Genomic DNA, 240370 nt, shown 5'->3' with positions numbered 1-240370 from the left:
CCAGCAAACAACTCTCTCTGAAGACTGCTGTGGTTAAGAATATTTAACATTAGAAGCTGCTACCTTGAGCTTAATGTAGACTTGCTTTAAAACAGAGAGGAGGCTGTCTTCATCAAAGCTGGTGTTTGAAATGGAAAACATTTTGGTAAATATAAAATACTCAAAATAGCTGCTACATTCACCAAAAATGAAGAGCCTGCTTTTGTGGCTTAAATTTGCTCATTTCTCATCTTAAACAGAATGAGATGCATTTGTAATACCGCGCAATGTAACTGTATCTCTTCTGTAAAAGTAAAAAAACTTCTTGTTTTATAATCAGTGACACAGGAGAACTCTAAAAAAAAAAAAAGAAGTGAATAAAATCTTATTATAATCTATTCATCAAAATGGAAAGCAAGACCAATTTTCACCTGAAAATAAGTTTTGTGATGAGAGTTCTTAAAAGAAGCAAGGCTAGATTTAATTCCATTGGCCACAGAAATAGAATGTGAGTTAACCTGTGTCTCAGCCTAACATTTCAGCACCTGGCAATGAATCCAGATGTTTTCCCAGAACTGTTCCCAGTCCCAGCTTTGCCCAAAAGTTGCAATTCAGTAAAAAGTAAATTTCAGTTAAGATTTAGCAATATATTTACTAGTAGCAAATTTATTTTAACAAGAATGAATCATACTTCCCAGTGAAATGGTTGAGGTATTTCCACTAATTGTTTACACCCAAAATGTTTTCTTAATCTTTGAATGTTATAATTTTGACACCCTGTCTCTTTGAGTAAAAAACTTTGTATTAACTAATGTTTCCTGAGTCCTTCTGACGTTATACTGTGGCAGCAAGATATGAAGTCTGAAAAAGACTTCATTTTCGCATCCACAAATCGATAGAAGTGAAGGACACATGATACAAGTTACATATAGATCAGAGGAGTTGTAATTTTTCTAATGCTGGGACTGTCTGTGGTGCTTTGGGGGTAGATGAAATCAGGTAGTGCTATTCCAACAAGATTAAAGTCCTAATTAGGTACTAGAAGGCTAGAAACACCTGTCAAAGATTTCCTGAAAAGATGCTCTTCCACAAAAAAATCAGGATCCAGTACCATGGATTCTCTGCAGAGAGAAACTTCATGCTGTGCATTGGGTCTCTTAAATGCCATTCAGCGCAATTCTAATCCCACAAAAGAAGAGAGCTTTCAGAGATGGCAGGACATGGTATTCAGGTGCAAATGTTCATGAGAATACAGACTGTCATGAATATTCAGGGTGTTTTTCCTTTCCTCAGGCTTTCTTGGGAGTGCACTGCCATTCATACAGCTGTGTGCAAAAACAGCAGAAGGAACCAGGTTCTATAGTGGGAATTTCTTTACTTCATCTGAGTTCTTAGATTATTTTTGTGTACTCACTCATCTTTCTTATCAGTTTGTGTTGATGTTGTCTTGCATACTGACAACCAATCACGCTCATGGCTGAGATAAGGTTCCACAAATGTCCACAAGTAAATCAGTAAAACATTGTTTCATACCTTTCTCTCTGAATCCAGGCTTTAAGGCCCAAGGATCCAGGCCCCCCCAAGGAACCTAAGGTGTTGAAAACCACTGTTGCTTCTGGAAATGGAATACTTCTTGCTTAGTGAAGAACTGCTTGCATAAATGTGTCTAAAAGCCACTAAGGTACTTTCAGGAAGCCTGTTATGGAAGATTTGGAAAAAAATTAAGTGCCTCTTCACTCCTCTTCGCTGTTCCTTCCCTTGCCCAGTTCTGCAATAAAATAGTTTTCAGTATAAATATCTTGGACTTCATAGAAATATAGAAGCACTTAGGTTGGAAGAGACTTCTAAGATACTCAAGCCCAACCATTAACCCAGGACTGCCAAGTCCACTACTAAACCTTGTCCCCATGTGCCACATCTACATGTTCTATCTGCAGGAATGAGGACTCCACCACTTCCCTAGGCAGTCTGTTCCAATGCCTGACAACCTTTTCAGGGAAGAAATTTTTCCTAGTATCCAATCTAAACCTCCCCTGGTACAGCTGGATGGCGTTTCCTCTTTTCCTGTCACTTGTTACATAGGAGAAGAGACTGACCCCTACATGGCTTCACCCTCCTCTCAGGCAGTTGTAGAGAGTCAAGGTCCCCCCTGAGCCTCCTTTTCTCAGCTAAACATCGCCAGCTCCCTCAGACACTGCCCAAAAGACTTGTGCTCCAGACCCTTCAACAGCTATGTTGCCCTTCTTTGGTTACACTCCAGCATTTCAATGATACAGATTTCCAGACAAAAGTGCGCAGGATTAGGGAGAGCTCTCAGGTGTACCTTTGTACCTTTGCTTTTCTTGAGTGCTTCATGTATAAGCTCTCTGTTGAGGCAAATCTTGGTGGCTTGAATGTTGAATTTTTGTCTGTTGAATACTTGTAAGAACAAAGAGGTGGAAGTACCATTTCCCATCTCACCTGGCTTGTGTAAGAGCCCTTTAATATTTTCTTTATTTTAGTTTCCCCATCCAGACATTTCAGCTTTTCCTAGCTCCTTTTCTAGCTCTGTGTTGGAGCTAAAAAAGCTGACCTGATCTGGCTGCCAAGATGAGTCAGCAGAAGAGCTCTTTGTCCCTCCACATAGTCCTAATGTCTGACACTTCCTGGGAAGAGGCATGATTTCTTAGACACTGGAATTTCCTTTGCTGCATCAAGAGAGGTGGGCTGGGGATTAAATGAGATTGAAAAACCATTCTCATGGGGAGTCAACTGCTAAAATGCCAGAAATTCAGCGTGAAGTGAGTAAATAAAACTAAGATCACTATTCCTTCATTCCAGAGCATGTCAAGAAAAGAGTTTATATCTTCATGTGTATGTATTTAGGTTGCATTGTGCCTGCAATTTAATTTAACATAATATAGGGAGAGCAAAAATTGAAGCCAAGTCACTCCATGGAAAACTCTGGCATGTTAGTAGACAAGACACTTCCTAGCTTCAAACATGAAAATTTGAGTCATTTTTGTTGGATGTGCTCATTATATTGGCAAGCAGTACATGTTAAAATCCCCACTGTTGAGAAATCTAAATTCCCTTTTCCCTTAAAATATCTGTACTCAGTATAGGAGGGCTTATGACCTTTTCATAAGTGAACAAATGTTATAGTGAATAATGGTTGCAGTAGGTTGGTGAGGATTTTGTGTGGGAAAAGTGCTGCTCTTGGCCAAAGTAAATGCTGGCAAAATCGAAATAAGCTGGTGGAAGAGATATTTTTCATGCAAGTTGGTAGCTTGCTCCAGACAAAGTCATCTTTTCCTGTGTGTAGGATGGAAATAGCGCTTCCCTCTTCAGAGGGATGTCAGAACACATCGAAGGAAGGTGAGGCAGCCAAGGCCATGTTCAGACTGCTTGTACCCTAATGCCTGTCACAACTCCATCACTCCATTGTCTGAGGAATCAAGTCTGAGCAGTCTGAGTCACTCATGACTAATTTGAATGTAGTAGTTATAATTCCTAAATTAAGCTCCCTGAGTAGGGAGTGTGAACACACCTTCAGATGTTACAGTAAAGGGAGGGCCATCTAATTATCTTAAGAGTCTGTACTTCCCCAGAGTTTTCTTTACGAAAGGATTGGGTTGCTTGTAGTCCATTTCTTCAGTTCTCTCTCAATTCATAATCTTTTTTCCATTTGCTCTAAAAGACCATTTTCCCACTAATGTTAAAATAGGTGATACAACAGGCCATTTATTTGTTGCAGGCTGATAGTTCCCAAAATCTGAGAAATTTTGTATCTATTCAAAAAGCGATGGTCAACATAATTCTGTCAGCTAAAATCCCTGTAGGAGATGCATGTCACGCAGCAAAAGATCTCTGCTGAAGCTCCTTGAATTATTTCCTCAGACAGAGTGAGCAGTAGTGACAGATGGCCTTTTTTCCTATTCTCCATGTATTGCTGGAGGTTTGCCTTGCAGAGCCATGCTGGTTGGGATAAGAAAGCGAACAGAGCTGCCTTGAGGCTTCACAACAGCATAAACACATTGAAAGTTGGGGCTCTGGGGAGAGGAGCCAGAGCTGGACCAAATGGTGAGGACAAAACCAAAATCCTTTGCATTTTCTGTTTGCTGGTGGTGCTGCTGCTGTCATGGTGGGGTGGGAAAGAAGGAGGTGGTGACTGTAGCTGATACAAAAGCACATGTTGCCCAACATGGGCACATGTTACCCAGCAAGGCTCTGGTAAAACTCTACCCTAAGTATTTTGTCCCAGGTCACACAGAAAGTCTCAATCAGGTGAAGCAGGCCGGCTATGTCAGTGAGGAGAGGGAAGGGCTGATATTCCCGGCTAACACAGCCATGCAAGTAGGAAGGAGCTTCTGAGCTAGTGAGTGTTAAACTGTCAAAAACATTGCTTGTAGCTGCATCGCTGCTCGCTGCATTCAGGAGGGTGTTACACTGCTAAAAAAAAAAAAACCAAACCCCAGTTTTACTGAAATAGCTGTGTCCTCGCTAGACGTGCTTTTCAGGATAGCACTCTGCTATTCCCGAGCTGATAAGGCTGCCCTGCCGTGCAGATAGCCTTGACAGTGCTGCTATTCGTTCTCCTCTGTGGAATAGCAATCATAATATTTCACCCTTTGTCTTCATCCTAAGAGCCAGGGATGTCAGATCCATCCTGGGGAAACAGCCAGATCCCCCAGGTTTGGCTGTCAACTCGGCTCTGCATCCGTCGCTCCACAATGAGCCTCCCTCTGCGGGCGGTGGTGGGGGAAGGTAAACTGTGACCTTGTGTGGCAATGAACTGCATGGCTGTGCCTTATTGTCAGGGCCTGATTGTTGCTTTCAGGATTGGTCCATAAGAAAGTTCCTTTTTAGAGCTATCTCTGTTTCTGCCCTTTGTTTCTTTTCCTTTCTCATTTTCCTGTGTCTGAATCTAGCAACACACATGATTTATACCAGTGCAAACCCAGTTGCATTGATGTGGAAGGATCTGCAGCTGCTGGTGTTAGCTTGACTGGTGAATTGCTCAGTGGCTTGGACTCCTCCTAGAGCCTGGAGTCATTCTGCAACTCGACTAAGCTAAGCTTCAATGATTGCTGCCCAGTTCCTCTCTTGGGCTGCATGATCTTGTCCTCATATGGAGTTGTGCTGGCCTGCAGCCAGACTGCACTTCTTTGTGTCCATGTGCTCCAGAAAACATATCTAACACATTCCCTTAGTTAGCTGGATGCCCTACCGAGGCCCAGTGCTTGCTTTCACCTGGCTCTGTTTCCTTTATCCTCTGAGGAGAGGAATAAGCACAAATCCTGATCTCTCACTGAGCTGCCTTGGCCATCTACAAAGACATCCAGACCAGTCCCATTAAAATCATGGAAAAGATTATTCTGGGAGGTATTGAAAACACCTGGATGACACAGACATTGGTTATAGCCAGCATGGCTCATGAGGGGAAAGTCCTGCTTATCAAACCTAACGTCCTTCTACAACAGGGTACCCCACCCAGTTATCTCCAAAAGCCAGTAGGTGTAATCTTGGACTTCAGCAAAGCTTTCAATACTGTCTCACAGTGTCCTTCTGGATAAAATATCCAGCACACCACTGGATAAATGCACCATGGATTGCTGAGCAGCTGGCTTATGGATCAGGTACACTGGGTTATAGTGGATGGGGTGACATCAGAGTGGCAACCTGTCACTAGTGGGGTTCCACAGGGCTCCATCCTCAGCCATGTGCTCTTGGTCATCTTCATTAATTACGTGGACGCAGGACTGGAAGGGAAACTAAGTTCACTGACAACACTAAGTTGGGAGGAGCTATTGACTCCCTTGAAGATTGAGAGGTCCAGAAGAGAGACCTTGACAAATCTGAGGTCTGGGCAGTCACCAACTGTGTGAGATTCTGCACCTGGGATGGGGCAACCCTGGATGTGTGGACAGACTGGAGAATGAGAGGTTGGAGAGCAGCACTGAGGAAAGGGACCTGGGAGTACTGGTCAATGGCAAGTTGAACAAGAATCAGGAGTGCCCTAGCAGCCAGCAGGGCCAACCCTGTCCTGGGTGCATCAGGCACAGCATTGCCAGCCAGGAAAGGGAGGGGATTGTCCCTCTCTGCTCTGAGCTGGAGCAGCCTCACTGCAAGTGCTGGGGGCAGTTCTGGGTGCCACAGTATAAGACAGACATGAAGCTGTTAGAGAGTGTCCAAAAGAGGTCTATGAATGTAGTGAAGGTCCTTGAGGAGAAGCCACATGAGGAGTGGCTGAGGTCACTTCATCTGTTTAGTTTGGAGGAGACTGAGGGGAGACCTCATTGCAGTCTGCAGCTTCCTCATGAAGGGAAGAGGATCTGATCTGATCTGATCTCTTCACTCTCATGACCAGTGACAGGACCCGAGGCAATGGCCTGAGGTTGTGTCAGGGGAGGTTTAGCCTGGAGATTAGAGCAAGGTTCATCACCCAGAGGGTGGTTGGGTACTGGAACAGGCCCTCCAGGGAAGTGGTCACAGCACCAGCCTTACAGAGTACAAGAAGCATTTGGACAGTGCTCTCAGGCACATGGTGTGACTCTTGGGGTGGTCTGTGCAGGGCTTGTGGATCCTTGTGGGTGCCTTCCAACTCCATATTCTGTGATTCTATGATTCTGTTATTAGCAGTGATGTAGCTTAAAGCTTGTTAAAACTTGGAAGCAAAACTGATTATAATATTTTTTAGTACAATCTGAAAGCTGGGGCTGTGCAGGATATGTGATGATTGGACCATCTTCAGTCCTGTAGCTAGAAAGGAGCTGATCTTGGTAATGATTTTCAGGACCAAGTCACCTGTAGGATGCCACCAAGCCTTATGCCTGCAGTGCAGGCAGAGGCCAGCTTGGGAAAGTATGATTCTTCATGCCAGCTTCACAAGGGGATGGTGAGTGACAGCAACAAGCAGGGACTTGCTTCTTCTCCAACACTTTGCTACTACATGAGGCTGCAGCAGCCAAATAGCATCAGGCCCAAGGTTCATCTGTTCTCCAGGCAGTGCTCCTCCCAGGCACACCTTCCTCTGTGACATCTCCTTGTGGGGCCACAGCAACATGCCCTACCCATAATAAAGGCATTATGCTAAATAATATTTTACAGTCATAAGTGTTATTGCATATGGGTACTTTGTGCCATTTGGATATGTCACTGTTTAAATATTTTCTAATGCCCTTAATGATATTAATGAAGAAAAAAACCCTCTTTTTGTTTGTTTGGGTTTTTTTTTTATTGCAGGAAACAAATAGCAATCTTGCTGCTTTCAGGTAGGTTGCAAGTCCTGCAAAATTAGCTACTAGTAACACTCTTTGCATTTGCAAAAGGCAAAAGACAAAACCCTGCTTTTTTTCCCCAGTATATCCTAGTGCATTTTTTTAATAATTGTATCCCCTTCGTAAGTATCCCAGAGCGTGGCAGTGGCATTTTAGTCAGCAAGCTTTGGTGGGAGGTATTCTGGAGAATAGGATGTTTTGGAACTGGATGACCTTCACAACCACATTTTAGATGACCCTTGTGAAAATCATTTTTAAAACCTGTGTAAATTAAATGAGCAAATGTAGCAGTCTGCAGGAGATGCTGGACTCACAGTCAGATGGGAACAAAGGATCCAGGAGAGGAAATTCAACTTAGAGGATGCTAATTCACACCTATAAACTACTGTGCACAAACCAGCTGGGATTGAATTCCCTGCTCCTCTTTGGATGTTAATGAGAAAAAATGTGTAGCAATAACGGGTTAATCACCCTTCAAGAAAGGCTCTTGGGTGAAACTGAACAGGGGACAGGGAGAGAAGAGGAGAGTCAGGTTTAATTTCAGCAGCAGCACCAAGAAATCTGGCTATAGATGCCCAGAAAAGTGCTACTCCATCTGCTTCTGCTTCCACCAGTGTTACAGTGGTGTGGCAAAGTCTGCTTCTGCTCCAGCAATGAAACGGAACCTAATCAGTGAGGAATCTTGCAAAATTCCAGATTATTATTGTTATTATTATTATTGCTCTCCGATAAACCATAAGCATGCCAGGCTCTCCAGTGAGCAAGCCCAGTGAATGCAGTTGATGTTAACCTTAAGTGATACATTCCTGGGTATTCTTCACTCTCCACAGCAGCATTTTGTTTGGAAAGGAGCAGGGTGCTTGAGAGAGGGTCAAGCTGCAGCCTGTCCCAACCACTCAAAAAGTTCAGAGACTTGCGGTGCAGGGGTGCTTACAGTGACCTGTAGGTTGGCTCAACAACTCCTCATCCCTCCTAAAATCTCACTCATCCCATGCATCCTTTCCATTTTTCCTTGAGAGATTCCCTGTAACTGCTTCAGAGCTTCAGTGCAAACACCTTTGTTTGAAATACAGAATGACAGCAGCAGATGCCTTCATAGACAGCAAAAAGCTTGGAGAAGGGCAGAGTAAATAAACAGCGAAAATTAAATATATATTATTGCCACACAGAGAGGAGCTTTCTGTTCAAAATGAAGCAATTAACATGTAGGGACTCATTCTGCTGGGCTGGGAGGAAGCAGGAGGCACGTTATTTAAACAAATTGCCATGTAGCCCGTGATTATCATTAGGATTCATTCAAGCCCAGGCATTCAGTAAAGCTTCTGCTCTGCGGCTGGCTCTGTGCTGCCTCTCTATCAGTACCTATTGTTTCATAATCTCGCCATACTCGACGCTTTTTTTATCCCAACCAAGTCTGCCTTGTTTGTTACCCTCCCCACTGACTAAGCCAGAGCACATTAACAATGCAGGGTTTCATTCAGCTCTTTTTCTCGGGTTAGCTGAAAGAGGGATGTCTTCTCCCCTAATTGCAGAGGATCTCTTCAGCTTTGCAATTTCTGCACTGAAGCTTTTTTAGGGGAAGGCGTGGGGCTATACATAAACCCGAGAACTCACTGGCAGGGCAGATAATTGCTCTTTCCCTCCAAGCAGAGCAGAGCCCTCCTAAACAGCTCTGCAGAGCCAAGCTTCTGCATGGCAGACGGGAACCTCACACATGGCACAGCAGCCACAGGCTCTCTCCCTCTGTCCCAGCCAGATGGCTTCCCTCTGCTCACAGCAGCACAGCTCAGGTGGGCTGTCTAGGACCCGATCTGGCCTTTCCCGGCCATGCTCTGCCCAGGGGCAGACCCCATCTGGGGTGTGAAGCTGAGCAGGACAAGGATGTGCTGCCAAGTGTGCCTCTTGCACAGGCACCACCACACCACATGCTCCGCACTGGGAAGGGAATCACTTTCCTTGCAAGAACAGGGGGCTTGTCACAAATATTTCCAGGTTTTTAAATTTTTTCCTCCCTCTGTTCTGATCTAGAACAAAACCAACACCTTTTTGTTGCTTTAGGAGTATTGACCTGACTGAGGAGCAATCTGCTTCCTAGATGCTGGGGGGAGCAGCCTGGTCATCTCCAAGGAGCCCCAAACTTTGCATGGTCACTTTCCCCTTGGCACATCTGCCAAGTCCCCAGTGCCCACAGTGTCCTGTGGCAGATCAGAGCTGTAGCACAGGAATCCATCCCTGACAAGACTCAGCATGCTCAAGCCTCCCTTGGCATCTTCCCTCACCCTTTCTCCTCTTCATGAGTATCTGTGCCTCCCAGTGTGGGTTGAGCACATCCAGCATCGAGGACCCCACTGCACGGACACGCAGACTCACCATCGCTCCCTTCTCTCCTGCCAGGAGCACGTTTCAAAAATACCCTTCCCTTCTGCAGGAAAGTGGCCTCCTCTGCTCCTCTCCTATCGAAATCTCAGAGTGATGTTTTTGGAGCATCACTCAGGGTGGAATAATCCAATCAGAACTGGGCTATGTTTCCCTTTTGCATGCTGTGTTTCAGAGATGCACCCAGCACAGCGTCAAAGCCTCTCCACCCACAACTGAAGGGAAAGTGCAACCTTAAGTACATAAAATGCAAAACTACCATAGACAACTACATATTTTGCATATAATGTGTCCATATAAACAAAGTTTATAATCTATATATACACATGTAGAGCATTTATATATGCAACAGATATTAATACTACCTAATGAACACAAATTTATATTTCTATGCTATATGCACTTATTTACATTTATCAATATATATTGTGGCTATACAATGTACTTGAGCCACTGGTTGTAGCTTAAATAAGACATTTTCAGACTAACATTTTCACATATGTCCAAGAAGAGAAGGCTGTGCCCAGAGGCAGATGCCTGTGGTTCAGGTACTGCAGATAGGGATGGAGAGGGGGTCTTGGAGAAGCTTCAGTACAATGAGCCAGGAGATCTTTAGCAAACACAGGCTCAGGGCTTTGCTTTAAATTGCACCTCTTATGTGAGGGGAGAAGGTGCTTCCTCAGCTCAGGCCCCTTGCTGCTGCCCCTTGTCGGAATCTGTTTCTCTGCAGTTTAGGATAGCCCTCTGGTCGCCCAGACCTGGCCATGACAGGAGGACAACCACATTCCATGGGACAAGAAGCTGTGCTCAGCACAATGAACCATCTCCCAAAGCAGGTCTCCAGGAGCACCCCTGCAGGGTGGCCTTGGCTGGGCTGCAGCTCCTGATCCCTCTGCTTTCTAGGTGTGACATGCATTGAGGCCATAGCCCCAAATCTGAACCCTCTCCAAGCTTCAGCAGCAGCTTGCACAGGATTTTGAGGTTCACATCTCTGGATTTAGGCTCAGGAGCTGTGTGCTGAGCTAACCATAGCCACTAAATCCCCTTCTGGATCAGGAGCTTGGTGTGGTGCAGCCTAGAAAGTACCTTTGCACTGCAAAACAATGACTGGCTGCTATGGGATCCTGAAGGGACCTGAGACTGAGCGTGGCATGGTGCCTGGAGAAGAGGAGGCTCAGGGGGCACATTATTACTCTCTACAGCTGCCTGAAAGCAGGGTGTAGCCAGGTGGGGGTCGGTCTCTTCTCCCAAGCAACTAGTGGCCTCAAGTTGCACCAGGGGAGGTTTAGATTGGATACTAGGAAAAATTTCTTTCCCAAAAAGGTTGTCAGGCATTGGAACAGGCTGCCTAGGGGAGTGGTGGAGTCCTCATTCCTGGAGGTATTTAGAAGATGTGCAGATGTGGCAAGTGGGGACATGGTTTAGGGGTGTACTTGGTAGTACTGGATTAACAGTTGATCTTAGAGGCCTTTTCCAAGACAATTCTGTGATTCTATGCATTCATCTGTGCTAAATCAGCAAAAATGCTGAGCTGTAAGAAGCAAGACTAAATCCAGGTATCTAAGAAGTTCTAGCTTCAGTTCGAGCTTTGAGCAGTCAAGGAGCTGTGCCAACCTAACCTTCCTGTCCTAAGGCTGCTTGAGATAGTACAGGCAGATGAAGTCCCTAAATAGAGTGAGAGAGGAAAACGTAAGAATCAAAACAGAGATGTTTCACAATTTCTGCTTTCTGAAGCACGTAGGCATATTAACAAGGACATCTAAAGTCTGTACTCTGCACAGAATGGAAAGTCACTATAAAATACTAACAAAAGTGTCTTATCATCACCAAATGTTGATTTGCCCACTCCACATTTTCTTATCTTTATCCCTTGTTAATATTGAAGTTATTTTCCATATTTTCTGAAATTTCTGTGCATCATCTGCAACTAAATTTCATAGCAATTAACTCCTCAGGACCTATCAATTGTATAAGAGAAGACTGAGAAATAAGCTCAGGGAATTCCCGAAGATGAACATTGAACTGCTAATGACTAATCATAATATGCACAATAATGAGGATGGTGATGGCCATTTGAAGACTAACATATGACAAATGATAGTGTAAATATTCTTCACTCTGCCTTTTTGTCTTGATACTTGTTTTGCTTCTTGGAATGTTAATACTGAGAGAGAATTAACTAGTGGTTTAAATTACAACTCCATCAGCACAAAAAATTGTGTTCCTGCAATTTGGATATGAAAAAGATATAAGCAACTTCCTAGCTAGTTATTTTAAAATATTAAAAGTAAAAATAGTAAGCAGGTATTAATTCAAACACTCCAGTACTGATTGATGCTAGGTTATCCAGGCTCAAAGGGATTTTTCTTCCTGAGATGAAATGAGCACTGCAGTGTGGTGTTGCTGAAATGAGGGCTGGCTACAGTTCCTTTGGCCCTACTGATTTCATCTGAGTTTAGCTTTCAGTTTCCCAAATATCTTGTGCAATCTCAGCTTCCACAAGGGATTAACCTGCCACTCCACAGCTCAACATCTTGCTTGGAGCTAGCTCTTAGTGTGAAACACACAGCCCTACATGAGCAGTGATGCTCCTCATACCTGCACAAACCTGTCAGAGCTCACCCAACCTGACATCTCGGGACCTGGCATGACCCATCCTGTCATTTCAGGAATCCATGTTTTTCCATGAGACTTGAGCTCTGCCCATCATCTCCCTTTGCAGCAGGCCACAGCAGTGTCCTTTGGGGACAGCTGTGTGGCATCTTGCAGCCAACATGACACATCCCAGGCTACCATGTTGGCCCAAAACTGGCTGCCCCAGAGGGTTGGCCCTCCTCCCTGGCACACTGGAGAGGACAAGACAGCACTGTAAATCCTTGGGGTGGAGTTTGCCAGCTCTGGGGCAATGTTCTAGCAGGTCCAAATAACTGTGACTGGGGCAAGATGGGGGGATTGGCCATGGGAGCCAGCAAGGCAGTGCAGGGCAGTAGCTGCCACCCCAGCAAGTACTGGGTGTCTGCTGTAAACATCAGCCAGGCAGGAATTGCTCCAGGCTCCCTGTGATGGCAGAGGCTTTGGAAACCCTCCTCCAGCTTAAACCAGATTTGTCTTCTTCAGCACAAGCCTAATGGGATTGTAAGCAGTTAAATCTCTGTGACTTTCTCAGACAGTGTAATTTTACACAGCCTTGCCCTCTTCTCCTCCTTTCTATACCACAGCCTTAAGATCGGACAGTTTTCTTTCCTTTCAACTTGGGTTTACTCAAAAGAAAAACATTTACTCTCTAACCAGTTTAAACAAATGTAAAATAACCTGCTGTGACCAAGCAGAGAGAAAAGTGTGAGGGAAAAATACCCTGCCTTCCCCTGCCAAGTCACCTTCCAAAGCAGTATCTGCTCCTCCAGCCAATTGCAGGTGTCAGGCTGCCTCAGGATCTCTTGGTGTTTTTGTAGTGATCCATTAAGGAAACACATTACACAGCTCTGAGCTGATAGGCGTATCCAGGCAGCTGGGAGATGCATCATGGCCTCCCTTCTGACAGCAGGGTGACTTTGCTGGGTTCTGGCATGGGCTCCATGATCCATGTCCTGCCTGGTGACCTGGGCAGTTGGAGCCATTGCCTGGGCAGAGGCACCACTGCTCATGGGGAGGAAGCTTTAGAGGAGAAAGCAGTGCTTTCTAGGGCAGCATCTGAAGACGGATGTTAATCCATGGCAGTGTGGAAACCTGGAAAAGATCCTTTTCTTCTGGATAAACCACAAATTCTCAGCTTATTGAAGATAAGAGATAGCGTATAGCTACCAAATTAGGGAAAACCAGTGTGATTTTTGTATTACTTCAGTTTTTGTCACCCAAAGAAGAGGTGCAAACATACTGTAGCTCTCCTGTTTTCTGTCCCAGACATGCTGGTGTTTGCTGTGCACCAGAAACCTGCTTCCCAATGTCTTCCCTGAGATGAGCTCAGCTGGTTGAATCACGGCACTAATAACTCCAAGGTTGTGGGTTTGACCCAAGTGATGGGTCACTCTCTTAAGAGCTGGACTCGATGATCCTTGTGGGCCCCTTCCAGCTCAGAATATTCTGTGATTCTGCAGCTCTGTTTGCTGTGTCTGTCACCAGGAGAGCCTGGTGTGTAACCCAGCGAGCGTCCCCACTCCTCTCAGCCTTCCGTTCTGTGTTGTGCCAAGAGCCACAGAGAATTTTAAGAGGATGACCTGCATCCCTCAGCAATTTCCAAGGACACTTGTCTTTCAAATAATGGATTTGTGATTCATGGCCAATAATTTAGTGGTTTATGTGTGCTTTTCTGCTGGGTCTAGGATATTTAAAACGTCTTTGAGCCAGAGTGTGTGCATCTGTGTTAAGAGGCTGAAGGTGATGGGTGCAGCCCATACCACCCATGCTCCTTGCTCAGGCAGGCTGGCAGTGGCTAAGAGAGACCATTTAATCTTAAATCTTCCTACTTTCTCCCCAGTTTAAATCAATACCAAAAGCAGAGGGGATACTCTTGTGATTTGGCTTAAATCTGCTTCTGATCTGGATAAGTTGAGTTGAGATCAGGTGTTTTTATGCCAAAGCATGTGATTTCTCACATATAGTCCCCATCATTTCAGGGAGAACTTGGAGAAAGGAAAGGTACACAAAGGAAAAGCAATCCAGTGGTGACAAAGCCAGTCCTGTATTTCCTGGGGAAAATTACTATGGGGACTCATCAGAGTGGTCCATAAAAAAACACCACGCCAGCCAAACTCACCCTGAAGAGACCCAAGTGCAACTAAACTGTCTGCCCCTGCCCTTTACAAGGCCTGGTAAATCGAAAGACATAAGAAGATGCTTGGAAATTAATTACTTGTTCCTAATTGGGTTCTTTGCACTTCCCTTTGTTGGCTCCCTGCTCCTCAAGAAGCAATTTGTAGGACCAGGGCATGAGTTTGCTGAATCCTGCGAAAAACCCCACTGTAGATGAGAATGGTGAGTGTGTGCGGTCTGCCAAGGTGACAAAAAAGGGTCCCTGGTGCCACCAAGTTCACAACAGATCAAGGAGCAGAGCAGACACTGTGCCTTCAGAGACAAACTGTAATTAAACCCGTGGGGCAGTGTTCAGAAAGGGACTGACACAGCATTACCCATTATTTTGAAGGGTACATAGGAAAGAAAAGGTGGCAGCCAATTTAGGTGTGAAGCAGTCCAACTTGTGGCCCCTGCTTTGTTAGCAGCAGGCATCTACTGTGGGTCTCCTCCCCATGTTTTAGCTTCTCACAGGTGAGTTAAAAAGCTGTTCCTTGGGCCATAGGCATGGCTGGCACTTTGAAAAATCTCTGCTGCAATAGACTGGTTTGGACCTGTGCTTGTGACAGCTACCCAGGTTGCCGCTGGTGTTTCACGTGCCCATCACTGTGGCATCTTTCATCACCATGACTGCCCTTTGCAGAGGTCTCCAGCCCATCTGCCAGAAATGCAACCTGGGTAGCAATTATGGACACTTGACAAAAAGCATCTGCCCTCTAATTCATTGTTTTATTTCTTGGCATCCTTTTGTGGAATGAACTGAAATAATATAGATGCTAAATAACACTCACTATGAGGGATTTATTACTTTTTTAATGCTATAAGTAACATCCAAAAACTATAGCTCCAAATAACATGTATATTGTCAAATTTGTTTAAGAGGTGAAGTTTTATTAGCTGCATTTGTTCTCCTGCACTGCATTTCTACTAGATTTTAAAATTGTAGTAATGTTTTACTCTGGTCCCTACCAATACAGGTTTCTAATGATCTGCACAGAAATCTTGAAGTTTCTGCCTTAACTGTAAAATGTAACAGTTAAATGTAAAAGGAAGATGAAGAGTGAATGGTCTTCTTTCCTCCTCATAATCTGCAGGGATTTACCCTCCAGCTTTAGGACCCAAATGAATCTCCTAGTGTTTGATACCACTCAAAAATGTAACTATAATTATTAGCAAGCCACCACCAGCACCTAGTGAGAGTCTGAACAGAACCCCAAATGTATTATCTACCAAACCAGGTATTTACATCTGACTGCATCTCAGTCTTCTGAGATTCTGTAGTAAAGATGCTTATTCTGGCACTTTCCCCAAAGCAACCCACCAGGTTTCAGATATTACAGCCATCAGTCAATGCAGGTTGAGAGCATATTTGCAGCAGAGAACCCCTGCACTGCTGTCATGGCTGTAAGATTAAATTAAAAAGCACAGTTATCTTTTGTAGCCTGGAGCACTGTTATCTCTTCAAACACAAGGAAGCCCTATTCCTTTTACACTGGAAGAGCAATGCCAGGGACTCACCAAGTATTTTCTATGCGACACTTTAAAAAATTAAAATCTGTGGCACTGAGACAATTATCTGAACTCTCATTTATTATGTGGAAGAAATCTGGCAGGAATTTTGGTAGATCTGGCAATGATTTTCTGCCAGGGAAGGAATTCCCTGTAGCCAGCAGGGAGGCTTTCAGTTTCTCATCCACTTGGCCTCCCTCTTGTTTTAATATGAGCTTGCTGAGTGCTGACAGGGGACATGGTGATGTGCGGCTCAGCATTTCTTAAAGCGAGCAGTGCTCCTGCCGAAGGGCAGGAGGGAGCACATGGGTCTGCCAAGGGGGTTTCTGAGGGGACCCACACAGCATTCCCCCCAAACAGAGTCCCCTGTCACTACCATTTTTCAAAGTGGATGAAGGAGGCTTGCAGGGTTTTGGGGTTTACCGCTGTTGTTTTCCCTCACTGCTTGTATTTACCTTGGCAGCTGGGGAAATACTGATCTGTGTTGCTGGAGGGTTTCTGGGAGGCTCTGGTGGTTTCTTAGTAGCTAGCTGAGGGTAGGAAAAACAGCCTGGGAAAAGAAAAAAGACCACCACAAACACCTCTCTCCCTTTTTCTCTTTTCCCACGGATCAGTTCCCTGACCTGATTCCTGACAAGCCTGCCAACCATCCATACTGGCACATGGCAGGGGCCTTGGGGAGCAGAACCAACCCTTGTGCCTGGGGCTGGCAGCAGGGGTGCCAGCCCAAAAGGCAGCACCCCTCTCCTCACCTAAAACCATTGGTGCAAAATACCAATTGAGCTAAATTTTAGTAGCCACACCAGGCTGGCTGACATCCAGTTCAACTGAGCCAGATTTTACATCAACTGCGTTGAATCATCGTAAAACTATCTGCAAACAATTGCTTACAAAAGGCCCCCTCCCCTCTCAAATAACCCACACTCACATTTTTTGCTCCTGCTATGTTGTCATTGTCATGTTTTAGCTTAGATAGAGCATTGCCAACACTCATACTGCTTGAGGTTGCACTTTAAATCCACTGTTTGAGACAAGCAGTGAAGTAGGAACTACAGCACTCCTTATTAGTCTCCTTTTGCCTTTTTCTCCTCTCCTCTCCTCTCCTCTCCTCTCCTCTCCTCTCCTCTCCTCTCCTCTCCTCTCCTCTCCTCTCCTCTCCTCTCCTCTCCTCTCCTCTCCTCTCCTCTCCTCTCCTCTCCCCTTGCCTATTATTTTCCTGCCTTCTATTTCCTCTGCCTGCTTTTTCTTTTGCCTTGACTTCATTCCTTGCTTGCTCCTTACTTCTCCCTTTTCCTTGCACTGCTGAAGAAAGCTTAAAAATCCCTCCTGGGCTCACCTTGAAGACAAAGCAAAACTCAGAACTGGCTTAGCTCAATCCCCACTGCTGGTAAACAGAAGCTGGTGAATCTATTTTACCAGTGGGTTGGATGTCCCTGCCCAGGATGACAGCATCCATTGGTGGATGCTGGAGACAGGAATGGCAGTCATCTGCAGTGATGTGTCCCCTGCCAAGCTTGGAGTTAATGGCACCCAGTCTCCTCCAGCAGGGGCCTGGCAAGTGCAGTGCAGCACCTGGCATTGCCCCATGCTGGCCAGCGAGCCATGAGGCCTCAGTCACCTCATCCAAGTTCCATGGGATGCTTGGGAATGCCCTTGTTCCAGCTGGCCTGTGAGAGTCAGGCAAGGGGCTGAGGACACTTGCCTTTAAGCAAGCTCGCTCGCAGCTGGCGAGATGTCATCCTAGCGAGAAGTTGTCATCACCCGCTCTGCTGGTTGTGATAATAAAAAGAGACAATTTAGGGTTGTACAGCTCCAACTGGGAGTGTTTCCCAGCTGTGTGTGCTTCTCAGCCATGCCACAGCTTTGCTCTGGGTTGAGCAGAGCAGAGCACAGCCTCAGCCTGTGTGTCATGAAAGCTCCTGTCTGGAGCTCTGCAGGCTCCTCGCTGCTCCCTGCCATGCTGCTGGGATCTCTTGGACCCCCAGGCAACCCATGTTGATTTTGTCTTATTGCCACAGCCCTGCACCTGCAAGCCCTGTTACGACAGTCTGCCGTGAAAAGTAATAGCCACAGTGTGAGAATTGCCTTCCTTTTCCATCTCTCTTCCTGTTCCTGGGCTCTTGCTCTCAGCTTACATTACAGAACACAACAAAATCATAGAATCATATAATGATTTATAGAATTGCAAAATCATTTAGATCAGAAAAGACATTGAGTTCAACCAGCAATAAGTTTGAGTGGGTCAAAAAAGTCCCCCAAATCCCTATATACTCACCATGGGAAATTTGTCTGCAGAGGGGTGACAGATGTCAGCAGAGAGGATGCTTAGGGGAGGACTCTCCTCTGAAGACCTCCTGTACCTTCTTCTCCCAGCTGGTCATGTGGTGAGCTTTCCTTTCCCTTCTGTTTCTTTCCTTTCATTTTTTTACCTTTTCCAAAGAGTAGCTGTTATCTCTGAAGTCAATGCACGTCACAGCTACAGACCTTGTGAATAAAGCTCTGTGTGGGTTCAGCTGTCTCAACATCCTCCACACAACAACCTGGGTGAGACTGCCAGCAGCTGAATACCAGCCAGCAGGTGAGCTCCACTGGTAAATAGTGCCCAGCTTCCCGAGGGACTCTGTGCCTGCCAGCTCCTGGCATTCCTGCATAGGGATCACACAGGAGCCAGGCTACAGAAGTGATGCAGAATTGGGAAACCAGGAGAGAAAGTACATGTGCTACCTGTGGCCTGCAGAGAGAGATTAATCCAGTCACAGTCCTGCTGGAGCATCCTCAAAGGACTAAATGAAGGTCCCTCAGGATGACAGAAAGCCATTCTTTACTCAGAGTGAGTAAAGAAACTTTCTGTGTAGTTGGTTCTTCCTTCATTGCACATTATCTTCCAACACCTAAGGCAGCACCAAAGATGAAAACAGATTTCTATTCTTAACCAAAACGACTCACAAGGCTTCCCATTTTGATTAACAGTTCCAGTTCAAAGGGGGAACATATGGTCACCAAAATTAAGCTAGAATATATTTTTCTCCCTCTGGTCTTCTGGGACACCATTCCAGTGGTTCTTTGCTGAGAACAGTGATGCCTTATAGGTTCCCAGTGCATGTACGCCACATCATTAGAAAGCCATTCAAAGGGGTGAATGCGGATCTGGTTTAAAAAGTGACAATATAAAAATGTCACTCTCTCACTTGACACATCTGACCAAGCAGAGCATATCTTCATGTGCACTTGGAAAATTGCTGTTTATTTTCATGACTGAAATGAAACCCTCACCCCACAAGCACACAGTGTTACGCTTAGCTTTATGCATACGTGGCAGCTGGTTTATTCAGTCAAAATAGCGGTGCACATTGTTATTTTCAGGCTTTGAGAAGCTATTGCCATGGGGACTGAAGATCCAAATAGATCCTGAGATCAGATCACAGGAGGTTTTAAAATAAAATTGGCACTTTTGCCAATAATCATGTGAAACGAGCTTCGATGTGTAAGCACAGAGACTCACCACCTTGGTGACTCCTTACAAATCATAGTTACTGAAACGAGAAGGATATTCTATATTGTCCATAGCAGCCTGGTACCAAATGCATTTTCAGGATTTAAATATACAGAATGTCTCCTCAAAGGAGAAGGAGATGGCAGTAGCCAGCTGTAGAGGGTTTGTGTTGGTACCATAACCATAACTCCAGCTGAATTTTTTTCCATCAAGGAACGCAGAGGCAAGATCTTGTTCCAGATTCACATAGAACTGCACTTGTGACCTTCTTATCTCAGTAGGAAGACAAGCTATTAGACACACACAGAGAGGAGAGAGAGAGAGAGAATATGTATACATATAAAACTATGTATAAATGTATATATAAATAAATGTGTATTAACTTATAGTGGGGCAGAAACTAGAACTTGTTTTGCAGAACAGCAGTGGCTGGAATCTGCCTCTACTTCTGTGTAATCTCTGCAGTGAAGCAATCTCAAGCTGTGCTATCAGCTCTGGTAAATGAAGCGATGTCAGGGCAGGTTAATACTTGGATATGAGAACGTGAAAGAAAATCCGCCTTTCCAAGGATGCTGTAATCAGAGCTGCATTATCCAGGGACAGAAACAGCCTGCTCTGCCAGGCTGCAGGGAAGCACTGCTTTGCACAACATGCACACAGTGTGCAAATGCATGTTGTGTTGCTGGGATTAAGGGTGGGGTGGAACCAGAAGGCGCCCAGATCCACTTCAGTAAATCTTTGTGGTTTTTGTCATAATTATTGTCATTAAATTGTCTTTTCTTGCACACAAAGAAATTTTTAGTCTGAGTTAGTGAAATCAGTTCAAATACAAGTGAAGGCTTTGGTGTCATTGCAATTCTACTTTTGAGATACTTCTGGCTTTATTCTGCAGTGCAGATGTAAGCCCTTCAGCTCTCAGCAACTGTGTTTAGGGGAAAGAGTGTATTGCTAACATGTACCAAAATCTGAAACAGGTCACCATGCTTTGTGATGGTGTGGTGGGTTGACCCTAGCTGGACCCCCAGTGCCCACCAAGTCACTTTATTACTCTCCCTTCTCAGCAGGATATGGGAAGAAAAACAGGACAAATGTTCATGGGTTGAATTAAGGACAGGGAGGGATCACTCACCAATTACTGTTGTGGGCAACAACAGACTCAACTCAGAGAAATTAATTTATTGCAAATTGAATCAGAGTAGAGTAATGAAAAATAAAACCAAATCTTTAAACACCTTCCCCCCACCCTGCCCTTGACAGCCGGGTCCATCTTGGAGCCCCCTGGCATTGGCTCTGTAGGGCACGGGGGACACTTCTGGCAGCTTCTCACAGCAGCCACCCCTGTAGCCCCCCTGCTGCCGAAATCTTGCCATGGAAGCCCAGCACAGATGGCAATGTGCTGGCTCTTCACATCTGTGCTAGCTAAACACCACTGACTACGGCTGATCAAACTACTCTCTCCTATACCCGTGTTAGCTATTGTGTATCACTCACCACCTCTTCAAAGCATCAGTGTCCCAGCACCAGGCTGTCAGCATGGCGTCTCATTATCGCTCTGGAGCTGATGAAAGTCACCCCACCCTCAGAGTTCCAAACCTGCAGGTAGGTTATTTCAGAACTGATCCTTCAGTGCCACCAAATCAGAGGATATGAGAGCAAAACCATCCTTTTCCCTTGTGCTGCCAAAATACAAGACCTTGTCTGATGTGCAGGCCAAGACTTGGACTTGATGATACTTGTGGGTCTGTTCCAACTCAGGATATTCCATGGTTCTATGAAACTTCTCATTGCTTGGGGTTGTCAGCATAAGGGAATTTGCAAGTTGAGGTCTGACCTTGCAGCACTCCAGAGACTTTATGTGTTCACTAAAATGAGGTTGTCCTGTCTGGATCTACTTTGAGAGACCAACCAGAGCCAACCAGGGCTCTTCTGTGTTTATATGGTCAAACTGAAGCCCTCAGGTGGGTGTACAGGCTGGTTCGCAGGAGCTTCAATAGTTCGGGGGAGGACAGGCCATGGGCATGTGTCCTGCCAGCTGTCAGGAGTGGGCTGTGACAGCAGAGCTGCCATCCCTGCTGAACCTCACCAACACTCGGCTTGGGCAGCACAGCCAGCTCTGACCTGTCCATCTTATGCACCCACTGTGACCACACAGACATGTGCAGCACCAGCACCCTGCTGCAAGTGGTGCTGACAGTTGTTTCCATGATCCCCGTGGCCACCTCCTCAGAGATGGAGAGCAGTAGCCTTTATCTGGCCCATGACTCGTGCAGGATGCAGTACAGGGGCTTTGGGTAGCTCATGTGAGTGCCACGGCTCCCAAGACAGGCTTTCCCTCAACCACTGTGACATTCTCCACTTGCCACAGTTTCCACAGCTCGCATGAAGATTTTGAGGAGTCCTCCTGCCTAGAAGATGCAGTGAGACAGGGAATAGGAAGAGAGATGTCAAAAAACACTGATTCTCACATCGGTGGTCATCAGTGGTCATCATTTCTCGTGGGAGAACATCATAGCAGGGCTTGCAGGTGCAAGGCCATGACAATAAGACAAAACTCCCAATTATGCTAATTGAATTAGCCACTTTGAAATATAAATTAAGAGTCATCCTGCAGACAGTCAGTCCCAGGTCCTCAGGGACCTTTCCTGTAAATTGCATTCCTTTAACATCTCCTTCAGCTACAACACTGCCTGTGCCAGAGATTTCCTGGCCCTTTTTGGCTCTGGGACTGGGCTTCAACCAGTGCATTTCCAGGCTGCCTGTGCCAAAGGCTCTGGGCCATGGGGAGGACCTCCCAGAGCCATTTCTACAAAATGTTTTTTATAGAAAAAACACTAGCCCATCAGGCTTTGCTGTTTGTGGCACAGCCCAGCCCAGCCTTCTGAGCACCTGCATCTCAAGGCCAAAGCCAAGAGGGTGGTGGATCCATGGCTCTGCAAAGAGTATCTCAGAAGTCCTGCTTGGATCCTCTGGGCAGGGTGACATTCCTGCTCCTGATCATCATCTAACTTAAATTTGGAAAAGTTGGTGTGAATATCCATGACCTGTCAAGTTTTGGAGCTCAGACATCTGGAGAAAGGGATGTCTTCAGCTCTAGGTGGGTGCCCAGGCCCCCAGCACATCCCCCTCCTCCTGGGGCTTGGGCTGCCTGGGCCCAGGGCCAGCTTTGACAGTGCAGCTGCCTGGCCTTGAATCAAAGAGCTGTTTGAGAACAAGCTGTGAGGAGCCTTGGCAAGGACTCACTCCCCTTATCTCAGGCACTGTTTTTAAGTAGGGGTTTTGCCCTTGGTTTCTGCCTGAGCTACATTGCAGCTATCCCTGTACCTGGCCATATAACTCCCTGGTCTGGACCTGGACATGACCTGGCACCTGCCTCAGCTCTTCTTGCTCGGGTACCATAGCAGAAGATCCTTGCCCATGAAGCCCTTATTTCATGCCCACCTTGCTGTCACCCACAACAGCAGCTCACCAGCTCTTTTGTGCACCTGCCTAAAAACAGGGAACAACAGAAGATGTGGAAATATTATGGACTGTGGGATTTCCTCTGAGAATAGCAGAGAAGGAAAGTGATGCTCTGAACCAGAAGGAGCAGAACCTCTTCTCCCAGTTAAAGTGTGGACAAAGATGCTGAGACAGCAACTTGGCTCAGACAGAACACAGAGAACCCATGAATAACCAGAGGTTTCATGGTTCCTCCTTCATTAACAATGTTCCCCAGACTCTGAAGATGCTGGCAGACTATCCAGCTGCTCCCTCAATGCTTCTGTTCCTCGTCTGTAGATAATGAGGCATTTGCTAATCCTGACACTGGCTCTCCCAAAGACAGCCTCATGACAGCTCCCTCACCAGCTCTTTGCATTGTCCCCAGAAGTGACTGCTTCCAGCAGAAAGGGCAGCTCTCTGGGACTGGTCCTGGCACAGAGATACTGAGGAAGCCTCATTTCCCTGAGCCCTTTACCAGTCTGCACAGCTCCTGAGAGCCCACTGGAGCTGCTTGCTTGTGCAAGGTGCCATTGACCATGCTGCCCACGGGTAGTGGGATAAGGTGCTCTGCTGCAGAGAAGTATTTCAGACTGCCAGGTCTACTGAGGCACTGTTGAAAGACTGGGGAACAACATCAGAGAGCCAATTGGATGAGATGCACACCCCACTGCAGCCAGAGAATGTTTCCTTGTGGGCATCCAAACCTGTGGCTGGAGTTCTCTTCCAAAAAAGCAGCTGTTTTCACCCCAGACTGGAGTCTGGCACCAGGTAAGCTGTCTCCAGGGTAGGTGACCAGAGAAGGGACAAAGCAGCAACAGGACAACCAGGTGACACCCATAACCACCTGCTTTGAAACTGGAGGACCACACTGTACTCTGGGACTACTTGGGTATCAAATTCACACTGACATGGCTCACTGAGCACTAATTCTCTGCTGTGAATATAAGGACTATTGTGGGTCAGACCAAAAGCAGGTCTGAATAAGAATTCAGTAAGGCTGTTGCATCTCCAACAGCCACCAGTAAACTGATGTATCAAAAAAAGCATAAGGACAAGAAAAAAAGTGATGCTCCCCCCAGCACTTTCCCAGTGTTTCAACTGTTTTCAGCTTAGGGATTTCCTGACCTGGGGGTTGTGGATCCTTCTACACAGCAACTCACCATGGGCTTCTCTTCAGTGGATCTATCTCATGTCTCCTGGAGTGCGTGTTACCTCTTAGCCTCACACGGCGTTTGTTGGCAGCCTTTAACAAAGCTGGAGTGTCTACCAGGATTTAGCTCACTGTCATTACCAAGTCACAGTTGCAATGAGGTGGGAACATAACTCTTTTCCTAAGAAGACAAATTTTTTACCTCAGTGGTGGAGAGAACTGCAAACATGCATTAATGGTCTCACCAAAACAATACACGTACCTTAAGGGAAAATGAGTGTCAGAGGCATTGCTTTCATTTATTACATGTGTTACTCATCCCTTTTTATAAGAGTGCAACACCCAAAATGCTGCCCAGCCAGCTGCTGGAGAGCTGTACGTACAGTGGGACAGCCACAGAGGGTCTGGGCAGGGACCCCAGCCATACAAGGGTCTGAGCCTGCCCCAGTCACACTGTCTCTAGAGGTACTAGAAGGCAAGGCATGAAGGCTAATGTCTGCTGAGAGGCAGAGAGCACATGAACAGTGCAGATTTTATAGGGCAAAAAGGCTTTCTCTCACTCTGCCATGCCAGTGGTAACACGTGGTGACAGCTGTCATTCATCCCACGTCAGAGGTGCTTGGGTATCCCATTCTGAGGTGGGCAAGCAAGGCATGAGACCCATGGGTGCTTTAGGTTAGAGCTTGAACTTCTGTAGCAATCCTTGTACCTTCCTGTGATTACAGGTTGCACAATTTTACAGGCTGTTCTTGACATGTGGTTTGTGGCCAAGTGAGCAGCAGTGTTTCAAGATGATCCCACCTTGCCAGCCATCCTGCTCCTCTGCTGAGGAGGCATCCATGCCTCCTCCACCCTAAGGTCTTGGCTTCAGCTTCTCATGGCTGTGAACAGAGACTGAGGAGCTGACACGTTCTATTTGTCTCTCCTGCCTCGCCTTCTAATATCCATTAGCAGGGTGGGACTGCATCTCAAAGCAGTGCACCTAAACCTCCCCAATCCTTCTTGAAGGGATTGCCAGTGACAACATGACTCAGGTTCATTACATTTTTTTACTGCTGGTTTCCTTGCAGCTCTATTGACTGGTGGATACAGACAAAATTGCTGACTGCAAAAGAACAAGTGACTGGCAAGCACAGGGTGAGTGGCCGCTGAATCTGACACTGCACTGAGCTGACCATGTGCTCTTCCCAAAATATAGCAATATTCATTGGGTTGATCCCAATGAATTTGTTAATTCCAGTTTTGCTGGAGCCAAAAGGTCATCCCAGAAACAAGCACTACTCAACTTCATCCAGTAACGGGATATGTGAAAAGTTCTTATTGCCCTTATCTTTGAATTATGAAATATCTTTCCTCCTCACAGCTCTTTAAGCTACAGATTTTATGTTGTCAGGGCACTGAAGGCACCCACAGGCCTTGGTGGCCCTAACCACCCTCTTTTGCTCCCCTTCACCCTTCCCCATCACCCAGCCAGGACACCCAGCACCCACATTTGGGCCAGGGTTGCAATGGAGCTTAAGACTGGCACCACTGCAGCATCACTGGGGCAAGGGATGGAAATGGAGCACGAGGAGGCTGCTCAGGGTCAGTGAATCCTTCAAATGTGCTCATGGTCCTCACACATATCTTGCAGGTCTTGACAACATGAACACAATGATATGAAAGTCACGGTGATGAAGAACAGCCACCCAGATCCACATGGCTTGTTCTGTTTTTAAAGTAGCAAACTACTCATTCCTTATGTTTTAGTAGTGTCTGTTAATTACTGTGCCAAAAAGTAGTATTTCCTTAACTGCATCAAAATGTTTTCCCTGATCCAAATCAAGAGCTTCACCACAAAGCTTTATTCAGGCAGCAAAGCCAAGCAAACTTCCATGTAGCTCTGTCTAAGAGGTGTTCAACTCCTGAGTGTCTACGAGGCTTAATTAAATGAACCATAGAAACTCTGAAGGGCTTATGTACAGGAAGAAATGGGAAAGAAAAGAACAGTGAATTTATAAATCCTATCTAGTGGAATGGGTATAGATTTATGATTGGTAAATTGAGTTATCCCAACCTGGAGACACTTGATATTTAATTGCAAGTTTTCCTTTTACCTCTCAGTTTACGCTGAGTGGTGCTGAACAATAATCCTTTGTTCATGGTAAAGGTGGCCAATTCCTCCAGAGGAGAACTGATCCTGCCTAGCAGGGATCATATCAGCATTGCTCTACTGCCCTACCAGGCCTGAGACAGCCACAGCCCCTCTTCCTTGAGGGGGTAAAACAAAGCTCTCAGCTGCTGGATCTGCTTTAGGAGCTCTCCTGAAGACAACTGGATAGCTGGAGAAATTTTCCTTCAAACTTCCAGTAGCCTAGAGGCCACCTCTGACAAACACCAGCCACACTGGTTGTGCCTTTTTGGCTTTGCCCGTTTCTGACTCCTTTTTGTCTTCCACCCTAGCAACAATGGTGCAGCACATCCGGAAAAAGCTGTGGGAAAAGGCACAGAGGGAAGTGTGCTGGGAGTCGGAACTGCTTGGAAAGGAGAGAGATGGAAACCCCGATATTGATCCCTCAGATAAGGACATTTGGCACGCAACTCAATGACGGTGAGGAAGAGCATTCCTCTTCCAGATTTTTACTCATCTCCAGCAGGCTGCAAGCCTTGTTTTGCCAGAGCTGTGAGGTACAAGCTACAGTCACTCAAATGATCCAAAGAGGGGTTGGGAGAAGGCAAATAAAAAGCTGAGCCGTCAATTAGAGACCTCTGAAAGAAAAATTTATATATAGCTGTAAGGATCTGTTGCACACCCTGATGTGGCGTAAGATGAGCTAAATTTGAATGTTACATGTTTTCATTATTTTGGGGTGTTGGTTTTCTTGGATAATACTCTGCTTTATGCAAGGTGTTAGATCACTGCTTACCACTGACCACAACTACACCACCCACTTACATCCTCCTTTCTACCATGAAAATTCCAGGTGTGACTTCAGGGCACCATATTTGACCCAAACTGCCGTGCCAAGGCTGCCATCAATCTGGGGGTGCTGCATTTGCAGTCTGTTCAAACACTCCCAGAGCTGCACGTGGGGAGTCATGCTGCAATAATTTTGACAGTTTGGGGACAGTTTGTTGGGCTGGCAGAGCCCCTTTGTGCCCTGCATCACAGTAGGTGTGTCTCCAGCTGCCACATGCATGTGTGGAATGAAGGGCATGTTGGCAAAGCACTGGATTTGCTTTTTCCAGGCAGGGCTTGCTTGCATGGCAGAGCCACCAGAGGGGACTTGAGGCTTCCCAAAACACCTGGATTTCCTAGGTGCTTGTTGTGCAGCACTTCCCAGGCTGGGTACAACGATGTTAGTGCAGTCATGAGGAGCAGAGTGAGGTGCAGAGCAGATCCACGACACAGCCCTGGCTGGAAGAGCTGCTTGAGGCCACTTTGTGCATGAGCCGTGCCAGTGGGGTCACCCCAGAGTGCATTTGGGGGGAAAACCCCACAGCTAACAAGATCAGTGGAATCCTGGGATGCATTAGGAAGAGCATTGCCAGCAGGTCCAAGGAGGTGATCCTGCCCATCTACTCAGCCCTGCTGAGGCCACATTTGGGGTTCTGAGTCCAATTCTGGGCTCCTCAGCACACTGGAGACAGGGAGCTCCTGGAGCAGGTCTAGTGGAGGGCAACAAAGATGATGAAGGGACTGAAGCATCTCTCTTGTGAGGAAAGGCTGGGGGGAAGATGGAGCCAGGCTCTGCTTGGTGGTGCCAAGCAATTGGAAAAGAGGCAATGGGCAAAAAATTATGCACAGGAAGCTCCACCTGAACATGAGAAAAAACTTCTTTACAGTGTGAGTGACCACGCACTCGAACATTTGCCCGGAGAGGAGACTGTGGAGTCTCCTTTACTGGAGATATCGAGAATCATTTGGACACAATCCTGTGCCATGTGCTGTTTGAGCAGGGAGATCGGACCAGATGTCCCACTGTAGTCCCTTCCAACCGGACCTGTTCTGAGGTTCTGCCTGCCCAGTACCGTCAGGCCCTCGGTTCTCCCGGAGCGCCCGGCGTCGAGCCGGCACCGCGCGGCCGGCCCGCCGCTCCACGTGCGGATCCGCCTCCCGCCCGCACTACACGCCCCAGAATGCCCCGCGCGGCGGGGGCGGGACCTGACTGGTTAGGGGGCGGGGCCAGAGCCGCGAGGCCGCGCCGCGATTGGGCGATGTCCGCCCGCCCTCGCGTCACGTGCGCTCGCACCGCCCGCTCCCCGCCCCCCCACTCCTCTCCCAGTCACTCAGCAACGGCGCGCGCGCGCGGCAGCGGCCCCCCCCTTCCCCCTCCCCGCCCGTTTTCCCCCCCGCGCGCTCGTCACGGAGCGCGTCCCGCTTCCCTCCGCCCCTCGCGCGAGCCGCCGCCGGGAGCCGCCGGAGCCGCCTCGCAGGAGCCGCCGGGAGCCGCCATGGCCGAGAACGCCGCCGCCACCGGCCTGGAGAGCCACCGCATCAAGAGCTTCAAGAACAAGGGCCGCGACGCGGAGGTGCGTGTGGGGCCGGCGGGGCCCCGGCCGGGCCCGACCTCCGCCGGCGGCCGCCAGAGGAGGGGCCGGGCCGGGCTGGGCCGCGCTCGCGGCGGGAGGAGGCGGCGGGGGGAACGCCTGAGGGGGGTTTTTTTCTTCGCCGTCATGCGGGCGGGCGCGGCCGGCGGGGGGCGGAGGCGGCGGCGGGGGAAGGGTTGGCGCGGCCGGGCCGCCCGCGGGCCCCTCCGCCGGGCTCGCCGGGGCCCGGGCAGGGCCGGCGGGATGCGGCACCTTCTCCTCCCGCGGCTCTTCCCGCTCCCACCCCGGCGGCCTCCCCGTCTTGCCGCCTTCCCCGTGCCCGGGGCTCGGATGGGGCCTCGGACAATGGTGCCGGCCGCCTTTGTGCCGCCCCCCGGGGCGGTGGCGGCCCTTCCGCCGGGGCTCGGGGCTGCCCTGCCCTCGGCCCGCGGTGCCGCTGCCGCTCACGGCGGCCTGTGCTGGTGCCGGGAACCGCTCCCACGCTCTGGTGAGCCTGGTTACGGTGAGCTGTGCTGGCCCGTTTTGTTCCTTGTCCTACCGTGTATCAACCCCTTTTTTCAGTTTTTATATTTTATTTGCAAATGCTGGTAGGCCCATCAGTAATGGTTTGCTGGGCGTCTGCGTCTAAATGGGGAAGGAGTGCGGTGCTCGGTAAGGCTAATGGGGTTATAGTTTACTCGCCCGAATTTGAGAGCTTCAGGGTTATTGGGAGCTTTTCCTAGAGATGTTCCAGAGGTCTTCGAATCTGCGTGTCATTTTCGGACACATCCTCAGCTCTACTCGCAATTGAAAGAGGAAATCCCAAATCTCGTGTTTAAGTTTCTGTAATAGGAAAGGAAGGGGGAGGGAGCTCTGAAATCAGGCTAGGATTGAAATCGGCTTAGGATTCGCTAGAGTGAAAACCTAAATATGTGTCAGATTACTTTGACTTCACCTGAGGGTGTTTTCCATGCTTCTGTCGATTTTATCACTTAACTTTTGTAATCGGTAGACTGGAATTTTAGTCCTCTGAAAGCACATTTTGTATTTTAGGAGAATTCACACTTCTGCTGCTATTGTTTGGGTGGAGACAATTTTATGCAGGTCAGGCTTAGCAGCAGCAGTGTCTTTAAGGTGACATTCACAGTGTAAAGTAATCTTTAATTTTTATTTAAGTCTGCAACAGTGAATCTTTCTTAAAGAAAACCGTGCATGTAAAGAGTATGATAACTTCAACACTTCTGGCTAACATTAGTAAATGTTAGAAAGTAACTAAAAATTGCCCATCCTTCTGTTTAGCAGTTGCTTCTCAGGGTAAGGAGGGGGCGTGGTGCATTTCTTTTTCCCCTTCTCATCCAGTGAGGCTCTTCCTGCTGCTCCTCATTCATTTTGTCCTTGTCTCATCTCTCCGTATTGGTTACCGGCTTTGTTGCTGCTTTCTCAGTCACTGGCCTGAATCCATCAGAGCTCTAAACAGGGAAAGGTTAGGTATGTTCATGCCTAGTGTGAACTGATCTGTCATCCACGCTTGCCTATATTATAGCATGCCCAAGACTAGGGGAACTGAATGTCTGCCTCCATGGGGAGGAAGGAGGGAATGGACCGCCTCAGCTTTGCTGAGATTACTTCTGCCAGACCAGCTAAGGTGGCTTAGCTCTCATTTCACCCTGAAGGGGAGTAATTATTTTGGAGTAGTGTATTTGCTCTTATGGAGAAGCATATCCCTAGGGTTGACTTCCAGTGTGCTGAGTGATTCCCTTTCTGTGGCTGAGCCTAAGAGTGGTGCAGAGCTCCAGTAACGTAGTTAAAGCTGTCATATCTGCTTTTGAAAAGAGTTAAAATCTAGGCAACATATTTCTTTTGCACTAACAAGTAGATAAAATGCAGAGGTATTTTAAAGTTGTATACCCATGGAGATATGCTAAAATGAAATTTAGGTTCATTTAAAGGACTTTTAAAGATTGGAAATGTTTCAGTGTCTTTCAAAACAGCTTAATTTGTATTAAATGTCTGAGATTTTCTACTAAACCTCCTTTTTGACTCTTTTCTGATCTGGGTATTTAAAAGTTCATCTCAGAAATACCCTTCTGGAGTAAACTTTATCTAACTTAAAGCCTCTAAAAGTAAAACAGTGTAGATTAAGTTTAGAGTGGAGAATGAATGAGCTCAGCAGAGCTATATAATTGCCATTAGTTACTGTGCCTCTCTTGAGGAACTGGTACACAGACTGACCTGCTGATTGCACAGATTGTGAAAAGCCTATAACTTGCACTACACGGAGACAAAGTGTTTGTTTTCTAAATCAAATATACCTAATTCCCAACTGTCAGCGATTAAATACACTTGGTTTGCTCCCTGTACTGCAATAAAGGGTTTGACGTAGAGAACCTGCCTTCAATTTTCTGTGCTCAGCTTTGGAAATCAGGAGGCATCAGTGCTTTCGTTGGCATTGATCTACACTACTTCATTTTGTCAAATTCCACCAAAGAGAAGTGAAATATTTAGAATGATGGCATAATAAATCATGGTCTGATATCTAGATTATATCCTCTGGATAATTTAAAATATTCAAAGCTGTACAGTCTCAGCTTCAGTTTGAAAACAGTGGCACTTGAGTCACCTTCTGCCTGGAAACAGTCATTGCCTTTGAACACATCAGGCTTGAACACATTCTTTACTAATCTTCCTTTGACTGCTATTAAATACTTGAGAGTTACTATTGATCCCCTCTGGGTACAGACTCTTCTGGCAGACCAAAATACTTACTCCTTTAATTTGTACTTAACTCATATTTTATTACTGGGTTTGCTGGGACATATAATTGTCTTTGCTTTTACTTAATGCAACTTTAAGGGAAACAAGAGATAAGCAAGTACTTTTGGATTTTGCTCTGCACCCCATGCAGCTTCTCATTGTGAATTTCTAAGAGCAGAGGAACAGATCTGTTGAGCAGAAATCAAAGGTTCTGAATCTTTGACCTGTACAGGTTCATTCTCCTTCTTCTAGTTTCAAGTTTGGTGGAAGTTCCATACCTCTTTGTTGTGTTCCTCTTTTAGGGAGGTAAAGTTGTTGATACTGAACTGGAATTTTGATTTTGGGGTATTAATATTCAAAAAAAACATCTAGCCCTCAAAAAGGATAATAGCAGTATCAAATGCCACAATTTAAGTGTTCTTCACTTAATATGAGTTTCTGTTCTTTCTTTAATTAGTGAGATTTTTCTATTTTTATAGGTACTGACATGTGATTAGCAGCAGACAAAGTTAACCTCAACCTGCAGAGCTGATCAATAGGGAACCAACCAAGACTCTCATGGCTTCATCTGGACAAACAGCTGCCGGTTCTCTCCTCACTGTCTTCTGAATTCTGTGTTCTCCTGAGATGTGAAAGAGGTTTTTGAATTGTTACACATAAAATGAGAAGACTTTCCTGTGTTGATTATGGACATGAGTCTTAAGTCTCAGTGATGTTTTTTTACCTAAATATCCAGCACTAATTATTCCAGTACAGTTGAGGCTTCACAGGACAAAATTAAACAGTTGCAATCACTTAATTTGTGACACTCACTGTAACTGTGTTTATTTGTTTATATTGATATCTAAGCTAGCCTAGCTTTTAGAAAACCTAATTTGAACCTTCTGATTTTTGCAGTTCTTCAGCTTCATTCTTTGCTCAGTAACATCCTTCCTAGCGTTATTTACTCCTTCAGTGTTTTGGATTAGAAATGTTGCTTATTCTTTATTACAGTAGCAGGCACCCATTTGTTGACTCACAGTTCTGATGTTTAAGGTGGTGGATCAAACAATCGGCCCATTTCTTTCTGTCAGGATTAGTCAGCATCCCTGACTAAAACTGAAGAAAAAGTCTTGATGAGCAGAGGTGTTATAATTTGTAGGGCTGTCTGCATGATATGCTGGTGGTTTTTGTGTGTGATATAATGAGATTGTGTGGTCATGAAATTAGCAAAGTGCATACTAAATTGAAAACTCTATGTGCTCTCATTTAAAAGAAAACCAAGGAGAGAAAGAAACCCAAAACCTAGAAGGGAGTTAACGTGTTATAAACTGAATAACTTTATGTAAAAACACTTCAATGACTGGGATTAAAATTTCCTTTTTGTATACCTATCATACCCCAGTCATAAGTCAAAAGAAAATAAGTCCTAGATCTTCTCTTGGTTAGGCTGTAGGGTTATCCTTCTGAGATTTGCTGAGGGCCATTTACCAGAAGGAAATGTAGCCACTTGTCATCTTTCACCTACTCCTGCTCTATTTGATTTTTAGTTTCTGAAGTCCTGGTCACTGATGTATTTTTCCCAGTTACAGGCAGTTGTGTGATCTTTAAGTCTGTATCACCTTTGGGATCAGGAACTTTGAAGGATACATTTTTATTCTGTGCCTTCAGCATTCTCACCCCAAATGAGGCAGAGAAAGCAAGTGGCCTTAGCCCAGATCTCTGTCATCAGCTCTGGCAAATTCAGTGTATTTACTGTTCCTGCATTGCTAACAGTAAGGATCTAGTTTTTGAGGATGCTTGAATTCAGCCCCATTTTTCTATCATGCTGCCATCAATTTTTTGTGAGCACAGGAATGTTGTTCTGGGGAGGCCAAATCGGTGCAGTCTCTGGGCATCTGGGAAAAGGTAGAGCTTGGCCTAAAGCCCTGTTCCTGTCAAGTGTCAAAGGCTTTTTGCAGTGGAGCCTCCATACCTGCACAGTGCTAGCGAATGAGTGCACATGCTGCTGCCAGCTCATTTCTGGGTGCTGTTCTGTGCACTAAGTAGAGTTTTTGCTGTTTCCTCGTATTTCCCTCCAAGGCTTCATGAAACAAGTAAGTGTTGTAGCAGTCCCAGAAATCCTGTTACTCCCAGCTACTTTGTACCAATGCAGTTTCTTTCAAAATTTCACAGTACAGATTGGTCAGCTCTCTGCATTTCATTTGGACACAGGAAAGGATACCAGAAGGGAAGTAGGGATTTAACAGCTGGCTTAGGTGGGTTTAAGGTACTATGGACCTGCTGTAAGGTTCACTGGCTTGTTGAGGCTCAGTAGGTAAAGTGAAAACACAGGTGTCAGGTAACTTCCTGTTGGGAACTAGATGTAATACATGATCCAGTACTCTCATGCAGAGTTTTTTAACTCCAGCTACTTCTTTGTTACCCTTTAAACCCAATATATATACTTTTGGGAGAACAAAAGTGTACGTGTTTGTACCTTGGAAAGAATTACATGGGTTGGAAGTAAGGTACAGATGTGGGAAGCCTCTTTGGTTGCTATTGCTGCAGAATTTTCCAAGCTTTAGTCTGCAAGTAAATAGTTCAACACTGTGAAATGTTTGTAACTCTTGGCAGAAAGCAAACACCTGATAAGTCCATTTAGATGTACTGTGTAGTGTTTTCCGTGAAGTTCAAAATCAGTTGAATCCATTGCATTTTAAAAGATTTAAATACACAGATACATTAGGAAATCGTTGTTTATTTCCAAAATACCTGTGGAGAATGCAATTTGGAGATGGTATCTTGTGATGAACATAATCTTCATAAGCTGATTGGGATCTGTGCTTGCTGTATTGAGGCCCAATTATTGCTGTTTGCTGTTGTGATACACCAAGCCTCTGGTAATCTTCCTGTAATTACAGAATTTGTTTTTCTTCATTCTTGTGTATTTCTAACACTGTAGCAGTGCCACTGGTACCTCTAAAGCTTCTTCTATGAAAGGATTAATTTTTAATTTGTAGAATATTGAAGTCTGGTCACAGCTGGTAGCAGTGTAACAGTCAGACTAGTTTTAAAGGGCTCTTTAACTATTTTTTACCTAAGTTCTTTGAGGCCTTTGTAATTGTATCATTCCAGCACATATCTAAGCAGGATGTTTTGTCCTTTAAAATGGCGTTATGTGAAAAGACAGCAATTAGGAAGATACAGCAGCTACAAATAACTGATCAGATTTGTATTTGTTGTGGGATTAGAAGTGGAATGAGGCATCTAATTTATAACAGGCTAGAGGAGGTGATGAACTAGTAGATAACCGGGTTGGTCATCAAGTAGTAGAGACAAATTATCAACTGACCTGATTTGAAAAAGAAATCCAAAACCTGTATCTTTTCCAATAATAGAGTCTGTCAGTTGTTTCCAAAATACCTGCTGTGGGAAACTCTGATACTGAATTGATGTTCCTGCTTACTAATATAATAGCAGAAACTGGGCTTTGTATTCCATTTCACAAAATTTGATATTGGTAGTCAAAAGCACTGGTATCTTCCAAAAAGTTAGTTCTGCATCAGCTGTCTGTGCCTTGGAGTGAATGAGTTGCAAAGCTCTTCATGTTTCTTTAATTTTCTGCTCCCTTAGCTTCCTGAGCCAGCCCTTCACATCTGGAGAAGACCAGTGGTGGCTCAAAGAGGTCAGTGTGAAGGGGAGAAGGTATATCTCGTCTAGTGGTATTTAACTGTTGGATTGTTATCCCTTCACAATCTGATTAACACCATTAAATCTGCTGGGGAGGCTCCTTGGCTCACCTGACACTTGTCTTCCTTCTCAGGCTAAGCAAATGTTGCAGCCAGCTTTGAACTTGATTTTGTGTGTATTTAAAAAGTACAGCAAGTACAAAATAGGAATATATAATGTACTAGTGTCTGCAGAACAGGAGACAAATTTGTATCTTCTTCATTCAAACACCTGTTACTGAATTACTCATTTCCCTCATACTCTGTCATGTCTCATCAGCTGAGGACCTCTTCTCGAGCATTTTTAACCTTAGTTATTGTCAGATTCAGTAACAGGTGGACTTTGGAGGTGGTGATAGAGTAAGTGATTCTCAAAATCTGCTTGGGAAAACAGCTTCCTTTCAAGACTTGTAAGCCTTGATGGAGAAGTGTTGAGTGTTCCAGTCCCACTGCAAATTTGCTGGTGTGGAACACAGAGCTCATCTGTATGAGGAAAAGGTGGTTGGTCACACAGGGTGCTAGCGTGGTGTGTGCCCAGGCTTTCAGAGGTGCAGTAGGGGATTTTCCTGACCAGGTACTGTGTCAGATTTCAGGTTTGCGGTTCCTGGAGTGCCAGCCCTTGCCTTTTCTTAGTCAGCTACACTGTAAGTCAGAAGGTTGATGAAGTTCTGCAGAGAGTTGTTGTGTCTTGCTGAGGTAACTGAAGTCACCACTCACCAGCAGATACTCTTTGCATGCAGCTTTTAGGCATCAGGGGCTCTCACTTCTCATGCACATGTAATGTTAGGTGCAAAGTCAGTGGTAGTGATTTCTCTGCAATAAAAATCAGACTTTCAGACAGATAAAGGAGGCTTTCCACATCAAGAGAGGGTCCTGAAATGAGAGCCCTGCTGCGATTCATCAGGATCCTGTTAACCACTGTTTGCCAGGTGTGCAAGAAGAATCTGTAGTGTACATAGCACTGATCAAACAGCACTGAGGACCAACCTCCAGACAAGAAGAGGCACTAAAGGAGCACTGATATGTGCAATCAATGTCATAGCATCTTTTCTTTTAGCGGAAGGATGTATAAACTGGAATTTTAAGAAACTGAAGGAATCCTCAAGGAGAGCAGTATGATACCCAAAATGTTCACGTAATGTAAGCACACGGATTCTATGTTTCTGTCACATTAAAAAGTGAGGTAGAAGCATCTAGAATTTAGGATACTGAAATGATTAAATCAAAAGGGCAGCTGACAAGGTTTGTAAGATTGTGGGATGTTGCTAGAGTGTATTTTCTAATTCCTAATGCTCCATCTTCTTCCTGCGTTGTCAGCTGGGTTTGTTGTTTTCTCTTGCATTTGAGCAGAATGATCTCTTCATAGATTTAATTAGGCAGCTAGCACATGTTTAATCTTTTTTTTTTTTGCCTTTTGATTATATCTTTCAAAAAACAGCAAAGAAAATCCTATTTCATTTGAGCACGTAATAGTATACCAAAGAAGTCTGCTGTGGTTGAATATAGCCTAGCTCTCTAGGGACTTGATTTATTTTTTTTTTTTCATGGCACCCTGTGAATGTATGCAACTTGCAATCATTTTCTCATTTTATAGATGGAATAACAAAATTTTTTTCCCCACTTCACAGGGAGGTGTTTATAAGTATATAATGGATTCATAGAATGATCATCCCAGGTACTTTGGTATTACAGTTGAAGACTGTTTACTTATTTGAAAAGGGAGTGTCTTTATTCAAACACAGATGGCACAAGAAGGTATCTGGCTAGTATTTAGCCTTGTATGTTTTCTTGATTTTTCTTCTTGCTAAGGGAAACTAGTATAAATATTTGGCACGCTTAAGAATCTCTGGTCTTCTGGTGTTTGCCCCAGAAATCTGTGAAGCCTTTCTGACCAAACACTTAATTTTGTAATGAATTTCTTAAAAGTGGTTATCTACAATTTCTACAATCTACAATATAAGTTTTTACATTTGAAAGTATTTAAATCTTAGTGTTGATCTGAAGATCATCATTTTAGTCAGTTGTTTGCACCTAGTTACCATGAAAGATCCTAATTTGGCTTTGCTGCTTTGATGTCCTGTACACACATGAATATGGTATTTTATCTATGAAATATGGCATTAGGTGGTAGGTTTGGTTTCTGGTAACATCTATTAGTAAAAAAATGAAACTGTACCTGAGTTGGTCTTCTAGACTCTTCTTCAGACTCTTCTAGTCTTCTGGACTGTGGAAGGGGAAAGGGCTTCCTTGTCTTTTGTGGAGGCAGTCAGGTTTTTCTGCCTGACCAGACAGGTCTGCTGCTTTCCCTGCTCAAAAGGGATGGGAGCGATGCTTGCTTGGAAACTTCAGGAGAGGATAGAAGAGGTTTCATGTCTTAGGCAAGACCAAGGAGTGGTGTAGGTATTTCATTTGTTCTCCCTCAAGGACAGGCTAAGCTTCTCTTTCCAGGAAACTCAAAAGCATTTACTATCCTGCTCATGCAATTTAGCAAAATAACTAATTGCCTTTTTAGAAGTTTGTGTACTAGCAAAAGCAGATTCCTGTAACATAAAAGTACCAAATCTCAAATCCTTGTACCTATTTAATGTGTCAAGAAGCCTTAATCTTTTAACTTTCAAAAGAAGTATGAATAGGAATTACTTGTAATTAGACTATCTTGGTTTCCACTCTTCTTGGTGTTTGTTTGGTGTATTACAGTATTCAGACAAGGCAGAGCTGACATCTTTGTGAAATTCAGTATGCCCTTCTCTGTCCAAAAGATGTGAGAGGAGAAGAAAAACTCGATGCAGGTATCCATGAGTTTCTTTTGGCCGCAGCATAAATGACCAAACACTGCATTAAAGTTTTTCAAGGTAGACCTTGTGTCAAAATGGAGATGGCAGGTGACAGCATTGCCACTACTTTTTGTGACATTCTGTGGAGAGGTTCCTTGCTCACTTAGGACCACCAGTCAAAAGTAGTGGAATTAGTTGGTGATCCTTGCTGCCTACCTGTTGGTTTGTGCAGACCAGCTGTTGCACAGTGGTGAGTTTAACTTGGGGTGCTGTCGAATTACCTGGAAACTTGATTTTGCCTTCAGGTGGAGCCCAAATGGGTGCGTTGTGGTCTTTGATCTGATATCAGTAAAAGTGTGATTAACAGTGTTAAGATCTACATCTGAATGGAAGTCCTGTAAAACTTTTGACAGGATATAATGTCCTTGATTCATACAATAGTAGTAACTGGAAATGGGCTAGATTTTGTATTCCTTCCATGAGTTTTGGTGTTGAATAGAGAATTCCAGCTCTTATAGTCTATATCAAACCAGGAGATAACATGTTCATTGTATCCCAGTATTGGTGCAATTTGTGTTGAATGCAGCCAACTTGCCTCGAGTCCAGTCTCCTGAGGGTTGTTTGATAGTTTGTACTTGTAAACTGGATAATTGGTATATGGGAATGAAAACAGGAGTGCTCACTTCTCGCTTCTTTGCTGGTAGTAGCTCAGTATGGAGGTTGAACAGTTGCAGAGAGGATATCAGGACCTCAAAGAATATCCTTACAAAAGAGCTGGTAATAAATAAACATAGCAATTGCTTTTCTGCTAAGATCTTTTGGAGCACTAGAAGCAGACAATGTGAATGGGCAGCTCTGTCTGCTTCCACAGGGCTTTCAGGTGGGTCAGCATCATGAGCAGTAATAATTGGAGGTTTGTGGCTTTCAATACTGGCATGAGAATCTGCCTTCAGTGACTCATTACCCTCCACTAAGTAAAAGAGTTACAGTAGATCTCTCATTCATCCAGTTTGCTGAGGCTAGCCATGTTCAGATACCTGAATTATCTTGCCACAGACTAGTTAACAGAAGGCGGCTGGGCTTAATTTCAGGCACCCCAAACTGGGGATTTTAGAAAAAAGTGTGGCATCTCTAACTGCAAAAGAACTAGTTTTCTTTTAGTGGCCTTTATTAACCCTGAGGAACTTAGGTTCCAGACAAATCATGGCATAAGATACAAGTAGCATAAACACTGCACTCTGCTCCTTTTGTACCTAGTACGGTGTTAAATGTTACAAGCCAGAAGGAAGATTTAAAATATTATGGTCCTGCAGCACACAGGAAATCTCAACTAAGTTTTAATACCTTCTGCAAAATAATAGAATGTTTACCTAAAAGAAGAGCAAATACCTTTTAGGTCAAATAGTAATCAAATGAAATAAAAGTGTCTTGGAGTATCAGATCAAGGTACAAACACATTTTAAGTTTGTTTGGCTGCTTTTTACTGTGGAATCCATGCCCCCTGCCTGCATTTTTAACTGGGTCAGCATAATTTAATGTGGAGCTATGATAACAAAGCCAGAAGTGAAAAGTGAAGTTGTTCTAACTTTGTAGTCTATACAACTGGGGAAAAAATCCCCTTTTTTTTTTTTTTTTTTTTTCTTAGAAGGACAATTGGGAACTTTATATAGGAGTACTTGGTAATTAGGTAAGTCTCAAAATAAGGCTTGGGGAAGAAGAGTCTGCCTAGAACATACACTGGTTAGGGGAGAAAAGATGGGTAATCCATGATGCTGGTGAGTAAGGGAATAACCTAGCTAGAAGGGTTAATTTGGACTAAACATTTGGTTTACTTGGCATGGAGGTCAAATTTTTTTGTATGTCCAAAAGAACTAGATGGGATTGGTGTACAGAGAATCATTGGTTTTAATTCCTCCAATTGTGATTAAGTAGTTGCATTCAGATTATCATTATGCTATCCCAGAATTCTTCTCTCCTGTATTGTGAGATACTTGCAATTCTTGGGTAAGGGATATACACTTTGAAGGTGTGAACAGGTAGAACAGCAGTGTCACCTCCTGTCAGTGTTCTTAGTCTTTGTTTTTATCTGAAGCCAGCTGTTATCAGAACAAGTAGAATATCGTCAGTTTAGGCCTCAACTTTACACGTACTAATTATACGCCTAGCCTATGCAAGTTGGGAATATTTAGCTTCTGATTTAACCAAAGATAGGCAGCTGACAATCTAATCATCTCATCAATTGTATACAAACAAGCATTTTGATGGGGTTTTTTCCTGCCCCAAATCAGCCTGGCTTGTGAGGCTTCTGCATTTTCATGTGCATTGCAGTATTTCGTATTTTTGAAGAGGTGTCAGGGAAGGAATAGGGAAAAAAGGTCAGTAAAGCAATTTCTAGTGAAGATTGGTGTTTACTTCCTCTATACAAACATCACCTTTTATTGTCTTGCACCCACACCTATGTTGTGAAATATAAAAATTGTACTCAAGGATATGCTCACATGCAAGGGGGAAGGCATTAGTTACATCCAATCCAGCTGTTGGAACTGGGCCAGATTTTTCTTTTGGTTAGGCAGGTGGAAGTAGTCTAGAACTGACTTGCAAATGCTAAGCTGGTTGGGCTCCCTATATGTTTAATCAAGCTGCTTTACTAACCCGGCTATGTGTTCAGGGTAGCTCTTTCCTCTAAGCATGTAACTTCTGATTTTCTGAGATCTGTTTCTGTAATGTTGAGAGACAAAAGCAGAAGTAAAGAATTTAATGATGTTTGTAGATTCAGAGAAATTAGAATTGGTCAGTGGATTTGTGCTCTCAATTTAATAGCTGAATTTTCAAAGGAATTAAGTGCATATCTTACTAAAGTTCCCGGAAACATAACTTGTGTATCCACAGGATAGCCAAAGCTGACATTGAGGTGTGTTGTTCATCTTGATGCCTTGTGAGGCTACCTAGAACAGAGGCTAGACAGTGTTAAAGGGATAAAGTAGGTATTTATTAAAAGGCCCTCATAGGATACACCTTGGGCAGTGCAAGAGCCCAGTCGTGGCTCCACCCAAGATGGATGCTGGGTCCCGAGTTTTCACACTTTTATAACTTTGGTCCATTACATATTGGGGTTAATTGTCCAATTACAGCTTCAGGTTGTGAAGTCCCATCCTCCCAGACTGCTCTCCTCAGCTCACTGTTGTTTACATTTTTGGGGCCTGAAGCTGCAACAGTGTCCTGGTTCTCAGGCTGGATAAGGATTGTTTTGTCTAAACTGTGAAGAGAACTTGGTAACACTTTATATAAAGTTCAGAGTTATGTGCTAATGCGGTACAGAATCTGAAAAATATGAAAGCTAAAACTTAAAGCATGAGTCTTGTCAAGATGGTGCTGGCTTTCCCACTGCCATGAGCTAGCTTAAGGCTGATATTGCTGGCTGGCCTGCAGGAGAGTGGGAGTAGGCAGCTAGCTGGTTGTGGGGCAGCTGGCAGTAGTGACGTGCTGCCTGGGTAAAAACATCTGCTTCCTCCCTCTTAATTTCTGATGGTTTGTGGACTTGCTTGCTGAAATTGTAATGGAAGTGGTCTAAATGTGTTGATTAAAAGTTGACACTGTTGAGGTATCCCACTTAATTCTCACTTAATGAGGTGGATGCTCAGGATGAGCACCACACTGAGCTCCCTATGTTGTTGTTACAATGGTAGATAGATTTTTAGTTGTAGATGCTGGTTATGCTTTAGTCTTCCTTCTGACACAATTGGTATAGCTAAAAGTAGTTAAAATTATTAAAATTCATACCACTTACTGTTGCAGCATTTTATTATTTTTTTCTGTGCAGCAAATCTACATTATTAAGCACTCTGTACATGAAACTTAATTTTTAACTTTGTTTAAGGATTCTGTATCTCAGCGTACAACTAGTCAGAAGGTCAGGTCATTACATTTCATTTTGTACCACCCACATATTTAAATAGTTTTGGTTTGCTGATTTCTACTGTAACTGGGGATGAAGTAATCTTACCAAGTGTCCAGAATTCTGTGACTCCAGAAGTGATATACTTAAGGGACTTCAAAGTGTTTATGGTCAATTAAGATTGATTTTTAGATATGAAGTAGAAACTTAAAATTAACAGAAACCCTAAGACCAGTATTCCTATTTAATTGTGGATGAGATTTAGTTGCTTAAAGTAGTAACATTGTTTTAAAACATTGTGTCATAAATGGATGACTACTCTGTCTACTTTGTCTAAGGTGTGATTTTTATCCTTTTGGATTAGCTTGATTTTTTTTTTTCCCCCCTGCAACCTTGTGTAACTATAGTAGGGTTTGGGTTTTTGTCCCGTTTCCTCCCCCGCCCCAGTACACCACTTTATGTATTTGCTACAGAGGAGTTTGAAAAATGTTATCTTGTTCTCATGTACAAGTACAGCTGATTGGTTTTGGGGTTCCTTGAAATTTATTTTCTTTTTTAGTCTACAGAGGCTATATGGGTTGCCTTTTCAAGTAGTTTAATGTATTATGCATTAAATAGTTTTTATGTTAAACAAAGGCTTGAAAAGCTTGTTGGACTTACCTCCATAGAATCTCAAGTTATTCAACACTTGAAAGTAATCCTTTTTTTCCAGAAAGGTCTGCATGGCTTGTGATAAGGCACCAAGTGGCAGTGTGATAGGAGTGGTGTTGGCTCTTTAACATGTAATGAGCACGTACATTCTGTACATCTCATATGCAATTTCACAAATGGTACTTGTGCAGTGTGTATGGTTCGGTAAAGGGCTTCCAAATATTTGAAAAATAATTCTTTGAATTATTTATAGCTGGTGGTACAGCTTATGCTGATAATTCAGAATTTCAGAGGCCATTGATTTTTGATATCAAGAGTTCGATGCAGTTTTGTGTTCTATCTTAAAACAAGTATCAACTGAAAAATAAGGAAGACATTTCCCTTCACCTCAGGTGGCTGAAACTGAACTTTTGAGTTTTTTGTCATCTTGTTGAGAGAGATGCCACCCTTGTTGAGAGATCTGAAACACTGATCTGATGAGTACAGCTGTATTCTGTGTTCCTTCTGCCCATTGAGTGTGTCAAAAGCAGTTTTACAGGGACCGTGGTATTCTTTTCCTCTTTTTTTTCCTCAAGGTCTAGTGTCTCTTAAATCTCTTGGCTTTTTTGTATCACAGTGAAACAAAGTTCCCTTGCAGCCCTTAACACAACAACCCTAATGTGTGCAGTGATTTTCTTTTTTGGCATATGAAATTAATTTCAGATTTGAGAGAACTAGGAATTATTTTTCCTTCAAGGTGATAAGGAGTGATTCTTCATAGGTAACTGTGTCTGACTTTGGAAGAATATTTAGAAATTCAGTGTAGAAGTGAAACACTGATTTATCCAACAACACCTAGCAGATCTTTTGGGGTTTTTTATGCTTTATTTTATAAAATAACAAAATGCTGAGGAATTTGAAATTAGAAATACTGCTCAACATCTACTTTTGACTTGTAACAAGACTTAACTTGGTGAATTACTGTGGTCATGTCAGCCTGTCAAACATACTGGTAAATAATTGTTCCTTACATATGTTGAACTAGGGAGAAGAAATCTCTTGTTACAAAAGCCTTACGACTTAAGTCTGCCTTGAGTCATGTATAACAATTGAGATGTAATGTTGTAGCACGGCTTGATAAGTGTTGTGTTCTTATTTCTTACTGCTGACTGGCAGTTACTCATTTTTACTGTTTGCACTCAGTGCACGGTGCATTAATACCTTGTGTTTAGGGTGTCCTCATGGTTCAGATGCTGCAGCTGTCATCATTTTGTGATTTGTAGGATTTTGCCTGTGCCGTATTTTCCCTGTCAGAGACTTGGAGACTGTTATTTTTTTATCCTGTGAAACAGTTCAGCCTTAGCTTGGGGGTTAGTGTTGAGATGTGCTGTTTCAGTGTTCCATGAAGTTACTTGTTTGAGCTCATTATGTTGAGATGTGATCATAGTCAGAAGCTGTGGATGTCAAACCCTGTTTTAGATCCATTGGTAACCTCTTGCTAGACTTCAGTTGGTGTGGTATCTATAAACTTCAGCAGATGTCCTCCCAGCCTGGAACCTGGGAATGAATCCTGGGTTAAGTTGCAGAATAATTTAATCTCTTCTCTCTGTTTTATCTGACATGTAATAGCTGGGGAAAATGTTTAGCCTTTCTACTAGGGTATAAATCCCTTGTAAATACCTCTCAGTCCCCTACATGCTGGGTCTTGCAGGTTGTGTAAAAGCATCTTATTCTGCTTACAGTGGTAATGATTCCTTGAAGGGAGACTAGCAGTGGTTCTTAAGACTGCTTCTTTTATATGCTATTGCACTATAATATTTGTGTCTCTTCTGAGGCTGTAGGAAGGTGCTGATGACCTGCTGTATTTCTAAAATGGTTCATCTGAAACACAAGCTTTAAATACTTTCAAGAAATGGCAAATCAGGACAAAAAATTATCTGAATCATTTAGGTCTGGTTTTTGGGGAGTAAAATCTGGGCTTGGTCAGTCTTCCTGTCCTATCCTGTCCCACTCTCCTCACTGACCCTACCAGATAAGATTGGAAATTGTGCCTTTTGGTCTGCAAGTTTTATTTTAAAACTTCCAAAAGTCCAGCAAGAGTATGCAGAATATGGTGCTATATGTGTACCTGCATTTCTTGTAATTGGATGAAGCTGAAATATATTTTAGGTCTTTCAAGGTAAGGATGACTAGATTGTGGACATTCGGAGTCTTACCATGGAGCAGTCTGTCACTAGTGTATCAGCACCAGTGGTAAAGAGGAGAAAATCAAGCTGGGCAACAGTCTGGAGAAATCCCCAGTAAGAAGCATGAATAAAATTAGGTAATCAAGCCAATGTGAAGTGCATTCATGTGTTTTTCCTGTACGTACAGTCTGTAATTGCCACAATTGACAAGTATGAATTAAGTGGAACCCATGGGATTAAACACGTTGATATGCAGTGGTCATGTCATGTGTCAGGGACACAAAGTGTTGGTTAGAAGTAGTGTCAGCAGACTTCAAGCAAGGAGCACTGATCATGATCCAGCCATGGCAGCCAAGTTTAACTGCCAGAATGCACCACAGGCTCTTTGGGAACTTCAGTCCCATGTGCTTGTAGGAAGTCTCTAGCCCCAGCATTGTATCACTGATTCTTGGTGATCTTGATGACCCTGACAAACGGACTTTTTTTAAAAAGATGCTGTGCCAGCAGGAGAGCCCTGGGAGCATGAAGACTGGGAGCCCTTAGTTTAGTGGGGGGCACTAAACTGTTTAGTAACAGTCATTGGTTCCATGGAGTTAAAACTGGTATCCCACTTATCAACCTGTACTGCCTTTAAAAGGAGGAAGGTAAAAAGTACCAGAGCTGCTTTAAAGAGAAAACACTCATAGTAGGTTTAAAATGAAATACAAAAGAACACCTAAAAGGATAAAACCCAGGTAATATGGAGATTGCCTAAAGAGAATTAGAGCTCAAAAAATGTGTGGTACTGGAAAACAAAAATGTCTTCAGAGGTGATAACTTTTTTATGAATCTTTCTAAAGAGTGGTAGCTCTCTAAATGAGGAAAAGATGGGAGATTTTTGTACATTGATTGTGAAAACTGTGTGTAATGGAGTAGTGAAATATTTTGAAGATCAACTTGATAAAAAAGAAGAAAGAGTAAAAAAATATTGAGACAGATTTGTAATAGGGTAGAATCAGACAGGCTGAAGTAATGGAAGCATGAAACAAAGATAAAACCCTAATGGAAAATCTGAGTGAATTATTTGCCCTTAGAAAGAAGCTTGGAGTCTTCCCAATGGAGACTTTAGGGTTGGCTGACTCTTGAGTAACTGTCTTTATTGTTACTAAAATATTGTTAGAGAAGGTTTTAGAGTAAATTGATGAAATGAGTAGTAATGTCTTGCCTGGGACTGCCCTGTATTTGGGTTTTTTCTAAACCAGAAATATCAAACTGCTGAACTGCTGAGCCCAACATATAGTATTCCTTAAATCTGCCCTGCTTCCAGAAGAATGATAGGTGATAAATGTTACCATGATCTTCTAAAGAACTTGAGATTTAGTCTCTCTCTTTCTCTGTTCAGTATAAATGTTCTAGAGTATTCTTGCATAGCCAAATGAGTAAATTGTAGGTAGGGAGTAAATCTAAAAGTAAATTGTGCCTTGCATCAGTTAAATCACTGAGACTTCAAATTTGGCATGTGCAATATTGGAGTTTGGAGAGGAAAATTCTAGTGGACATTTGAGTTGACTGATTATGATAGGGTACACCTCAAACTCAAAATTTAAGATGAGTAGGAATAAAGGTGAGATTTTAGGGGAAGGTGGGATGGTGTTGCTAGTGAAATGTTCAGTAAAGAGTTTTGGTGTTTATAACACAGAATGATCAAGAAAAGGAGATTTTACAGCATTGTTTAGTTACATTTTTTATTGAAATGCAGTTACAGAATCATGGAATGACGTGAGTGGAAAGGAGCCTTGGAGATCCAGTTCCAACGCTCCTGCCATAGGCAAGAGTACCTTCCACAAGACCAGCTTGTTCAAAGCCTCATCCCACTTGGTCTTGAACAATTCCAGGGTTGGAACATTCACAACTTTTCTGGGAAGACTGTGCCACTGCCTTACCACCTCACAGTAAAGAATGTCTCCTAATGTCTAGTCTAAACCTGCCCTCTTTCAGCTGAAAGCCATTCCCCCTTGTCCTATCACTCCATGCTCTGGTAAAAAGCCCCTTTCCAGCTCTCTTGTATCCCCTTTAGGACTGGGAGGCAGCTGTCATGGGGAAGAAGTGTTGAAAAACTTCAGGCTATATGGTTTTCTTAAATTTGACACAGTTATTAAGATTATTCAAATATAAAGTTCTAATAAAACAAGAAATTTTAATGACTGGTCTTGCTAGTTGCATATGATGACTTCTTGGGTTCTTTGTTCAGGCAAATGAACCTATACAATGCCCTCCCATTCCCCAGCTATCCAGTCCCTATCATACTGAGCTGTTGCAGCAGGCTCAGATGGTCACAAGTATCAAAGCAAAGGGTTTACCAAAATGATGAGAGGGGGAAATAACCTGCAGTTCTGGTGGATGCTGTAGTGCTGGTGTCCTCTTACAGTGATGAGGACTTATTTTGTTTAGAGTTCAACCCTGTAGATGTAAAAGGAGCATTTTGTCCATGTTTACATGAGTGAGCTGGTTAATCAAGCAGTGGGCAGGAAGACAAGCCTTTCTTACTCTCAAGTGATCCCAAGGTAATGAATTTCATGGAGAATTTGATGAATTTCATAATGGAGATGAGACAGCTTCAGGGAGACCTCATTGCAGCCTTCCAGTACCTTAAGGGGGCTTACAAAAGGAGGGAGAGAGGGTGTTTATATGGGCAGGTAGCGAGAGGACAAGGGACAGTGTTTTTAAATTGAAAGAGGGTAGGTTTATATTAGATGTCAGGGAGATTCTTTACTGAGGATGAAGTAAGAACCTGAGGCACAGGTTGTCCAGAGAAGTTGCCCCATCCCTGGCAGTGATCAAGGCCAGGCTGGATGGGGCTCTGAGCAAGCTGGTCTAGTGAGCAGCACCCCTGCCCATGGCACTGCTGTGCAACCTGGCTGAGAGCAGTGAAGCTATTGTAGTTCTGTCCTGTATATATTCATGGTGTGAAATCCGCTCATTTTTTCTATCTGTGTTTCATCTTTAGCATGTTTGGTGTTTTCTTAGGTGGCTGATGGGGAGTGCTGGTGTTTACTGTTTATTGCTGGTCTTCACTGGTAACTTTTTTGCTCAGGGAGTTATTTGCCCTAACTCAAAAGGAACATGATAGTGGCAGTGAAGGTCAGTAGCAAGGATAGGACATAGAAAGTATTTTAAAAGGCTAATTTTAGTTAGTGTGGGTGATCTTGCTGGACTGCAGCAGTCATCCAGTCCTGTTCTCCTTTGAATTGCATTCTGATGGTACATGTCTTTTCCACTGATAGTTGAATGAACCTAAGGAGATTGCCTTCAGTAGGCTAAATTCTTTTTCAATCTTCTGGTCTGTCTTATCTGAGAGGTGCAGCAGCATTGTCAGGAATGCGTTCGGAGTGCGCAGTATCTTTAAGGAGCTGAGATGCTTGTGGGCTGGTTTTCCTTTGTAGTGTTTCAGCTACAGATCCTAAGGAGACTCAGTACCACTGTACTACTTTGTTTCCTTTTTCTGCAAGCCTGATCGGTCTTGTTGCATAGAGCTCAGTCATGATTGATTTTGGCCAGAGAACTAGTATAGGTTATGTGTTTAGGTTGTGAATGTGATTATATGGGAATATGAGATGGTCTGATATGAGAATATGAGAAACCTGGATTTACTGCTGCCTATGGTCTGCGCATATAAACACCTGGAGAGTCATTTCAGTGAAAACACCTGGAGAATCATTCTAGTGAAAACTCCATGGGAAGTTGATATTTTGTACCTTTGGGATACTTGTTGTGGTAAAAGCTATCTGTAAGGTGTATGATAAAAAAAAGATAACAACTCAAGCAAACAAACAAACAAAACCCACAACCGAAGCAAAACATCACAAAAAATATGTGCATCCTCCTAGAAAAGATTGAGTTATAAATTATGCACAGTTTTCCATGTCTTTTGATGAATAACTGCACTTTTTTAACCTAGAAACAGCTGATTCCAAACAGAATACTACTTTCTTGACATACTTTTTTTTTTTTTAACAGACTATGAGAAGACACAGGAATGAAGTTACAATTGAATTGCGGAAGGTGAGTCTGCTTTTCATTATCAACTGTGTTGCTTTGCTAAAAGTGCTCTGGTATCTTAAATAAATATTTTTCCATAAGCTTTGCTATATAGCCCCAAACTTATATAGAAAAGGTGCAAATTTGGTAAATACTAACTGTGGATTCTAATTTATTTTTCTTCTCCAATTTGTGAAGCTCAGTACAACAGAACAGTACTGCTTTACTCCAGTGTATCACTTGGAAATAATCCATATTCAGTTTCTGTACCAGTTATTACAGTGGAACTCTCAGCTGTTCAAATGTTTAAAATCTCTGAACGGGAAAAAGGAGAGCTTTAGCATTTAGAAAGTGAGGTTGTTAATTTATCTTGTTTATCTGAAAATTATTGCTTCCATGCTGTAAAGGGAGTTAATTTGGGGGTCAGATTTTGGCTGTATTGGGTAAATGTCAGTATGGCTGGAAAGATCATGAGTATGAGAGCTGATCTGGTTTACTGCTCTGCCTAATTAGAACATTTGTTACACCCTCATCTTTCATAACTCTTCCAACTGCCTTTCTCAGCACCTCAAAGAGAAAGGGTAAACTTTTATTTGCTTTTGGGTACCTTCAGTGTATTTGAGGACTTCATACTGGCCCCTTTACCTTTATCCTGTTGAGACAGATTCAGTTCTTCACCCTTTTCTTGAACACTCTCTTTCCTAGATTTGACTTGTTGCTGCTTCTTAGATCCAAATTGCCCGAATTTTTCTGGAAGTCTGGAAATCTGAAAGGATGCAGGCTGCAGCTGAGTTTTAAATGGAATAGTGAAAACCAGTTCCTGATACTGTATTCCTCTTTATACTAAGTATGCTGTTGACAGGCACACAGTCTGTGTATGCTTTGTACACTTCTTAAGATACCACAAAGCAAATATAGTTGTTTTGTTTGCATAGTTGAATAAATGCAGATTTTTTTTTACAATTGACTTCTGTCTCCTGAATTACATCTGCTTTTTCCAGGCTTTCCCATTTTGTTCCCCAGTATGTTTCCAGGCTTCTCCAACTTGGTATAACCTGTATTTTCTATTAGTTTCATTAATGATCTGATAAGTATTTGGTTTGAATATTCTCAATATAGCCCAAACTCCTTTTGGTCTCCCATTTGATGCTTATCTCCAGTTTGCCAGTTGAATCCTTGACAGTTTGAGTAGTGCTTGCTTAGAAGTGCACACTCATCAAATTCTGTCTTATGTTTTCATTATTGGCAAACTGAGAAGACAAAATACTTGCTAAAATCAAAGTGAAGGCTTTGTAAAGAGAAACTATGTTGATGGAAATTAGCTTGACTTTTGAGAAATTTTGTCTGCACTTATCACCTGATTATGTAGGAGCAACGAAAAAAATCTTGTACTAGTATTTTCCTGGGATCCTTCTGTTCCTCTTGGAAAAAGGGACTTTATTTTTTCAGGTCTTACAGAAAAACTTCTCTATCTCATTACAATATAAACTATAAACATTTCTAAGATTCATCCTGAGACTATAATAATTAGTCAAAGAAATCTAATTTGACTCAGAAGACTGGAAAATGATCAGCAGTGGAAGTTTATGGTGACATGTTAGAGGCCCTCTTTGTTCAGAAATGGTGTAAAACTTGCTGTGTAACTGTGAAATCTGTACTGGGAAAAGTCATTCGTTGCACTTGGGCAGCCTGTGCCTGCTAGCAAAGCAAACCTGTAAAAGATGGCTTAACTAATGCAGCATATCCTTATACATCTTATTAAATTGAGATGGAATGTGAGCATTCCTGTGCAATCTTGGAAGAGAACTTTGCAGTGCAAAGTGGGAGTTTTAATTTTAAATTAGTTCTTTTAATTGGTTTTTGTAACAGGTCACAATTTCAAGGCCAGTTTATTACAGAAGCATGGTGGGGGAGCAAGTCAGACACTTAAGGCAAGATATTATCCTGTGTGGAAGGAATCCAGCATGTGCCAGTAATATGTGAGTGAAAATGAGGAGGAAGCCTATGAGCTGCCAGTGACTTCTCCCTGAAAACTGCACATGCAAAGATCAGTTACACATTTAGAGGAGAAGCCTGAGCACTGGATGTAGGTCAGACTGTAAATCAAGAGTGAACAGCAGTTGCAGCACTCTTAAATGCAGGAATTGGTGTTCTTGAATGTTGGTTAAACATCTTCACTGCAGAGACCAGAAAAAAATCTGCTTTAATAATAAATTCAGTGTGTCACCTCAGCTGGTGCTGGTGGGCAACTGGTTTGCAGTTGGAACTCTGTGGCAGATGAGATTCTGTACCATTGCTTCTGGTACAGAATTGAGACTGAAATGTTAAAGGATATGTTTTGATAATGTTTTATCAAGTTCCAGCAGTGGAAAGGATAAGTTGTAGTATCATCGCTTCAGTCTTTACAGTTAACACTGCTGCTCTAGCATGAGTATGCTAAAATCAGGAAATTTTTGGCATGAGCTTAGTAATCCACTGGTGCCTCTTCAAAGGAAAGGGATGTGTTCTCTTCATCCCAGCTACCCAGATGCTGCATGTACACCTGGCTTTGAAGAAAAGAGACAAATTGAGTGTATTCTTGATCTGTACAGTTGAAGCACTACACAGTCATGGGTTTGTCTTTTGAATCAATGTGGATATAAATATTAAATGAATGGATCTGATGAAATTGCTCACATCTCTGTTTAGTAAGATGGAATAAATAAAAAATCATGGCTTTGAACAGTAGTAAACAACTTCAGCATGCATCAGTGTGAGGTGTTTATTCTCTTGAAATTACAGACATCAAGGTGCATTTGCAACACATTCTGTTTTAAGAATATATTATCTCTATTCACTGTCTTCACACCACAGCTCTTACTCAGGAAGAAACTATTTTTTCCCCTGCTTTTTATTTCTCAATCACTTATTGTTTGTTTAGGAATTTAATTGACAAAGATTAGCAAAGCTATCTGACATGAAAAGGTAGCAGTAGTCTGGTGGATTCCAGGTTGAGGCATGGGTTGGCATCATGAGCCAGTCAGATGACACTCCCCAGGGTCAGATGCCCTTTTACTGATTCCATATTGGCTTTGTGTTCTATGCATTTTGAGAGTGGATCTACTACATTTCTGGAAAGATAGTCTTGGTCTCTGATTATATTGTTTGTACAGCAGCAGCTCTGAGAGCTTAAACAATAGCCATCTCCCTTTCCTGACAGATAACAGTGTCAGTTCTGATACTTTAAGAGTCAGGTGGTAGAGGCTGCATCAGGATGTAGAATATAAAGCTCTTCAGTGCAATGTCTTGGTGAAGTCTGATTTAGAGTGTTTATCACTTGGTTTCAGCATCCCAGAAACCTGAAGGCTGCTCTGTTAGTAACAAGGATCCTGGAATTAATTGGCTTGGTCTGTTAGTCTCAATCTAGAGGGGCATAGTAGATGAGCAATGGTTAGGATTCATTTTAAGGTTCTATATCTAAATGAATCCTGTAACTCCATTGCTTTGAGACATCCTTTGATTCTGGGTGCTTGGCTTTCTCTGAAGATGAAGTTTGTCTTGGGTCACTTGTGTGCCTAAACAAAGGTAGTCAGTCTTAGCCAGGTCAATGATACGGTCATTGAGTTAGATGTCACCCTTCAAAGGAAGCCTTAGCGCTCCTAACTTCAGCAGAAACACAGGATACTGTCCTGCTAACTGGAATCCTAAGAACTTCCATGATCTCTCACAAGGTTTATTTTTAGCTTTCTTGGCAAACTCAGCTGCCTCTGAGAGCTCACAGACATGAGCACGTGAAAGCTTTAATTGCCAATTAAGTTTGGTGCAAGGCAAAGCAATTATTTGCTAAATAAGTGGTGGATTAAAGAGTCATGGGCATATGTCTTTTTTTACCTCTTTCCCTGGCATACTGTCCTTGTTTCTACTTTGATCTTTCTTAAATAAGATTGCTTATGTCCATGATAGCTCCTAAATAAAATAGAAGACTCTTTGAATAAAGGAATCTGTCTTTTATGTTGCTGGGAGTGCTAGGGTGGAAAATAAATCTTTTTCTGATTCTCAGTAAGTCTGAAACTCCACAAGAAAAAGAAAATACTTCATTTCAGGACAGTAAAACTTGTATCAGTTAAGTGTCTTTTCCAGTTCATTGTGTATGTATAGCTTTTTGCTTGCTGTAAAGGACATATTTTAGTACATAATATAAGTCTGCCAGTTTGAAGAATGACTACAATGACAGGGACACTGAAGCACTATAAGTATGTTCTTCTGGAGGCTTCCCTAACATTTGCTACTATCAAGTGTTAGTAGCACAAATTCTTGGTAAAGAATTTGCATTTACCCTGCCTCAACTGATTCATTTAAAAAAAATACCCTAAGAGGAAAATTACATTCCTAATGGATTCTTTTAGAGGCTTAGTTGAAAAGGGCTAGGAAGAAATTCTTTGGAGATTTGCTTGAATCCATTTGAGTGAGATCTTGCTGTTCCCTGACTTAAGAGGTCTCAATCTTTGCAATTCATGCTTAGGCCATACACTGCTATCTACTTCTTTTGAGTCAATTTGCCCCTTTTCTGAGACAGATGAGCACTAACCGAACAGGAACATTATGATGGCTCTGTGTTGTCACAAAGGTGAATTAGCAGAACTCAAATGTAGGGAAGTGCCTACTTCTTCTAATTGTGTATCTGTAGCTAAATCTTTATCTGAAGAAGAATCTTGGAATCTGACTTGGGCTCAGTGGTAGCTTAAAAGGGATGTCCAGAAAACCTGAATCTACCTCCGTCACTGGCTTGAACCCTTAGTCTCTCCTTGGATGTAATTGCAGGGGCAAGAGCTGCTTGTTGTCATCTGTGAGTATATCTAATACTGGCTAGCATTAGGAACTCTAGTTTTTAATGTTGAAATCTTCTTGAAGTTCTGCTTTTTGTCCTCAGAAGACTCAAACATAATTATGTTAACTTTTGTCCCTCAAGAACGTCTACTGGCTACTGAGCTCCTATTTAGCTTTCCCCTGACTTGAAGAAACATTTTGTAATGGTATTTGTTATCTGCAGGCAAAGATTTTCTTGTTAATTTCTTTTCCCTTTTAATCTTGGAACCTCACAACAGCTGGCACTCTTCACAGAGCTTTCCGGCGTGTCCAGTGCTGAAAAAATATGTAGAAATTCATATTTGACACCTTTCCCAGTTCTGTTAGAGCATCCCATTGGCCATGTCCCCTAGTACTAAGTTCAGTGTTGCACAGAGTTTTTAGGATGTTCCCTTTACCCACAAGGAGTCTTCTGTTAAATTGTGGTTTTGAACATTTGAACTTCCTTGAATTAGTCTTTATTTTTTTTAATTGTGTGGCCATCTTCTAAGAAGATAAACAAAAGAAGTACCGGGATCTGCAGGACTTGAATACTTGCTGTTTGTGTAGCTTGACCATCCCACTGTCAGTGAAGCAAATGATGGGCATCTGTCATAAAAACTGGACAAGAAAGTGCACTCCTGGTATCATTACTGTTATCTATTCATTTGGCAAGTTTACCAATGCCCTTTGTAGGCTGCTGCAGTGGGATCTCTACCAGAATGTTGGCAATACTTAGAACCAGCAGTCAGCACCTGTTTATGAACTTCTGTACTTACTGGACATAGTATACATGGTTCAGGCAGTGTTGAGAATCTTCCCTTTAGAAGGAGACCTGGTGCATTTTGTTTGGGACAAGGTTTTACCATCAGAATTCTACTCTGATGCTTCTACTTTTGAAAGGGCTCTCTCACCAGGCTTTGAACAGGACAGCTGTATCCAGGTATGTTCATTTGTCTTCATTTTCACCACAGGAGCCTGCAGAAGGGGCCGGTGCTTTGAGTTAGGCAAAACCTTTTTGAGTTTGCTACAATACGTCCAAATACAAGCATTTTAAAGCCATGGCAGGCTGCAAATCATCTTCTTTTACCTTCTGTAGGAGAGTGATTGGCCTGTCAAATTACTGGAGAGAGCATTTTAGTTGTCTGGGGATTGGATGCTTTTGCAGATGGACAACGATATTTCAAATAGCCTTAGGGACACTGTTTAGAACTGAAAGGTTTCATGAGCACTGACTTTATAAGAAATGCTAATTAGATAGAAACTTTTAGTACTTCTCAGTAAGTACTAGCCTCTCTGCCTCAGGCTGCTGTAGAAACTCTTCTGTCTTGGTCCTGACAGTTGTTTTTCAACCCAGCCACCTGCAAACAGTGAGTAGCTACAGGAACATTGTCGCTCCTTCTTTCTTTCCTTGGCTGAGGTAATTTTTTCTGGAGCCTATCACACCATATCACTGATGGCCTGAAGACATTGCCTGCACTCACAGAAATTGTGGCGTTATTCTGTGGTCAGTTATATCCTGTGAAATTTCTTTTTCTTTCTTAAGGGGGTGTAATATCTTGGCCTTAGAATATGGACTGTTACTGGTACTTGTTTTGGTTAAGGTTAACAGTAGGACGCATTCTGGGAGGCATTCTCATGGTGCTGAAGGATTGGATAGTTGGATAGTTGTGTGTGCAGGTATAGAAGGCTTACTGGAGCAGGAGAGGCTCTTGTTCAGCTCAGTGACTGGTGTAGGAAAATCAGGTAAATACACTGCAGGTCTTTCTGCTGAATCCATCAGTTGATGTGTTCCTGCCTGATGCACTTTGTCTGCATACACTGCTTTCTTGGTGCTCGGCTGCCCATTCCTTCCCATCTTCCTTCTCTGCAGATGCACTTGCCAACAAACTTCCTGTGATGCTTGTCTGCACCTATGTGCTCCGTGTATGCAGCCTGTTACTGCACGGCTCTGGAGCCAGTCTAGGTGGTCTGTGCACTCTTTGAGGATCTAGTTTCTGTTCTTACAACTTGACTAAAATTAAACTATGCTAAGTCTGTGATATGTTGTCTTCTGCATTAAAGGGTTATTCTCGTGCTTGTTTGTAGTTTTAGCTTTGTGTTATCTGAAAAGAAAAAGATATTGATTGGGAGGATTTCAAACTTGTTTTAATTTATTTCTAAGATGTCTGAAAGGTAAACAAGTCCCTGAAATTTTGGACCAGGAATTGCTGTTTTTTATAACATAAAATAAAATATTGGGGACCCTTCACATCATTCTGTTTAGAGGCTTTTTTAGGTATTACAAACCAGGTGTAGTATAATAAAATCTCTTAATGAGTACTGTGCTTATCAGATAATTGGAGACTGAAAAGCTTGCCTTTCCTTGCTAGTATACTAGATTTCTTCTAGATGTTAGAGCTAGCTCTTGCGCTTTTTCAACATTTTGCATCATTAAAGAATTAAATCTTAATTAACTTATAAAAAAACCAAAACCAAATATAAAAAGGTGTTCAGATATATATACTGTATCATCATCTTCCATTGCCTCTTCTGTCTTTGTACCTCTAGACATACCAAACAAATTATAAAGTCTAAAATTTAGAAGAGACCATTTCACAGTTTTGGTATAATACTTTTAATACGTTCTAGATTTGTAAAAAAGTGTAAACAATTGATGATTTGTTTTCTTCCTTTTTAAAGTACTGTTTTATGTCTTCAAATTCATTAAATTAGGAATGTTAAAATGAAATGTTAAATGGGTATTTTAACACTGAAAAGATAATTTTATTCTTTTGTAATTCCTTAAAGGAGCTAAGACTGGAGGATGTCTTGTTTTTTGTCAGAACTTAGGCTAATAGCATGAGTGGGAAATACTGCAAGTGCCAGTGTGCATGGAGCATGCTACTTTACACAGAAAATGCAAATAGATGTGACCAGGGAGCTTCAAAACAAGTTTTAGCTGAAAAATAATCTTTCACTGAAAAAGAACTTCTGTTACGTGTGGCTAAATGTTAATATCATGCAGAGCTATGAGTATTGTGAATGCCTGTTAGAAAACTGATCCCCAGAGTGTGAGTTTTAATTAATTCAAATGTCATGGATTGTTGTAGATCTGTCTGATTAGCAAGCTGCCAGATTGTTACAGCTAAAATACTGCAAATTCTATTTGCAGCTACAAATGCCTTTAAAAAAAGGCAACCTTATCTATACTTAAATGTTGAAAGGGTCCATTGTGCATCACCACCCTGTACTAATAAGCATTAGAAGTGGCTTTATTTTTTGTCATTTCTTTACAGAACAAAAGAGATGAACATCTTTTGAAAAAAAGAAATGTTCCTCAAGAGGAAAGCTTAGAAGATTCTGATGTTGATGCTGATTTCAAAGCAGTAAGTTCCTTGATTCTGGAATTATTTTTAAAACTTTGGTGGTGTAACTGAACAATAAATTCTGTTATCTTACAGTTATCTGAAAGTAAATTTATGAACTTATACACTGTTAAAATAAGTTTTCTTGTATTAAATGTTTAAGAAGGTTATAATTTATCAGCAAAATTACTAAAACTTTTTTTTTCTTTTCAAGCAAAATGTAACACTAGAAGCTATACTGCAGGTATGTTATATTTAACTCTTTTTTTAACTAGAAGGGTGTGTTCTGTGCATTTTTAATTTTCACTGTGTTTTTAATTTTATTTCAGAATGCCACAAGTGACAACCCAGTGATCCAACTGAGTGCTGTCCAAGCTGCAAGGTAAAATAAATAAAGATACAGAAACATAATTTATACATGGTTTTTGTTATAAAAGTTACTTACTTTTACTTTCAATTTCACAGAAAACTCCTATCCAGTGACAGAAATCCACCTATTGATGACTTAATAAAATCTGGAATTTTACCAATTCTGGTAAAATGCCTAGAAAGGGATGATAAGTAAGTATTCTTTTAAAAATCTTCACTGTTACTAGAAATTTGCATTAAGAAAAAAATGATTATTTGAAACAAAACTGAGAATTCCAGCACCATATAATCTGACACAGTGGATCACATTCCATGGTGATAAATCACAAGTTCTCCAGGAATATTTATTCTGCCACTGAAATGTCATTTAATTTTTTCGAGCATGTTTGAGCATATCCAAGTAATGGAGAAAATCTTACTACATTTCTCACTGGGTTTGAATATTTCAGCCTTTTACTAGCTTTTTTTAAGAAACCTGCCACAGACTTGTGTGTATTTGTGTGAAGGCAGAGAACATGCCTGGTTGTGAACAGGGGATTTTTGTAGAATACATTTGTCTTTTCCATTAAGATTATTAGCTGAAGTTTCTGGTTTCTTCTCACTGCAAGGTGTGTTTCGTTCTGGCTCTCTGCTGCTCTCTTATGTGATGGTAGAACATGGTGAGCATGATCTCTGAGCCTTTATTGGAAAACAAAGAGCTTCAGTAAAGAACATAGAAAACACTGAGCATATAGCTGCAGGCATTTAATGACATGTAAGAAACAAAACATGCCATATTCAACAAATCTTGAGCCCCTGATTCGGATAGATAGGGATTAACACAATTGAGGTAAATATTTTAGCCTGTCTTTGATCTCAGGCAGACATGAATGTATTTATAGTATTTCCATTTTCAATGTTATTTCTGCAGCTATGAGAGCTAGGAATTTCAAAAATATGTTGTGGTATTTTTGGTATATTTTGATGGCTGCAAAACTACGAACTGCGAGTAGGGTTTTTTCCGAGCTTGTTTAACAAAACAGTTGCTTAGAAGGCAGCTGACAATAACATTCAAATCAGGAAAGAATTTTAAAATGGGTCATGAAGGCTTGTCTGCTCTAGAAGTAAATGGTTCAGTGCTTTGAAAATTTTTTAATTTGAATCTTCTGCTAGTTTTTGTATGATTTACCCTTGTACATATTTAATAAGTCTTTCAAAATTGAACTCAATTTTTTTTTAAGCAGTCTTTTAATCGTGATTGCTATATAATATTTAGCAGAGTTATACTCTGAAAAGACTTTGCATAACAAATCATTAAAGCTGTTACTCATGTTATACTTAAAAGCTTATAATGAGAGAAAGAAAAAAGGGACTAACCTAAAACTAGAGTTTTAATACACTTGATCCTAAAATTTAAAGGTTTATAGGTAGCTGCTGAGAGGTGTGATTTGTTTTTACCTCCTTTTTAATTCTTCCCATCCCAAATAAAACCTCAAATTGCTTTGGAAATTAATACACAAAAAAAAATTTAAAAGAAGCCAGTATTTAAAACTATATATAAAACATGACTGATAAAGACACAAAAAGCCATGGAAATGAAACAGTCACCTGACAGTAAATATTCTCTGTTCTTCCTAAATCCAGACACTTACAGTTGTGCTAATGACCGTGGGCTGTAAACTCTTTTGTAGCTTGTAGAACTCTTAACTTAAACAGCAGTTTTCATGCAAACTGTTTTACTAAACTGTGGTTGGCACAGACAGCAGTTGACAGACATCTTGGAAGAGATGTTGTCTCAGCTTTCATGACATTTGTAACTAATTTTATCTGTATTTAATAAGACAGGTGTGATGCTGTCTTTTCATACTGATTGTAGATATTTTGCCTGTCAGTGATGGTGCAAAAAAATGTCTGTATCCAAGTATACCAGCTTGCACTTGATCTGGAAGTAGTGGCGGAAGAATCAAGTTTAATTGGTTGTTTGGTTGGAGTTTTTTTGTTACAAATATTAATTCAGAGTGATGAATGGTTTACAAAAGGTCACGGAATGCAAGACCTCTTTTTTTCTTACAGCTTTTTCCCTGAAAAGTGCAGGCTTAGATGTTGGAGTTTTTTAAATGTTAGCCCAGTGGTACTGCCTAAATGTAGAGTATTTCTTATGGATGCAGCTAGCAATATTGAAATGACCCATAAAATAGTCTTCAGATGATGTATCAACTTATAACTAGTATAAAACACTTTCATTACAGTCCTTCATTACAATTTGAAGCTGCATGGGCATTGACTAACATAGCATCAGGCACTTCTGCACAGACTCAAGCTGTTGTACAGTCGAGTAAGTATTACAACTTTAGTTTTTTTGGGGAGGAGGCAGTGGGGGTGGATATTGTGGGAAAAAGAAAGTATTTGGATAACAAATGCCATTTCTTATCAATACCATTAAAGTAATAAATACATGCTTGTCCTGAAGATTTCTGAAAGATTTCTACATTTGCTCTTAAACATAAATCTGCTTGTCACTAACAATCAATGTTAAGGATGCCAGACAGGATTTCCCATAAAGAAGACAGAGAATGACAGAGGACACAATCACTATGACAAAAATCTAAGTCCTTTCTTGTTCTTAGTTTGATTTCTGCAATCATGTACCATTAATTGCTCTGTGGCTAACATTTAAGTTAGGAGTTAATTCTTTCTGCCTCAAAGGTGTGTTCATAAATCTTATTAAAGTTGTTAAATATATACAGTTATGTAAGGTTGCCCATTTAAATACATTGTTAAGAAAATTACCATCCTTTCCTTGTTTGTATGATTAGTATCTCCTGTACACACAAGTTTGTTGAACTGCTTTCATTTCTTGTTTAACCAGACAGTGAGAAAGGAAAAAACTCTAAAGTCAAATGAAGATAAATTAATCAAATACTTTTTTCATTATTCTATCTATAGCTTTTATGGATCAGCATACTTATCTTAAAACAATCACCTTTGTGCTAATATAATATGTTGTCATAAAACACTAGATTATAGATAAGCAAATACATAATAAGCTATCTTTACTTACTCATATTCTCATTTTTATATGGGAAAGTGGTGACGTAGTTGTTTGAATTTTTTTTTTTACTGTATGAACCTGCCTTTCAAATTAAAATGCTGGTTTATATGTTTTCATTGCTAAGAAAATAACTAAATAATTATTAGATTCTGTATATTTATGATACTGGAGCATTATTATTATTATTATTATTATTATTATTATTATTATTATTATTATTATTATTATTATTATTATTATTATTATTATTATTATTATTATTATTATTATTATTATTATTATTATCCAAAATAAGATTTGGATAAAATTATCTTACCAAAATGAGCTTTGGATAAAAATCCAAAGGCATTAAAACAAAAAAAAATCAACATCTTGAATTTGCTTCAAAAGTTTCTGATGCTATTTGGGCACCTCTGTTTTTAGATTGCTTTTGTGGTGTCTAAGTACCTTTGAAAATCTACTCCCAAGTTTTTCCTTCCTTCTCAACTTGTTCATTGGTTAGTCATTGTTTTCTTTCTTTTTCATGTCCCACAATGTTGTCCTGTTTGAATGAAGCTAATAGAAAGGATGTTTATAGTATTAACTTTGCAGGAAAAAATCTTGAAGTAAAAATTAAAAGTAGAATAAAAGTGTGTACAGCATAACTAAAAGCATTATTGTTACCTGAACAATTACTAGAAGTTCAAGTTGGGACATGTTTCTCCCAAAATCTGTTTAGTTAATGCTTGAAAAGAAAATGTGCTAAATGACTTCAGAGAATAAAAAGCATTTTACTCATGAAGAGATAATGGATGAAGTTTAGTCTGAAAGTCTTGCTGCTTTGACTGGGAGATGACCGAGGGAAAACAGTCTCCCAGCTCTTCTCCCTTTAGATAAAGGAAGGGTTTGAGGAAACAAAGCAATAGGCCCTTGCAGCTACAGAAGAGGCTGATGCAGCCTTAATACAAAAGAAGGCATCCTCCTGCAGTCAGGAGGGACAGGTGGTACTTGGAAGGCCCAGCAAAAGAGAAGTACTGTTTGCACAGAATAGCTCCTGGCAGAAGCCAGTTTGGAGCAGGAATAATTAATTTTTTGAGAGTGGTAGGTCAGAAAACTTCATCTCATGCTGTCTCAGGTTGTCCTCCTGCCTGAGTGCTATTATGAAATAACTTCATTCCTGGTTTTGAAAGCATACCAGGATTGCAGTGTAATATAAACTACATGGTTGACCCTCTTCTCCAAAAGATGTTGAATGCATGTATGGCTGAATTGTAATCTCAGTAATTGCTGAGAAGGAAGCTAAAATATTCCACTTGAGCTAATAGAAGTGGGGTGATTTTATTACAAGAGTGAGTGTTCTTAAGCATCAGTGTGTTGCTGTTCCTGCTTGTCAGTTATAGGCAATGGCTGAATCACTCCTCTGGGGTGGGCAGGGAATTTTAGGTTGTCTTTCTTCTTCATGGCTCTGTGTTTTTCAGGAAAATACATCAGTTTTTTTGCTTATTATCACTTTACATTATCAACACAATATTGATTAATGGTTGCTCACAAACTTTTTTTTTTTTTAAATTTGTGAAGCTATTTCTGCAAGAAAAATACTCTTTAACGGTATATAAATTGATCTAGTTTATTCAGACTATAGGATGAGTATGATCATAAATAGACTTAAAAAATTGCTGCAAGAGTTACTAAGAGTTACTGTCTTTCAAACAGTATGGCTTGTCTGAAGGAAAACAGTGCATGGGGATAGTAGTGGGATGGTTACTTAGCTCTATGCAATGTATTTAATTCCACAGAGAATGATATCTAAAATCACTACCACTTCCTTAATTTAGTATGTTGCTGGCATTATATAAGAGAAAATTAAAACGTGTCTTGGGCCTGGCAGATGGATGTAAATCTTCACTGCGTGGGGGAGCTTTGTGGATAATTGGCTAGCTGAGAAAGGCCACTTTGATGTGATACCGTTGGATAAGGTTAGGGGAAACAAGCTGGGGATTAAGTAGTCAGTGTCCAATCACTGACAAGGGTCATGGTGACCTTTGCTGCAACATGAAGATGGGGGAGAAAATCTTTTGCCAGAAAAATGAAGATAGCCTAGGTAGAATAGCCACAAGAATGTAAACATAGAAACAAAATAATCATTAGAGCATAGAAGTAGGTGTGGTTGATTCATGTGTGTTTTAACCAATAATGAGCTTAGCTTTGCAATATGTATAAGCTTCATTAACACCAGTATAAATATGCGTGAGCTATCAGTAAACTTTGAGATTTGCTGTTCACGCATATTGTGTGCTGCAATTCTTCCGCCATTCACGACAACTGCATATGGAAACTAACTATAGCCACCTCTTGGGAGGAAGCTGTTTTCTTAAAGTCAGGATATGAAGCACGTTTGCACAAGTGGGCATGTCATTCTGCTTGGTATGTGTTGTGATCCTGGATAACTGGAAAATCTGAATTACTGGGACGTGAAACCTCACACCTGCATACTTGAGGGTCTGCCTATTGCTTTGAGAAATATGGGGAAATGTTTGAATGTGGGGAGCACTGTGGATTAATAATTCTGTTCTTAAGCCTATTTTTCCCTTCTCCAGATAGATATAGAAATGTTCAACTCAGGTTTTGTGCACCCTTCATAATAGAAACATTTATAAGGCATGGTGGAGAATGTGTTTTGTGTAAATTAGTGAACATGTTGCTTGTATACCAAGATTCAGCGTTAAACAAATCTAATATTTGCATTCTGCAGATGCAGTACCCCTCTTCTTGAGACTACTTCATTCACCACACCAGAATGTTTGTGAGCAAGCTGTCTGGGCTCTCGGAAATATTATAGGTAACTTGTTGTTTTGATGATTTGAATTCAGGGAATGTTTCATTTTAGAACTTGACTTTTTGAACACTGGCATTATCATAAGAGACTATGTTTCCTCTGAATTCTATGTCTTGATGCAATTTTTTTGAAAGTATATAATATGGCCAGAATTACATATGTACCTCCTGTTTTTTTTCTAAATAATAGTATCACTTGCTATGCAAAATATAACAGGATAAATTTTGTGCTTCCTAAAATATACATACATAACTTTACGTATGTATATTTAATTAAATATGACCTTTTAGTAGTAGATTATTGGTGAGGAAACATAGAATTTCAGTATCCCAACATGTCATTGCATACATTTCAAGATTCTCCATTTTTAATGTAATTTCTTTTGCAACAATTTTCATTTCTGTAGGTGATGGTCCTCAGTGTAGAGATTATGTCATATCACTGGGAGTTGTCAAACCTCTTCTGTCCTTCATCAATCCCTCCATTCCCATCACCTTCCTTCGGAACGTCACATGGGTCATTGTAAATCTCTGCAGGAATAAGGACCCCCCACCGCCTATGGAGACAGTTCAGGAGGTAAATAAAGAATTATGAGACAGATAATGTTTTATACTCTGGGCTGCAGGCCAAATGTTTTACATTGTCATACTATGAATTTTTGCATGTTTTTTGTCACTGCACGTGTTGTGCCACTATCATATGTTAGATGAAATAATTTGACCAATTTACTTGCTACAGCTGTAATAAAGCTATTTGTAACATCTGAAAGGGAGTAAGACTAAAGTGATGAGCTATACAACAAAAAAATTAACATACTAGAAAGTATTAAAATAGTCAGCATTACATGTTTTCACTAAAAATAAAAAGGCCACAATGTGATTCTGTACATAGAAGAATTCAGATGTAATTATTTTCAGCAAGAGGAAGCGTAAGTAAACAGTGACATGTAGTATGGTTTGTGTTTCAACTCGGTGGGCACATGCAGCCAATGCCAAGTCCCAGCCTGAGCAGAAATCCTGAAAATCCTTTTAAACTCCTGAACAGAGCAAATGCTTGGTTCATAATGTTGGCACAGTTAGTAAAATTGAGCTATTTGACTAGAACTGTAATTGTAAGTAAAGTTCTTGATTTTAAGATAAATTCAAAAGTGTGGATACAGTTTTTGAAGGCATGTGAAGTACGTTACTATTAACAGCTAAACTTCAATGACATTTTAAAAATGAAGCAGAGAAACAAGAAAACTTTTGCATGTAATGCTTTACTAACTAAAGCACTCTGTTCAAAGCAGTTTTATCACAGCCCAGTTTTATATTTTCTCCATTTGTGATTATAAAAAATTAAACTTTAATCCAACAGGTTTATATATTGATATTTGGCTAAAAATTTTTGTGTGTGATAATTAAACTTTTAAAATATCAGCAGGGTATCTTATCTCTGTTATTTGCTTGTTTTCCCTCAAAATGCAGTCTACATTCTGTGTCTGGAATCTAGTACTGTCTCATATTTTCAGAAATTTGAAATACAGATATTCAGATATTTGAAATACAGAGAGAAAATACAGATATTTTTATACATACTTTGAGGGAATGACCAGCTGCTGGAAAGTATGTGATTACAATATACTAAAGCAGACTCAAACTAAGCTTTGTGATTGTAATACTTGGATTCATAATTTTACCACCAATTTTGTTCTACTGTAATGACTGATAAACTTCTTTTCAGATTTTGCCAGCATTGTGTGTTCTCATTTACCATACAGATATAAACGTAAGTAATTTCTAAAGTTTTAGATATTTAGATTCTTTGCTTTCTCTAGAAAGATAATGCTGCAGGATTTTGTTAAAGTAGTAAACTTGTGTTTGTATGTTAATTTATGTATCATTAAATCATAAATGCATAATTAAATATGAAGACTAATGTGATTGTAGCCATTCAGAGCATGAAAAAGAAAGTGCAAATACCATTTCTGAAATACCTTTTGTAGAAGATGGTATTTTTTATCCTGCACGTTTGAAATAGCTTTAAAAATCCTATCTTTAATTGAGCACTAGAAAATTAAAGTGTCAGCTTTACCATCAGCTGCACTTTAATTCTGCCCCAGGTTATAATTTTGCCTAGATGATATGTAATATGTGTAAAAAATTAGATGTAATTCTGTGTATCAGTCCAGTAAAATATTGTGATCATAAGGGTAAACCTGACTTCTGTACTTGTTGGGTGCCTGACTTTGCAGCGTTTAAATAAGGAAATCACGTATTAAAATATATTTAAACGAACAGCAATAAACTATTGTTTTGTGGCACCTTTGACAACCTTCATGTTTTTAATACTAAACCTTCAGTACTTCCCACATTCCTGAATCATGAGTTTGCCTGTGTTTTTCCAAGTAACGTCCTAGGGAGTGGATTTATCTCATGAAGCCTTATATATTGGGACTTCAGAACAGACATCTGTGTAACTGACAGATGTTGAGCTGTTTTTCTCCTCCTCCTATCAGGATTTTGTAATCCCTGTAGTGATCTTTTAGTTTAGGGAAGAGGGAATTGAACCCTTGTGTTGGGTTTGGGGATAAAATAAAGCATGAGATCAGTGGGACTGTCGTTTGTTAGTTCAGCACTGTAGTAGCAGTGTTTCTGCTGCTTTTTTAATGGTGAAGTGGGCTTGCCTCCACAAAATATTTGTACAGTTTAAGCTGGGATTTTGCCAGGGTTTTCCCAGTGTAATGTGAGTGGGAGACAGCACATGGTGACTTTTCAATGAGTAATTTGGACAAAGCTGAACAGAATTCATTGCAAAACCGAATACACTTCTAACCTGTAGGCTCTTTTTTTTTCTGCCAAATTTTAAAGCTTTTTGCAAGCAATGATTGTATGAGAGCTTATTGATGTAGGTATGAGACTGTGATGCCAGGTTTTGACTGATCTCAATTAGGGTGTCCGTCATTTTGATCCTGAGAGTCAGGTGCTAGTTTGGAGGTACCAGTCTGGTCCCAGCCTCTCCGTACTGGAGCAGCAAACCTATCTTTGGAGATGAGTCAGTGATGCAGGTAGGTCAGCCCACAGTCCTGTGAGTGCTTCTGGCGGCTGCTGCTCTCGTCACCAGCAGGGCTGTGGGGCAGCAAACTGGTGAGGCACCATCTCTCACTGCTTCTGCTGCCAGAGTGGCTCCACTGCAGCACAGGAGGTGAGGGCAGCAGCAGGCTGTGGCAGGAAAGCCTTTGGGCTGTGCTGGCTGGCATCCGGAGCTGGGTGGCTGCAGCTGGGTCAGGACTGTGAAGTCCTTCCTGTGCTCTAGTACTGCAGTATTCAGCTGTTCTCATAGCTGGAAATTGTAAATGGCTATCTGTTTTAAAAGTAGGCTAGATCTAGCTACCTCAACAGATTATGTCCTTAGTAGGATCCAGATTTCTTTTCCTGCAGTTCCTAACATCATCTCTATGTGATGTGATATCCCTCTCTGCTCGCATTATTTCTGCTTCAGGTACTACCTTTCAGTGACTAACTTTTGTACCTGTCTATTTTTGAGGGCTTCTAATCATCCTTATCAAATCATCAGTGACTTTTTTTTCTTTTAAGATCCTCAGATGGCCCTGCATGATAGGCATTTCTCTGTGGGTTTTGCTTTGCTTGAACACTTCAACAGTTGCCACATTACAATAGTTGCCAGTCCTTTAGTTGGTATGAGAACTACTTTCCTTTGCTGCTTTTTATTCTTAATATGAAGGCAGGAAAAGGCATGCATCCAGACTTGTTTGCAGTTTCACTTCAGAACTGCACTATGGATCAGAAATGCTAAGATGTCCAATGGATTAGAGACTTAAGGGAATTTATGTATTCTGTAATCATAAGATAGCACAGCTGACAAATTACAGCTATGCTAAGGAAGCTGTATTGGTATTTTCTTCAGAAAGTTACTAGCACAACTACTTACCTGAGCTGGTTGTCTATCTTGGAAATGCAAATCAAGCCCAACAGTTTACCTTTGTGAGATGATGTATGCTGTCACTTTATGCACCAAAATGTGGACATACAGAAATTACTCTGATGGAACAAATGGCCCTGGTTTTCATAGTTGTACATAATAATCTAACATATTACTGATTAGGTCTTATCACAATCATGTTTAAGTTTTTCCTATAACTAAATTGCATGTTTTCCCCTCTCCACCCCAGACAGTAGAATGTTGTTCACTAAATTAAGCCTTCGTTATACAGATTTTTTCTGTTCAATGTGTAAACCCTATTCTCTCCAATTTGTAGATTCTCGTGGACACCGTTTGGGCTTTGTCCTACTTAACAGATGGTGGAAATGAACAGATACAAATGGTGATTGATTCGGGAGTTGTACCTTTTCTAGTTCCCCTTCTGAGTCATCAGGAGGTTAAAGTTCAAGTAAGTCTGATTCAGTTGTATTTGAATAGTCCTTTGTATGCTGTTTGCTAAAAATAATGTGCCTTACAGTATTTATTAGTGGAGTTAGTGAGACGAACATTTATAGCTACATTTTGCGTAGGTAAAATGAACAAAAAATATTACCTACACTGGGGAAAAAAATGTTAAAGAGAAATAAAACTCAAGCAAAATAGTACTAACCCAGTTTTAAGTAGTGACAGGTTAAACATTAACTTCTGTTATGTGATTACCAGGGGTGCCTTCCTTTTGTAGTCCTAAAATATTTAATGACAATAGATTTTATGTTTTCCAGAATTCAAGTAATATCCACTTTTTCTGGTGCTGCATACATGGTTGTGCATGTTCTATCTGAATAGTTCATGGAAATCAGTATTTTGGAACCTTTAGAGTATGGAAATATTTGTGAATGCTGAGTCCTTCTAGTAAAGTATATTTGTAATTATCTGTGAAAGGTTAACTGAGCTTGCTTGATTAATTTTAAAGACAATGTGAAACTAAAAGCTAGTTAATGTGTACTGGGTTTTTTATGACCCATCTGCTGTAATATAGAGATCTTCTATATATCTGTGCATTTGACACATTTGTTTAGTTTGTACTTTGGATGAGATTTGGCTGTCTTAAAATTTGTCAGACTAGTTCACTTGATGGAAGAAGTCTCTCCAGTATTCTGTCACTTGTAAAGCATTTACTGACCAATACATAAAGATGTAAAGTCAATTTCTGAAATCACCTGAGACTCAATAAGTAGTTGTGAGGTTTTGAATGCCATAGTGGGGAGCTAAATGGAGCAGTGAGCAACCTCAGCAGACATAGAGCCTAGAAGCTGTTGTTGGAATTGTAGCACAGATCAGGTACATGATGACTAATCTTCTAAGGTTTTAATATTCTTTTAATTTTCTAGTGTTTGCACTTTTTGAGTTGAGCTGCAGTGTATTTATTTTGTAATGTACTGTGTCTTTTGATGAACCAGTATCCATTTTTCTGATGTAGCTCAGAGGATGAAGTGCTAAATTGTATTTTGCAAAGTGTTTTTATAAAGAGATATCTTAAAATGCTCTTTGTTATAGCGTAAGTAACAGCAATGTCTTTAACATGCAATTTTTTTTCCTTCCCACTTTGGATATTCAGACAGCAGCACTGAGAGCAGTAGGCAACATAGTAACTGGTACTGATGAGCAGACACAAGTTGTTCTCAATTGTGATGTTTTGTCTTATTTCCCACATCTCCTGACGCATCCAAAAGAGAAGATAAACAAGGTATGATTTGTTTCTTCCTAACTTAGTATTTTTTTAAGACATAAAACAGTAGCCTGTGGAATATTACAGAAGAATTTCCTACAGCTGTTATTTCCGGCATGTGAGCAATTTTGTATAAAGATGCAGCCTTTGAGGCTGGTGCTTAATTAGGACTGAAACCAAGCAGCCATAGTGAGTATCCATGCATTGGTGTTGATGCCTCGTGCTTTCTGGGAGGACTGAAGGGTTTTGCTTTGGAGTGAGATACTTTTTCTTTTCATTTGCAAAGTGAATAACTGGCTAACTTCAGTTACAGTTTGTCATAATTTTAGTTGAGTCCTGTGAGTTGCATAAGACCAATGCAGTTTTCCCACTTCACCTTTTCATAGTGAAGTTGGTTCACTTGTTCATCTTCATCTTCAAGGAAGGAGGGTGTATCACTGTTCTTCCCTGAAAATTGTCTGCATTTCATCTCCTTCCTTTTGGCAGAAATAACTTCACTGCTGCAAGGCTGAGATGGAATAGGGAGAGTTTGATCAAAGTGAGCAGTGCCTCTTTTTCCAGAGCTGTATTTCGTCTTATTTGGGGTTTTTTAGTCATTGTGCTATCTTCCATTGCAGAGATGGTCTGGTTGAGCAGAAGGCTTTTTTGTTTCGATTATGTAATTCCCCCATATAGTGTATCATTGAGGAAAAATCTATTTGTGAGGAATCTCTGTTTCTTCAGGCCCTGTCAGCTGTGAAGATCTCTGAAGAAGTTATCTTTGACAGTCAAACTGATGTGATTTATTTTTGCCTTACCTCTTAACTTTCACAAAAGAGTGATGAAGAGCTCTTTTGAAGGGCAGGGAATTATTTTTGTACCAAAAAAAAAAAAGACCAGAAATGCTTTCAGTTTTGTTTCAAGTCTATATTGTGAGAGGCAAATAGAAATAAAATACACGTCCCTAAAAAAGTGGAAACCCATGGGTTTTTTTCCTGCAGTGCTTCATAATTGCCTTCTTGCCACATCTTTTACTCAAGATAGGAACCTTTTTAAGATGTTCTGGATTGTCGTGACAAGTATCCCCCTTTGTAACTGGGAATTTATAACTGCCATCAGATAGGTGGTAGCCATGTGGATGAACCTCCTGAAGGAGTAACTGCTGAGCAAAGTCACAGGACAGTGTCATGTGTGATACTTGAACGGGATTTGTGGACACCACTTCATGTTACATGAAGAAAATGGGAGGTGGAGTCTTCCTTTTATCATAGCAGAAAGGTACTACTGAGCTGTCAGTAGCAGGATTACAGGGCAAGTCCTTTTTTTTATGATGCTTTACCAGTTTTCCTGTTTTCCTCATAAAACTGATTGAAAGTTTAAAGCCTGTCTGTGAGTCCAGCAGTGCAAAGTGGATATAAGGCACACATTTCCGGATGTATGGAGACACTTCTTGTGTGAGAGAGAATCTGGCCCTGTGAATCAATCATATTAATTTTACATTGATTCCTTTTATCTTTGACAGTACAATAAAAGTTTGTGTGCTAGAAGCACTACTGAGGAGGAGGAGGCCTGTTTAGTGATTGCTCATTGTATGATTTTAGGTTTTGAGGTGGTCAGGTTTGGTTAAGTTCTTTTTTTCATCTGCTGACTAGTTTTTAAAAGTGTTCTACTTTTTTGCTTTATCCCGTTGTAGGAAGCAGTTTGGTTCCTTTCCAATATCACAGCAGGAAACCAGCAACAAGTTCAGGCTGTAATAGATGCTGGGCTAATCCCCATGATCATACACCAGCTGGCTAAGGTCAGTCAAGCTATCAGCTATGCAAGTTGTCATCGTCTTTTTATAAATCTGACATGAGGAGTTTGTGATTTTTAATAAGTTTGACAGATGTTTCCATGCTGATTTTAATGAGCTATTAATTTTATTTTTCAGGGGGACTTCGGGACACAAAAGGAAGCTGCTTGGGCAATTAGCAATTTGACAATAAGTGGGAGAAAAGATCAGGTATGTGTAGCAGGATTTCAAGCTGTCACTAAAATGTTGCATATGCAGCCATTTATGTAAGAAGCACAATGCTGAAATTTTTGTTGTTGTTGTTGTTTGTTTTTAATTATTTAGGTTGAATACCTTGTACAACAAAATGTAATCCCACCATTCTGCAATCTACTCTCAGTAAAGGATTCTCAAGTGGTGCAGGTGGTGCTGGATGGCCTGAAAAACATCCTGATAATGGCTGGTGATGAGGCTAGCACTATAGCTGAAATTATAGAAGAGTGTGGAGGTAAGAACTTACTAGGCTTTTAAAAAATTTAATTGGCTGGATGTTATTCTGTCCTCCCCTTGCTGCTGTTGATGTTTACTGTAGTGTTATTTAACATAGGCTATTTGAGTAAACAAGGGAGACTTTTTAATGAGAGACATTACCTTTTTTTTTCTCTTTATTTCAGTTTGGAGATGGCTGTGTAGAGGCAATTGTTGAAGGAGCTTTCTGTAGCATAGGTTTTTTAGGTTTCAATGAGAATTGTAATTCTTTTCATTTGATAATTGCACATACTTTGTCCTGTGGTAAAACACACAATTCTTGCTCCAGTTCATTGCCCTGGAAGCAGTTTTAGGATCACAATTTCATTACAGAGCAAAGCAGGATGAGAAGTCTTTTCAATATCACAATCCAAGTTGTAATGTATGCTAATTAGTGTATTATAATAAAGAGATACTGAAGAACGTAATGTACTGGAAGCTTTTCCCTTGTGTTATTCCATATCCAGTTTGAAAATGGGAGTAGTCTTTTAGCTGCTTTGTCACCTTGCTGTTTTAAACTTACAGCCAACACACAAACGTAGCCACTTCTTTTTGGGGATACATAGAAACCACGGCGACTAACCCAAAAGTTATGTAGTAGACAGAAGTTTTAAAAACTAAAGAGTTTTATCTAAATAAAGAGAAGACTCCATTATCCATTGCTTATAAAATGGAATATTCCCTGGCATATAAAGTTCACAAACTACTTCTCTATCCTCTTAGAGACAAAGATAGCTGCTGTGTAGATCGTATTTTCAAACTGAGCTACATCTTTTCTAGTGTGTTTCAGTAGTAATGTTTAATTATTTTTCTTATTTTTCTAAAGTAGTCAGTAACTCTGGTTTAATCTTGCAAAACTTGTCTCCATTTTCTTTTCTTCAGGATTAGAGAAAATTGAAGCCTTGCAACAGCATGAGAATGAAGACATTTATAAACTAGCATTTGAAATTATAGATCAATATTTCTCTGGTGATGATGTAAGTATGCTAAAGATGGAAAAGTATATGTATTGTGCTCTTAGCTCAGTAAGTACATTGTCACTGTTCCTCAGCTCCAGTGGTCATGAACATACGTTATCTCCCAAGTCATTTTTCCTGGTCCTTGCTCAGTAGTTTCCCTCAATTTAAAGTCTTTGAAGAGTTTCTCAATACCAGGACTTTCCTTCAGCAAAATCTAGAGGACTACTCTAGTTTTGCCTAACAAATTGATCAATGCTCACTTAGTTTTGTCAGGTTGACGTGTAATTACTTGTGATTGGAATCTAAAGAGTTCTCTGGCTCTCCTTTTTATTTTCTCTCCTTTTTTATTTTCTCCTACATCAGTCTTTGAAAGGGGCAGCAGATCCTTACTTTCAGAAAAATGTTTGTATTTCAACTGTATTTGCTCAGTCTGGATTCTGCAGTGAAAAGAGTCATCAAAACTATTAACAGCTTTCTGCAGCTGTTTGATCTAGTATTTTGTGGCACCTAGGATAGGTGTTTTGACCCTCTGGTTCTAGCTCCTCCTGCTACTGGCTGCTTATGAATTCCCGAGGAGCGCTTCAACATGCAGTTCAAAGACTAATTACCTTTTCTAGGCTTTGCAGGGTGTCTGTAGTTCTACAGCCTAGTAGAACTATGTTTTCAGTACTTCTCTTACATAGAGCTGGCATTTAGAGAGTTCAAACTTCAGGAGTCAATAATTTTCAATTCATGGGCCCATTATATGATTGGGAAGTTAGTCACCAGAGGTTAAGATTTGTGAGAAGTTCCCTATGCTTGTAGTGATTCTGTGAGTAGTGTCCTAGAGTCTCCGCAGAGACTCTAAAACTTCTGTGTCTAACTGAAAAGTGCAGTCTGGTTGATGTGGGTGGAAAATATCTCTGTTGAGGTTAGTACTCCCTTTTTTGCATTTACTTTTTACATTAATACAATTTAATCTATGCCTGATGGGCTGAATATGCCTGCTTTACTCAAGAGCAGGACTTTCCTTCAGATTCTTATGTTGTTACTATGTTTTCTGGAGCTTCTGACACTCAGATGTAGGAATTCCATAATTGCTCCAGGGAGACAAGAGATTGGTTATGGTAGCCTGATTGGCAGTGTTATGATGGACTCTCCAGGAGTGATCTTACCTTCTATCACTTCAGGAGCTTCTGTATTCTCATGAGACGTTGCTGGCTCCTTGATGTCCCTTCATTGCTAATCCCATCTGTTCCTTTGCTGAGCCCTGTAAAGTGCACTGCCTGTACTGTAGGACCAGCACTAACAGCTTCCTGACTTCAGTTTTGTGTGTTAAAGGCAGGTGAGCTTAGGTGGGGTTACTTTGTAGTATCCCTGCAGAAGGCAGAAGTGCTAATTTATCAAGACAAAAATGTTTTGTGAAACGTTCTGAAACCAGACTCAGTCTTCATGTGGGCATGGCGTGCAGATTGTTGTGGTCACAAAAGGCCTCAATCTCTTCCCCCTGCTTTAAACAGTGTCACCCAAAGTCAAGAGAAAGATTTTGGATGAGTCAGTTCTGATGTGTGCACTACTGCAAGGCCAGGTCTCTCAGATAGCTCTTCAGACCCCCGCATGCAAAGGCTCTTTCCTGCTTCAGAATGACACATGATCTCAAATGAGGCTCAGAGAGCAGTGCAGCTGGTGATTTGCAGGAGGATGGGTAGGGTTTGAAGTTGTGCATTTTGTTGCTACTGACCATGTTATTTGCTATTCCTTGAGGCTGTAAATACCAAATTCTAACAGCTCAGAGGAAGCTGGGTGAAGTTGGCTGCTGATGCCTTTCACTCTGTATCAATAGAGCAATGAATACTGTTGATGTAAAACCAACTTCAGATTTTGTGCTTATGAGACTGCTCTGAAATGAGTTCTAAATCCTTCAAATTCTGATAGGAGATACTAAGTCTATTAAGCTTTATAGAAGTATTTCTATCAGCTGCTGATAAAAATATATTTTCATGTTGAAAGAAAATGGGAGAACATACAAAACTAATTTTGGAATCCACAACTAGTTATTAGCCAGCTCCAGAAGTACTAAAAATTGGCACTGAAAATTAAACTGCATAGCTAAAATAGCAACTGCTTTGACCAAACAGCAGCACTGACCCTAAATTACCATAAAAATTTTCTGTTTCCCTAATGGTATTAGAACAGAGTTGATGTGTTGTTCTTTTTAAACATATTTGGAGAATTTAATTGGAAAAACAGATCTAATTTTACTGCGATAATACTTTAAAAAAAAAGAAAACATGAATGTTTGTGAATTTCTTCTCTGTGTACCCAGTGATGCAGGAAATCAGCCTCTCATGTGTTTCTGCTGTTGTGTTTTGTAGATTGATGAAGACCCCAGTCTCATTCCTGAAGCCACTCAAGGAGGTACTTACAACTTCGACCCAACGGCCAACCTTCAAACAAAAGAATTTAATTTCTAAGTTCAGAAAAAGTGCAGCTTCTGTTGTCCCACACCAGTACGAAGCACCACCAGATGGCTACCAAGTGAAGAAACAAAAGGCTCCAAGACACACATGCCTCTTCGTTTTGATGCTTCTAAAGCAAGCCATGTATTGGTCACTTTGCAGTTGCCAAACATCACTATCACATGGACTGTAAATGCATATGCATGATCTCTTAAACTATTTCAGAATTCTTTTTAACAGTCCCAACTACCTTTTTTTGCCTTTTTCCTGGTGCCACATGCTGACAACCGCAATCTGCAGTTTTGTTAAGAATATTCCATAGTGGTGGCACATTGGCTTTCCACGGAAAAGTAGCTTCTTTGGAAAATGGTGCGCTGTGGATCAAGACACTTTGGTATGATGCATACATTTTGGAAGACTTTACAGGGGCCCAATTTGCTCTGAGCCTCCATCATCGTCCTCCACAAACATATTTTCATAAACTTTATGTGGAAGAATAGATTCAAAAATGCAAGCCAAATGAATTTCATTGGTGAAACTGAAATAAAAGTAACTTATAGAAACACAACACTTGGCAATTGATTAAACACTTAAGTTTAAAAGAAACAAAAAAAACTACTTCAGCTATCAGTAATTGATGTGTGTTCATTAACTGCCTCAGAAACCAGGGTTGGAGAATGAACTGTAGATTTGGACTGGTAAAGCTTTTGCCATTATACCTAATTTTTGAGAACAGCGAGCCCTATTTGACCACTCACTTCAGCCTGTGTGTTCCTGCTGTTTTGAAGTAATCAAATGCTGTGCATGGTATTTTACCTGAGCTACAACCTGTTATGGACTTGAACTTCTGTTTAAGCTGAAAGCAAGAGTCCCAGACTGTAGAAAAAAATTCTGTCCAAAAATGTATTAGTTAAAAAGAATCTTGCTTTCAACTTTCAGTAGTCAATATCTTCTGTTTGAAATTGATAATTGGATATGGTTGATTTATATTGGGTTTAAACTGTGGAGCTTTCATGTTTACTGTAATTTAGTCTTAAACTATTTTTTACTTAGTAACCAGTGCTTATGATGATGTGGTTGGCAACAAACCAGCAACTACTTAGAAGCGTCATAAAAGCTTCATTCTTGGAGTATTGGAAGAATAATTCACAAGTTAGTCTCAAATCTTATTCATGTGATTAAAAACATACAAACTGGTTGATGTGTGAGGCTGTATTGAAGCTGCCGTTACTCAGCGTAAACCTGATGTGCAGCGCACATTAAATAACTTTCTATAGGGTATGTGAAGTCATTGCTTTTGGAAAATCGCCTGACCCAGTCACTCTCAAAGGGATTTTGGTATTGCTGGGGCAAAGATCGGTAATTTTGAAATTCTGTAAGCTATCACACAAACTGGTTTTGTTGCTGTTGTTTACTGGGTGTAATTTCCCAATGCATTGATGTGAAGGGATAGAAAAATCTAAACTAATTTAGTTATTGGATGTGGGTTGTATTTACTGTGATGAAGATAAGGACAGATGCCATCAGAGCTTTGTGGATCAGCTGTTTTTCCACTGATGAACAACACATAGCAGGTGTGCATTCATTAAATATATATCTGCCAAGGTGGAGCCACTTTAAAGAGTGAGTTGTCTTGTATCTCAGCTGGATACAAGCGTATGTTTAAACTGCAAGATTTTTACTTGCTAGATAATCTGTTTTAATATAGTGGTTTGGCCTCTGATTATTTATAGGTTTTATAAATTTTAGAATCAATTTCTCTTTAAGGTGGCTCAGATTTTTCAACTCTTGTGCACATAAAATTGAGTTGAAGTTCATTGTGCCTTTTTTCTTTTCCCAGAAGTTGAGTTGAAGCTTCATATGGTAACTGCATCCTATTCACACACTATAGTCTAAAATCTTGAAACTGTGTGGTGTTCGCTAAAAAACTAAACAATAAAAAGTCAAAGTTAGGTAAGGTCACAAAGTTTTTGTGAAATTAGAGTTCCAGCAGATGTTATTGTGAACAAATATTTCCCCCTTCTAATTCAGTCTAGTCTCCAATACACCATATAGACTGATGCATACCTGGTTCAGCCTACGCTCACTGTTGTTCTAGAGATGACATGCAAATTGATGATGAGACAACAGTTTCCCTCTCCTGTCAAGATTCGACCCTTTTCTTGCACTCAATGCATTACAATAAAAGTGAACATCGGAGAACTGGGTAAGGCAGGTGAAAGTGCCTGCTCAGTTCTTTCTGCTGTGACCTTATCAGCTTTTGATTGGGATTGCACCATTTCATAGTTAATAAAGGAAACAAAGTATATTGCTGCACTTTTACGTTTTCAGAACAGTGTTTAAAATTGCATTGTTTTTATTATTTTTTTAAACTATCAGTTAAAATAGACTAAAACGTTCTTTCAAAGAGGCATCTAAATGTGTTCCTAATTTTGTATATGGGCTTAGGTTTTGTAACCAATAAAAAGCTGCTATCAAATACTATAAAACATTCAAGAACTTATTTTGAAGGTTATGGAACTGCTTAGTCTTCATGGATTGACTTAGGGGTTTTTGTCTTTGACTAGATATTAGTTAGCAGAACTCCGCATCAAAGTTTGAAGTATGTTACAAGTATGAATAAAGCAAGCTAATGCAGTCATCTCTGAAACTTTGGATACGGAGTTTTATACTTTGTATGGAGATGTTTCCCAGGTGTGTACAGGGGGCTCTGGTAAGTGGGCTGCAGCTGTTCCATGTAATTATTGAAATAGTGACTTCAGTTCAAGGGCTTGAAGGAGGACCAAGAATGTCAAGGAACTTCCACAGTTGTCTTCTACCTCCAGAAACATCCTTTCAGGCTCCTGGTCCAAGGCTGATTGCTGGTTCATCATTAATTTAAGCTCAGGATGCTGCACAAGGGGAGCCCAGCTCCTGCCCGGTGTGGGCTGGGAGGGAGTGTGCACCAAAACTGGCCTTGGGCCCGACAGCCTTTCATGGCCAGTATCCCTCCCCCTGGCACAAGTGACCCCATTGGGGTGCTGCTTGGGAACAGCTTGGAAGTGTCAGAGACTTGCACTGTCCAACAGCCTCCTAATTAGTACAGTCCTGCTTTAATTACAGGACAGCACCAGTGGAAGGGGAGACCACTTGAAAGGTGCCTGTGACTGCAGCAGTGGCTTTGCCATCCTTTCTGTGTCAGTTGGCTGAGCCACCTGGAGAAGCCCCTGTCTCCATGGGTGGGAGATGGAGAAGAGCTTCCAGTGCTGTATTTAAGTCTTTGCAAATGTTCATCCATGGGGATATAAAGGAAAAAGATTTCATAAGAACCTAAGTCCCATTTCCAAAAGCTGTTTAATCCCTTTGGTTCCTTCGGCTTTCAGGTGACAAACTGACTTGTGTTGGGTTTTTGCAACCTGATAATCATCCTCTAGATCCTACCTGGAGGACTTGAAAGACTACACTGGAATAAATAATGCATTATTTTAAGACATGTCTTGTTTAGAAAGAGTAAAATGCAGATGATCCTAATGTTCCCCATACTTGTAAAAATACAGACACTTCCATATTGTTTGCTTGATCTGCTAAACAGAAATGAGTAAGAAGAGCCACTAACAGGTAGATGTTTCATTGATTTTTTTTAATCTCAGCTGGGGCCTACTTTGTTATTCGGCTCTTCTCTAATGCCCTCTAGATTCTGAATGTCATTCAAACTAGTCCTTTCCACCAAATGCAGTGTGTTGTGTTCCTTCTATTTTGTTGCATAAAATGTATTCCTTTTTGTGGCATAATTACACTTCTATTCAAACATATGTAGGACAACAAATTATGCCAAGCCATTAGGAAGCCCTTTTCAGGAAGAAAAGGATAAAAACCCAATCAGTAGAAAACTGAGGGCTCCAGCAGGCAAAGCCTTGGGAGATTTTGCTGCAGGGGTTTGTTATGATTGTCACTGTCACCTTGACAGCAGTGTGAGCTGGAGCTGCCTGAGATGCACAGGTTTGGTCTGCTTCAGGCTGGGACATTATTTGAGGCTGCTCAGGAAAACCTGCCCTGTGTCAAGATGCAGAGGTAGGAGCTAGAGCAGCTTTCTACTTCCCTGATCCCGGTTTGTGTGTGCACCATCCTGCCACAGAAACATGATGGGCAGGTCTGCTCCGTGCTGCTGCCTTGGCCTGGAGCTCTCCAGCTGCTGCTGCAGGCACATGAACAGCTTTGTGTGCAAATGCACTCATGATACAGCTTTCTTGAGCAGCAGCCCAGTTTGTAAAGGAACTTAAAAGCTGATTTTTTTCCAACCTTAGTTGTAAGGTTTTAATGTTGGAGAGATAGCTACCTTGTGTACCACACCTAAGAATGTTATAAGGTTATTCTTTTGTTTTAAAATGAAGGTTGGAGCCTTTAGGCTGCTGCCTTCATCTGTAGCAGTAGAATAAGTGAATGTCACCACACAACCTCAGAGGAAGAATGGCAAGTTCTGTGAAGGATTTAGGTACCCTGCAGGAAGACTCTTCCCTGGACGTGTTGGGGGAGCTGCAGGAGGAAGTTTGTTCTCCGTTTGCTCCATACACTAAATAGGCTCAGGGACACACAAAGGTGTGGAACATGGATGAACCATCCTCTTTCCTAAGTAGGGTCCTGTGGAAAACTGGTGGTTGGATTTTTTTAATGTGCTGAAATGAAGTGTAAGGGAGCTCATGTCTGCCTCTGCTATTTGCAGGCTGATCATCTTTAGTGGCTGTATTTGATTGTTTTTAATCCTGATTCATGGAGCCAGATGATCGCCCATACAAAATTGTTTGTACACAAAGAGGGAGGATGAAATTGAAGTATTTTGCCAGTAGGCTTCAGCAAGGTCAGTTGTAGGTTTGTGCAGAGGGATGCTCAGGGGAAGCTGCAGCTCTTGCCCTGAGATTAGACTCATCACTGTTCTATCTGTTTGATGCAGTTTGCAGCTGGTTTCCCCTACATTTTGTACTTTTATATCCCGGTAGAGCTCCCTGAAATCTGCATACTTCTGCATGTTATAACATTGAAATTATGGGATAAATTCCTTCTGTTCTTGCCATGATGATCCCAGCTTGCAGGAGGTCTGGCCCAGTAATTGTGACAGTGTTTATTTGACACTGGTCCTCTAGGAGTGGTTTGCCTGGTCATAGGTTTTGTCATGTTAAGCACAGAGGCACATCATCTCAGGAGGCGATGGGTGTAGAGGGAGAATTTGGACTTATCTAATTCTCATGTTTTAAATCACATATGTAGAAAAATGTGTTGCTTTATCAAAAGAAAAATGCTCTTTCAGTTGTTTCAGATCTCTCAGTCACTGCCTTTATCAGTTTGGAACAAATATAAAAATTTTTAGGAAAAAAGTGGCTAAACCTCCCACCTTTTTAATGTGTGTTTGTTTCAATTGCTGCTAAAATGTTGCATCTCACATGGAAAAATTTCTGTCCAAAAGGCTCATTTGTGAACATTAACAGGGAGCTGAATGTGCTGGATACTTAGCAATAATACTTCCAGTTCTGTAATATCAGTCTCAAATTCTCACATTTCAGGGCTCTGTGCTAAAATATTTAACTCCTTGGTGAGAAAAGGGCCCAGTCCAAGGGGAGTAATTACCAAGGTGGCACCTTGCTCCTGCAGCAGCAGCGTGTTCCTTTCTCCCTGCCATCGAACTGCTGGGGTTTTATGCAACCTCATTGTCAGCAGCATAGAGCCAAGAGTTTGCACTGAGCTTTGTGTGGCTATTGTTATCCAGGGAGGTGTTTTTGTGTGAAGTCAACCAGAGGTCTGTTCTTGAAATATTAATAACTGATGGAAAGGGAAAAAATCACTTCTTGTAAAGGTCACAGTTTTCTCTGTATTTGATATTTTAGTCAACATTTAAACTCCTGAATTTTTCTAGGAGTTTTACTCACCTCAGTTGTGTATTAGTTTAAATTTAATAGAAGAGAGACTTGGTCCCTAAACATGGGAAAGAAAATTTGCAAATGTGAATCCTGCATGTTCAGAAATGGAAGTTTACTGAGGTCCATTATTTCTCTTGATGTAACCTGGGGGCTGCTTCTTATGCTTCCAGCTGCAAGAATACAAAAAGTATTCCACAGGGCCTTTGTTTGCTCTTACCCCAGTCCCAGTCACCTACTCTAACAGAAGCACTGCAAGCACTAAAGTGTTTTCACTGAGGACATGGGGGCTCTCTTCTCCCCCTGTTGGGAGTCGTCAGACAGCAGGCTGCTGAACTGCTTCCATATTCCTGCCAACCTAAGAGAGTGCGAGAGCTGAAAGCGGTGGCAGAGAAGCAAAAGCTCCTTGCTAGGTGGGTGTCAGTGCCAGCTGCAGGCTCTGTGCCTGGGGACTGACTGACTGCCCAAGTCAGGCTGTCCCCCTCCATTACACCAGGGAAAGTTGGTGTGGACGTAATTTGTTTGCTCCTTACTCAGTGTGTAGTTGCTCAGGGTTATAAAACAGATGGCTGGAACTGAACCATTGACTTGAGGCTGCCTAGCTTTTGTTTTGCAGCTGAAATTTCCTGCACTGTCCCTGTTTTTTAGGGTTTGGGTGTTTGTTTTGGCAGGGGTTTTTTGTTTGCTTGTTTGGCGTTTTTTTAACAGCTGTATTATTTAGACTGCTATTCTATCATGGTTATAACACATAGTCTCAAAACTCACAGCAGGCATGTCATCTAAAGCTCTTTCCTGGGGTATTACCTTCAAGAAAATGGCAAGGAGATCCATGAAGTTCCAGCACCAAAGAGACTGAAATAATTCCATGAGCATGCAACTCCTGGGAGGAAGTTGGAAGGGACTGTGAGGTGCTCCTGCGTGGCCTAGACTGGGCAGTCGAGGGCTGCATTTCCACAGGCTGCTGGTCCAAGTGACACACAAGGGTAGGGCCAGCCAGAGCCAGCCCTGAGGGCACAGGAAGGCACAGCCTGTCAGAAGCCGTTCTGTGGCATTTTCAGCCTCTCTCTGTGGTTGAGGCCCGCATTTTTCCCAGGGAATTAATTTTCTAAGGATCTGTTTTCCTGCCTCTAGCAGCACTTGAGCTCCCATGCAGTGGTGGAGGCGGCCAATGGGGTCTTCAGCTCTGCCAGGGGAGGGTACAACAAGGTCATTTGTTACCTCTGCTGATGGTGCTGGGGGAACAGATAGCAATGTGAGTGGTTTTGTGGTGTGGAAGAAAGGTAGGGTGCAGAAAAGAACAAGTGGCATCTCATTGAAGTAAATCATGAGTGCTTCTTCCCAGGATGGAAATACAGGAGAATAAAGGTCTCCCCAAGGGAGAAAGCCTGGAGGAACCAAGGGGTCAAATCAGCACCTTCCTGCCAGGCTGAGGTGCCTGTATCACCCAAAGGCCTGGGGTTGCCTGCAGCCATCTCCAGCAGGACATGTCCCCCACCCTCCCAGTCATTCCCAGGCACTTTCTTTGCAGAGCTGCTTTTTCTCAGAAGCACGGCAGACACCATGCCCATTCTTCCCAGGGCAGCTCTGGAGACTCAGGATTATTTTCCCATGTCTGCAGTCCAAAACCTGCTCTTCCTGGCTGAGCTTCCCTTGCTTTGCTAGTGATGGGTCCACCCCACTGTGCAGAAATGGAGCATCGTCAGGAATGGTCTGTCATGTTTTGCCTCTGTATTGGCCTTCCCCAAGGATCAGGGAGAAGCTACATCTCCATCCTTGTGCCAGCTCCACCCTGAGGCACACTGTGCAGACACCTTACAGCTGGTGCAGTGCTGACCCCCTGCTCCAGCCCTGTACTGACCCAAACCTCAAGTCTCTGAAAATACTGCCTGTGTTGCAAGGTGGACTTTTAGCACTGAAGACTTTTAGTCTTCATTTACACCATTATTAAACAAAAGGACTACTGTTAAGTGCTGTCAAAAGCCAGAAAATCGTGAGGTGTAAATTTTGTGTCTTTATAAGCAGAACAGACTGTCCCCTGATCCCCCAGGAAATGAGGGTCACAACTCTCCTCCCAGCAGGTATTTTTCTTCCCCAGAAAACCACCAGTCTGGTCTTTCCAAAGTCCTTTCCCACCATTATCAAACCTCACATGGGCCCATGTGACTTTGTTGTCTTTGTGCAGGAACCAGTGGCTTTGTAACCCCACCACTGTTTGATTAAAAAGCAAATATTTCTCTTATGCCCAAGGCAAAGTGTTGCTGCAGAGCCACCGTTCACCAAGCAGGGATTTTTGTGCAAGTGGTTGTGGCCTGTTGGAAAAAAACCCTAATTGGCACATCCAAATGTGTTCAGCCAGCACAGGCCAAAAAACACCTAATAAAAATCTGAGGTGTAAGGGAGAATTAAAGAACAGTTTCTCAGCTCTAGGAGCTCCACAGAGATTGTTTGCTGTATCTCACAGCAGTTAGCAGACCAGACATTGATGGTGCTGGTCTGGCTTAAAGCATTAGAACTTTGGAGAGGAGGATTGTCCAGGTTGGGTTGGAGTAGGGGTTTGTGCTCTGGGCCACAGAGAGGCAGGTGGAGCACAGGCAGAGGGGGACACACTTGTCAGGTCTGGGTCACAGCAGTTGGTTAAATTATCTTTTTTTTCTTTTCCCTTTTGGCAGGAATTTTATGCAAGTCACACTGCGTGAAGTATAAGATGTGGGGATGATGCACTCCTGGCTATGGATGCATCCCTGAGTTCCTAACCCAAATCCCAGCCTTCACCTGGCATTTTTAACAATATCCAGATGGCAGGCTCAGGGCTTTGACTCAAGCAAATGCATCATGAAAAAAATCAAGTGTGGGAAAGCTTAGATGAAGGCCAGTTAATTAACCCTTTGAAGCCTGTGATGTATTGGACAGTAGTTTGTCATTTGTCTTAATCATTATTGCATGACTGGCTTTTAATACCATTTAGCACCAGTTCTGATTTTTTTAGAGATGGCATCACACGTGGTTTTGCTTCTTGCTTTTTGTTGGTAAATTACCTGTGCAGAATCTTTACAGGTGGCATTTCAGGGTTTCTTCAAGAGGAAGAAATTACTTTACAGCTGTTAGTTGTATGAAGCAAAAATTAAGACATTTCACTGCATTATACAGCCTGTCTCCTAACAAAAAAGGGGGATCAGAATTTTTTTTCCATATTGTATTTGAAAAGAAAGCTCTTCTTAGCCTTTAAAGAACTTCTTATTGACCTTTCTTCTCCTGAGCATTTTCCAGGTCTCTGGCTGCTGCCCAAACACTCTCCTCCCAGTGTTACATCCGGTCACAGATCCCTCTCATGCGCCCTGTGCCTGCCTGTTCCCTCTTGAAATACTTTTGGCCACTGTCCATGCCCTCACCATGCAGCCCTGGGATCTCATGGTTCCCCTCTGGTCTCAGGCCCTTCAGCAATACTGAAACCCATCAGGGAAGCTCCACCAGGAACTGCAGGACAAATGGCAAGTAGCTCCATCTGAAAATAAAGCAACAATGCCAGCAGCAGAAATCAGCTCCTGTGCAAGTAGAAACTGTTTTGTGTCATGGACTGGCTGGAAAATGGAAGTTGTGAAGAGAGCAGGGAAAAGGTGAGTCACCCTTCCTGAGCTGGTGAAGAGGGAAAGATGAATTGTCCTTCCTGGTTTTAATGTTGGTTGTTTGGGTTGTTTGGTTTTTGTTTTTTTTCTTTTCTCCCCAGTTTGCTGCTTTCCTGCTCTCTGGAGTAGGATGGAAAACTTCTTGATAAGAATTAAAAAATAAATCTGTGTTGGGGTCATACTCAGGAAACTGCTTTAAAACCACAGAAAAGTTGGTAAATCACTGAGGAATAAGCTATGTCCTTTTATCAAGAGTGTGAAAGAGCAGGGAAGTGTCTTGGTGTCCTTGAAAAAACAGCAAGGCATGGTGGTAACCCCCACTGCAGCAGTCCCTGCAAAACAGAGGAGGGATGGGAGGCCCAGGGCCTGGAATTGCTAACAGGGCTGGGCAGGGAGGCTGCTTGACAGCTCCAGGCAAGAGTAGATGATTGTATGGCTCACCTCAGTGGAGGGGTGGCTGGGAAGGTTAATGCACAACTATGGATTCTGGTTATGTCCCTGTAAATGTCAATGCACACCAGAGTGCATCCAGCAAAGTTTCTACAAAAGAATCTTGAGCAACCAGAGTGGGCTCTGGGAAAAATAACTTGAAGGATGTTTCAGATTTGTGAGGAACCTGAAGCAAAGTTCTAAGGATTTTTCTTTTACCTGCTATCCAGAGAGAAGCTATATTATTTTTAGAAATCAGTGCCAAGACTGTGACATCTATCACATGCTCAGGAAGAGGGAAACTAAGTTTGAGGGTGCTCTCCTGGCTGAAATCCATGAGGAGAGATGTTTTAGGGATTAATATCACTCCATGTGGCAGGGGCTCTCCTGCAGAATTGCCAGGAAAGAGGTAACAAACTTCCCTCCCTTGAGCTGGCTGCTTCCTGCAGACTGCCTTTGAACCAGGCAGGAGTTTTGACATGAAAACATTTAAGTGCTGTTGGGTGAGTGTCCAGCAAGCCTTTGATTAGAGCAGTGCTCATTAGACTGACTTGTTTCAGCAGCTGTCCAACACAGGAGAAAAGGGAAATCATTAGAAGTAAACTCTGTGTTTCTATTTCAAATATTATGACCCATCATTGCTCTGACAGTCTTTGAACAATGGCATAAATGGGCTGAGTAATGTGACCCAGCGTCCGGAAAAGCCTTATTCCAGAAAACAAGGAGGGTAAATCACATGATGCCCCATGAGATGGGGTGTTTTGACAAATTACTGCTTCAGGGGAAGTGAGAACAATTTCAGTAACTGGAATGTTGCTTCATCATTTCAGACCCTCGGGATTCCCCATTGCCCTTTCTTCCCCACCACCCACCTTGCTGTTTTCATTTTTAATTGGTGATGTCTGGCAAAGGCTGGTGCTTACCTCTATTTGCTGCCAGAAAAGCCTATTTTTTATCTTTTTAAGGAGCTTAGAAAACACTCAGAGGAAAATGGGAAGGTTTCAATGCCACATTTTACTACCAGCAGACAATCCTGTAGAATCCAATGCAGGCATCAAGGGCACTTAGTAAGACATCACCACAACAGCCTTTCAGTCTCTGTTGAACTCACCTTGATGCACAATTCTCTGTTTTGTGCCATGTGAGACACAAGACCAAAACACCAGCAAACTCAACTAGGACAATCGTTTTTTTTGGCATAGCAATGGAGTACAGAGCCTTTTATGGCCATTTTGGACACTAGCCTCTAGAACTTGTGTCCAAAATGGCTAACAGATGTGTTGGAGCCTTGGGTGCTAGAGATAAAAAATGACCACCTGCAACAAGCTGGAGGTAGATCAACCAGCTTATGTCACCTGCAAAGATCTGAAGACGTGATTTTGTCCTCCTCACCATGCACAGAGGTCATGGAATTAATTATATGGTTCAGTGCTATTTAAATACTCTCATAACTGTGCTTAGGCCACATTGTCACTGCAGCACTGTTTTATAGCATGTAGTAGTTCTACATCAATGCAGCTAAAGCAGTTGGAAGGATTCTTTTATTGAGACTTTCCTATAAATGTCGGATTCTGTTTCTTCGTGACTGTTTGAGCTCTCTATTCCAGCTGCTGCCTTCTATGAAGTGCAGCTAATAACAGCACCAGCAGCAGCTGGACAATTTATTCCTTAAAAACTGTAAAATGCTCTGGTATGAACAGAAGGGGGTTTTGCTGTATATTTCTCCTTGGTGTTTCTAGTCTGACTATTCTGTTCCTTGAAAGCAGCTGATTTCTGAATAGAAACAGAAATGGAAAATAGAAATAAAAATGTTGTATCCTATCCCTCCCCTTCCCCCATTCATCTCATAATGAAGCAGGGATTACTATAAAATATTTTAATTTTAACTCTGGACCACAGAATCTTGGATACACATTTTATAGGTTTTTCCAATGGTAGGTTGAGCAGGATTGGACAAAGACCATCACTACCACACAGTACAACCTGGCCCTGTTGTGAGCTGCACAGGTGTTTTCACTTGCCCTGAACACAGCTGAGTGTGGAGGGACCTTTGGTCACCAACCTGCCTGTGCCCAGAGGTGCCCATGGTCCCCAGCCAATGCATGTGGAGTGGTCTCATGCAGTTTCAAAAGTCTGAGAGACAGGGTTTGTCTTGGCTGCTCTGGCCACCATGAGGATATTTAGAGGTTGGCTGGCTATGGTGACATATTTCCAAGCATCTTAAAGTCAGGTCTGATTTCTTTATATTTAAACATAATCCAAGGAAAATGAGGGACCATTTCCATGAAATAATTCTTTGATAAAAATGATGAATGGAGAAAGAAAGAACCATTGCAAGAAATGCATAAATTAATATACACACTGCATTACACCATCAAATCCCAGCTTGCTTCCATGGCTTGAAGATTATTATGCCTGGAGATGCCACAATAAAACAAATTACTTGCTTGCCCATTTGATGTCCTGAGCTTACACTGCTCCCATCCAGCCATTCCTTTCAGTGCTTTCCTGCATTCCCAGCCAATGAACATGTGATCCATGCTGAGAGAGGAGCAGCATGGAGCACATCCAAGCTCCCCCCATGTGAGGATCATCCCGTCTGGATAAATGTATCTGGGCTGAGAGCTGCAGAATGAAGAAAACTTCTGTTCCTTGCACACCTCTCTGTTAAAATTCTTAGATGTTAAAAAGCATCCTTGCTGAACCTCTGGACACACAAGGACAGTGAATGAGTGGAACGTGGTGACAGTGGGACAAGCTGCAGCCAGAGATGAGAGTCCAAGAGATGTGGCCAAAACTGCTCCTTGATGGGAGTTTTGCTCAGAGATCCTCCTGGTGGGTTTTGGTGGTGAGGAGCTGGGTGTTTCAGATGTCAGGACCCAGGACATCCCTCTGGCTGTCCTGAGCAGCCAAGACCCCTGCCAGGGGTCTCAGAGACCCTGGCACAGAGCCCAAAATGCCTGTGGTTTTGATTATGACCTGTGGAGCAAGTTACCAACCTTAGATGAAGATCTGCAAGCCATGACAAATTAAGTAGAATGATAGTGAATTTATCACAAGGCGAAAAAGTAGACTTTGGGGTTTTTAGAACGGGGATTCAGGGGGCAAGATGGAGGAATCTGGGTGTGTCCAGCCTTTCTTCTTCTTCTTCTTGGCCTCCATCTTCTGCTGTGATGTTGGCACTTTTAGATTGGTTTAGAGTAGAAGCTCACTGTCTAAGATAGGTGATGGGTATTGGACAGTAATTGTAAATATTGTACACGTAGTTTTTAGTATAAAAGATAACACTGCCCTGGGAGCAGGCAGAGTGCCTAGACTGTCTTGCTGGATGGACCTCGGCAGGTCAGGAGAAAGAATTTTATAGATAAGGAACAATAAACAACCTTGAGACCGAGATCTGAAGAGCTCTGACTCCTTCTTCGACCCCCGGGCTGGGAAAAGAGAATTTCCAACGTATCTCGGGGTCACTCTGACCAGCGAGAGATCCCGACATCACCGAGTGTCCCAGCTGCAGCTCTGCTCCTTGTAGGGGTGCCTGGAGGCTGGAATCCCCAGTGACAAACCTGCTGGCAGCCGTGAGAGGGAGGGGTCCATGTGAAGGTCAGGTTTGCTCTGGAGCTCGCCTCCTTTCCACCAGCCCCGTGATGGGCTGCTCCTGGGACAGGGAGCTGTGCCCTGAGCCCCGCAGCAGCATTCCCAGGATGGCCAGCACTTCCTGCAGGCCCTGGCCAGTGTGGGCACTGCAGCCCCGGAGCATCCAGCGGTGCCTGGCCAGCCCCCCGAGCCGCAGCATCTCGCCCAGCTGGGCAGGAGCCAGCGCTCCCGGCACGTCCTGCTTGTTGGCCAGGAGCAGCACAGGGATGCCAGCCATGCCGGGGTGGCTCAGGGCCTCCTCCAGGGCTGCCATTGCTTCAGCCAGCCGGGCCGTGTCTGTGCTGTCAAGCACGAAGATGAGGGTGTTGATGTCCTCCAGGTAGTTCGGCCAGCTGGCCCGCAGGCTGTCTTGTCCCCCAACATCCCAGAGGGTGAAGGAAATACCACAGGGAGTTCTCAGAGACTCCACGTTGAATCCCACCGTGGGGCAGGTCTCCACAGCCTGGCCACTCTTCAGTTTGTACAGAAGGGTGGATTTGCCAGCGAAGTCGAGCCCCAGCATGATAACTCGAGCATCTCTTTTCCTCCAGCCTTTGGAGATCAGCTTCCCCATCAAGATACTGCCAGTGCGGGGGGAAATGCAGCCAAAACAAAATAGCAAGCAAGCGTATTTCCTCGGTGATGTCAGTCATTAGCAGAGGGCTCAGCCCTGTGTCTCCGAAAGAGCGCCGCAGGTTTGCTGAAGAAAGGTGCAGGCAGCCGGCTTTTGCTTCTCTCTGAAGCTCAGATGAGGTGAGAGCGAGTGTTTACGAGGTGTGCAGCAGAGCCAGGGAGTGATGTTCACATCAGCAGTTCCTACACCCCGGCTCTGCTGCTGCTCACTCCTTTTCATTCAGGACCCGAAGCGATTGGTGCGAAAGCGAGCTAACATTTTGCAGGAAGAGGTGGGGAGACCGTGCAGTAAGTTTCCTCCTCACCACATACATAAATAAATGAGCTTCTGTTCATTGGCTTGTCTAGGAGAAATCCACCCCCGACAGGACAGGACAAGGAGGAACCCGGGCTTCAGACCAGGGTTACTCCAGGAATTTGCTGAATCACAGCTCAAGGGTGGGGATTTAAAGCCTCTTGAGCAACAAGACGATTTTTCTGCCAGTCTTATGTTAAAAAGTACAAAACAAATCACTGTATCATCAGCTTTTACTACCTTTTGTGCCAATGGTAACAACAGCAATTTTAAAAAATGCACACAAGCATGTTTTTTTGAAGTCTTACGGAAATACAATGAGTCAAAATGCCATTCCTGGTGCAAAAATCCATAATATTCTTTACATCAAAGTATTTACAACATTTCAACTTTTTCAAGTGAAGCAAAGTTATGTGGCTGAGGGGGTACAAAAATCCCCTAAAAGAACAGAAAACTGTTTAACAAGACAGCACCCCTTGCACTTCACAAACCAGAGGCAAAAATGTGCTGCTGCAACAACTCCCAGCCTCGCTTGTGCAAGAGCAGCTGAAGGCAGCCATCAGAGTCACAGCAAAGCCAGTATTTAGTTCCCTTCTTTATTGGTTGGGTTTGGCTCCTAAGAGGCTGCTCAGAGGTGTGCAGAGGTCACCCCACAGCAGTAAGGCAGAGCTGCTCTGTAGCCACCTTTATTTGAGAAAGAAATGGGATTCACCCCTGCTTCCCTGGGCCCACAGGGGAATTTTTAACACATCTGTGGGAGATGCAGTTTCCTCAGCAATAATCTCCACATGACAGCTCCACGTCACAAGCATTGCTGGGGATGGAGTTCAGCACAGCATGTGGAAGGGACTGTCTGGTCAGCTGGTCACTGAGAGGCATATTTCTTCCTCTGGGGGCAAGATACTTCAGTTTTCCATCTTTTACAGAAAGGAAGATGCATGAGAAAAAAAAAAAGAACACAAGGAGTCCAGCCCACTTAGGCTGCATGGGATTGCAAGGGGTGCAAAACAGACCACGTTCTGCAAGATAACTCTGTGATAAATCTCTCTCCCATTGTTAACCTACAGAGCTGGATGGCACCAGAGCCTCCACAGGATTTATGCAACTTGTGCATGTGTAAGATGGGTTTTAACAACTGTGCAATACCAGGTTGGAAGGACCTCAAGGATTATCTGGTCCAACCAACCTTTCAAGGCAAAAGCATGGTCTAAAAGAAGCTCAGCACCCTCTCCAGCCAAATCTTAAGTGTCCCCAAGTGCTGGGGAACACACCACTTCCCTGGGGAGATTATTCCAATGGTGGATTGTTCTCATTGTGAAAAGTTATTCTCTTGTGTGCAATCAGAATCTCCCCAGGAGGAAATTGTACCCATAAGTGCTCATTTTTTCCATAGACTACTTGTAAAAAAGGGATTCTCTATCTTCTTTGTAACCACCCTGTGAATATTGGAACACAGTTATCAGGACTTTCATAAGCCTTCTTTCTCAAGATTCAACAATAAAATTGTGCAGTGTATGTTCACACATGATCTTTTCTAAAACCAGTCTGTAAGTGCAAAACTGGCAGAAAGCTCCCTGGATGTGGATAAGAAAAGAGAACTGTAATGCACAGTGGATTCTGGCCCTTCAGGGCATTGCTTGCACATCCTGAAGAGTGTATTGCTGGCTGAGGGTTATCCTCTTGTCCATGTTCTTCAGTTTTTAAAATAAATCCTTGATCTGCTTGTTCACCATTTTGGAATAACCTTCCAATATTTCATTCTCCTTTAAGATCAGTATAGTTGGTATTTTTAGACATAACAGTGGGTCAAGTGAATTGTGTCTTGATCTTTTCATGTTTCTCCTGCCTTTGCTGCTGCTTATCCTCTCTGAGACTTGGCAGGCAGTGGTGGCACACATCTGACCAGACATTCGTAGTACCATAATTTTTTTCAAGTAAATTAAAATGCAGGTACGGGAAGCAGGGGTGGAGACTCTACCATTCAGTGAATAATTGAGCATTTGAAATATGATGTGATGGAGTCTTTGATTGCATCACTCCCTCACATGCTACAGAAGAAGGCTGCTTCCAAAAAAAACCCAAACAAACAAACAAACAAACAAACAAACAAAAAAACACCAACCCCCCCCCCCAAAAAAAAAAAAAAAAAGAAAGGAAAAGGGAAAGAGGAAAAAGGGAAATGAAAAAGAAGAAATAAAGCCAGAATAAAGGATGCAACTAAGCACAGTTTTACCGATGATTCAGTAAAATTCTGAAAACTCTTCAGGTTTTCTAAGGCACAGAATACAGTAATTCATGGGCAAATAGAGGAAACTCTATGTTCATTTTCTTTTTTTTTACATGCTTATACCCTATGTATTGAACCTATTTTCTTTCTTCCTGACAATTATTCCAAATACAGGGTGCAAACTGTGCCTACAGAGCCTGTTCCGCCCACAGCTATGTTACAAAAGCATAGCATTTCCAATAAATAATACATAGGAGCAATTACAAGTCTGTTTAAGAAAGAATGAAAGAAAAGAAAGTAAAAGCATACAAGATGAGTTCTGAGTGCATCTATTGCTGGAACAGAAAGGCCAGGTACTAAATAATTCAGACATTGTGTTCAGAGACAAGGACAGCCCCTATTCAAGCTGTGTCTTCTGTGGACAGAATAAATGTTCTTTTCTTGTGTGTCATATCCCTGAATTCTCAGAAGCAATGCTAATTCCATTTATAGTTTCACAGAATTTCAGTCAATTTATTTGTTTGCTGATTTTTAGGCATGCATTTCTCCACTTCCTAGATATTCATCCCCCAAAAAAGCAATAATCAGTACTAGCAATACAGGAGAGAATATGCCCTCCTTCCCATGCCCCAAAGATTCCAGTTACAGGGATTTTGTCCTGATCACTATATTAACTCACATTTGTTCCAACCTGTGCCACCTCTTTGGAAGGCAGCTCCAGGGAGACAACCCTTCACAGAGACAGGAATAGCAGCTGTAGTTCTGGTCCTTGTTGTGAGTGTGCATCCAGATGGCATCTGCTTGGAACAACAATCACATCTCAGTCCAGCAAAGGCAGAGTGTGCTTCCCCATCCAATTGTGCTTGTGTCCCTGAGAAAGGCCACCAAAACCGCCATGCACCCAGCCCTGCCTGTGTTTCCTGCAGGATCTCCTCATTAGATCATACATGGCAAGACTACCAAGGAGGGCAAGTTCAGAGCAGGAGCTGGTGAGAAAGCCCTCTGGGAGCTGAAGGAAGCCCTGGACACCGGTGGATGTCTTGACCTGCAGAGCCCCCTGTCCACTGCTGGCAGTCACCTTGAAGGGGACTTCTCTGTGTTTGGCCTGTGAGAGTTCCTTGTGCACCTGTTGGGATCAGTGGATTTGACCTAGCCAGGGCCCCAGGCTAAAACCACAGCAAAGCCAAATGCAATGGTTCAGACTTCAGAGAAGTTTGGCCTTTTTCTTCCCTGCATCCTGCTCCATTCCCCTTGCTCTGCCCCCGATATCTGGTGTGCCCGCAGGAAACTCCCTCCTGCTAACAGATCGTGCCAGTTCACTTGGCACCTGCCCAGGAAGCTGCCTGTTCCATCAGGGTCAGTGGGTGGCTGTGAGAGCTGGCAGCTGAAGGCAAGCTGCTTCCTCCTGAGACAAATTCCCAGAGGCTTGAAACATGGCTTAGCATAGTCTGAAAGTTACACAAGAGAGCCACAGGCTACGACATGCCCCAGAAAAGCCTGCCTGCAGTGATGTCTCTTGACAAGATGTGATCGCTTGAAGTTGAATCAACACCCTGAAGTTCAGAATGACAAGACTCACACAACAAAAGACACAGCAGATGTTAAGCACTTGTCCTTCAAGTGCCCATCAAGGACTGTGAGAGGTGTTGGTATCTCCAGGGCACTCCTGCTGGGGTTGGAAATAGGGCATTGTTGTCCATCTCATCCTGTGGTCCTTGTTTTCTCCTCATTTCCTGGGACAAGTATTTGGTGAAGGGAAATGGGTTTTGGTAGCATAACTGGTAGCAGATAGGCTATCAGCTTCATGCTTTCCAAAGTTAACTCCTTCCAGTAGGAAATTACTCTAGCTGGAAAGCACAAAACCTCACCTGCTACACCCTTGTCACAGTTCCCAGGAGGTCCTTGTCTCTTGTCAGTCCCCACCTGTCTGGCCTGCTGGGACTCACCCCTGTGCTGGAGGATGGCAGCCACTAGGACACAAACGTGCCCACGGGTGTGAGATCCTGCTCAACACAGCTGCCTGATGGCCAGGGCTGGTGGTGCCCCTGCGTGTGCCCCAAGCCTGCCTGCTCCCTGGCTGGGGACAGAGGGACAGGTCCTGACCATCAGACCCTGCCTTAACTCCCTGGCAACAAGGTGAATGTGGAGAATTACGACACAGAGCAAAGAATTTTTTCCCTCATGTTCTCATCCCTTAGCTGGCAGGTGCTGCAACAGCAGGACAACATGGAAAGGAAAATTATTTGCCTTGCTATGATTTCTGTTTGAATTAAGTATGTCCTTTGTATATGACTGTAGAATATTGCTCTAGTCTCTGAAATTATAATTTCCAAAGCTGTTTGGAATTTTATCAGGATGCAGAATTTTATCAGTCCTCTAGAGAGGACTCTCTAGACAAACTCATTCAAGTGCTACCCAAACTGTTTTAGTTTTTCCCCATAAAGTGGCAGTGCTCTGTATTCTTTTATGTCACTGAAACTCTCATTCCAGGTCCTTCTTTCTATGTCTTAAATTCACAGATCTCTTCCTCCTTGACCCCTAACATCTTAGCTTTGTCTCCTCATGACAACTTAAAACTAAGCTTCTTTGGCACCCTTACCTATCCTGACACTATCATTCCCTTTCCTGATGCTATTCATTAACTCTTCTTCTTCCAGTCGGTCTCTATCCCAGCTTAGGTCATACACTCATCTATGCCACATACTGCACACAAGCCATTTTCACCTTCAAAACTAATTAAAATACAGCTCTATTGTGAGAGGCCTTAAGCTCAATTCTTTATTATTATTAATGTTTCTAGTTGAAGAGGAAAAAAAGAGCAAAAAATGTGTATGCTTACAAAAACATCAGTGTTACATGTGCCAAAAAAAGGCTCCTGTATCCTAGTATTTGCTTCTCCCTCTGTTGAATGTAAAAGCCAGGAAGCAAGGACTGGATTCCTGGGGCTTTTTTTTTAGTATTCCTTTGGTTTCTATTGAGAGGAAGCCCTAAAGAGACTATCTAATGATGCTTAACCCTACTCCCCACTTGCATTAAATATAATATAGGTAATATCTTACCTGTTACTTCTATGGGAAGTAAAATTTTACACTTTGAAGGTATGCTGACGAAATTCATCTCTCCAGATTAGTCTGGAGGAAATCCTGCTTTGCAATACACAAATTCAGTTCCCTTTAAGGTGGCCTTCCCTTGTTTCAGTTCCAGAGAAAGAAAATGGGATTAAAATGACAGTGCAGGCATGGACCTGAAAACGTATTTTGTGCAACTTGACAGGCTCCAGAGCCACAGCAGTCTCACTTTCAGTGCTCCTAGATTCAGGAGGTTTGGATGCAAAGTCTTGTTTAATTGTTTGTTTTTAATATTTGTCTTAGCTTACCTGTTTAGGACATTTTATACCAATAAAGAATTTTACTGAAAAGATACTGGAAATTATCAACAAAAAAAAAAAAAGCTATAAACTGTTCTTTACATTTCTATTTGGTAAAATGGAAGAAAGTGAGAAAAACCCATGAAATTTCACAAGTTGCATTTTATCTGTCTGGCCACAGAGTGTCAATGTTTTCCCACACATTTCTCAATGGAGAGCCTCCCTCCTGCGGAACCAGCTGCTGTACGGGTTTTGCTGAACAGCAGCTGTAGGTTTGTTTTGTGTGCCACAGGAAGCTGATGGTGAGCACTGCAGAACAGAACTGGAGTGAGATGTCAGCTCCATGCAGGTCACATTTAGCTCCAGATTGTTTTCACATCAGATTTAGCTGGCATTATATCCTAGGACTCCACAGTCTGAGTGAAAACCTAAGTGAAAAACCTACCGATGGCAAAAAATGATGCTTAATGAGGAGAAAAACAAGAAACACTTTGAAGAACTTTCTTCCTTTAATATCTTGTAACAGGTCACTGGCAGTTGCCATCACAACTCATCATTGTTTGTGAAGCTTCACAGAGCTGCAGACACAGAACAAGCATTTAAATCCACAATTAACAAGATCATAAATTCCTGTAAACTCGGGTTTATCTACGACTGTGCACACCTTTGTGATCTCCAGGTTTGACACCACATCATTAGGAATGGAATTACAAAATCCGGTTTTGGGGTATAATTCCATGCCAAGCTATTCTCCATTTTGAATTTCTAGTGTCCCCACTTCGGTCACTTGAGGAAAGCTCTTCTCAGTCACCTGCTACTGCTACCAAGAGATGCAAACTGAGGCTGTTGGTGTCAGAGAGAGGGATCAGCACCAGATCACCACCGAGGCCAGCAACACACATTACCTGTGTGGTGTCTTGGGAAACAATTCCTTTTGTTCTACAAAACTTGTCCCTGGATAGCATTGCTTTGCCTGGCTGGCCTATTTAATGTTTTCATAACTCTTCCAGTCGGTCATAACTTTTCCAAGACGGATATCAGGTTTCATAACCCTTTTCCTTGTAGAAAAGAAATGCTAGAGGAAGGTTGCTTTTTGTTGTTGCTGGCTTTTGCAAAAAGCCATACTGAGAGAAAAAGAACTGGAACTAGTTATTTGCAAGATAATAAAATTATTTTGCTGCACACAGAGCACTTCTGTAGCTGTTTCAGCTGCTCGTAAAGCCCACACACAATATGAACTGCCTGCAACTGCTGTTTAAGAACTTATTGCATGATAAAATTAGTGTGAAAACTGACTAGTGATAACTAATAAGAAGAAAAATAAACCCATGTGAATAAAAAAAACCCCTGACTTGGAGCTTGTGTTCTGGGCTTGTTAAAACAACTGAGTTTCTGCATATGGTAACTAAGCAGGGCTGTCCTGCAGAACTAAAATCAGTTTTGTTTATGCAGCTCCACCTTTGCACCATTTCCCAGCAATGTCAGGAAAGGCAGCTGCTCTTGACTCCTTTGCGAAGCCACAAACACAAGCTGAAAACAAATGCTGTGTATGTTCCCTTTCTGCCCCCCACAGAGGCACTGATGACACTTTTCCATGTATCTTATTTATGCCTTTTCTTTCTGTTGCTACAGAATTCCCACAATGTATTCAGCAGTATTTTCCTGATGCTGGCAGTGCAGCAAGCAGCAACTTGGCAGGAAAATGCTCTTTCTACCCGGGACCTACCACTGTGCTTTCCTTGCCTCGTATTCCAGAGCAGAATTTCTCCAGCATCACTGATTCCCTCTCAGAGCAACCCATGCACACTTGATCCCTGGGTTACTAAAATTGATTTTTCTTTCTTTTTTCTTTTCTCTCTTCTCTTCTCTTTTCTTTCCTTTCCTTTCCTCTTTTCCCTTTCCTTACAATTTCTTCTTTGAACTTAGCTTTTTCTTAAATTGACCACCCTCAAAAAGAGATTGATACCTCCAGTGGGCTTGACCTTACTGCTTTATGTTTCAGATCCATCAGCTGTCCACTCCCTGCAACCCCCAGCTGCCTTCTGACCCACTGTCAGGAAAAAAAAAAAAAAAAAAAAAAAAAGTTAATTTTGAGAAAGAAAGAAGCCATTTCCGGGTAACAACTTTGTGCTAACAAAAGACTTCTCTTGGGAATGCCGGTTTCCAATCTTTCCTTTCCTGGATCCTGCCTACTTGATGCGCAGGTGTTGGAACAGTGAAGGACAAGACTGTCAATGCTAAGGCCTAGCAGGGGTTTATCAGCTGCCTACATACTTTTGAATGAAGAGAAGTCGCTGAGTGACTGTGTCAGCAGACCCTTAGCCCTGTCTCTGGGACCCACCTGGACTGAGGCCTTACTGGCCCCAGGCTGCAGCAGAGCCAGCAGCGATCCAGCCCCAGGCGGGCTCTGCTCCCCGGCCGGGGAGGGAGCCTGGGCCGAGCCGCGGAGGATGCGGGGCAGACAGGGCCATCAGCTCAGGAAGGGCAGCACTCTGAGGGGCTGCAGGGGCTCCGGAGAAGGACAGCGGAGGTGGGGAAGGGTTTGGAGCAAGGCCTTACGAAGAGGGTCTGAGGCAGTTTGGACTTGAGGGGATCGCTCAGCCTGGAGAAAAGGCGGCTCGGGGAGGGGGAGCCTCATCGATCCCTGCGGCTCCCTGACAGGAGAGTGGAGCCAGGTGGGGGTCGGCCTCTTCTCCCAGGTAATTGAGCGGCAGGACAAAGCCTCAAGCTGTGCCAGGGAATTTCTTCTCAGAAAATGACTGGGCATTGGAATGGGCTGCCCTAGGAGGTGGCAGAGTCACCGTCCCTGGCGGTGCGTAAGGAAAGGCTGCGCATGGCATTCAATGCCGTGGCCTGGTTGACACGGTGGCGTTCGGCGGGAGGTTGGACTCGGGATGATGCCAGGGTGATTTCCAGCCTCCCTGTCCCTGTCCCTGTCCCTGTCCCCGCCACCCGCGCTGCGCTGCGCTCCGCTCCGCTCCGCCCCACGCCGGGCCGGGCCGGGCTGGGCTGGGCTGGGCTGAGCGGACCAGGGGCCGCGTCACGCGCCCGGCGCACCCGCGGCGCCCAATGGGGAGCGAGGAGCCGCCCACGTGACGGAGCGCGCGCGAACGATCAATAGGGAGGGGGGCTCCTCCCCCCCCAGCCCCGCGCTCCCTCGTCCCTCCGGCGAGTCACGTGATGCGGCGCAACTCTGCCCCCCCCGCTCCCCTCCCGCCCTGGTCACGTGCGCTGGCGCCGGCGGCGCGCGCGGCCCCGACGGCCGTGAGGGGCAGCGCGAGCGGCGGCGGCGGGCGGGGCGCGCAGGGGCCGCGCCGGGCGGAGCGGGCGCGGGGAGCCCGCCGGGAGCCCGCCGGGAGCCGCCGCGGGCACCGGGTGAGGAGCAGCGCCCGCCCCGCGCCGTCCCGTTAGCGCGCCGCGGGCAGCGGGCGGGCAGCGGGGCTGCGAGGGTGGCTGTGCCCGTGCGGAGCAGGGAGAGCGAGGAGAGGAGGAAGGGAGGGAGAGAGAGAGAGAGAGACGGTCCTCGTCGCCGCAGCTGGGCTGGGGTGGGGACCCTCACCCGCGTCTGTCTCGCCGCCAGCCAGTTTCCCCCTCAGCCTCTGCAAGGCTCCTACTGCACGTCCTTAACACTCTGTGGTCTTACTGATTTTTTTCTCCTTTATTTTCCTGGTTTGTGGTGTTGCGGTTTATCCTTCCCTTTTGTCGCCGGCTTCCTGGAGCCTGACTGAGGTACCCGGCTGGTCGGGGAAAAAACAAACAACCCAGGAGCAGGAAAAACTCAACGCTTTTTGTTCTTCCTCGCCCGGCTTTCTATGAATATTTACAGCGTTTGTTCGGGTTTTTAACGCACTTCTTCTAAACTGAAGGGGTATTTGCTTTGTTTTGTTTTTAAAGGAACTTGCGGAGTTCCAATTTAGGAAGCTCTTGTAAATGAACGCTAAAGGAATATTTGCCTGTTTTATAAGGAACTTGCAGGGTTCTGATTTAGAAAGTTCAAGTGACCCGTTTGTGTTGTCCTCTACTGACGGAAGGTAAAATGGGCTTAAATCGTTCCGACAAGGGGTGGGATTAAGAGAAAAGGGTACAAGGCATCATAAATGGAAATGTGCTTGGAGCACAGGGTATTTTAGGAAAACCTTTAGAAGCTGTTGGAAAGATGCATTCGTTCTTTAGTGCCTTAATATGAATGTTTCCCCTTGAATGCTTATCTCTCTATATGTCAGATTGGAAGACAGGCATTGCTTTAGAAGACGTCCTCAGTGAATGGATTTGATAAGTTGCACTAATGTTTTAGCGTAGGAAAAAAAAAAGAAAATAAGGCAAAGTGTGGTTGTAATTGCAGTTTTGTAATTGGAGGTTTGTTATGGTGGGTGGATGGCAGTCACCCTCATAAGGGTGGTTTCCTGTGGCTAAGCCAGTCATGTTCAGTAGCATTCACGTGTATGATGGTGCTCTTTGCTTGCTTATCTCTCTCAGCTGGTTACTCAAAGCAAACAGGAGATCTGGTTGTCAGCCCTTGGATCAGTAGTTCTTTCCTCCCCTGTGTGGCTCATTAAGGACATCTGAAAATAAATTGTGTAGAGGTTTGGAACACATGAGTTTTGCCATAGAAATTTTGCTTCCTGTAAGGTCCAAGGAAAGTAAGTTAGGGCACACTTTTTCAGGGTGTGCAGGTCTCTTCATTAGCAGGGGGAATGCCTCAGTTGCATCCCTTGGTTCATACATCTACTTAACATCAATAGTATTGTTAATATAATGATAGTATATAGTTTCTCTATTCCTTCTCAGTGCCAAGATATGAAATCAAAAAAAAGGAAATGAAGACTGGGGGAAGACTGGCAGGACGTGAAGGATTTGATTCTTCCTTGGTTAAGGTGTACTTCCAATTAAAAAGGGATTTAGTGTGCCAGTCACTCTGCGTTGTTCTAAAGCCAGATATCCCAGCTTTTGTGTTCTCACTGCTGTTCATAATTCCCAAAGACAATTAGGAAAAATGAAGGCCTGAGCCTGCAGTTTTTCTGTGCAGGAGTAGGTCTGCCTAGCTGGAATAAGCTGCAACATTGGAGCCTAAGGAGGGAGTGAAACAAACAAACGTGCAATTGTGTTCCAGCAGCCTTTGCAAATAAGGGGATAATCTTTGAGGAGTTAACTGTAGGTTTTTTTTGTCCCGAGGACAATTGGTACTGTTTTCCCGGTAGGATGTTGTGTTAGGCTATTGTTCTATCCAGCGTGGATTTATTTAGCTGAACTATAAACTCTGTAGAATAGTATCTAAAATCATTTTAACAAAGCATTTTGTAAACGCTGCCTTTTTTTTTTTTAAGGCAGGATTCATGTTTGTCTTTCATGTGCCACTGTGAATCGGCTTGCAGGCTTTTTATTTAGTAAGCAAATTACTGAGGAGATGAATGTGTAGGCAGCAGATTAACACAGAATTTTTGAGGTGCCTATGATTCCAAAAGTGTGTGGCTTTTTAAATTGTGAGCAGATGTAAATGTTTTTCCCTTAATGTTGGTGCTTACCCTGAGGTCAGTTTCTTTTTCGTCGCAATATGGCCAGTTCAGTTTCCTTTCTTTTACAAGCCGCCCTTTTTTGCTTATTTTTAGCCTAAGTGAAATTCAAGGAGTGATCTCTGTTTCTGTTTGGATACTGAGGTTGTTGGATCATTTTGGAGATGTCAGAGCCGTGAGAAGAGGTGTTGTTGATATAAACTCCCTCTGCTGGTTCATTTTGCAGCAGAAGTAAAGCTTTGTGTTGTGTAATTGTCTACCTCTGCATCATGCAGCAGAAATTAACAGTTGAGAGGTGGCACGCAGTGTTTCTAAAAGCAATTTGGGCAGCCAGTTTAAGCTCAGGGGTTTTATACTCATAAGGTTTTTAAGTGCAATTAACTTAAGATCTGGGTGTTGATACATAATGGATACTCCTCAGAGCTGCTGCTGCCTTGTTGCACACAGAATCAGAGCAATAGCCTGAAGCTAATATATTGAGAGAGCTATTAGCATGCAGATTAAAATACCTTGGCTGCTCGGGGCTCCATCTGGTACATTTGCCCTTACAAACTTCTCAGCTGAGGTGCAGCCCTTGCACGGTGTGTGATGTAGCAGGGTCCTGTCAAGAGAAGTAAATAACCTTAGGTGTGGGACTGACATTCTGCAGGAAGGGTGAGGGAAGGACGCTGGATTTCTTTGTGCTTGTGTTTGTGGTGTGATGTCTGGAGTCTCCTGGATCATCTGCCTTTCATGGCAAGGATTTGCCCAGAAGAAACTTCCCTCACAACTGTCCCCACCAGATTCAGGCAAATGTTGTGCAGGGATGAAGCGTGAGTGTAGTTGGTGTGAGGGCTCAGTCATGGTATCACAGAGCATCTGCTCTTTTGGGAAGTGTGCATTATGTCCTACAGGATGCTGGAACCAATTTGGTTTCAGTTTTGATAATAACGAGTAACTTTACTGACACCTCTGTTTACAGTCCTACATTTAAAAATAGATTTCTCAAATACTTTTTTCCTCACTTGTAGAATTTTTTTTCCTTCCTGTGACTGCCAGAACTTTTATTGGACAACTGGGAAATTGGCTGAGGTTATTAAGGAATCTGTTTTTAGAGAGAAAAAGGTGGTGCTTCTGCCTAGGTGGAGTATTTGTTTTCTGTGGAAAATGAAGAATAAATAGTTAAATCAGCTTTCGATGCACAACTACAGTTAAGAAACAGTAGTCAGTGTATAAGGCCCAGAACTTTCAGGTTTGTGTGTAATTTCTCTGTTTTGGACAAAAGGATAAAGGAAAACAGCTGCTGTTGCTGCCACAGAAATGTTGAAAGCCAGTGATGATAGGTACTCCAGCAAACAGCAGAATCTCAGGACGGTAGTTAATATTTCAAGAGTAGGGAAAAGTGTGTCTTTGAGGAGAAGCAGTACATATGACATAAAAGACAATATGTTGTTTGGTTGGTTTAAGGATTTTTGTGAACCTTTGTTGGTTGCTAAATCCTGGATAGAGTTTAGGATTGAGATTTATTTAAGAAACAGATTTACCAGTGGCAGATGAGTTGTCCTTAAGAACCTTTTGAGGAAAACCCCTGAAATAACTGTAGAAATGTAGTAACAGCTGAAATGACTGAAAATATACAGCATGGTTTTGGGAAAAGCAATATTAACACCTGTTAACAATTGTAAGGACCTTCACCTGTGGATGGAGTTAATTGCTCATATCTCCAGTTTGGGAAGTCTCATGTGCTTGAAAGCTTTTATCTATTGATATTAGTTTGACAAGATGTCAGGTTGAGCTGTGAGGTGTGGGGAGTGCAGCATAAGTTTTGGAAGTGCTTGGAAAGGTTTTGTCAAAGATCAGTGATTAACTGAGTCATACAGAGCCGAAGAGAAAGAAGTCAAATGGATTAGAGACCTAGTGCACAGATCAGGAAGGGAGAGAAAAGGCAACACATATTACACTTATTAATTTTAGAATAGATTTGGTTCTCTGGGTGCTGTAAAACTTGTTATTCTGCCAGAGAATATCCTAGCCAATTTACACCTTGTCTTCCTGTCTTCACAGGTTATGTTGAAAATTACTTCAGTGAAGAAAATAGTTTTCTTAAAATTCAGGTTGACTCGTTTGTGCCTTGGCAGTTGTATATTACATGAGGCAAGTTAAATAGGTGAAGTCAGAAGGGACACTTCCTTGGTCTGCTCAAAAGAACAAGTAATTGCTGCCTTGTTTTAAGTGATTGATAGTGTCATATGTTAAAAGACTTGACAAGGTGAGGTGACAAATCTTGGCAGCTAACTAGCCTGTGCTTGTAACTGGACTAGAAATTAAGAAGGCTTAAATGCATCCAAACCTGTTTAGCTTGTAGAATGTCCTACGCCTTGCCATCAGGTAGACTTCGAAAAAAAAATAAGCTATTCTACAAATAAATCTATTATGTATTTGCTCTGGAGATTTCAGATGTTTTCAAGACCTGCTTCAAATCTGAAATAGAGAGTTAAGTCAGGCTCTTAGTAAGAGATGTCTGTAGAGCAGAGCTGGGTTTATTGGATCAAAGTTATGGAATCTGATAAGGAAGCAACCCTGCCTGGTTTTTGTGTTAGGGTTTTTTTTTTTTTTAATGGACATAATTCCACAGTGACCTCTGTGTTTCTCAAACTTCATTTTCTTAATTGTTATTATTGCTACTTTTTTTAAACTCCCTTCTTCCAAAAAAACATCTGCACTGAATAACAGTTGACTGCTGTTGTTAAATGGCTTTCTGAAGCCCAGTCTTGGTTGTCAGCACAGTTTGAGAACCAAGCATCAGAAGAAGAGTGGAGAGGCTGTGTTTTCACTGTTATCATACCTGGTACCCAGGCACCATCAAGAGGCCTGGGTACTTGAAAGCAGCCTGACTTGAAAGCAGCACAGCAAAGAATAGGGGGATTGGGTTGCACTGAAACAAAAAATGAAAAGGAAAGAACTAAGTGTTGATGAGAGGATGGCATCTGGGTAGAGACTGCAATTCTTATCCATGGAAAAATTCCCTGCCTCCTTGGCTTTTACTGTTTTATGGTGATTTGTCTTGTCACTGACATTCTGTGGAATTCTTCACCTAATGCTCTCCACATTTCACAGAACTTGCTGATAGCCCTGGGCATGGATCATGGATTGTAAGCTGCAGAGTCCCTTCAGGGTGTGGGCGATGTGATGTGCAGGGTTGAGTGCCTCGATGAGCTCTGGATGTTTGTGCTGTCAGCTTTGCTCCTGAGCTGCTGCAGTCATCCTGAGGAAACTGGGAAGAGGGAGCACTGGAGAAGAATGGGTTCTATATGTTTGTTTTCATTGGCAAACATCTCTATACCCTGTCATGTTTCCAGCTGTTAATGTGATCCACCTGGTTTCTAAGTAACAGATTATGGCAATTTTACTTAATTGCTGTTCTCTGATGTGTTTCACTGCCTAATTGCACAAGCTCATGCTTTCCTGCTCTCACAAATATTTTTTGACCATAACAGCTTTTGATTACACAAGAGATGGCAGATTTGGGTCATGTTCATAACAGCTCCATCCTTATTTTTATTTCTATGTTTCACATATATATCAACTGCTTGCTTACATGGCATTTGTAACTTGTAAGATTACAAAAAACTCACAAGTGAAAATTTTATAAATTGGAATTGCAACTGAAATTCCCTTTGAAAATTCCCTCAGAATTCCACTCTGCCACCAGTGGATATTTGCTAAATCACAAATTTTTACTAAGTTTGCTTGTTAAAGAGCAGACGTTTAGCTGTATTGAATATAGTTTACTTAAATACCCTGTTAAGGACACAATTTGTTTTTTCAGTGAGGAGCTTTTTGTTCACCTAAATACATGGAAATACAATTCCATATTTCATACAGAATAGAATATTTACTTTCAGAGCTACCTGTCTTTTCTCCATGTAAAGGAATTTCCCTTACTGTCTGTTAATGAAAGCGCAGAATACTCTTTTTAATAAGCTTTTTGTTTGTGTTTTTTTTATTGCAGCAATGTCCTCTTGCTTGTAGAGGCGTCATGACACACAGCAGCATCATGGTGGACGTAGGCAAGTGGCCAATATTTACCTTACTTTCCCCCCAAGAAATTGCTTCCATTCGGAAAGCGTGTGTGTTCGGGACGTCGGCCAACGAAGCCATTTACATCACGCACAACGACGAGGTGAGCTGCCACAAGTGCCTGCTTTCAGAATGGCTGTAGATTAGTAGCTTCTCAAAAGCATTATGTGAAATCTAAAATGTGGTGGATATAACATTTGATTTTTTTTTTCTTAAGTTTTGTGTGGGGACAATATAAATGGACTGTTAGAAGACTTTCACATGGCAAAGGCCAGGATGGATTATATGCACTTTGGAAGACAGGCAGAATTTAAAAGAAGGTGTGGTAGCTTGAAGTTAAGTGCAGACAGGTATGAAGATAGAAAATGAGGTTATGGCTTGCTAAGTAAAAAATACCGTGAAAGATTCTGTAGATTTTAATGATTCAGAAACTCTTTGAGTTAGCATAGTGCTGCTCAAAGAAAATGAGACAGGTGTTCTGGGATGTATTAATGGGAAGGTTTCTGGTAAGACTGGGTAGAGAAGGATTTTTTTTTCCCCAAAGTCCTATCAATAGTGCCTGTAGGATGAGCCTCCCACAGTATAGCTCTTTACATGCTTATGCATTATTTGCTATTTACAAACTGCTTTTAAAAGAAGGTGGTGGCTTCCCCTTTTCAGAATTTCAGACTTCTTATGATTTCAGACTTCAGTTCCTGAAAATAAAAATAAAATAAAAAGCTTAAATTCCAGGACTGTACAAATCTGAATAATTCAGTTAACATCCAAAATGCCCTTGTGCAGCCTCTTGAGATTGTTAATTTCCATGCAGGATGTCTCTGGCCCCTGGAGGTCCAAGATGAAACTCTGTCCCTAGTTAATGAAGACCTGAGCATTACACATCTGTGCATACCTGAGCATAAAATATTTGAAATGAGTATTCTTTTGTTTTTCAGGTATTTGTTTTTGGACTGAATTGCAGTAATTGTTTGGGAACTGGAGATAATCAGAGCACAATAGTACCAAAGAAGTTGGAAGCCTTATGTGGAAAGAAGATCTCCAGTCTCAGTTATGGAAGTGGACCCCATGTTGTTCTTTGTACTGAAGGTAGAAAATTAACATTTAGTTAGAAACATAAGTTAAAGATTTTAAGCTAAACTTGCATTTAACAGGAATGGATTATAGTGTAATTGTATTAACTTGTTAACTGGCTAACGTACACTAAGAGGTTCTTGTTGGTCTTAAGTGGAAGTAAATGGATTTTGTAATTGCTAAAGTTTCCATTTCTACTATGTTGAGGTTGTAGCATTTTACACTGTCACTTATGATGTACTTTGTCTTACCTGTGCACTTCCATGTATTTCCACGATCTAGAGGATATGCTGTGATGTATGAATATAAAACAAAGTATATAATTTTATAGCATACAGATGATTCTTCTAATAGTTTGTTAATTTCAATTTCCTGTTGGTATTTGATAATTTCTTAAAATTCTGTCTTAACCTCCCTGAAATTTTTAGTGGTTTTCATCACAAATATTTTTGCAGATGGTGAAGTGTATGCTTGGGGACATAATGGTTACAGCCAACTTGGAAATGGCACAACCAATCAGGGCATTACTCCTGTTCAAGTTTGCACAAATCTCTTAATAAAGAAAGTGGTGGAAGTAGCTTGTGGCTCTCATCATTCCATGGCACTCTCATTGGATGGGGATGTAAGTTGAAACCTGTTCAAATCTCTTAATCTCCTTGTTGAAGTGAATAGTGGAGGTGACCTTGCAGTTTGAACTTCTGTTTCTACAGTGTAATTACAAATATAACCTTTTCTCTTGCTATCTCAAAGTAAGGTGTCCTTTTCTTCAGAGCAGACTTGAGAACAACAAAAAAAAAAACCCAAAACCAAATTACTAACCCCCCCTGCCAGAAAAAAAAGGAACCCCAGAACCTTATTCCCAGAACAAGGGAAATACAACTTAGTAAACTTTTGTGTTTCTCACAGGGGTGAGACTAGAAAGATGTGCCACTTAGAGGTGAAGTAATGGTTTTTGAGGTGCAAAATGTTATTTATTTGCTTGCAGTTCTCTTAGTTAGGGGGTGTGTTGAATTTGTATTTACTGGGTTAGAATTTAGTCTTTTTCTTGTAGAAATGTCTTGCATTTCTACACTGGTACTGCAGAAGAATGTGGCTCTGCACACCTCAGAATACCTTGTTGTGTAGCTAATGAAAGAGCACTTGGTTTATATCCAAGTCTGCTTCATGCTGTTTGTTTCAGGCTTCAGGCTATGTGTTGTGGGAAACACATCCAATTAGTTTCCAGTTATGCAGATTTGACCAATGTATGCACAGTGGAAAATCTGGTTTCAGCTGTGCAGTAATAAAAGAAAACCTCTAATTTTAAAACCTTTTGACAGTGAAAAGGGAAATACAGCTCTTCTCATCCTGGTAATCTGAGCATGTCTGTGTTGTGGCCCAGTATGGAATAATAGTGCAACAGTAATACCAAGTATTTTAAGGGTAAAGAGAGATTAGGTTAAGTGGTCTGTGTTTTATCTGAAAGAAGAGCCTACACTTAGGAAAGATTTTGTGCTGTCATGTTTGACTTGGTCAAAGTGTAAAGCTTGGTGAGCATGCAGGGAGGAGAGGACATTCACACATTACTTACACTAGAGGTGCCAGCTGCTGTGTGGTAGCTGCCTGTGCAGGCCAGACTGTTTCTTGTCATAAATGTGACATGCTTGAAATCTTAGTTGAAGCAGGGAAATTTCTTCGTGTTGACCATGGAGCTGGTGTTTGCAGCTGGCTTGCCCAGTGTGGCTTGTTAATGTACTTTAAATCCATCCCTGGTGTACCTTGCAGTAACTTGGTCTGTTTGTGCTCTGAGCTTTTACCAGAACTGAGTGCACTGAAAGCAGCAAAATGTGTTAAGCAGCTTTATAGAAAGATTTGGCTGCCAGCCCCCCTTGTGTCCTAATAAACCTGAAAAACCTCAGGGAGACATTGAAGTTGGAAGTATTTGTGGAAATACCTGGCATAATTGGTTGGTATGGTTCAGTGCAGTTTTAATGCAGTGCAAATTTAAAAAAGAAGTATTTTAATGATAGAATTAAAGGAATGCAAACATTCATGCTTCTCTGGCATGTCCTTTGGCATTTTGATCTACCTTCTGAGATTCTCTACCTAAGTATTTCCTGTTATTAAAGTTAAAGTATTTTATGAGGCATCTTCAAATATTCAGTAGGAATCAAAGATCCAGCATTTAGAAGTAACAAAAAGCAAAGGACTGATTCTTTCTTTTGTTCATGTTATTCATTGTAAATGAGTTGTGTTGGTGGTGGGGGGTCTTTTGTTCTTGTCTTTGGTGGGTCGGGGTTTTTTTTTGGTGCTGATGGAGGTGTTAGTTTTTAATGACTCTTGGTTTGGTGTTGCAGTAAGCAGCTTCTGGCACCAAAGGATGTGTAGGTTTCTCATGAGGGTACCTGTCAGTGTGCTTGTACTGCCAAGCATGTCTGTGGAAGGTGTTTCCAAGAGGCCAAACTTCTGAACTGGATGAGGCACCAGAGAATGAACCCTCAGAAACAATTTTACTCCAAGCTGTGGGCATGTATACATGTAATAAAAATTGGAGGCACCAAAGCCACAGAGTTATAATTTTTTTTATACCAAACTACTTCCCTATCTTCCTGACTTTCAGATAACAGGAACTCATATTTTTGCTTGTATTAGTACTAGTTTGCCCCAAGAAACTTTAAACTGACAGAAATTGTGGATTTTTTTTGTTAATGCTGCTGTGAAACACGAACTGACAAAACCCTGCTCTTTCACAGCTCTTGAAAGATGCAGAAGAGGTATGATGAGTGTCCAGCAATAAACCTGGCTTAGAGTTCTTTGAAGAAAACTACATAGCTCTAAACTGGGGAGTTAGTGTGTCTGGGAAATAAATGATATTCTGGCTTGCATACCTTTTTCAACATAATGAAATTGTAAAGACAATCACTATGCTCTTTGGCTTACAGTCTGACTTGTATTTAATATGGAAATATATTCCTTTTGTTTTTTGTTTTAGTCAGATGCTATCATTCTTTTGCAATAAGTTGGAAAAAGTGCTATATTCCTATTTGCTAAATGAGTCCTAATGCTGTTTATAATTTTCTTCTATTGAAAAATGAACTTTAAGCATTTTAGCTTGTTAAGTAGGATAGTTTACCCAATCCAGTGCTGCCTGTGGGAAGATTATCTATTGCTACCATTACTATTATTAAGCTTTAAACTGTGTGGCTTTGTTTGTTTGTTTTATGGACAGCTGTACGCTTGGGGCTACAATAACTGTGGTCAAGTTGGATCTGGATCTACAGCCAACCAGCCAACTCCTCGCAGAGTTTCCAACTGCTTGCAGGGTAAAATTGTGGTTGGCATCGCTTGTGGCCAGACCTCCTCCATGGCTGTAGTAAACAATGGTGAGGTAAGTGCTGCTGCTGCATTCCCTCATTCTCTGTCACCTGAGCCCACCAAGCTGGAGTCTGAATATGGAGAAATGCTGGCAGGGAGGGCTCAGGTTAGGGCTGTTATTGACAGAGCTATCCTGGCAACTTCTGTGAGCCAGCTGCAGGAAAACACTGCGCGTGACTGGAGATGCAGTCTTTCAATATTCCTTCTTATGGCAAAGACTGTATTGGAACACAATTCTTACTGAGTCTGCAACTGCAAGAATTTGAACAGTTGTATTAACCATGTTTGTCTTCATCTTGCAAGAGATTACTTAACATAAGTTACGTTAAATTGTTTTAATTCATTATATTAGTCTCAGTTTATTTCTTTAAAGCATGCACAATCAAACAGTTAATTTTTCTGCAAGGATACATTGGCTGATCCTGTTTTTTAAACACATTGCTTAATTACCAGCAACAAACCCAAGGCGTTCTTTTGAACATTGCCCTCCCATTGTGCAACTGTTCCATTTGACATAAGTTTATGGTGCTGTCTTGCTTTTAGGTATGAACTGTGACCTCTATTTTACTTCATTTCACCAACCAGAGGGTAGTATCTCCTTGTGAATGGAAGGACTGCAAAGTCCCTGAGGCTGAGATGGGTTTTCATTGTCCTTATGTGTGTCCTGGTCTGTGTCCACTGTAACAAAACTAAAGGAAGAATTAGAGATAAACTGGGGACTTCCATATGAAGTGATCAGTTCATCAGAATAACTTAAAAAAAGGAAAAGTAATAAGGGAAAGGATGGTGTAAAAGTCAGTGTTGATGCTATGGGAGAGATTTTGGTGTAGTGTAAGTTTATTGCCAAATTCCTAGTACTTCAAAGACATGTTTTTTAGCTTCTTTAAAAGGTAAATGCAGGGTGGAGAAGTTGAGTGCAGTAAGTCATTGCAATTTACTTAATATCTTTCAGTCTTCTCTGTATTGCTCTTCAAAAAGCACACAATTTTTTAATAAGTACTTTTCTTGGCTTGTGCTTGGATACTAAGTCTTAAGTGCTGCGTACTCCTGGTGAAGAGTGGCTTCGTTTTGTTTTCCTTGTGCACTCAGGTTTATGGCTGGGGTTACAATGGCAATGGGCAGCTCGGGCTGGGGAACAACGGGAACCAGCTGACCCCGTGCAGAGTGGCAGCGCTGCACAGCGTCTGTGTGCTCCAGGTATGCCCAGCGTGGAGGTGAAAGTGCATTCCTGCTGCTAGCTTCTGCTGGAAACCTCTCTTTGGAGTATTACACCTGCTTCTAGATTTCACTAGTTCCAACGCTGAATTTTTTTTAGCTACACTGAATTATATTTTGCTTATACAACATGCAAGTAAGCTGTGAAATACTTGATTTGGTAAATGCTTGGAAAGGTTTAAAGTTAGCTACTGTAACTACTAGTGAATTATGCAGTTGATACAAATTGCATACTTGTTACAAAATTAAATGAAATGTGCTAGTTAAAGACAAGGGGAATCAGATGTTCAAATTTGTTCTAAGTATTCTAATTAGTCCTTTAGAAGCAAGGGGAGAGGAAAGATGAGACGTGGTGGTGGGTTTGATTGTTTGGTGATTGGATTTAGTTTGGTTTGTTTGGATTTGGGTTGTTTTTTTTTTTTTTCTAGCTAGAAATTAAACTAAAATTTGGGATTTCCTGGGTTTTATGGAAGGTTCTATAGAGTTGAATGTGGTAAGTTGCGTTGAAGGGTTGTTGGCTGTTGAACTGCAGCTCTCCTCATTACAGAGTACTCATACTGTATTCAGAATAATCCAGCTCTGAAATACTTTCAGAGCATTGCAAGATGTGATGAAGAAGTTCTGTGTTCCTCATGTGCAAAGGAAGCAGGTAGCATCTAGGGAGACTTGTCTAGTGTGCAGTAAGTTCCTTGGGAGCAGCCAATGCAATTAATGAAGCTGGGACTTCGGCAGTACCTACAGCCAACATAGCTCGTGTTAGCTGCCAGTACTGAGAAGTATCGCATTGTGGTGCTGGGTGCAGAGTGCCTGAGATACTTACCATGAGCTAGCCAAGGTAATGTGTGCGATATTTTGTTTCTCATTGTGTTTGGTCCGGGAGTAACGCTGTATACATTTACTTACAGATTGCCTGCGGCTATGCGCACACTCTAGCACTAACAGATGAGGGCTTGCTCTATGCCTGGGGAGCTAACACTTACGGGCAGCTGGGGACTGGCAATAAAAGTAATCAGCTCAGCCCTGTGCAGATCATGATGGAAAAAGAAAGGTAATCTTGCTCAAGCTCTTTCTGGGTTGATAAAGTCTGAGCATGTGTTATGCGGTCTCTAGCAGTGGAAGCATGCATGTGTAGGGCTTGGTGGATTGTTTTTCTGTTGCTGATGTTAAAAATATGGGAAAGGATGGTAACTTATTGTTTACAATGAGTACTGAGTGCTTTTTGCTTCTGTAATGGTTATTGAACAAACTGTACTTTGCATTAGCTGATACTGAAGGAATAAGTGTTACGCTATTCTGTATATTGTTCCATTGCTTAAAACTGGAGATATGAAATCAATAAACGAAGCCATGAATTGAAGCCTACATTAAAAAAAGAAAAAGAAAGTCGGGAGAAAGGAAACACCACCTTTGCAAGAAGTGACATGTGAAGAAAAACAATTTTTGAAAGGTTTAAAATAGTCCACCATGAAAATAGAACTCAATTTGCAAGGTTGCTTGAGCTAAGGACAGTTAGCACCCATATTTATTACTTGTACCAGTTAGTAGTTTGTAGTTTTTTTAGTTTCCTGAACTCATAAAAGAATGAAATTAACCCTTGTCAGTCCTCTTTCATCACCCTTTCATCGTCCTCATATTTGGGGCTAGCTCTTTTGCTGCTCACCTACAAATGTGGGCCTCAGTCCCATTCTCTGGGCCCTTGTGTGTTTTCTGGGCACATTAATGTACCTTGTCTTGGTCTATAGATCTCTTAATTTTCAGTCTCCTCTTATCTAGGAAACACTTCTGCTTTTTCTCCCCCATTTGGGAAGTCATTCTTATTTTTTGTTGTTTCTCACACTTCACATTTAAAGCTTCATAGTATTGAGAATGTTTAAGAGCTTAAAAATGGGGGTCAGAGAAAGAAGAAAGGAACTATCACAATAAAAACCACTGCCGTGGGGCTGGTTTGTCTGTGAAGGAACTGACACTAGTGAAGGAAAATGAAATGTTCTTTAAAAAGCAGTGAAAGAGAAATGTGTACATTTGCAGATAGATCAGCTTTGTTTTGTTAGTGATTTATTTCATGAGTAAACTGTTGTCAAGGGGAACTGTTGCGTTCAGAACTGTATGTGAACCCAAGCATGGGGTTATAATAACGCTGGCATTTGTTCAATGGATGAAGGAGGGGGAAGTACTATAGAACTTCTGCTTGGGATCTAAGGGAGAGATAAGTCACTTGAACTTACTCATCTTGCTTGACTTGGCTCCCTTGGAAACAGTGCTAAAAGTGGGTGAGCTGTCATTTCCCATGAAGCACATGACTGCTGCTCCTGATCTTTTCGTTTATGTAATTCTTTTGTCATTTATATTTAATGCTGGCAGCAGTTACTTAGGAGGTTTCATTTGGTGCTGTCTTGAAAAATACTGCACATACAGATGTAAGGAATGTTCAGACTTCATTTAGTGTTAGCTCAGAGGAACAGCTGTGAAGGTCATCTTCCTGAATTTTGGTGTTAAATGCGTGGTTAACATGTTACCCTGTACATGTACTGTAAGCATGTGTACCATAGGTGTGCTTTAGTACTGCTGTACTGCTGAAGTGTTGTATAGTCTGTAAAAAGAAGAATCTGTTCTGCTAAGAAAAGAAGGTTTGGAGAGGGAAGAAGTTCAGCTTGATAGCTGTGATAAAAAGTGAGTTGTCCCTAAAATAAATACTCTATGGTGTGTCTTGCAGAGATGTTGCATAGAGGTTCATAAGTTGACAGTACTGTAAAACAAGCAATCAGTTTTCTTTCTGCCAGAAATTATTGATACATATACTGAAAGTGATGTAGACTCTTTGAGTTTTGTCTTGAAATAATTTTTGCACTTTAAATATGAACGTTGTGCTGAAACTTTTTTTTTGCCTAAAAATCTAACTCTTCATGGGCATTGTTCTGTAAAGGAATACACATTTGTGTGTGTGTATTCTTAGATTGCTTGGAAGGATATTTGTTGTCCTGGTTGATGGGTTTCTGTCACAAAAGCATGAAATCCTCTGATGTGTTTTTTACCACAGAGAAAAAACAGGAAAGCATAGCTTTTATTTTGAACTTGGGAACCCTCCCTGTTTTACTTATCACATGCACAGAAACTCTGGCAATGTCTTTGTGGTGTTTTAATTGGAATTGTGTTCCTTCTCAGTTCTTGCAGTGTTTCAGATAAGAATCTAGGGATTGCCTGAGCAGCTGGAGAACAGGATAGATAAGTGAGCATCAGCAGCTTTAGTATTTTAAAAAACTGTGAGGTGGGTGAAAAGACTATGTAGACTTTATTTAAAAACAACCATAGCTCTTAAAGAATTCATTCCCCTCAAATGAAGCACTGTGTTTCACGTTGAATTTCAGTGTTGAGGAAAGTAAGCTTAACAGCAAAATAAGTCTGAAGTACAGGCAGTAGGTCAGAGCTCTGTTAACCTACAAAAATCAAGTTAAAAGGAGGTAGAAGAAATTTCTTCTTGAGAATAAGTTTCTGATTTGTGTTGGTTTTAAGGGGGAAAAACAAAACTTGTTTTTTCTTTATCCCCTTTTCCATAGTTATGAAAAAATAGGAGGCAAGTCAGTTGATAAGAAGGACATAGCTAAAGCAACATCTGATTACAATAAAATCGACAATCTGAAAATTTGATTGTGGGATTTTTTAATACCCGTTCAAGCAGTATCACATTTCTGCAGGACAAAAACCCAAGTGCAGGATTGTTGCTGCATAGTTTGATTGGCTGCCATTTTGGTGAGGCCTTTGGGAAGTGCTGCGAGTGCCTCACGGTGTTCCTTGTGCCCGCAGGGTGGTGGAGATCGCCGCCTGCCACTCGGCGCACACGTCGGCGGCCAAGACGCAGAGCGGCCAGGTGTACATGTGGGGGCAGTGCCGGGGCCAGTCCGTCACCTTCCCGCACCTCACCCACTTCGCCTGCACCGACGATGTGTTCGCCTGCTTCGCCACCCCCGCCGTCATGTGGCGCCTGCTCTCCGTAGGTGAGCTCCAGCTCCCGCTGTCCCTGTGTCCCTTGGTGATTGTACAGCACGCTGCTTCCCTGGCAGGCTTCTGTTTCAAGGAGGGAAGCTTGGCAACTCTGTGGCTAGTTGTTTCTTCCTTCTGCTTCCTTCTGCTATTTCAGCAGCTGGGGATCCAGGGTAAGGGTAACAAGGTTGTTTGCCAGTGTACATCCAAAGCCAACCCTGTTTTACCATTGCATGATGGAATATGGTGTGTGAAAAACGCCAATCACTCGTTTTTTAAATTTTTAAAGTTTAGTCGTAATAAAACGGTTATAAAAATAGTAATACAATTAGAGTAATAATAATTTGGACAAATTGAAATGGACAATATGAGACAATAGAGACAAGGAGTTATGATGTCTGGGTACCTTTTCTGGGCAGCATAACCCTGAAAAAGGACACCTGTTAACCAAGATTTTTTCCTCTTAAAACTATTCCTGCTTGGAAGATTACTCCTGAGGCTTGTTTTCTTTTGGTATCTAACAACTTTGGATTTTAAGTGTTGCCTGTAGCTTTTCCCTCATTAGTATTTGCCCTCCTAGGAGCAAATCTCTCCCGTGTTTTCTTGTTTTGAAAGTAACAGAATTCCAAGTTTTCATTTCATGAGATGATTTGTCTCAAGTATATTTAGTTTGACTATCCTTAAAGATGGGCAGACTTGTAAATAATAGTCCCTGTGAAACAAGACTATTTAATTGCTTTTTCTGTTGGAACTCTCTTCTTATATTGTCTTGGATTACTCTGTGGGGTGCTGTCTTTGTGTCCAACAAATAAGCTCAAACCTTTTTTCTTTATTTTCTTTGATCCACATGCTGCTAATTCTTATTTGACCCCAAATAGGATATAAAGGGCTTAGCTTGCACTTCCTGGAAAACATGAAGGTGTTTTCATGTTCAAAAAAATAAGGATGTTTCATCTTACATCTGCTGCCTCCTCAGTTCTCAAGATCTCTTAGGACACCTAATCTATTGACAACAGACCCTAATTTTGTTAGTCCCTGTATGGAATTGTTTTTGGGGAGCCATGGATCACATCCCAAGTAACCTCTCTCCAGTTAAGTCTCTCAGACTTTACTGTTGCATTTGGCTTGTCCTAACCCAGCTTCTCTGTGGTAACTTCTCATTTAGCACGTTACCACATTTGTAGAGGTCCAGGTAACAGCATCTCACCTGTAGGGGAGAACTGAGTAGAGATGCGACAGAGAGAGAAGATTAACTTCGAGCTGTCTGCTCCTGAGTAAATCTAAGTCTGCTTTTTATCCCATTTGTCACTTTCTCTGTTCTCTAATCCTCTGCAATATGTGCTGGTCTTGCTCTCTCTTGCCTCCACACTTGTGGAGGTCTCCTGGTTGTCCAGTCTGTTGCCTTTTGCTAATAGTGGGAGCTGTTTAAATGACATCTCTCCCTGGTTTCAAGTCCCTTGTTTTTATGAGGTATTCCCAGACTGGGTATAACCAGGTGTTTGACCTCTGTTACCTGCACTTTAATTCCTCTTAGCCTTTGGGGATTCTTCCCCACTTAGTCTGGCAATCTTACTGAATATTTAAATCAAAATAATTAGTTCTGTGAGCATTTTTAAATCTCCATTTTCCATATGTGTTTTCCTTTCCCTCCTGTTTTAATCACATAGGAGTAAACACTTCTTTTTTCTTAGGTTTTTTTTTGTTTGTTTGTTTGGGTTTTCTGGTGTTGTTTTGTTTTCTTAGGGAGAGCTAACTCTGTGTAAAGGTTATTGTTCTACTTACAGTTACAGTGTCCCTGCCAAAAAAATAAATCAGCCACTCAGGATTGGCTGTGGTGAAATACAAATTTGCAGGACTGAAAGTATTTGGAGTGAAAGCTAAGCTCATGACCTAGCAAAAAAAAGATCACATGAGCAAATGGAGAGGGATTGGAGCATGGCTTAGTTGGGCCAGAGGAGATTCAGTTTCTGTGAGTGATTCATGTAAGTCAGAGGAGTGCAAGGTCTTGTGTGGAACAGGTGTGGCTTGCCAGTTCTGAGTAGTTTGTTACAGCAGTATTTCTTCTTAAATGCAAAATAATTTAGTGTCCCTAATGGTGAAGAGTGGTGTGAAGATTATATATGGATCAGCTCTATACAGTCCTGTGGGTTGCATTCTGTTTAGTAGAAATCCATTTGTTTTTCTTTTCCATGCTTCAATTCTTAGAAGCCACTTGCTTTGAAACACACATTTAAGATGCATCAGAATAGTGGGTTAAATTAGGTTTTCTGAAATTTCAGAGGCCTTGTTTTACCAGAAGCCTCAGACAGCTTGTGCTGCAACTCCTGTATGATTTCTAGAGACACACAGAGAGTGTGTCTCCATGAGACCAGTGCCACAGGCCTCAATAGAGAAAACTGTGGTATTTCTGCTTTAATCCACTTCCAGAGCTGCTGAGGTTTTGTGTCCTTGGTTGTACCTTCAGCAGCACTGCTGCTGGATTTTGTGTTGTTATAACTGACTCATAAACTGAGTAATTGGTGTCAGTGATAGTTCATGTTAATGAGGCCTGGCAAAGACCTCATCAGCCTGCAGGCTGTATCCAATCTGCCAGCACAGAAGGTGACCATGTGGTGACCTGTTTTCTTTTTAGGCCCAGCTCACACCGTGTCAGTGTGGCTGGAGTGCTGTAGGCCCCTTCCCCAGGGATTTCAGGGGTGTTGCAGACTCCCATTAGCAGCACGCTGCAGTTCAGGGGGCAGAGCTAAGCTGAGCCAGCACTGAGCTGCCTGGAGGCTGGGAATCTTGTGGGTAGTGCCCACATGGAGACAGAGTTCTCCAGGTACTTCCCTTAGTGCTGTGCTGCCTCTGTGCAATGGGATGGAATGGGAACTGCTGACCATTGCTGCTTGTAGCTGTTGTGGAGCAGCCCTTCCCAACAGGAAATGCTACTGGATTAATTAATCGTTCCCATTTTTCTGCTTAAGCCAGTGGATCCCTGACACAGATCTGTTTTCCTTGACAACTCTTGGTTAAGCTCCTAGCTTTAGTTAGTGATGAGTATGTTCCATTTAAGATGCTCTTAACATCTCATTTTGTTTGTTTGTTTGAAATTGATTCTGTAGAGCATGAAGACTTTTTAACAGTAGCAGAGTCTCTGAAGAAAGAGTTTGACAGCCCAGAAACCTCAGACCTGAAGTTCCGTGTGGATGGAAAGTACATCCATGTCCACAAAGCTGTTCTGAAAATCAGGTAGTGGTTGTGTTTCACAGCTCTTATTTGTACAGAACAAGCTTAGGATATCATCAAAGGGGCAAAAAACAGTAAGAGGGAAGGAGGGACCCCAAAACCTGTAGTAGATAGTATCCATGTATCCACAATAGCTTTAAATGAAGTGATGGTAAAAGGGGGTCCACATTAATTTTTCACTGAGCCTGCTTTTCCTGGGATAATAAATTCTGTTAAGTTGGTCTGATTGCAGTGTATACACAGATGTTTCTGTAGCATGGGCAAAAGAAGAGTTTTATTTAAATGCATAATGAAGGCTACAGTGTTAGGAACCAAAATGTGGACTGCTGGCCCTGATGGGGCATGGTAAAATATTTGTGAGTATTGTAGAGTGCCCCACATGTGTTTCAGGGGGGACTGTAATGTAACATTTGTGTGTGTGTAGTAGTATTCCAGATGATGTCTCTGTCTCCTAGGTGTGAACACTTCAGAACCATGTTCCAGTCATACTGGAACGAGGATATGAAGGAGGTGATAGAAATAGACCAGTTTTCCTACCCTGTGTATCGTGCCTTCCTCGAGTACTTGTACACGGACAGCGTTGACCTCCCGCCGGAAGATGCAATAGGTACTGCTGATGGTCAGAAAGCAAAGCCAGAAAAACTGGGACAGGGCTTGCAGTATAAGTGACTAAATACAGGCTTCTAGTCTAGCCTAGAATGTATTTCACTGGTGATTAATTCAGCTGTCTTTAAAATGCTGTTGTAGCAAACTTAACTGCAGCAAAAATAATGTGTATTTCGAAGTAAACTATGAGCAGTTTGGTCAAGGTTGGGAGAGGAACTATTTCTCTGGGTGAAAATACTTGCATGCTTTACTAATTTGAGTCAGTTACTTTTTGGCATATGATCAAAGAATCTCAGTAGATCTAACGGGGAGGAAACTTGGACAGCAGAGCAATTACAACAAGCTGTAATTCAAGCCTATTTGTTGATAATAGTAGTTTTTTACTCATGCTATGGTGCCTGCCACTAGGTATGCAAGTTAGTAGGACAGCCTTCATATTTACAGAGATTACAGGAGTGCAGAATGAGGTAATAAAAAGTTCTTCTTTGCCTTTAATCTGCATTTTCTGAATAGTAACCTACTTGGAAAAATCACATTATAGAGATACAGAGCTTTGCAGGAGCAGAGAGGTTGAAAGAGCAGAGTTAATTTTACAACTGACTGATACCATGATGTTTTAATTGCAGGGCTCTTGGATTTGGCTACTTCATACTGTGAAAACAGACTGAAAAAACTGTGTCAGCACATTATCAAGAGAGGAATTACTGTGGAAAATGCATTTTCATTGCTCTCTGCTGCTGTCAGATATGATGCAGAGGTAAACTTCTAAAGTTCAATCTCTTAAATGGGTGGCTGCTTCCTGACTTAAACTATGGAGAAAAGCAGCTGGTTACATTTTCATATAAGCTCTCTTACTTTCGTTTAATTCTATTTGCCATTTTCAGAATTTGAGAATGTTGGACTTACTTCTCATGGCAAATACAGTTTTTGTATCTCATTTTTTATTTTCATTTTTCCCTATAAACCAGTACTGGGAAGGTGAACTAGTATGCAGATATCTCTGAGGATGGAAACACTAACTCTGAAACAAGGGGAAGGTTTAAACAAAAAGTAACATAATGAAAAGCAGGCTTTTAAGCCTTAAATTACTTATTTGTAAGGCTGTGTGTTGTGTGTGATGACATGGTGGTAGGTTGGGGATTGAGTGATTTGGGATTTTTTTTTTGGTTGGTGGGGTGGGGTTTTTTTTAGCTTTTTTGTTTTGTTAGGTACAAATACACTTCCAGTTTTCAGAGTAAGCTAATGAAGTGTCAGGATAGGAACTGCTTCAGGGGCCTTATAAACGTTGAAGACAGAGCAACAGTGTGTGAAGAGGGGAGTGAAACCTCCTCACTGTGGAATGTCTGACTTCACTCCTAGATCCCTAACATGCTGCTTTAGGAACTAATCAGGAAGTATTCCTGGGCTCGCTTTGGCTGCTTGTGTTCAGTGGTATTCTGTGCATTGCGTTGGCAACTTTACAATTGGTTGGTTTTGAACTTGCTGCTTGTGCTTACAAAGCAGTTTTTTGGTACTCAGTAAATCAACTTATTGCTTTTTCTTGTACCTAATTTCCAGCAGCTGGCATGCAGCTTGCCCTTACTTATTTCAGAGCCTTGAGGTGTGATGCTTGCTTGACAGACCTTAACCAAAAGCTGTGTTAGTGTCTGTCCTGGCTTCTAATCTACTGTGAATAGTGATGTCTTTGATAGAAGTTCATAAAAAATAGGAAGATTCCCATATTTTAGCCTCCAGAGATGGTTTGCAGGATGGGTCTTAGGTGTGTGATTGATTCTGCTTGTAAGGGCTGTAAGGAATCCAGACTTTGCCTCACCTGTACTCTGCCACACCTGTAGCTCCCTAGCCAAGTAAAGTTAGAACCGTAGGCTTCAATGCTACTTCCATGAGAGAATGGGTGATGCTGAGGGGTTGGGCTTCAACAAAAGTTGGGTTTACATGCTGCAATGCTGGCAGGGGGCTTGGAATTGCTTGGCTGATGTAGTTCTTTCAAGGGGATGTGTGCCGGAAGACAACACTTAAAAAGAAGCTGCGTCACTAATTTAAAAGACCTCCATGACATGAAACTCCTGCAGTTTCTTTTGGTGACTGACTGAAGGGGCTAAAATTAGGTCAGGGCGAGCTTCTTGTTGTAGATTTTAAAATAATCCTTAGCTGTACCTTGTGCCTTTATTCACCTAAGTCTATATTAAGTAGTTTGCTGGGAGCTCATCCATCTGCAAATGAAACTCAGCCTTTCTTTTTATACAGAACTTTAGATTTTTCCAGAGTTACTAATACTACAATAATTCTGTTTATTGTATGCTTCTGTTGCATTGACTTGGAATATAAAGTTTTTAATAAAGCAGTGCAAAATATTGCGATGTGTATGATGTAATTTTCTTTAAAATGCTAGTTAATTTTGTTATTAAAAAATACCACAACTGTCAGCGTTCAGTTCTAATAAGCTTGTCTTTTTTTGTTGCACAGATGCCACACAAGTCAAGATCTGCAGCTTCAGAATGCCTGGTTTTAGGCCAGGATATATTTTTATATTACTGTTATGTCAAGAACTGGCACTGGCACACACAGTTGCTCTAGTTTCAGTATTGACCTTAAGAGAAAGCATCAATATTATTCAGTCTTTCCTACATCATGGGGCTTAGAGAGTTTGTTTTGCCTTCCTGCAGTGCCCATCCTGCTGAGCAGCCAAGGAAGAGCGTGTTCTCACATATAGAGAGTCCTACAAACATCTGATAAAGAAACTAGAACAGTGTGGGCAGTTGCCCTTTTTTGTCAGGGCTGCAGCATCCTCCTTAGAGCAGCTTAGATCTGCACCACAGAGTAGATTTCCTCCTCAAAGGAGGAGTTGGAAATAATCTGAGTGGGAAGTGTTCTGTGGGGAACCTTGCACTGACAAGGACTGTGCCTTTTTTTGGTGCTCTTTAAGGCATTCTCTCTGTCTGACATCACCAGAGTGCAATGATGGTTGTGAGGCTTTGCTAATTATTACATGGGAGTCACTTCCAAGTAAACTCAAGTATCCAGAGCCCACTTTCTGCAAGGATTGCTGTGCTGCACTGTGCTCCAGTAGTGCATTTGAATCACATTCAGGAGCCCTGTGAAGTACTTTGTAGCAGAGATTGTTTCTAATGCACAGAAGGACCTTCTGCCTAATCTTTGCTGTACAAACTGTCCAGTCAGGATACACTGAGCCTGGAACTTCAAGGATCTAGCTAAGCCCTTCAAGAAGCAGGAAGGAAGTCAAGCAACCTTACAAATAATAGATTTGTTCATATTATGAAAGAAAAGAGCTGAATTTTCTTTATCCACAGTCTTGGTTATACATCATTACCCCAAGATCTCCTATTTACATTGGAGTTTCAAAGTTGTCAGAGAATGCAGATGAAACAAAGTGTGAGAATTTAAAATATATATTGCTCAGAAAAGCTGTTTTTTGTGACTGCTGCTATATAATGAGAAACAAATTTTGGTTACTTCCTGTTGTAGCTGCATTTTCATAGTGACATGTGGGTAGAATCATTATTTTCTGTTGCATTTACATAGTGACTGTTGGGGGGGAAACACAGAGCCACTGGGTGTGTTTGTCCAATTTGCTGCAAAAATAAAACATAAATAGGCATTTGTGCCTCAATGATATTTTCTGTGATTGAAAACAAAGATAACGTTTTTTCTTTTTGTTTTTTTCCCACCTCTTTAGGACTTAGAGGAATTCTGCTTTAAGTTTTGTGTCAATCATTTGACAGAAGTGACACAAACTACAGCATTTTGGCAAATGGATGGTCCCCTGCTAAAGGAATTTATTGCTAAAGCCAGTAAATGTGGAGCCTTTAAGAACTGAAAGAATGATGCCGTAAGTCGAGGTGTTTGTGGGGTTCTTTTTCCAGCTACAATGTAACTGTGTGGGTCCAGGCAGGTGTTTTGTGGTCTCTTCCACCACAGAACCTGAAAGGACACAGTGAAAACAAATGTTTTCAGTGCTCAAGAGCGAACTGTTGTAAAAATGTGCCAAGCAAAACACTCACTTGCATTTAACAAACCTGGATGGTGGATCCAGCTCAAGATTCAGGCAGAGAGGGAATGCTGCAGTGTGCAAAGGATTCCGGCCGGTGTTCCGGACTTGCCTTTCCAGCCTAGGAAATCTCCGTTCTAGCACCGCCTGCTCGTATCTCCAATTTACTGTCTGGGGTTGGAAAATAGTCTGGCCCGAGCCACTGAATGATGTCACTTAAATCATTAACTCCCTGGGATTATAGAGGAGCAAATGGCATGGTTGTCTCTTGCTGCATTTGCATGATTGTGAATGAATTGGCCATTTGCTGTGTGTAATTAACCAAGTGTATGCAGTGCTTCAAGTGTGCAAAAATGATGTATCTTCAAAGCCTCTGCAAGTGACTTCGAAGAAAGGAGTTACTAGGAAAACTAATTTGAAGTAAATCTCTATATTTGGGTATATTTTAATATAAGTTGTAATGTGTACTTTGTGGAATCTGTTCAAGCAATATTTATAATGCTTAATGGAAATAATTCCACTCTCCAGTGACTTCAGATTATATTGGTTCCCTCAGAGGGGGAAGGGAAAGCTGGGTGGGATTTTGCTTTTAATTATTGTCTGAATTTAAACTACATGTAATAAAATTACTTTTTTGTACCTCTTCACTAGCAAACTTTGGATTTTGAAGAACATTGCAAGCTTTTTGTGTTACATACAGCATCTTAAGTTGCTTCATTTAAAAAACTTCATCAAAACAACAAAGGAAAACCCAAATAAACAACAAATAAAGGCAAAACCCAACTTACCCCATACAATGAATCTTGCTGATTTCACTGTGCCTGACAAAATACCTGTGCTCTTGATTTCAGAAGTTCACAGATTTCTTTGTAGGCACTAATTTTAGACCTCAGTGGTTCACTCTATGGATCTGACTTTTTATACTAAGTCATCCTTAAGTGGCTGTAACCCTTCTGAAGGTAGGTATGGACCATCCTTATCATTCTTACTGTGTTTAATGACAGAGCTTGTTAATGCATTCTTGGTTTAGGTGGGTTTTTTTTCAGGCTGAGTGGCCCTCAAGTTCTGGCCATGGGCAGTAAACTGGTGATGTTTCTAGGCCTAGAAGGGCAGCAGACTTGAACTCTAAGCAATTAAAATTACTATTAATTTGTTAAATCAAGCACACCTTATCGTTCAAGAGCTCATTTTGAATGCTGTTCTTCTGTGCTTATCAATCCCCACCTTCCTACAGAGCAAGCTCAAGTGAGGAATTCCAAGTGGTCATGGAGAGAGTACAGCTGTTGTGCCAGGATGTCACATGTGTAACACCAAGTGGTGTTTGCCAGTGCTCTGCTTGCCCCTCAGCAAGAGCATGGCTGACAGCATTCCCCCTTCCTGGCTGTGTCCTGTGCAGCAGCTTAGGGATGGGGAGCACAACTCCACACACAGCTCCTTTAAAAAATGTTTTATTTTATTAACTTAGCCTGTTGTGGCTTTTCTGTATTCAAACAATATTTTAAAGACAAAACACATGAAAGTTGAACCCTTTCTTAATGGAGAAGGGACGATCCAGTCACTGTTTTGCTCCATTTGACATTGTCCTTGTTCTGAGTATAATGCCCAACCCTTTCTGGTCTGCCTGCAAACACTGCTTTACCACTGCCAGTATAGCAGAAACAGTGCCCCCGGACCAGTCAATAAAGAATAATGTGGCTTTTTAAATTAAACTCCTGTTTGTAATCCAGAAGACTTCTTTGAGTGCAAGTGCTGCTCCTTTATCTTTTTTGGGAAAGCCAAAGCAGCACTATGATCCTTCAAACATCACTGTCTAGACACAGACAGTGAGGCACTACTGCCCAGCCAGGAGAGGGCTCCCACAGGTAAAGTGAATTTAGCAAGTGTTCTGTGGCAGCTGAACACGCCCCTGGCTTTGAGAAAAAAAGTCTTCCCTGGAGGGTTCTGTTGAGTTGTTGCAAAAGCTAAATTTAGTTAGTAACACTCATTTATATTCCATTGTGCAATATAAGTGGAAATTTATAGTGGAACCAGGGAAAAATTTGAAGAGGAAAATTTGAACACTTGAAGGACTTTAAATTATTGCAACAATGAGGTATAAAAATGAGTATAACAGCACATTCTTGCACCCATTCAGCCCTCATCTTCGGGCTGGGAAATTGGGCACCGACCAGACTGGTCTATGGTTTTTATCATTAAAAATCCTAACAATTGCACCATCACAGAGAGGGGTTATTCAGACACTGTACTGGATGTGCTGGCCATGTTCTCTGGAGTAGGAAGGATGGCTTCTTTTAAGTCCTGCAGCAGCTCAATCTTGTGATCCAGTCTTTTTCTGTTTTCCAGAAGTTTCTGGATTTTTTCTTCTGTTCCTATTATGAAAAAGGGATAAAAAGCTTTAATTATGAAGGAATAAAAGGATTTTATTATTATTATTATACATAAGTATTACTGATATAAAATACATTACATATTCATTAACTCTGCAGAGCTACCACTGCTTGGTTTAACCTACAATAAAGCCTTTCCCTTTCTGCAGCAATGCCTGTAACCCACCACCCTGCACAGCTAGTGTCCTCACAAAGAGCTGAACTCTGTGTCTGCAGAGAGCCTGGCTGGTGTGTCAGAGAAAGCACAGAGCAGGAGTCATGTCCTCTGCCATCCCTCTATAACAGAACTAGTTTTGAGATTAAATTTCAAACATCTCAGCATATGTAAAAATCACTAGTTTAGCTACTAATCCCCTGTGTTAACTGGCATATGAGTTTAAAGGTTCTGTTTTCAGAGCCTGTTTGTGTGAGAACTCCCCCAACAATGATTTTAAATCTTTAAAGATACCATCTCTGAATTACACTCCTAAAGCAAATTTACAAGCCTAATGGATTTTAGCCAACAACAAAATTAAACTTAAAACCAGATGGTTTGGACAACTGCATTCAAGAACTTGATTCTCAAAACCACAATTCAATAGCATTTATTCTCCTGCTTCTGGCACAATCATTATTGACAGTATCCTGATGGGATTACCCAAGTTGTTTACCTTATTTGCAAAGCCCTGCTTGACTGCATTTCTGCTTCCCTCTGCTGCTTCCATTTCCCTAATGTTAAAGATTACTGAAGTCAGTGAGAGCTCAGTAAGGAACCTGGCCAGTATTCAGAAGCATTACCACAACCTTACAGGGTTAATTCCAAATTTTCAATGAAGCACCTGCTTTGTTCAGTTAGCAGGACACACAGAGGTGTTGGTGACCTCTGAGCAGCAAGGCTGGTCTGTGAACAACAAACAACTTTCTCAGTGTGTGAGAATGTTGAGAGTTTAGATCCTAGTAAGAAGAAGACATTTTGTACAAACGGAATGTATTTTTCTTCTTTTGGGGGAGAAGATGTTGAAAAATGTCTCCAAAGTTCCAGTGAGGAGAGTGCAGAAACATCTCCAGATGTTTACCCTATGCCATTCAAAATAAAAAAGCCTGAAGTGATTTGGAAAAAAAAAAAAAAAAAAGGAAAGGAAAGCACTTTGGCCTTTTGCCTCCCCACTGCTTCTTCCTCTGAGTGAGAAAACACAGCACCTGCTGCCTGTGGGTGGATGTGGAAGGTGATAGACAGGGACACATTTTTAAATCCATTACCTAAAGTTGGGCATGGCTGCTGAAGATGGGCAGCCAGAGCACTGTTGGTGCCTGCTGGGAAATTCTGGTAGTGTCCACTGAAGAGGGACCTGGTGCCCCAGCCTAGCTCTGACTGGAGAGAAGGAGATGCCCCTTCCCTCTGCACTCAGGTGACACATGCCTGAAGAAGTTTGACATGTACAAGTGGAACCAGGGGGAAAAGCCCTCTTAAGAGAGTATCTGGATATGAATTAATGATCAGAAATGAACAAAGCAGCTCAGCTGGTTAGAGCATGGTGCTAATAATGACAATGGTTATGGGTTCAATCCCCATTATCCCCATACATGCCACTTAAGAGCTGGACTCAGTGATCCTTGCAGGTCCCTTCCAACTCAGAACACTCTGTGATCCTGTTGATTCAGCATTTGGGAGAGTTACAGATGGAACACCCACAGCTCAGTTTCTCTCCTGTCAAAAGGATGTGGCAGAAATAGAAATAGCCCAGAGAAGATGTCAGTGATAGGAATGACTGGCCTACAGAAATGCTTCCACAGGAAAGGAAGACAGGTAAGAGACTGAGAACCTTCCACCTCATAGAGGAAATGAGCTGAAGGGAAAGAAAATGTATTTCTGTAAAATCAGGAATGGCCTGAGGGATGTGGACCTGGAATGACTGCCCCAAGTACTATGGGGCTCTCAGTGAAGGAACTGCACAACAGTTTTAAAATTAAGTATCATGGCCTTTGTCTCCATAACCTTTATCTGAATTGCAGAATTTGCTGCTACAAACCCCTGAAAACAAATGCTGTCAAGGAGCTCAAAAGCTTCTGACCAGACTACTGACCAGCACAGAGGAGAGGGAATCTGATGGAGGCATCCTGCCCAAGCAGGATGCACAACAGAACTGAAAACAAAACTAAAAGAAGTCACTTTCCCTTGGAGAAGAGGAAAAGAACCTCCAAACAAGAAATCTGAAACTGCTGCTGAGGCAACAGTATATCCTGTGTGGAAGGTTTGACATGCAGTTGAGTTTGCAGTAAAGCTGCACATTGGAAAAGGAGTGTGGATCCTTGTATATAAAAAGGGGTTTTAAAAAGCCCTTTCACCAGTTACAGTTCAGAGTAGCCTTGCTGTGCTGGCATGTAAAGCTTTAGAACAGGATTTGCATGATGATTTAAGAAGTGACAAAAAGATTGAATTTAAAGCATGGCAGATGACCCAAAATCATCAGCCTGAAACACAGAATTTATACCAGTCCTACTTTATGTAGTCCTTGACTTAGTATGTCACCACAAAGCTAGTTAGAGCTTATAAGAGATTATGACAACAGTAACAATAAACAAAAAAAGAAGAAAAAATAGGAGCTGGTGATTTGCTTTCCCCTCTACAGTTTCACTTGTAATTAGCATGGTTTTCATTTCTTTCTCACTGCCTCATTCTAAGAGCTCCTCTTGGATCAGTTGTGGAACCAACCTCATTATTATTGACCTTGAAATAAAAAGGTCTCAGAAAAGAAGATTGTGCGGTACAGGAAGAATTGAGCTGCTTGAGTTGTGGGGATTTGGAGAGGGGACAGCTAGTACCCATGAGAATCACATGGTTGTGTGCAGAGAGGTGCCAATATCAAGAGATTTTCCTGTAAGCTGAGAAGAGGATGAAATAATTGATGCAGCAGTGAAAGAAACAAGTGTGATCCAAGGTTGTGTCACATGAGGAATTTCGAGCAGAGATGTTTTAATGTCCTCAGATGAGGCAGTGGTGGAACCTGTGTCAGACAACTGCAACACTGGACACTCCAACTGCTGAAAAAGGAATTTAAGTGCAAGAACAGGAGACTGAAGGGAGGAGTGGCTTTTTCAGTCAAGTGAAGGAGAAACAGCAAACATCATCTTCACATAACCAAACCTCAACATTAGCTAATTAAAACTCTTTTCACCAGAATAAATTAAAGCAAAAGTTAGAACAGCTGTTGGAGAGGGAAATGGGAAGCATGAGACCTGCCTGTCTGAAAACCACCTTCAGCCTTGTTGCTTCAAACAGCTGAGAATCCAAGCCCCACAGTTTCCTTCCACACCAGTACTCCCAAGTAACTGTTCCTGCCTTTGTTTGCATTTCACTCTGAGCATTCTCATCTTGTTTTTCAAAGCACAATTGCCCCCCGGTCCAGGTGAGTTCTGCTGGCCTTTGGCTGCTGTGTTTCAGTGGAAAGCACTACTCTGACCAGCACTGGTCAGCCAGCAGCAGAGCTGTAACACTGGCAAACTGCTGAAGGGAGGCTGTGGAGAAGGAACCCAAATAAACTGCAGGAGAGCAGAGTTCCCCTAGGGTGGAGACCCTTTGGCCTTCTAAAGCTGTGGAACTGTGAGTGGCTCCCTCCTTCAGGTCAGCCAGCCCCATGTGATATACTGTATTTCTAAAGAGTCAGTTAGCCATGGCTTTTATTCAACTGTTTATATAACACTGAGAAAAAAAGTTCCTTGGAATTTTCATTTTAAATTATTGTTCTATCAAAATTCTCATTAGAATAACTTCAATGCCGAATCCCACACCAGCTGCTCCTCTGAGAGCTTTTCTGCACATACCTGAATAAATATTTGTCAATATGTTTTCAAACAGTCCACAGTCAAACAGTGCCATCACTGTCTCTTCATACTCTGGGGAAAGAGATAATTTGATGTAATACTACTGAGTAAAGGTTTACACAGCCCTACATTAGAAGTACCACAAAAGAGTAATTACTTATTTTCCATTATACTGACTGCTCAAGGTTTTAAGATGTCTTCCTTCCTTCTCATATAATCTATATTGAGAAAAAAAGGATCAAGTTGTCAATTCTTTCTTTTTAGTTTCATACAGAAGATTATTCCTTTTTTTTGTTTGCACCACATGAACAGTGCATTTAAAGAAGAGCAATATACTTAAGTCATATTTGACTTCAGTGTGCCAGGACTGTGTGATGGCAGAGCTGACTGCACCAACTCCTCCTGACTCATCAGCTGTGGGGCTGAGCTATCCCCATTTGCCGTTAAGAAATATCCAAGAATTACACCTCAATTTCATACCTGAGGCTTCTGCTGAAGCAAAATACAAAACACTCACAGAGTTCAACTGACACACCAGCTGCTCATGAAGGAAGACTTTCCAGGTGGGACATTTCACTTTCCATGCATGTGCTTCAGTTACTTTGCATAAAATAGCCTTCTTTATGCAAAGGTATTACTCCTAACTTTGCAAAACTGGGAGGGCAATTGGAGAGGAAAGTTCAAAACTTTCTTTAACTGTGTTGTGGACAAAGCAACATTAGATTGGAATTCTTTAAAAACAAGGTACCTCATACAAGGTGATAAACCCATAAAAACCTGAAACAGACACTAACAGCTGACAGTACACTTGTAACAAATCATCCAAAGCCTTAAAATGTACATACTTAGGGATTTTCACTCAGAAGAGAGTGCTGATATTAACAGACAGCTGGTACCTCTGTGAAGCTGCAAGAGCAACACGGGCTTATGACCTAAATAAAACCTGGCTCTCTTCAGGACCTCTCTGCTCCCCAGTTCCTGGGAGGAGAGGCTGGACTGAACCTTCCTATGCTTATGTCAGCATGTAAAAGGTGGCTTCAAAAATTCAAGTCAGAAGGTCTCAGTGGAGATGCTGAGTTGGCAGCTCTTATGTAATTTTGAGAAAGAAGTTCCTTGGAACTTTCATTGTAAGTGGTCATTCAAAAGGGGAGGTAATTTCAACCTCCTGCACAGCTGCAGAAATAAGGACTGAGTTATTTAGCACCATGCTATTCTCAGGAAGGTTGCCCAGGGCCAAGTGCCCAGGATTCAGATCTGCACCTCTACTCTCACAGCAGAGTCCCTGCCATGGGTGCCCCTGAAACATACCTGTTTCTGAAGTGTTGTCATCCATCAGCTTTTCCTGAGCCAGATGAAGTGTGTCCAGCATTTCTTCAAATATGTCATCCAGAAGCCCAGCTTGTTTGCACTTCCTAACAAGGTCTATCTGAACTGTTAAAACACAAAAGCATTCTCATACAGAAGTGATCTGTAAAGTGGGCATTGCTCCCTCTCTTCTAACTAAAGCTTAAGCCAAACTAAAAACTAAGATTTAAGCCAAAGCCCTTCCACCAGTAACAAATAGTTTTGCAGATCTCTGGCTCCTCCAGCCACCCACACAGCCCTTTTAAGTGGGAACAAAAAAGTAGCCAGGCAAATGTAAGCACTGTGCTGGATGTAAAATTCCTTAAGCTCTAGATTTGGCTTCATTCATCACAAGCAAGCAGCTACACAGCTCTAAATGTTCCATTCCTAAAGCTCATGATACCCCCTAGTGATTTGTCTTGCTTGCAGCTTCACCAATCCTTAGGACTACACCATGGACTAAAGCTAAAGCTAAAGCTTGAAAACAGTGCAATAAATGAATCAGATTTGATAAAAATTGAGGCTACTTTTATTCCAAGTGATCCAGGCAACTAAAGTTTTTATTACAGCCTATTTTATATACTGACTTTGTCAGATTTGGATTGATAGAGAAATAACCATTTTTTCTTTATCACTGAGCAGCAGCAAGTTTTAGTAGATCAATGCAATGGGCTGTTTAAAAGCAAAGAGCCACTGGATGGCTCACTCACCAGTCTCTGTTAAAAACAATGTTACATTTTACTGGAGACATTTGTGAGGAAATGCCTTCTCACTTACACGAGATGCTCTAGGAGTATTCCAGGATTCTTTATCGGTTTCCTGTTCTTTACAGTGGTAATGAAATTCAAAAAAGACCACTAGGCAGCCACTTGCAATACCATGCACATACATTAAGCATATCCACAGTGAGGTGAATAATCACCATCTAGCACATTCCAAACTTCCAAGTGCAGCAGAATCCCAACAAGCAACTGCAGCAGGAGCTTCAGGGTAACATGAAAACTGCAGGATAGCTCCTGTGATGCATCTCACTGTTGTAACACCATATATATGCAGTGAAAGCCTATATTGTGTTAAGTACCCTGTGTACACCCAGGCTTCCAAAGGCAAGATGTGCTGCCCCCTACTCAGAGCACTTCCTCTGGTTAATGCCTTCCAGGGTTCCCATTTCAGATTTAACTGTTCTGATATGGAGGAGGAACGTCAGGCAGAGGCACCCCTGCCTGCAGAAGACAGAGCTGAACACAGCAGCCAGCCAGAGCGGGGCATTCCCATCTGAATCACCAGCTCATATCACAGGCAAGTCTCACCACAGGCATTTGTTTGCTGCACAGTTATCAAAACATTCAAATCAGACTTCTGCTGCCACACCAGAGCACAGAGTGCCACTTGTCTCAGGAGAATCATAAAAATACATTTGCAGCATAGAATTTGCTACCAGCCATCTCCAAGCTCTGCACTTGAACATAACAGATCACAGTACCTCCTAGTTGCTCCATGAAGTTGTTATCAAATGTTCAAAATATCAGAATAAGGCTCCTTAACACTGAAGTTAAAGAGAGCATCCTTTCTTCAGGCCCAAGGCTCTGCAGGGAATTCACCTAACCTTACATGGACACTGTGGCTCTACATTAAGTGTGTTGCTCATATACACTCCCTACATACACTTACAATTTATCCATTATCATAAATCCCACCCCAGGCTCCCAGAGAATAAGTCCTTTATTCCATCTATCACTGCATTCTTGAGCCACATATCTTCTTCTTGTCTTCCCACTGTCCTTGCTGGAGGAGCAGCATTTGCATGCCTTGTTTCTCTGCTGAAAGTTTCACAGGCACAGTAAAAACTGAATTAACCCTTCTGGTATCCAATGAGTCTCACCTTTATGCCTGTTGTTTTTTCTTTTTAGTATTCTTAAACTGTTTTCTTCTGCTGTCTCTTCTGTACTCTGTAAGAAAATCAAAACAATGCATTTTTACATCATGCTGACATTTACTGCTGTTGTCATTATCATACTTGTGTCTTAGCAGAAAGACAAAAAGCAGTCCACATGTCTGTGAACATAGTCAGCTTCTCTGAGTGGCTAACAATATTCCTCTGCAGACACTCTATTTTGAAAATGGAAGCAAAAACTGCTTCAAAGCAAAAATGCTTTAAGAAAAGCCAAATACCTGGGACACCACCTTCCTTAACCACTGCATTTGCAAATAGCAGAGAAGTTAACAAATGCCTACTGGGAACTCCCAAGGCTCTTTCTGAACACTGTCAGAATGCTTTGATATGCAAGTCCTTTGCAGTAGCAGGTGTGGGTCTCCTGATTTAGTACTACTGAAATTTAGAATTACCATTTCTTCTGTGATGGTGGGAGACGTCAACGTACGTCTTCTTTTCTTATTAGCTGCATCTAGGAATCAATAAACAACAAAGTAACAAAAGTCACAACCTCAGACTGACCATCACACATCATTTAAATTCCTTCTTTTCCCAAAAAACTAAGGAAATAAGGCCCTTTGAGTGGCAAGGCAGAAATATGTTTCAGCTTTCCCAAAAACCTGACATTTCAGCAGAATTCACACTGTTTCCATTAAGGAAAATTGCAAGCATCAACCAACCATTAGGAAAAGTGCAAATCATTATAGCATTAGGATATCACTTAACCTTTTCAACTCAGTAGATTTTTAATTGTGGCAGAGTAAACTTATTCCTCCTGGCAGCAACACCACTTCTAGGTGGTAAAAAACAGTTTGGTTTAACAAACAATTCTTACGTATGTTAATACACCCTCAAAACTAAGACTACATAAAGAATTACTTAGGTGTATCAAAGACATACAAATGGCATTAGAGTTTTCATCAACATAAGGACCCTCCCAGAAAACCTCCAGAAGGTTTGACTTGTCAGTTTACTATTTGACTGACAGTTTACTATTATTGTAATAATTCGACTTGTCAGTTTACTATTATTTATGCTACAAAGTGTTTGTAGTTATGTGGTACAAGATCTCTGAAAAATTCTCTCTGCTTTCACTGCATCCTTTCCATGAGCATGCACCAGACTCTTGCCAACATCACAACTGGCAGCTTTTGGAAACAGCTACAGTATCACAAGCAGAGAGGGATAGCTCTGGCAAGAAGACGTGGCAGGAGCAGAGAAAGGCAGAGAAGAGTGCAACCACCCACCAAAACCTGAATGTTTAGCGTACAGTGGGGTTATACTTTCCCTTCCCTGTTTAATTCCAGAACCTCTGGGCAGTACTTAGTAAGGCCCTCCCTGTTAGAAATCATCCTATCAAGAGGAATGAGGAGCCATTGCTGTATACAGAGGCGGTGAAAACAAGTTTGGGCTTTGGGCACTGGTGCTGTACATTTGCATTTCTCATGGGCTGAAAGGAAATTGGTCTCTCACTTCATGCAAACCAAACCTGTAAGGCCAATTTCAGGGCAGTGTGGGAGATACTGCTGTAGGTACAAGTGTTCCTTGCTGTCCGGTGTGGTATTTTTGACACATGATGGGATTTTCTGAGCTCTCCCTGGTATCTGCTGTAAGGATGCCTTATACAAGAGGAACACAGTCTGAAGAGCAGCCCAGCTCCTCCTGCCCTGCACAGTGCTGGCTGCTCTCCTGCATTTGTCAGCCTTTACTCTGTCCACATCCAACTCTGCCAGTTAAACAGAGGTTGGAGCCTGTTTCCAAGTCCAAGCTGCTCTCACATCCTTGCTGCACAGAGCTGCAAGGAGAGTTCTTGGCCCGTAAGGCACCTTTATCTCTTTCCAATCACACAGCAGAGCTCTGACATTCCAGCACAAGAATATTGTATGAACAAGAATAAGGGGATCTTCCTTGATCCCCTATTCTCCAAACTATGAAGCAGGAGACACTGGGCTCAGGGAACCAAGTGTCTTCTACTCAACTCTCCCACTTGCTCCCCCCTTCCCAGGGTACAGCTACCCTCAGGAGGTGAGAGAAGCTCATTCAGGAGGCAGGGTAGACACTGCCAGCAGAATTCATTTACCCCTCAGAAACAGAAGGTCTCTAAATTAAGTGCCACTAGAAGAACTCCTCTAGGAGAAAATTCTCTTCTCAGGGAACATTGCATATGCAGCATTTGAAGACAAAAACCCCATCCAGTTTCTAAAGGGGGCTACAAGAAAGCCAGAAAATGACTTTGTACCAGAGCATGTAGTGACAGGACAAAGGGAGATGGCTTCAGACTGAAAGACAGCAGGCTTAGGTTAGATATAAAGAAATGCCATACTGTGAAGGTATTGACACTCTAGAACAGTTTGTCCAGAGAAGTTATGGATGCCCTGTCTCTGGAAATGTTCAAGGCCAGGCTGGATGGGGCTTTGAAAACCTGGTCTAGTGGAACATGTGCCTGCTCAAGGCAAGCAGGCTGGAACTAGATAGTCTTCAAAGTTCCTTCCAACCCAAATCATTCTGTGATTCAACCCTGTAAGACTTAAGTACTCCTGATGAACAAGGAGTGGTCTAGAGGGCTGGACCTAATGCCTGAATATTATCTGGTACTGGAAACAAAGCAATTCTGGGTCTGTCCAGTACTTGTACAGGAGATCACCTGGCACCCTGGGCAGCCCCAACAGACACCGACAACCATGTGACCACAGAAATCAAAATAATTTTGAAAAGGGAAGAAAGGTCAGGATTCAGAACTATGGGTAAATTAAAAGCGAAACTACTAAGTAAACTAAGAGGATGCATTTGGTGAGTGAACCACAGCAATATCAGATATTGAAAAGACTGTATGTCTGGCTAAAAAGTGAGCCAGGGGGGTTAGAAATTAATTTAGGGTAGAAATGAATTTCAGAGTCGGGACAGCTGTTTTAGCTGATGTATGTTGCTTAACCTGCTCAGCTTGTAACTTGCTGTGCTGGCAAAGGCCTGCAAAGATGGAAAAAGGAATGCAGGGATCCTGATAAGAAGAGCTCATTACCCCAAACAAGGTGGAAGGAATGCGAGGCCTGTTGGAGATAAGAGGGGCTCCTCAGACCCTGCAGCTAGCTTCAGAGAGATCCCACATGTGCCCAGTGCTGAATAAATACATATCTACCTTCCAACTTTTACAAGTTGTGGAGTCTTTCTGCAAAGCCCCTGATGAATAAAAACTTAAATTATAATCACCTAACCCATCTCTTCAGTGTCATCAGGGTGGAGCAAGACTCGGTTCAATTGAGGTCAAATTCAAAGTGAAGGCCAGTCCAGGAGCCACTTCACTGTGAGCAGAGTTCTCTGCATTATGCTAACAATGTCCAGCTTTGGTTGGGATTTCCAAATACCTCTGAATCAGGAAGGGCCAAGACTGCCAAATGAAGCTGCATTTCTGCAGCACAGGAAGCAATCCCTAAACAAGGATTGTACAACCCTTTTGTTACACTTAAAAAGCTCTTGGGATCCTTCAGAATGAAAGGCCCTATTTTAAAAACTACTGCAGTGAATACAGAAGATGCAAATGTCAATGTCTGCATAAACACAGATAAAATCCCAAGGTGACTTATCCTGAAACAGTCTTTTCCTTACTAATCTAGTGCAAACTTGTGTGTGGCTTGCCTGTCTCACATGGGTTTTACAAGCTGCTTGGGCCTACTTGCCCAAAGAAGAGTAAGAATGATTCCATCAAGGATTAGGTCCATTGTGGTTTAAGTCAGTTTTCAAGGAGATTCGGGAAGGATTAAATTTTAACTTCTACCACTTCAAAAAAACCTTCCTTTTTGTGCATACATGTGGATCATAACCAAACCACTCTTGCAAGATTAGAAATTCACCACTTGATATGAAGGTGGTAGTATTTATCTTGTTCTTATGAATTACTGATTGTAGGATGCAAACTTTTAAAACAAATGAAATCAATGAAGTCATTAAAGAAACTCACCATAGCGATTGGTCCTATTCCCTGGGTCATGTTTTGGGCAGAACACTCTAAAATTTAAGTTCAATTTCAAGAAGAAGAGAAGAAGTATTAAAAAATATGCAAACTGAGTTATGTTGACCTATTTGAACATATATTTTCTCCTCTTTCCATCGAACATAAACTGAAAGACAGTTCAAAAAAACCAGGATTTTTGTTCAGCATTACCCACCTCAAAAACCACCTGCTTTAAAGTCCTGTGCATGCACAACCTTGTGTCTGTACTCCTAGAGCCGCAGTGGATTCTCAGCACTGAAGCTCTGAATGATCAGCTCCATCAGCCCCCCTGTCTGGGCCTGCCCACTGCTCAGGCCCCGAGTCAGACACATTTCATGCGTGTGGCCATCACTGGGTCAGAGACACTGAAATGAGATTAACGCTCCCAAGGTGAAACACCACAGTCCTGACACTGCTCCATCACAGCAGCTCTGCCCCACACGGGCCAGGAGCCTCCTCAGACACATCTGCCCAGTGTCACCTTCCATTCCTCAGCCCTGCAGGATGCTGGCAGTGCCACATGGCACCACCATGCACTCACCTGCCTGGAGATCTCTGTGCCCCTCCCTCCCTCTGCCCTGTGCTCATGGAATGGCCCCCAAATCCTGAGTACGAGGGGCAACCCTGTGTGAGATCCAGTAGCTTAAAGCTGCTCAGTCCATTTGTTACTTAAACACTTCAGGAATATGTGAAATGGGAATATTTTCAGTGGTTCTAGGAGAGCAATCTGAATTCCTTGGAAGAGGCAAAATGAAACAAATTTATCTGAAAATATTCCTTATCTTTTGGATAATGTGCAGAGAACATGAACCAACTTTTATAATATGCCTTTCTTATAGAAGCATCCCAAGTAACTTCTTAAGCAAAAATGCCTTGTCAGGAGGCATGGCAATTTTTAAAGGGAACTGCTTTTACTAGGACATTTTCTAATTACTGTCATACTGCCCTTAGAAATGCAGACTGTTGGCTTGATGAGGAACTTCTTTTGCCTGTAATGCATCTTGAAGCAGAACAAATCAGTTTTAGGTATGCCTAACAATTCCATCAGAAAGCTATATACTGGACACAGCTTATTTACATCCCTGAATTTCTAATACTGCCCTTTGGAGAATGTTTTTTATTCTTCCCCTCCCTTTAGTTCTAGTCTTTCACAGATAAAAACAACCCATCCTAAGCACAAGAACATCTTATAAAGTACAGACAGTATATTTTACTACTCAGGCCACTTTATTTGGAAGCATTCCCCTACTATCATTTTTGCAAGACAGCAGTGCAAATTGTACTGATTTCTCCACCTCTGCTCTTACTGGCCACTTCCACAGCACCATATACTTTCTCTTTTTATTCTGCTCCATTTGTTTTGATGATCAAAACCCATCACCACAACGATGGCAACTCAGAATTTAAAGCCACCAGCTCTGCCTCTCTCGAAGGAATTCTCTCTTTTTGGTATGTTATATTTCACCATGAAAATGTGCAGGGGCTGTCAATCCACATCTACTGTTTTTCAAGTGTACTCTCCAATAATTTCAGCTAGCTACAATTTTTGTGCTTTATTTACACCACTGCTACTGTGCAGAAGTCTTTAGGTTCAAATCCTTGAAAGCTGTCCTACTATCCTTCTCTAATCTAATCCTTCCCCAACTCCTCAATACAGGTTGCTATAGCCTGGTTTCCTAGGCTATCAGTGCTACACAGACACTTAAAGCATTTTTAAGGGTCCCTCTTCCAAACCTCCAAGGTCACCAGCTCCAAAATGCCACCAAACTAAACTGTATATGCAAGCACTTCTTTACCAGTTTGTATCTAGACTGCTGTCAGTCCCACTTGTTTTTCAACATCTTGAGTTCAGTCTTCTTGAGCCTGAGTTATCCTTTCTAAAGCTATAAGATGAAAGCCATTTATGCTGTGATCATAGAAAGTTTCCATCTTCCCAGTTACACTCTTTCATGAGCTTTGCAGATTGACGAAGATTTTACAGCTCCCATCCTCCCTGCACAGCTGGGCTTACAGCCTTGCACAGATGCATTCATTTTAGACAGAGTGTGCTGTGAACCAGCCAGGAGTGCGAGTCTTTTGACACAAAAGGACCCATCTTCCACCACTACCAAGGACTGCACTAGTCCACCCCTTTCTGAAACAAGTAGTGATTAGATGATCCCCAAATCAATCTAAGTCTAACATGACCTGTGACCTCTCTGCCCTTGCACAGAAATCAGCATCAGGGCTTTTATGCAACTCAGACTTTACTATAACTTCAGCATTTCAAAAGGTCCCTGAAGCCCCCATTTTTCAACCCCTTAATCTGCATCCTCCAAACAATTGCTTTCATCTGTCAATGGCAATGCAGGCAGCCCAAAGGCAGTGGACACCAGGACTAGCATGATCAGGACAGAAAATTTACTTAGAATGCATTCAATCATGTTATTGCTAGCAACATACTTGACATACAAGGGCTTTGGTGGGAATCAAAGTTCTTTGCTAGCATGGGGTGGGAAAACTACCCAAATTTGACTAATGTGAGCAGACCTAGAAGTGCTATAACCTGCTTTGTGCTCAGACCACGTTTACTGGAGCTTCTGAACCAACAAAAAATTTAGAATTTGAGTGACATTAATAAAAGTTTTGGTTCTTGAAGACTGGCTAGAGAGTCACAAAAGACTGACTTTCTCAGTTTTTTCCTTGTTATCTTTCAGTGATGTTACAGGCTCAAGCACCGAACAGATTCCCTCCCACTGCAGTAAAGTTTTCCTGTGAAATGAGAACGCTTCTCCCACAGTTTGCAAACAGAGGATCGCTTTAGGAGAGGGGAACTTACTTCCTTGCCTAAAAGCCCTTTAAGCCCCACCCAATGAAGTCCCCTTTGCTGACCCCCCGAGGCTGGCAGCGGCAGTGGGAGGACACTGGGTGAGGTACCTGTAGACGCCGTTGACCTCGTCGGTCTCCACGGCGGCATCGTCGCAGAGGGCGCAGAAGAAGTGGTAGCTCCTGCGGCACGCGCGCTCCTCGCAGCCCACCGTGGCCCCCTTCTTGCGGCAGAAGTTGCACACCTGCAACGGGAGAGGGTTCGCCACGTAAATGCCACAGGCAGCTACTCCAAATCCTGCCAGAGAGGGCAAATGATGTTCTCTGTGGGAAAATCCAGTATTCCATTGCAAGTTTGTATTTTATTTAATGTTTGTATTTATGTTTCCTAGGCTAACTTCGTAATAAAAAGAGTTTCCACCCAGGACACTGGGGAAGAGGGCAGCTGAAGACAAAGGCAATTTAAAAAACCCTCCTTTAATCAATCATATTTCTGCTAAACTCAGAATGTGTTCCCCTTTACAACTGTGGATTGCATTCTTTTGTTTCAGGCACTGGCTTAGTTCTACACCAAAGTCTCAGGAAACTTCAACTAAGGACACAAAAGGCCAGGAAAAAACCCACCTGCATTTTAATACAGAATGAACTAAATTCCACCAAACCAAATGTTAAATCAATAACTCCAATGCTAAACCTGCAATTTCCCTAATCTTACTAGATGAGAAGGACCAGCTACTTGAATGGGTTTTTTTAAAGCACAGAACAGGCTAGACAACCTTCAACACTATGAGACAGGACTAACTGCAGACTCAGAAACATCTCCTTACCAGCCGCTTTCCTCTCCTGAGCTCCTTTAACACTGATGACACATCAAACCTTATTTCCAGATTTTCTGGGTTCTGATCTTCAGATTCCACAAATCCTGAGGAAAATAACTAAAGACAAAAGAGACAGTTATAAGAAATAAGAATGACTCAGTCATCAGTGCTGAAGAGAAACAAGGAATACATCTTTTCTTCTTGCACTTGCCCTACCTAAGAAGGCTGATTTTTCTGTGTGTTAACAAAAGGTTTCACCTACACTGAACAAGGAGCTAAGCTTAAGCATTTCTGCAATCAAAAGAAGTTCCCCCTTCCACACAGGAGATTTCACAAACCTGAAGGCAAACTAAGAAAAGATAATAAGGTGAGAAAGTTAACTTATTAAAAATATGATCAAAGAAAATGTGAAATTCCAGGGTGCCCAGAGTAAGGATGAGATCTTCAGGCAAGAGACCTCCACACCTTGGACATCTTATTATTTGCTCAGCTGTTCAGGCCTAACCTGGATGCAACATTTCTCTGTAATAAGATTTCCATACAGCCCAATACTGACAACAGCTGACTGCAGGAAAAAAACAGAAACATTGTACATATCCTGGGAGAAACTCACTAAAAATGCATACATGCACACTCAGGCCATTTTAATTCCCATAGAACTGCTGAGCCATGACAGTGAGTGAGGAAGGGGAAGTTCTTGGCAAATATTTCCTAAGCATTACATGCAGCTAATTCCAAACAAAAGGGAGCTACCCTTTCATCAACTACCAGGCGCAGTCTGTCTGCTCAGAGGGTGATAGCTGACTGCAAAAAAACCCAACAGCACAAACGAGCCTAAGGCAGAGAAATGAGTCAAGTTGCTGGGAGGAGAAAGAAAGCAGAAAAAAGAAAAAACAGAGAGAGGGAGAGAGAGAGAAGTTTTAACACTGGAGAAACATTAAAGCCATAATAAAACCTGTTTCAAACAAAACATTCAAGTGCGGTAAAACAACGCTGTTGTAAAACATTCTGATAAAAAATAACCAGCCAAAAAAAGATATCAGAAAAGTAAAGATGCAGACATAACAATTGTGAGAATAAGAATGCTGGGACAGTGACAGCCAGAAAGCTGCTCTAGCAGCAATCTCTGGCACTAAACTGCCCTCAGCTATATTCTCCCTCTGCTGAAGGGAGAATACAGCAGCTGTAATTGATTCTGCACTCCAAGAACCAGCTCCACCAACATTCCAGAATAAAGGGAAGGCAATAAGAGTAGGAGGATTGCAACACATTTAAGAGCTTCACAGATATTTTTATATCATCAACTTCTGATATTTTTATTCCTTATTTTTAAATTATTGACACACTGGAAAGTTTTTTAATCTTTAAGTGATATGGATATTTTCCTGCAAAGTTTTAAGTATACAACTTTGTGTGGTCTGAGAATCCTCATCCAAGAGGATGAGTCTCAACAGTGCCTCAAGAAGACCTATTCCTGTTGCTAGACCATATGTGGTCTTTGTGGTGTTTTCATGTGTGTCTGGGACCACTGCTCAGCAACAGACACATGAAAACACCATGAATCAACAGCTCCAGCTGTGCAGACACATCCTCTCCCGCTCCAAAATCCTGGCCAAGCCCTGTTGCTCTTTAAGCTTTTCATAATATAAACTTGCTGGTTTGAGTAACCAGCCTTTCAATCCAGACATCATTGCAAAACCAAAAACAGATAAGCAGTGGAAACTTTCCCCTTATCCCTTCAGTACTGACCAGCTAAAGGCACTCACCAGACAATCCTGATGAGCTGCAATATTTCTCTCTGCGGCGATATACATCACAGAGCCAGCCTCCCCTTCTGAACAAAATGCACATGTCGTTCTCACCATCTTCGCCATTATCCAGAAAGCACCTAGAGCGGGAAAACTGGGACAAAACACAAAGCAATTGAACAACTTCCATAGGCCAAGCAGGACAGAGCCTGACAACACCTGCCCTTGAACTGCTCCTTCACCTACATCCCTGACCCTGGGTGCTTTGCTCCTCCAGTAACAACTACCAGTAGAACAGCAAAAGCCTGCACCTGGCACAGCAGTGGGATGGAAACCAGATCCCAGGAGCTCCAGCAATTAGAGCGGGAGAAAGAGTGGTTTATCTCCTCTTGGAAAGTCACTAACAAGTCATAAGGGTTAATACAAGAGTTTCCAAGCTTGCTTGAAATATCTGCTCCAAAAACAGATCCAAGAGCAGCCTGGCAAGTCATGCTCTCAGGTGTGAAACTCCTTTTATTTGGAGGAGGGCAATCACTCATAGTGTTTTTTTAACCTACTGCTGCCACGTGTGGGTCTGCGAGTCAACAAAGGACAGAAAAACAGCTGCCCCCAAGCTTCAACAGTGCCTTCCAGGAGCTCACAGAAAACAAGGAAGAAATACTAATTTATTGCTGTAAGAAGGATGTAGCAAAGTAATGTGGAGAGGTCTACAAGTAAATTGGGGTACAAAAAAAAAATCTTAAGTGAGAGATTCAAACATTCTCCCTCAAAAGGGCGAAATGCTAACACGAGTGACAGAATTTTCCCTGAGCCCTGGGAATTTTCCTAGGGACACTTGTTATCTTTTCTTGGCCATATACACTTAAGTCTTAATTGTTCTTCACATAGCCTTTCTCCAGCAGCTGCAACATTCTGAGGCCACCTACATACTTCACAAAAGCAGTCTAAGTGTTTCTGGACAAGCCTTTACACACATCCCCCACCAGCAGGTTAGAGCATCACCCCATAACATTTGTAGCAGAAATTTTACTTTGTGCTTTTTGTGCAAGTCCACCACAGAAATCTTCAACAACTTCCCACTCCTACTAGGTGTGATACTCCAAACTATCCTCTGCTGGAGACGTCACCTCTGACAGCACAAACTCCTGTATGACAAGGGGGAAGAAAAATCTGTGTTTACTTTCAAGAAACAGGAAGATCTGAAGTTAAATTATTCTAGTGAGAGGTAGTAAGGCCCAAGCACAAAACAGGCAGGAAATGTCATAGTCCAACAAATTCTGCAACCTTTTTCCAAGTTTCAACAGACAAACTGTTTTCATTAGCTCCCATTCCCCTTGCATAAAACAGACTGGGTAGCCCCAAGTGAAAGCACCACCAGACTAGAAGAGCATTTTTTATGTTTTTTCCCCTTTGGCTCACACTTCTGACAATTTACTTGTAATCACAAGTCACTTTGCCTTTGCACACAGCTGGAGTTTTTTTCCCTCTTTCCTTCTATGTCTTGTAAGCAAGGCAGGGTAGAAGCTGATTTCCAATATACCCATCTATACACTGACCATCATATCAGTTTCAGAACCTGAGCAATCAATAAATACAATAGAAACAAACAGAAATACAAGGACATATTAGAACTAGAATAGAACAGAAAGAAATTCAAAAGAAGAATGAGCTAGAGTTTGAATGGCCTAGAATACAGGAAAAGCTCTCTGCAGCAAACCAATACCTGGATTCAATACAGACACATAGTGCCTGCTCAGGCCCAGTCAGAGGATCCAGCTCTAGGAATTTTTTAAGGAAGGGGCTAAACGTGGACTCTACAGTCCCTGGTGTTCTTACAGACTCCAGAGAAATCCTGGTGCTGATGGAGGACAGAAGATAATTGATCATGGTCAGCCTTGGGCTTACTCCAGCACCTTTCTAGGAATCCTGAAGCAGTGGAAATCCAGCTCTTGGCCATTCCTCTGTGCAGAAGCAGCCAGCCTGCACCTACAGCCCTGTTTAGCCCTGTATCCTGTCCCTCTGTGATGGGTTGGCCCTGGCTGGATGCCAGGAACTCCCCTGAGCCATGCTATCACTCCCCTCCACAACTGGATGGGGAGAGAAAATATAACAAAGGGTTCATGGGCTAAGGACAGGGAGAGATCCCTCACCAAATGCCATCACAGGCAAAGCAGACTCAGCTTGGGGATAATTAACTAAATTTATTACTAACAAAATCAGAGCAGGATAATAACAAGTAAAATAGATTTTAAAACCACCTTGCCCTGACCCCTCCTTTCTTTCCAGACTCTACCTCCTTCCCCCAAGAGGCACAGGGAGATGGAGAATGGGGGTTATGGTCAGTCCATCACTCATTGCTCCTGCCACACTCAAGGAGAGTCCTTCCCCTGCTCCAGTGTGGAGTCCCTCTCAATGGAGACAGTCCTCCACAAACACCTCCGTGAGTCCATCCCATGAACAACAGCTCTCCATGAACTGCTCCAACACAGGTCACTCTCCCATGGGGTGAAGTCCTTCAGGCACAGCCTGCTCCAGTGCTGCTCCCCGCAAGGGTCACAAGTTCTACCAGGACCCTGCTCCAGCATGGGCCTCCCATGGGGTCAGAGCCTCTCTCAGGCACCCATCTCCTCCCAGGCTGTGCACGGATCTCTGAATCCCCATGGACCTCCCTGGGCTGCAGGGGCCATCCTGCATCACCATGGTCTGCACCAGGGGCTGCAGGGGAATCTCAGCTCTGGCACCTGAGGCACCTCCTGCCCCTCCTTCTCCACTGATCCTGGTGTCTGCAGAGTTGCTCCTTTCACATATTCCCACTCCATTCCTCTCTGCCCACAATTATATCTGCCCAGTAACTTTTTTTCTTTCCTTCTTAAATATGTTACCACAGAGGTGTTACTATCATTCCTGCTGGGCTCAGCCTTGGGAGCAGAGGGTCAGTCCTGGAGCTGAGTGGCATTGGCTCTGCTGCACACGGGGGAAGTTTCCAGCAGCTTCTCACAGAAGGCACCCCTGTAGCCCTCCTGCTACCCAAACCTGGCTGTGCAAACCCAACAAACCCCCACAGGAGCCCGTGCTCTTCCTGAGCTTTCTGCTACAGTACTACCAGGAAGAGGACATGGAGCTAAACGGGGCAATGGAGCTGGCTGGCTGCTCCTACGCAAGAAGGGAGAGGCTAAGGGCAGGTTTCCAGTTTCACAGTTTAGTTACATTTCATCTGAGCAACGCCCTTCTTTTGGAGGGCTTAAGCCTGCCACTCAGGGATTCCAGGTGAAGCACTTGGATCTGTCTGAAAAGGCAAGAAATCCTTGCTCCTCGCCCCACTCTTTCAGTAGCACTCATGACAGCATTGCTCTGTTACTATTTCTCCTGCTGTGTCTTTTTAAAGCCAAGGAATCTGAAACTATTTAGTTCTTTTCTGTACAGAAGCCTGTCTGCAGTTTTTTCCACCTCTGTCACTCCTATACTCTTCTGGCTACACTCAAAGAGGAGCACACCACCTCCAAAAGGATGGGCTACCATTTACACTACAAAGCCACAATATCACTCCGTATTTTCCTTCTTTCCTTAACAATTCTCACTATTTCAATCACATTTTAGCCTGCTTCTGAGCACAGAGCTGACACTTCCAAAGAACTACTGTTGGAAGCATAAAGCAGTGAAAAAACCAACAAGCTCAACAAGCAAGGGGGCCCACGGTGATCAGAGCAGACAAAACTGGGTGGAGGGCTGGTGGTTTGTACTGCCACGGGTCTGGAGAGGAATGTGAGGCAGTGTGGGAGCCATGCAGCCTTGTTCTTTCCCTTGCTTACCAGGAAATGTTCTGCACCAAACTGCACCTCCAGGGTATTCTGTGCAATGTGACCACAAACAATGGAAGGTACAAAAGTACCCTGATTTGTACCTAACTGGAAGGGGAGAATTCAAGACAGAAATCATAGGGACAGATCCATGGGTTTGTCCTCCTGTCCCCACAGAAGGGACGCCTTTCAGTGAGAGTCACATACTTGTCAGTTGGTTGGGTTAAGTTAGGTAGGGAAAGACCTCTGAGATCATCAAGTCCAAACAATGACCCAACACCCTCCTGTCAACCCCAAACCAGTATCACAGTTCCCCAGATCTCCTTAAGTAGCATCAGATTAAGTAGGGAGGGCATCAGTATTATGGTTGTTTCTCTGCCACATCCATCATCTTCCACTTATCAACGCTGGATTTTCACCTGCTGTTTTATAGTTAATCCCTTGCTGTCCCTAAATCCTTCTGCAACCGTTTGTTTCCACTGTCACCACTACAGGGAACCCAGGGGGCCCAATTCAGCTGCAAGATTTGGGGGGCTCCTGCTGCCCTCCGCTCATGACAGGACAAACGACACTGCAAAACAGAAGGCAGAGCAGCAGCTGAGAGAACAGTCACACCTGGACACTCCTCCTGTGCCATCTCCTAGAAGGAGAGCTGCTGGTTTCGCTTCTTCATTTTTTCACAACAGTGACTAAAGGGAAGGAAACAGGAAAGGAAACAGAAAGTAAAAAGGGAGAAGAACAGTGCCGGCAAGAGTCCAGGGCTTGTAACACTTTCAAATTCAGCAATCCTGCTGAAACATTACCAGTTTGTCTAAGTATTTGCTCTCCAGACCCAGTTCTGAAAGCATTCTTGTATGTAAATACCCATATTTTACACAGGAGGAGGCTAAGACACAGAATCTCTTAGTATAGGGGAGTAAGGAAAAGAACCCAAGTCCCCTGAATTCCGGCGCGCTATTGAAACCCACTGCCCCAGCTCCTGCTCTGCTCTCCTCTTCCTTCCAGCGCAGTGCAGGATTGGATCTACGGGAGCAGGAAGAAAGAAAGAAAGGAATCACACCCCCGTTACCCCACACTCACTGTCCCTCATTTGTGCTTTGTGGGGAAAGAAGCACGGCTGGAGATTTCACAGCTAAACACGACCAACACTCATCTCCCCATTCTCTCCGTCAGTACAGAACAAACACACCCAGATTTCGCAAGAAAGAAGAAGGAACAAACAAAGCTCTCTTTCTGATCACCTCTCACTTGAGACCATCTCGTTCCAGCCCCCTGCCACGGGCAGGGCACCTTTCGCTGGACTGGGCTGCTCAGAGCCTCATCCAGCCCGGCCTTGAACACCGCCAGAGACCAGATTACCACAGCTTTTCTGGGGAACCCGTGCCGGTGCCTCACCACTCTCACCCACCAAAGAACTTCTTCCCGGTACCTCCCGGGCCCCCCGGGGCCGCCCTCACGGAGCTCCCGGTGCCGCCTCACGGCGCCCCCGCCCAGCCCGAGCCCCGGCAGGGTCCACTCGCTGGCACTGCGGGGAGAGCGGGGCCGCGGGACCGCCGCTGAGGAGGTTCCGCGCTCCCCCCGCCCGCGGTGGCACTTACCGCCCGCTCGCGGCCCGACTCGCGCGAGCCGTCACAGCCACCACCACCGCCCCTTCCCCCGCCCTCAACTCTCCCGCGCGGAAGTGAGCGCGTCCGGCCGGGGCACGGAGCATGCGCGGTGGCGCCCGCCGATGCTCCGCCCCGCACACCTGCGCGGCGCTGATTGGCAGCGGCCCTGGCGTGGCTGGCGGGAAGGCGCGCCGCTGAGGCACCGGTCACGTGATAAGGGAGGCGTGGCCGCACCACCCACGGGCGCGCCGGGGTCACGGTCCAGTACCGGGGTTCGATACCCGTGCCCGGCACCACCGCCGGGCTGCCGTCGGGCAGCCAATCCGAGGGCTTTCACCGTGGAAAAGGCGATATCCTGCATCCCTCCCTAGCCTCGTGCTCACTTTTCACAGAATCACAAAACTGCTGTCCAACCTGAGCCTCCCCGGGTGCAGCTTCCTGTCACTTGTTGCCAGGGGGAAGATGCCGACCCCACGCTGCCCACGCCTTCGTTTCAGGCAGTTCTGTAGAGAGGTAGTGTGAAAAGTGTCTATTACCTGGCTCTACACAGATATTTACTATATGTATTATGTTGTATTGATTAGTGCTGTATTAACATTTTAGTGGTATGGTAAATGTAGTTTTGTCGTTAAAATGTAGCTTTTGTGGTTAAAACAGAAACTATGTATGTGGAATATTTTTTTTTAAAGAGAGGAATGAGGTACTCTCACCGAGATAGCAGCCACAGGACACCTAAATCTTTCAGAGAAAAAGTTTATTGCTCCCTTATCAGAAGAAATGAACTTCTTCCTGCCTCAATCAGCCCTGAAGACGCCTCAGGACTAAGAGGAAGAAGTTGACGATGACCAGACAGAATCCTGTGTTTGAATGGAATTTCTGCATCATGTATGAGGTGTATGAATATGCAAAAGGCTATTGCTTTTAAGAGTTAATCCTCTGTTAACGTGGGTCCTTTTTTGGGGTTTATTTTGCCCAGAAAAAGGTACCCGGATGTCCATAACTCTTTGTTCTTATTGTCTTGTATTGTCCTAATCCTAATTGTCCAAATTTTTATTACTCTAATTTCATTACTATTTTTATAACCATTTTATTACTATTAAACTTTTAAAATTTTAAAACCAAGTGATTGGCGTTTTTCACAGGAAGGGTCACCCAGGAGCCTCCTTTTCTCCAGACTAAACTCCCCCAGCTTCCTCAGCAGCTCCACACAGGATGCGTGCTCCTGAGCTTTCCCCAGCTCTGCTGGCCTTGTCTGGACATGCTCCAGCCCCTCCACGTCCTTCCTGATGTGATAAATGAATATGATTCATGCTAAAAATTGTAACTATATCAATATTTCAGAAAATATTTGTTAAAAAGTTATAGAGGAAAAGGATATGCAATTAGTGTCACAAACAAATGTTTTCAGATGTTCATGAGAAAATAGAATACAGAGTATTGAGATAAGCAATATCCCAAAATGGGTCCCAGCCTCGGGATAATTAAGAGATCAGCCTTGAAATGGAAAAAATTGGGATGATTCCAGGTATCTATGAAATAGTAAGGCTTATTTTTGGAATGTAACGCTGGCTTCTATAACACAAGACTTGGGGTGCATTTGCAGCCTGTGGGGTTGTTCAAAGGACAGTGATGATGATGAGAAGCCTTCATCAGAATTGACCACCAAAGAGCAAAGACCTCTTAGAAACAAGTGGAGCATGTGGAGCATGCAGTATAGGGACGTAGATTTGAAGAATCAAAAATAGGAGGAGATTTACAGGAAAATATTGATGAATATGTATTAGCATACAGTATGTAAGTTGTGTTTGGATTCCTTTGTTTTTTTGGTAGAAGAGGCAGGGTGATAAACCCCGGACAGGTCTGTACCATTGTCTGTTTTGCTTATGCCTTATCAGAACCTTAATCAGACTTAAATGAAGCCATTTATTATATTGAACAATAGTTTTTGAGAAATAAAAGAATTAAAAGACACTTAAAAGTATATCAAGGGAATCACAGAAGTTAATAAATAACCTAAAATACACTATTAGGAAGAACTTTGATCAGATATTTAGATAAGTTAATAAATAACCTAAAATACACTGTTAGGGAGCCCTGACTTTGATCAGATATCTAGATAAGTTAACCAAAAAACACACACAGAAGAAACTTTGGAATTAGAATATTTGAAGAGGAAACATTGGAATTAGAATATTTGAAGAGAAAAGCAGAAATAGAAGCCAATAAGTTAAAGTGACCTGCCAAGCCGTTAGAATCAAGCCAAATACAACAATGACTTCTGCCAAGCCATGGAAAGACATACCAAGAATAACAGGAAACTGCCCAAATTAGGAAAAGCTTAAAATTTAACTAAGGAAGACCAAGAATTCCTGGAAGACTCCGACTGTACTCCTGCCTACCTATGAATATGCATGTAATAATGATGTAATCCTTTTTCAAAATTGTATAAAAACCTGCTTTTGCTGTACATAATTTGGAAATCCATTTAGCGATTTCTCCAACGCGTTGCTAATAAATACCTCCTGCCTATAGACCTCAAATCCAGTCTCTGGGCAGCTTATTCTCGCCTTTTGGGGCAAAATTCGGCATCATTTTGGCGACCGCGGCAGGACAGAAAAGGGTCCGTCCGAGCCTTGACTCGGGGGACCGGGACCTCTTCAGGGCCCCTGACGGAATTCTGTCAGAAGAGACCCCCATCCCCCAGCCAACGCGCATCGGTGGACAAGAACTTTCTGCATCTCCTGCTCCAAATTAAGAGGTATTTATCTTTGCTTATAGGTTTTATGGTAAAGCGCTTTATTGGGAAACGAGGGTCAGACGTGACCGCTCGAAGGGATTCCAGGGGACGCCCTGGTAAAAAAAATCCCAGCTGGGTTAGAGTCCCGGTAATAGAAACGCAGGTTAGAGTCCTGCTGGAAGGAATATTGGAAACGCAGGTTAGAGTCCTGCTGGAAGGAATATTTGTTTTTCATTTATCTTGATATTTTTGGGTTCTTCTTATTGTGTGGGAAACTGTTTTAATATTGTGTTTAATGTTATATTTACTGTGAATTAAGGGTCAAGAACTAAGATTGCTCTCTGAGACCGGGAGAGAGGTCGGTCAGTTTGTGGTGTTCTATGTGTCTGTTGCAAATCTTACAGGAGACATTTTGTCACTCTATGTAATCTTGTAGATAAAGGTGTATGGGTATGGATGAGAGTGAATGAGACGCAGCATCGCTGCGAAGCGAGAGGGAGTCCCACTCCGCATTTCCTGTTCTTCGCGAGAAGCCAGGTCGGAAACGGACAAAGCGATTGGAAATTGTGTGTGTGAAGTGTTGAAATAAATTGGCATACAGTACTTGCGGGAAAGGGACTGATCCGGTTAAACAGTAAACACAGCCACAGGGAATAGTAATGGGAGGTCAACAGAGTAAGGACGTAAATATGAAAACCCCCTTAGGATGTATCCTAAAGCACTGGAAGGACTTGGGAGGGATTCCGGGGGGAAACATAAGTAAAAAGACACTCCTTAAATATTGCACACAGTGGTGGCCATTGTATAAGTTAGATGACGATGAGAAATGGCCGCCGGAGGGAACAACTAATTATAACACTATCTTACAACTGATGCTTTTCCTTCGTCGACTTAATAAATGGGACGAAGTGATGTATGCTGATATGTTCTTTACCTTAAGAAATAAACCGGAGTGGCAAAAAGAGTGCGGGGTAAACGTAGCACCTCAGGACCCCCTAGTACTAGCCCTGGAAAAAGATAAGAAAGGTTCAAAGCCTAAAGAACGTTGCTGTGATGCATCTAGCATTGGGCAACAATGTCTTAAGTTAACAAGAAGGGACAGTGGAAAGGAGAGCGAAATAAGCCTGTGGGAATACCATCCATTCGCCCCAGGACGGGAAGGGCCTCTTCCCAGGCCAAAAGAGGAACAAGGGGATCCTAGCCCATTAAAGGAACTGGAACGATGGTGGAAATCTAAGTTTGGGCACAGCCCTCAGAAGCTAGACAACAGTTGGGAGGGGGGTGGCCCATTAAAATCGGGGACTAACAAGAGGGAAAGCAGCCCACAGGGACTGGATAGTCCACAGGGGTCGGGGAGCTACAGGGATGTTGGCAGCCCACCCAGACTAGAAGTTGAGAGGGAAGAGGGCAGTCCACATGGAGAAGAGAGCCGAGGGGAGACACGCAGCTTGCCCGAACTAAGTCCATGTGGGGATAGTGGCACACCTAGGAATGGAAGTTTAAGGAAATCAGGTACCTGTAGAATGGAAACCAGCACACCGAGGACTGGAGACAAAGGTGACTCACTGGGGGGCGACATCTCTAAGTTGAAATATAGTGAAAAGAATGACAATGAGACATGCGAAAGGGAGGCAGAGAACAACTCACAGAAGCTGAATATAGTAATTCGTATAGAGGATAAGAGAGATGGAAGGGGAACAGAAGATGAGGAGGACGGTAGCCCGGAACAGGATAGGCGCCGGCAGATGCGGGAAGAAAGGCGACAGATGCAGAGTGAGAGGCGGTTGGACTGTGTGAACCATGCTAGGGGAGTAGTAGGAAAAGAGTTAACAGAAATAGAAGGTGAAGATGAAGAACAGGGAAAGGGAAAGAGAAAAGAGAAGAGAAAGAGTAGGGAAGACATTGAGGCACAGGAAGAAGATCCCGGGGAGGGGATTAGTCACTCGTATTATACCAGATCTGTGGCACGGAGGGAAGCAAAGCAAAGAGAGGAGGGGAACCATACGATAGCTCCTCTCCGACAACTTATGCCAATGGTAGGGGAGAGGACTAGAACAAAGGTGCCGTTCTCAACAAGTGATCTGAACAATTGGAGGGATGAGGCAAGGAACTTCAGGAGGAATCCAGAGGGAGTAGCGAAGAGGTTTGAATTAATGGCAAAGAATTTGGATATTGATTGGGAAGATATAGAGGTGATGCTGTCAGAGTTGACAGATACAGAAAGGGAACTCGTATTGGAAACAGGAAAACGACATGCTCAAGTGTTATCAGGGAGACTAGAAGATAATTTCCCCAGCAGTAAACCAGAATGGGACCCGGGCAATGAAGAGCATTATCGGAGGCTGGTGCAGTATAGAAAACTGATAGCGATAGGCTTGCGTAATGCGATCCCTAAGGCTATCAATTGGTCGATGCTATATGACATCAGGCAGGGAAAAGATGAGACCCCATCAGAGTTCTTGGATAGACTTAGGGCAGCCATGAGACAATACACACCCCTGGACCCAGCAACGGAAGAAGGGAAACAACACCTGTTAGGATTAATGATGGGACAGAGTAACCCAGACATTAGGAAGAGATTACAAAAGCTTGAGCATCCAGCAAACAAAAACCTGGAGGCGTTGCTGAATGAGGCGTGGAAAGTGTATAATAATAGAGAAATAGAGGAAAAGAAAAAGGAAGATAAGAGGCTAGGTCGAATAGTGGCTGCAGCAATAACAGCTCAAAATACAAACCATTTGGGACCTAATACCAGGGGTAGGGGAAGAGGCTACCCAGTGAGAGGGGGAGGGAGGTTCCAACCCCACCCAGCTAGAATAGGGCCAAACCAGTGTGCCTATTGCTTCCAAACGGGACACTGGAAACGTGAGTGCCCTCAACCAAGAGAAAGATCAATGGACACTACTACTATCGCACATCAGGGCAGTGAATGAGGGGGACCGGTGGGCCGTACCCTAGCAGACCCACTGGTTAAAATGGAGCTAGGGGAAGGTAAAAAGGAATTGGATTTTTTGATTGATACAGGAGCAACATTTTCGGTTTTAAATCAAGAATTGGTACCTAAGAGTGATGAATTTGTACAAGTTGTGGGAGCAACAGGCCAACCAGAAAAAGCTTACTTTTTGAGACCTATCAAATACAAAATTGGGAAACAAATGGGGATTCACCAGTTTCTGTATTTGCCAAATTCACCAAAGCCTCTATTAGGAAGAGACTTACTGGAGAACTTGGGAGCCATAATAAAATTCAACAAAGACAAATTGGAATTTCAAGTAAGGGAAGAGCAACTGATTACAGCCCTAAGCCTAACAATCAGCTGTATAGAACCGAAGTCTGAAAGTCACAATATTGAGCGTATCCTGAGTGAAACATATCCATTAGTATGGGCTACTGATATACCTGGGAAATCACAACAAGCAACACCTATCATTATTGAACTTATACCTGGAGCGAGGCCGGTAGTTAGGAAACAATACCCACTGAGGTTAGAAGATAGAAAGGGAATTGAGCCCATAATCACAAGGTTTTTAGAATTAGGGTTATTGATAGAATGTGAATCAGATTTTAACACCCCAATCCTGCCAGTAAAGAAACCTAATGGAGCTTATAGATTAGTCCAAGACCTGAGAGCAGTAAATGAAATAACCAAGACACTACATCCGGTAGTTGCTAACCCTTACACACTCTTAACTAAATTAAAAGATAATTTGACATGGTTCACAGTGTTAGATTTAAAAGACGCATTCTTCTGCCTTCCTTTAGCTCCGGAGAGCCAAAAGATCTTTGCATTTGAATGGGAATCTGTAGATAGGGGAAGAAAAACCCAACTCACCTGGACGGTGTTGCCACAAGGATACAAAAACAGCCCTACAATTTTTGGGAATCAACTAGCCAAAGAACTAGAACAGTGGGAAAGGCCGCTGGGAGATGGTACTCTTTTGCAATATGTAGATGACCTCCTAATAGCAAGAGAAACAGAAGAAGAATGCATTGAATGGACTATTTCCCTGTTAAACTTTCTGGGTTTAAGTGGATATCGAGTTTCTCAACAGAAAGCACAGCTGGTACAAGAAGAAGTGGTGTATCTGGGATATGAAGTTTCCAGAGGACAGCGATCCCTGGGAGCAGCCAGGAAAGAAGCCATCTGCCAAATGCCTAAACCAGAGACGGTAAGAGATTTGCGTGCCTTCCTGGGGATGACCGGTTGGTGTCGGCTATGGATCTATCAATACGGGATACTCGCCAAACCACTCTATGACTTACTAAAGGAAAGTAAGGGTGTTCTAGTTTGGACTCCCGAGGCAAAGGGAGCCTATAAGAGACTGAAACAGGAACTCATGAGAGCACCAGCCTTGGGTCTTCCAGACGTGACAAAACCATTCTGGCTGTTTTCTCATGAGCGACAAGGAATGGCCCTAGGAGTCCTAGCACAACAGTTAGGACCGCACAAAAGGGCTGTGGCCTACTTCTCCAAACAGTTGGATGAAGTGAGTAAAGGATGGCCTGGCTGTCTAAGAGCAGTAGCCGCAGTGATAATCAACATTGAAGAAGCCAGAAAGCTCACTCTGGGCCAGAAAATGAGTGTGTTAGTAGCTCACACTGTGTCTGCTGTGTTAGAGCAGAAAGGAAATCACTGGCTGTCACCTTCCAGATTCCTAAAGTACCAAGCTATCTTGGCTGAGTCAGATGATGTTACTATCCAGGTAACTAACGTTGTGAACCCAGCTTCATTCCTAGAAGGGAAGACTTCAGCAGAACCCATCGAGCATGATTGCCTGGAAACAATCGAAGCCGTTTACTCCAGTCGCCCGGATCTCAAAGAAGAGCCATTCGAAGATGCAGATGACTGGTTCTCGGATGGTAGCAGCTTCGTAAAACAAGGAGTAAGAATGGCTGGTTATGCAGTAACTACCACAGAAGAGGTAATCGAGTCAAACCCTTTGCCTGCAGGGACCTCAGCCCAGAAGGCAGAATTGATAGCTCTGACTCGAGCTCTGGAATTGGCAGAGAACATGCGAATAAATATTTGGACAGACTCTAAATATGCCTTTTCTGTTGTGCACGCTCATGGAGCCATCTGGAAAGAAAGAGGACTGTTGACTACTCAAGGGAAAACAGTCAAACATGCAGAGGAAATCCTACGATTGCTAGAAGCAGTCCAACTCCCAGCACAAGTGGCCATAATGCATTGTAAAGGACACCTAAAAGGTAACACTACTCCAGAAGTTGGGAATAGAAAGGCAGATGCAGAAGCTAAATTAGCTGCTGCAAGGACCAGAGAGGTAAATATAACAGCTCTAATACCAGGAGAGCTGGATGTAAACCTCCAACCAAATTATCAGGAATCAGATCATAGATGGATTCAAAGGAATAAAGGTAAACTGTTAGACAGTGGATGGGGACAATTGGAGACAGGACAGTTGATAATACCAGGGAACCTAATGTGGCAGATTGTAAAGACGGAGCATGAAAAGGCCCATTGGGGTCTAGATCCGCTTTACCAATATTTGCAAGCCAGGATAGCAGGACCGAAATTATTTACTACCGTAAAGCACGTTACATCCCAGTGCGAGCGGTGTCTGAAAAACAACCCAAATACGGGAACCAAGGTACACCAAGGAGCCATCAATCGAGGTAAATTCCCAGGTGAAGTATGGCAAATTGATTTTTCTGAACTCCCAAGAAAAGGGGGGTTTTGGTATTTGTTGGTATTAACTGATACATTTTCTGGGTGGCCTGAAGCATTCCCTTGTAGGACAAATAAGGAAAGGGAAGTAACTAAAGTACTGTTGAATGAAATTATTCCACAGTTTGGGGTACCGAAGAGCATTTCTTCGGATAGGGGTACACATTTCCGTGCAAAAGTGGTGAGAGCAATAAGCAAAGCATTACAAATCAAATGGCAATTACACACGCCTTACCATCCACAGGCCAGTGGGCAAGTGGAAAAGATGAATCATCTCATCAAACAGCAAATTGCCAAAATATGCCAGGAGACTAATTTGCAGTGGTATCAAGCTTTGCCTATTGCTCTGCTTAGGCTGAGAGTCAAACCAAGATCAAAAGAAAAGTTAAGCCCATTTGAAATTTTGTATGGTAGACCTTATGCTATGCAAATTGTAAATGGGGACGCTATAGACCAAATCGGTAACCAGTACATTTATGATTATGTAATTACGGTGGGGAAACAGTTCGATAAGAATGCTGCTGTGGTGATAGAGCACCAACCTAAACAACCTGATTGCAAATTGCATCTGTTTAATCCCGGTGATTGGGTGTATGTTAAGAATCTTTTAGGAAAACCCCTACAAGAGAAGTGGGAGGGACCTTTCCAAGTGCTGCTGACTACCTTCACCGCGGTTCAGATCAAGGAGCGACCCACGTGGATTCATTACTCTCGGGTCAAGAAGGCTCCGGAGAATAAACAAGAGGAACAGACATCATGATCCTGACTCCACCTCAGACCTTCACAACCCTGATCATTGGACTCTCGATAAGTATAGTTCTTCCCCAAGACTCTGCCCCAATAGACCCATGGTCTAATGCACACCAGTGTATCCACCCGGAGTTGGAAACGGAACCGAAGGGACCCTATTTTGAGGTTTATGCCTTACGTAACAATCAGCCATACGCGAGTAAAGTGTGGAATCAGCCCGCCATGGTAGCATACAAGGGAGACCTAATCCGAATTGGGTGTCGAGAGCTTGACCCAGTAGAAGGAAAAACAAGGCGGCTAGTATTAACAATTCAACCCTTGATGGCAGCCTCTGAACATAACCTAATTACTTTTAGTCCAGTGAAAATGGGCAAGCCCACCGTCTGGATTCAGCAAAAGGGCCCAATTTCATGTCATTGGAGTGACTTCAGGGAAGATCCACCCGGATCACAACCCCGAGACTCAGTAATTTATACAGAAGATCCGCTTGGGGAACTACATCCTCAAAACATAACCCTTGACCTTCACCCTCTTCTCTTTTCTGCAGGAAAGGTTGTAGCATCTAGTGGTCCTGAGGAAGGGGAAAGCACAGTGTGAGATGGCATTTAGATTGGATCAGTCGATGACGTTCACATGTGAAAGGGAGTTGAAAATGCTGAAAGTGGGTTTTAGCTTCCCTAAGCGTGCTGTCGGATATAAGGTGGCATTACCAGAAGACGTGATCCCATTGTACCCAGATCTAGACTTGCCCCAAGAAACCACTCCACTGGTGGAATGTATAGCAGTACATAACCTAACCTTTATAGGGCCTCAGGTGATAAGAAAATCTAACGAACAAAAATTATTGTTAGACCCCACTTATTCCCTGAACAAGGTCCAGATGAACATTCACACCGATATTACATATTTGCAGAAGGATTGCCAACCATTTATACAGCAAAGCCTTAAGGGATGGAATGCATGGTTAGCAACAAGGTCTCATCACAGAAGAGCACAAAGAGATATAAGTGGGTGGATTGGCACCGGATTTGGTATATTAAACACGATAGATCAAGAGGTGTTAGTAAACAAATTGAGTACTGTCACGTCGAACTTAGGGAAGCTGCAGCAGGACTTGTCCAGCTCATTTGTAGCACAAACACAGCTCTGCAGAACTGTTCTGTTTAATTCTCTGTTCAGGACAATCTGCCCCACCGGATGCAACAGGCTTAGGTGTATTTGAACAATTCCTAGTGCCCAGACAGGTAGTCTAGTCCATTTAGCGATTTCTCCAACGCGTTGCCAATAAATACCTCCTGCCTATAGACCTCAAATCCAGTCTCTGGGCAGCTTATTCTCGCCTTTTGGGGCAAAATTCGGCATCATAAATAATCACTGCCAAATTTACTTTGTACATGCTTACCTGATTATATTAATTTGATATGAAATTGCTGCTAAATTCTAATTTTGTGGTTTATTAAATTAGACATATAGGACCTCATTCATAACACTGATTTTAGAGGCTCAAAACTGAACACAGGATTTCAAGTGTGGCCTCACCAGGGTCAAGTACAGGGGTACAATCACTGTCCTGGTCCTGCTGGCCACACTTGCTGATACAGGTGTGAGAAATGAACCCCACTTTTCAAAATTTTAAAAAGCTTAATAAGGGATAAAAGGGACAAATCAATACCAGCGGTGAGTGCTTGGCTATGGCCAGAGGCACATCAGCTAACCATAGTAACTATTCTTATATGCTTTCCCTATTGCATTGGCCAAATACATATTCATAAAGATTATACATGTTCAAACATTTCTTTGAACTCTTTACATGTTCTGGGAATTCTTTAGCTTGGGACCCCTGACCCACCTATTTAGAGTACATGCAGTAATTGTGGATGTGGTTTTGAAGGTTGTGTGTCACTTCCTCACAACGGCCCCTGTTCTGTGCTTTCAGCAGGTGAGAGTTATTGATAGTTGAAGGGTCAGTAGCAGGGATCCTCATCCCATCCATTCCTCAAATGTTATCTGGCCATGCAGACAGTTTTGGCTATTTCCACAAGTACTTTAAATCAACATCAGCTATTTCACAAATATATCTGAGTTATTCTCATTATTGTCAGTTAGTTACAAAAATAAAAGTATTAGTTATTATTTAACAACTATAGCTACTTCTGCAAAAGTTAACACTGTAACACACAACACAGCATCCACTTGAATAATCTGCAAAAGCCAATATATAATTAGTGAAAGCCAACAACTACATGGTTACCTTTATGGTATTCTCCATAAGTTCTCTAAATCTAGAAGTGGCATCAGAAGGCCACTCTGGACTGCCTCCCTGATGGGACCCTTGGAGACTGTAGCTGCGGATTTATGCAGTGCTGTGACAACCTGAGGTGGAGTTGTAAACAGGCCCTGAGAAATGTGCAAGTCATTTGGCAGAGAAATACAACTGCAACAGGATAAAGGATGCTTGCTAAAGAACTGGGTGTGCTTTTGGCTATTGCCACCCACACAGTGTTGTTACTTTTGCTTTGTTGATCTGTCCCGTAACATCCCTTATTAAACTATTAAAATTTGGAGGAGTGGGCTTCGTTTCTCACACAGGCCAGGATGCCACTGGCCTTCTTGGCCACCTGGGCACACTCATGTTTAGCTGCTGTCTCCCAACACCCCCAGATCCTTTTCTGCTGGGCATCCTTCCAGACACTCTTCACCCAGCCCGTAGGGCTGTCTGGTGTTGCTGTGAGCCAAGTGTAGGACCTGGCACTTGGTCTTGTTGAACCTTCTCCAGCGAGCTCATCAGCCACATTAATAGGCATATTCTGGCCCATCAGGTGTCAGAACCCAGGACATTCCTCTGGCTGCCCTGGGTGATTTGAGACCCTGGCAAGGGACTCAGAGACCTTGGCACAGAGTCTCAAAAACACCTATGCCTTCCATTTTAGCCCATGGAAAGAATTATCAACTTAGTGTGAAGATTTACAAGCCACAAGAGTTTGAGTAGAATGATAGTTAATTTGTCACAGGGTGAAAAAGTAGAATTTTGGGGATTTAGAATGGGGGTTCAAGAGGCAAGATGGAGGAATCTAGGCATGTCCTGTCCTTCTTCTTCTTGTCCTCCATCTTCTGCTGCGATAGTGACACTTTTTGATTGGTTTAGAATAGAGATAGACTGTCTAACATAGGTGATAGGTACTGGAAAATTACTGTAAATAAAGTATACGTAGTTCTTAGTATAAAGTACACATAGTTCTTAATATAAAGTACATGTAGTTTTTAGTATAAAGTTACCACCACCTCAAGGGCAGTTGCTGTGCCACAACCCAATCTGCTGGACACATCTCCGCAGGTCAGAGAAAGAATGTAATAGATAAGGAAAAATAAACAACCTTGAAAAGCAGAATGGACAAATCTAAACTTCTTCTTCGGTCGCGGGGCTGGGAAAAGAGACTTTCTAATACCTCGGGGGTTATCTCATCTCGGGGGTCACCACAGAAACCCAAGCATCATGAGGCTGCACCAAACACAACATGGAGCTGTTAAGATCTGTTCCCTTTACCAGCTAGATCAGCTTTGGCTTTTCAGCACAGCATTCCAGTTGGTTTCCCAAACTCCTTTGCACCTGCCCAGACGCAGCATATCGGAGCTAAGATCAAGCCCTGTGTCCAGGCTTGCAATTAGATTATATCTATTAGCCAAATACTGCTACACAATTCCAATTCCCAGATCTATTACCTAGATTATACTCAAATGAGTTAATGTGATTCAAGCACCCACAGGTGCATAAATCTTAAACTAGTAAAATCTTCCTAACAGAAGTCTGTTCTTCAACACAGGAAAAATTCTCTGTGGAGAATTCCAAAAAAAGTCCAAAACCCTTGTGAGCTCTTCCTTCAAACTGTTGTGCTATCAAGCCACATAGTTCTGTGAAAGAGCTGGAAATTAATGCTCAGTGCTTTTTTGGCAAAAAAAAAAAAAGAAATAAGTTAATAAGCTCCAGTCCAGTTCCTTTTATACTTATGCTGTAAGCTTCAGCTGTCTTTGCACTTGTATGCCTATCTTGGGTACTAATACTTATTACCATGGAGCCCTTATACATCCTCATATCCCTACTGTCCCTCCATAGGGACCATCTTGCTCACTGTAAGAGCTGTGATTCACATCTCAATGCAACTTATTCCCATCAGGCACTCTTCATTTATGATGCCCTCAACAGGCTGATGAGAAGTCCCAAATGTGTCATTCCACAGGTGCTTTGAGTACTTCACTTGGAATATCTTCATCTGTTTTTCCATCGGTGCTTGTGCTCGGTGCTTCTACACACTGCTCTGCTAAAGCATGGGTGATATGAGGGGCTGTGCTAAGAAATATCCTCATCTGTGAGCTGTGACAAGCAGAGGAACAGTCAGCAGAGCAGAGAGAGCTCAGGTGAGCATTCCTGTGGTCATTACCTGCAGAGGATACTTGCAGGACACCCCCAGCAGAACATGTTCTAGCAATACTACAGAAGCAGGCAGAAATCACACCTTGTAAGATGATTCTGCTCATGGATAGTTATGATCTCTGGTCTGGAGGAGGACAATGAAGAAGCACCTGCCAGGAGACAGACCTGATAAAACCAGCTAGCCAAAAAAGCCCTGTCTCATACACAGGCCTTCTGTGACATCTACACTCACAGCAGGCTCTCCCATAGCTGCACACCACATGGAGAAAGTAAGAGCTGCCTCTTTTAAATCATCAGGTCTGTTTTCCTGCATTAAGAAACAGGGCTCTTCCTCACCAGCCCAGTATCATTAATTCCTACCACTGATCTGGAATGTATCACCAACAGCAGTAAAATGTACCTTCTTCCACTACCCACTCCTGAAGCTTTAAAAAACATTCCTGAAGCATTTAAAAAGATGTTTTACATAGACACAGATGTTTTCTGCATTTTCATTTGTTTAGAAGGCTAATACCACTCCTGAGTTACCTGTTGGGTTTTGTCATACACATTTGCATGTCTCTGGTTAATGCTGAAAAGATGATCCCCCAAGGCATATTCCCTCTGAGTACAGACCTTCAGATCTTCAGTGAAGCAAAAAGCAACTGGGCTGAGTGCTGTCTACAGCTCACACAGGGGCTGCAGTGACAGAGGGGCTGATCAGGGCAAGAGTGGGTGGCTCTGACCTTCTGAAGAGGTACTGCACCAACAGTGGGGTAGCTCTGCTCTTCCGCATTTATCCCTGAAGATGGGTGGTGAAAGCCCATTGCACAACCCAGAGTGCAATGACAGGGATCAAAGCTGAGGAGAGGTTTGCTTGCTGGATGTGTGAAACTCTCAAAGAGAGTTGAGAGAGAGAAGATCTGAGGTTTCACAGTAAGCAGAATGGTTCACAAGTCTGTTATCTCTGTGAAAGGTCCACTTTTAACAGGCTGAAACTCCTTATGCATGATCAAACTTGAAAAATCCAAGAGCATCATGTGTTGCAATACAACCCCATGACTTTTAAGCTTAAAGCATACAAAACAAACAAAAAAAACCCACTTAGAGCCTCAGATACCATGTTTGTCCACAGTTATACAGCACAGATACAATCCAATTAAAACAGAACCCTAAGCCATGAGTGCATTAGACATCCACTGCCTCTTGGCCTCAGGGCTGAGAACTGGCTCCTGCTTATCTTTCATTTTGCAGTATGGGCTTGGACATAACCAGGCCATGACCTTCATTTGTTCCAACCATTTCTCTGAAAACCCCACAGGAGCAGAGTGACATGGTGAGCACTGAGTCATATGGACTGGAATCTGGGATACCAACCATGCAATTAACACATGAATAGTGGTGGTTTTTCCAAGACTCATTTATCAAGGAACAAAAAAAGGTGCAGGTACAAGACTCTCATGTTTACCTTCTCCAACAAAGGTAACGTGACTTCAAGCCAACCACTTTATTTCATAGATGACAGCCTGAGTGAACCTTTATTTTTAGCTCATGCTAATCAGCTGGCTGTATGGCAGTGATTTCCCTGTGAGCTAGGATGCTCTCAGTGTTACTCCCCGAGGCTGAGACACACCTGATCGGCTGCAGGTTTCTAGTAAGTGACCTATGTCACACACAGTCTTGTACTATAGTGCCACTGGATTTTCTATTGGTAACTTTAAATCATTATCATATTCTCTGCAGTAACAGAGTAAACTTTGTTATCAAACTTCTTAAGTCTTACTTTTACAACATTTCTAATAAAACCACTTTTTTTGAAACCTTTGGCAGTGGTTTTTCAAGCATCTAAATTGCTCATCTGCGCCACCTCCTTGCTTCCCAAGGCTCCAACACATTCAAAAGCCACACACCTGCACAGCCATCCCTTGCTCCAATTCAGAGCCACCTCCTGCATCTGCACTCCATGTCTCCTAATGTAGCTTGTTTCTCTCTTACCAACAAACCCTGTGGTAAGCAATTCTGTGGCCCCCCTGTCCCCTACACAATATGGCACTGAGATGAGGTACACTGGATTTCTCAAGGATTTGTGTATGTCACAAATATGGAGAGGGGTGCAATCCAACAAAACCCAGTCATTTCTCTCCTGCTGCAGCAGGACTTGTCCAGCTCATTTGTAGCACAAACACAGCTCTGCAGAACTGTTCTGTTTAATTCTCTGTTCAGGACAATCTGCCCCACCGGATGCAACAGGCTTAGGTGTATTTGAACAATTCCTAGTGCCCAGACAGGTAGTCTTGCATTCATAATGAATTTCAGAAACCTGAGTTTTGCTAACTCAGCACTGTGGAGGAGCACAGAAAGCACCAAGGAACTGTTGCTCTCATCAGTTGTGTCTCTGCTGCAGATGACATGGAGCAGGAATTCTTCCAGTGCACTATGAACTTTGCTTGTGGATTAGAAGCAGGGAGGAGGAAGACCAATTACCTAGGAAAGGCTTGATGCCCGTTCTTAAGAGAAACAGTTCTATTTCTGTAAACTACAAAAGTGACATTTAAACGTAAATTTAAAAAATCATCAGGTGAAAGGCATTTTAGTTGAATGCAATTAGCACCACGGACTTGAGGGCTGTTTGCTGAGTAGTCATCCCTTCCAGCATATAAATTCCTAGGTACAAGATGCGTTGACAGTAGGAAAGCTTTTGCCTATAAGGTTTTTTTCCTGCACTTCTGAACTCCACAGTGACAGGAAATTTCTGTCTCTGGCATGCTTCCAGCTTCATAACCATAATCCCAGGTGAGTTCGGTTCCAGCTTTCACATGTCTAAGGAATAAAATAGTTCATTTGCTTGGACTAAGTGAAACAGTACTGTGCTAACAATTTGTCACCAACAACACACATGCAAACCACAAAATTGTAGGGGGCAGGGAGCATCACACAGGCAGCTTGGGATGGGAAGGAAACAAGGCAGACAAGGAGTTGTTGGCACACTCATGCTCCTTTGGCTATGGAAATTACAAATAGGGTTGGAGTCTATTGTCTAAAGAATGTGCTCTAACCTAGAGGGAAATTCTGGGAGACAAAAATCAAACAAAAAAACCCACTACAAAGCCAACCAAACAAAAAAACCAAAACAACAATCAAACAAAAAATCAAAACCAAAACAACAAAACAAAAACCACCAAAAGAAAAACCCAAAACCCCTTAAATCAAACCAAACCAAACCAGGAAATCCATGTAAGTGATACATCTAAATGAATAACACAGTTTTCAGTTTTGTTATTTTTCCTATGTACAGTGCATCACTGAAGTTTGAACAGATCTTTAGCTATATTGTTGAAGACTGTCATCTTTGGTCTGGCAGGCTACCTTTTAATGCAATTGCACTATTTACACCAAGCCCAAAACTCGGAATTAAACACGTGCTCCTCATGAACCAGCTGCTCTGGTAGTAAAATAGAAGAAATATCTAAGGCAAGAAATTCATTGTCCAGAATGAATGCCAAACTAAATACCTGAGATTACGATGCTGAGGAACAATTGATGGAAAATGTAAGAAAATATTAATATTGTGATGAAGAGAGTAATTCTCTGATGTTTCTCACTGGATATGGTATAGAGGACATCCAGTGAATTCCTAGGCAGCTGACTGAGAACAAACAATGAGGACTTTTCATACAGTACATAATTGCAGCCTGGAACTTGCTGACTTGAGATGGTCTAGAGGCACACAATTAAGCTCAATGATCCAGAGGAAGTGCTCAATTTAGAAAAGTTGTAAAAGAGTGATGCCTTTTACAAAAAGGCAAGAAAATGGAAGAGCCAGTGAAGGGAACTCTCCTTCAACAATCTTCTTCCCTAAGTGTCTTTGCTGGTCACTATTATCTCTCTCGAGTGGCCTCAGTCCTCACTACACTTCTTTACCAAGTACCTGAGCAAGAAAGACTCTAGCTAAAACAAAATCCTTTTTTGGATATATTTCAAAACATTGTCCTCAGTTCTTGGAGACCTCCATCTGTGTCAGTATGGAGCAGAGCGGCAAGGCTCCACAGAGGATCAGTGTTCCGTGGAACTGGTTTGTTGGCACAAAGTCTCCCCTCTCTGTTCTGTTCTCACCTAGTTTACTGCTGGCATGCATTCATGCATTCAGCCAACTTCATTCATACAATTCATCTTTCCTCTCCTGGGTTGAGCTGCTGTCATACTGTGTCTTGCTGGCACCAGCTGTCTGTAACTCTCCTTCTGTTAGACACTAAGGAAATATCTGCATCTCTTACTCTCAGAAGAAATTTTCACCTCTGTGTATCCTATTGTCACATCCCCAGGACATGCTGGGCTACACAAAGTCCTGCTTGTCTTGACAGCTCTGAGGAAAAGGACTGAAGCCAGCTTTTTGGCCCACAAAGTGTCTCAACCTTAATATCCTGTGGGGCTCAATCCTGCCCTATGTGAGACAGTTCTGGTGGCCATTCCTTGAGACACAACAGTGGGATGAGTGGATCTTGGCCTTCTGAATGACCATGCTGAGTAAAACCTATTTCTCCACTGAAGAAGATTATCACTGAAGTGGACACATAAAAATCAACCTTCTCTACTTTACATTTCAGTGCAAAACTGAAGTAAAACTCATTAATGATAACCAATGACTATTTCTTCTGCCTTTAGTGCACAATAAGAAGCCACCTCTAAGACAGTTTTATGCTTTTATGATCTAAGCATCTGCCCCACCCCTCAGTATAATTATAATCCAATAAGTGAGCAGTGGTTTTTTTTTCCTCCTAGTGCCTTGAATGAACAATATTAAACTTCCAGAAATTCACCTGTTTGTGAAGAATGCCACCCACGGAAAACTTCTGTTGTGAGTTTCTACAAACACACTTTGTGCAAAGAGATTTGGGCAGCAGCTGTGCTGTAAAACAGAAAATCTGAATTACTAACAGTCCAACACCACATCATTGGCTGAAAAATGATGTCAGATACCATTTTGTGTCAGGTATCTGTCACCAGTAAAGGTCGTTCCTTCCTTTCCGTCTTATCACCCAATGCCATTGCCAGGGCAGCAGTGCTAGGGAGCAAGCAATGGATTACATGACTGTGTGCTGGCCAAGTACAGGATGTGAAAGGTCTCTCAGGTGAGTTCATGGGAGCAGAAGGAAGGTTTCTGCAAGATGCACTACTAATATTAACACCATAATACCTCTGCAAGGAAGAACAGTTTAAACATATGCAAGGGTTTTGCTGTAAGACATATTCATGCCAATGAAGAGAAATAAATTATTTATATATCTGCAGATGAGTCTATGAACTATTTGTCTTAGCTGGAGGTACTTGGCAATTGAACAGCCAGTGTGACCCAACCTACTGTCCTGTCACCTGTGATGGCAGGGAGCACCACATGTGCCTTTCTTGTCATGCACCCACCACCCATACTGTTTATGTGCAAAAACTTTCTAGTCTAAGCTTAAATAAGTAAATGATGTATTTGCAGAGGCAACAAAGAGAACCCATGCAATTTAATACTTACATTTAGAAAACGACCCACATTTCCTTCTTTTGTGGCATCCAGTACATAAATATTTTCTTCATTACTGTTCTTGGGAAGCATGCCATCACCCTCAGACTCCTCACAAAGTGCATAATGTTTTGGCTGCCTGCTATTTTCTCTGCAGTCAGTTTTTAGGGGTGCATTGCTGGATGGCCTCACAACACAGGTGTCATCCAGCACACTGGACTTGCCACAATCAACACCCTGCAGTGACAGACCCTTTTTTTCACATCCTGCACTCTCTACACCAGCAGAGTCAGTCTGTCCAATGTCCATCAGATGTTCTTCCTTCTGCTGCTGGGTGCATTCTGTCAATGGACATATATGTTATTTCTCAACAGCAGCTTAATGCCAAAGCCTTTCCCTTGTTTGACCCCAAACTCTTAGCCACCCACTTTTCCCACATCCTCCAGAATCTAAGGAGCTTCCTTGCTATCTACAAGTCTATAACACAATTTTTCCATGTCTCTCATCAATCCTCCCAACAAATGATTGTTTCCTGCTGTGATGCCTAAAGCACTTGCTCAAGGTGCCTCTGAGTGACCTAGTGTCTCACTGTTCTCAAATCCCATTCCAGAATGACTTTTCCCACATAGCATTTTTTATCATTCTCCATCTTAATCCCCAAGATAATCACAAACTGTAATTAAGACAGAAGCAAAATGGATGTGCAAATAGCATGAGTTTCACGCTGCCTCTCCAGCTTGATGTCCCCCCCACTGTTGCAGTGTGTCGGCGACACACTGCAACACCCCCCCAGTGTTATATCCTGTTTAATTTTTGTAGGCTGGAACAGGTACTGGGTGTGACACAACAAGATCTGCAAGGCTGACTTTCCCACAACTGCACAGTATTTGAGAAGCTGCTGTTTGGACAGTTCAACTTGTCTCAACATCTATGGACAGCATTGTTCTACTCTAAGAAGTGGCCTGCCCACACTGTCTACATTAAAGTCTATCCCGAGATGGGACACAACTGTACAAAGCATGCATACATACAATAGAGCTCTGCAAACCTACTTTGTTTTCCTTTCTTTGTTCCACTGGTTAGTTTTGTTTTGCTTGGCTGATGAATCTGAGAACTATCATCTTCATCTGAGCTGGCACTGTGGACCTGTGTATCAAATGAAAAGGCTGTGATGTGCTGCATGCAACTCTGGGCCAAAAGAGCATAGCAAGTGGCTTTTAGAATTCCAAGGCTGAAGTTTCAAAGCTATTGTAATGCATAGCTGTGGCTGAATTTAAGAAGTTAATACATTTACTGCAATGCAACATTTATCTTAATTTCAAATTCTCCTTCATAATAACGAGGAAAGAGTCCCCCAGTCATTAAGACATGTAACTAAGTGCTTAAGTCCCAATTATTTTACCAGAACTTTCAAGTTGCTTAGCCAAATCCCAAACATGCTTTTTACACAGTTTCAATGAAATTACCAGATGTGGCAGAATTTCTGTCTCATCACAAAAAGGCAATTAGTTACAGGACCACTAGAATGGACAGCACTGCAAAATGTTTGCATGAAACTTCCATGTGTATTTCTTAAGGTCAACGAATCCAGTAAAACCTACAGCGTAAGTTTACACAGTTTTCCTCCTCTGCACATGTTTGCAGGCAACACTTCACACTCATAAAAGGTCAGGAGTCACATTCAGATCAGTTCTCCCAACTCTGTTACTGTATGAGAAAACTGCATAGACATCCTGGAATTCCCTTCTCTCCCTGCTGTGCCATTCTTTGGGGAGACAGCACAAAAATATTATCACTCTGACCCCCTAACCCTGTACACAAGGGGTGCAGGGGGAGAATGATTACTTCAGGCTCTTGAGGAGTGTAAGTGAAGGGGGAAGAAGGGAAGGCCACAAGAGAAGGTAGTGCTGCTCTGGGGAAACGCGCTGAAGGACTGATAATGGAGAGGGGATGGGGTGCAGCTTCCAGCATGACAGCCTAGCTCACAGTGTGACCCAGTCTCATGAAGAAAGGTCGTTAGAACTATCTAAACATATAAGATGAAAATATCAAAGTTAATATACATATTCAACACAGTGAAAAATGAATCTGTTAAAGCCACTTATTACCATTTTTAGCTGGTGATTGCGAAAAACAAGTGTTCTAGTTCCAGGCCTTCTCACTGCTGCATTACTTGAGTTCTTTTGATGAACCCTGCACAGAAAGGTCAAAAGGAAATGATAAAATACAAACAGACCCATAAGTAACTCTCACAAGACACATTTCTCTAACAGTCTCTAGTTCCAGTCTCTTCTCTAGAAGGAACTACAGCACAGCCTGTGGTCTGGCCTCATCCCATGCTCTGTGAGTATTTTGTTTTTAATTGAGAACCTAGGCTAGGTTCTTTATTGCATTTGTAAGAAAGCAGTTGCTCAAACTTTTTTGAGAGATCAGCAGCTGCTTTTATATTCTTTTCCAGTTGTCATGCTGAGAACCAAATTGTCTGTTGCTTTACTATTATTATATCAGAGTATCTCAAAATAGAGCACCTACAGAGTTTTGCCTTTTCCTGCTACTACTTTCAACAGTTTTGACAGTACAGCTTTCAACTAGGAAAACAGATTCACTGCAGAAGTGAAGTATTGTCAGACTCTTAGCAGAAGAGGTTAAGGTTTCTGGCAGGAAGGGTTATGTTACAAATAACAAAAGGTTTACAGACTGGGAGCAAAGGGCAGAACAGCTGGTGGCTGATGTATTATCAAACCCTTCAGTGTCATCAAGTATCTTTAAACAATTTACTTCAAGTACACTTTAATAATTCTTTCAAATTAGCATTCCCATTAATGCCCTGAACAGATCAAGTACACCCAAGAGATGAACTGAATTTCTAGAAAATGCCAAGTGGTACATATAAGTAAAATTAATATAGAGGAAAAACTCTGTCCCACTAGAAGAAATAATTGGGAATTTAAAAAGAAGTTCAGAAAGAAAGAACACCACCCTCATATGAGGACATACTCTAAGTGATACAACAGAATTCCTAGATTAGCAGAATATTAGTTTTTTTATGCTTAAGCTTAATTTGATAAACTTACAGAGTTGATTTATTTTCATTATCCACAGTCTGAGACAAAGAATCCTGATTCTCAAGAATGTCATTTTTGGCAGTCTGCACTAGTTCAATCACTGAGTCTGAACGACCAAGGTCAAGTTTTCTTTTTTTGAAAGAAAAGTCATGGCCTCTATCATTCACTGCACTTTTCTCCTTCAGCTCTTGCTCACTATCTCCCAAAACTTCAGCTCTGCTCATTAATCTGCCTGAAAGAAAAAGAAAAGTTTTATTGGTATTTTTTTAAAATGCTTGTTTGCTGAGTCACACTCACTAGCACAGGTCAAACTTACATTAACAAATAGAAGAGCATTACTTGGGAAAGCAAAACATGAATGCTGTCTGTAATTCTATGATGTCAATATAGGCTGAAGTACAAACTGAATTAGAGAAGGGCATGTAGTAATAAGACGAAGGACAATGGCTTTAAACTAATGGAGAGCACATCTAGATTAGATATTAGTAAGAACTACTTCACTGTGAAGCTGGAAGGCACTGAAACAAATTGCCCAGAGAAGCTGTGAGAGCCCCATCTCTGGAAGTGTTCAAGGTCACTCTGGGTGGGGTGTTGAGCCACCTGGTCTAGTGAAAAGTGTCCCTGCCCATGGTAGGAATGCAACTGGATGTTTTTTAAGGTCCCTTCCAACCCAAACAATTCTATGATTTTAAGATTTTTACTGAAGGAAAATTAGCCCTGGCATAGGATGCACTGATTTGTGATGGAAAAAAACCAGCACTCTGAGATAGCTTTTGCTCCATTTGTTTGTCTGTCACCATATCATAGCAGAGCTTTTCAAAGTTCTTATTCATATTGATCATATTGCAAGTTAAGATTACATTGACACACTTCTCTTCCAACCCTGTATTTCCCTGTTCTCAAAAAAATCCAGGGCACACACCATGGGAGAGGAAGAATTATGCTACATGTCTTCACAGGTCCCCTCCTGCTACCTGAGTAAGTACAAACAAATGTCCCCTTGTCGATGTCATCCAGGCAGCGGACACCCCAGCCCTTCTTCTCCGTGTTGAACACTTGCAGCCTGACTTGAATGCCATGCTGTACAACTCTGTTCTGACACATCAGCTTGTCACACCTGCACAGCACACTACACTCATAAATCCTGTTCAGAGAAGAAAAACAAAGCACAACATAAATGGATGCATTAGCGTAACAAAGTTCCTGTTATTAATTCCCCTTCTAAGCATCAACAAGGCAGTGGACTGAAATATAAAGACTCTGGCTAAAACTAGTTGTGTAGCAGTGCTCTGAAGCTTGTGACTTCACTGACTGCTGGTTCATTAATTTTAAGAGTCTGTCTGCCAGATTTTGGCATAAGTATACCTAAGATTACATACATTTTGGCATAAGAAAAACAAATGCTATATTTTTTGTTTTATAGGAATAAATCACACAGAAACAGAAATCCCTAAGAAGCACCTAATTCTATACTGAAACTGATTTTAGCAAGACAACATATGCCTGGACTTCACTGTAGCTGTCCATGCTAATGAAGCATTTCCAAAAGGACTCATAATTGTGGCTTTTTTTGCATCTGTTTCTGGGTTCTCTGACAACTATAATTCTGCATGTCAGCCAAAAACTAACATCACACAGAGGACTGAAAGGGGCTCCTCAAGCCTGTAGATTCAAGCCTTTGGCTATTGCAGAAAGCTACCTTGCATAATTCCTCTCCTAGACACCTGAGAGTGTCATCTTCTCCAGGCCACCTATTAATCCACTGGGGCTAAATAAGAGAAAGGGCAAACACTTGAAGCATTGGATGGCTTTTGGACATTCTTGGAAGAGTCACCCATAACCAAATCTGGCAAAAGCAGCTGGCTGATGCATCTTTAGGATTCTGGTCACTCTTCACACTTCTCCTGGACCTTGACCTAAGCTGTGAAAACTGTAGGATCTGCAATACAAAATTTTTTTTTTCCTCTTTAATTCAAGTCACAATAATTATTTTTTATCATCCTGATCTGTCACTAAAATTGTGACAAAAATGGAAGGTTCAGTAATCCAAAAACTCCAGATATTTTAATCCTGTGGCACTTAGACTGAACTATTAACTGCTGTTTTATTTGTATGCTCTTATTTTACCTCTGTAGTCTTTCTTACCCACTAGGAACAGGTCCCTCCAGTCTCTTGTAACGGTACCCACGGGATCTTTTACTACTTGGAGACAGAGAAATTTTACTACAGCCTCTTGCTGTTAGCTGTAGGCATGCACATTTTGACCTAAAAATAAGGGTAAAACATCTCAGAATGAATTTGAAGCAGTATAAATCAATCATAAATCCAGGTAATTTGAAATACACTTGACGATACACACACACACACACACACACACACAGACACTTCCATATACACAACCTGTATTCCCCCTCCCTGCTCCATTTACTCCACAAGTCTCTTGGCTGGTTACCTGTACTTTAAAATAACCATGTTCTCTCCACCCCAACCCCATTCTTCTGCCAAGCTCCTTAAATGGCACATTTAAACAGCTAAAGTACAACAGAAACTTATCATAGGCAGGACACCGTCAAATGGATCAAATGAATAAAAAACATCTCTTCTGGCACAGCATCCCAGCCTGTTTGCCACTACTCAGTTACCTTCCTCCCTCCTTAGCCCTCAAGAAGTGAAGAATTTTACACTGTGGAAAATTCAAGCAACAGTGTCTTCACCATTTTATGGCATGACAACTTCAAAGAGTCACAGTGATTGTGCAAATCCCAAACTCCAAAACTGCACATCAAAAGCATCTCAATTCTTGTGGGACTTCAGTGCAAAGAAGGGGCATGCTGTGTGCTTGCTGGTTCTCACCACCCAGCTGAAACTAAATTACTAAAATTTGGTTTCATTATACCAGGCTGTGATTTCAAGCTTTTGTTGGGTCATGAGCAACTATGTTGCACAGCAGCATGTGCAACTGTCCTAGCTGTTAATAATACAAAATGGATGCAACACCAAATAATGCCTACAGAGAGAGAGAGATCAGACAAACATCCTTCAAGAAAGCAGACAAAAATACCACCAAACTTAGCATATGCTAACTGTGGCAGGTTTCCACAGTGTCTGTAGCTTAGTTACTGGGATTTAGAAAAAGATGACAACAAGCAAGAGTATTGGAACTGCTCGGACCACAAATGTATTCTGTAACCACTGCATTTTGTAGTTTCTATTTAGACAAGGGGAAGGACAACATGTAGATGTTGGGAACGAGGATGTTTCTTCATCTGTCCTCAGTAACCCTCTAAGTCCCAAATTATCTAATCCCTCAAGGCTGTCCCACCCCATCTACAGGATGTCATTTAACAGTAGGAGAAATGCAGCAGAAATTGTCAGGCAGGATCCTTCCCTGCCTGCCATGAAAACAAGCCTGTCTCTGCTGGCACAAGACTACCTTCCCTACTCTTTTTCCAAAGCCAAGATATCTGCTTGTCAGCTCCACCTGGAGAAGAAGCACTGCCAGTTTGGAAAAAAGGAAAAGGAACACAATAATCAGCCTGTTGATCGCTTCCTTCCCTACAACAGAGGGTGGACCAGTGGGAGCACCCAAGCTCTGGAGAAGAGAAAGACACAATGGTGTCAGTCAACACAAAGCATGGCACAAGATATTCCAGCAGCGCTGGTCCTGTTTGGTACTGCGCCTTCACACCCCACCACCCTGCTATTGAGGCATCGTGTGTCACTGGCCTGAGATGAGATCTTTCTACCCACCTATCGATGCAGCCATCTGTGCAGTCACAGGAATCAACAAACAGGCTGGAGAGATTGTTGAGATAATATCCACGTGGCCATGAGGACTTCCGATACTTGAAATAAGGCAATCTTGCGTGGTCGAGATTGTTACAGAAGGAGATGGGCACAGACTCGGCTCCGTCGCTAATATCGAACTCAAACACCAGGGGCTCGGGATTCATGGTGTTCCTGCCCAACAGCACATAGGTGTTGAAGGAGAAGTGATCTACAAATAAGAAATTGCACTCTGTTTCAAACAAGTAGTTCCGCACATCTCGAAAGCTTCTCAGACTCCGACCACAAGGAGCTTTGTAATTCACATCCAGCGGCTTCGAAAGGCAGTCTGCTTTTGCATGGCGTCTTTGGAAGTCAAACAGGATGGGGATCTTCAGAGGATTTTCACCCTTGTAGGAACCCACTGCTCTGTTGGCAAGACATGCACTAGAGCACTTGTGGTTCTGATACTGAACATTTAAAGGTAAACCTTGAATTTTGCTTGGTGCTTCTTTACTCCCTGAGCAGGTTTTTTCCACGTCCTCTTTTTCACTACTTGAAGTAAAAGAGTTAAAAAAAAGAAGGAAGAGCAACATCTTAGATAACCAGTGCTGTGTTCAGTTTTTTAGCAGTTCAATATTTTTAGCCCCATTGCTAGAAGCCCAAGGTTTCACATGGTATAATTGTCCTAACAACATATAAGACATATCCAGTTACATTAAAAAAAAGCTTCTTCCCAGAACTTACATGCTAAAACACAGCAAGGAAATTTTTAAAAAAAGGAAGGATGTATTTACCCCCATCTTTCAAATCAGTACCTGAGGCTAAATACTAAACACAGAGAGACTAAGTTACACACCTGACAATCTGCACACTAAGGAAAGCCTGAGAACTGATGTTCAAGTCCTAACCCTGACAACAGTCATGAACCTTATTCACAACCACACCCTATTCTGCAATGTTCTCATGTGGGAAATTAGACAAGTCTATCCAAAATCTCAGGTTTTCCACATAGGTCAAGTTAAAAACATCTTCACTTTGAAACTTGAAGGATCCAAACTGGGTTTAAAACACTGACTTTAGAAATACAAATCGTAGAACTCTCTCAACTGCAGTAGAAAATATGTCAGATAAGGAACTGAAAGAAGGCACTGACCTGTCAGAAGCTTCTACAGTGTCTGCAGCATTGTCACCTGGAAGAAGAGGCTGCAGTTTGGGTTTGGTTTCCTGTGCACCATCTCCATTCAACTCATCACTTACTGAAAAAAACTGAATGTGAGCAAACTCTTCATCAAACCAGATTTCAATTTATGATTGAATTTACTTTACTTGCTGAAGAGATAATTAACAAAACACATTACAAACAAGGCATTGCCATGAACTACAGCTAACAAAAAGCTTGTTAGCAAGTGTCCCACTGAAAAACCTTCCATGTGGTTTTCAAAGTGACCAGAAAGAACATGCACATGAAACACATTTACAGAACTCCCTTCATTGTTAGAGATAAAAGGATGCCAAGCTATTACAGCCAGTGGAGCCATGCACAGGATACTGCTCACAGGCAGCTCAGGTTCATAAGGGCTTACTGGCTCAAATTCTCTTCCCATGGTACAGGTATTATACATATACACACAACCACAAAAATACAAACCCAGGTGAGAGTTCACAGTTCAGTACTTGAGGAAATTAATAATTAGGTTTTCCTTATTGTAAGGCTAATGGCCTTCTCAGATCTATTTCATTGATTTCAAAGAAGGGAATTGAGCTTCTAGTGAGTAAAACAAGACAAATCAAATCCACACACCAAACAAACACAATGGAAATGCACATACCATTTGGCAAGGTTAAGAGATCACCTAGATTAGCTTCATTCACCAGTGCCCAAGCCTGCCAGCATTCTATGCAAAAAAACCAAACCAAAACAGATACTAAGTTGGATTTAAGTGATAATAGGTAAAACAAGGTGTTAAATCCTCCACAGACACTTTTTTCTCCTCACTTGCTCACCTAGAGCATCTCAAGACTGATACTACTCGAGACGTGCTGCACCAGAGGCCTGTGCAGACACATCTAGGAATTACAAAATTGTTACAGCTCACAGCACTGTGAATTGCTGTGAATTGGCACTCAATATCTATCAGCTTTTGGAAAGCTGCTGGAATGTTTCCAAACACACAAACTGGTGGCCTACAGTGGCAGCAATATATATCAAGACAATTTAGTGTAAGCTTCTACCTTGGTCATCAGACTGATCATCTTCAGGCTAAGAAGTGCTAGAACTTGGCAGACGGAATTAATGCTACTTCTAAATTGGTGGAAATGGCCTTCAGATAGAAGAATGCAAGACACCCTTTCTGTCTCAACCTCTTACCCCATGCCATAAATATTATAAGCTGGCAGACAACTCTCAGCAAAATCCACCTTAATATTTTAGCTTGAAACCTTTACAGAAGAAAGCACTGAAAAATTCAAACTGAACTTTATCACAGATTCATTGCATCATCTGGGGATTCAAGTTCAACTTTTATCTCTGCACTGCTTTGATATTTTGTTGTAACAGTCAAGATGTGGGAGCTCAAGAACATAAAAAAACTGCACTTCCAGTTTAGAGGAAGTGCTATATATATAATGCAGAGTGTGTGGCTATATTAGTTTAAAAGCATCTTACACCACTGTACATTTTCTTGCACAAAAAAACCCAATAAGGTCCATAGATTACATTTATATAGGTGACTTAGCAAAAAGAAGCAATTTTACTTAATTATATAAACCAGTAAAAAGAAATCTGTGTACTGCTCCAAGCTTATCAGAATTATGATTTTAGTGTATTTTGATGTAGATAGAGGAAGCTTCTTTCCTTGAAATCAGGAACAATCTGAAATGCATTAGTGTCACATTTTTCTACTATTGTTTCATGTTATAATGGTGTCTCTGATAAAAAATAATACTGAGGTGATTATTATCCTACCCCAAAACCACTCAATTCACTGAAAACAGCCTGAAAGGCTAAAACTTCTGATGATATATGAAACACAAGGCACTGCAGATATTTCATTACTTCTCAAAAATGAATATTTCAGTTCCATGTGCTTAAGAGCCATTCATTGTGGAAAAAGTATACAGGCAAAACGAGAAAATAGCCAATTGTACCTGAAATTACTTTTCTTTTTAAAAAAAAAAAAAAGATATTTTTAAAGTGCTTAAAACCACCAACAGCTAAGTTATTAAAATTCAGAGATATCTGGATTATGGCAGATATCACACAGACCTACACAATGCAGGCCACAGCTACTCTGCAGTTCAGTTTAATCACCACAAGGATTTCAAACCTTGGTTTGTTGCAGTTCCATTCTTGATCTTTTCCTTCAGCAAGGACAGCACATTTTGCAGCTGCTCAAATATGACATCCACTCTTCTGCCTCCCAATTGTGTCCAAAATGTCTTCACATCACCTGAAATGCAAATTACCATTTACAGCTCCTGAGAAGTCTAAAAACATGCAAACTCCTAGTGGACTATTCAAAGGCTCCTAGTCATTTAATTTGGAGTCGCTTCTGAAAAAACAATCAGTACAGCAGGATTCATTAAAACTCCAGAAGTCTATTCCTAAACCTAATCAAGAAAGTGAAACAGAAGTCAAGCGATGAACTGGAGTGGCTTCCAATTGGTGCACAATGCTCCTTCAAGCAACTTTTTAAGCAGGTCACAAAAGCAGCTGTGGAAGCCTTTCTTCAAAGACCAGCAAATGAGTCTCACTAAAAATGAATCACTGAAATTCACAAAAGCGACACAGGAGAATATTTTCAACTGAATGAACCGAATATTTTACTTGACAAAAGACACTGGGATTTTTTTTTATAGCTGTAACCTCTCTTATCTGCACAGGCTGACTATCCTGTCCCATCATTAGTTTTGGTAGGTTTTGTCAGGGAAAAAACTTCAAAATATTTTCAGATAAAAGCAGTTTGATAAATATTGTTCAACAAGGGGTATCAGTTGAAATAACTAAGACACGCCATATATCATGCCCCCTTCCTCTATGAGAAATATTGATAAAGAACATTTTGTTTAAAGAAATGTTTTTTAAGCTACTGGTTTAGAACCTCTTCTCTTTCAAAGGTATGTATGTACCTTTGAGGTGCTAAGCCCAATCAAGAAGGGTCTTGTAAAAATTTTAGCTGTGAATCTTTGTCAAGGACTGTGAAAAGGAAATACATTTCAGTGTGTCAAAAGATGATGGCAGAAGAAAGAACCAGCTCTTTCTCAGTTAATTTTGCTCTTCTTCAATGACCAAGCACAAAAGCATAAGCTAATCTGTTTTCCTACTCAATTTTTAGAGGTGGAGTCACCACTGTCACCACACTAGGTTTTACATTTCACTTTCAGAAAGCAAATCTCTGTTGGTGCTGGGATAACACCTTCCCAGCAGTCAAGAAATACTGCATTCCTTTCAGGCTCATAAATAATATTCCTTAATTTTTTGACTTAGTAGAGAATGACTTCTGTCACCCAGGGTACCTGAAGCCCAGTGACGCTATGGCAGTGTGGTTACTCTCAAAAGCACCACGACAGCAGTGAAAGAAGTAACAAACTTTGGTCACAACAACCCCTGCTGTTCATGTCACCAGCAGCTAAAGGCATATTATTTAATATCAACAGGAAATAATAAAAGTACTTTTCTCTTGTGAAATAGCTTGATTTGGCGCTAACTCTCAACAAAATTTAATGATCTCTTATATTAACAGAAATTTTTTTAAACATGTGGAAAGCCTAAAGTCCAATTACAGAAAAAGTCACAACAATTTTTGGAAACCTACACTACTGGTCCAAGGGACACCACCTGCCCTGTGCCATTCCCACCCTTTTGCTGTGCATGACAGTATCACAAATTTAATATAACAAAAAGTATATTTAATATTTGTGTTTAAAATAAAATTTTAAAAACACATTCAATTAAAAATATGCATTTTGAACTTCTAGTAATAAGTTTGTCCACTGCAGATTAAAACTTTTGTCCTTATTCATTACATGTTTTCAGCTATTTCCATACATTGACTAAATCTGGGTAGCACTGTGGATGGATTAATTCCAAGGATGGGTAACAGAACAGTCTCTTGTTTCTGGGTCCTCAGCTATAATAATGTGTAGGCTATAGGGAAATAAAACACTCACCTTGGAAATGCCTCCCCAGTTCTCATGCTGGAGTGCCCCAACACTCCAGCAGCAAAATCTTTGTTTTGCACAGAGAAGCAAAGATTGCATTTTTGTTCATAGTATAACTTTCATTTCAAAAAAGACAGATGTCCACATCACTAAACTCTCCAGTGCTAATGCTACTACCACCAATCACAGCCAGAAGGACAGGAAATGAGCAGACACCAGATACATCTACCTTGTCAGCATTGAGTACCATCTCTCCAGCTGATGGATCAGGGTGTGCACTGGCACCTGGCTGGTGGGATTTTCTTTTCCCTTTATAGAATCCTTGTGACCACATATCTCTTTTTTCCCAGCATTGTGCAGGGCAGTGATGCTAGAGCAAGGAACAAGCAGCCAAGGTCAGGGCTACTTACTCCAGCCACCAGATAAACAAGCTGGCTGCATGTTTCCTGTAGTGCTGCTTACAAACCTCTTACACCATAAAAGGAAAACTATTGCCTTCCAGTAGTAATTTTCATATCAGAAGCAGTGCAAATATACATTCCTTTTCTATTTCCCTCTATAAATCCAAATTATACTACCTTCAGTGCTCTCCTCCCTGGAACTGGTAAGGTTCTCCTCTTCAAAGAGGCCACACAGCACTGCAAGAGATGCAGAATGGCCAAGTGAGTGAGAGATTGGGTGAGAAATTAAAAATAATTGTACTTACTCAGCTTTTCAAAATTTATACTAGTAAATACTGCAGTGGGCATGAGTGGAGGAGCACTCATGTGAGAATATGTTGTGTTGAAATAGTCACTCCCCTTTCAAACAGTCATCCCATGCCTTGTCAAGATCTAGCTGAGGAACACTCAAACAAGCAGTGTGAGTAAAATTTTTTTACTTGGGTCATTTCTTGCTGTCCTTCAAGCATGAAGCTGTTACAAGATGACCTGAACTTTCCAGCACATTCAGATGAGCCTCCGCAACCCCCCTGTCCATTAACTCACAGTTGTTTTTTTTTTGTTTCCTAAACTGATGTGCTCAGTACAGCAGTACTATAACTAAACCAATTTATTTAGGGGGAAAAAAAGGAAAGCTGTTTTTAGGTACATAAATTACTGAATTTGTTTCTTGACAAATGCAAGATACCCTTCACTGCAAGAATACTAAGTAAGAGCACTCTTCAACACTGCAAGAATACTAAGTAAGACAGCACACATTGAAGATTCCAAATTTTTATCTCCATGAATCACGGAATTAAATAGGTTGGAAAAGACCTCTGAGAGCATCCAGTCCAACCCATGACCGAGCTGCAGGACGCAAACTGGACCTTGGCACTGAGTGCCACATCCAGTCTTCCCTGAAACACCTGCAGGGACGGTGACTCCACCACCTCCGTGGGCAGCCCATAATGACACAGACAGCGTAAAACATGCCTTATTTACGTTCGCTCCTTCATCTTTTCTATGCTGTAACTGAAAAAAGAAATCAACCCCAAACTTGCCATTCATTCTGGATACCCCACTGAGTTGAACAGGAAAATAGGTCAAGACAGGTGACTCCTAAAAATGTTTCTTACAAGACTAATGGCTGCCCAAAACATGCATATATATACATATGTAGCTATAATTTTTTCAAAGGCTTACTGCTTTTCTCTTCCATTCTCCGGGGCTCTGATCGGAGAGCTGTCACCGGCGCTGTGACGGCGCCGAGCCCGGCTCAGGTCGGGGTCTCGCTGCGCTCCGCCACGGCCGCAGGGCCCGCGCCGAGGGCCGGCGGGCAGGGGCCGTGGTGCCGGTGAGGCTGGCAGGCCGGCATGGGGCGTGCCGGCGGCCAGGGCTCGGGCCCCAGGTCACTCCCGCACCCCTCGGGGCCTCGGCCAGGCCCCCGCCGGCTTCTTCTGCTGCTGCTGCTGCTTCTTCCCTTCTCCTCCTCCTCCTCCTCCTTCTCGCCCAACGCTGCACCCGGGCTGCCGACCGCCAGGGGGCGCAACCCCGCCGGGGAGCGCGAGAACGGGGATGTGGGCGGCCCCACATGAGGCGGGGCCGCGCGCGCGCAGCCCTTCCCTCTCTTCCCATTGGTTGCGGCGGCAGGAGGGGCGGCGTCAGCGACCAATGGAGACGCAGGGAGGGCGGGGCGGGGGCGGGGCCGCGCGGCGGCGGAGAGGCGGCGCAGGCGGGGCGGGGGCACGGCCGAGGGACTGGAGGTGCGTCCGCCATGTTGGAGGGGGCGGGCCGGGGGGCGGGCTGTGCGCGGGGCTGTGGGGGCGCCGGCGCCATCTTGGGGCTGGGAGGAGAGCGGGGCGTTGGGTGGGTGTCCGGCTGCGGTGTGCTCATTAATGTATCGTAAATTAAAGCGTTTGGTACGTGGAGTTGCATAACATCGCTGCTGGCCTCTGCTCTTCTTCCTTGCTGGCTACGCTGCTGCCGTATGGAGCGCTAAGTTGTCGCTGCCCTTTTCTGTTCGAAATGCGAAAATAAAGTTTGATATCTCCATTTATAATTTTCAGCTCCGTTGCCTTTGCGAGTGTTGGTGTTGTGGTTATGTAAAGATGTTTTTCACGGGGGAAAAAATATAACCTACTCTTAAAAAAGCGCGGAGGGTGCTTTTTTGTCGCTTCTTTTTTTGCCACCGCTTTAAAACTAGAGATAAACATGCTTAAATAATTGCGAAAATATTTCCCATCTTGTCGATATCTCGTGGCGGGGGGTAGAAATGTGATTATTGTGGGGACAGGAATGCTGTGTTTACGTGACGTGGAGCTCTCATCTGACCCAAGATCCTCCAGAAGATTTTGATGTCCAGCATCTGCTTTGTACTTGTATAAAACCTTTTAAATGTTTACACAGACGTGCCTTCATCTGTGGCTGAAGCTCAGCCCATATGAGAGCTGCCCAGGTCCCCAGACAGGAATGAGACAACTCACAGCAGCATTGCTGGGAAGAGGATGGCTCAGCACTCCTGATGTGCTGGCAAATCTCTCAATAAAATAGTAGTTTATTATGTTTTATAAAAGGGACTTCTCCCTTGTAATTGTTCATTTTAAAATTAATCACAAGCTTTTCTTGCTCTTGGAATATTCTGCATTATGAGGTGATGCTTGCAGATTAATCTGGCTTTGCTGAATTATTAATAAATGTGCTTGTGAATGCTGAATGTTTGGGAACACTTGTGGCTTTACAATTGTATATACAGAATAAACGAAATGCAGAGAGGATGGAGCCATATGCTGGAAGAATCTGAAAGAACATGACTACCTGCCTTGGACAAATTTTGAATTTTTGAATATATTAGAAAGTACTAATAGATTTTGCTTGCTATTTGAAGCAAAAAGAGTGGTAACTACATCTTTCTTTAAATTAAAGACTTAGGACAAAATTTATGAGGCACTTTTGATACATGCCTGAGTTTCCTTCCTTTTGCTTTTAGCCTGGAACTGTAAGATAGGCTTTCTGCAACACAGCAGCAAATTCTGCCAGTGAACCAGTAAGCTCAGTTCTTCCCAAACTTGTTAGGTGGCAGAAGCTCACAAGCGATGCTGATCTGACATCCCAGCAACCTGCCTGCAGCAATCCTCCAGCAGATTCCTGGGGCTCTGCAGTCTGCACCTGGACTGACTCCCTGTACCCAGAGGTGAGGGCAGCGCTCCCACGGGGTGACAGGAAAGGACCAACAGGAAAGGACTGGAGAATGGTGCTGTTGACTGAGTTGCTGAATTAAGCTTTCATTACATAGGTCTGGTCATATGCAAAGAGTTAAAATGAGCAATTGCATAGACAGGCAGAGTGCATGTAGCTCCTTGGAGTGGGAGGAGGTGAACCTGGTCTCAAAGGAATTAATCTAGTTTTAATCTAGAATTAATCTTCTCCAGGGATGGTTTTTTCACTGTGAATGCAGTGGGGATTTGGGTTTTTCCTCATATGACCAGATAGATTTGGGTGAGGTAGAGACACGCAAGTCAAGCTCCAGCAAACAGCAAAGCAGTCAAAGCCATAGACTTTGGAAAGCCATGGGCATTCAGAAAATGTGGTTTTTGGTTGTTTTTTTTTTTTTTTTTTTTTTTTGGTTTTTTTTTTTTGGTATTTTTGGTTTTTTTGGTTTTTTTTTTAAGTTCTGATAGAGCTTTCTGTCCTTTTCTGATAGGCTTGGCTCTTTGTTCTATTGACTCTTCTTAAAGTGTCATTATATCCATTGAATACTTCTGCCAGCTCTCGCTCTGTCACATTTTCCCTGTTATCCTTGGTGATTTAACTTGCTCACTTACAGATGAATGTCTGCACTTCATCCTTTCAAAATGTAACTCTGATATAATCTACTTTTTTATTACATTGATTAGTTTCTGTGGTTTATATGTAGCCTCTTGTTATTCACAAGTCTATCTTCAGTAAGGTAACAGAACAGAGAACAGGCAATTCACTGCAAATCATAGATCATTCCTACTTTACAAATTGATTACCAACAAAATGGTTTTAGTGAGGCAGCCTTTGGTTTATCTTAGAAATTTTGCTGCAACACATCATTATCTGTGAAGGCATAGGCTAATATCCCCTGTAGGTATGTTGCTCACTAATTGGACTCAGAGTATTTACAGGTCCTCAGTATGTTTTGTTACTATGTTTTGTAATTCTTTTGCTATTGTAGATATGGTAGAAGGTTATTCAGATAATTTTTTTCCCCCCAGGTATTAAATGAAAGAAAGGGGAGATTATGGGTCTCTGAGAAGCCTGTAAATGAATTTTGTTCTACCTCTGGTGTAAGCATGTTTGCATTCTTGGCAACTAAAAGTCTAACAAATTGTCTGTTTGAGAAGTGGAGGTTCTAAAATCATAGGCTGTTATAGTCCTAAGGGAATCTTAAAGCACAGGCAGAGACTGGCTAGGAAGAGGAAAGGAAAAATTTGTGTCACTGTTTTAACAATAGACTTCTTTCATGTGGAGGACCTAGATGTCTGTTAATTACTAACTGGCTTGAGGGTTTTGGAATCTGGCCCAATATGCTGAAACTCTTAACCATCCACTGGCTGGCATTTTCTCCAAGGTCTGCATTTGGAAACTGGTAGTGCAATGCATTTCATCTGTTTATGTAGCAGAGGCGTTTTCAGTTTCAGCCATATTTCTGTCTTCCAGTCTCGGTATTCATTGCCAGCAAAGATTCCAGGCAGCTGCGTGAGCACAGAGAGCAGGGACTGCTGTGGATGTTAGGGTATGTCAGACCAAGCTGAACAGCATGTCTTGCCTTTGCTGTGCCACAGCTCCACCACACTGATCAAGACCTAAAAGTCTGCCCTCTGATTTTGAGTGATGTGAGTGAGTTAACAAGATCTGAAAGCCTGTGATTACAAGTGCACTTGAAAGGGCCTGAGATTTCTGGAAACCAGGCAGTAGATGTATGTGATGAAAGGAATCCAAAATAAATGGATGCCTATAAACCTTTTTATCTTCATTTTTCCATGTGAACACAGCAATATATTTATCTGAAATAAGTTTTCACTGGTACTTTCTGAAGTAAGGCTTGTGGTTGTAAAGTATTCTGACCCTTTTGATGGCTCTTTGTGGGTTTGCCTGCAGGGTAAAGTATGCACACAAACTACTTTCATTACATGAACTCATAGAAGACATTAAGCAATCTGCAAGAATTAATGAATTTGTGGTGTTCCCACTCTGAAGAGATGATCTCTGGGGACCCCTACAACTTCATTTTGATTTGCCTTTTGACCTTTAAATCCAAGTGTGGAGGCAGCTGCCCTTGTGGTGCCTGCTGATAGAAGGTTGATGGGCTGGTGCTGGTCTTGCTAGCTGCTGTGGAAAGGCAAGAGAGGCAGTGCCTTCTGCAGAATTGGACTTGAACTAATAAAAGCCATCAAAAGGAGACAGAGGGCAACAACCTGAAGTCATTATTGCGAGTGGCGAAACAACCACTTTCAAATAAAACTGAAACATGTAAGGTTTCAAATGTACTTAAGGGAATTTGACTAAAACCTTAGAAAACAGGGTAGATATGTGTTGTGGTGTGAAGGCTCAACAATAGAGCTCTTCATAAGAATATTCTGGACTAAACAGTCCTTAGTCATAGTTTCCTGTGAGGAAATTAATTTAGTTGAAGAAAATTCTAATTTTTTAGTTTCTTTTTTTTCCTTAATCCTGTTCAATGTGTTGCATCAGTGCTAGGTTTGCTTAACTTTGTAGGGATGTCAAACCAGCAGTAAGGTGTGAGGAACAGGAGCACCAAGAATGGAATGGAGTATTGTCCTATTAATATTTATTTCATTTGCGTTTGTTTATAAGTGTTTTGGAGGGTCAGGGAAGCCACAGTACCCTGAACATTTAAAATTGGCACTGTCAAAGAAAGAAACAATCTAGATGTTCCTGGACTTCTTGGACTGCCCTGTTCCTTTGTGTCATTACTCATGGGACTGACTGGGGTTCAAAAAAAATACAAAAACCCCCAACCAAACAACAACAAAACAAAACAAAAAGCAAACAAACAAAAACCCAAAACAAAACCAAAAATCAAAACCAAAACAACAAAAACCCAAAACCCAAGACCAAACAAAAAATAAACAAAAACCCCAAAAAACAAAAGAAAACCCAAACCAAACAACAACAAAAAACAAACAAAAACTCCACCAAAACAAACAAACCAACCCCAAAAAACCAACCAAATAAAAAAACCCAAACAAAACAAAAAAAAACCCCAAAAGAACCCACAAAAACTTATTTGGCTCAGCTATATTTATCTGAATAACTTCCCATCTCATTTGCTGTGCAGCCACTTGGTATTTGTGCTTTTCTCAGGCAACTGGAGGTGGTCTAGGTACAAAATGAGTATCTGGAAATCAATGGATTGCTTTCTAATTTTATTGTTGGTGTCATTTATCTCAATTTAAAATGTTTGAGCCAACTACTTCTACAGTATGAGCAAAGTGGTGGTATGTGCAGAATACTTACCATATCTAGGTTATTTTGGATGGTCTTATCACACAGTAGAGCCTGGACCTCTCTGTGTTCTCAGTTCTGCTGGATCAAAATCTCCTCCTGCCTTTTCACAGACAGTAGAGGCAAATGGGTTTCTCTCATGAGTGCTTGGCTTTAACTTTGTTGTTAACTTTTTTCCCTGCAAAATTCTTGAATGACTGGAACCACAGAAGCTGTGTTAAAAATATGTTTGACATTCTTTCAGTAAGTGAACTTGTGGGCCCAAATCTTTGTAACCCTTTCTTCTTAAGAAAAAAGAAAGCCCTTTTTCTGAAGATATGTTCCTCAAGTGACTCCAGTGTATGAATTTGGCATTCCTCTCACAGAAGTGGATACATATGCTATTTGTTACAAAGTAATCACAATTTAGATTACATTCAGGCTGGTAAAAAAAAAAAGCTTTAATAGGATCAAATGCTTCTCAACACATAAATTTAATGTGCATTAAAAAAAAGCCCACCAAACACTGCTGTTTATCCCAGTAAAGTGTGTGGAATTGGTTTCTGTCCAGTTTGTGGTGAACCAGTTACTTGAGAAGTTGTTTGGTAGCATAATTTGCCTTCACTTAAAGTGAAGGATCATTTTTAAGAATGAAATTATTTTAACAAATTCATAGCAAGGTGTTAGAACCCTTGCATTAACAGATCAAGATGTGTGGTTGCAACCTGGGTGTAGAAATCAGCAGAAAGGGACGGGTTTTTTTTTTTAATTTTTTTCCTGACAGATATTGTAGAAATATTTTCAAATTGCACACCCCTACTAAAATGTTTGTGATTGGATGGATTATTTTTTCCTTTTGTTCTTTTAATATTGTCCATATTGATAGAAGTAGTTCCAAAAATTTCACACAATTTACATTAGTAAGTCCTCCACACTTCTTCTCACTTCTAGAAAAGATGCACTTTTAAGGGAGTTAAGAGGGGTTTGTTTTTTTCTGGCTGTTAAATTTTCATGGTGCCCAGCAGGCTGATCTGCCTCCCTCTGCAGTCAGGTCATTCCTAGAACTGATGCAAGGGAAGTGATGGCAGAAAGGGCTAGAATTCTCATTTTGACAGCAACATGTCCTTAGAGCAACATGATAAACTGTGAAACAACATTTAAAAATTATTTTACACCCTTTTTGATATCACAGTAACGTTTGTACCTTGCTTTTCCTGCTGCAGGAGACAGTAATTAAGATGGAAGAAAGTATTGCTGCATAACTGAATTTTGAAATGTGGGGACAGCCATTGGATCTTTGGGTGGTCTTACTTAAAGATCCTGTGTCAATGTGGCACAAAGATACTTGTACAAATTTATACATACAAATTTATTGCAGCAAAAATACAGTTTGTTTGCTCTTGAGTGTGGGAAGGAAGTTGTGTCTGGCTTTGTAAGTCAAGGCACTGGAGACTGCTGAATACAGAGAGATTAATGTTATGTGGGAAGGGTTCACATCCAGCAGCTGTAGTGTCCTGAGCATTCAGCTCTTTGTTTTGCCTATTTTCATATGTCAGCAGGGAGGCACGGCTGTATCATCTTTCCCTCTTCAAGTGTACCTTTTAATTGTGTGCTCTCACTTTCTGCAGTTCACTGGCAGTCAGACAGCTCTCTTTCACTTCTGCAAATAAGCAAAACTTATTTTGGACTGCCAGTTCATGGTGGTCATTCACTCCCTGTTGCTTTTGGCTACAAGAGAAGCTGTCTGCAATATATGATTTATTTGTCATTGGAAGTAAGCACCAAATTGAACCTTATAGAGTGGGTGCAGGACTGCATGCTGGTTGTAGTCCTCTGTTAGGGCAAATATTGTGTATACCATATAGTCCCTGGGAAAAATCTGTGGGGGGTGGGGTAAGTTTTTTTTAAAGCAAATTAGTTTAAGTAAGGGAACCAAAAAAGGCTGAACCTTCTAAATAAAAGCTTATTACATAGAAATTGTGTTGACCTTTTGTCCTATTTATCTGCAGACCTTAATAACTCTTGTCTTTTACATTACAATCCGTGTTTAGGTCTGTATCTGCTTGCAACATCTGTACTGCTCTGATTGCAAGCATCACACACAGCCTTGGGCAAAATATGGAAGTAAAAGCTAAAGTGCTCTAGGTTGAAGGTGGTTTGAATAAGGACAGGTTTGAATGTACTCTGAGGTCAAGCTGGCTTGGTGGTCTTTAGGTTGTGTGTTGTTTAGAAAAGTTTTTCCCTTCAAGAAAGCAGCATTAATGTGAGGAGATACACTCCCCTACAATTCTTCAGTGTTCCACCCTTCTGTCAGGGAGGGGAAGATGCTAGCAGAGGATTTGCTGAGATATTCTTATGTGATTTTGGTGGCTTGGGCAGCAGTTAAGTGCTAGTTAAAAATCCATAGAGGTGTTATCCATTGTTTTTCCTCTGTTGCTGAACTCCCTGCACGCTATAAACTGTCTCCTCACCAGGGTTCCTAAAGTTCAGTACAGGTCATCAGGCCATGGGAGAAGACTGCTGCAAAAACTTGGGGGACTCAGCAAATCTCCTCTGTGCCATGTGATGTGCTGCTACATCACTGATACACTTCTAGCCCTGCCTACAAGAGTGTCCCCCGAAGCTGGGGAGCGGCTGGGGATGTGGGAACACATGGCTGTCTGGAATAGATACAAATACAAAAAGAGGGTTTCAGAAAAGGGAGAGTCACGTCTTGATTTAGAAATGGTTCCAAGGCAGCAGCAGTTCCAAGTTTTATAAAGATGATTACAGAAAACTCACTGGATTTTCTTCAGGATATAAGGCTAGTAAGAAGTTTAAAAGTACCAGGAGCAAAAAGAACAGTGACATTTGTCTGGTGGCTGTGCTAAAGTTGTCAACAGTGATGCTGAAAATACAGAACTGTTCGTGTTTCTGTAGTGAGAACGAAGATGAATAATCACGTAACTGTGAACAAATCTATCATATTTCAGCAGTAAATAAAGACTAAAAGAACATTTTGGAAAATTTATGGAGACTGAGTTTTTTTTCTTTTTATGTCTAATGTAAAACTCCAAAATTTTAAGGATTGTCATAAAGCAAAATATTCAACATGATTAATAGGAACATATTATAAAATGTCTAGTATTTCAGATTATGGGTTTGCTGTATTCTGGCTAAGAAACTCAATATTGAAAATATTACTGTCATTAAGAATATTTTAATTGATACATAATTTTTTGATGTTCAGTCATTGGATGTTTGTTTGCAAAAAAAAATTCCCCAAATGAACACACAGTTGAAAGGAAAGGAGAAATGCACAATTCCTTTCTGACAGTTCTATCTAGGCCACGCAGAGTAGAAAGATGACAAATGGTGGCATAGCCTCATGTATTTTTTTGAATCAAAGAGCATCTTGACTGACTCTTTCAAAAGATGGACTCAATGCTTTGTGAAGTTAATAACCATGGGAAGAGGCTGGATATGCCTTAAAAGATGAGGAACAGTGTCTGAAAATACTTGAAGGTGTCAAAACTCATGGGCCACAGACAGTGGACAAGACATTCCCTGTAGATAAGTGGTAGCCAAGAGCGGACAGGAGTTGAAAACCCTGAATGCAGAGTGGGAGATTTCTTTTGCTGTATTAATGATCTCACTTCCATAATACAATCAGGTTTGATTTCAAGACATTTTTTAATTTAAGTCAGTACTGGTTGTAGGTGTCAGCAAACTGTATAGGTACACTTCATGTAGGTGGTGATGAAGAAGTAAATTCTGAGTTTGTTGAAATGATTTAATCACATACCTATACATGAATAAAATGAAGAGCCTTCAAAAAGCACATGTTTGCAAGCACAGGAATCACAGCTTCAGGGAGCAGAAAGTAAAACAGAATATGAATTTTCAGAAAAGGAAAAAACCCCCAAACATTGAAAGTGGTAACCTTAACTGTTGCACTATGTTATTAATGGACTTCACAGATTCTCCAGCATTTGAAATTAGTGTCAAGATACAAAATCTTTTAAAAAGCTGCTCTTGTTCAAGAAGCTGTTAAGCTTTGGGGAACCAGAGTAAATATTTGAATTTTTTAAGCTCCTTTGCTGATAGTAACAACATTCATTTATTGTTTTGAGAAGAACAAAAAAATCTATTTCAAACTTATTTTAAATCCAAATAAGGTCTTATTTTGTAAGTGTAGGAATCATATAGAACTGTCTTTAGTTTTGAAAGAAAAGCCAGTCTGTGTAAACTGTCACAGTGTCATACTATTTATTACTTTTGAACTTCTATGTCGTCTGTTTTTAGGGTTTTTTTTTAAATTGAAAAACATAGAAATAGGTAATGCTATTGTTGGGTTAAATGCCAAGGTATTAAATAGCTTACGTTCACATCTTTGGTTACCTGGCTGCCATGCAGCTCTCTGGATACAGGCCTTTGTGTGCTGGAATATTTCAATGGAAGTTCTTGTGCTTGTGAAAGTAATTTCATCCCATGATGACAGCTAGGGGAGACTGTCTTGCACTTGCTGTGGTCATGGAAAGTTGAACTGATACGACTCTTGCTGGGTGACCTTCTCACGGGGTGCTGCCTGCTCTCAGAAAACAAGCCATTTCTTTTCAGTGGTACTTGGGTGGAAACTCCAAAATTTGCAACAATGCCAGACATAATTTTGTGTCCTTATGAGCACTGCAGTTCTGAAGGAAACAGTTTTGAGACTTGCTCTCTGAATTCTGCTATTGGTCCTACAGCTCTCATAAATTCAAGGTACTGCATACAAATATATTAGAAAACATGTTCTGCAGGTGATCAGGCTCAGATAGCATCTAGCTAAAAATATTTTTTTTTTGCAAAGATAATAGATAACTTCTCATGTCTGGGCTGCTACAGCTTGAGACTATTTTTTCATTTGAGAAGCATACACCTTACTTATTTTCAGTGCTAAACATGACTTTTATAAGAGGACAGTATCAGTCTTTTACCCTTCAGAGGTGTAGATTTTGATGGCAGATAAAGGTATTTTGCAAATGCACACTGCCAAAACACATGCAGAGAAGAAAATTATCAATTGCTTCTGTGGGAAGGGAACAGGTATGCGAGAAAGCCTGAGAAAACTGTTTTCTTAAACTATTTTAAGAGGATGTGACCAAGTTTGTGAGTATAGATCTGTGTGCTGTGTGATGTTGAAGCTGTCAGATTTCATTAGGAGATGTCTCGAGGAATGATGTTTGCCAAGATTTCCTGAGTATATTTGACCTGTTACAACCTGTATATCTGGAGCTTGCCATTTATGTCATGTGGTGAGTGCTTTTCTTCCAGGTATCCAGAGCCTGTCAGGGATCTCCACTGTTGAGACTACACAGAAATGGAGTTGAATCAAAGCACACCCAGGTGCCAGAGCTGCTCTCCCTCCAAAACAGAAATTGTCCAGAAGATGAACACACTGCTCATGTTGGTCTTTGTACAGGACAGACTTGGCTAAAAAATGCCAGTCTGCAGCATGCCTGCTGCCATTTAAGGACTTCAAGGCATGACCCTGGTTTATTAATTAAAACAAAAGGAACTCAGCCCTTAATTGGACACTTTGTAGTTGTATGTGTCTGACATAATAATTAATTTGTAATGTCAGTTGTTGGGCAACATGGATGGGGGGAACAGCAGATGGCTTTTTAGTAGTGTGGGAATGTGCGTGGACAGGTTTTCCCCACTGGGGACTTCAAAGAATACCCTACAGGTTAGTTTGCTCAATATAGTCAACTTTTGGCCAGAATGGACTACAGAGGTCTTTAGGAAGCTCTGGAGGTTCCTACCTGAGACCAGAAAAATATGTTACTAAAATCTGAGACAGGGGCTTCGTGACAACAGGAACTGTTCACCACCTAACAGGAAGATAACCTTGAAGTGATGGTAAAATACTTACTGTGGGACAGAGAAGTGCAAGCACGCTGTGTTTCATCAGCTGGCCATGTATCTGTCACATGAAGGCAAATATATTTGCAATCTGACAAGTGATGGATATACTTAATTGTTTGTCAGGAGGAATGGCTTTGGGGTACTTGTGAAGACAACCTCTCCTTGTGCAGCTTGATCCTGATGAGTTCTGAAGGTTCCCTATCCTTTTCCAGTATGTTAAAATAATGTTGTTGCCAGACAAAACTGGTAGTGAGATGTGGGTTCCCTTTCTCCAGGAGAGCAGTGTTGGCACCAGAGATTTTCTTCTTTAGGCAAGTCAATTTAGGGCAACACTTGCTTAAGTATAACAGCCATTTTTCAAGAATTATAGTAATGCTTGGGTTTCATTATTTCACACTGGGAAAAAAACCCTGTAATTCATAATCTAAAAGCAGAAGTTTAGACTTTTAGCCTAGTATTATTCTGGTTTTGTTTCAACTGTTCTGCCTTAGTAGAATTCTTAACCTGTATGAGAAGAGACTCAGAAGTTTGTTGTATCTGTGGGCATGGTTTCTGGAGACCTGCATCACACAAACTGCAGGACTGTTTTCCCAGTCTGCAGGAAAAGGACACAAGTAAGCTGGGTACTGCCTGCTGTGTTTGTTTGGGTTCCATCACTGCAGTGTCAAAGCACCTTATGGTTTTGAATGCAGAAATTTTCCAGTGGGGAGACTAAGTGGCTTTTCCAAGATCACAGAGTGTGACATAAATAGGAGCTGACACTTCTTAGATCTGAACTCATCTTCTTCATGGGTATAACACCATGCCTCTATATGGGACTTTCTGGTAGCACTTGTTCCCTTGTCTGGGGGTGACCACGTGAAAAATACAATGGTTCTGCAGGTAAATCCTGGCTTTGCTGCCCTGAAGAAGAAACTAACTGGAATGCAATAAATTGATGCTGGAGCTTGTCTTGTTTGGTCCCTCATCCACAGGAAATAGCAGTCTCTGAGCTGTCTTGGCAGCTCAGTCTTGACAGTCAGAAGCAATCTTGAGCAATCTGTTGTATCTGAGCATTGAAGAAGTGATTTGAGAGTCCCCCTAGATGGGGAATAGTGCTCCTTTGGGTTCTTTAAAGTGAAAGGTGTGTAATTATGCATCATGGTGATTTTGGATGATACTTCAGGAAACCTCAAAGGTGCTGATTTGCAGAAGCAGAAGAAGAGTACAGTAGTCCTTCCTATGGCATAAGTTTCTTTTTCTACTTTGCTCTTGGTGTCAGCCCCTCTTAGAGATGGGATTTAATGGAGCTTTGTCTTATCCAGAGTGACAGTTTCTATCTTCTTTAACAGTATTCTTTAACAGTATAAATTTATTCTTTAACATTTTGAGGTGCACACCTTTGGGTGTTCCCTTGGTGCCACCTCACTTTCCTCATACTAAATTGGGTGTTACAGTGAGTGCCTCACAGTAGCATTTAACTTGTGTTTTAAATTTAACTTAATTTTGTTTGTCTGCAAGTCGTCTGGAAAGCATCTGATGAAAAATATTTTAGCCTTCTGTAGTAGTGGTCAGCAGAGGAAAAGTCTTAAATCCCAAACTGCCTTCCAGCTTGTCAGAAACAATCACACATTGTGTTTCAAGAAATTATAGACAACAAAAGGCAGTTGATCTGCCCAACATTTTCACAGCATATCACCATTGCTGAGGTGAATATGCAATAACTTTCAGCTTTTGGCTTCAAGCATTCTTAGGAAGTTTAAAGCTCTGTTGTCTTTGACCAGCAAGGAAGTTGTAGGGAACATCTGTAGAGCTTTTTGTTAGTGAACCTGTCTTAACCTGTTCTGCCTAACATTAAGAGAAGTGCTTGGTGTAGTTATGTGGAGATAAGTAACTAAATTCAATCATTTCAAGAAGACCAAACACTATTAGTATTGTTTGACTGCTTCAGAAATGGGAGATCACAGATAAATGATTTTATACACTTAAAATTCAATTCCATAAAGAAAAGTGTTTTTAGTGTGCTGCTATAGAAACTTTGGCACACATGTGATGAGCGGTTTTACGTCTTCAGCAAAGCTCTTTTTGTTGCACCTCTTGAAATGGTCTTTCCTCTTTCCATTTTTAATTCTGCAAATGGACCTTAAACAAACAAACAAACAAACATGGCCACTAAGGTGATTGACTGTACAGAACTGGGATAGAAGCAGTTTGGAGAGGTGAAAACTTTAATTATTTTAAAAGTACTTGCTTCACTCTTCAGGCAATCACTGATTTTGGGGGCCTAGTTTCTGTTTGCATGAATCTGCAGGTAAAAAGCCTGATGTGGTCATGAGGCTGTGTTCCTCCGCTCATAAAAGTGGGAGTGCAGGTATGGTTCTTATTTGTGTTTTATGTTGGGACACAGTAGATAAGGGGCACAATTAACATTTTATAAGTGACTTTAGGGTAGACATAAAATTTTAATATGTTATATTTTTCAGCTGTTGGGCTGTAGTAACCTTCTGTTTAGACACAATTCACTTGGGAGTGGGAATGCTCAAGGAAGGGGATTAATTTTAATTGACTTTCTCTAGTGATGAAGCTGGATGCCTTTAAAATGAGTAAACTTTTAAAAACACTGGTCTGTACATAAAGTATTAATATACAAAAATTTCTGGTAGAGAGGCCAGGTTTCTGGAGTGATTGTACATATGAATAACACATTCAGTAAAATCTCATGTGCAGTTTATAAGAGCTATTGCAGATCTTAAAAACCCCCAAAACCCCAACTAAACCAAACAATATCTTAGCAACTGTATTAGCATTAAATAAATCGGGAGGGAAAAGGCCGTATGTCCTTAAAAGCGCTAGAGGGAGCTAGGAGGAAGAAGAGGGGAACATAATCGTTGAAGACATGTCTGCATTTTTAGGAGTAGCTTATATAAAGCATCCATTTAAATCCTTCCACTCATTTCAGCTAAAATGCAGCTACAGGTCAGCCACTGCATCTTGCTGCTTTCTGTTTTCCACACTTCACTGAAGAAATATCAATTTTCTAGTCTTGAGAGAGGCCAGAAGCTTTGCTGCTTTTTACGTGGCTCTAGGGAAAACCACCTGCCCCTCCGTAGACTGTACCCCTTTTTTTTTGCCTTATTTTGTATTTGGATGAGCAGCCAAATGTTAATTTGCCTTTTGGTGCTGGTAGCTGTTTTGGGGCGACTGGTATACAGGCTCGATTCCAAGCTTGTGTCCCTCCAAGATTACACAGAGAGGAAGTGTTTTTTGGATGTCTGTATTTGGGATCTACTGCATGAAGAAGAATTTATTTGCATTAATCTGAGGTGGCCACAGTGCTCTTGCAGGGATCTGAAGAAATCGAGTATCTGTGGACTAACAGAATAACACAGAAGTATGAAGTTACTGTAAAGCATCTTATTTTATGAGGTTTTAGAAGTGTTGTTGGGCACTTTTTATATTGCTGTGCCATAAAGCTAAACGCTTTGAGTTAAAGTGTAACAGCTTTACGATGTAGATTATATAAGTTACTTGTTTTTAGTTCCCCTCCACCTCAATAAACTGCCAAACTATCAAAATGTTGATATCTTGGGATTTGTAAGAATAGCACGAAATCCTGTGGGGGATGTTCTTTAGTTTCCAAGTTTTGGAGGGTGGGGAATCTTTTTAGTATGCTAAAGCTTCTCCTCTTGATATTCAGCATTACACAACTAAACCTGTTGCTGTGGAGAGCTGAATTTTGATGGCCTGGGGCACTGAGCAATTTGGGGGGAAGGAAGGATGTTGTTGTTGTTAGTATTATTAGAGGCTGCTTAGGGCTTTGGAATGCTGGAAGTAATCTCAGAGGAGGTAGACAGACTGGAAATGGATGATTAAATAAGCAGAATTAATATATATATGCCGTGTGTTTATCGTCTGCTTCTGCAATTTATTGCAATTTCACTCACTGTTGACGTTCCCTAATTCCTCTTTTCCACATTAGAAAATAAATGGTAAGGGCAGGAAAAATCAGCTGGGGTTTTCTTCCTTTGGTCTTTATTAGATGGAATGATTTTAAGTTATGAAAGCAAGGACAAACATTTCTCAAAAGTACTTTAACCATGCCTTAGCCTGAGGACTCTGCCCTCTTTAAAGGAAAGAAATATAATGAAATTTAAATATGTGGAAGCTGGAGTATTTTAGCAGGGCAGAGATTTTTTTTTTCCCATGTACTTCAGGACTGTGAAGATTTTTTGTCTCTTTATAATTACATCATTCTGGATTTTAGATGGCTACAAATTAAGAATTGAAGAAAACATATTTTGGAAATATTTAATAACCTCTTGGCAACAAAAAATCCCAACAAACAGATAAGAGCACCAAGTAATTATGACTTAATTCCTATTGAATGGTTCAGGGCCTTTTCCTGTCATCTGAGAATTAACTCTACTTAAGATGAAACAGTATATTGGAATAGCAGACAATCTTTTTCCCCCTGCCCCTTTAGCTACCTTGTTTTGTGCAGTTTCTTCTGCTGCAATGCAGGGATGGAGGCAGGTGGGTTTCTTGTTCTCCAGCTCTCCAGAGAGCTCCTATTAAAGCCCTAAAAGATTTTCAGGTAGAAGATGGGAAAAGCTGAACTGTAATTGAGTGGAAATTCAATTTATTGTTCTGAGTCAGGAAAACAGGCATATTTAGTCTGAAACAAAGGATAGTTACTTTGTAGATAAATTTGTTATACTTCCAAAGAGCTGGGATACTCAGAATGGTCTGTGAATATTTTATGGAGTGCAGTGATACACAAATTATCCCCACTGGGGCTCCTTATGCACAACTAAAACAAATTTCAATCTTTTTTTTGTGATAGTTTGATTTCAGGGTAACACCTACCACTGTTGAACTCCACAGTAAGACAAAAAGTTGGGGTTCTACCTGTTGAAGGGATGGTGGATTTACAATAGAAAAGATAAAATTTTTCTTGGGACAGGTAGAGGAAAAAAGTTTTTCTCTTAAAAACACAGAGGGGAAGCAGTGATGCACTTGGATTGGTGTGCTGCCTTAGGAAAAGCCAGTACTGTCAGCAGTAGCCCAAGGGTAGAGTGTTTATCATTTGACTTTCACTGTTTATCCAAAGGTTGAGGTATCTGATAAAAAAGAAAGGGCCAGTGTCAGGGTGGGTGCAAGGTACCACAAGGCCCAGCTCCCCTTCCCTTCCCCACCCAGCTGGTGCTGTAAAGGTGCCCAGTGCCAGTTTTTCTCCCCAAGTGCTTCATGCCACGACACATCTCTGCAGGTTGTTCATGTGCCTCCTGAGCTTCGTGGGTGGCTCATCCTGTTCAGAGCTTGGCATCTGCAGTGTCCCTTGCTGAGCTCTCTGTGGAGCTGGCCTGGAGAGGAAACCTGGTCAGTGGTGGCTAATGTGAAGCCTTTAATTTGGTGCTGGAAGAATATTTCACAAGGGGTTTGGAGCAGAAATTGCCACTTGGTGTCACTTGTTGCAGTGCTTTCTGGTGCAGCAGGAGCTGCACTAATGAATGCCTGTTCCTAGTGCTGTTCAGGGCAGCCCAAAACCACAGGAATGCAGTATCTTGATGATCTGTTAGGTAAAGTGTGAGCAGAGGTGGTGACGTGCTTTACTGATAAGTTGAGAGTACAAATCTGCTGATCTAAGGTTGGCTTGGTGCCTCCTGTGCAAAGGCAGGAGCAAAGGCAGGAGGTTAAGGGAGCAGGGGTGGCTTCTGCCTCCCTGAGCCCAGGAGGGACAGGCGGGTGGCTCTTCAAAGTGAGGGTTTGGGATACTCCTGTGTGCTTCAGTTCAGAGCTGGCATTGCAAGCAAAGGCTGGTAGCCCTTTAAAAGGTGTCTGTTTCATCTGTATTCCTCAGAATTTAGGTTTCTCATGCACTTTTGGCTGCCTGTAATGTAGAGCTGTGAATAGCTACTGCAGGTGAGCCTTAAATCAAGATCTGATGCAACTGTAGCACCGCTTACTCTGAGATCAGCTCCCCAAGCAAATGTAGCATACCAAATGATTTTTAATAATGTAGGACTTTGGCTAGGCTATGCCCTGAGGAAGAAGTGATGGGAGGTAAAGTTTTCCCCCCAAGCTGGAGAGCTTGGCAGAAAGATATGCTGGGCACACATCCCAGCTGGGACTCGGCCAAGATCCAGATGAAGATACATTTTAAATCCCACCTTGAAGTGCCTATAGTAAAGCATCCTTCTTTCCCTGCTCTTAACAGCTGGGGGCAGAGGGGACAGCACTTGCCATTCCCTTTGGGAATGTGTGGTGCTTGCCAAACAATAGTTGCCGAGAGAGAAAAATGAAGCACTAAAAATTCCTTTAATTACATTTTGCTGTATTTGTACGCTTGATAATAGCTGGTAGTACTTGTTTCAGAATACTTTATGATTTTTTCCCCATCACATTAGCCTTTGAAAAAATACTTGGGCTAATGTTTTTCTTCATCAGGATCTAAATTTTGCTCAGAGTATACTGCAGATGGGTGGGTTTTTTTATCCCCTCAAGTATTATTGTGGAAAGGTATTTGGATCTTTGTGTAATAATATATAGTCAGGCAGGAAGCAGCTTATCTGCAGCTTTTCTGGACAGGACTTTGCCGAAAGATGTGGTGCGTGAGCATGTTGATTTTTTTTTATTATCTTGTAACAACAACCCCCTGTTGGGCTCCCTTATTTGCATTCCTAGCATGACGGCAAGGTGAATAATTTAATTCCAGCAGCCTACGCCACGTGATGGTGCGAGGAGCCGTCTGCGATGCCTCCCCCTGCACCGACAGACTTTGGGGAGGAATGGAAACTTACAGAAGTGATGCGAAATTGTCGCATGTCCTCCCTTAACCCTGGGGAAATCTCTCGGCGGAGCGATCGCTTCATCCTTTGCTTTTCCACGCGTTCCTCTGACGTGGAGTTTGGGGTGTGTGTGTGTGTGTGTGTGTGAGCCTGTGAGCAAGACGAGCGAGGGAGTGGGAAGCGGGGAGGGCAGTGGGGGGAAAACGCACACCCAGGCACAGAGCTCGTCGGAGCAGGAACAGCGAGGAGCCGGGAGTGCAGCCGCAGGCAGCGGGGAGTGGAAATTTACAGCTGCTTGTGAGCGCCTGTGCATGTCCAAGTGATCCTTTCTGCTCACGCTTTTCCAGAGGCTGAGGGCCGCCCGGCGGGAGAGGAGCGGGAGGCCGAACCGCGGGATCCCCGGGCTCTGCCACTTGTGGGCGACCAGCGTGGGGAATAAAGCGGAATTAATGGGAGATCGCTGAGGGCGGCTGCCGGCGGCGCGGGCTGCGGGAGGCGGCAGAGCTGTCTTCAGCACCCGGCCATGGGGCTGCGCTAGGAGCCCCCAGCTTCCCACCCACGGTAAGTGCCAGACGAGGTGATGTCCTCCGAGCCACGGAAAGTTGAGGGGTTTGATGAAACTTTCCTTTTTTCCAGCTAGCACCAGCCTTTTGGTAACAAACCGCTTGCCTGCTTATTCTCGATAGTTAGGCTGGTAGCTTTTAATAGCTTTGTAAACTGTGTTACCAGGAGTGGCTCTTTAACGCAGGCAACCCTAAACAATGCTCCTCCTGTTACATAAGGCGCTGGCTCTGCGACCAAGCACTCCGTGTCCATGGAATATCTCTGGAAATGGCTTTATTTACAGTGTGGTTTCCAAAAATAAAATATCTGCAATATATCATTTCTCCTGCTCCTCTCCGCGGGCTGCCTGCAGCTGCGGGCTGGCTCCTGGGATGCAGAGGAATGAGAGCGTGGCCACTTGCATAAGGCAGGGGAAGGAAGGAGACGGAGGGAAGATGAGTGCCCGTGTGAGCTGCCACAAGGAAGAGCCCATGCAAATGTCCCAGCTCCTCCTTTGCAGCCGATAGGTCCTGTCCACTGGAAATGCTGATTCTATGCCATGGGCGATGCTTGAAGTCTTTATCAGGCAGAACTTTAATGGAGCTTAAGGGAAGTTGGGGTCTTTCTTAAAAGCAAAGGTTCTTTCTTGGGAAATATTATGAGTGAAGTCAAATTACTACTATAGAAAATTATTTTAATCCATTACGAAGCTATTGGAAGTAACACAGCAGACTTGCTACAAACTTGATCAAGTGAATGCTGTGTAGAGAGGTAAGTTTAGTAATATTGGACCAAATACAAAAATAGTATCCACCTTCCTCACTAATGAATTTAGAGGAAGTCCTATTCCCTCTTGGCTGCTGCCTGTGTTATTTAAATTATGTTACCAGTTTCCATTATTTCTACAGATACTATTCCTACTAGAAATGGATATTTAATTTGGTTTTCCTTTTACTTAAGTAAATGAAAAGCTGTTAAGGGCTCTTCTGTTAGAATTGTGTGTACTTCAGAGACATTTGTTAAGAGAGCTCTTTCTGCATGACTGAGTTTGTGGGAGTTTTGCTATGGACTACAGTTAGGCATGGAATTGAATTCTTAATCTTTTAGGTTTTAAAGATCTCTGTGGTAGCAAATGCAAATTGGGATTCCAAATATTCTTGACTCATCAATCCTGCAAATTTGGTGGCTGTAAAACCTCTGTATATTTCTAAAACCTCTTGTATATTTCTAGTTTTATTGAATGTGAAGTAATAACCTACCACTTCTAGCTAGTTCATTAGCATGATTGGGAGAGTCTATGTGATCCTGTGATACACATAAATGATGGTGGTGTGAGTGTGGTGCCACAGGATGCCATTTCTGCATGGGTGAGAATCTGAATGTTACCTGGCATTGGGGTGTGCAAATGCTGTTTTGTAATAAAATACTAATACTAATAATATGAAAACACAGGACTTCCAATAGAAGAACACAAGCCAGCAAAATGTCCTTTCAATTCTGTTCTCTGTGCCCTACTCATGATAAATTTAGATTAGGTATTAAAAAGGAATTTTTTATGGTGAGCGTGGTGAGACTGGCACAGGATGCTGAGAGAAGTTGTGAATGCCCCATCCCTGGAAATGTTCAAGACCAGCTGGATGAGGCTCTCTGCAGCCTGGTCTAGTCGAAGGTGTCCTTACCCATGGCAGGGGGCTTGGAACCAGATGATCTTTATGGTTCCTTCCACCCAGACTATTCTGTGATTAGTATTTTGTTTGTATTGCCACACATTTATACCCCCTTTATGATCATCACTGCCTCATTCTGAGTATGGTTGGTGAACATCTGAGCTGTAGCATCTGCTCCAGCAACCCTACCCTCTTCCCATACCCTTCTTTCCCTCTTGTGCTGGTACAGCCCTAGACTCTATCTGGGCAGAACTGGACTGGAAACCTGTGTGACCTTTTTTTCCCCAGCAGGCTATTTCTTGTTAACCTGGGTCACTTCCCTGACCTGGCTCTCCATGTGGCCCTGCAACAGCTGAATGGCTCCCACAGAGGCTGTAGGGATGTGAATACATGTGGAGCAGGGTGTCACCATCACAGAACAAAGCATCTATCAGAATAGAGTGCCTCAGTGACCAGATTGCTTTTTGGTGTTTCGTTTTATCCCCTGTGTTTGCTGAAAGACTGTACATACAGGGTTTTTTTTTTCTTGTTTTTTACTAAAGTGGCATTCAAGCACTCAGATAAAGAGAGTTAATAATTTTTTTGAGTGCTTCCATAGAGCTACACCGTAGCGCTTGAGTGGAGCATCACCGTGAGTGCCTTCAGTTTCATAACACAATTGAACAATGGTGTGATATTATTATTCTCTTTCTGTAGAGGTGATCAGATTAAGGGCAGAGCTGCCTACTTCTTTTCCATGTCTGATCTTCAGGATGCTTACCATCTGCTAAAAAAGTGACATGTGTGGTGATGGTAGGCATTACTGTGATGTTTTGTGTGTTCAGGTGAAGTTTCAGCTAATATCCATCTTCATTTCAGGTGATGCAACAAGTAGGCAACATCAAAGCTTATGATGAGTAAATTCTTGAGTTTTTGGAAAAATCAAGTTGCCAAGCAGAGATGGATGACATTCATTCACCCTAACCACAAAACAATCCCATCTTCTGTTAATCTTTTGTCTCATTTGCAGTGCACCTTCCAAAATCTGCAACTCGTAAGGAGAATTTGCAGAGTAGTTGCTTGTTCCATAGCCTAGATTCCTTTTGCATATCAAGTAAAACGTGGGTTGTGTGAGGAGACTGCACTGGGGAGGGTGAAAGGACAAACTGGGCTTCTCTGGGTGCTTACCACACATGGGGGCTTCCATCTCCTGGTTTGGGGGCATTGCTCTGTCATTGCAACAGCTTTCCCAAATGTGGCAGGACAGAGAAATGAGGACCTCTTCCATTATGTGGAGACTGAATTAGACAAGATGATGAAGAAAGTGTTCTAACTTGGGACCAGGACCTATGTGGGTCATAGGCACACTGCAGTGACTGGGAAATGAAGGTCTTTTTTTCCATTCCAGAAACTCTCACATGATATGAGTTATTGAAGTGTTTTGATTCTGATCAATAACTTGATGAAGGTTGGGAGCTAAGGCAAGACAAACGTCTGATACTCCATGGGAAGGAAAATTTTTTTCTCATTTATTTTTGGAGACCAAATATTTTGTCCAGAGGAGCATCTGCAAAGAGTGCATGGATGGACTCATGTGCTCTCTTCCATTCTTGCTTTTGTGGGCAGGAAGAAGCCTTTGTTACTGAGCTGCTTCACTGAGTCACTTCATAGTGGGATGGGCTGCTGAGCAGAGTTGCTGTGTGCATTTTTCTTTCATTGTGCTTACAAGTTCAGTTGCACTATGATATTTTGAGGAAGTATTTGACTTAAAAGCAGAGAAATTGTGGAGAGTGCCTACAATCAGACCTAGATCTCTTTCTGTACTTTATAGCTGTGCTGAATTTTTTTTAGTACATTCTCTTTATAAGTAGATAAACTGGCAGAAGAGATATTTTGAAGCCTGATAAAGTGTCGGCTTTGTTGTCACATGATCTAGGTTGCATTCCTGACACAGCCACTGATTTTTTTTGTATGTGGCCTTGGGTAAGTCTTGTCATCTCTCTGTGTTTCAGCTTCTCCCTTTGCGGAGGAGACAGAATAAAAGCAGGTAGATAGGTTTTTTGAAATTGTGTTTTCCATCTTTGTTGAATGTGTGTAGAGTTGGAGACCTCTGAGAGACTGTGTGCCCTGAATATGAAGGGATATTAAATCTTACAAGCTACTGAATACCCTAAAAGTCATGTCTTGTAAACCACATCCAGCTCTGGATTCAATTCACTGCTTTGGTCTGTGTGGTTTTTTTTGTTTCCTGACTTGAACAGAAACAGGCTGACATTTAGAAAGTGGTTCATTATTGTTTCCTTTTGGTGTTTCTATGGCTTATCTAACATGAAATCAGTGCCATTTTTTTCTCCCAAACATAGATGGAATGGTATTCCATGAAGTATTTTTGTAAAAGTAGAGTTTCTAAAATGTGCTGGACACTCCATCTCTGGTGTCTGAAATGTCATGTTCACACTGATGGAAACAGCAGGCTTAGGAAACTTCATTTCCTCCTACAGCACTGCCAAGGCATTTTCCTCATGACTGGGAGAGACAATCTCTGAGACCAGGAGAGTTGGTCTGGTAAGATACAGCTGTTTCTTTCCTTGGTCTCATAAGCTCCTCTCAAGAGCACCATTGAAATAACATCATCAAAACTAAATGTTTCACAAGTTGGCTGGTTCTCCATTATGAATTCAGGAGTGTCCACAATCCATTTTTGATGTTATGAAAACATATGTTGAATAACCATTAGACGGAAAAGTTTTCCTAGAAAGTGGGAAAGAAAGGGGTTCATTCAGTCCTGTCCCTTGCTGCCAGACAGCACTGTCAAAAATTTATGAACAGATGCTCTGTAGTGTGCCTGGTAGATTAGGTCATTTCAAAACCTCAAAGCTCCAATGGGTGGAAACCTTTACATTTCCAGCTGAAGTTTATACATCAGCAGTTTTTAGCCATTTGCTTCTGCATAAATAAAGTGTTATTGTTATTTAAGCTGAAATAACTTTTTCTGCTTTCCTGTATTTTTATTCTAAACTTATGAAGGTGAGCACTTTTAGCCTCCAAGACATGCTGGTCTTCCCATTTTTCTGCCCATCCAGTGTGCTTCTCTCCACCCACTCTAACCTCTGTTGATTCTACTTGACTCTGGGTGTACAGTGTTCTGTATGAAGGTCTATCAACACTGTGTACAAAGGCATAGATACCCTTGCATTTCTACTGACCATTATTTTTGTGATTCATCACAAATTTGCATCTGTCTTTCTCACATCTGTAAAGTACTTGTGTGTTTGCATATGTCACCAGTTGCTTGTTTTCATCATTTCTCATGGCAAGTCCTTAGCTTGAAGCAGATATTCTTAGAATGGTTTGGGTTGGAAGGAATCTTTAAAGGTCATCTAGTCCAATTCCCTCTATCATGGATGTCTTCAACTAGATCAGGTTGCTCAGAGTCCTGTCCAATCTGATCTTGAATGTTTCTGGGGATCTGGAGCATCTACAAACCGTGTCTCATCTACCATTCAGCATTATCCTATACCTTCTACTCTTAACTTTTATCCCATTTTTATTACCTTTGTTCTTGACTCCATGCAGTTTCCCAGGTAATGATATTCCAGTCCTGTAATGTGTTGATAATATCTTTCTATTTTCAGTCACCACAATTTTTGGATAGGCTCTTAATTCCTGTACCTCTCTAAATATGATCCCATCCACAGATTGCTCTTGCCTTCTCAGTCAGATGACACAATAATTTTCTTCTTCAATTAATTTTTGGTACTATATTCAAATCTGTGAATTTCCACATTAGATACATGGATTCTACTCTGTTTTCTGTTTAAAATATATTTATAAGGAATTGTAGTATGAGCTACCTTTGGTGAGCCTGTGTTGCATTTTTTTCAGTTGTCATTTCTCTTAGTTTTTCTGTTATTTTTAGACTGGTTTCTTGAGAGAATGAGGCTTATGTGGTCACATTGTCCATTTCTCATCCCAATTCTCTTCTCATGGTACCTTTTGAACTTGCTGTGAAATTTCAAGCAAACTTGACAGAGGACTAGATAGATGCCTGGAAAAAAAACAAGTTCCAAAAAACATACTGAAAATAAGTAATGTAAATAATAGGACCTCTAAACCAAATTAGTGCCTCTACTGAACAGAAGACGTTCCAAGAAAAAGCTTAGAGAGCAGAGAGCTGGTACAAAGAGGAGGACAGGACAGAAATGCCCAGCTGTGATAAAAGCTTCTTTAGTAAGAGCTTGTGCTCTCTTTGGTTCTGGAAACTCCAGTCATGGGGAGCAAAGCTGGAGGACAGGAGTCCTCCTTTTGCCACTTGCCTTATAGGATGACCAGCCATAAGACTAAGGAATACAACTCCTAAATCTCAGCAGAGTGACTTTACCCCCATGTGCTTCTGCCTGTAGTTGTGAACAGCATGTGTCCCCCTAGAAGATCCCTGCATGGGCAACTAAAAGGTTCTGCAGCTGCCAGTATGTATTTTCTGAAGTGATGGATCATCTTCTGCCAGGTTAAAAACTGTATCCTGGGAAGGGATAAATCCAAAAGTGTTGTTTCATGCACATCTGTGCCTCTTCCCACGTTGCTTTTTATCTAAAACTTTGTCTCTAATGAAGTAATGCAGAGACTTGGCTCTGTTCAACAGAGCAATGAATTAAACAGTTTCTTGAGTCCCTTCCTGCCCTATTATTGGTGTTTTTGCTGTTGTGATTAAGATGCTGGTAGGGTATGTAGGGGGAAAAAAAGGTGCTTTATCACTGAGCAGTGCTCTGGTTACTTGCTGGAACCAGATACTGGAACTATGCAGTGGAAAAGTGCTGGTTCTATGGCAAAATTAGTGGTTATTTGAAATACAGACACATTACTCTAGACAGGCATGTAAGTTACTTTTTGAGAGGAAATAATAGTTTATTGTCAGCTTTTCAGTTAGAAATGTGAACTTCATTTTTAAAAACATCTCAGAACCTTCAGCTCATGGGTACCTTATTTAAAAAATCAATTTATCGCCCCCTTTTCTTTTCTTTGTGTGAAGACTTCTGAGAGGAAAAGATGAAGGGATGACTTTAGCAATCTGAATATACCTACCCCACCCTGGATGAAAAGAATTCTTTTCTGAAATGCAACTTCCCTGTTAAGCTCCTGATTTCAGACTCTGTCTCTTGCATCATCATGTCCTCATGCCATGCCTTCAGGATAATAAAAACATGCAGAATCAGGTCCTTCTCAAAGTGTATTGTGAATTATTAATCTTCTATTTGCACCATATTTGGGATTACAGAGTGCTTGGCGCTTGCTAGCAGCATCTAAACAACTTTATTGTGTAATACTGTCATCACAGTCTTTGTCAGTGCTTGTGGGTGCCCCAAAGGGTGACTTGTTAGTGCACCCAGGCTTCAACCTTGCACCTTGTTAGGCTGAGGTGGGATTCTGCTCTGGTGACTGCTGGTGCCAAAACTTGCACCTCTGAGCTGCATGGAAGCAGGATTCTGCAGCTGCATGGGAGCAGGATTCTGCAGCTGGGAGCTCAGCTGAGGAGTGAAGGTCATGTAGCCAAAGCTGGAGAAATAAAAATGAGTTTGAGCAGGACCGTGAGGAGCTTGAAAATAGGAACTCAAAAGTGGTGAGGTTTCAGGCACTGAATGTGAAAATATTCCTGTAAAACTGACCTAGCAACAAATGAGAAGCTAAATACAAACTCACCTATTTTGGACACTGTAAAAGAACTTTTGGTTTAAATAAGACATTCAAAAATATTTCCTGTGTGTCATAGAAACTCTTCTTGTAAAGATACTCTGCAGAAGTGTTTTGAAATTATTTTAATAAGATATTAGGACAAAGTCTGTATAGATTTTGCTTTTAAAGTTTGAATTAATTTTGTACTTGGCTGTTTTATATGGTTACTATACATAGTTGCAATAGAATGTATGCCTAATCTGGGTATTAATTCCATAGGTTATTTGGGGATTAGTAACACATGGATGTATGGCTCAAATGGGATCATATTTCCTGATGGACTCTGTAGTGTGCCCATAGTAACAATGAAGCATGAGAGGAGCTGGTTCTTTGGGACCACTGGGCTTTCTTTACACTGTGTGTATTGCACTTCTCTAGTTCTCTCATTTGAAACCTCTCATATCAAGCTTTATTTTTTTTAACAGCAAATGTTGGAGAATAATGGGATTGAAGTGGTTTGTTTGTGTATTTATGTTTTCACAACTAATTTTACAAATGTGTGTATGGAGGAATTGTGATGTTTTTCTTTTGTTGTGGAAGGAGATGAAAGTTTGAGATTATTTTTTGCTTTTTGTTCTTCCCCCCCCACCCCCTTTTATCTCTTTTTTATTGTACAAACTGGAATGCAGTCCAGAACAGTGTTGGGCTTCTAACCAGAACATATTCCCATCTGTAGTCAGTCATTGACTTCAATAGATCTTTGTACTGGACCCTCAGCAAAACCCATAAGAATTCACAGCCTAAGCAGAAACTGAGCTACTTGGTTTCTTTCATATATAAATACAGTGATGTAGTATTTGCCTTTCTAACCATACAGAAGAAGAATGTTTCAAATTAAACAAACAATCCATTTTCATTAAAATGCTCAGTCTGTCATTTAAATGTAATGAATATGTTTGTGTTTATATTTGGGCCTGATCCTCTGTTCTTTATTTAACTCAGGCAATGCTCTACACCAGTGAGATCTGACCCACAGATTCTTGAAGTCTCTTAGGGGATAGCTTAAACTGCTTTCTCTCAAGGTCCCCATGGCAGACAAAGCAAAGCAACAGAAGAAGGAGGAGAGATGGCAGAGAAGCTGGGACTCCATTTTGCAATGCTTAAAACAAAGAGTGCTTTTGGTGTGCTGGCACCTAGAGCTGGTTTTCTGCACTGTGATGGAGCTGGTGAAGTCTGACAGAAACCCATATGTGAAATCTAGTGACCCATATGTGAAATTTAGTGGAGCCTGCCAGATGTGCAGTGTCCAAAATACATTGGACATGGGCATGGACTTGCTGGCGTGCTGACCTATAGGTCAGAGCTTCCTGCAGGAAGCATCCAACTCCTGTGCAGGTGCTGAGTAGTTGCTTTTCGTGTTCTAATGGTAGCTTATGAATCCCCAATGAACTTGCAAGAACTACACATGAGAGCTTTCACTACTCCACGGGGTGGCTGAAGCAAAATGTAGTGCTTGAGGTGCAACCTTTTATTGTTCTTAGTGTCTATGTGTGTTTTTATTGCATTTTTGTATAAGCCTTAAAAGCTGTTTTTGCTTGTTGTTTGACTTAAGGCAGTCCTCTTCTATCCTGAAGGAAGAAATCCAGGTGAAGGAAGACCATGCCTTTGTTTAGTAAATCGCACAAAAATCCTGCTGAGATTGTGAAAGTTCTGAAAGAAAACATGGCCATATTGGAGAAACAAGAAAAAAAGACAGACAAGGTATGAGGTAATGTTGTAGAAGACCAATAATGTTTTTATGCTGGGAGAATAGCAGAATAATGGGAATAACATTGTGTTTGGTCGCTGCCCTGATCCTGTGAGTGCTTGCCTGTGTGTTTGAATGGTTCTGCTGAAATCAGGGGGCTTTTGCATAAATAAAATACATAAAATCTGGGGCTCAGACAGAAAATGCTGAGATCCAGGAGCCTCAGCCAAAACAAAGGGTTGCTCTCCCCCTACTTTAAACAGTGATGAATCTAGCAAAACAGCTTGGAAGGCTGTGTGAAAACTGTTGTACTGTTAATGGTGTTAGCAGGATAACAAATGAGGTTGCCAATTAATGTGTGGGTACCCACAGAGAAAAACTCTACTTCTGATGCACAGTTTCCAGAAACCAGGAAAGTTGTATGTGTCCAGATTTGTATAAAAGAGATCTCACTCTGTTCATCCTTTCTAATTTTCTGGGTGCCAGTGCTTCCTAAAAGAGCTGTGCTACTCATTTTCTATTTATAGTGCTAGGCTTTTGCTAATATTACTGCTCTCTTCTAATTCCATGACACAGACTCGAGTTACTTTTGCTGCTTTTCCAGTGACCACTTAATAGGTACAATGCAACACACAAAATCCTCCCAGTTAGGAATTTGAGCTTGTATAATATATATATTTTATATATATATATATATATATACTTTTTTTTTTTTTTTTTTTTTTTTTTTTTAATCTGAGACTCTGACCCTCTACACTATTGCTGTAGTAGAAATATATGGTTTTGGTTAACAATAGACTAACTTTAAGTTAAAAGTGATTGTCAGTGGAAGCAGAAATAGCTGATAAGGAACACTGATACCTTTTCCATGGAGCTGATGTTTGCGTGTGTGCATGTTGTGCTTCCCCCACCTTGTGCAGGAAGTTGTACAAAGACAAACCCAACCCAAAAAGTAGGCATGGAGCCCTTTGCACCCTTAGTGAAATCCTCTTGAAACTTTTTGGTTCAAAGCAAGTAGCTCAGAGTGTGTTAATTATGTAAGGTAAGTCACATGGATTTCTGGGAGGTCTCTGGTATTTGATGTTTCATTCTGAAATACCTCCAGTAACCTCAGAATGGAGAGAATTTGACTCTGAACTAAAACATAAAATAATAACTAAATAAATCAACAGAATCTGTTCTGCCCTGCTGAATTAATCCTTTGGAGCCTGATTAAAGAAGACTTTCAAAGAAGAAGTTCCATACTTGAATTTCTTTTTGATCTGCTTTGCAGAGTGATTCCTCAGGGTTGTGGTTTTGAGAATTTTTGGCTTTGAGCTGGTTTGTATATTTGGGTGTCAGTGACAAGGAGAAATTCAGACTTCTTAGATGACTGCTCAATGTAAATTTTTTGTGAAAGTCAGAACAGCTGGTGTGTGTTTTCCTCACAGAGCAAAAGACACAGAATGCTTCCCTGGTGTATTGGAATGGAAACAGCTCATGAACTCAATGACGCCTATTTTACAGGAAGAGGTTGATTTTCACTTAGTTTTTGTGTACTTCATTGCTATGGGGTAGAGACTGTTCCTGGGCTGAAGGGGAGTGATCAGGGGAGAGGAGAGAGAGGGACAAGGCAGCCTCTTCAACAGCAAGGGAGAAGGTGAGGAAAGCCTTTTTTTGGGTTGGTTTAAGCTTATGTGGCCTGTTGACTCAGGGCTTTGTACTGTAATGTCAAGGAAGCACATAGCGTCCTTTTCCTTGCAGAAGGAAAGGTTAGAGACTCCTTAGCAGTTCTGCCTTTTATCTAAACTGCTCCACTGAGCTGTCCTGAAATAAGAATTCTTTCCTGTTAAAGAAAATAACTAAATTTATTCTCCTGAGTTTATGGAAGTAAATCATAAGGACTGCCTTTACTACTGAGATGGTGATAAACTTTAAAAACTGGCAGGAAAAATAGCTCTTGCAAAATCACCCAGCCCAATCACACCAGCTGCTATCCATTCAGGTTTGTGAACTTAGTAATGCCATTTCAAAGTGTTGTTTGCAGTTTGAGTTGGAGAAGAAAAGACAATGGGAAGTCTTTCAGTGGCCCACAGGTTTTCAAAATATTCTCAGTAATGCTAATGAGTAATGTCTTTTCATGAGAATGATTGGAGAAATGCAGCTGAAAACAGAAGCAGAGAAACAAAGCACAGTGCTGTACTCTGTGCTCTTGAAAACCTAGCAAGGTTTTTAAGTCTACCTCCAATTTGACTTCTGGAGGAAGAAGAAATCTGTCAAACTTTCATGAAAGGGCCTAGAGGTTTAGCTACTGCAAGAGCCAGAGACCCTGGATGTCTCAGAGCTGGGTTTGGACCTTGTAGCCCTGTGACCTGGGAAGTTTGTGACTCAGGGCTGTCCAATTTTCCAGCTTTCTAGCTCCTAGTCTGCTGTAAGAACTAAAAGAGTATTGTTATGCCTCACTATAAAACCAAAGTTCCCAGTTGTACTTCCAGGTACAACTCCAGAGCATCCCTGATTTTGCGTGCAAAGTAGTTTCCAACTAGGACTTGCTTCAGATGCTTAAACAAGATTTATCCTGTGACAATTAAGCTGTTATTGTAGTACAGCCAATGTGGTATGTGGGTTGAGACAGATAAAAGCTGCTAATACAGGCAGAATTGGCAGAGAAGTGGGACAAAGCCTGAATTAACTGCAGGGCTGGCAGAGAACCTCCTTTCCTTTCCAGCTGAGAAATTGTGAGTATGAGGTGAAGATGCCATGGGCAGCCAGGAGGGCACAAGGTCAGACAGAGAGGGGCTTGATGCTTCTAATACAACTTTGTGCAACTTTCAGCAGGAACCATCTATGTCTTAGAGGGGATGCTTTTAGATATTGCAGAAAGGATCATTCCTGCCAAGCTATGGAGTGCACAGCTAGAGGGAACTTTGCAGCAGAGCAGTTAGGACTTCTCAGGTAATGGGAAGAGGGTGGAGGATATAACTTGATAGACAGAATGCGAGAAGCCAGTTGTAAGTGTAAAGGAAATTATACATATTTTCTGAGGCATTTCCACATGCACACATAATATACATAGGTTTGCACTCTTCCTTCATGATGCTTTTTGTTACTTATGGAATAGTACCCATTCAGGCTTTAGCTAAACTCTATTGACTGCACTAGCATCTGTCTCCTTAGATAAGGATTGAATTTGACCCACTTTCTCCATGTGTCTAATTTTTTTGAAACTATTAATGTGTTGTGTTGCCATAGTGCTTCTGATGCTTTTTAAACACTCCCAACTGAAAAACAGGTTAAATTTTTATGTTTGGTTCCTATTTTTTATGTGGGCTTTCTTGTTTGTTTGCTTGCATGGATATATGTGTGCTTAAAGCTTTGCCATTTTCTCAGCTACATTTTGATGGTTGATAGACCACAGGTTGAGAAGTGCCAGCATATCTGACTCTCCTTTTTTTCTGAAGTGCTCTTTCTAATACCTTGTTTTTACAAATTTTAAAAAATAATATCTATTTTAAATGAGGGATTGCAGCACTGGCAAGTTTGATGCAATAATTGGGAGATAAGTAGGGTTAGACAGAGCTGAAAAAGTGGACTAAAATGTTCTTTATCAACAATCCTCCTCTCTTCCAACATCTGAAATGAAATAAGGTGTTCTTCAAGCATATACAATTGCTGACATCCTGTTTGGGCTTTGATGTGGTGAAGAACAATTAAGTTTTATTGCAGTATTGTATAAATGTCATTACAATTTAATCTCAGTTATGTAGAATTGATCAGTCCTTGAATTTAATGAGAAATGTCCACTCTGGAACTACCTAGAAAAACAGGAAAGTATTTAAATACATAGGAAAGAAAGCCTTCAGAGCTTAGGCTGTCTTCTTTCTGGTACAAACTCCTATAGCATTTGGAGGATGCATGTAAGTAGAGGTGAAGAGAAACCATGATACCAAGAGGCCATACCTGTTGAACCTGAGGAAGAAGGGACAGCATGTGACGCTCTGGTCACACTGCTTCATTTATTGCTGGTGTGTCACCGTGTCTTTGCTGATGGCTGTTGTAAAGGAACATTGATAGAAAGGGTGCCTGACCAAACTCACAAAAAAAAGAGTGTGACATCCTGACTGCTCAAAGCCTTGTGTTCAGCTGCTGAGCCCAGTCAGCACCAAGCAGTGTGGGTGGCATCCAGTTTGTCACTGAAGGACATCCTTGAGCACATAGCCCTCCTGCTGCTAACCAAACACCTTGGGGTGTGGCAGCCTGACTCAGTGCCATTTGTGGTGCCTACAGGTTTGGTAACATTTTCTGAACCTGCCCTGCAGCAAAAGCCTTCCAAGTGTCACAGGTTTTAAATTTAGTGCAACAAACGGATGTGAGGTTGGTTGAAACTTGGTCTAATCTTTGCATGTGGTCTAGATGGGCTGAAAGATTTGCAGTTTCTGGTATAGCCGATCCAAGACCAGGGTTTATTGTGGGAAATGAACCCCAAATGCATGAGAGCAGGTTCAGAGCACTGTGCTGAGTGCTTTCCTGTCAGGCAGAACTGCAAGCTGCAGTGCCTTTAGTCAGTGCTCAGAAGCAGAGTGAAGCGAGATGTAAAAATAACCTGAAGTGTCGCACTTCTGCCCCTTTCACTTAAATCTCTCTAACGAGACTGCTCCTTCAGGTAGGTCACTGCAATCTGTCCTCTCTTTCATCTCCACGTGCTGTAACAAATTTGGTGCTGTTCTCAAGGGTCAGGAGAGCAGCATTTTATTTCGGCTGCAATTAAAAGACTTCAAGATATCTGGAACAAATACTTCTATCAATAAATCCTGCTTTTTTACATAGCAACGAGGAAACCATTCCTGGCTGCTGTTCACCTTGCTGGCTGCTGTGTTGGTAGAGCTCTGGGGATTGGTGTGTGAGATGAGGTGCATGCAGAGGCCTCTGTGTGCATTTGCATGGAAGAACAGTTGCGTGACTGCCGGGAACGTGAATACCCATGGATGCGATTCTGCAGCTGCCAGAACCAGTTGCAAAATTGCTTTCCATTTCATTGCTGCACACTGAAACCAAGGGAATGAGATAAGAAGGGTTTGGCACCCCTTCCCCCTAGCTCTGTGTGTCCTGGGGTTTTGTGGAGCGTTTCATGTTTCAGCTTCCCTGTTCTGCTAAGGCCTGTTATTGCTCTAGAGGTGGGAGAAACTCCAGATACTATCAGGTTCTGGTGCCAAGAGTTTAAACCTGTCTCTTCTGCTTGCTTTTATTTTTAAGGACTTTCAGAACCTTTAGTTCTGTCTTAAGTGCAGCCTTAACAGTGGGAAAGGAATTTATGTCCAGGTGGGGCAAACCTGTCTTGTCCATTTGATCATACATCCTTTTAAAAGGCGTTTCCCTGCTGTGCTTGCTTGCCCAAATTGTCTTTGCCAGCTTCCTTGAGTACAGGTCCATAATGTTTTGCTAAATAACAGACATCAGGCCTCCTGATCCAAAATACCCACAGTTTGTCCCTGTAGGTCCATTCAGCATGAAATTGCATCAAGAATAAGTCAGTTGGGGTGATCTTGAAGTTACGTGGTTGCTTGATTCAGATTCTGCTAATGGCTTTTCTTGGGAATCCTCCATGTAGAGAGAGCTGCATTGGCACTGCTTTTTAGGAGAAAAATTGGTTTGAATCACACAGTGAGAATATTTTTAAACCAGATAGGACCGAATCAAGGAGCTTTATGCTTTTAGTTGCAATATATAGCATGGAGTACTGGCAGATCACTGAATCACACATTGGAGTATTTAACATCGCACTGGCAGGCATCTCTGTGTGTTACTGTCTGCTGCTGTGCAAGAGAGAAACAGTTTATAGAGAGATTTTGGACCTGGAAATGTGCTAGGTACACATACAGAACCTGTATGGGCCTATTTGTCATATTCTTGTGTTTCTCCCCTCGACAGTCAATCCCACGCTTGAAGATCAATCAGTCTTTCGGGGAAGATTTTTTCATATAGAATTTCAGGGAATCATTTTTCCCTAAGTTCCTTTCTTTCTGTTATGTTCCTGTTATGTCAACAGTGACAAAACTTTGATGTGTGAGGAAAATAAACCAAGACAAAAATCTTCAACTTACAAAATTTCCAGCTCTGCCTGAAGCTGTTGGTAGGTTTAGAAAGACACATAAAAACTGACAAAAAATCAGCTTTATGAGGAGGGGATGCTGAACATGTTTATAATTTAATATAGAGAAGTTATGCAGGCTTATCTTTGCTGTCTGTTTTCCCTCTCCAAGGCTGTTGTGGATCATCTAGTCCAGTAGGGTTGGCAGAGTAACCCAAGGAATGTTAGATTTCAACATTTACACAAGATCCTGTCTTTCAAAATGGACCCAAAAACCTCTTGTGGGTTGATAGCCATTATAAACTACATTCTGTGGATGCACAGTCAGTTCTTGTTGGAAAGAGACTTGTTGGAAAGACCAGAAACTTGGCTTAGGAGGTTGACATCCTGACACCTGTGCAGGCACAGCAATACTCGTCTGTGTGTGCTGGGAATCAGCTTGCATTTCAATCTCACTTTTTTGTCCTACCTGCAACTTTTGACTGTCCAAAGTTCAGCATATCCCACTTTTGACATTAGTATGTTTATGTATAAGCTGTTCTGTTTAGGATTATGTGTTTAGTTTTCTCCTTTCCTTCTTTTTTCCTCTCTATTCACAAGAGCCTCTCTAAATATAATGGCATAAATTCAGTCATGATGGAAAGGACTTGTACCTAAGGGATTAAAGGACAATCTGCAGGAAATAAGATTATGCCTAATTGCAAGAGTGAGGCAAATGGCTGAAATGCTTTGATATTTCATGAAATTGTTTCTTTTGCACTCTAACTTCTGCTGGAGTGATGGTTGCAGCACTTTGCTCTTGTTGCTCTTGCCACTGAAAAGAAAAAATAGCATAGAAGTCAGAATTAGGGGTTTCTAGTGAATCCTTTTTATTTTTTGACACTGAAATTCTGTTTGGGACGCAGCTGGGGTGAGGATGTCTTGCTGAAGCTTTTTGTTGGTTTTTGCAATTTTTCCTAAAGAGGCTCAGGACTGGTCTGACTTCTTATGCAGATATGTTTCTGTCATCTTGTATTTTCCATGTATTTGAGTGAATAAATGTGCTTTGTTGTTTGTTTTGGACAGATGTTGGGTCTTTGGATCTTGGAATGTCTTTTTTCTCTGAGTATTAAGAAAGTTTCCATCCCAGAAACAGTGCTTATGTACTTAAAGTATTATTCTAAAATTGCTGTGAGATTAAGTGGAAATGTCAAAACGAAGGCTGTTAATTTAAGAATCTGTGTTTGGGATTATGGTTTTCCTCCAGATATATTGTGGGGGATATCCACTGAGGAGCAGTCCTTAGATTTGACCGTGAATAACTTTTGGTGGAGAGTTGCACATCAAAACACAGACCATGGAGATGCTGTGAAGGGGGAGGAAATGGCACATGAAATGTAAATTGCATGTGGAAAAGCTGAAGAGAGGAGTGGATGGGATGGCAGGTGGTTAGAGAAATGCAGCTGTGGTGGCCACTTCTGCCCACCAGCACCAGTATTCTATGTTTCATTTTCTCACACTGCACTTTTTTGCCTCCTTTTTGAGAATTAAACCTAAAGCTGAGTCCTGCAGACCTTTTTTCTACCTATCAGAAAGGACTGCTTATACTGAAAAGCAAAATTTAATTAATGTTTTTTTAAACTACAGAATGCCAGAGATATTCACACCCAGCCCAGCAGAAAGGGTGGAAAGCCAAAAATGTATGGGCTTTGCCTTTGAAATGAAAATATTTCCCTAGCTCTTATAAAGATTTAGAGCTTTAGTTTATAAGATAGAACCCCTGTGGTTAATCCCATCTGTACTCTGTGGGATATCTCAAGTGACACACGACTAACATTTGAGGTAAAAATAGGCTCTTTTGCTGAGTGATGGTAAGGAACATCAAGATTTCTGCTGTTAGAAGTTATCACACAGTCATGCTCATTTACACACTGCTCATGCTGGCCTATCTCAACCAGCAGAAAACTGCAAGTAGGTACAAAGAGACTGGGGGAGAGCAGTTCTTTATGCTGTGCAAAATCAATGCTTAAATCTTCCAGGTAGCTGCAATGTAAAAGTGGCTTTTTACTGTGGTTGGTTTTGGTTTTGGTTCTTTTTAGGACTTCTAGGTTTTTTGTATCATTTTTATTCACTAATGTGAATAAAATCTGAGATTGAAAATGTTAGGAGATCAGCAGCAGGTGGGAGATGCCTCTTCAGAGCACTGGGGTTATGTTATGCAGATTGATGGGGTGGTATTTGAAAGCATGATGTTTTTCCTTTCAATGTATGTGAGAGATATATAGAAATTATTGATGTGGCTTTGAACATCCATTGATTTCCAGTGAGCTTTTACAAATCGCTCTTGGATTTTCTGTGTTTGTCTTGATTTTTTTTTCCCCCACCTGCTATGCTAACAAAAGGCTAACTTCAAGTTAAGGTTTTCCAAATATGTGAAATGCTGTCTTCAGCATCTGCCTGGCAGTTTGCTGTCATTCTCAGCTTTGCTTCCAGACCTGTTCCTTATTTCCTTCCTGCTCCCTGCCAAAGGATCCAATCAGCCTTGCTGCAGGTGATGTGTGTATTAAATATAACCAACACAGAAGGAGCCATTGCCTCTGTAGCCCCGTGGCTGGAGCAGGTGGGATTTACAGCACACACATCGACGTGAAAAGAAAAGACTCCTTTCCTCCACAGAGTTTGTTCAAAGTGGAGCATAGCTGTGAGGAGAGTGTGAGCCAGAGCTGCCATGCTGTAGCCAGCAGTTCCTTTTCCTTGGGAATCTGTATTATCCCTCACATCTGATTTTAACCTGCTGACTGCATGAATGCTGAGCTGTTACCTGTTTACAGGCATGTGTCTTTCCTTTCCCTCTTGCAATCCTGCTGGTCAAGGTTCTTTGTAAGGTAATTCTGATTCATCCTCTACATTAGGTACCTGAAACATTGCACAGGATTAGTATACTCTAGGTGGGAGCAAAAGATGTGAAAGTTCTATTTTACTTCACTTGGTGGCAGCTGTGGAGCTTTACTAAAGCAAATGGTTTCATTTAAATTTCTCAGTCTGAGGCTGAAGTGCCTGTGTGCTCAGTGAGCAAATCCCATGTGGAAGATGCTGGCTCAAACCACACCTGATGAGGAGAAATGAGTTGAGGCAATGTGAAGCTGTCAAGCTTGGCTGGGATAAGGTGAACTTTTTTCCTGGTAGCTGGTAAAGTTCTGTGTTTGGAATTTAGGATAAGAATGAAGTTGATAGCACTCAGATGTTTTAGTTGTTGCAGAGCAGTGCTTACACTGAGTCAGGGCCTTTTCTGCTCTTCAGCCCACCCACCAGAGAGTGGTTTGGGGGCACAAGGAGCTGGGGGGGGACACAGCTGGGACAGCTGACCCCAGTGGGCCAAAGGGGTATTCCCTATCACATGGCATTATGCTCAGTACACAATGCTGGGGGGAAGCTGGCCAGGGCTGCTGCTCAGGAACTGGCTGGACATTGGCTGCTGAGCAATTGCACTGTGCATCACTTGGTGTTTATTGTTGTTATTGTTGTTTTACTGCTACTATTTCTTCCTTCCTTTTCTATCCTATCAAGCTATCTTTATCTCAGCCTAAAAATTTATTTGCTCTCCCCAGTTCCTTTTCCCATCCTGCTGAGGGGGAGTGAGCAAGTGGCTGTGTGGTGCTCAGCTGCCCACTGGGCTAGGCAGTGCCACAGGGCTGTGAGGATTTATTTGGGGTCCCAGCAGAGGAGCTGGGACAGCCCATCAGGAAGCACTGGGTGGGGAGGCAGCCCAGCAGCACCCCTCTGGTGGGAGCAGCCACCTGGAGGCTTGGCACCATCATCTGGAGCCTCTTGCCCCATGTGTGCCAGGGAGCCCACCGGGCAGGACAGGGGGAGAAACAGTGAAATTGCTGCTGCCTCTACAGGGCTGTGCCTGCCTCCAAACTTGTTAAAGGATCTCACTGGTGCTGGTTGGTAATTGATCTCTTGGCCCTATTTTGTGCTCATGGTCTGTAAATGGTGATATGTCGTGTATCAATTGAATTTATCTTGTGTAAGGCCTGCAGGGTACAGTATGGATGCTCCAGCCTCCATGATTACCTAGAATTATGCTATTATTTTGCAGTAGATGATGATAATTGTAAGTACATTTAGAAACATTTGTTTTGAAATGCATGCCTTTTAAAAGAACACCTTTTTTTTTTCCTGTTTCATTTTTTTAAAACAAAACCCATTATCTGCTGGCAAAAAGGCATCAGAGGAAGTGTCAAAATCTCTGCAAGCAATGAAAGAAATTCTGTGTGGGACCACAGACAAAGAGCCACCCACAGAAATCGTGGCCCAGCTGGCACAAGAGCTCTACAACAGTGGCCTTCTAGTGACACTCATTGCCAACCTGCAGCTGATAGATTTTGAGGTAGGTCAACATTCATAAACTTTTTTTAACTCCTTGGTCTTGGTGCTGTCAGTGACTAGAGCCATATTTTTCTGAAGTCTAAATAACTTCATTGCATTCAAAACTGTTTTCCACAGGCTGAGGAAAGTTGCTGCTCTTGATTGGTTGGTGTCCTGAAGACACTGTCAGTAAATCTGATATTTAAAAACTAAAACAAAAAATTATAAAGAAATATTTCCATGTGTATCCAAACAAGATAGGACATGGTGCTGGGAAGACTGTGTAGGACCAACCTTGTAAACTGCAGGGATGATCTTTGGGATAGTGCTATAGAGCTACCTGCTGTCTCTGAAGAGTGTCCAAATTAGAGAGGGTTCAGGGACATGGAACAAAAATAATTGGAAGCATGGAGAATTTCATGTGACAAAGACTGAAAGAATTAAAACGGTTTAGTTGAGAGGAAAGGAATTGAAAAACATGTTAAAAACAGACAGCAGGTCACAAGGTAATTTGGGTGTCCCCCACTTAACTGTTTCAATTAAAAGAATAAAGGAAGATAACATTTTTCTTTCACAGGAGAAAGATTAAAATGAATGTGTGTGTATATATATTATTTAATTTGATATATTTAAATATAAAATTATATATTCAGTGGAACTGCTTGCCAGCTTTATTGTTAAACCAAAAACCTAGTAAACAGCTGCAATGACAACTAAACTTGCTTGTAAGTAAGGAGAAGAAGAGTTATAGGAGCAAAGATTGCAGTAATTCAGGATAAGTATCAATCCTGTTAATTTACTGTTGCCTGGTAGGGATGGGAATAAACTCTGTCACTGTCAGGTCATTGTCATTCTTGTGGCTTGCAATCAGCTGGGATAGTGCCCCAGGGACTGCTGGTATGAGTTCCATGATTTCTGTGGCCCCTGGGCGCTGGGGATTCCTCACAAGTGTCTGATGCCCACCAGTGGGAAATCCCCAGTGCCCAGGCGTCAAACCTCCACCACTGAGTCTGGAACAGGAGCAGTACCCAATGTACAGGCAGCTGCTGGAGAGAAAAATCAATTTCTCAAAGAGATCTGATGCTCTCAGAGACACCTTTTGTGGGAGTCATGTGTAGAAGTTATGTTCTTTCCATTTTGTAAATGAATGAAAGGGAGGAAAATGGATGATTTCATTTTTTCCACTCCACCCCCTACCACCAGTAAATCCAGGATCAAGGACTGATATATTTATTTTGTATTAATTTTTGAAAATGGAATGTATCAGTTTTTGAAAATTTTTAGTGGAATTCTCTCACTCTGGCTCAGGTCTTAAATTCAGGAGGGTTTTTTTTAATGCTTTGTCTTCTCTGTGCCTCCTCTGGTTACTGTTAAATGTCTAATTACAAAAATACTCAAAAACCCAAAAACCAAGCCCTTAAAAAACCCTTTAAGAGAAATGGAGAAGAGGGAAGGAGAAGATACTGAAAGCACAGAAGGGAGACTTCTGCATTTTTTTAGTTACATGACAGTCTGTATTGCTTTTGCCAGAGAAAAATTCTGTGTCAACATATTGAACACACAGTCTTAAAAAGCAAGCACTGGATGAAATACTTAATCTGTTGTTGAATTGCTGTTATTACAAACAAGTCTCATAATTCTTATTGCAAAATATATTTTTTATTAATTGCAAAAGCTTTCAATCATTTAGCCAAGGTGTTATACATGTTCTTTGGACAAAACACTAGAAAACAAACATCACTGAACAAGTGGACAGTAAGAGCATGTGCTGCTTTATCTTCATGTCCTCCCACTGACTTTTCCAGTTTATCAACTTTTCTGTTTCCATTTTGTTATATTGGTGGCTACAGCTGGTATTTAAGTTGCTTCATTGAACAAGCAATTTCATCTCACTATAACATGCAAGTTAATTTTTTGATCTGTATGTAATGGTAAAAAGCAAATAATAAACTACTGAAAATCTGATTTCTGAAGGCAATAATGTTACTTTGCTTTGTCCTGACTCCCTGTGTCCTCCTCACCAACCCTGCTGCCCACTTTGATCCCAGTTTTTCACATCTGAACTTCCCTTTGAAGATGTGTTTTCAAAGACAGTGTAGGGGAGACTTCCATCACACATCCATCACACATCCATCACACATCCATCACACATCCATCACACATCCATAGAAGACACAGGTTTATTGCTTCTGCCACTCAACAAACAAGATATAATTTCAGCGATGATATTGTTTTGAAGCATTAAAGTCAGGTTTGGGCAGGAGCCCAGAATCAAGATCAGACTGGCTTTTCAGAAATGTAAAATATGAAATTTATTTTTGAACTTTAAAGAACTGAGGCAAATGTGCAAACAGCAGAAGTCAACTAAAAATGTAGATGTTACTGTGTGTAAGCCTAAAGGTTCACAAACTGTAAAGCCCCTAAAATAGGCAGTAAGTAACTACAAGGCCAGGACTGGTGATTTTATAATCTTTTCCCTACTTTACCTTGAAACAGGGGCTAAGTTATGGTATAGGTATTATACAATTTTTTATTTATATAATGCATTCTTGGCAGGTTTCTTTTGTTCTTGTCTAGCCACGTTCTCTTCATGCTGCCTTACCTTGTGCTTCAGTGGCCACATGTATTTCATTATAAGGCAAAATTCAATTGCAGATCCAAGTAAGGAGTGTTTCAAAAGTACTCCTACAATTTTAATGTATGTCAGGTGGTGAGGGAAATCTGTTTGGTTCCCTTCTATTTGCCTTCATTCCCTCCTGGAGAACCGATGGAGATCAACTCTGGCTTTCCCTATCACTGATCTCTAGAAAATTAGCTATAATTGGATATCTATCTATCTATCTATCTATCTATCTATCTATCTATCTATCTATCTATCTATCTATATCTATATCTATATATCTGTATATATCTGTATCTATCTCCTCTCTGCTCATGGATATTATGCTGCAATGCACACAGTATTGAGTAACTAATATAAAATTTGGCATAGCAGAGAGGATCACTTAATTTCTGGCCATCTTTACCTCACCCTTTCAACAGCTCTTCTCTGTCTGAATTGTTTTCATCTTGGAATAACTGCTGAAGCCCGTGGGGATCACAGGATTCCAGGCATATGATATGGGTGTTGTAAAGATAGGGGAGAATGAGATGACTTTATACAGAATTAGCCTATTTGAAATTATGTCCAAGGGTCAAAAAAAGTGTTGCAGATAAAGGCAGATGGACTGGCCTGCACTGATTTGATTCTCCTGTTTAATTCCCAGAGTCTCCAAGTCTCCAAGCCAGCTGGGCTGGAACAAGTAGGAAGGCAGAATATTTTGTGTTTCTCAGCACTGATTTATTTGTAGAGGTGAAACCAGGGAATTTTCCTCCGTGTGAAACTATCTGCTCCTTGGCTTCAAACATTCAATAATTTCTCTGCCAAGGAATGTTTGTCCTCCCAAGACAGATCAATCAGCATGTACAGATTATAAGTGACCTTTTGCTTTAGCTTGCCCTGTGCATAGTGACCTGCTGTTGACTCAGTGCCTTGGTTACTGCTCCTGAGTGCAGCCATCTCCCACCTCCCTTAACTTTGCATCAATTTGTCTGCTGTGTCAGGGGAGGATGTGGATTTCAAATGCAAGATGTATTGGTGAGCCCTCTGACTGAACAGAACATGATTTGGAAAGACCTTCTGGAAAGCTGTGTGCACAGGGAAGCATTTGAAGACAAGCTGTGACTGTGTAGATGGGCATACAGCACAACATCGGGACAAAGAGAAGGACTTTAGTTTTGATTAAAGCAGAGACACATGTGATGCAGCCATTTTATTGGTAGTAGTAATTCCATTTTCCATGGTAAATAATGGGCACAGGTTAAATTTAACCCTGATTTTCAGAAATGTAATCACACTTGGGAGTTGTTTGCACTGGACTGATAAAAAGCTTTAGCCTCTTAAGTGTAGGCAGTGTGGCAGTGGTTTGGTACCAGCTCTGTTACTCACATTTGGAGGCTGTGGGACTAACAGCACACATAGCAGCAGCAGGCTTGGCTCAGGGTAGGGGCTTGCTTTTAATGTGCTTTAGTATTCCTATTTGAAATAGCCAGGGTGGCAGTGTAAGAGGAATTCACATCTTCATTTAGGGAAAAAAAGGTGCAAATGGGAGTGGGGAAGTCGGGAGCCTCCAGAGCTGCCCGAATGAGGAAGCCTTCCTGTGGCACTGGGGAAACAGCAAATATGAGGCAGAGACTCAGGAGGAAAAAAAAGGCTGACCTTTTCTGATTTCAGTTTCATTTGCACTTTAAATTGATGTTGTATTACATGGTTGTTTGCTCATGTTTTTCTAAGCAAAGATATATTTTGCATTTTAACAGGGCAAAAAGGATGTTTCCCAGATATTCAACAACATCTTGAGAAGACAAATTGGCACACGCAGCCCTACTGTGGAATACATTAGTGCCCATCCACATATCCTATTCATGCTTCTCAAAGGGTAGGTGCTTTAATTTGAGTTTCATTAAAGAGCATTGCCTGGAACATGCTGGCATTGCAGTTGATCTACTTTCTCACTTTTAGTTAAAAAAAAAAAAGTGGGTTTCAGATTTTTCCAGCCTTCTTACTTTTTTTTTTTCGTATTGACTTTCTTTCTATGGAACTCTATACTTTTTAATGATCAGATTATTTCATTTGGCTGTTATTTCTTCACCAAAAACTTCATGTTGAAGTAATTATGTGCTGATTGTTTTTGACTGCACCCCATGTGATGTGTACTCCATTTCTCACTTTGAACTCTTGTGTAGCATTGCTGGTGACGGCTCAGGTTCATTTAGACCTTTTTGCATTGCAGGAGTGACCAACAGTGGTGTCTGTAAATAACTGGAGTCAAACTGGAGCAGTGAGTGGTAGAACAGAGAGAAGCAAAAATGCATTAAAAGAGTAGTTGTGCCTGTGGGACAGACTTCTCCAACGCTTGTGGCCACAAGTGAACTTCAACTTTAAATTCTTTCTGTAATTAACTCCACAACTTTCAGCATTAAATTTTTTTTGGTCTTTTAAACCTCAGGACAACAATGATAATTCTCTCCATCATCATTACAAACTGTTTTTAATTTCCTATGTATATACAATAATTTTCTTCCCTTTTCTCTGGCTTTGCTTTTTCAGTTTTTCACTCATTTTGATCTTGCACATTGAGCACGTATCACTACCAAATGTCTGGGCTTTATTTAAAGATAAAAAACATTTTTGGATTATGTCCCAGATTTTCTTTGGCATCTGTAGCAACCAAGAATATTAAGAAGATAGATAGTAAAGTTTTTATGCATATATGCTTCTGACAGACATTTTACAGCAAGTGACCTGAGCTGGTGGATGAATTTAAATAGCATCACTTAGATGCTTTCTTTAGAGAATCTTGCTGCATGCAGCAGTGTCTGTGGTCCTTGAGCTCCTTGTTCATGATGTCTTGACTAGCCCTCTGCAGCACTGCACTGGCTCAGAATTGCCATTTCTGTAATTTCTGTTAAAATGTGCAGTTGAATCCATGAGTAGGAGCCCAGAGTCAGTCCTGCCCAGCCTGAACAGCTGCTGCAGAACAGCGTAATGATGTCAGATGTGATGATGCCTTCCTTGCCTGTGTCCTGCTGCTGGAACTGTCTAAAAATGAGACCCAAAATCTGCGCCTGCAGCCAGGGCAGAGCCCTGAACACACAGATTGCTGCATGCCCACAGCGTGGGGGTGTGTGTGTGTGCAGTCAGCTGCAGGACAGGGAAACAAGCACCTCATGTTAGGCACCACCCCGTGAAAATGTGACTTGAGGACATGTTTTCTTATTTATTTAATGCTGAATGCATTATATTATTTATACTATATAGATATATATTTATATAATGCTATAGGAAATATAGGAAATCAAACTCTGCTAAAGGAAAGTGGGTTTGGTTGACTTGTGCCATTCTGTGTTTGTTACATGACATCATGACATTACTTGGAGAGAAAAAAAATCACCTCTACCATGACTATAAAAGAAATGGCCCAAGATTATCGTGACTGTTGAACTTCCATTGGATGCAAAATTTCCTCTGCCCCTTGTCAGTCCCCAAAAGCAAGAGGTTCCTTTTTTGTGGCTTAATGTGAGCTCTGTTGGGTGGGAAGGATCTTCAATCAGAGCTCCCGCCCAGTGTTTCCTGTCTCATACTCCAGTGGAACTGCCAACTTGAGATAACAGTTCCTACCTTTTAGGCTTCATTTTACTTGTTGCCTGCTTCCTTCCAGCTTCTCAGCTTCAGAAAACACACAGCACATAGTCAACTTTTTTTTTGTTTTTTGCTTTCTTTCATTTGTGTACGTTGTTTGAGTTTGCTGCTGCACTTGCTTTAAGGATTGCTTTGCACTTGCTTTAATAGCATCTTATTTTCTGTGTGCAGGCTTTGTGTGTAGGATTTCAGATGAGTGCAACATTTGGTGTACATAGAGAACCAGTTGTATTTGGGCCAATTTTTTGCTCTGGTGTCAGCCTATTGCATTAGCCCAGAAATAATTTCGGTCCTTTGTAATTTAAAACATTTTCCCTCTAGGACACTGACTGTTGAGGACTTAGTTTATGCATTGTTTCTCTCAAGTGACAAATTCAGAAGCTTCTTTCTGAATATATATCTATATATCTCATGCCACATGCTATCTCTACCCTAGACACTGCCCCAGCCTGTGTTGTGATGACCTCTTGATATCACAGCCCAGTTAAAGCTTTAATGGTATATTGGCTGAGGTTGGAGAATTCCCCTTGAGTCTATCCGAAGATAAACTCAGGCTATACAAGTAATGTAAAGTCAGATCAGAATACATCTGTTTAAGACCTTGTGTCTCCCAGGCTTGATGCCTTCCAAATCTCCTGCCTGTGCTCCTCACCTTGTACCATCTTCTGCACTAACCATGGAACAATTATTCCCCTTACACAGAAATGCATTTCTGCTCTCAGTCTTGCCCCTTTCAAATTTCACAATAAGTGTTCTGAAATACTTCAAGTCCATTGTTTCATTTTCTAGTTCTCTCCAGTATTCACTGTGTGGGGGTTTCTTTAGGTTGTAAGTTCATCCAAACAGAGAAGAAGTCAGTTACTGTTTTTTTTTTCTGCTGTGGAAATACATCAGCATAGAGCACTAATTGCTCATTAGAAGTGATTTGAATCACATTTCTTTCATTCCTGCCTGGTGGCTTTGCATGTAAGTGTGGGTGCAAAGGACATGCAAACTGTAAACTTCTTCCAGGCTTATTCCAGGCACCAAACCCAACTTCCCTCGCTTGTGTGAACAGCCAAAGGTCCATAACCCACTTCCAGATAATGGAGCATTTGACTAAGAATGATTCTGTTGATACTTAATGTTTTTAAAAGTTATTGTGCTGGAAACAATGTAATTTGCTTTAATTCCAACCAAAATATTCATTAGCCAACTATTAAATATTTTCCTGGCTGCACTCCTAGAAGCAGCTCTGTCTCATTTTCCTTAAAAATTAGTATTCCTGTTAATGGAGTTGATGCCTCAATGGGAAACATCAGTGAATTTTTGCTGTCTGAAGAGTTAGAAATTCAAGTTTGCAAATGCTTCCCCAAACCAAAACAAATAGGGGCTTGAGTGCCTGCATTTCCTTGAGGGTGGGAAGCTTCATTTGCCTGTTTGGAATAGCAATCCATTTTCATTAAGCCAACTATTGTTGACAGCAGGTTGAAGTATGCAGCTCTGGTATGCTTGCAGAACACAACTGTTCTTTTAAACTGCATGCTAGCGGTAAAATTGAGGGCCCACTCACTTACAGCACAGATGGCATTTTGTGTTTTTCTTCCTTTTTTTAAAAAAATGTATTTCTTTTGGCCTAGTGATAGGAATTAATTGTGCAAAGGAAAAATGATGCTGATAAGCTCTGGGTGATAATACACAGCTCTGATATAGTATAACCAGTTTATTGAAACAGAGAGTGCTTTCTGTCCCCTTGGACTTCACCATTTTCACATGTTTTCTGGGAGACTGCTGCAAAAAATTCATTTTAAATCTTTCTTGACTGTTGGATTTCATCCTTTTTGTTTTTTAATGTGTTTCTAACACTTTTGTTTCAGATTAATTTCAGCTTTAAAGAAATCAAGACTTTATAGAAATTGAAGATGATCTGAATTTCCTCCCCCCTCCCTCCCTTCCTTCCTTTCCAAGGGCGAGACGTGTGCTGGCTCCTGGCTATTGCAGGGCCTCATCTGCCATAGCAGGATTGTGACTTGGGAAATGGCTGCTTGTGTCCTATCACAGCCAGAGCCTCTGCAGAAGAGGCATTGAGCTGAACTCCTCCTAAACTGAAGAAAAAAAATAAATTTCAGAGCTACAGAAAGCTTAATCCTGTGTAGACTGCCTGGAGAGACTCTTCCTACTTTCCTCATTAATACTGCAGAGTGATGTCCTCTAAAAGAGTGGGAGGTGATGGATGGTCATGAGGTGTTACAGTTTTCTTGAATAAACTGAGGAGCTCAGAATTGAATCTGAAAAGGGAGGTTATATTGTGCAGGCTGTGCTTTCTCACAAAGCCAAAAGGGTGAAGGATTTCTGTTGAAATGTTGTGCACTCCCCACGGTCTTTCCACAGAGAGGGGGTGTAGTGCAAATTTACACCAAAATGTGTTTTGGCCTGAGAAGAGAGAGGTTTGCAATGAAAAATTCTGGCAGCCTTGTGTGTGTCTGCTCCTGAGCTTTGGGCTGAGGTCCTGCAGCTGGGTACAGCGCTGTGGCTGGGAGCTGCCCTCAGTGGGTGGTGTCCCTCCCGACAGGTGTTCTGGTGCTACAAAGTTCCCTGTTGCTAGAAAGGTGCCTGTTTATCTTCTTTCTACTATGTTTTGATGTTTTCTGTTTCTCTGCATTCTCCAGATATGAATCCCCAAATATTGCCTTACGTTGTGGAATCATGCTGAGAGAGTGCATCCGCCATGAGCCCTTGGCCAAAATCATACTGTTTTCAGAACAGTTCAGAGACTTTTTTAAATATGTGGAAATGTCAACATTTGATATTGCTTCTGATGCCTTTGCTACATTCAAGGTAAATTATTCAGTACATGCATCATAGTTTGTGTCAAAAGCAGCACTCCATCAGAAGTCATCACTCAGCTCTGTGTGGCTTTGAACTGGGTGGCTGTTTTATTGTTCAGTAAAGGATATAATTAATTAACCCTTGGTCTGATTGTAGCAGGATTCACAACAGTGATCAACTCTGCAAAGAATCTTTAGAGAAATGTAAATCTGTATTTAATAAACACTCTTCACCTTGATACCTCACAGTCTTTTATGCTACCATTTAAAACTCAAATGCATCATGTATTACCTACAGTTGTGGTAAAATGCATAGCCTTCTTCTCTCCCGACCTTCCCCCACCACAAACCCACTGCCCATCATGACCACACGAGTGAATAGAAGGCAACATTTAAAACTAACATTTGAAATAATTGTAATTTTTGCTGTCCCTTCTGAGCTCAGCAGTCAAGTATAGATGAATGCTAAGCCTCCTGATTATTTTACAGTATAGTCTTATTTTTGTGACCCATGGTTCAGTGTAAGGACTGTAGTGCGAAAAGCCAAGTAAGTGGAAGCATTGCATAGGCTCTGTAGAGTGTAGAGCAGAGTGTACTGTGTAGAGTTTGTGTTGCATTAAAAATGAGGTTGGGTGAAGATGCCAAATTTCTTGGAGTTTGTATGTGACCATCATCCTTCTCACCAGGTGCTAGTACAGCCTCTGAGCAAAAAAAAAACCAAAATAAATTTGATGCCTGTGAACTTCACATACAGGGAAGATTAATTTATTTCTGAAAAACAGCTTAAGAAAGCTGAGGGAAAATCTTTTTAGTCAAAGACTCTTCTAAACATAGATCCAACTCCTTTTTTTTCTTCTATCACTGAGCTCCCTGCTGTCATAGAAACACATTGTTTATTCTTTCCTTTCAAAGCTAATTAGAAACATGATTAGATAGACCTCAGGAGTAATTGTAAGGAATGTTACAGCTCAGCTCAGTGATTCTACATACACTGAAGCCTGGCTTTTTACTGGTGTTTACTAACCTACTGAATGGGATAAAGATTTGCATAATGGAGATAACTTTGCATTCTTCAGTAATGACTTGAGCAGGATTAGCAATTCAAATCACCCCTTAATCAATTGCAGCATCTTTCCATTATTTTAAGTTTCACTGTTGTGGTGTCCATTAGGTAAAGGTTATGAAATTCAAAGTAGCACAGAAACACAGATAAGGTATCAAAATGCAACATGACTGAGGTACTTAATTCTTCTGTTTCTGGCACGAAACATTTTACCCTCTGCTCAGATGAATATTTGTTTCTGGTCAGAAAAAGTGCTCCTGGACTCACTTCCCAGCCTGACAGAAGAGAAATGCATCTTCTCCCCGGGTCCTGCTGAAGCAGGAGAGCAGAGTGTGTTGGTGGTGACGGACAGTCTTCACCCCAGCCAGGAGGCAGGATGGGGATAAGGGTCAGTTAAGCTGTGGCAGAGACTGTAGACTGCTACAATCCTCCCAAAAAGAAGAGAGATTGATGTTGTTCACGGATCTACAGCTGTAGCATGTACTCCTGTCCCCTGTGAACTGAGTGTATTTTTAGCAGGATTTAAAAATAGGATTCTACATCCTTGCATGCACTGGAAAGAGAGGAGTATGAGGGCAGTTCATCCTCAGACAAAGGACAGAATTCACCTTTTAAAATGCTTGGGGGAAATGTATAAACTGCATTTTTAGGTTTTTTTGAAATTATCTCTTAGCACCTGATACATGGTCAGTTCTGGAAAGAAACCAGCTGCTCATTTCATCTCCTGTTTGTCTGTTACTCTGAATAGCTGGAACAGCAAGAGGTGATGTGGAAGCAACTGAAATATGGAGCTACCTCATTTCTAATACTGGGAAAAGAAGTGCTGTGATTGTTTGCTGGCTGGATTACTGAACTCACATTTTCATTTCTGGTGTCCCCATGTTGGGTTGGCAGTTGCCACCGTGGTGTCTGGTTCAGAGCTGAAAGCCTTGGATAGTCTATGCACCAGAGGAGGGCTCAATTAAATGTGCATTAAAGTCTGAGGATATTTATAGTAGGGAAGCACTGGAATTATGATCTGAAGATGTACTTCTTAATTAAAGTTATCCAGGTGCACTGCAGAGAGGAAACAGAGTTGTTAAAAATGCAGAGGAAAAGGGCTTGTATTTCAAGGTACAAGCTGTCTGTGGAGGATGCAAGCAGCAGTTGGAATGTGCTGGCTGAATGCTGCTGCTCCATGCTTCCTCATTTCCTGTGAAAAACTCATTTTGGATTATGTTTCATTTGTGCCCCCTGTTGAAGGACTTGTACTTGCCTCCAAGTGCCCTGCATAAAAGCTCCTGAATCATGTGTTTCACTCAGTCTTTAAAAGTGCTGTCACTGCAGTCCTGCTAAATGAAGGGATGTATTTAAAACAGGCACTGGATTTTGTAGTGCTGTGCTTTCCTCTTATAATTGATGGTAAAAATAAATTAAAGGATTAGTATGTAAAGGATTTCTTTTATTTGTGAGGATGTGTCTGTGCATCTGCTTGAGCTTGAGCTCCTGATCAGCTTCAGTCTCTGCCTGGGTATTATAAAATTTATAAGATTATAAAAGAGAGCAGAAAAATATCAGCTTGATTCACTGAAAAATACCAATTTGAATGGACTTCATCAGGCCTTTATTGAGATCAATGTTGTATTTTAAAAGAAGCAGTAAGATAAAAATCACACTTAAATACCTCACACTGTCCACTCATTTCACAGCTATTCATCCAGTGAAAAAGACACAGTTTCTTCTGGAGCTGAACATTTGCATCTCTGTCACTGAGCACCAGCATCACCATTCTGTGGGAGAGGTTCTTTTAATTTAAATTGAATTAATTAGCCTTCTGGAGTGGGAGGCAGTCTGTCCAGCTGTCTGGAAGGTCTGCTGCTGCTTTGTGTCAGAAAGCCAAACCTGGGCAGAAAAAGCTCTACAGAAGAGACTCATCCCACTTATCTGAGACTCCTTCCAGAGAAGAGAGTGGAGGTGGAGGGAGCCTGGATGGCTTAGCTTAAGTTGGTGCCTAGCTTTCATTATTAAATAGCTAGGTGGATATACAGTGGTGGAATTCCAATTTTCCTTGTATTCTGGGAGATGAGCAATAGCAGTTCAGGCTTAGCATCATCCCCAGCTCTGGGGTAGCATGTAGGTCACTTTTGGCTTGGAGACCATAGCTCATCCTCCATAAAGGGCTAATTTTCTTTCTTCCTTTTGCCCATCCCTGTTTAATGTGACTACTGTGCACTATGATCTATCAACAACAAGAAAAGGTGGGAGGGAAACAGCAATAAAAAGAAAAAGTATTAGAATAGGTCTGTCTTGATTCTGTTAGCATTACATTAATTGAGTTCTCCCTAAAGTCCTATAGAAATCATGTTGTAAATGCTTTCTGGTCAAAACTGCTGAAATACATTTGAGAATCACGGAACAATCACAGGCACTTGCCCTCTCAGCTAATCTTTCTCTGTTCTTCCCCAGGACCTGCTAACGAGACACAAATTGTTGGTGGCAGAATTTCTGGAACAAAATTATGATGTAGTAAGTATCAATGCTGAAAGGCTTTTAAGAAAATCTGTTTATGCTTGGCTGCAAAAAAAAAAAAAAAATGCACAGGGGGTTTCGTGTTCTGCATAAACTCCTCACATAGAACTGTAAAACCAAACACTGCTTTGTGCTGGAGCAGAATCCATGCCTGGCATGTGAAATGCAGATGCCCCCTCTGCACACAGCTGGGGACACAGCCAAGGTCTCAGGAGAACTCAGAGGTTAAGAGCAAGTTTAATTCCTTGTTGTGTGCATCAGATCTCCTCAAGTGTGAATGGAACTGAAACTTGCAAACAGATCATGGGAGAAAACTTGTGCATGGTTTTAACCAGTTTTGTGATACCCCAGCACTGACAGGGCCATACAGGAGTTATTTACTCTTCTTTGAGAAGAGTTGCTGAAACAAGTTTTAGCATTACTGGAAATTCCATGTGTCTAAATGATGGACTGAGGTCTGAATAGTCCTATTATCTTCCTAAGGCAATTAGCCCCTTGGTTAGATGCTATTTTTCACTTTGATTTTTTGGCTCCCTTTTGGACCAAATGTGGATGAGAAAAATTCCATTGGATTCAACTAAAATTGGATTGATACAGATCACGGAATTAGACTGTGGGTCACATTTTTGTGTTACCTAAGGTATTCTTTATTTCACTGCCAAAATGAAAAGACAAATTTCTTTCATTCTGGTTACCATGAAGGTTAAATAAAGAGCAGGCTTATTATTGCTGAGTCACTAATGCAGCTTAGCTGGAGCAAAATAAGTGTCTCTGCTAATCTTTTCTCTTAATACTGGGGCACTGCACTGAAACAGTCCCTATTCTACATTTATTTGACATTTTACATTTTTGAGTATCAATTGCCTAAGGAAGCTTTTTTGGGTTTTTGTTTGGGTTTTTTTTGTGACTATTGGATGGCAATGTTGATTTTTCCTGCTTGTTTGGTAGGTAGTCTGAACATATTGCAGCCTTGTCTCTCAGTCTTCCTGACCACAAGATCCCCTTGATCCATCCCTGCAAAATCCAGCACACACTTTGCTCCTAGTGACCCTTGCTGGACAAAGAGCTGTAGCGAGTGATGGTGCTGAAGGCAGATGAGGTGGCACCTCCCAAAAGGAGCATTTGGGAGTTCCCATCACCATTTTGGGGTGTTGCATTGAGTCACACAGCCAGGCATGACCATGATATGAGTGAGTGGACATCATGTGCTGGGCCCACATGTCCTGGCAGCAGTCACCCTTCTGTAAGAGAAGGCTGTGCAGGTGCTGGCTTACTTATGTCCCAGTTGGCTCACACTAGCCCCTGTTCCATCCCGTCCATATGTGGTATTCCCCCTCTTGCAGCACTTGGAAGAGGAGTGTTCCTGGGCATTAGTTAATTCACTGTGTGATAACCAGCCAAGAGGAAAAGCCACAAGAGCTGGGCCTGGCATTGCAGTGAAGCATTAGAGGGTGGCACTGCTGCAGCAGTGAGAAGGACCAAGAGAAGGAAGGATGGACATTAATCTGATGCATTTGTGTTTTCTTGTTACTCTAGATCTTTGAGGACTATGAAAAACTCCTTCATTCTGAGAATTATGTAACAAAGAGACAATCTTTGAAGGTAAAGTCTCTCAGCACTTTGCTCCTAAATTTGTACTCTGTCTTATGCAGAATATCAAGGTGCATGCATGGCAATGGAGCAGCCATTCTTCTATCAACAGAAGGACTAAGGGCTTGTGATGCTTTTCCTGAAAAGCACAGGAGCTCACCGTGTCTTTTCTTTCCTGGGCCTCTGGGGAAGCACTGGGCCATTTCTATGGAATGAGTGCTGTCACTTCTCCTCTGAGCTCAGATCTGTGCTTTGGTTCAGAACATGGTTACAATGAGCTTGGCAGTAACGTGGCAGTCTCTGTCTGGGACACCAAGTGTGACATGGCCTGCACATGGAGGCAGAGGAGGGGTGTGAATGTAACATGGCAATTAAATGAAGGTGTCTTTGTGTACACTTGCTTTTGTCCCAGCTACTCACACCAGCCCCTGTTAACCCAGCCCAAACACATGATCTCCCTCTTTTGTATTTAGAAGATGAGCATTATTTTTCTAATTTTTTTTACAGCTTCTGGGTGAACTGATTCTGGACAGACACAACTTCGCCATCATGACGAAATACATCAGCAAACCAGAAAACCTGAAGCTGATGATGAACTTGCTGCGAGATAAAAGCCCCAACATTCAGTTTGAAGCATTCCATGTGTTCAAGGTGAGACAGTATGAGTTGTAGAGATGGCAGACTTTCTCTTCTCCTCATAAAAATATCTTTCAAGGTAGGCAAGAAGAAGTCTGGGAAATTAAGGCAAAGGTTGAGGTTTACAGTCACTTGCAGTATTTGAGTGTGTCATAATTGAAAAGGGCCTTCAGGTGAGACCTAAAGCAGCATCATTTTGGTTTAAGCTGGGGGTCGTCAGTAGCCATTGCTACAGTAGTACACAACTTCTAGGTAGTATCCAGGTGATCTTCTCCCCACTCCTGGATCATTTTACCATGTGATTCTGGGTAAAGATAAAAAAAAAGCCTTAAAACTCTACCTTAGATTAAGAGTAGGTGGTGCTGGTGCTGGGCATCAGTGCAAGCACAATATGCTTTTAAAGATATTAGAAAGGTTTGGTAAATCTGAGCTTGAAATGAGTTTTATGCTTCCATCATTTTGCAGTGACATTATTGCAGTGTTTAAAAATTACCAGGCCCAACCAGTGTCCCTTTTTTCATGATGATCAATGTTAATAAGTTAGAAGTTTACAATTTTCCTATCAAAAGAGTTCTCTGCTCTGAAACAGAGGGTGAGTCAGATTGTTATGCAAAACTAACTCTAATTTGGAATGAACACGTTAATTTCAAACTATAAATAGAGTTGTTAATGATTATCAGAAGAGGAATTTTGGGCCTCTAAGGATATCCCTTCCCTAAGTTGGCTAAGAAAGATACCAGATAACACCAAATGACTGTGAGAAGAGGTTACAACACCCTCCACAAATTCAGAGTGACTTGTTAAATATTGTACTTTTGCCATTTCTGATTTGGGAAAAAAGCTTTCAGATCCTCAGTGTGGAGACTTAGAGAATGTGCAGCTTCTTCAAAAAGCTTTTAGTTTTGTAAAAGAAAAAAAAAATCTTCAAGGAGGATTAAAAGAAAATTCCTTTCATGAAATAAGTGGCTTGGTAAGCTGTTCCCTTGCTGACTTCCTCCAGTCAACTGAACCACTATGAGTAATTTGTACTCCTCCTCCTTATCAGGAGGTGTGTGGCTCCAAGATAAGCAAGCAGTCTGGCTCCAGACACTTGCAGGCTTTGAGATGCCAGTGGAGAGAAGGTATCAGAGGATTTGGGTTTCTTAGCCACTCTGTGAATAAATACAAGATTTTTATTTATGAAGGACATGAGTTGCTGTTCCTGAATTCCTGAATTAATGATAGGCATGGACCAGGCCTTGAGAACGGCTGATTTCACTTATTTTAGGAGACATTTAAAAGGACTTGGAATAATGTAAAAGGATCCCAGTGTGCAACCATGTCACACGTTACTGTTCCTCCTATTCTGCCTTCCCATTCCTCACTTCCAGTATGTTGCATCCCATTTCCAATTAGAGTGGTGATATTGCAGGCTCATCCTTGCTTGACCACTTGCAGTTGCTGCCGTGTGGAAATAATGCTTGGACCTTGGAGTGCCAGCAGAACAAACCAGGAGCAACAGTGGTGTTGTGTTTCTTCAGTTCAAAGGGCCAAACTCTGTCCTCAGAAACCTCCGTGGGTCTTTTTCCAGTGGTGCCAGTCAGCAGCACTTCAGGGGGCCAAGGCATTCCCATGGCATTCCTCACACTGCCTCACATGCACAGGGCTCATGGTGGGGAGCTGCAGACTCAGAGCAGAACCTGATCAGCTGGAAATTGCTCATTCACAGCCTCCAGCAGCACACTATAGAGTAACTGTAGACGGTGCAGCAGCTCCACTTATAGGATCCTGCTCACTGAGGATCTGGGTTGCCTGGATTCAGCAGCATCCAGCTCCTCCCCAGGGGGAAGGGTCTTTATAGGGTTTGTTACAGGAAATTGCATTGTGAATTAGCTTTGTAGAGAGGGTCAGAGAAGATCTTTTCCCTGATTTCACTTCTTAAATTGAGTTCTACATTCTTGAGAATTAAAGAATTAGAATTCTAAATTCTACTGAAATCCTTACATATTTGAAGACTGGCTTTGTCTTTAAGTATTTTTTGTGCCCAGTTCTGCAGTGTTCCTGCCTCCTGTTTCTGGTTTTGTGTCACTCAGCCCAGTTCTTTTGTCAGATGTAGAATTCCATGTTAATGTAACTGGGAGAGGAATCTTGTCCTCAGCTTCTAATCTCATAAATTTTGAACTGTGCCTGCATTTTTAAATTATGCTTGCAAAATACCTATGCAGTCCTGGCTGAAATTACAGTAGACTAACCACAGTGATTTGGAATCAAAGGTCTGCTGAGAAGTGGATACTTGCTGCTCTGTCTGAGCTGCCAAAAGATTTAGGTTTAAATTACCTGATTTAGATGTTTTACCAGTTAGACACAGTTGAAATGAAAAAGTGTTTGTTTTGTAAGCATTCAGATTCCAATGTTCCCGTGCTCCAGCTGACCCAAAAAAAGGCTTATGACTCTTACTGCCTGAGGCAATTTCTAATTATTGGAGATTTGAAACTGTGAAACAGAGGTGAAAGTGATGACCACTTCTAGTGCAAACTTATTTTGGAGGAACATCTTGTGGTTGAAAATGTCAATACCCCCAAGCTCTGAGAATATTTAATTCACCCAATTTACTGTGAGTGGGAAAATGAAGACAGAGTGCCCACTTGGAGTGCCTTTTTCCGTTCTCTACTTAGGAGATGGTTGATCTTCCTCCTAACTCCAGCTCCTTCTCTTCTTTTGCCTGAAAAAAATGGACCTTCTGCCTTGCAGCTCCATCCTAAAGGTCTGCAGCTGCTTTGTAAAACTGGATGTCCCAGGCAACATATGCATAAGGATTACACAGTGTTTAATCATGAGGAAAAGCTAACTGACCTCACCCCTTCCCTCCTCCTTCATAAATAATCCGAGGGGATCCCTCAGAGCTGTGGGCTTTGAGAGTCACGGGCTCTTCTCTCTGCAGTGATTTCAGTGGAGAGGTGTTGGTCTCAAGTGCACACACTTTGGGGATCAAATACTGGGAAGGGCTCTCCAGCTCCTCTGGTGGGTTTGTGATGTGTTCCATTAGGGGAGCCTCCTTCAAGTTTGCCTATCTGTAGGGCAGGCTGTATCTTTCAGACCTATGTGAACATGGTGCAGGGATTCCTCTGACTTCACATATTCAAAAACAAAGGATAGGAACAGCTCTCTTGGATTTCACATAAACAATTTGCTGATTTTGAGGAAAACACCCTGTAGCAGTGAGCTGGGATTATATGACTTTCTTGCTCTTAAGGGGACATTTAGCAAGATATATTTTACTGTTTAAATCTAAAAATAGAATGGGTACACTGTGTTTTGTGACCTCAGTTTCATTTTTCCATTCTCTTTCATGCACATTATGAGCTACCTCCTGCAGCTTGCTCTGCAAACAGCCTCACATAATTTGACCATACTGACAGTTTGCTTTTGGTACGAAGCTGAGGCTGTGTTTGTGGGATGTGTCCTCTCTGTTTCTCAGCTGGATAATCTAAAGGACAAGGATTATTATGTGAAGCATTGTTCTGTAAGCAGCATGAACCTTGTGTGTTCTGTGTGTGCAGTGTCCTGACAGTGACATTGTGCGTGACCCCAGAGCAAGTCCTAAAATGCTCAGTCCAGGGCATCCTGTAATTGCTCTTGCTCTCCTCTTGCCCCAGAAGGTTGTAATGCCTGGTTATTAATTGTAAGGAAATAAGGTCAAATTCTCTGATCAAGTAATTTTGATGTTTGTTTGAAGAAATACATTAAGACTTTTAATGGAGAAGGTAACAACTATTCCACTTTGGACAACTTAGAAGCTTTAGGGTTGATTTTCATTCCAGGTCTTTTGCAAATACTCCTGAAATGGAGCTTTCTCTGTTTTGAGACAGCTATATTTAGAGTTGGAATTTTTATATGGGTACTGTCTTTATTTTGGGTCTCTGTCTCTCTCATCTGTCTGAATTTAGTGCTCTAGAACATATATCTTTTCATAATAAAACCACAGGTGAAACCAAGTTCTCTGTGGTTTGATCCAACTTCATTTTAGTTGAAATGTTCCAGATAGCATTAATAATGTTTCTGGTTTTAGGGATTGATGTCCTTCTCTATGCCAATACAGAGTTCTGAGTGAGGGGGACCCTTTCTAACATAAAGTCTCATGGTGGTCCTGCTCCTGGGCTCTGTGAAACTGGTCAGTTGATACTGACAGAATTGATTTTGTTTGCTTAGCCAAAGTATTGAATAACATTTCAGGAATTTTCTGGTCCTTGAACATTCTCTCTTTACGAGTCCCTGTTGACACTGAGCAAGACTGGCAGCTGAGATGATCTTTGTTTGAATGTTCACTTTGCCAGTTTTGCAAGGGGAAGATTGTAATCTATGAATAGTTGAGCAGGAAGATAAACAGGATGTGATGGCTTCTATGAAACTAGGTTCTTTATTATTTGCTATGGTAATACCAGTGGTAGGTCCAATATGAAATGCTATTGACTAGGTTTACCACCAACCTTCCAGTCCTGTTTGCAGAGCAGAGAGCTTTTACAACAAGAATTATTTAGATTTCTTCATTTTGAGAGTCACCCTTCAGATAAATATTAAGGAGGCCTAATATTCATTGAAGGAAGATGTTCAGCACTTCAAGGTCAGGCCTTCTTTGATGGCTTCTATTTGCATTGTCATCAGATGATTTCTGAACATGTGGGTCTTGCCAGTGTATCTGATGGCTTCTTCTCCTCATCACCAAGGGTGAACTGAACTCCAAAATAAAAATTCCTTATGAAGATCTGTCAATCCCTGCCTGTAAGCTTACATCCTGCTTTTCCTCATGGCAGCTCATCCAGATGACTGGGGGCTTATCATAGGCCAGATCCTGGAAGTATCCAGCTTCCACCAGCATGATCACCTGCTGTAGGTCAGCACACAGGGAGCTGCATCCTGGGGCTGCCCCAACTGAGAGCATGAAGTGCTGCAGCCTCATCCAGAGCCACATGTCCATGCTCAGGAGATCTCAAGATTCATGTAGATAAAGCAAGAGTGGAAAGCTGTAAAGCACGTTCATATTTACATCCCCAAACCCTTTTTCTCCCAGTCTAAGGGGAACCGATGCATCAATAGCAGTGTATCAAAGTTATTTGCAAAGGAGGAGATGCTGCTTTCAGATGCTGCAGCTGTTGAGAGTGCCTCAGGTGTAGTGAGAGCTGTGAACTGGCCATTCCACCACAGGCAGGTGTGTCCCTGGTAGGAGACTGCCCTGTGAGTACTTTGGGCATTGTGCAGGAAAGGGGCTGCTCAAAAGGGATCCTTGGGGGATGTTAGTGCTGCACTTGAGCAGTTTTAGGTGGCAAGTGGGAATCATTTAAGATGATAGCTCAGGGTAATTAGAGAAGGGCAAGGTGGAGGCCTTTGTGAATAACTGTAGATAGTGTATTGTCACTGGGACCATGGCCTGGACACCAGATCAAGGAAAACTTTGTAATGCACTTGGGAAGTGTTCACCCAGCATGGCAGAGGTTGCAGCTCTTCCTGCACAGCAAAGGGCAAAGTACTTTAAAGCAGGGACTTCTAGGAGAAGCCTGAGGAGGAGGGATCCAGAGGAGACAAAAACATAGACACAGATTAAGATTACTCTAGCATCAGGTGCCAGGGTTTAAGAGCAGATGCTTTGTCTCACCTTTGTGAAATGAAAAAGTACTTCTAGTTTCCTGTTTGGGCAGAAGTGCTCAGTGGGATACTGTTGGTGTGTGTTGAACCCCATTCCTTCCACATGTTCCCCTGATGTGGCACTTTCCCCACCACTTGTATAACATCCTCTGATTTTGGAGTATGAAGCCTAGTGGTGGGTGCAGCCTGAGCCCTGCCCCAGCCTTTACCAGGCGTTGTCTTAGGGACAAGAGGCTGTAGCACAGCCCCCCAGGACAGTGTGTGTGATTCTCATCAGGTAGCACAGCTCCTCCCCGAGCATCTGGACGGGGCCCAGGTTTTCCTGTGGGCACAACCTCAGGGGAGACAAAAGGACCTGCAGAAGAGCCCCAGACTGGGAGCCAGCGGTGGTGCTGCCTGTGCTCAGCAGGACAACATGCCATTCTGTGCTGTCAGCAGATGTTTGTTTTCATTCTGCTTTGGACAGGCTTGGAGGGAAACTGGATGATTTCCAGCTCTGTCCATCCTTAATTTCTTCTCATGGGGCAGAGACTAACTGGAGTTATTTCTGTCGTTGCACAAGCGCTCAGGCGGTGTTTGTTGCCCAGCCATGGAAACCTCGGAGTGAGCCAGATGTGGGAGCTGCTCCCGGGGCGGCCAGGGTGCGCTGCACGTGTGCTCCCACTGCGAGCCCCACCTGCCCCTCCTGACCCACACCCCAGGAAAGAGAGCCCCTCTGTGCCATCCCGGGGTCCCTGGAAGAGCCTTTCACTGTTGGCCTTTGCAACCAGCCTTAGCTTTGCACTTAACCCAGAGAAAATGTTAAAGGAACAGCATTGTGGCATGAGGGGTCATGTTCAGAGCTGGAAAACTGCAGCTTTAGTGATTGTAGTAGGAAAAATCAGAGCATTGAAGAAGGCCAGTAAGCGACAGTGCTGGGCTGGCTGTGCCAGGTGAGTATCTGTGTCTCACCTCACCCTCCTGCAATGCCACCCTCCTCTGGTCAGCAAGGACTGCAAAGGTGCTGGGCACACCACAATCCTCCTGCTCCTGCTGCTGTAAGTTTCCATGCTCCCATGAATGGATTAGGCAGAGGGAAGTGAGGCCTCTGACATAATTTTTCAAACCAAAACAAAGCTGGCAAGTCTAATTTTAGGCCTGGTTTAATACGGAAATGATATCAATACTGACACAAAGCTTTTCCGTTCTCCTGATAATTAATTTCTGTGTATTTGTCTTGTGGGTGGGAAGAGGCTGAGGATTGATAGCTCCCTCTCAACAGCTGGATTTACAGTCAAAAGCTTTTATCACCAAAGAGCAAAGTGAAAGGGAAACGATACCACACACGGGCATAGTTTTGCTTCAGTTTGCTGTGGGACCAACATGTTTGAACTCCTGTCTGACTGCCCTGGGACGAGGTGGATAGCAGTACAGTATCTGCCTGTAACTTGTGGGGATGTTGTGACTGATGTTCCTCTATCTCTCTCTCTCTCTCTGTCTCCACCCCCTTGCTGTCTCTCTGTGCCTGATTTTGTTTGCATGTTAGGTTTTTGTGGCCAGTCCAAACAAAACACAGCCTATTGTGGAGATCCTGTTGAAAAACCAACCCAAGCTAATTGAGTTTCTGAGCAATTTCCAGAAAGAAAGGACGGATGACGAACAATTCACTGATGAGAAGAACTACCTAATTAAGCAAATCCGAGACTTGAAAAAGCCAACAGCATGAAGAACACCTCTTGTTTTCCACTGTAGGCATTAATCCAGTTGTTAAGTTCCTCTGTGTCCTTTAAACACCACAATAGTGCTTGAGAAGGCACAGCAAGTGCCTGGTTTTTATTTTGTCTTTGTTCCTAGATGTCAAGAGTATAGGGGTTTTACATGAGAACTAAAAAACCAAAAATCTAGAATAATATATTATTTTTAATCAAGATTATAATTATTTATGTCAGTTTAGAATCTCTCTGTAATAGAAGCTGGTTTGACAGATTTTTTTGTGCTCAAGAAGAATGAACCTCTTTGCTTAACTTTATCAGCAAACTCAAGCACTGGCAAGTGCACAGAGCAGGTCTCCTGAGGACTGTGACATTGTTCCTTCACACCTGTAGTTGTGACTTGGTTCTAGTGCTGCACACACACAAGACTGTGAAAGAGTACATTGGTCTCTGGAGTTAGCTGCACTTATAGGTCAGGTTCTTTAGTCAAAACTATGGAAGATGAAAAAGCAGTAAAGGTCACGTTTTTGCTTCATTTTGTGTTCTTTCATCCTTTTCTCCCCCTAGATCAGAGGTTTTCTATTCAGTGCTAGGGAATGGATGGATATATCAGCCATCTGAGCTGTTTCTGCCTAACTCCCATTTCCCTGTGTGTGATCTATCTTGTGCTAGAGCACAGGCTTTTCCTACCAGCTCCCTGCAGTCTCATGAAAAGCAGCCCCATGGACATGGTGCTCACGTGCCCTGTAATGGGAAAAGGCAAGGGCAATGCCCCTCCATCAAAGGCCATGCTGTATTGCTGATAAAGTGATCCTACACCTACAGAAACCATCCATGGTCAAGAATATTGGGTGATAGCCAGAGCTGCTTGGCTGAATTGTGACAAGGGCTGAGCCTCAGCACCAGAGTGAGAGAAAGGTCCCTAGAGTCTTTCCATATAAATTCCAGTCCTGGCTGTGTGAGGCGGGGTTGAGCTGAGTTCAGCAAGGCAATAATGAAAAGGCCTCAGCCAGATCTGCTGCGTGGGCTGAGGTCCCTGAGCCTGCAGGTGCTGCCATAGCTGAGAGCATTTACTGGATACTGAGCCTGGGAGGCCACTGAGCAGCAGCAGGCACCAAAGGCCACCTGTAGTTTGGCATTTTCTGCCCTTGTTCATCCTGACCTGAATTCAGGCTCAGTGTTAAAGTTGTGGAAGAGGAGGTTGTTGCACCATAAATGTTTTGAGTTTAATAAGCTCTATGGTACAGACAGTGTTTCCCTGGTGTGTTTGAAGAGTTTTTGGGGTCTTTTGTTTTCTAACAGGAAAATGTTATTCTGATGCTTTAGTAGGAAGTGGAGTTTGAGAGCAGGGAGTGGAAATTTCTTGAATTTTTCTGGACAGCCTTAGTTCTGAGTTTTCCTATTTGCTGTAAGAAAGTTCTCTAGCTAAAACTCTATCTAATGCTTCAGGTAACAGGTGACACTGAATTGTAAAAACAGAACAAGCCCTTTTCTTTCATTAAACTGGTGTATATTGAGGTGACTGATACTTTAATTTATGTGCTTTAGAAAAGGGAAGAAACAGAACTGATTGTGGTCTTGTTTTTTTTCAGATGTCAGATACACACAACAAATGTACATCTTAGTTGCCTGGAATTTAAAAAAAAAAAATTTACAAGCTATTAAAGGCATGATAACTGATCACTCTATTTCTGTCTCCGGGTTTTTTTCTCTCTTGCCTTTCTGGATAGCCAGATTCCATACAGTGCTAAATTCCTTCTCTCCTTTGTCAAGTTGTTTCAGCAGAGGGAGAGGGATGAGCACTGCCTTCAAAGCCAATGCTCTCTGAAGCATCAGGTCTGCAGCCCTGGCTGGCAGGGGTCTGGCAACCCCAGCCCAGCTTGGCCTGGCCACGAGCCTCAGCCCCACCCCGCAGGTGGTGTTTGCTGGCAGTGGTCACTTGCAGGTTGATAAGGGAGCTTCTCTGGAATCACAGTGCTTGGAGCCAGTCATTTAAGTCTCATCCTCTGAG

At 42.1% G+C, this 240370-nt stretch overlaps 7 protein-coding genes across 17 annotated transcripts; 4 read left to right on the top strand and 3 right to left on the bottom strand.

Moving 5' to 3' along the window:
• Positions 1 to 28366: 28366 nt before the first annotated feature.
• On the top strand, positions 28367 to 76849 carry KPNA3 (karyopherin subunit alpha 3). Its single transcript, XM_036382074.2, has 17 exons — positions 28367 to 28546; positions 48468 to 48512; positions 56591 to 56680; positions 56874 to 56903; positions 56989 to 57041; positions 57125 to 57220; positions 59257 to 59342; positions 62791 to 62877; positions 63281 to 63450; positions 64597 to 64641; positions 67133 to 67264; positions 68414 to 68542; positions 70197 to 70301; positions 70434 to 70505; positions 70620 to 70782; positions 71685 to 71779; positions 74116 to 76849. The coding sequence occupies exons 1-17, from the start codon at positions 28469 to 28471 to the stop codon at positions 74212 to 74214; spliced, it is 1575 nt and encodes a 524-aa protein (XP_036237967.1). The 5' UTR covers positions 28367 to 28468; the 3' UTR covers positions 74215 to 76849.
• A 10888-nt stretch (positions 76850 to 87737) lies between these two features.
• ARL11 (ADP ribosylation factor like GTPase 11) lies at positions 87738 to 88343 on the bottom strand. The gene has a single exon (XM_036380612.1). It carries the CDS (start codon positions 88341 to 88343, stop codon positions 87738 to 87740), a length of 606 nt encoding a protein of 201 aa, XP_036236505.1.
• Positions 88344 to 97596: 9253 nt separating this feature from the next.
• Positions 97597 to 122122, top strand: RCBTB1 (RCC1 and BTB domain containing protein 1). Of its 3 annotated transcripts, none has more exons than XM_036387532.2 (12): positions 97597 to 97666; positions 103793 to 103963; positions 104796 to 104946; positions 105387 to 105553; positions 108140 to 108298; positions 109375 to 109482; positions 110406 to 110548; positions 113302 to 113492; positions 116583 to 116709; positions 117162 to 117313; positions 117939 to 118069; positions 121010 to 122122. In XM_036387532.2, the coding sequence occupies exons 2-12, from the start codon at positions 103820 to 103822 to the stop codon at positions 121148 to 121150; spliced, it is 1614 nt and encodes a 537-aa protein (XP_036243425.1). In that variant the 5' UTR covers positions 97597 to 97666; positions 103793 to 103819; the 3' UTR covers positions 121151 to 122122. The 3 variants fall into 3 exon arrangements, with proteins under 3 accessions (XP_036243425.1, XP_054374517.1, XP_036243435.1); XM_054518542.1 differs by lacking the exon at positions 97597 to 97666 and adding an exon at positions 98061 to 98159; XM_036387542.2 differs by lacking the exon at positions 97597 to 97666 and adding an exon at positions 98308 to 98322.
• Positions 122123 to 122753: 631 nt separating this feature from the next.
• PHF11 (PHD finger protein 11) lies at positions 122754 to 145631 on the bottom strand. 3 transcript variants are annotated; one of them, XM_054518545.1, is made up of 11 exons: positions 145541 to 145631; positions 141176 to 141290; positions 140164 to 140299; positions 138407 to 138514; positions 137691 to 137824; positions 134742 to 134788; positions 131200 to 131258; positions 130736 to 130802; positions 128818 to 128940; positions 127510 to 127581; positions 122754 to 123690 (listed from the first exon to the last, which is right to left on the bottom strand). In XM_054518545.1, exons 3-11 carry the CDS (start codon positions 140269 to 140271, stop codon positions 123551 to 123553), a joined length of 858 nt encoding a protein of 285 aa, XP_054374520.1. In that variant the 5' UTR covers positions 140272 to 140299; positions 141176 to 141290; positions 145541 to 145631; the 3' UTR covers positions 122754 to 123550. The 3 variants fall into 3 exon arrangements, with proteins under 3 accessions (XP_054374520.1, XP_054374519.1, XP_054374521.1); XM_054518544.1 differs by lacking the exon at positions 145541 to 145631 and adding an exon at positions 144558 to 144650; XM_054518546.1 differs by lacking the exons at positions 127510 to 127581; positions 145541 to 145631 and adding an exon at positions 144558 to 144654.
• A 5630-nt stretch (positions 145632 to 151261) lies between these two features.
• Positions 151262 to 154732, top strand: LOC129047166 (uncharacterized). Its single transcript, XM_054518589.1, has one exon. It carries the CDS (start codon positions 151262 to 151264, stop codon positions 154730 to 154732), a length of 3471 nt encoding a protein of 1156 aa, XP_054374564.1.
• A 5502-nt stretch (positions 154733 to 160234) lies between these two features.
• Positions 160235 to 178505, bottom strand: SETDB2 (SET domain bifurcated histone lysine methyltransferase 2). 3 transcript variants are annotated; one of them, XM_036380599.2, is made up of 14 exons: positions 178258 to 178505; positions 177211 to 177270; positions 174799 to 174921; positions 173302 to 173367; positions 172626 to 172728; positions 171455 to 172024; positions 169850 to 169969; positions 168679 to 168848; positions 167714 to 167936; positions 166748 to 166832; positions 165692 to 165785; positions 164652 to 164980; positions 163948 to 164036; positions 160235 to 161950 (listed from the first exon to the last, which is right to left on the bottom strand). In XM_036380599.2, exons 1-14 carry the CDS (start codon positions 178271 to 178273, stop codon positions 161833 to 161835), a joined length of 2166 nt encoding a protein of 721 aa, XP_036236492.2. In that variant the 5' UTR covers positions 178274 to 178505; the 3' UTR covers positions 160235 to 161832. The 3 variants fall into 3 exon arrangements, with proteins under 3 accessions (XP_036236492.2, XP_054374515.1, XP_054374516.1); XM_054518540.1 differs by having other exon boundaries at positions 171455 to 172021; XM_054518541.1 differs by lacking the exon at positions 177211 to 177270.
• A 17710-nt stretch (positions 178506 to 196215) lies between these two features.
• Positions 196216 to 240047, top strand: CAB39L (calcium binding protein 39 like). 5 transcript variants are annotated; one of them, XM_036379488.2, is made up of 10 exons: positions 196216 to 196305; positions 196529 to 196742; positions 205653 to 205801; positions 216062 to 216226; positions 220564 to 220682; positions 225094 to 225262; positions 228761 to 228820; positions 230360 to 230425; positions 230921 to 231064; positions 238194 to 240047. In XM_036379488.2, exons 3-10 carry the CDS (start codon positions 205700 to 205702, stop codon positions 238371 to 238373), a joined length of 1005 nt encoding a protein of 334 aa, XP_036235381.1. In that variant the 5' UTR covers positions 196216 to 196305; positions 196529 to 196742; positions 205653 to 205699; the 3' UTR covers positions 238374 to 240047. The 5 variants fall into 5 exon arrangements, with proteins under 5 accessions (XP_036235381.1, XP_036235391.1, XP_036235375.1 ...); XM_036379498.2 differs by lacking the exon at positions 196216 to 196305 and having other exon boundaries at positions 196412 to 196742; positions 205657 to 205801; XM_036379482.2 differs by lacking the exon at positions 196216 to 196305 and having other exon boundaries at positions 196412 to 196742.
• Positions 240048 to 240370: the final 323 nt, after the last annotated feature.

Source organism: Molothrus ater, chromosome 2 (genome assembly GCF_012460135.2).
Source record: "Molothrus ater isolate BHLD 08-10-18 breed brown headed cowbird chromosome 2, BPBGC_Mater_1.1, whole genome shotgun sequence".
NCBI classification, from domain to species: domain Eukaryota; kingdom Metazoa; phylum Chordata; class Aves; order Passeriformes; family Icteridae; genus Molothrus; species Molothrus ater.
This window is presented reverse-complemented; position numbering and strand designations above follow the sequence as displayed.

Excerpts from the sequence above, each read along its gene's own strand:
- ARL11 (XM_036380612.1), bottom strand. The coding sequence starts at position 88,343 with ATGGGGAAGCTGATCTCCAAAGGCTGGAGGAAAAGAGATGCTCGAGTT.
- SETDB2 (XM_036380599.2), bottom strand. Across the intron at positions 169,970-171,454 it reads ACAGATGGCTGCATCGATAG|GTCAAAATGTGCATGCCTAC; the intron begins GTGGGTAGAAAG and ends CCTTATTTTTAG. Across the intron at positions 166,833-167,713 it reads AATGAAAATAAATCAACTCT|GGTTCATCAAAAGAACTCAA; the intron begins GTAAGTTTATCA and ends CTTTCTGTGCAG.
- CAB39L (XM_036379488.2), top strand. The coding sequence starts at position 205,700 with ATGCCTTTGTTTAGTAAATCGCACAAAAATCCTGCTGAGATTGTGAAA. Across the intron at positions 228,821-230,359 it reads TGGAACAAAATTATGATGTA|ATCTTTGAGGACTATGAAAA; the intron begins GTAAGTATCAAT and ends TTGTTACTCTAG. Across the intron at positions 231,065-238,193 it reads AAGCATTCCATGTGTTCAAG|GTTTTTGTGGCCAGTCCAAA; the intron begins GTGAGACAGTAT and ends TTTGCATGTTAG.
- RCBTB1 (XM_036387532.2), top strand. The coding sequence starts at position 103,820 with ATGACACACAGCAGCATCATGGTGGACGTAGGCAAGTGGCCAATATTT. Across the intron at positions 117,314-117,938 it reads CCCGCCGGAAGATGCAATAG|GGCTCTTGGATTTGGCTACT; the intron begins GTACTGCTGATG and ends TTTTAATTGCAG. Across the intron at positions 118,070-121,009 it reads CTGTCAGATATGATGCAGAG|GACTTAGAGGAATTCTGCTT; the intron begins GTAAACTTCTAA and ends CCACCTCTTTAG.
- KPNA3 (XM_036382074.2), top strand. The coding sequence starts at position 28,469 with ATGGCCGAGAACGCCGCCGCCACCGGCCTGGAGAGCCACCGCATCAAG. Across the intron at positions 64,642-67,132 it reads TTTACCATACAGATATAAAC|ATTCTCGTGGACACCGTTTG; the intron begins GTAAGTAATTTC and ends TCCAATTTGTAG. Across the intron at positions 71,780-74,115 it reads AATATTTCTCTGGTGATGAT|ATTGATGAAGACCCCAGTCT; the intron begins GTAAGTATGCTA and ends TGTGTTTTGTAG.
- LOC129047166 (XM_054518589.1), top strand. The coding sequence starts at position 151,262 with ATGGAGCTAGGGGAAGGTAAAAAGGAATTGGATTTTTTGATTGATACA.
- PHF11 (XM_054518545.1), bottom strand. The coding sequence starts at position 140,271 with ATGGCGAAGATGGTGAGAACGACATGTGCATTTTGTTCAGAAGGGGAG. Across the intron at positions 138,515-140,163 it reads CAGCTCATCAGGATTGTCTG|TTATTTTCCTCAGGATTTGT; the intron begins GTGAGTGCCTTT and ends TTTTGTCTTTAG. Across the intron at positions 127,582-128,817 it reads TGACAACACTTCAGAAACAG|AGTATGAAGAGACAGTGATG; the intron begins GTATGTTTCAGG and ends CTCTTTCCCCAG.